The 243,793-nt window shown below is 41.1% G+C and overlaps 9 protein-coding genes across 25 annotated transcripts in view; 5 read left to right on the forward strand and 4 right to left on the reverse strand.

Moving 5' to 3' along the window:
• Positions 1 to 54,753, forward strand: part of LOC120568373 (zinc finger protein 521-like) — a 90,292-nt gene extending 35,539 nt beyond the window's left edge. For 5 of the 8 annotated variants that reach the window (XM_039815864.1, XM_039815865.1, XM_039815859.1 and 2 more), the window contains 6 exons: positions 4,508 to 8,019; positions 8,205 to 8,289; positions 8,653 to 8,685; positions 36,551 to 36,682; positions 42,542 to 42,657; positions 53,281 to 54,753. In XM_039815864.1, coding sequence (XP_039671798.1) covers positions 4,864 to 8,019; positions 8,205 to 8,289; positions 8,653 to 8,685; positions 36,551 to 36,682; positions 42,542 to 42,657; positions 53,281 to 53,310 — 3,552 coding nt within the window. In that variant the 5' untranslated portion in view covers positions 4,508 to 4,863 and the 3' untranslated portion in view covers positions 53,311 to 54,753. The remainder of the gene's footprint in view (positions 1 to 4,507; positions 8,020 to 8,204; positions 8,290 to 8,652; positions 8,686 to 36,550; positions 36,683 to 42,541; positions 42,658 to 53,280) is intronic. The other 3 variants (XM_039815861.1, XM_039815863.1, XM_039815862.1) reach the window with 3 other exon arrangements.
• Positions 54,754 to 65,330: 10,577 nt separating this feature from the next.
• LOC120568995 (histamine H3 receptor-like) lies at positions 65,331 to 69,654 on the reverse strand. Its single transcript, XM_039816776.1, has 3 exons — positions 69,296 to 69,654; positions 68,634 to 68,800; positions 65,331 to 66,083 (listed from the first exon to the last, which is right to left on the reverse strand). Exons 1-3 carry the CDS (start codon positions 69,540 to 69,542, stop codon positions 65,331 to 65,333), a joined length of 1,167 nt encoding a protein of 388 aa, XP_039672710.1. The 5' UTR covers positions 69,543 to 69,654.
• A 7,611-nt stretch (positions 69,655 to 77,265) lies between these two features.
• On the forward strand, positions 77,266 to 95,859 carry LOC120569134 (oxysterol-binding protein-related protein 1-like). Of its 3 annotated transcripts, XM_039817027.1 has the most exons (29): positions 77,266 to 77,388; positions 77,723 to 77,860; positions 77,983 to 78,068; positions 78,532 to 78,606; positions 78,738 to 78,849; positions 78,949 to 79,034; positions 79,465 to 79,609; positions 79,796 to 79,863; positions 80,560 to 80,604; positions 80,959 to 81,032; positions 81,380 to 81,443; positions 81,589 to 81,690; positions 81,829 to 81,954; positions 82,084 to 82,162; positions 82,514 to 82,620; positions 87,629 to 87,797; positions 89,396 to 89,582; positions 91,438 to 91,513; positions 92,015 to 92,149; positions 92,375 to 92,472; positions 92,606 to 92,788; positions 92,863 to 92,970; positions 93,249 to 93,338; positions 93,554 to 93,680; positions 93,772 to 93,888; positions 94,037 to 94,160; positions 94,260 to 94,350; positions 94,465 to 94,485; positions 95,488 to 95,859. In XM_039817027.1, the coding sequence occupies exons 2-29, from the start codon at positions 77,737 to 77,739 to the stop codon at positions 95,588 to 95,590; spliced, it is 2,922 nt and encodes a 973-aa protein (XP_039672961.1). In that variant the 5' UTR covers positions 77,266 to 77,388; positions 77,723 to 77,736; the 3' UTR covers positions 95,591 to 95,859. The 3 variants fall into 3 exon arrangements, with proteins under 3 accessions (XP_039672961.1, XP_039672962.1, XP_039672963.1); XM_039817028.1 differs by lacking the exon at positions 94,465 to 94,485 and having other exon boundaries at positions 77,267 to 77,388; XM_039817029.1 differs by lacking the exon at positions 78,532 to 78,606 and having other exon boundaries at positions 77,267 to 77,388.
• Positions 95,860 to 97,681: 1,822 nt separating this feature from the next.
• LOC120569135 (tetratricopeptide repeat protein 39C-like) lies at positions 97,682 to 113,544 on the reverse strand. 2 transcript variants are annotated; one of them, XM_039817030.1, is made up of 14 exons: positions 113,054 to 113,544; positions 111,552 to 111,600; positions 107,492 to 107,620; positions 107,202 to 107,316; positions 106,595 to 106,994; positions 105,823 to 105,991; positions 105,609 to 105,702; positions 105,419 to 105,526; positions 105,220 to 105,329; positions 105,008 to 105,131; positions 104,801 to 104,898; positions 104,598 to 104,702; positions 104,473 to 104,511; positions 97,682 to 98,642 (listed from the first exon to the last, which is right to left on the reverse strand). In XM_039817030.1, the coding sequence occupies exons 1-14, from the start codon at positions 113,197 to 113,199 to the stop codon at positions 98,550 to 98,552; spliced, it is 1,779 nt and encodes a 592-aa protein (XP_039672964.1). In that variant the 5' UTR covers positions 113,200 to 113,544; the 3' UTR covers positions 97,682 to 98,549. The 2 variants fall into 2 exon arrangements, with proteins under 2 accessions (XP_039672964.1, XP_039672965.1); XM_039817031.1 differs by lacking the exons at positions 107,202 to 107,316; positions 107,492 to 107,620; positions 111,552 to 111,600; positions 113,054 to 113,544 and having other exon boundaries at positions 106,587 to 106,725.
• A 1,448-nt stretch (positions 113,545 to 114,992) lies between these two features.
• Positions 114,993 to 173,741, reverse strand: LOC120568611 (laminin subunit alpha-3-like). The gene is made up of 78 exons (XM_039816223.1): positions 173,199 to 173,741; positions 172,503 to 172,655; positions 161,372 to 161,489; positions 159,651 to 159,769; positions 159,378 to 159,548; positions 158,615 to 158,715; positions 157,317 to 157,432; positions 156,368 to 156,486; positions 155,835 to 155,925; positions 154,363 to 154,494; positions 152,716 to 152,766; positions 152,522 to 152,569; positions 151,241 to 151,375; positions 150,433 to 150,567; positions 149,851 to 149,985; positions 149,571 to 149,623; positions 148,994 to 149,093; positions 148,398 to 148,403; positions 147,987 to 148,036; positions 147,731 to 147,836; positions 147,504 to 147,603; positions 147,232 to 147,388; positions 146,132 to 146,270; positions 145,768 to 145,910; positions 145,476 to 145,579; positions 144,866 to 145,022; positions 143,887 to 144,050; positions 143,631 to 143,739; positions 142,169 to 142,266; positions 141,111 to 141,309; positions 140,835 to 140,961; positions 140,414 to 140,448; positions 139,804 to 139,919; positions 139,310 to 139,521; positions 139,007 to 139,211; positions 137,981 to 138,125; positions 137,745 to 137,885; positions 137,235 to 137,396; positions 136,492 to 136,593; positions 136,311 to 136,394; positions 135,418 to 135,648; positions 132,326 to 132,439; positions 131,550 to 131,668; positions 131,382 to 131,462; positions 131,103 to 131,203; positions 130,706 to 130,759; positions 130,454 to 130,605; positions 129,741 to 129,851; positions 129,528 to 129,639; positions 129,097 to 129,261; positions 128,766 to 128,962; positions 128,361 to 128,477; positions 127,929 to 128,083; positions 127,558 to 127,699; positions 127,331 to 127,430; positions 127,140 to 127,256; positions 126,861 to 127,031; positions 126,594 to 126,745; positions 126,283 to 126,477; positions 126,046 to 126,194; positions 125,674 to 125,839; positions 125,434 to 125,561; positions 125,131 to 125,275; positions 124,925 to 125,020; positions 124,636 to 124,790; positions 124,413 to 124,530; positions 124,159 to 124,299; positions 123,908 to 124,038; positions 123,324 to 123,461; positions 122,471 to 122,591; positions 119,391 to 119,524; positions 119,033 to 119,213; positions 118,766 to 118,924; positions 118,487 to 118,652; positions 116,800 to 116,954; positions 116,509 to 116,602; positions 116,258 to 116,377; positions 114,993 to 116,166 (listed from the first exon to the last, which is right to left on the reverse strand). Exons 1-78 carry the CDS (start codon positions 173,460 to 173,462, stop codon positions 116,024 to 116,026), a joined length of 10,128 nt encoding a protein of 3,375 aa, XP_039672157.1. The 5' UTR covers positions 173,463 to 173,741; the 3' UTR covers positions 114,993 to 116,023.
• A 938-nt stretch (positions 173,742 to 174,679) lies between these two features.
• Positions 174,680 to 185,338, forward strand: vps4b (vacuolar protein sorting 4 homolog B). 2 transcript variants are annotated; one of them, XM_039816495.1, is made up of 13 exons: positions 174,680 to 174,830; positions 176,356 to 176,467; positions 176,729 to 176,829; positions 178,498 to 178,609; positions 178,930 to 179,080; positions 179,253 to 179,311; positions 179,472 to 179,591; positions 179,722 to 179,878; positions 179,978 to 180,126; positions 182,168 to 182,249; positions 182,332 to 182,551; positions 182,659 to 182,799; positions 183,568 to 185,338. In XM_039816495.1, the coding sequence occupies exons 1-13, from the start codon at positions 174,810 to 174,812 to the stop codon at positions 183,667 to 183,669; spliced, it is 1,527 nt and encodes a 508-aa protein (XP_039672429.1). In that variant the 5' UTR covers positions 174,680 to 174,809; the 3' UTR covers positions 183,670 to 185,338. The 2 variants fall into 2 exon arrangements, with proteins under 2 accessions (XP_039672429.1, XP_039672430.1); XM_039816496.1 differs by lacking the exons at positions 174,680 to 174,830; positions 176,356 to 176,467; positions 176,729 to 176,829 and adding an exon at positions 177,334 to 177,559.
• A 250-nt stretch (positions 185,339 to 185,588) lies between these two features.
• Positions 185,589 to 192,807, forward strand: kdsr (3-ketodihydrosphingosine reductase). The gene is made up of 10 exons (XM_039815252.1): positions 185,589 to 186,078; positions 187,222 to 187,311; positions 187,600 to 187,656; positions 187,769 to 187,834; positions 187,920 to 188,015; positions 188,648 to 188,839; positions 189,669 to 189,752; positions 189,848 to 189,931; positions 190,050 to 190,151; positions 190,261 to 192,807. Exons 1-10 carry the CDS (start codon positions 185,890 to 185,892, stop codon positions 190,378 to 190,380), a joined length of 1,080 nt encoding a protein of 359 aa, XP_039671186.1. The 5' UTR covers positions 185,589 to 185,889; the 3' UTR covers positions 190,381 to 192,807.
• A 747-nt stretch (positions 192,808 to 193,554) lies between these two features.
• bcl2b (BCL2 apoptosis regulator b) lies at positions 193,555 to 219,775 on the forward strand. Its single transcript, XM_039815258.1, has 2 exons — positions 193,555 to 194,628; positions 215,247 to 219,775. The coding sequence occupies exons 1-2, from the start codon at positions 194,080 to 194,082 to the stop codon at positions 215,382 to 215,384; spliced, it is 687 nt and encodes a 228-aa protein (XP_039671192.1). The 5' UTR covers positions 193,555 to 194,079; the 3' UTR covers positions 215,385 to 219,775.
• Positions 219,776 to 220,583: 808 nt separating this feature from the next.
• LOC120568062 (5'-AMP-activated protein kinase subunit gamma-2-like) lies at positions 220,584 to 243,576 on the reverse strand. Of its 6 annotated transcripts, none has more exons than XR_005640657.1 (16): positions 243,348 to 243,576; positions 242,009 to 242,074; positions 240,094 to 240,355; positions 230,976 to 231,202; positions 228,557 to 228,608; positions 227,731 to 227,837; positions 226,856 to 226,937; positions 225,633 to 225,691; positions 225,478 to 225,523; positions 225,316 to 225,370; positions 225,094 to 225,220; positions 224,661 to 224,826; positions 224,544 to 224,581; positions 224,277 to 224,423; positions 223,986 to 224,165; positions 220,584 to 222,083 (listed from the first exon to the last, which is right to left on the reverse strand). XR_005640657.1 is itself a non-coding variant. In XM_039815253.1 (16 exons), the coding sequence occupies exons 1-16, from the start codon at positions 243,429 to 243,431 to the stop codon at positions 222,052 to 222,054; spliced, it is 1,644 nt and encodes a 547-aa protein (XP_039671187.1). In that variant the 5' UTR covers positions 243,432 to 243,574; the 3' UTR covers positions 220,584 to 222,051. The 6 variants fall into 6 exon arrangements, 5 of the variants coding, with proteins under 5 accessions (XP_039671187.1, XP_039671188.1, XP_039671189.1 ...); XM_039815253.1 differs by having other exon boundaries at positions 224,072 to 224,165; positions 243,348 to 243,574; XM_039815254.1 differs by lacking the exon at positions 242,009 to 242,074 and having other exon boundaries at positions 224,072 to 224,165; positions 243,348 to 243,573.
• Positions 243,577 to 243,793: the final 217 nt, after the last annotated feature.

Below are 243,793 nucleotides of genomic sequence, written 5' to 3' on the forward strand. Positions count from 1 at the left end.
AGTAGAATGGCTTTTGAACAAAGTCTAGCTTGCTATAGAAGTGGCAGATGAGTGATAGCAAAAACACTTTTCTGATAAGATAAGGTCCTGGACCTGGATAAGAGTTTGGCTTCCTAAATAGAAGAGGTGTACTCTGTTGCTGTTAGGCAGTGATAAGCCATCTTGAACTGCTTCCAGGACCTCGGACACGAAAGTCCGGGTGCCAGCAGTGAGTTATTTCCAAAACCATGGTCCCTGAAAGGTTTCAGGAGGGGTTAAAAACAATAGAATCACAAATGCCTGTTTAGTAAGTACTATGTTTAGGAGTGAGCTTTGGGAAAAACCTGCTAATAAATGTCAAATTATCTGATTAAAAAATGGAAGTAGGTAAGTAGTTATGTAAATATGACTTTATTTATTTATGTAATTATTGCACTTTGGGCTACAACATGCTTCACAGCATAAAAAAGCCAGGGCAATCATTGCTATTTCCGTCCAACTGAAATAGAAACTTCACAGAATAGCTTTAGAATCTATAGTTTTACACTAAATCAACTACAATGAAAATATTTTTTGTAATTATTTTTTAGTGGTATTTTACAGTGAAAAGTCTTTTATTTAAGTTTGAAGACATCAGTGTGTAGCGCTGGTGGTTGTAAAAAGATTTCCCAACATTTAAAAATGGCCAGACAGGTGGGTCTGAGTATGAGGGTAACAATACTTTTGCTTTAGATTTTAATGGTATTTTGGCAAAAAGCCATTCATGTTTTAAGGACTTTCTTACTTCCACCAAATGTAACACCAAACATCCTTTAGCTTTAGCCCCAATACATTTAACATGATAATTAATTATACCTCTTTTAGTCTGGAATGTATACATAATAGGCATTTTTGCAAGAAAAGTGTGAAGAATAAGTGCTGAAAATGATATGTAGCCTTCTTTCTGATCGTGCGCACAGCTCACACTATGACAGAGTGGTATCTGTCTACAAGAATTAAATTGCAATAATTCTTTTCAAATTCTGCGTATTATTTAGCATTTAAAATTTAGAGACAACATTTTCCACCATATGTATAATAGTCCAAAGGGAAACAGTGTCATCAGGAAAATTAATGACTTACTCTTTTAAAAATATATTCATATATCTTGCTAAACCTCAAATAGGCTCCATTAATTGCATAAATCAAAACATTCTACAGGGGTTTTAAAAGCTGGGCCGCTGTGTACAGAAATGGCAAACTTACCTGTTCCCAGCATTAAGGAGCTTGTTTGAACAGGAGTATTTACTCTGGGAAAGGGTGCTATAAATGAACATAGAGGAAGTGGTGCACAAAGAGCAGTTCAGACTGGCTTAGAGGAAACTGAGACCTGCGTGTGAAGGGGGAATTTTTACTGGTTACTTGCAGAAAAAGAAGAAAAAGAAACACTAATTTGTATAAAGCTGTTTCAAATGTCTTTATTAACCCTACATATATGGATTTATTGAACTTGACTAAGCTATGCTTCTTTTCTTTATTTCTTAAAAACGTTTTCATGCACTGCAGCTTAAGGCTGAATTTATATCTTACTAGTAAATATGACTATGGCACATTTTATGCCATCCCCTATAGGAGCTCTCCAAATGAGGCTGTTTTGTTCCATATAGGAGACATTTAAAAGAGGGGGGTAGGGACAGAACTCCCAGAGAGGGACAGGCCTTAAGATGGAGGTCTTCCTCCCAGGACGTGACAGGCTGTTGGCTGGAGGATGCTCAGGAAGGCCTTGGCAGACCAACAAAGACAGCCCTTCAGCTGCAGGGTGTAGTTTTTCAGGCCCCAGCATCCCCTTTGGCAGCAGCACAGAGAGTGCTGGCGTGCACAGGCCCCCGGCCCGAGAGACAGGGAAGTAAGGCCCGCTCTTTTATTTACTCAGGCTGCTGCTGAGGCCTGGGCATTTCTTGTCTGGGTGAAGAAGGAAAAAAACAAGTCTCTCTTTCTGTTTCCTCTTGAGGTCTCCTGAGGAAGATTGCTCTTTCATCTACAGTTGTTCACACACTTGTTTTGGCCATTTCGCTTGTATCTGTGTATGCTATGTGTACATGTATGTCTGCACATCTATATGTTTGTTACTGTGAGTGAGTGAGTGTGCTCTCTTGTGTGTATATTACCGAGTGTGTGCGTGTGAGAGAAACTGTAGTAAGTCTGACTATGAGGGTCAATTGTACTTAAAATTTAGTTTTAGCTCTGAATGCTCTAAAACAGATTTAATTTTTTTCTTTTTTTAATCAGGCATTTTGATGGCCAATACAGTAACACAAAGGACTAAGCGACTGCTGAAAGCAGAAATTCTGAGTTTTTGGTCCAGCACACATACAACATATTTTAGACAAATTGATGATACCTTGAATAGTATAATAGGTGCAATTCAGAGGCAAAATAATTACATTATTACTGTAATTGTAAAAAGGTATTATTTTAGTATACAGCAGCTTCTGTAATATTTCACAAACCTAATATTAACATAGCTATTTGCCCAATGTTTGCGACGCCCACATGTCCCCCACAGATACAGCTTTATGTATGTGTGTTATTGGAGCTGAGGCACTAAATAAATAATATACATCGAGTAAACAAACCAAAAAAAATTGAATGATGTTGTCCTGACAGCTTCGTAATGTCTTAAGGCAAATACATCCTCATTTAAGACAGTAGAATTTAATTTAGCCTTGTATACATGCCCATTTATTTGTTTGTTTTATATTATTGTCTCCAAGCCAATATGTTTGACTGTAAGGCATTGGCTGGGGTCATTCTTCTTGCACTGTCTTCTTCTCCTATACCCTGGGAGGTAGTGTGAGTGAGGGCAGATCCGCCCCCTCTGTGGAGGAGGGCATAGCACTGAGTCACCCATCCTCCCTCAAACCAGAGAGAGAGAGAGAAAACATTGAGACATGTATGAGAGATAAAGCGAGTAAATCCGGCAAGGTTTGCTTCTTGAGTTAGATGTGTGTGCAGAGTGGGCGCCTTGCCAGGGGTGGGAGGTTTCCGGGAGGGCCACGGTGTGGAGGTGGGCTCTCAATGTGCCGCTTTCAGCAGTTTGGAGGGGCAAGGGAATGGCCTCCGACCCCATCTGTTTCCTGAAGATAGGCCCTGATGGGGGTAAGTGCTCAGAGAGGGCATGATATCCTGACAAAGGGCAGATCTCCCAGTAAAAACAACAGAATGGGGGAGAGAGAGAGAGAGAGAGAGAGAGATAGAGAGATTTAGATTTGTCAGCTGAAGGAGAGTACAGGTTGGATCCTGGAAAGAGCTTGTGCTTTTCCTTCGTCCCTCTCATAAATCTTTGCAGTTTCCTCTTGTTTTTCCCATTCCAAGTTTTGGCCTTTTGACACAATTTTTTTTTTCTGAAGGGGTTGGGATTACTTTGTTTTATTTAGGTAAGGAAGTTCACAGCACTTAGAATTCGGCAGCGGGAACAAGTGGTCTGTAACCTTTTGAACTTCTGGAAAGTGGTGATCTGTGTTTTCCATTCATATCACTGTGTAGTGAACCAGGGGAATGGAATGTCGGCAAAGAAGCAATTTGAAAAGGGACACATTAAAGTGATTGTAAAACAAATGGGTGTTGCATTGTCAGTGGACTGGTGTTCACCGGTCATTCTCTGCACCTGCTTGTCCTTGAGTAAGATGGTTAGCCACTCGGTTGTCTTCCTCTATCCGTTTCCCTGTCCCCTTCGTGCTCTCCTCTGCATCAGCACACGACACATTCATCCATCCTGTATCAGTTGCCTCACGGCTTAGCGCAGAACACACAGACAAATATGATAATAATGCATATTCTATAATCTGATATCTATTGACTGATGTTCTGAAAAGCCCATGTTTCATGAAAATCATCCTTTTTTGCAGTGGGTGCTTCCTAGTGGCTATGCATAGCTGTGGTCTAAATTGCACATTTAATCTTCTCTTTCACCCTTGAAAACTGCTTTTCCCTTTTTTTTTTCTCTTGTCTTAAGGTCATTTCAAGGGCTCTTATTTTTCAAATATGTTCTAGTAATTGTTCAGGAATAATAGAAATGTTCTAATTTACCTCATGCCGGGCTTACGTCCTAAAGTACACTCATTGTCTTGTGTTAGCTTTAAATGTCAAAGAGATTGTGTTTTGAGTCACAGTGGGCTAAGCCATTACATGGCCTCATACAAGGTTAATTGTGGTAAAAGTATTTCCACTTATTCTCTTCTCTAATTATACTTTAAATTGCATATTTAAGTGTAACTTTCTAGATAACACCTAAGGAGAGGTATTATTTCCACTGAAGAAAAAATGGTCTAAGTTGCAAAGAATTCAAAATGTATTCACCACAACCTTATTATTACTACGACAAATAACACCACGGTGGCCCACCTTTTCTATTTGAAAGAGTGAAACAAATGAGTTGCTAAGTCTTACAAAACACCTCTCTTGCTCACTCTGTTATTCTCTCCCCATCTTATTCCTATTGACTTACCACTGATTCCCTCTTTTCTTTTCTTTCTGTTTTTTTCTTCAGACGGTGGTGATCTTGAGGATGACCCATCATGTTCTTGGCCAGCATCATCTCCCTCCAGTAAGGATCAGACTTCTCCAGGACACTGCGAGGACTATGATTTTGGGGAGGATGAAGGGGGCCCTGGCCTGCCATACCCATGCCAGTTCTGTGACAAGTCCTTTAGCCGCTTAAGCTTCCTCAAGCGACACGAACAGAGCCACGGTGATAAACTACCTTTCAGCTGTACCTTTTGCAGTCGCTTGTTTAAGCACAAGCGCAGTCGAGATCGACACGTGAAGCTACACACCGGTGATAAGAAGTACCACTGCGGAGAGTGTGACTCTGCCTTTTCCCGCAGTGATCACCTCAAAATCCACATGAAAACTCACGCCTCTAACAAACCCCACAAGTGCCCTGTGTGCCGCCGAGGCTTCCTTTCCTCCAGCTCTCTCCACGGCCACATGCAAGTACACGAAAGGGGCAAAGACGGCAGCAGCTCAAGCCTTTCTAGATCTGATGAATGGAAGCTGAAAGAAACTCGCAAATGCAGTCGTTGTGAAGAGGGTTTTGATGTCCCAGAGGAGCTCCAGAGGCACATCGCCGAATGCCACCCTGAGTGCTCTCCATCAGAGGATGGAGGCCTGGGTGCCACCCTGCAGTGCATTTACTGCCATGAGCCCTTCAGTGACGAGGGTACCCTGCTGACCCACATTGACCAGGCCCACAGCCGAGACAGGAAGGGCCACACCTGTGCTATCTGCTCTGAGCACTTTCTGTCTGTTGAGGACCTCTATGCTCACATGGACATCCACCAGCTCCCTGAATCTAGTAACCATAGCAACAGCCCTTCTTTGCTGACTGTGGGCTACACCTCTGTCTCTAGCACCACTCCTGACTCCAACATCTCTGTCGACAGCTCCACAATGGTGGAGACAGCACCACCTGTGCCCAAGACAAGGGGGAGGAGAAAGAGGGCTGCTCAGAACACATCAGACATGGGAGGACGTGCCTCCAAACAGCCTAAGGTCTCCTACAGTTGCATCTACTGCAACAAGCAAGTATTCTCCAGTTTGGCTGTGCTTCAAATTCACCTGCGAACCATGCATCTGGACAAGCCAGAGCAGGCTCATACTTGCCAGTTTTGTTTGGAGGTTCTGCCATCTTTATTAAATCTAAATGAACATCTTAAGCAGGTCCACAATGCAGAAGACCATGCTGCCCTGTTGGTCAGCTTGCCTGATGCCCTTCTTCAGTGTAACTTCTGCCCTGAGGTATTGAGTGACCTCAACGCACTCCAGGAACACATTCGCTGCTCCCACGGCTTTCCCAGTCCTGTGGCAAAGGAGAGCAATGCCTTCTTCTGCCCCCAATGCTTCATGGGGTTCTTGACAGAGGCTACCTTGGAGGAGCATGTTCGTCAGACTCACTGTGATGGGGGAAGCCTGCGCTTTGACTCTCCTCTGGCTGTAACACCCAAGGAGTCTATAGTAGAGGTGTACTCCTGTTCGTACTGCACCAATTCTCCCATATTCAACAGTGTTCTGAAGCTCAACAAGCACATCAAGGAGAATCACAAGAACATTCCACTGGCACTGAACTACATCAACAATGGGAAGAAATCCCTGCGCACTCTAAGCCCCTCTTCTCCAATATCTGTGGAACACACCATGCTGAAACAAGGTGGCTCAGCCTCACGCACTACCAGTGAGTTCATATGTAACCAGTGTGGAGCCAAGTATACCAGTCTAGACCTTTTCCAGACTCACCTAAAAACTCATCTGGATGGCCTGCAGCCTCAACTCACCTGCCCACAGTGCAACAAAGAGTTCCCCAACCAAGAGTCCCTGCTGAAGCATGTGACAATTCACTTTACTATTACCTCCACTTATTACATCTGTGAGAGCTGTGACAAGCAGTTCACTTCAGTGGATGACCTGCAGAAGCACCTACTTGACATGCATACCTTTGTTTTCTTTCGTTGCACTCTGTGTCAGGAGGTGTTTGACTCAAAGGTGTCTACCCAGCTCCACCTGGCTGTAAAGCACAGCAATGAGAAAAAGGTGTATCGCTGCACCTCCTGCAACTGGGACTTCAGGCATGAGACTGACCTACAGCTACATGTCAAACACAGCCATCTGGAAAACCAGGGCCGTGCCCACCGCTGCATTTTTTGTGGGGAGTCCTTTGGCACAGAGGTGGAGCTGCAGTGCCACATCACTACCCATAGCAAGAAGTATAACTGTCGCTTCTGCAGTAAGGCCTTCCATGCCATCGTCCTTTTGGAGAAGCATTTGAGGGAGAAACACTGTGTGTTTGAGGGAAAGGCACAGAACTGTGGTGCCAATGGCTCTACTGCAAGTGGTGGGGAAGGCCAACCTAAAGAAGATGCTGAGCTACATGGTCTCCTAACTAACAGTCATGGTACAGGGGCAGCAGTTGGACCTGTGGTGGAGTCTCAGAACAGCCATGACGGAAGTGAGGAAGAGGTGGACACTGCAGACCCCATGTATGGCTGTGACATCTGTGGGGCATCTTACACCATGGACTCACTCCTCACAAACCACCAGTTGAGGGACCACAATATACGCCCTGGTGAGAGTGCCATGATGAAAAGGAAAGCTGAAATGATCAAGGGCAACCACAAGTGCAATGTTTGCTCCCGCACCTTCTTCTCTGATGCTGGGCTGAGGGAACATATGCAGACCCACCTTGGACCTGTCAAACACTATATGTGCCCCATCTGTGGGGAGCGCTTCCCTTCCTTGCTCACCCTGACTGAGCACAAGGTCACCCATAGCAAAAGTCTGGACACAGGCAGCTGTCGCATTTGTAAGATGCCACTGCATAGTGAGGAGGACTTCCTGGAGCATTGCCAGATGCACCCTGACCTGAGGAACTCCCTGACAGGTTTCCGCTGTGTTGTGTGCATGCAGACAGTCACCTCTACATTGGAGCTCAAGATCCATGGTACCTTCCACATGCAAAAGACAGGGACTATGTCCGGCAACCACCAACCCATGGGCCGCAGCAATATAATTTCTCATAATCAGCAGCAACAACATATCCAAAAACCTTTCAAGTGCGCCTCATGCCTGAAAGATTTTCGGTCTAAACAAGACCTGGTAAAGCTGGACATCAACGGACTGCCTTACGGACTCTGTGCATCCTGCGTGACAGTAGCTGGCTCCAAGAGCTCCAGTCCAACAGTAAACGGAGGAAGGCAACAGCAGCATCATGGTGGAGCTACCACTCCAGCAACAACTACAGCCGCATGGATCCAAGGGGAGAGTCTTAGCCCTGGAGACGGGAAAGGCAAAGCTGTCTCTTCCTCATCTTCATCCTCTTCCACATCCTCATCAACCGCTGCCAAGACACGATGCTCCAGCTGTAATGTGAAGTTTGAGTCTGAAGCAGAGTTGCAAAACCATGTCCAGACAGTGCATCGGGAACAGGCTGGGGACAGCAACAGCGGGCAGCTCAAGACCCCCCAGATGTCCCCAATGCCCAGAGCCAGTCCCTCACAAACTGAAGAGGTATTGTTAATTAGTGTTGTATTGAAACACTGGGGTTGAATAGTTCATTGAAATATGCTGAGGTTCACAATTGTTTTTGTATTGTTGTGTTAAATTGGTAAAACAAAGTGATTTCTAGTGTGAAATATAATTTGTTATCTAAAGTTTATTATAATAATCCCTTTCCTCTTGGTCTTATTTTCCAGAAGAAGACATACCAGTGCATCAAATGTCAGATGGTGTTCTACAGTGAATGGGACATCCAAGTCCATGTGGCCAACCACATGCTGGGTAGGAGATAACTCTTTTTGTTTCATTCATTATGGTCTCTGTTGCACTACTGGAACAAAGTCATAAAAACAGTGCTTGTTGTGTAATATCTATGTAAATATGTTTTTTTTTCTACATTGTAGCATACATTTAATCAATGTGGCTTTTAGGTGTGCAATTTAAATGTTAGAGGGAATGATTTTATGTGATCATCATCGAAACAATTTATAAATCATTACAGGAATTTCACCAAATTTCACAACTAGATTTGATACTATTTTAAAAATTTCAGGCATAGTCTTTTTATACTTTTTAAAAAGGTGAATCACATACAAAGGACTGGTGTGATATATGTAATAAAATATTTGACCCTGTCTCATTCAGGCTCACAAGTATCTGGATCACATCACCAAATAGGTGGAATTATTTTAATATTTTGACCATCAACTGCATCCCCAGTGTTGTGCATTTATTAAGCCATCGTATTCATTTCTCCATGCATGTGAATGGTATAATATAGTACGTGTGCATGCTTGTGGAGCAGAATCTCTCCACTTCAAACCACTCTGTATGGAGGTAGTTTGAAGTAGTGGAAATATACAGATTATTGAAATATTAAAATACCAAAACAGATTTTATTCAAACACAAATTTCAAATATTATTCCATAGTTTTTGAAAAATCTCCACATTGCTACTGTACATTATTTTGTTTGTTTGTTTATTGTGCCTCCTCACTTAAGTAGCCTGTTCTGATGACTGAGATCTGAATACAATACTTTCATGCTCGCTGCATTAATGACGTCAAATAAACTGAAAAAATGGATATTTGATTTTATTACCTTATTTATTACAAATGTATTCCAAATTTCTCATTTTCTTTCACAAGATTTCTAAAGAAAGAGTGCTGGTGTAAGACTAACCTCCACATTTTCAAAATGTCTTTTTACTTTTGGTTGTCATTTGTATGCAGGCAGAATAATTTGTAGAGAACAGACAATTGGAAAACAGGTTGTCTTGCCTGCAGTAAGTAGGCGTCTGAATTCCAGTCTCACGTTCCTTTATTCATTCATTTATTCAGCTCGTTTGGCGGCTCTTTCATTACACTGCATTATCTGTTGTCTTCAGTGGGAGAGAGACTCATTGATCTGGAACCAAACCGCCTCTCTGTTTGGGACACGCTTCTAGGCGCAGGTGAATTTAAACACGGTGGGCAATTCTATCAGGACCGGTAGGCAATTCTATCAGGGACCCACTGTTTGTGCATAAACAATCAGAAGCATGTGATTTGTGATTTTGATGCTTCGCTGTATTTGCAAAGGAGAGAGACGAGCTGAGAGTGTGTAGGTGTGTATTTTGTATTCATCTTTGCGATCTGCTCACCCACTATTCTACTGGGGGTGCCTAATACAGTACCATGCCAGCATTAGTCCTTTCTCTCGCAAAGGCAGGCACGGAGCACACTGGGAGGGTAGAAAACAAACCCCCCTACTGGTTATTTTATGTCTGTCAGCCGCACAAGCACACAGTTTCCCCATAATAGTGGAATTCAGACAGCTTAAGATAACAGGAGGATAGGTGATTGGGTTATTGTCTGATGTCTTACTTCTCTGATATGCCATTGCTTTGTATTCAACATGATCACAGGTTTCATCAGACTTCTCAAAAGGGTTTCTGTTAGATGCATTCGTTTGATGATTTCTAAAATATGGAGAAAACAAAACTCATTGTAATGAAATGTTGGTAGGAATATGAAGTTGTCAAAAAGTATCTGCATTTGTAAAACAAACAAACAAATATGAAACCGAATCGATTAAAGAAAACATATTTGACTGAAGAGGTATAGTATATATAGCTTCTGAAGAATTGGTCTCTTTTAATGTAGAATGGGGTTAAATTCAATCCAGCCTGTAATCACTGCAAAGCCAATTTGGGCCAAAAACAGAAAGAAAAAAAAAATACTCATTTGGAAAAGCTCTAAATACCTTCTCTACTAAAAAGGGGACACTTTCTCCTTTTAATGGCCATCTGCACAGGAGAGGGGAAACAGGGGGCTGGGGTCATCTCCGCTCAGCTGTCAGCGTTATTAGCGTAGGTAATGGAGCAGACGCTGGATTCATAGGGGTGTTGTTTTCATCCATGCCCCGCTCCATGGTGTCAGTTCACACTGATAACTCTATATATAGTGATGTGCCGTGACATAACCATAGTGCTAAGTGTATGGAACAACAAAACCTGAGCCTGTCTCACCCAGACAAGTCCATATTAGCTGCCTTTGTAATGCAATAGTCTCCCTAAACCAAGTGCACTCAGCCTCCACCCTCACCTCCTCCGATCGGTCGGAGGTGCTCATGGCTGCCTCTTCTGTACGTCTGCCAGCACATTTTGATGCACGGATATTACACTCAAACGATGAGGGTCCTGTTTCAGACATAAAGCGCAGCTCCGTTGCCCAGCTACTCAACATTTACTATGATAATAGAGGTAAATGAAAGGGAAGGAGGTGGCCATGGGTGCAGAGGGGTGTGTTGCAGACCAGCCCAAGCCAAGCCTGTGAACGGCCCCACGTGTTTTAAGATGGAGGCCGCAGCCTGCTAGGGCCCAGATGGATCAGTACACATTTGCTGTACAGCTGGTCTCTCTGTTTGGGGACCTGGTGTGATACTCCTATGGAGAAAAAAATGATATCGCCACCATCCAAGGAGCAATTTAATAGCAGGCCAGAAGACAGCTGGCCACTCTTTAGTTTAGAGTTTTTTTGGCATGGCTCACTTACAGAATTGAGGGTGTCCGATTTTTCTCTAGAGACACACAGATTTATACAGCTTTCAGCTGCTGCAGTCACTATCAAACCTTTTATTTATATTTTTCTTTGAGATTAGAAAACAACAACAATCTGTCATGCAGTTCAATTTGCCATCTTGATCTGTAGTAATTGCATTGGAAATAAAATATTTTAAATCACAATGCTTTTACAAAGTGTTTTTTAAGAGGACCTTTGAAGGTCTTTCATTGACACAAAAGCCTGTTTGGTTTTATCAGCATGCCATCATGCCACCCCATTGCTTCACTTTGACCCCACTGTAAACTATGACATTTGGAGCCTCATGGGGGGCACGTTTGGCCCATTTATCGCACTGTTTCAAATGTCCCTGTGTGGATTTTCAGAGCCCTGACATGTTTTGAAGTGTGGGCTCTGTCTTAAAGGGGTTTAAAAGGTGAAAAGGGTTTTAGCTTTCCTGTTATATCTGCTTTCAATCCAATTCTCATCTCACTCCTGTCCATTCCAAGCAGCTATTGCCAAGGTGGCAGTGCTCAGAAGGACAATGGTAAACAAACAAACCAAACCACATCCCAGAAAAGTGTTTTTGGGGTCACCTCTACGGATTTTTTGGGTTGGTGACAGCAGTGAGCTTGAAGCCAAGTCAGGGAGGAGCCTTCTCTCACAGAGAGGAGCCGGTGGCCTGGTCGGCCCAGGCAGAGGGGGGCACTGGAGGGGTGGAAAGGTTCGGGGGCGGAAAGGGAAAGGCACATTTGCTGTACAGCTGGCCGCTCTGTGTGAAGCAGGCACTGTGGGCCGTTACAGAGCTAGAGAGGAGAGCGAGTGAGAGGCCTTTAGCTCTCCTCTAGTTTCTCCTCCTCCTCTCTGTTCTCTCTTTCTCCTTTCCCCCCTCTCTCAGTCCACTATCGCTCCATTTTCCTCTGCCTCAGTAGCTCTCACATTTTCATATTAATCGTGCTCCAACCTGGCAAAACATACTGTGTTGGCTGTCAGTGGGGGGACAGACAGGAGGCACACTGTAACAGTATTTGAAGCTGGAAGACTTGTTTTGTTTCTTGCTAAAGGCCGCAAATTATCCTTGACACATATCCTCTTGTCTTGGGCCCCTAGAGCAACTTGGCCAGTGTTTGTTGATTACATGGTCTCCATCACTGTCTCTGCCCTGGTGGCAACACATTTACTACTCTATTAAGTGATTTTTTTTCTCCTGGTGCATAAACAGAATTTGGTATTTTCCTTCTTTGTTTCTTTTCTTATAATCCTCTTTGATTGGGTATGTGTGTTGATGTTCCCTTAGTTTCTGGGACTCATTCATAGAGCACACACACATGTAATCTGCTAACAAACATGGCCAAACACTCCTTGTTTGACTCCTAGGGGGCTGGATAAGAGTCAGAACTCAATAGACAACACGGCACAGGAACAGGATCAATCTTATGAAATAAATAAGAGAACAGGCTTGGACCAGCCAGTGGAAACAAAGGAATCCATGCGTGCCATATACTGAGTGTGATATCTGCCTGCTTTTATTAATTGGTGATTAATAATGCCTCTCTTTTCGTTAGCGCAGTCACCTCCCGTGCAGCCAAGTGTGTTGCTGCTAATATGCAATTATGCGCACCTTACTGCTCGTTACATTATACCTCTCCCTGACTAATGTGGCCTCCATGAGGAGAATAGAAAACAGAGTGAGCTGCAAAAAAAAAGAGCTATCAATAAGATTCTCACATTCACTGTGTTACCTACACCTCTTTGGATGGAAAACAAAAAAAGAAGTTTTGTACAAAGTTCTCAATGTAACCAGGAGACTGCATTAAAAGTTTTACAGCATTGCAGAGACTGTTTTGCTCTTCCCGGTGTTTTTGTTGTAAAGCAGGGGTAATTGACATCACCATGGGGATGCTCTGTTGCTAGGCCAGACAAGCTCAGGCTGATGTGGTCCTTATCTATTGATTTTCCTGACATTTCCCCACACTCCACAGACTAGGCCAACATGTGAGAAAATATCTGATGCTCTCAGTTCATACAGCCTGTTTGTACAAACTCTGAGCGAACACTTGCTGCCCCTTACTGCATTACAATTGGTAGGTTGATGTCACCATGGTGATGTCGGGGCAAATTCCTCTCAGTGATTGGTTGAGCTGTGCTCATTTGTTGTGCTAATCATTCTATGCCTTAGAATGATTACCTCAAACCCTACATGTCACAAGCTAGATAAAATGTTACAGATTTGTATAAATCCTACATTTTGTCTTTGAATTTAAAGATACCATCTAATGAAGGAATCACTGGTGTACTTTTTGAAACCTCCTATCCAAGTCTAGTCAGGGACTTAGGCGACCTGAATAAAGGTAGGCTCTTCCTGTGCTTCTGGCTATGTTTTATTGATATACAGGAGGGATGTCTCCTTTAGAGTGTTAATGCCAACCCTTGTTCTAAAGTGAAGCCCATAAATACTGGATGATCAGAATTAACCTCTGCATTGCTCCACTTCCCCATGGTCTCTGAGAAGTCACCAAGGCCGTAGGTGCATGCGCACCCCTGGTCTGATGGGGTTGCTTAGCAGTCTGACTGGAGGGGGGGCTTATGGGAGAAGTGCAAACAGACAGTCCTGCCTTAGTAAAGGTCAGAGCTGCAACCTACACCTCTCAATTCCCAGCTTGGCCCTGATGGGACCAGGGTTCCAAGCGTGCCTAGAGATGCTTGTGGTAAGGGAGAGTGAAGTGGTGCGCTACTGCTGAACTGCATTGCTTTTAGAAGTTGTCAGCACCAATAGCAGTGTGACAGATTTGATCTAACTTTGTGTGGTGGCTCTTACTTAGTTTGTTTTTGGAATGACATGCATGCTGGGACGCCAGTAGCTATCATTTGCTACTGAATAGGAAAGAGTCTCAATGTTGTTCTCAAAATTGTTAAGTATGCTTCATAGGTGTAGAGAGATTTGTTTTAGAATACAAACAGACTACAAAAGAGTACACCAAAAAGTTTTAGCTTTCTTTATGATGCCCATTGGTGGTTTTACAAAGTACCATGTAACGAATTACTATCCTCATCGAACTTGGCTGTGTGAATGGCAGACAGGGGAGGAGAGGGGAGGGGGATAGGGTTCTGAAAGGCCCCCCAGCGTCAAAGCCTTAATAATCATGTGAGCAGCGCTGGACTTCATTACCCTCCTGTTCGACAGGCCGAGTGCCAGCCTGGATTGCTGGCTGGCTGTGGCAAGGTCAACGGCGGAGGAAAAACCAGTTACTGTGTTACTCTGGAGCGGAATGGAGAGGGGCGGCCATCTGTCAGCTCAGGCCTGCCATACCCGCAGAGCAAATGGACACGGGCGGCCAGAGGAGAGGCCACAGACACCCATAGAGCGAAACCCAGTGAGCATAACACTGAGGCATGGACACAGATCCAGCCAAAGAGATGGGCCTTGGTACTACTAAAACACATATATACACACACACATAGCAGAGAAGATAAGGCTATCTCCAAGAAATTTGGCAGCAGGTTGTGTGTGTTTATGCATGTTTGTTTTTAGTGTCAGCGCACTATTGGGCCCCTACTGTTTTAAGTCCAGATGGCAAACCATTTGATAAAAAGTTGATAATAGTTTTGCTTGGCTTGCCGACGGTAAATGTTTTAATCAGTGTTCCCTTATGTATTACAAACACCTTGTGAATCAAAGTGCAGAAAATATTATCATTACCTTTAGACCACATTTCTCATTTCAGCTGGGACCACAGGCAAGTTAGGGATCTGTTGGAAGCAACAAAATAAAAATCCCACCATTACTCTATATATATATATATATATATATATATATATATATATATATATATATAAATACTCAGATGTCACGCTCTTCCATACCAGACTCTAGTTTTAGTGTTTCACCTTGCTAGTTGTTTGTCGGCGTCTGAGTCGCTCTATGTGAGGAGGACCTTTACGATGCCCTCTGGCCAAAGTGGAAGAACCCTGTGGAATGTTCCAAAGCTCTCTAATAGGTTTCAGGTGCTACGGGCCACTGGCCAGCCCCCCACCATCACCCCACTCTGTGTGTCTTGTGTGATAGGACTCCCTGCTCAACAGTCAAATCACCGGCATTTCTCCTCTAAAAGAGAGGGCAGAACTACGAAATGGATACCCATCGTTGTTACTGTAAAATCTTTGCTCATCTTTGCTATAGTCCATTGTTATTTACTCTTTCATTGGTTCACTTAGCGCCTTGTGCCTCTCCTCTGACTGATTTTTTTGTATTTAAACAGTATCTCTTACACATATGGTTGAAGTTCAGGCAGAAATGCAATTTGCATCTCTTCCGTCCCACAACTCAGCACAGCTGAAGTTCCTCCTTGTTTTCCCTCCTGCACCAAGAGTACCGACCCCCCGGCTTGAACGTCAACATGCTCCGGAAAACAGGGAGATGGTCCTGGGCGATTCCCCCCCACGTTAATGGAAATCACACAGGAACTCCCTGGATGAAAGCATTATTAGTTATTAAGGTTTAATGTTGATATCAGTGCTTATATGTTTACTGGAGTGCATGGTGCTGCTAATGTGGAATTGTCTGAGAGGTGCAGATTTAGTAAGGAATTAGTGTACACCCAGGATTTAATTAAGGGGATCTATTTCCATCTTGTTAGAAAGAGATAATGTGAGTGCCGCATGCATCATAGGTTACCATATTAAATGCTGCTTCCTGTAACAGCATTATATCAACTATAGTAGTGCTTGTAGATTATAGAAAAGAAACAACAATCTATATTTGGCTGGAAGAATTGTATCTTTAAGACTGCTTAAAGCACATAGGCTCTCACTGTATACATGACACATTTTTAAATTTGAAATAATATTTTGTTGTATTTTTGTGTGTCTCTTAATGTGCAAACACAGTGCTAAAACACACCTGACATTCACTAGAGATAAAATCGTCACACTTCCATTTTTTCATATGTCTCGTTCCATTTCCAGCATGACAGTGGACTGTGAACACTGAAGTGACATGGCCTCTTTGTCTCTCCATTTGTCCCACCGCTGCCTAGAGACGCAAACCTTAAGCCACTCACTCTCTGATTAATCTTTAACATTTATAATTACTAATTAAGTTAGTAAGAGACTTTTAATGTAGTCTTCTTTCAATGGGGAGCAGAGAGGACAACAGATCATTAGCTTCAATAATGAATGCGGATGAGACACATAATGGTCTATGATAGGTGAATACTGACAGTTATAATAAATGAGGCGAGTATATGGGAAATGCTGTAGCACTTCATGGATTCAAAGGCACCGGCACACAAGGTGGTGACGTACTCCAGTAACTCCAGAAAGGTCTTGAAATATGAGAGATAGTTTGTACTAATTAAAACATATATCTCTAATACAGTCAAGTCTATATTAGCATGCAGTATGTATAATGAATATCTGCAGTGGTAATTGTGTCAACCCAAGTTTCAAGTACAAATTTTATTTATTCATTCACTCTGGTTTCATTGAGTTTTTGGCTTCCCTAATGTCTTCGGTGTATCTCATTATCACATTATTACATTAGTGTCTGCATTATACTGGTGGCTGTAAGTTGCTGCCCATTAAAAGAGTCATTTCATCTCCGTTTTTTTACCTTAACGACGATGCTACTCTGGCACATTCCGTGAGCCTTCCCACTTTGGGGAAGGTGCTTATGCCATAATGATTATTATCATTAAGAAGATATTAATGTGCTTAGTGTTTGCGACCCAGCTGCTCATCATGGCCTGAGCTCCCTGTCGGGGAGTGGAAGAGAGCTGCTGCCAAAACGGACAGTGCACGTAGGCCACCGCCCACCTGTCCAGAGGTTTCAGGGTCAGTGGAGGGCACACCCACCTACCTCCCTGCCCTCTGCTGAACTGGAGCAGGGATGGCTCAGAACATAAAATTGGAGTAGATGAATTGTGTTATGTGGAATGACGATAAAAATGCGCTGAGTGAATTCAAGTGATTTCACCCCGGATTGTATCTTCCTCATATATAATGTCAACATACATATTAATTATAGTTATGTTACTCTGCTGTGAGGGGAAATGTGTGTTTTCCCTGCAGAGATACATGCCACATAATTTGTCACTGAATTTCCATTCTTGCTATTATGTCAGGCTATTCTGGCAGCAGAAAGACTTTTTTTGCATAAAATTTAAGATATATTTATATATATATATATATATATAAGAGTTTTTTTTTATTGTTTAGTTGTCTTAATTGATTGAATCAAAAAGACTACAAAATTCTTCACCTTTATTGTATTCTAAAAGAGGTACAGTGACAGGATGTTGTGTGATGAAGCCTCATACACTCAAACACACACACACACACACACACACACACACACACACACACACACACACACACACACACAGATAGATGTTGTGGGGCTCAAGGCAGCCTGGTTCTGCCTCCTCCAGTCTCTCAGTTTCAAATTGCTGCTTCATTAGGACTTGGAAAAGAAACCCATGGTTACATTTAATCAAACGAATCGCTATGGCAGACCCACATAATCAATCACAATCCTTATCCAATATGCTACATTCTGTAACTACCAAGCTGGCTTGGAGAAAAGTCAATTATGGCCCCTCTTTCTGCTCCTCTGACGAGGTTGCTGTGATATTATACTGTTTCTACAGTTGTTTTCATTATGCAAACATACTGTAGACTGTGTGCATCGTACACACACAGCCTGTTCCTATTCATACAGTCATTTCATAGTTTTCCTTTTTATACTGCTAGTTCTTGTATGATACACAGACTGGGGGTTTGTTGTAGAGTATGATGTGCCATATCTGGAATAATCAAATTAACTATTAATGTTTTTTGCTCTCCAACCAACACTTATGTTACACAGTCAGTGATGTTGTTCATATTTCATATGTTTTGTGTCCATATGGATCTGTTCTCACTGTCTCTCGTTTGCAGTTCTACTTTCTCACCCCATATTCCTGAATACATTTATATGAATGCAAACACGCGCACACACACACACGCCCACATACAAAAACTATGAACATGCTCACATACTGTATACACACTCATCACTGAACCCATCAATCTGTTTTTTCTCCTATGTTCGTCTTGTGTGTTCTAACCCTACCTTTTCATTTCGACGCTCAGTCTTGCGCACAATCAACGCGCTCAACATAATACACACAGGCAAGTAAAACACACACAAGCACACACACACACACACACACACACACACACAAGGTAGCTAGGTTGGTGGGGGCCATGGCTGCAGCTCTTCTGCGCAGTCCCAGAGTGGCTCCCGGGGCTCGGCTGCCAGTTGTTTGCCAGCGTCTCCGGGTGGAATTCATTCAAATTAAAGCGGTGGAATGAGGCCCGAGTCCCAGAATGCCTCGTCCCTCTCCTTCATCAGCATTCCGCCGATGAGAGTAATTAAAGCAGAAATTAATTCTGCTGTAAGCAGAGGAGCCACAGAATAACTGATATTAGAGGCTGGATGATGAATGCTTGGCATCAAGGGGGGTCTCAGGGGAGGAAGGGGAAATTCACAGATCTCTTTTTCTTTCTTTCTTTCTCTCTTTCTCTCTTTCTTTCTTTCTTATTTTCTTTCTTTCTTTCTTACTTACTTTATTTATTTTTCAATCGTTCCACTTTGCCTCTCTTTCGCTCTCTTTGCCCACTCCTGTGTTTTTATTCCTTTGGTTTATGTTGTCTGCATTTCTCACATCTATGCGTTTCTCTCTGCTTACGTACAATTTGCCCCTTCTCATCTTTACATTTCTTTCATCCTATGTAGCGACATTTGTCCTTCTGCGGCACCTAAAGATTGCCACTGAGAGCCAAAGCCATTGGTTTTAAGCATGACTGAAGACATCGCCACTAAGCCTCCTCTGCTCAGTAACAATATTTCACATTCTGTCAGCATTGGTGCTCTCATTTTCAGTCAACAGGCATGTTAGAGTGTACTGATGCTGAAAATGCAAGCGCTTTGTTGTTCGTCAACAGAGGCCAAAATGGAGATTGCTTTTCAGGTGAATTTTAGGGCACACTATTGTGAAGAAAATAGAATCAATGTAATTGTTAATCAGAATGTCAGCAACCATAGAAATATACAATTATTGAATTAGACCATGTTTATAGGGTGACTTGGAGCTAAACTCAGTGTATTATTTTCAACACCAACTGTCTTTTTACTCAGGCAGAGTTTGAGATTGAACCTTGAAGCTCTCCAGATGATGTGATATTCTACCCAGGATGATTCAATGATCCCCCATGTCCCCTGGCGCTTTATTTTTGGAATAGCACATCTTTAGCAAGAGCAGTCACAAGACTGAAAGACAAACAACTAAACTCATGAAACACTGAGGGTGGATGAGGCTGTCAGTGAGACTGTTTCCTCTCTTAGAATCAAATGGAATTGAACAAAGGTTAGCTCTTTGGGGCTTTATGGTAATGTGATATACGATGCTGCCATGGAATTTGCCAACGCATGTCTTAGCACTGTCTGACTCCAAGGAAGGAGTGAATGGTAATTACGCTGACCTCTGCCCCTCCCTCTCTTATTCTGCCCTCTGGGTAAAAAGCCCGAGGAGGTAATAAACAATAGATAGATTTGTCTTGTTTGTATTGCAGCTGCCCAACTCTTAATGACACGCGAGATTGGTCTCTATTTTGAAAATAATACATGCAAAGATCTGCAGGTAGTTGTATTGTATTATTAATTGGTTTGTGCTAGAATATCTCAATCAGATGTAAATGAATGGAAGCTCAACCTGAGAGGTACTGACTGTTATTAAGAATTTAGCAGGCTGGCGTGGAGTTGAAACACAGAATGAATGATTAGAAACCATAAAGGGCCCAAATATAGAGGAGATGTGAACTGTACACAGGGGCTAAACCAACCCCAAACCTGTTGATGAAGCCAGGTAGAGAGGCTGAAAAGCCAAGAGAGGCCTCACTGGCACTGCCCAATAATGCTTAGTCTTATCTATGGGGACAGATGGGCTGTCATTTTCCTGCTGTTTTTTTAGCTAATGCTAATTATTTAAATAATATATATATATATATATATATATATATATATATATATATATATATATATATAGTTTCATTCTAAAATACAAGATATACTTTTTCGAATTTGCTATATGAACTTCAACATTATATACTTGGAAAAACATACACATCTGTTCCTTAAAAAATAAGTTATTTTTATAAGCAGCCATGTTACAGTGATACAAACAAACTAAATAGTATTGCATGATGTTCTGAACCGTAATGCCAGTATTTAATATGGGAGAAAAATAGGTGGAATTCATTTAGAATTGTGGATGTCTAATATTGCAGTGAAACTCAAAAGCATAATATTATTCCAACCCCAATCTTCCATGTCATTTGGCTGTTTCTCTTTCCACTCTCATTTTTTCTTTATTCCTTCTTGATGATTTGAAGCATGAAGCAGAAATAGTATTCATACAGTAAAGACATGTCCTCTAAATTATTTAGTAATGGTGCCTTTTTATAGACATAAGGTTTACCTATGGACCTTACTAAAAGCTTGGTACACAGCAGTAGTTTTCAGAGGGTATCTCTGCAGTGGATCGTATTGCTCTAGTGCATGATATCTCTTTCTATCATTTAGAATGGCGATGCTGTTATTAAAAGGGAGGGCATATCTTGATGTCTGCCATCCTGGAAATGACAGCAGCATTGTTTGTTTGTCTACTTTGTTCCGCACACCAATAAAAATACACTCAAAATGAAACCTTGGTGTAACGATGACCTTAAACGCAATGACACTCTTTCCCATAACACTGTCCTGTCCAATAGTCCAGAACTCCCCAAGAGGCCTTACAGCAAGTCTAGGAGGAACCAAATGAGAGAGAAATCGATTACTTTCCTCTCTCCACTGTCTCTGCCCTGGCTGAATTACTGAAACAAGATGCTGCACTTAGAGGAGTCTTTGGAGAGGCAGAGAGAAAGAGATGTGGGGGAGAGAGAAACACTTTTAGGGACATGGGTGCCATTTAGACCAGGACCATCTTCTCACAGAAAGCCACTAAAAGCAGTGAATGATCCTCTTCCTGTCCCTGGCTGGGAGGCGGTTAGCCTCCTGTGGTTAAGTGAATACAGAACATACACTCAGGTTTGAGGTCAAAGCAAGATCATTTAAAAGAATCTTAATTTCTGAAGTCCAAGCATACCAATCATACACATATGACTGTATCAATTCATCCTTAACTTGAGCTAGGCATATTGCATGCAGACCAGGTCACATGGTCCCAATCTGATGTTGTTTTGCAGATTTCCTAATGTCAGTTGGGTGTTTTTTAACATCCACACCAGGTTTTATTGTCTGAACTATGAAGATGAAAATGAATCCCGCTCGTTTGGTAGACAGAACGTGGTGCTTAAGGGACCCAATCCCTGTAAGTGCCATTAACTGGAAATTGCCGTTCACATATTCCAGTGGTTTGATTAATTACACTCTCTCATGTGCTTTCATAAAGGCCCAATGAAATATGGGGAGCAAATTGCATTGTGTTCCTGTATCCTGTTATGTAAAAGCAGTTTAATTATTGACACATGTTTTGCCACCTGGCAGGGGAAAGGATGGTTGGACATGAATAGAAATCATACAATAGATGTTATGGACGGGTAGAGCTAGCACTTGAGATGCCATGTGTTTCCGTATCTGTGACTCATTTCATGTCCACGTTTTCACCTCGCCTCAGGTTCTCCTGCTGAATCAGAGCAGAAGTGATCAGCTGGATATGTCACAGTTGTAAGGGAAGCATTTTGTGAAAGTGACTGCCCTTAAAAGACCTATTTAACTGTGCGGGAGGACTGCTTTTTGAAAGGTCTCATCTAATAAATATGTAGTTAAGGAGATGTTTTGTGAAGGCTGCACAGTCTCTCTGGGGGATTAAAAGATCACTTTGTGTGATATCTTAAGATAGCTCTTTTTGATCTGTAGTACAGACTTAGACACTGCTTAGTTTCTGACACACCGCTACTTTAAACTCAAGGAAGCAGTGTAGGAAGATAACAATCAAATTTGCAGTTTTACCATTAATGTCTTTATTCCCCTTTTCTCCCTTTTGTCTTTGTTCCTGGGCAGTGTTTTCCAATAGCAGTGCCCTCTACTGCCACGGAGACTAAATAACATCAGAGTCAGGGCAGTGCCTCCCTTCTGTTGTATCCAGTAGTACTTAGGCTCCACTCTACTCTGTATTCTACAGTGTATGTGGAGGTATTAGCTCATAAAACCCTCCTACTGTCATATGAACCCACTGCCGTCCCTGAGCTCTATATGAACAGCAGGGCTCTGATACTTAGTCCCAAGCTGTTCCTGTTTGCCCAAAACGATCAGGCCTGGCCTCGTGCTCTCTACCTGCTCTAGTTGACTGGGCTGTGTAAGTTAGGTAGGCAGTCCCTGTCTCCATCCCCCTCCTCCCTCCCAATATGCACTTGGACCCGGGCTCAGGCTGCACCTTTTGTGTTCCACAGGGATAGGGGGGCCAGATGGAGGAATTTGATTAACCAGCAGTGGAGGACCAAATGTTCAATTGGATACAGAACCAGTTGGAAGGCGGGAGGGAGCGAGGGATGAGGCAGGGTAGAGGGAGAAATCTAAAATGGCTGGTCATGTACACCGGCCAACACTTTCCAAAGGGGAGCCCAAACAGACACTGAGGTGTAGTAATGCAGAAGCCCTTTTCCAAGTACCAGCTGGGCCTTTTAGGAGCCTCTATCCCCACAGCAGACACTCGGCAGCCTCCGAGCAGCTTGACTTTACCATATGTGGAACTTTTTTATGCTCCACCTGGTTTCCCCAGGGGACCTGTGCCGCTGGGATGCCAGAGGCAGGTGAATTGCTCTTAATGCAAGGCACTGAATCACTGGGCCAACAACATGAGGGAAGTGCCTAGGGAGTGGAAATGGATCTGCGGAAAGGCTGGCGCGGACTGGCGCGACCTTGGAGCTAGTGCCCGCTGTGCAGCCGAAAACGAGGCCGTGTAACGTGTCATTGTGCCTCCACTCACCACACACCTCCACTTTGATAATATTCACAATTGTACTTTTTTTACAAAGTGCTTTTTTAAAAATGGAAGTAAATCCATTTTTAAACCCACCCTGCTTCTGTGTAGAGCTTTTGTACCCCTACCTATGTTTCTTCCTGTCTCTCCCATTTCCCTTTTAGCTGTTTCAGATAGCAATCTATTGATAGAGATTTTACAGTATTGGTTTAGTAAATGCAGTGTGACTGTATTCTGCTATGTCACAATCTAATGTTTGCATGCTTCCCATGTAAATACTAATTTACTCAGCAATATCAGATGTTGTTCTTCTGGTTAGTGATGGATTTTATTTTCCTACATAGTTTAGACCATCAGGATAGGTAGGTCAGATGAGGGAGATTTTTGCCTCGACAATGGGGGTGTGGTCACTCTCCTGCCTGCACCTGTCTCACTGAGTCTGTGGCACAAAGCCAGAGGTCAGGGGTCACCACAGGGGGCTGTCAAGGTCAAAGGTTTATCACTCTCCGAGGGGTCCTGGAGCCATCACTCAGACCCTACAGTACACACAATCTGCCCAGTTGAGTTTTTTCTTCCCGCATTTTTTCTAATCCGTCCAAATGGCTCGGGCAAAACTCCTGACAGCAGCAAGCGAAACAAACTGTGGGGTGTGGAGCTCTAAGCCATCAGCTGGAGATTTCACTTTGAAAAGATTCCCTTTTACTCACTGCCCTTTCCACCAATCAGAGGGCCCGCCAGAGTCCAGTCACCCAGAGCAGCTGCCCTCTGACCCTGCCAGCGGTTGTTGGTTTATTTTGTTTGGGCATTTTAGAGAGGATGGGGCTGCTTTTGACAGGTCAGGCAGCAGGACTTGGATGAGGTCTTTAGCAAAGACAGCCAGAGAGGGAGAATTTCACAGCTCGAGAAAAGACTCAAACTACCCCTAGTTGGTGTTGCAGTTCCAGTATTACGCTCATATTGCTGTAGCTGTTGTCATATTCATTGAGACATGTGGAAAATGGCCCATTTTGGGGGGAAAAGAGGGGCCATTCATGCAAAGTCAATTCCATCAAGCAGACAGAAATTCCTTGATACCCCTGTTTATGCAGCTGTGCCCTCTGATCAAATTACACCAACCTTCTTGCAACACCCACACCTCCTTCTGCCCCCTTTGGCCCCCTTCCCCCAACCTCCTCTGAATGTGCCAGGAGCCTCAGATGGGTCTCCCATTCACCGGGAAGAATGGGAGAGGTGAAGAGACATGAGGGGGCACGTAACCCAGAGTTACACCTACCCCCAGTAATTGGGGCAAAGCCACAGTGCTTCCATGGGTCAGAGCCGGGGCCTGTCATGTGAGGGGCACGTAGGGGCAGGCAAAGGAGTCACATCCCTGGAGAAGTACTAACCGTCATGCTGTAGCACCAACTCTGACAGACCGCAGGGAATGGACCTGCCGCATCAAGCCTGTCAGCTGTTCCAGCAGCGCAAAGCGATCGTGGAGCCCTCCACAGGGACTGTATTACTGAAGGCTTTTCTTCTCTAACTCTGTTTTATTTTTTGGGTGGGGAGGGCAGGTTTGCAAGTCTGTGTGCGAGATGGGGTGTTGAGGGGTATAATTGAGAGCACAGAGGGAGCTTCGTCTCTCCATCTTATGATTCGGAGGTGAAGACAAGCGCCCTCGGGGGCCCCCTGTCAGAGCTTTTGGGCGCGCTCAGTGCAGACTTCAATAAAAACACACAAAAAGAATTCCCCCACAAGGGCGCCTGGCTGAATTGCTGACGCCAATGTAAAAGATTCCGTTTTCTGTGAATCATTTAGTACGCGACCCTGAGCTCTACACAACGTGACAATAACAGGAAACCCCCCTCTGTCCTCCTTATCATCAAAAAATGAAAACTGCAACAAACCCAAAGAATGCCGAATGATTTTCTTCACACGTACAATTTCACACATCGATCTCCCTCTGCCACTCCTCCATTTTCCTCTTCCCCTCCCACCTCTTACTCCTTTTTTCTTTTTTCCCCTCTCACTGTATTCCTGTCATGACAAATGTCAAACACACTCCGTTAGGAGGGTGTTTTTTTCTTTTTGGTAACCAAGAGCTTGCCAAGTCGAATGTGCGCTGGGACAAGACTGCTGCGGAAGCATCACATTGGAGCATCAGCATCAGATATTTCTGTGAAAGTAACAGAAATGTTTGAAGGTGTTGTCACAAGCTCACAGGTTCCTGCTGTTTGTGTGCACCTGAGGGAAATGGCGCCTTCTCACCCCTTTTGTCTCCACCCTCCGTCTTGTATTTTTTTTTTTTTAACTTATTTCTCTGTTTAGTTGTTATCACTTTAATTGTAGTTAAGAATCTCAGCATGGCTGTTTTCTGTGGGTTTTGACAGAGGGGGTTGGTGTTGTAGTCAGAGTTAAAATTAGAGGAGTTGCTTTGCTGTGTGACTTGGAGACATGTCATCTTCTAGAAGCGGTGGGGAGTCTGTCAGTCACAGCCATGGTGTGTTTTAATCATCTCTGTCCCACTTGGAGGAGCGCTGTACGTTTGAGTGAGGGTTCCCTCCCCTGGACAATACCAGTATGCTAGAATCTCATACACTCTGATGTCAGACGTAGCAACCAGTTAAGAAATATGAGACGTTTCTTCCTCAAGTTAATCCTACAAATTCAATGGGGGAATCAAGTGATGTCTGGTGACGTTGAAGACATATCACAAGTGTGTTTGAAGGTTTTTGTGATCTTTCAAACGATGTGACAGCTGGAAGGAGATTGGCAACAAAATAGCAGGAGTTTGTCACTATAATAAGAGAATGAGGCTGATAGAATAATCAAAACCCACGACATCTTAGAAGCTTAATGAGCGAGGGCTCCCCCCAAGCGAGCAATAATAATAGCGTTTTGTAATTCTATAGCCCTTTTGATAATACTCCAAGGAATTTTAAATAGACATTTCTTTGTAAAGCAAAGTAGGTTAGGCTGCAAATTATATTTCCCATAATGTAGCAATAATGACAGGCAGTGTGTCTTTATAGTACGTCGCTGAACGACAATGTACACCCAAACTGGGAAGCCATGAAACTGTGCGCAGATTCCCTTTTAACCCTGTGCATGACTGCCCACTGCGCTACACCCATCCAGCTCACTCTTCTTTAACCCCAGCCCCCATCTGAGCATGCTCCCTGTAGACCTCTCCAGAGATACGGCCTATCATTTCTGAGAGCATCCTCTGACAGTCTTAATGGACAAGTAGTCTCTGTGCAAGGCCAGAAGAGCTCTCGCTGAAAAGACCACTCTGGGCATGTCTGGGATAAGTACTGTTTTCTACGCTCTTGTCTAAGGCCCATGTGTTTATGGGCAGAAATTAAACAGAGCCGTCAGACGGCAGTAAACACGGACGAGAGGAGAGGAGATTCTTCTGATGCTGCACTCACCTTAAGATAAATAACAAAAGCTAAAGAATTTATAAAACTGGAAGAAATGTGTGACGGTGTCTAATCATAGAAAAACACATTTAGATAAATTACAAATATATGCAAACATTGTGAAATATAACTTTTGATTATAATATCCTTTCTAATTGCAGCTGGAGTGAGATTTACATTTAATGTTCACCAGGGTGACGTACGCCACTAAATTAAGCTTTAAACAGAAGTACTTAGAAAAATATTCCTACAAGCCCCCAAGCAATTAGTCCAGCTGCATGCCTTTGTCCACCTACTCATTGTGTTCTTTGTAAAAAAACATTCTCTTATACCTCCACTTACTCCATCCTTTGAGACGCCATTGGAAATCCGGGTTTTAAGTTGAACCCACAGTTGGTTTAAGTGTAATGAAATGTGTGTCATGTCTCTGGCTCTCTCCCTCTGGCTCCCCCTCACCCCTGGCCCCCTGAAAGCACTGCCTTTGACAGGAAGGCCTCTGTGGCTTCTTCTGCAGTGATCTTTAGCCCCTTCAGGTCCCATTGACTATTTCAGGACGTCCCTGCGATTTGAGGGTGGACTCAACCGTTCACACATGCTTCAGAGCATCGACTGAGTAGAAAAATAGACAGATAGATGGAGTGGAAGCCTCGGACAGCTAAACCAGCCCTCTGGGAAATCCTACCCTGGTTCCTGGCCACATTAAAATAAAAATAGATTGATTGTATTTATTAGTTTTATAATATGCTTGGTGAAAAAACACCAAGCCGGCAGAGCTTTTAATACATGCTGTGGACCTAGCTATGTGCTTTTTTACTCTGCGGTTTTCACTGTTTTTCTGTTATGTGAGTTCTGTCTTATATTGTACACATAATAGAAACTATGGCAACCGGCATCAGGTGCTGTTTCTGCAAAAAGGACCCAAGCTGAGCCATTCCAAACGGTGCACATTTAAATTTGAACATGTATTGACTCAGTTCCTAGTATCTGTTTATTTATCATATATTCAATCTTTATGCAGATGAGGGCGAACAGACCATAATGTTTTTTTTGTGAATGTGTGACTGTGTGTATGTCTGTTTGTTCCTGTGTGTATATCTGTGCGTGGACGTGTGTCTGTGCATGGATATTGCAGCTTGGAGAGAGTGTGCATGTCCACTATATTAGACAGAGCGTGCGAGGGGTGCCTCAGCATGTGTGTGCTGCTGTCTGTTCAGAGCTCTCTGCGCCAGCAGGGAGCGCCATTCCAATTTACCCATCAGCCACAGAGGCAGGGGGTAAAAGCACGGGGCATCGCTGTCAGAGATTTCACATTCGAGGGACGAGATTACCAGTCAGGGGACCCCTGTGTGGAGGTGATGAGGGAGGGAGACTGCAGGGGCACAGTGTGGGGTAGTTGGGGCTGTTGGGGGACGGGGGAGTGGTGAGATGGGGGGAGGGCAGCACGACTCAACACCACCCTGGAATCCGTGGGCTCTCTGTTTTCTGGGGAGCGTAGCTGCCAAGCTGCACATCTGTTTGACACCAGGCGCTGTGGTATGGCAGTCAGGGGCTGTCTGTCCCGATTCACATCTCTTCGCTTAGTTTGTTCTAAGGATCTGGACAACTGCTGAAGCTTTGTCTCTTTAGAGAGTCTTGCAAAACTTTGTGATTTAGAAAAAGAAAAAGAAAAAGAAAAAACAAAGGATGTAAGGATTCTATCTTTCATAACAGCAAATTACTCATTCTTATGTTTTTTTTTTTCATTCTACCTACAGTACAACCACATGTACAGTACAGTACGATTTGTGTATCTTAAAACACAAGAACATAATCATGGCATATAATCATCCTGAATAGTTACCTCAGACCCGTCTGCTGTCGACCGCGCTCACTCAGTCTGTGTTTGAGTGCCGGCCAAGTCAGCCATGGCTGCTCCAGAGGCCCTCAAGCCTGTTGGGAGACGGGACATTCCAAACAGCATAACTCATTCTTTACACCCTCTCTGCTGCCATTAGTTAATTATATGCAGGTGTTTTCCTTCCTCAGGTTTTAGATCTAATAAAAATGTAACCATAAGTACATAGAGCCAGATAGACAGTGAAAAGGAAGGGGGGAAACAGTGTGGAGGAAGTAGCTGAATGTGCTGTGTGAAGCAAATTATTGCCCCCATGTAGATTCATCAGTTCTCCCTGCTGGATTAAGGAAGGGCCTTTCTAATGAAGTTCGCCCCGTCAAAATGAAGGGACTAATTCTGATTTAGCTGAGGTAATGAACTTCCCCTCTCCTAGTGAGAGCAGCACCATGGGGCGAGGAGAGAGGGGTGGTTGTGTAGGGGGCAGGGGCAAAGGAGAGTGGTGGCAAGAGAGAGAGAGAGAGAGAGAGGGAGTGAGGCAAGACGAAGACGAGACAGGAGAGAGACATGGAGCGAGGACAGGAAGATAGAAGGAAGAGAGGAAGCTAGGTGGAGAATGAGAAAAAAATTATGCAAAACGCCTGTCTCGTATTTGCTGAGATGTATTAAATTTCCAGCGCGGGTGCCTGTGTTATATAAAATTATGTTAATGTCTCGTGGCCCGCTGCGAATGGCAGCTTGCTGGTCCTGAGCATGCGTGGCTGGCCGCTACACGGAGCGCACTCAGTGGGACTCAGCTTTTCTATTAAGGAAAACCTCTAGACACCTGATGATGAATTCTCTCTCACCAAATGTTCTCCCTTTTTTGTGTCGAAAATATGAGCGCTTTTTTAAATGACTTTCGAGAGCCTGGCGTGGCACTCGGCGGCCTGCATTGAACAGGGGGGAAGGGGGTATGGGGGAGCGGGGGGGGTCCCTCTGCAGCAGGCTAAGGGAGTCAATTAAGGCAAGCACTGATAATTATAAGCCGGCAGAACGCAGGGGCTGGCTAATTGTACAGTGTTCCATGCCGTGAGCCCAGCCAAGGGGCCTCTCCGCAACGCTCTCTTTCCCTGCTCCTTTGTGTGGACTACAGACCCCATAGAGCCACATACCTCAGCCTGACAATACCACAGTGAGGCTAGTGAAAAAAGCCTGGCATGTGCCCGTAATTAACTTTTTACATTCAGGCCACTCAATCTTTTGAAAGCTGAAAGAGATTCTGGTTAGATTCACACCTCATTTTTTTCTCTCCTCTTTGCTTACCAGAAAGTTTTCTTTTTCCTTTTTACTGTTTCTTTACTTGTTTGTAATTTTTTTTTGTCAGTGCACAGCAACTTTCATTGAGCACAAGAGTTTCGGAAAGTCAGGGCGTAGCCACTTGACCTTTATTTCCCTCTAACAAGAAAAAGCCTAGCAGTTTAGAATAGGCATGTATAGAGTAAATTAGAGCATTTCAGTGCAGAAAGGTGTTTGTGTGGCTGCAGGGGGTCCAGCACTCCCATGCAATCCATCTCAGCAGCCTGCACTGTTTGTCCCCAACGGACCTCCATACCTGCCTGCAGCTGCAGCGCCTACACATCATTCGTTAACAAGTATTCAGCTCTTGCCTTTGTTGTGTTGGATTTCTCCCTTGTCTTTTTTTTTCTTTTCTTCTGCCTCTGTGACCTACACACTGTTCATTTGACCGAGTTTTAGCCATGGAGGGTTTCAGCTGTAAGAATAGCTGGTAATGTGGTCCAGGCGAAACACAAAATGGCATCATTCAAAGCAGTAGCTGCTAAAACACCAGCTTCATCATGGTTTTACCAACTAGTTTCCCTTTGGCAGGCTGCAGGCTGATAAATTACATTCAGTGCAGTTTCAAATCTTAAACTATTTATATGCACAACATTTGCAATAATGATTAATAAATTGGCCAAGGCCCTCCAAAATGTCATACAGCACATATGTCATGACATATCTTGTGTAGGACTAACTAACTTGTGTGTTTTTCTTATTCTTTTACTACGGGATTTGAGTGACATTGCACATTTACTTATTCTAGAATTTTCAAAAAAAGAATAGAATGAGAAATGTCAACATATAATCTGCTATTGAATGAGATGTAACTTGAAACACAAAATCTAATTTCCTCTGATATAATGCCATGCTGCCACAACACAGCTGAGTAATAAAAGCTTCTAAACGCCTCATATAAGCCATGCATAAAGGAACACAAGGCACAGCATGTTCTTCATAAATACCAGAAGCGGCACATGCATTCATGTTGTCTGAACTTATCCTTTATACATCTGGGTTTTCTGGTATAAAATTATTGAACATAATAATAATAATAATAATAATAATAATAATAATAATAATAATAATGACTTTTCCATAAGAACCCATTCCTGCCTACTAATTGAGCATAAAGTTGTGCCTTTTTTCTCATATGTTTCCAATATTAATGCTTCACCAATGACTTTTGGCTTTATTTTCTGCTTTATTTTTCTATTTGCTGCTTCAGAGTAAAAACTGAGTATTTCTAAACAGATGCACAGGGGCTCTTGGCAAATAACTCAAGTGGAAATGTCTGCTCAGTGTGTTTATGTTAGGGAGAAGGAGAAGTGTCCTTATGTTTTTGTCCCCCATGTTTTGTGAACTCCAAAAGGTGTTCTAGTCTGCTAAACCTTTTGTAACATCCATTCAAGCGTTACGCATGTTTATCTCGATACAAAAACCTGTCAGTTTGGTGTTTCTACCTCTGGCCCAGTAGCCAGGGGAGCCGTGAGGCGGTTAATGTAGGCGCAGAGTGGCTGATCCTAGCAGGAGCCTAGCCCTGCTCTGATTAGCACCTCCAACGAGCTGCCATGCATCAGAGCTGACATTCTCCCAGATCCATGTTCCCCCACAATCCTTTGCTCTTGCTGTGTGAGGGTGTCACCACCACTGACATGTCACAGCCAACACCTCACTCCTCCTTCTCTCTCTGGAGATTGGAAAACAGCATCAGGCATGCACTGAACTTGGGACCCTGACATGAGGGCTTTGGTACCTCGCTTAGCTCATCTTTTACTTTTCACTTGCAGACACAGAATGTGTCTTTTGCATTCCCACTTCCCCACAGGCAAACTGGAGTAAAGCTTTCCCTTTCATGCTGTAGGAGTTTTCCAATCTCTTTAATTTTATTAGCTAGCACACGACCACATTTCCATCACTGTTCGTGTAATACATTAACACTTTGATAGAATGGGGTGAATTTTCAAGGTGCCATGATTAAATCTTGTACTTTAATTTTAACATTTTGCACTTGATTCACTCTGTCCTTCTCAAACTGTGGAGGCAGGAAATAGATATTAGTAATGTTCCCCCCAGGCGCCAGTTCTCCAATCAGCTTTGGTCCAGGGGGAGTCCATCCCTTTGCACTCCCACCTACCACCTTCCCACCCACATCTGCAGCATTCTCCAGGCCTTAATGGGCCTTGTAGTACTTCTGAAATGAGTTTGTTCCTTATGAGCAGTGCTTCTACCTCAAGAGAGCACACCACACGGAGGTGGAGTCAATTTGTATTCACCCATAATTCCCTGGGCCTTAATCACTCTGATTTTCCCCCCATTATCTGTTAATGGATAGTTCCCGCGGAGAGAAGAGAGAAGTAAACCCACCTACTGTTTACAGGCCTGGAGCTGTCTACTCTGCTACCATCCACAATCCCGTTGTGGGTTGTATATACAGCAGTGAGTCCGTTGAAAACCATATTAACATACAACTCCAACATCAGGCTGAATATTGTGAAACAGATGGTAGAACGGAAAGCAAACTCTTGCTAAAGGTGAAGTTCCTCATAAACAAGATAGCTCCGAGCTGGTATGTCTGCTTTTATGGCAACTTTTGGCAGTTTAGAAACTTTGTATTGCCAGTTTGACTGGACCAACTTTGATTACTATGGTAGTTCTGTCTCCGGCTTTTCCAAAACAACCCATTCCTGCCTACTACATTTTCTCAATTTGTTCTCCCACTTGTTTACTCATTACTTTCAGCAAAGAAGTGCCTTGACTGATGTCCTTAATATCATTTGTTAGAGTGTGCTGCTTTGGCGACACAAGCAGCATGGGTCCTTCTAAGAGTGAGCTTCAAAGAACCATTCACTATCCCCCAGAGAGGAGTGTAAATCTAAGTATCAGATTTTTCTCTTCCGAAGCCAAATGCTCAAAGTGATTCTGAATTCCCCTCTAATTCAAACTGCTTCTCAACAGAGTTGTTTAAATAGAGTAAGGGCCAGTGGTGGCGTTGGAACGGAATAAGCTGAGGGAGAGATTTTAATTAAGCAATGTCCTGTGTTATACTTAACTACACACTATTATCAGAAAATCTTTAGTTACTTTAATTTTAGTCTTTTACTCACTGTCAGCTGATGGCTGTGCATTTGGCTCTAAGCAAACAAAGACCTCTCTATCAAATGTACACACACACACCTTTACCGCTGCCTTAAACGTACAGAATTCAATATGCTGCAGCTGTGCCGTTGTTACATAAAGAGTTCACTAAACTATGCAAGCCAGACCCACATGCCCTAATGTCCCAAACAACCTTCAACAGCACATGAACTTCAGCCTGGATAAAAAGTAAACAGCGCAGAGAAATAAAGACCATTCTTTTTTAGAGTAGTTTTTCCACTCTGCCTTTCCCTCTCCTGTCCTCCACATGGGAGAGATATTAGGCGTTTGTGTTTTAAGGAGCTGTGAAATACATAAACCATGAGCCACAGGAACGCGAGGCCCTGTGGATATGCAGATGGGCTTACTTTGCTGGTGTCAGGGATGCTTAGAGGGAGCAGGCACAGGAGCCATTCTCATCTAAAGGATTTTCTTAGGAGTGCAGAGGGACAGGGTGGTGGCAGCGGAGAACGCTCGGGAGACTAGAAAACAGAGAGTCAGAGAAGGGAGAGAGACAGAGATGAGAATAGAGAGAGAGAGCTGACAGTCCCCTGTGGCCCTGTAACTATATCCAGAGTCTGCTCAGTGCATAGAGAGGGGTGGGAGCCCACGCAGAGCCATACTGATTGGGCAGCCCTGGAGAAAGGCTGGGGGAGCGACAGGAAGTGACCTCAGCCCAATGAGGCAGCTATAGGGGCGATCGAGCTGACTTCCTCCCTTGGCTCTCACTAAGAAACAGGCTGCCAGCTTGATTCAACCGCTGTTACACTGCTGAATAAAAACCCAGCTCTACACAGGCTGCATTACAGCAGCTAACAGAGCACAATTTACTCATAACAGACTGACAGTCAAACCTCTATTGATCCCTTAACCTCTTTTCTTTTTCCATCTGTTTATCTATATATTACATAGCACTCTTTCAGTTTAGGGTTCTTTATAAACATATGAAGAACTATGTACTGACAAAAATGTAAACACATATCACTGTAAATATAGTAATGTTGTATTAAATATACTGTATTCCAAATCAACAACTTTTTTTAATTGTCAACAATTCTCATTAAAACACCAAAACCAACAGTGAATTAATCCTCCTAACAAGTGTTGTAGTGTGGCCAAAGATATACTGTAGCTCATTGCTCTGTGCTATAGACCTCTATTGTTTCCAAAAGCTATTAGAACACATGAATGAGCCCCACCTGTGCACCGGGTAACATGTTGCTACATTACGATGAACATGGGCAATCTCGTTTATTTTGAGTCAATCCCAAATACACCATCCTGCTTGCACACCAAATGTGTATTAATCCACGAAAAATAGTTCCCCACAAATGCACGATTTACTCCTGTTTTAAGAATGTTTGGTAAAATCTACAACGTCCAACTGTATTAGGGAATTACTGCTCCTTTAAAAAAAAAAATGAAACTACACATTTGCGACTTGTTTTTAAAGGTGTACTTATTCAATGGGAATGAATGGGTTTGATGCCAAGAGCCACATTCAGGTTAAGGAAGCCGAGACAGAATAACACATTGTTGGTTTTAATCTCTTAATGGTATTTGTTGGCATACGAAAAATATAGAAGAACACCAGCCTTATTCTTCAAATTTTGTAGCCTGTTGTATAAATATATTTATGCCACTTTCCCTTGATGCACCTGCTCACAGACATAAACACACACATGCATGCACACAGGGTCGGTCAGGCAGGTGCAGAGTTATCTGCATAATGAAGCAGGCCAGGTCTCCAAAGGGACAGCGTTATGCGCTAGGGTCAAATAAGGGGCTGCGCATATGGCAGAAGAACAGATCTGTGAACCCTGCAGCAAGCTTGACCTTAGTGTACACCCTCACACAGATAAGCAAACTGAATGGTGATCAAAGAGGGCAGTGATCCTATTGCACGGCTGCGTAGATGCACTTGTGCCACCCTCCTCCCCCTCTCTTGCTGATGCCTGCTGCTACACTCGGACACACATGTAGGCTACAGAATAGCTCATCTGTAAAATGTATAATTGCGGAACATATCATCAACTCAGTCCCTTCCAAACTACTATGAGCTGCTTTGATCAGCCTTTACCTCTGACTAGACAGTCATGAGGGAACGTAGTCTATTAGTCTAGTCTTAGCTTGTGCTGATGCACAACTTACTGTTACTAATGTTTTGTTGTTATGCTGTAGATACCACCTAATGCAATATGCAATGCCATATGTTTATGTTATTGAGAAAAGATTGTAAAAGGACATGTGGTATTATGTTACAGGAGAAAGTTCAATATGTATACGCTGTTTCTTTTGGCACTGCAGGAGATATTTCCATTACCCTCTCTTCCTACAAATACCAGGGGCCGTTGGGTTGCAGTTGTCACTATTAGTCAGAATCAATAGGTGCAGAGATACTACAGTACCTTTTTATATACCCATGTATCATGTGAGCTTACTGAGCTTAAAGTGAGTAAAATGAGTAAAAAATAGAACTGATGGCGAACAAACAAAAGATACAAAGCAGTTCCTCTACATACAAACGTAACCCTAAACAAAAGTTTCGTTTCAGGTGAGCTTTTAGTGGACAATAGACAAATAACTAAAAAAAATGGAAAAAGAAAGGAAATTTGCTCGTGAACAAAATTTACAAAGCAGGAAGTGCCTTGCTCATTGCAGGTTTGTAACTAAACTATACTTCTATTATATAGTTTTTCAGCAGACATGTTTTGCCAAATTTGCCTAAAGCACCTTCGATTAACCCTCTACTTGGATCCTCCAGGGCTCGAGCCGGGCACAGCTGGTTAGGTGGACTGTTTATTCATGCTTCTGCTACCCAGGTCATATGCGGTGGGCACTGAGCTGTAGCGACCTGGGGATAAACCCTAGATGAGTCCCGTGTGTATCCACCCCACCCCTTGCAGTAGCTGGCCTAATGTCAGGGTTGGCAGGAGTTTGATCGAGCACTAGTCCGGCCCCATGGCAGAGCGTATAGGCCTTTTTTATTGACGCGCTGGAGATGGGCAGTTCTCTGGAAGCCTGAGTCAGCACATTGTTGTGCTCCAAATGAGTGTGTAGGTTCACAGTCTGAACGACATTCATTTAAGCTATCAGTGGCCTCGGCTGAGGTAGTGTAATGTTTGGATAGACGTGCAGGGAATTCTAATGCCAAGCAGATAAACTGGGAATCTGTCGTGCTCTTGAAATAACTCGTCGTATCACTGTATTAAAAATGTCGACATGTGAACATGTTGTAAAGGAGAGCTGTTTTGGCAGGCTTGACAGTCAGTGTACACTAAGAAGTGATGAGATGATTTGGTGACATAAAATGAAAGTTTCAGAAACTATTTTTTATATTATTTTGTCCTTGCAGTAAAAGTAATAACACTGCACATCTGAAATGAGACTAGTGAACTATTCTTTCTCCATTATTTATTTTTGATTCACCTTTTAAAGCACAAATGATTGTTTCCTTCGTTTAGACATCCTTCAAAAAATTAAAAATAAATGATTTTGCATGTAAATTATTCCAAATGAGGACGCTCACCGTGTGTTTTAAGTGCAAGGCCTCCTCTGAGTGATTAGAACCCTGGCTGGTCATCTAATTCATGCCTGATGGGTGCACATCACACTTTATATTATTTCCTGTCTCATGAAAATCACAAGCAGGGGTCTTTGCAACAAATGTGGTGATTTAAATTGTGAAAGAGGAAAAGAAAAAACAAGGCAGAATGAGACCTCTGCCATTCATGCTCTGCTTATTTCCTTTCTTATGATTTTCTGTGTGTTTTTGTTGTTTCTTCTCTGCAGAGGAAGGATTGAACCATGAATGCAAGCTCTGTAGTCAGTCATTCGACTCACCAGCGAAGCTTCAATGCCACCTGATTGAGCACAGCTTTGAAGGCATGGGAGGAACCTTCAAGTGTCCAGTCTGCTTTACAGGTATGTATTGTGCGTGTGTGTTTGTGTCCATAAGAGTGCATATCATGGTTTTGCAACCCAGTGGACTGATAGAAAGATTTGCAACCCAGTGGACTGATAGAAAGATTTGTTGTTGTTTTTTTATGTACATGTTTAGAGACGTTTACATCCTCAAGATGCAAAGATTTGCATTCCCGTGTTGTCTTTTTTTTTTATGTGTGAAATGGCAAATGGGTTCTAAATGAGTTGGGGAAAGGTCAACCAAGCAGGTCGGCTAAAGCTGAGAACAGTTTGCTGCATGTGGCTTTTTATTTAGTCAAATTGCCTCCAAATCAAGGCCAAAGAAGTGTCATGAGGTGAGAGTTGGGGGAAGAAAGAGAGCAGGGGGGAGGACAGTGTGAGCTGAGGGGAGATGGGGGATGGAGGAGTGGGGAAAGAAAAGGAGATGTGCTAATTGTGGATGGCAGTGGTGCTGATAGCTGTAATGATCTCATCTGTCTCTGTGCGTGGAGGTGGAGGGACCGGACTCCTCCTGAGAGGATAGCGCCCTCCTTCAGTGTCAACAGGGTTAACTATCTCTATAATGAAATCTGCAAAGTCGTTAACTTCAGCTCTTCACTCTTTCTCCTTTCTCAGCTCTTTACTCTTCTTCGCACTTTTTGGGTCCTCAGCTCATTTCCCTCTTTTGCGCTTCCTGCAACACCCCCACCCCCCGCAGTTGCTCAAAAATAACTAATTTGTCTCCCCTTCACTAGTTATACCAATTAGCATTTATTGGCTCACATTTTGCATTATGCTCAAATATCTTTGTTCCACATTTCTTACCTCTTCATCCACCTCACTACTCAGCTCCTTATTCATTTTCCTCATCTCTCTTTCGCTCTACTCCCCTCCCGCTACTCCACTCTACTTCTCTTATTGCTTTTTGGGCCTTATCTCTCTTTTAGCAGAAGCCTATTGATATATCCCCACCCCGAACCCCCCTTCCACCCCTCACAGGGGTCTGGGCATTTAATATACAGAGCATGCCTCCTTCATCTGAGCCTTCATTTTCCACCGCCGGCTTTGACAGACAGGTCCCCTCTCTCCCTCCGCGTCCATATCGATCACGGCGCATGAGAGAGGGATGCTGGGAGGGAGAGGGGAGGAGGGAGAGACAGAGTACACCCTCAGGACAGTGGTCGCAGAGCAGACAGATGGGCAAAGGCCCATGGTGGTGGGGAAGGCAGGCTGTGGAGAGCATGTATGGACTGAAAGGCCTCCCTCTGTTGGGGATGCAGGGGACAGGCAGACTGAAGTCAGAGCACTCGGAGGAAAAGGAGGAACTGAGAGTTTGGCTGACAGCTGTCCTTGAATCTATTTCTTCAAGTTGAGCCTGGTATAAAGTAGAGAAAAGACACTACTTTTACACCCTGACATACACTAACTTGCAGTTTATTGTTAGATAAATGTATGTAGGCTTATTTTTCATTATGTGATGAATAATATGTGTGATCATTTCACAGATTTTTGTTACTTTTAAGACATATGCAGTCATGCAGCAGCAGTATTCAGATCTTTTACCTAAGTAAAACAATAAAATAAAGAAGAAAAAAAGTTCACTGACACAGTATTTAATATGTTTTTATACAATGTCTGCAATTAAAGCGTGATTAACTTCTAATGGTGTTTCGGAACTCAGAGCACTTAGTTAAGGTTAGGGAAAGATTATGGTCTTGCTTAAATGTTGTAAAAGTCAACATTGCACAACATAAGACGTGTTTATTTTATTTATCCAAAACCACGATCTTTAATTAACTGTAACCTTAGTGGTTTTGTTGCACACACATAACCAAACAGGACTCAGGATGTCAACACCTCGTTTCCCATAAAAGTAACTGGCAAAACAAATTGGTAGTGTACAAAAATATCATTTCTAGGAGAGGGTTGTAAAGTAAAAGTAAAAGTAGGATTAAAAGTATATACAGTAAGTATTGTCAGCACAATGAATATAAGTATTAATTTACAATTACAATTACAATTGACGCAGAGTTACTCCCCATACATGTATATACATACTTTTATGTACTGCGATTATTATGCATTAGCATATAAGCAGCGCTTTTATGTTGTTTGATAAGATGCTGTTGATGTTGTGTGCACTATTCCAAAAACATTATTTACAGATTAAAATGATCCCTATTACAGACATAATGAGTCTGAACATAAAAGCAAAACTTTGATCAAACTAGGTGGTGCTGGTAATAGTTGCTGGATCATTGAGCTCACTCGATTTACAAAATTACTCTTTGTTCAAAAGATCATCCCCACTCTGTGCCCATGTGTTAGTTTGATATACCCCCCCCCTGTGACCCAAAAACTCGGTGGGAGGCAGAGAGTGATTGTCATTCTTTGACATACCTGATTATCCTCAATCTGCACCTAAGGGAAGGGAGAGAGGGCAAACCATACCACAAAACAGACCGGAGGAAGGAATGGGGAAAAGTAAGTTGTAGACAGTAGATGAGGGGAGACAAAATAGAGGAGAAAAGGAGACAAAACTTGGAGGAAGCTGAGAAGGTTGCAACTGGCAAGTTTGGATGTGAGATGAAAGGGGGGAAGAGAATGAGGAAAGAGAACTGTGTAGGGGAGGGAGGGTAAATGGAGAGAGGTCCATAAGCCCCTGGATGATGAGAGGGAGGCTGACTCTCTCAGGACAGATTTGACAGGTTTCAGAAGTGGGGGAGCCTGCAGCTAGAAGTGTCTGCCTGCACCCTTAGGAGCAGTAGTGAGGGCTGGTGTGGAAATTGTGATTGGGAATATGTGCTTAAGACAAACAAAACAGAAGAAAGTGTGCCTGATGAAAGTGTGTGTGTGTGTGTGTGTGTGTGTGTGTGTGTGTGTGTGTGTGTGTGTGTGTGTGTGTGTGTGTGTGTGTGTGTGTGCTTTTACTTTATGTCACAGTGTGAAGTACAACTTGAAAAACTACAGGATGCAAATCCGAAAGTCTCACAAATACAGTAGTTTAATTGGCTTTTTGTTTAGTCGCTTCCGCCACGTTCTGCTGGTGTGTGATGTTAGAATTATGACATCTTGCATCCAAAAAAAATTACATGGGCTTAGCTTTAACTAAAAAAAAATCGTAGTTATCAGCTTATAGCTCCAAATCAACTTACACAGCCGACTTGTTTGTGCTGCTTCAGAACACTTGGATCAGCCACTGCATTGTGAACACTTGGATTAAGCAGAAATGAACACATGTAGGCTAGACGAATAAATAAATGAAAAGGAGAAAGGGGAAAAAAGGATCAACTTTTTTCCCTCCCTGCACAAACATCTTAGTATTGGTGCAGTGCAGCCTGCAGAGAGCACCACCCTGCCAAAATAAAGATGAGCTGGGGCCTGTAGTAAAGGAGACGTCTGCCATGGGCAGCCCCTGAGATCTAATCAGAGGGCTTAATATCCCCCACAGCGAGGAGACCTTGGCCCCTCAGCCCCCTCAGCCCCCTCAGCCCTGACACCCCTGACGCCCAACCCGGCTCAGCGCTCTGTTCAGCTCCGCTCTGGCTCCACAGCCAACAAACTCCACAAAGTTCTCTCTCTCTCTCTGTCGTTCTCTCTCTATCCCTCCTTTATTTTCTCTCATTCTCAGCAGGGAGAGACACAATGGCCAGCCACTGATCCTGTTTGGATGTGATTTTGGATTATTTCTTTCTCGTTTCTCTATGTCCTCATTTTAACCCTCTAGGAGGACATGCCTCGTTTCCTCCTTTAAATGGGCATGGCAATGGCATATTTCATATGTGACTCTTGCTGCCAAATACCAACACAATGTCCCCTCATTGGCCGTATCAGCTTATCCCTTTATGACATGTTGCATGCTAATATGGTGATGAAGACAAATAAAGAGTCTTTATTTTAACTCTTACAACTAATTAAATGGCTACCACAGTTTATATCAGCAAACACTGCATTTTTCCAATCATCATGCCTTAAATTTCATAAGTCCATTTAGTATTTATTGTTCGTATATACAGTAGACTTGCTAGTGTCATTAGTGCATTTTAGGCTCTGGCACTTAAATCAGCTGTCATTATCCACTTGCATATGAATGAATGCAGAGCTATAAATTGATAAATGCATAGCTTATTATATTAAATGTGTCTCTTACTGGAACTGGACCAGATATGCATGTAAACAGCGCGCATCAGCTAGCTTGACATCTCAGTTGTGTTTGGCCCTATTGTACAGTATTTGAAGGCCCCCCCAAGTCTCAAATCCATTTTTATTTTTGCTGTATTGACGTTTTCCTCCGCTAGCCAAAGACATAATGAAGGCTTCCTGCAGCTGCTGTGACCTGCTTCTGTACAGGATATGCAGACAAAACACAACTAAAGAAAAATGCTATTGTTTATCCGCACATTTTGTCTGTCAGAGCATGTATTCCCCACAAAGAAAATTGTCATCGTTTTTGGAGGCTCAAATGTGCATGATAGCCGAGGCCTTAACCTTGAGCGGCAATGTTTTGTAGCAGACTATAAAACCAGCCATCTATCTGCAATTATGTTTGTCTTCATATTGTTGTGGTCATTAGTTTCCGAAATGGACCATGGAGTTGTTGTTTGTTCATTAGAGGAGGTTTGTTCATTTCTGGTTAACATGCTGCCATGTTCCAGAGACAGCTGTCACCCAGGGCATTAGCAGTCTGAAAGCATCACCACAGTGTGTCTGCTTTGAATCTAAACTTTTATTTCCCAGGTCAGGAGTGTGACATTCAATGAAGCAGAGTGTGTCTCAAGTGTACGCAGCTCAATAATTAATAACCGCTCTCCCAGGTGAGCTCAAATTGGGACACGTTAATGTTGCAGAGCCCCGCCACAGGGCTCCAGCGACCCCAAAGCCATCTCCGACAGACACCTCACCTTTTGTGGCTGTGCGTTTTTTCTCCCTCTCCTTGTGGCCCCACGGTGCATGCATTAGAAGAAAAGTTATTTTGAGCTGTAAGAAATTCAAATGAAGCCCCCACATGCTAACTTTTCCAGAGCATCCAGACCTTTGAGATTAGACAGCCATCCTTAAAGCACAAGGGTCTGGGATAACAAACGGCATGTTTGAAGTGCTCCTTGGAGAATGCAGACACACACACACACACACACACACACACACACGGACACACACAAATGCAAGACACAAGACCCACACAATTGCCTCCCCCTTAGCTTTCTAGCGTGGACTATGGTTTAATTAAAGCACAAATGTATGGTATATGTTTTAAGTGCCAGCGAGTTGTGTGTTTATATGATGGTGAATGTAGTCTAAGTCTGCATGAATAAGTAGTGCAACACCATGAATATTTATATTGTCAATATAATTAGCAATGTAGACTAATGGAGGCCATGTTTTGCACTTGAAGCCATGCCAATTTTTTGTGGTTGTTTATTTTCTGGCTTGTTGTCCCCACAGTAGTGCTAAATAAAGAGCATCATTATTCCCAAAACATTATGCATCCGCTAGCTCTAGTGCCATGAGTAGGACCACTCTAGATTCACTGTTAACATCTAAATTGTTCTCCGTCTTTTGTTTTCAATTACATAGCAACATACATACAATGTTTTTTTTCTATTGTTGATAGTGCATTCATTTGTTTGTAATTAAGTAATTTTCCTTGTCATTTGACATAGTCTCTTTTTATTCAGGCAGATGCAAATATGATGTTGCCTTTGATCCCTTAATGCAGGCAAGGCTCTACTCTAGTTTACCACAGTCAGCAATAGGAAGCAAAGAGTATGGGCATCTTACAGGGACAATTTTTTAAATTTACAGCCCTTGTAAAGTCATGCACTAACGTTCATGAATGTCTTCTCCTCTGTCCCTGTGTCTCCGTCCCTTGTACGTGAGCAGTATTTGTCCAGGCCAATAAGCTCCAGCAGCACATCTTCTCTGCACACGGCCAGGAGGATAAGATCTACGACTGCTCGCAGTGCCCACAGAAGTTCTTCTTCCAGACAGAGTTACAGGTGAGCCTCAGGCTGGCATAGCAAAAAAGCCACCAACAGAAGCTACGACCGCTAATCACACATGACAGCTTAACAAACACTAAACACTGCTCACTGCACTCCGGCTATGCCCTCCATCCCGGCTGGGATGAGAGACTCAGAAGGAATTATTTCAGTCCGTTTCCAAAACTCATTTGTGATGTGCAGATATGATTTGATTTGCTTATTAGACCAGCAGAGCACTAAAATATCTGGAATTAGAGGATTAGTGGAATGTTCGTTTTTGAAGAGGTAATTACATACAGTGCAGAGGCAAAAACACAGTTGAGTCAATACGCCTGCATCTCCCCTCCTAATCACAGAGGAGGCCTCATGGCTAAATATGAGCTTTGTCCTCTGGGAGACCGTATCTGCCCTTCAACAAAGTTAGTAGTTGGACTTATGAACTCGCAACGTTAGAGAGATAATCCATTTTCTAGCAATCTTTTTCTCTGGTCCTTGGAGAACCTGAAAAAATGAAACAGACCTTATTATATTATTTCACTGCGGTGGTGTTTTCAAACAGCACTGTTTTGTTTGGGGGATTCTCTACTATACACATGGCACACTTCTCATATCCAGATCTTTTTGCATTACCTTTTGAAACTGAATGATTAAAATATATAAGTAGTCTATAACATCAGGTTCAGTCCAATCACTGAAATTATTCTTAATTTGCCTTAAAGCGCAGAAAGAAACCACAAGCTTCAGACTTCATCCTCCAAGTGCATCTTTCTGAAACTTGGATTAGCCGCATTATGTATTAGTGGGTTGCCAGAGGAAGTATCCAGGGCTTGGTCGCCCATTGATCGGCAACAGTTTTCATATTGAGATTCAGGTTGTTAACACAGAGGCGCGTGTCTGCCAGGAGGAAGGTGAATGTGATCATTATCTGCTGGTCATTTGAGCATCGCAACCATGAATAAAACAACTCCTGATCCACCTAGATGCAAATCCACCACAAAGAAGGTTATTTAACAAGCCTAGTGCTCCACCAAACTGCTTACATGGAGTCTTTTCATTCATGCCGAGGCCTCCTGTTTATCGCATTTTCATCTCTCATTGGTACAAGTGTTCTCTATATAGCAAGGGTTGCTGCCGGTACCTGTAAACAATCTCAAATAACCTGGGGATATTTTCCTACTTTTTTTGTTTGACATTTTTTGGAATGAAGTGATCTCCACCTCCCGGAGGTGTTGTTTCATGCATGATTATATTGTTTTACACACTGTGTGAAAAGACAAGAGTAAAACATGAAAGACCTATGGCACTTTGTTGTGAAACAGGGGGTTCTGAAAGGAGAGCAGGAATGAGCTCGGGGGATAAGACGATCATTACGCTCAACCTGTGCCATGCTCTAAAGGCAGTCCCATGTGACTGCATGCACACACTCTCTCAAATACCTATGTGGCTCATATGGATGCATTACTGTTTCTTATCATATTCATACAGAAAAATACACGACATCAGTTTATTGTGACCAACTCAAAAGCTTATTGTGACCAACTCAAAGCTTTTTCATAGATCCTTCTTTATCTTAAGATGCAACTTCTGAACTTTGGAATGGTGGATGTTAAATTTGCCTTTTTCCATGTCTAGAGTTAAGGACTTTAACAAACAGGATTTGCAGGTTTCTGGTAGGAGTCTTGTTTTTAATTGTTGTTTGTTTGGGGTTGCCATTTCCCATGCATCACACTTCAAAATGTCTCACTGACACGGGGCCGTCGTTTGTCAGTCTGTCTGAAGTGGAGCTGTCTTCCAGCAGCGAGAGAAGTGGAAGCTCTCTCTCTCATTGCCAGGTCTTGAGTTTGGAGTTTCTCCCTGACACTCTGGCCCACTCACAGGCTGCCAGGGCTCCTCATCTCTCACAGTAGTCAGAGGGGTCAAAGGGCCAGTGCAAGCTGGGAGAAGGAGCGGCGAGAGGGAGAGCTGCCACGGCAGGTAAAGAGAAGCAGGAACGATATTTTATTAATTTGCTGCTGAGATCCTGAAACAGACCAAAGGCTGTGACAGGTATCCAGTGCACCGCTCCACATCCTCCCCCACCGCCTCCCCCCGTGAACTCTACCCTGCGAGGGGCTAGCCAATTTTCGCCAGCCTGTCGAGATGGATGATGGGAGAGCATCCGTCTAATCAGCCCTCCTAGGACCCCCCGCCCAGCCGCCCCCCTCAGACTGGCCAGATTGACTGACTCCTGGGCCTGTGTGCCCCAGAATCCAGATTCCAAAGGAGAATAATATCTTTTGCTTTCCCTCTCCTTCTTTCCTCTTTCTTTCACAGACAAAAAAATAAGCACTGAGATGCATAGACCACCATTCCCCTCAAAACTCTCCAGAGGACTCCCCTCCACCATCACACACACTCACACAGCCTCCACCCTGCGCATCCCTCTGTCCATTAAAATATGGAGCAAAGTCTAGATATTTCATGAGGTGCTGATGGGGAGGGCAAGCAGGCTGGCAGTGCAGCACTCTCTCTGACCCTCAACTACAGGCCACCCCTTGAGCAACTATAGGAGACATGGCTTCACTACATCCTCGCTCCAAATAAGTAATAACTGCCCTGTCATTTTAAAAGCAGCTGCAGCCTTATGAGAAAAACAACGTCCCTGGGTTCTAGCAAAGGCCACATTGCAATGTGCAACTTGATAATAAACTTCCTTTTCCCTTTGCGATGGCTTCAGACACAGTAGCTTTTCACAATGTGAATGGAACTGAGCCACTGACAATGCTGCTAGGCTGGATTAATTAGCCAGATTCATTAACTGATGTATGTGCCGTATATTAGCCACAGCTTAAATCTGACATTTCTCTAAGTGCAGTTCACTTGTGAAGAAACACGTAAGTTCAGCTCCTCCAGCGATGCAGTGTACTGCAGGGCTGCAATCGGATTCTTCTCTCTCCCAATGGTCCCAATTCCTCCAAAGACAAGACAATGAGATTGAAGTTACACAACAGTGAAGATGACATTTTCTGCGTGAGATTCCCTTGGTCCTTTTAAGCTGGGCTGTCTTTTTTTCCCCTCCATCCTCCAATTTCATTATCATTCCTCGGAAGTGACACGAGATTGTAAGTCATGTGTTAAGTCGCGCCGCGATCGACGGAGGAGTGGAAGGAGGACTGGGGTACTGTATGACTTCTCCCTCTCCTCAGACGCCCGCAGGACATGTACCTTAATTGGAGTGTCTTTTAAAAGGATTCCTTCAAAGACAATCCAAAGCTCCCTGGCCTTAATGAGTGCTGAAAGTGACAAGAGCACATCTGCATCATGTTCTACTTCCCCACACAAATGAGATTCTCCGCTCCCCGTGTGATAGCCATTATTGCCAAGCTGTGACCAATTCCACTGTTTTAATTAAGCATATTTATAGGCTTCACGGTCACTAGGTGTAAACAGCTACGCGTGTCACAGTCCGTCTAAAACCGAAAATAGGGAGAAAAATGAGAGACGGACAGTCGCAGAGAAAGGAGGGAGTAGGGGGGGAGAGTGCATGAAACGGGTTAAATGTATCCAAAGTGTGTATCCAGTGTGCTGCATTTTTATATTATAATGCATGGAATAACTAAAGTTGATTCTATGAATGATAGTTCTTCAAAACAATATTTTAGGCCTTTCTTTCCCCCCTTACTTTTCATTTAAAATTTTAAGAATGACACTTTTCAGCATTAACCACAGAGACCTAATTCCCCAGAAGTTTTTCTTTCCTTTATCTTTTTTATGAATTTTAAAATATGCCCCCAAAAACGCCCCAACTGCCCCGAGTCCCAAAAGTGTCGCACAAAAGCAAAGCTTCATGTGTTTGTCCCTAAGCGGCTCTCAAACACCCCATTTTCTCTGAATATCTTGATCTGCCAAATATGACAGCTCTTCACGCTTTTGAAAGTTGTATATGTATTTTCTTTCTTTTATATGACAACTTGTTTTCTTCTTCATCACCCCAGGTGCTCAGAATTCTGTCACCATTTCAAAAAGTTGCACTACAAAATAAAAGAACAATGAATTACAAAAAAAACACAGCAGCTTGTGAGGCGCCATCATTAATATTTAAGCTTATTTATAATTATGTACAACACTGTACACACACTGTAAATGGGGACATAAACACCCTTAGATGACTAGTGATGTATCACAATAGTGGTGTTCTAGTTTTGTAGGTGGATCAGAATAAGACAGCATGACAGACCTAATGATCCTGGGAGGATATTCTCTTTCTCAGTGTGTGTGTGTGTGTGTGTGTGTGTGTGTGTGTGTGTGTGTGTGTGTGTGTGTGTGTGTGTGTGTGTGTGTGTGTGTGTGTGTGTACATCTATGTATTTGTCTTTGTGTCTGACTCTCCCAGGGTCTGATATGTGCATGCAAACACATTGTCTGGAGGGAGACATGACAAAAACTCCCAGAAGCCTTTGAGCTGTTCTTTTTTTCTTTTTCCTGTGTTGCGCCACTGGGGAAACTTAAATCCAAACAAAGAGGAGACGCTTGGTGTACTGTGCTAGAATCCATCACCGGATCTCTCCCTCAAACATGTCTCCTTTACTTTTCTTAGTTGACTTTTTCAACAACTTTGATAAATGCTATTATAAGCGCTTCTCAGGTAAATCACTACAGGTTTAATCTACTGCCTGTAGTGATTTGGTTTTCAAGTGTCTATTACGCTGTTGATGTTAACAAAATGCAGCAGAGGCCAAAATAAACAGCATTAGAACAATTATTCCCTCTCGAATTTACTATTCACACAACGCACCACCAAAGCAATTTAACTCTTCAGTTTTAGAAAAGGATGCCGAGTGACACTGGTCAATTAAAAGCTCATTTTCTGTTTTGCTCCTCCATTTCGTTGGGAAAACATGAGAGTGCAGGATCGACTCTCGCCTTCCCATAGAAGTGCGAAAATGCACTAGCAAATTTAGTCCTCAACATTTTCCGCATTTGTGAAGTGGCATATCTAGCAGCACAGGAGAGGGAGGGGGGCCAGACACTCTGTAGCATCCCTAGTCAAAGTCTGTCCCTGACTGAAGTGGTTAAATGTGAGAGTAATTGTGTTTTGTTTCTGGGACTGACATGTGGAACCCCATGGACCCCATCTCCCTCCCAGTGACAGGCAGAAATCCTCCCCCCTCGCTCTGTCTAATTAGAGGATGTAGCCCAGGGCTCATGTCCCAGGAAGACCCATCCCCCTCCCAAGATGGCTCCCCTAAGAAAGCCCTTAATTGGGTTCTTTAGTCATAGTCTTCATTTTGGCTGGAAAGGCATCTGTGTGTTGCTATCACCTCAGAATACAGTTTGTATCGCTCTCTTGTGTTATTTTTTTCTACCTCTCTTTTTATTCACCCTCTCGCCGGCCCTCTCTCTATTGCTTTCCCTCTCTCCCTCTCCCCGTCTCCCACTCTCTCCTCACTTAATGAGGCCCCATAATAACACAGCAGTTGTGCAGTTGTTTTGCTACCTCAGTCAAACAGCGGGATCACTGCATAGTGTGTTTCTAGTACCATTCACTTGTCTACTTAGACAGGGTAATGAGTATCATTTGGAGCTACAAAGCACCAGCCCACAAAAAGGGTGGTCCGTCATCTCCAGTTACACCTCAAAAGCGTTTGGTTGGTGTAGTTAGACATCTAATCAAAGCATTTCAAGCATTATGGATTTATTAGATATTTTTACAAGCGTTCAGCGTGAATATCTCTGTAGGTAAAATGACACACATGGAAGACATTAAAATCCATTGCTGTTGTCAACTCCACCCTAGCCTAGTGCTGTTACTGTACGACCATGACTCCCCGGGCACCTCACTTCAAACAAGACAGTCTGTTACCAAGGAGACCAGGCCGGTTGTGGCACAACAGTGTTTGGGGTCAACCCTCCCTACGGCCTGATAAGTGATGACTGTGGAGAATGCCAACTGCTGTATTATTTATTTGATTGTGTTCTTCATTGGCTAAACTAGCCAGCAGTAAGCACGGCCTGAGGTCAAAGCAGGAAAGGATTACTCCCTCAGTGGACTGGTCAACAGTAGGGAATGCACAAAGGGAGGACTGAGTCAATACTGGACCGAGTTCAACACACCATTAAAGATCTAGGCAGAATGCAGCACTCTGGTCTTTCTCCACAGCAGTTTTGAACGATAACAAAACACTTCACACGGGGGCAGAACTTTCACAAAATTACCCAAGCCAAAATGGGGTCGTTACTGACCATTCTTTAGCTTTAAATCATTACACGAACATGATTTTTGCTTAAACATCCAAGTGATTCCATTGCTTAAAGTCACCCTGCTGTCTGGAGCCCCAAAGAAAGACCACAGGTTCTTTGTTTTAGTATCATTTGATGGCGTCCTCTTATGCGTTAATTAAATTCCTAAGTGATGACTACGGGTATGCACAAGTCTCAGTGGCTTAGTGCACACTCCCCATGCTCCAGATGCGGCTATGCAGATGTATGCATGTAAGCCATGCAGGGTAGGAGAGAAACTCGGCACAGACTGATAAGACTTTTAATCAGAGCTTAGAGGGGGATGTTTACAGTTTTGACGGTTCCTTCAAATTTCTGATTATAGATAAACCAAATAAGACACTTTAGCCGCAGGGGTTATGAATGTGTTTCACTCTTCTAATTAAATAGTTTCTTTAACGAGTAATCTTTACTGTAACTAAGACTTACTTGACTCACAATAGCAAAGCTATGCTTTACAGTTGGACTAGCATGTCATGTCAGAAATAAATGTCTTGATACTTTTAATAATACTTAATAACTTCTGTAAAAAGTTTTCTTTTTGTCAGACATGTACAACTACAATATACGCAGATAATACCCTCCAAACTGTGTTATGATCTGTTCTATAGTTGCACTTCTTACTGCTTGGCTTTTTATACCTTTTTATACCTTTTTTTACCCTGTACCCTAAAAATAATTATAGGTTAATTACATTTTGGCTTTGTTTTTTTGATTGTTTTTTTAATTATTTTGCATAATACTGACGTACATAGAACTAGTCATTCAAACAATGTAATTACAGCAATTTCAACTGTATTAGTTAACAGCCTTGTAAAGATGAATGCATTTATTTGTGCTTTTATTAAGTGTTAGTTCTACTACTGTACTTATTTTAATTTAGGTAACATTTCTATGCAATATATATGGTAAATAATTGTCAATACCGGTAAGTTGTTAGAATTTAATGATACAGCACTTAGAATTTGAAGGATACATAATGCGACAAATTCTGTACAATTCAGTGGTCAGCTCTACACTTGTGTAAAGTGCTATGTTTGTTAGAGAAGCTTTGAAAAGGCCATGGCTTAAAAAGTCGTTACTGCTCACTCAGCTCTCTAATCGCTCGATACACGCTGGATAACGCCATGTAGAAGAGCAGACACAATGTACTTAACATGTGCACTGCAGGTATTAACATTATGCTAATCAAACATTGTTGCGATTAAGCTTTACATCTTCTCTCTGTGATGTTGGACGATGTGAAGATTGTCTTTAATACAGCGAGATCAGATGAAAGAGAGAATGTGTCTGCTAGTTCGCTGGACTTCCTTTGCAGAGCTGATGTAAGAGATGCACCTCTGTTGCCTCACTGGAGACCGGGTGCTATCGATGGAGGCCAGAGCAATGGGGAACGACACAAAGAATGATTAGTTAATAAATCAACTCCCCAGCCTATTTGCTCTTTCTCGCTCTCTGCTCTTCCCCAATCGTTCCCCATTTTTTCTCACCCTCTCCCTCTCTGCGGCAGTGTTAAATTCCTAAGACATGTTGCACCTGTTTGCATGGGTACACAAGACCCCTGCCGGATGTTCCCCCTCCTCTCCCACTACCCCTGAGGGCGTTGCAGTAGGGTGATGTAATCAGATGAAAGTGGTGGTTTTAACGGTGGTACAGAGCCGAGGAGGAAGAGGCTCGCTCCAAGCCAATGCAGCCAGTCTTCATAAGGGAGAAGCGGGTGCGCATTATTGATCAGAGCAAAATTTAATTTAGTGGAGAATTGACTGCTGTGGTTTACCTGAACACTGCTGGTAACTGGGCCCTGCAGCAGGCCTGTGTGGCCAGCAGGTGGTTGAAAGGATCGAGGAGGAGATTAAGGGTTGCATAGAAGGGAAGGAAATGGATGATAAGAGGAATGGCAGAGTTTCAGGGGGAATAGGATGGCATCGAAGGAGGGCGTTAGGATGAGAGCTAAAAGGCTTAATGGAGGGCATCTAATCCTAAATTGCAGTGATTCTGGTGTGACACCATTAGTGACATCCTCCTTGCTGGGGCAGTGGATATTTTGGTCATTTTCTTGCACACATCTAGTTTGACATTTATGGTTGGGTACTATAAGTATTTAACTTATACAGTGCTGGTGCAGAGGTACTTGACGAACTTGACAAGGATGAAAATTGGGAAGTGATTTTTCCCCCTCCCTCCCTTCCACCTTCCATACTCATACACAGAACAGTTTATAGCTACTCTGCAGAGTTCAGTATCCACAGAGATAAAGGTATCAGTTTCATTTTCTTTTAACATTTTTCCCCCTCTTTTCCTCTATTTCCCTTTAGTCTGCATGGCTGCCACAGCCACTGAAGTCGTTTAACACCGTCCTTGAGAAAGCCCTCAGTGAGAAAACTCCTGGCATGTTTAAGGAAAAGGTAGAATGCAGTGTGTGTCAGACAGAGCTGGGACATGCAGAGGGGGGAGCCATTCCCCAGAGAGGTTATTTTCCCCTCTAATAGCTGTTACGAGCCCTACATTATATCCAAGGAGCTACGTTCCTTTGGGGTCCACAGACACACACACACACACATACACACACCTAGATGCACTGGCACACTCACACAAAGGCATGCACACTCAGTTGTGCACAATTCTTCGCTCTCTGTTTCTCTCTCTTCCACACACACACACGCACACATGCACACACACACACACACACACACACACACACACGGGTACACACACTCAGTCCTAGCCGCTTTGCTCTCCTCGTGTCAATATCCTGCCATTTGAAGTCACGTACTGCAGGGGCTTCTGGGAGTCGCCAAGGAGCCAGGCTGACGGGTAATGGGCCGCATTCATTAATAAGGTTGCTGTGCTCCTGTCCCTCCTCAGCAACGCCAAGGATGTCTTCACCGGGGGGTAGGGGGTTGGTGGAGTGTGAGGAGGGGGAGGAGGTGAGGCAAGAGAGAGAGAGAGAGAGAGAGAGAGAGAGAGAGAGAGAGAGAGAGAGAGCGTCCCGTGGGGAGTCTCCTCCCAGACTCACTTAAAGGAGCTTTATTTCAGCAAGAGAGAAGAGAGGGAAAAAGAGGAGCTGTCCGGGGCCGCCTCTTTAAAAAAGGGAGAGCAGGGCCCAAGCGAGCCACGCTAACCCTTACAGGGGTCACACTCCTGCTCCCCGTCAAACAGCTTATTACCCCACCTGTCGGGAAGTAATCGCCCTAGCTGAAAGGAAAGCTGTCGAGGTGTTTAAATGCTTTATATGGAGGCAGCTGAAAGGGTAAAGAGGGAAGGAATGAATGCAAGGGGGGCTAATAGTCATCTCCGAGCGCTGCCCGAGGGACTCTGCACCAACAGGACTGAAGGTGACTGCTGTGGTAAACCTTCTTACTGAGGTTGCACTAATCATTTTAGATTGTCTCCTCCTTACCGTTTTATTTTTAAAACTAGAAAATGTCATTTCACATCCTTGTTCACTCATATCTGTGCAGAACAAAATGTATGTGTGCACTCAGTGAGGTGTGTGTGTATTTGTGCATGCATGCGTGCTGATAACTCTGTGACAGGTGTGTCTAGTCCATGCCAGTTTAGAGAGTCCAAGGCCGTGTTTTAAACAGAGCGCAGCAAGTGGGGCATGTAGTTTGCATTAAAGGGATTAGCAGTCACTTCAAAAGATGACCTGGATTCAGCCCACCAGGGACACCAGTTACACACCCCCTGGTCCACACTCCCTTTAAAGAACCTGGCACAGCTGCCCCACTACAACCACTCTCAACGGTCTGTGTGTGTGCTTGCATAAATTTGGGAGATACAGCAAAACAGAATGATCTCATCAGCTTGTTATTCTGTCATAGTGAATTGTGCACCGTTACATATTTATTTAGTGTGGAGGATCAAATAGTCATAAAGTATTTCTCAACTTCTTTTTTCTGCACTGTACATTTGAAGCAAATTCAATACATGTAGGCACTGGATAGGAGGATATTGTGTCAGGTGTGTCAGTGCCTTGTTATGGATTTGTTTCCATGGACACAGTCTTTGATCAGGAGGCAGGATTTCTGAGGAATGGCATGTTATCTGTCAGTGGTCTTGTGCCTTTGTGTTAGACCACGACTTAACTATGCTTAATCCCAAAGCCCACACAGTTTTGACTCCTGGAGCTGGATAATGAAAGCCTAATAATGACAATGTTCAAATGTCAAGATAATCAAAAGAGTTGTCAATTATAACATTACGTGTTATGATTGCATTATGATTACAACAATACATTTCAAGGTTTAGAACATTAGTGTCCTTGGACTGGAAGATGAATAATGTACACTGTCCTTTTAATGAAAAGGAAGGAAAATGAAAGACACATTTGTTGTATGTGATCATAATATTTCCCCTGTTTCTTTTTGTGTCCTTGCAGAACCACGCGTTGACTCAGCACAGCAGCTAACGTGGCAAAGATCAGCGCCGTGGCCAAGAACAAGGATCACATGACGCAGAGAATAATGTCTGACCGCCAATTACCGTCAGTGCAGTTTCCCACTGACTGTCTTGCACTGAACTTTCGATTCAGTTTCACCACAAGGAACCATGCCACAGCAAGAAAAAAGAAAAGCAAAGCAAAGAAAATAAAAGGAAGAGGGGGAAAGAACATAAAAGAACCCTCTCCGTTCTTTACTAACCATTATTTCAAAAATAAAGAAAAAGCCAACTTGTTTGTACATAGGACTCTTCATGTGTTGCTTAACTACAGCTATATTGCAATCTTATGCAGTATTTGCCAATGTACAGTTCAAAATGTTTGTCCAAAAAAAGAGAAGAGGAAAAAAATATATTAATGACATTGTCAATCAGACCACATGGGACTCAACCCAGTTGTGTAAAGGAGAAACAGGGTGCCACTGAGAGCGTAGGAAGCTGTAGGAACCAGCAAGTGTTGTCAGGAGGACTCTTTTCATCAGCGCCACTCCCACTGCGCAGTATGTCACTCTGTGTCCTCACATGGTCAATCATTATGGGGTAGAAAAGCTTGATTCACCAGCATAGGCTGAGATCTTGTCTGTGTGTCCGTCGTAACATGGCTGCCAGAGGACCAGCTGGGAACGGCGGTGCGACTAATCTGCACTGCCTGTGCTGTAGTTCAGATGAGAGGCAAAAAAAGGGGGAAAGAAAGAAAGAAAAACAACACAGAGAAGAGAAAAACAGGACAGGATGCTGATATATGCAAACGCAGTGACACAGATTTGGAAAAGGCTAGTTCCTCTGGTTGGCTCGTGAACAGAGGCGTGAAGCTCCCATGTGGCTCTCAGAGCATGGGGAAATCTCCAGCCCACTGACTTAACCTGTACATTTCTGTTGTCAATGTTTACTGCTCGTTGAAGCCTGGAGATTACTGGAATTTTTTTTAATCTTTATGTTTTGTTATCCATACTTATTTTTTCGCAACGGGGGAGTAAATCCATTTGGATTTGTGGGTCATGAAGACTGAACATAATTTCAGTCTGTTTTGGGGATATACCGTAGTTACAAAACTCCATCCCTGGCTCTCCTGGAGAGTGCCCAAATACTCCTCTTGTTTCTTTGCAGTGTACCATTGCTCTCTGCTCAAGCTGGAAGCCACTGTGGCATCATAACTTTAAACCATTCTGTTATGTAAATGTTTTGCATTCATTGAACCTGAGATGCACTTTTGTATAAAACTTTAATGTTTTGACATTTTGATTGAGAATTGTTCGTACACAGTTTACAGGAAATCACCATCTCCTGCAGCAAAAGGACAGTTATCTCTGATGTTATTAAAATGTATTGTACAAATATGGAGTTCTGTATTTGGCAGACCTCATTTTTTTTGTGTTGCACATGTGATGGAAATATTAAAAACTGTATGAGGAAATGGCTTCTTTGTCCCTTCATTATCTATCTAAAATACTTGTGTAGCAGTGTGTTAATGTGTGCATGTGTGTGAACACAATAAACCCATCAGACAAGACCTACGACAGCATAACCACGATCATCATCAAAATCTTCCACTGTTTTTTTTTTTCATTGTATCAAATTGCATCCTATTTTTCCTCACTCCCTCGTGGCTCTCGCTAACAAACATCTGAGCATCTTAAGGGAGGTCTGTGTTATTAATGACTCCATTACCCATCACCCTGTGCGGTCCCATTCTACACACCCTTGCGCTAGGTCTATTTAGGGAGCATCCAGCACTCCGGGAGACCGAGGAAAAGATTCTTCTGCTTTTGCCGGGTGGGACAAAACCCATGCAACAACATCTGTCTGTCTTAGCAAATGATTCATCAATGGTGACACGCGAGCGGCATAACATTTGTTAAAGCTTTCAGTTTTGTTTTGAAAAGGCTCAGCGCTGCAGCTCATTGTAACTAGGTTACACTGTGAGTAACAAATGATTGTGAACTCATGCTTTATTTCAAAGTGGCTATATGTAACTTTCAGTGTGTTTTAATTCTAGCAAAAGAAATAAGAAAAAAAAATGAAATGGGGGACGTAATTTAATTTAGGCTACTGGCATACAACCCATAGACTGTTTATACAGTCATTTGTACAACCACATCGCGCATTGTAAAGGTTTTTTATGAATGAAATAGACATATTACATACCTGAGGGCCAATTCGGGGTCGGTTTTGAATCATTTACAATCCCATAATTGTCTCCATCTGTTAAAAGCCCGACCGAGTGTGACTTGGTTTTCACCCGTCGTCTGTCACTTTCCCTTTAAGCTTTTAGTTGTTGTTTTTTTGTGATGGCACTGCCCCGGTATCAGCCATAACTACAATAGATGACTTATAAAATCAAATTAAAATACAATTAGGCCTATACTGTATAAAGAAATCTCATGCTACCTTTTACCTGGCTGCATAGGCTTTTCCGGTGTTACAAACAAATCTGTGACCCGTCAGAATGTGTGACTGTAGAGCCGGTCTACCTGCCGTAAATCGTTTTGTTTTTTTTGCAAGAAAAATCTGACCTGGGCAAAGGCATTAATAAAAAGTGTATAAAAATAGTGTTCTTTTCACTGTCTCATTTGCTGTTACAGTTCATTTGTGATCATTAGATGAAAAATTACACAGTTTCAGAAACATTATAAAGTTACATATTGTAATGTATTTCGGTATAGACTTCATACATAAAACACTGCATAATACCATATATTGTATGCATATTCAAACAGAAATAAGAATACAAATCACAATAATATTCCTCTATTGTCTATTATGTGCAGAACATATATAAAGCCATATAAATATTGCCCATCTGGATAATAATATTAAAGATAATTTCTCACAGAAAATGATCACATACTGTACAGTTCTTTTACAATACATTGAGGTTTCTAAAGCTTGTCGTATTCAATTTTTTTTATTATTTTAAGCATAACATCAAATGTGCATGTTGTCTGTCATCTATTAGCTTTTATTACATTGCTATAATGAGGATCAGATGAAGAGTGGACTTCAGTGGCAGACTTCTACAATGAATACACAACCCCTCGTCCAAAGCAGAGATGGTACGGCCCAACATTAACTGTCATACTGAATGCAAGCTGGGCATCCATTAAACAACTTTGCTAGCATCTCCCCGTGCCAGGCACTTTTAATAAGCTTCAAGGGCATTTGAACGGGTCCAGAACTTTGCTTTGCCAGAGATGGACTGGCCCACATCATCCATTACATTAAATTGGGTGGCGGCCTCCAGCTCATATTTATGATTTAATTAAATTCACTTGTGAGGCATATCAGAACCACTACGGCCTCCCTTTTTAACGCCAGTCTAAGCAGCAAAACACACACACACACACACACACACATACACAGCTACACACATGAGTGCATACACAAGCGATATGTTTCTGACACTCGCCCAAGTGTGAGACTTTGTGGGCGCTTTGGCAGGGGCGTTCTCAGGGGTTCATTTAAAGCAATATAATTACACAGCCCCCAAGTATTCTTCCATCAGAAAGCAGCAGAATGGATTGCTTATTCAGAGATAACTTAGCCTGGCTGATCCTCTGCGGTGTCGTCGCCTGAACATAACCTCAATGCAAGTGGCACTCAGTGCTGCTAAGAGCCTGGCCAGTCTTTGGTGAAACTGGGCAGTCGGACCAGATGTTTGGGAGTAGCTGTAATGCCATTGTTCCACTCCAGGATGTGTGTGAATTGGCATTTTGGTTGTTTTCTTCATTTGACAGCACAATACCCATAGTCCCCTAGAGAAAAAGTGGCAGTCTGTGTTAAGACTTTATTAAAGAATTATGAGATCCTGCTGAACCTGTGCAGTATGTTGCTATTCAGGAGACTGAGAATGTGCCACTTTATCCGATATAAGCAACCTGCACAAATGTAGGTACAGTACGCATCCAGTGTGTGTCCCTTGTGTTCCAGTGTCCTTGCTATTACTTTTCTTTGGTGCAAAATTTAGTTTGGTGAAAACTCCACATTGTTAGGCTGCGCATTCCTCCCACTGAAGGAGACCTCAGAGACCTCTTATGGCATTCAATATGTGCGCCCAAGCGTGAGATCCAGATCCATTTGGCCGAGAGATCCACTGGGAGTGTCTGGGGTAACCCAATCTCTCAAACCGGCACTCCACATCCAGAGAGCCATCTTTTCACTTCAGCACTGTGTCAGCAAAATGGACGCCTCAACCTCAGTATGTAACCCTGCCATAGTGTTTATGAATCAAACACAAGGGCCTTTACTGTTGTCTTTTGTTTATATCTTGTGTAAATGTATATACACCCTGTTTCTATGCAATGTTCAAATGCAATTGTAGTAATGTAGTAAACTGCTATGAAAGCTATATCTGAAATATTCCTCCTCAGAGTAAAGTTACCTTGCAGACTTTTCTTATGTATAGATGGCAAAGACAGTTCTGAGGTAATAATTAAAAGAAAAGTGCCTGGAGCTGTGAATATCACCTTCAGAGGATATCCACCTGTAAATATAAATAAATGTATGTAAAAATAAAACATTTATTCTGAGTTGATTTATGTAGGGAAGATTTTTTATCCCTCTATACATTTTCTAAACTTCTTATCCTGTTCAGGGTCGCAGAGGACTTGAGCCTATCCCAGCACACATTGGACAAGAAGCAGGGCACACTTTGGATGAGTCGTCAGTCTATCACCGAACTAACACACATATAGACAAACAAACACATTCACACTCCTCCCTCCTCTGTAGCCCCTCATAATGATCCCCCTTGTCTCCTAAACTAGGAGAGCTGAAGGTGAGAATCCCCCTCCAGTCATCTCCCTCTGCCTCACCAGGACAACACTTGTAATAGACAAGGCACTAGATTAATTTTTTGTGTGTGGATGGGATGGGGGAGGATTTCAAAAATGTATTAAACACAGAGCAATAAAATATAGACCAGGTGGGGTCAAATTCAATGCAACTCTCCAGGCTGCACAGCCAATGTGGCCGGTGTGATGATATGAGGACAAGAAAAGTCTAACAAGAGTAGCGGGAAGGGGAAAAAAAGTATCAATAATGCATACTTTTATATACTGTATATACTGTATACAGCTGACAGTAAAAATGGAAAACACACTGTCTGAGAGAGAGGACGGTACACCGAAGTCCCTTGTTTATGGTGGCAGAACATGAATTCATTGGTTCAATGATTTGGGTTCCTTGTGACTGCTGAAACCAGTTCAAGTGTTGCAGCGCAATTTTTGTGAGTGAAAGAAAAAAAAGACAACACAGATTTTTCTACAATTTAGTGCTTTCAGTGTCTTTAGAAATCTCTGTACATGTACTATTGACACTGATGTGAAATAATCTTTGCACACTGCCACAAGTTTACTTAATGATCACGGCAGATAAACACTGGTGTTTTTTTGCACAAAATGTGGAGAATGACGGCAGCACGGTGGCTCAGTGGTTAGTGCTTCTGCCTCACAGCAAGAAGGTTCTGGGTTCGAGCCCAGGTCGTCTCAGGCCTTTCTGTGTGGAGTTTGAATGTTCTCCCTGTACTTGTGTGAGTTTCCTCCAGGTACTCTGGTTTCTTCCTGCTGTAAAGACATGCATGCTAGGTAACTGGGACTACAGTTGAAAATCAGCCAATTGGCTTACACTGGTGCATTTACAGAAATGGTCATTAATGTGCATTGTTCTAATCAAATAAGAAGGTGCCAAAGTTGAAAATAAAAAGGGATTTCTTTTTCATTTGATTTTTGTTAATGTTTATTGTATTTATTGTTGGTGTATCTGGAATGTCAGTTTAACACATCATTTCAGTTTCACATTTATTTGGCTTGTTATTGGCAATGAAGTGAGAAAAAAACCTCCATAATGGAGCCCCTCGGGGAAAACAATTGCATCATTCTCCCAGTGCACTGTTATGCCGAATTAGCTGGCTTTACTAGAAATTAGCGTGGAAACCTGTTGCCTTTACACAAGGTGAAACTTAACAAGTCAAGTTGTATTAACACAGAGCGCTAAGTTGATGCAGTAGACAAATCAAGTTTACATTAGTAGTGATTACAAAAAAACTTTAGTAAACATAAAACATTTTTTATGTTGTCTAAAATAAGCATGTTAAGTTAAAGCTTTATGCTGAATCCCAATTCTCTGTCTTACCCCTTCCCCTTAGTTTTGCATGTTCACGTGAGAGTCAGGGCTATCCCAATTCTCGTTTTGATCGAGGGATAGGGCTAAGGGGAAGGGGTAGATACCCCTTAAAAACCAAGCATTTTGAAGGGCTTACTTGAAACCAAGGGGTACCCAGAGTATTTTTGGCTTAAATAATTGATTTAAAAATTACAATAGTCTTGTTTTGTGCTCTACACAGTCCTGTACATATATATTTGCAACCATGTTCTTAATTGAAACATTTAAAAAAATTGCTAGTTTGCTACGCTACATTGCTGATTTGTACAACAGTCCAGTATTTCTCTGACTAGCTTTGAATGGACTCCATGGCAGCCAGCTAGCGACAATGTACGATGATGTAAACGTAACAAACTGGTGTCTCATTTCATAGGTGTATGTTTTCACCCCTAGCCCTTGTCCCTCGAAACCGAGTAGTAAGGGCTAGGGGTAAGACAAAGGGATAGGGGAAGGGGAAGGGGTAATGTGTCACTTTTTGATATTAATGAACGTCCGTTACATTCAAGCCATTGCCAAATGAGTTGATACAAAGCTAATTAAGACTATCAGCTGCACACAACTCTCTCTGTATTTCTCAGCATGGCTATGTTCAGAAACTGTGTCATCAGGAGACTTTTGAACGCAGAAATATCGAGTGAAGACAATTTCCTTTTCTGAAGAGTCCACCGTGTTTTTTAATTCTCCGTGTCCTCCATGTACTAGTAACTGTGTCATTACTTAGAATTTCACATGAGGAGACAGAAATTATGCACTATAGCTTTTAACATGCAATGAAACGTAACAAACATCAAACACTTGGCTACTTTACATTACCAACAAATTTTTAGTTATTTTTAATGAATTGCATTTCCTTTTTAACAGTATAATTTTAAGAACAATATACTTACTACACCTGTTCATCAGAAAGCATACCACCATCACACACACAATCATCTTTTCACATGAAAAATCCTGCATGAACGCTTTCCTCAGCAGACAGAGAGAATATCTTTTCACTGCCAAGATGCCGTCAGTCACCCAACTTTAACAGAACATTATTAAAACACACTTCAACTAGGACAGAAACCGTTCACAACATATATTTTTTCCCATGAGCCTTTGCACCGCTTCAGCGCAGAACAGTTCAAATGACCCTGCCCCCTCCCATACAGAAACTTAATGTCCAGTTATCTCTGCTCAATTATCTGTGCACTGCATACCTAAGCTTATTATTACAAACAACTAATGTGATTTAGTAATGAATATGGTTTTTAACAAAACATGAAGGTTTACATTGTTCCCTGCTCTCTCTCTCACTCGTTTCTTCCCCTTCTCCTTTTTCTTAATTTTTTTCCATCCTTCTCTTTTTAAAATGTGGGTTTTCTCATTCATTCTTGTCCTCTCTTCCTCATCCTTCACTGCCATCCTCTCTCACCCATGTCAGTCTTCCCCATTCTTGTTCCACCACCCCTCCTCCTCCCCTTGCATCTCTTGTATTGTAAACAGCTCACAAAAGCATGACAAGGTCTCTGCTCATGTTCCCCCTGCCTCCCTCTCTGTTCTCCCAGCTATTTGTTATTGTCTCCCCGCTATCGTGTGTGTTTGTCTCTATCACACGTTCTTTATTCTGTTTTTCCTCTGCGTCAGAAAAGCAAAAGTTAATTAAATATGGAACGAGATGGAGCAGCATCTCTTTAAACCATCATGTCATTAAAATGGCATCCCTGGGAGATCAGCTTAAAAGGAGTCAGAGAACAATGTCTTCTCCGTCAGATATTTATGGGCCTGGTTATGTAAACATGCTCCTTTTATTCGCTATGTATATTTCATGTAATTATCACTTTTTGTAGCGCTTCCCCTGTGAGATCCGTAGAGGCAAGAAGTTACTAGGGGAATGTCATTAGAGGAGACTATTGTTACAGCGCTGCTGTGATACTGCACCGGGAAAAAGGCTACATTCCAATCCTAGTGAAACCTTTTATCTATATTTGACTTCATCATATAAAAATCATCAATGTTTTGTACAGTGTATCTGCAGACTAAAAACTCACGGTTCATTCTCTGCAGTAGCCCATCTTTATTAAAACCAAGACAGCATTTTCTCCTCCTGATCTAGATACCAGGAAATTCACAGATGATTTACAGGTTTTTCAAAAACGTGATGCCTCTTTCTCAACCCGCCAATGTATCCATCTGTTAGAAAAGCTGAAGATCTGGAGTGAACTGGATTCCTCAGCAGCAGAGGCCAGTGACTGGTGCTTGAAGGCCTGGGTGCCAGCTGACGGAAGCCGCTAATTAAGAGGGCTGGGGAGCCAGTGGGGTGCCTTATGAAACAGGGGCACCTGGGTTTCACAAGAGGGGGCCGGGCATCCATCACAACTCATCTGTGTTGCACAGGGAAGACTGTAGTTCGCTCCCGCACTATGCCACGTAGCACTCTTTTACTCGAGCATAATGTCAAATACGGCTCACGCGAAAGCCTTCTTCCCCCTGTGTGCCCTCTCTCAGCTTGTTTGGCATCACAGAGGGAGATGTTATTGCATGGCATGATGAAATTGTATATGTCAAGGTGCATTTCATTCACTGCAAATGCACCTAAATGTAGATGCAGAAAGAAACAGCTGTGTGTGGACACAGTCAAATGCACAAATATAACACACACACGCTCACACATCTGGACTCCCACATGCATAACTTAATGTCCCTCTGCTTTCTATTGTTCGTTGAGTCTTCTTTGCTGTAGGGTCAAAATGTGTCCAAGTAATCTAACTAGCTCCGACTTCAGGGACAATATAAGGTCTCCCATGAGTTCTATCATTACTGTTTTACCTACCACAGGCAGATACAGCTCTCGACCATCACTGAACCTGCCATATTGCTATCCATCCTGACCCCACAGATGCAGTAAACCTAAGTGAACCACAGTTTCGAAAGTCGACAGCAATAACCACTGCAGAATTGCTTTAATCAACGTCTGAAATGAGGGTGACTTGAAGCGTCGCCCCATGCTGATTAAATGTAATTGTTTAATTGCCAAGTGCTGGGAACCCATCCTAAGAGGATTCCAATGGAATTATTTAATCTCTAGTCAGGAAGTACACTGCAGGAAAAAGCAGAGGGAAAAACGGAAGAATGAAAAAAAAAGGGAAAAATGAAGCAGAAATAGTCTGTTTTTCTTTTTGAGTGTGTCCTTCATGAAATATGGAACTGTGGTTTACATTTAGTTAGCTGAGAAAGTGCACATCCTACGCTGGGGGAAGATGTACAATAAGAGGTCACAGTTTTGACCTGTATCTGAAGTGGTTCGGTCTTGTCTGCCGGTTCACTTTTATATTTCAGCTTAACTTTAAAATCCTAGTGTAGCATATTGGCCATCCCCTTGTTGTAAAAAGTATGTGGGAAATGGAATGTGGATCTGGTATTTCCTTACGCCAAACACTACAGTGGCTTCATTCCACATATGTCACCTTTTATTGTCTATTGTGTAGACCAGAGGTGTTATCCAGTTTAAAAACAAGATAATTCCGCATTAAGTCATCCTAACAAAGTGCAAACTAAGACTTTAACTATTCAGCCATTCCCCCCCCCCCCCGCCCCCGATCACTGACTGAGTCTCTGCTAATGGGACTCTATAAACTTAAGGGGCACAGGTGTGCTCCATTTGGGGTCACAGCTTTTAGAGTCATTGCTTGAGGTCACAGACATCCAAATTCCCCATAAACACATTCATGTATACAAACTGAATAAGATTAAAAGGACACACACACATCTGCATGTGCACATAATTAAAATCTCTCATCTGTATTTTTCATGGTGCTACCCCTCCTAGACCAATTTAAGTTAGCATGATCCCCAACACAGCCTCAGTCAGTAGCCCCATTGGTTTGGCACACATGCCATGACATTTCAATCTATCAACAAAATCAATAGTAGTCCTCCTAATAGAACTGCACACAGTGCAAGCGTTCCTCACAGTGATACGGCTCTTGCTGTCGCATTTAGATACACAGGGAGTAAAGCCAGCCTTGCCATTCTGCTGATAAATGCAGTTCTGTCGTCCCCAGGGAAATGTGCCTGCATCCCTCTGGTCAGAAGTGTGCTTCTGTACCCCACCATGCCACAGGCGGAGAGGGAGCGAGGGGGGGAGCACAGGCCTGTTCCCTGCAGCTGTGCCCTTATTCCCAGCACCTGACCAGGGGCCCAGATGTGCACACGGGCAACAGCAACAATTTGAGCAATGCAAGTCCCCTGTGGGACCCAGGCACCTGCAAATGTAACCCCACTATCTAACATGATGGCGTAATTACAGGTCTAATAAGTCTACATCTGGAAAGAATTCATTTAATCTATCAAATCAAACCTACCTAGACTGGGGAACAATACAAAAATGGTATTGCAGTCTCAGCATTTCATCTGCACATCAAACAAAAGACCCTCTGCACTTGGCACTGACCCAATTAGCCATCAGGTAGACAGCAACTACTTTTAAAATGCATCAGAGCTTAATTCATTAATTTTATATTGTGCATATCGATCCTCAGCCAGTAACAGAGATGTGTGATTTGTGAACTTAAAATAAGCACAAAAGATTCTACTTTGTACATTATACAATAACTTTCTTCTGAGACAAGAGACATTTAGGGCACTACTCCAATATTTTAGTAACACAGTTACCAAAAATATATAGCATAACAGCACTTAAAGACTATATAAACATTTGCAAAAGCATAAGACATACTGTAACTGATCAAAAACGCAATAACAACCGACACTATGTGAGTGAAAGCACTCACTATGAATAACTGGAAAGATAGCAACAGCTAATTGTATGGATCTATGATTATTAGGTTACATTTCTCTATTACAATTTCAATTAGTCAGTGTTGGGGTGCAAAAATATAGCACATATTTAACTGACAAATCAAATACAAACAATTAAGTAAAACAGTTAATGGAAACGTTAGCCAATCTCAACGAGTGATTTCACTCTGTTATGAATTTGAAGCCTAATGTTCAAGCACTGCAAACACGGGAAGCTTCAAAGGTTAATGGTGACATCTAGTGGCACATAAGTATACATGCATCTGCTGATCACAATAAAATACTATTTTGGCATTGTTTGTAAACTCTTCTCTCTCGGTACAGTACGTAAAGTTAACAAAACGGAATGTTTACTCATGTTTGTGTGTTTTTTTTACAGTAAAGCAAAGAAGCCATTTCTTGTTTTTAGCATGGGGTGATGAATATGTATACTCAGTGTGTGGAGAAATGTAATCCATTAGTAACCTATTGTATAACAACCAGCCCCAAACATAGATCATTTGAAATACATTTATACTTGTCACTGTGCTTCTGTAATACCAATAGTAGTAAACATTCTAACAGCAGAGGGTGATAGGGATCTGTTTTACTTCAGCTGAAGCAGGGCTGTCACAGTGAGGGCAACACTTGTCTTTTTTATGAACATTAACCTAGACAACATAATTGATGATTCTTCTAGCCTATATGGCACTCATTCAAGCAAAATATGAAATCTAGAACTTTTTCTTATAGAATGTGAAAACTACTATATTAATTATCATTATACTTGTGTTGGTATATTCAGATTTTTGGACAGGAGAATTACTGTCATACCTATGATGGATGTTTAATACATACTTTAGATGTGAACACAGGGAACTGTAAATTACATCATACTGTACGGTCCCAACCTTATACATCCAAACACTATAAAAGCACAGTTGAAATCTATTATTTATGGTATATGTGACAAACGATGATGCAGTTTAGCTTCACCTGCTGAAAATGTTTGGGCACATTGTCCATCCCCATTCTTTCATGGATATCCGCTTGTCACTGGCCAGAACGAAGGACAGATGATGGGGGAGTAGTATGCCGCTTTGGGCAGAGAATCTTGCTAAAGGCCCTGCGGAAGCTACTGTGGCAAAGTGGGTACAGGAATGGGTTAATAGCAGAGTTGAGCCACAGGAGCCAGAAGGTGACCTCGTACCAGTGATGCTGGATGCACCGCCCTCTGCAGGCAGCACGGATGATCATCAGTAGGGTGTACGGTGCCCAGCAGATGGCAAACACACACACTATGATGGCCAGGGACTTAGCAATTTTCTTATCCCTGGACAGACGGCTAGGCTGGACAGCCCTGCTGGTTGAGGGATCTAGTTTACCCAAAGTGGGAGAGGAGGTCTGGGATTGAATAGAGCGTCTTACAGCCAGTTTCATCCCAAACCACCAGTTGTGGGACAGGGGGATACCTTTCTCCTGGGCAGAGGCGGATTCCCTCAGTTGAAGTTGGAGCTGGGCCTCCCTGCTGTGGAGCCTCCTCCTGCGTATGCTGAGGTAAATGCTGAGGTTGAAGAAAGCCACAGAGATGAAAGGAGAGAAGAACTCCAGCATAGAGGCACTCAGAAGGAAGTACCAAGAGTAATAGAACTCCGCAAAACACTCATCCTTTGGCACGCGGCTTTTGCCCACCACCAGTTCCCAGAATATGATAGCTGGGCCATACAGGACAAAGGCTAGCACCCAGACAGCAATCATCTTGACTATGGCTTGATGAGTCATGCCCTGTCTGGCACGGTAACTTACCTGCAGTAAATATAAGCACAAATCACAAAATATACTGAGAGATACTGCCAGTATGGTGTCACTCATTTTGATTTACAATTGCTGCATCCTACCATTATTGGAGAAATAGCACAAAATAATCATTTATTCTCCGAAAATACACTGCCTTTAGCCATAGAAAGGTAGAAAATATTAATTTAACAGCAGTGGTGGAAGAGGTATTTTGATGTATAAGAGCAATAACACAGTGTACTGTACAAATTGTGCATTACAACTAAAAGCCCAGCTAAATATTACGTGTTTTAAATGTATGTACAAATGTCATGCAGGCAGAATGGCCCCTGTAGCGTTATATCATCATTTGTTCTAAAATTGGATTGTCATTAGTGATGCATTAATGTGTAAGCAGCAACTTAATGTTGCAGCTTGTTATGTAGTTTAATCTGTAACAAGTAACAATGTATAATATTTTATGAGCTGATCACATGTTTTGTATGTAAAATATGTATCTGCAAAGTAACTAGTGGTGTAACTTTAACTGTCAGATAAATGCAGGGGAGTAAAAAACACACCATTTGCTTACGTAGTAGAAAGTACAAATAATCAAGAGAAGTACCTTAAAATTGTGTTTAAGTAAATGTATTAAAACACAACACTGATCACCTTGAACTGATCACAGCCCAGCGATACAATTAATGCAGAGGCTGGCCTTCAACCAGAAGCCATAGCTTTAAACCACCATGTCTACAAAAAGCATTCAGTGAAACCCTTAAAAGAATCTCACAATATAATCATCAAGCTAATAATATTGTAACATATAATTTGCATCTTTCAACATCTACATAATTATAGCTTTGTGAAATCACAGAACGTTCTGGTGGACAAACAGAACATGTGACCTTTTCAAGGTCCTGACATCATGCACTGCAGAAAAGTGTGTGAATGAGTGTTAAGTCAATGAAGCACCTCTCATAACCACTTGTCTCAATTAGTGTCACATCCTACAGTATGTCCCTGTCAACATTCTTGTTCAGCAGGCAGCCTACTATCCACTCCAGCTGCTCTGAATATATGCCCCTGTTCTGAATGACAGTGTGTTCTTCTTCAAAGAAGATGGAAATAGTTACCCTTGTGTTTGTATGAATGAATTGGTATAACGTAATTCTTGCCTCTGCTTCATGTAGTGATGGCAGACTTAACGGAGAAGAGTCAGGTGTGCTCATGAATCCGATCTGAAATTTTGCATATCTTTTTAAATTGTTACATTCCTCCTGAGAGCTACTAGGGATTCATCTTACGTCACTCACATAATCATAAGTAACACATAAAATAGAATATTTTCTAATACTGTGCAGTTAGCATTATGTTAATGTGCTGACATTTCATCTAACTGCCAAATATATGCATCTGATCTGACTCCGTCTTTTCTTTAAAAAGACAAACTTTGTCCTGTGGCTGTTGACGACCCTTTGTCTTTCAATCTTCAGAGAGAAATGCTTTTAGGAAAATGCTGCTTGGCAGCCAGTGGCCTGTTTCTGCTGTGATTGATCTCTCCAGGTTGGAAGGACCATGGCACGGAGGAGGATCTCTATGATCAAAGCTAGCTAATTAAAGAAGAGGCTCTCTCTCTCTCTCTCTCTCTGGTGTTATTTGTATTCATTGCTCTGATGTTAAGTGTTTGCTTGTGAAAGGCAAGAGAACACTCTCTTTGTCTACTATGCCAAGCCTCATCCCACCTTTGAGTTAACACACGTGTGTATAGGATACAGTCTGCTAATGCCCAGACAAGCCCCAACGAGGTTCAATGTCTCTAACAGCTGCAGCTGAAATGTATGCTAACAACTAGATATAGTATGTGCCAAGATGGGCAGAAAATAGAAAATGGACATGCCTACTCATGCCGTACAATTTTATTTCAGCACAATAAAGCAGTGGAACATAGTTGCATGGACATACATTAAATAATTTGAATCTGCTGGTAATAGGTTAGTAAGTATTTAAGTTTAGCCATCAAATGTTAGACTATATTTTCTGAAGCCCAGTCTGTCCCAAAGTCAAAATGTGACTTTTTTTTTTTTTTTATCTTCGTCATGGGGAAGAGCTATAATTAGGGGTGGCACTGGGCCTGAATGGGTCAGGAATGATTAACCTCTGCAGATGGGCACATTTGGGAGAATGAGGTGGCACTGCCCCTACCAATGACCTGGGAGACCCACCAGTCAGAAATGAAGCCACAGACCACAAACCATGAACATTTGTATGGTGAGAAAGGAAAGGGCTTTTCAACTTTTAACTTTAAAATTTAGACGCTTCACTCCAATTGGGAAAAAGAAAAAGAAAAGAAGAGGTTAGTTCTGCCTAAGTGGAAAGTGAGAAAGGGAAATGATCCCGGGCAAGTTTAGAATTAACAACAAAACATCTTCTGGTTTACCTTTATTTGACTGTGAAAACATTTACATTTATACATTTATTTTACAAATATGGCAGGCTAGTGTGCTATGAGTCACAATCCTAAAAACACTTTTATGGCTGTGTGCATTACAGATGTGAGGCACAGGACATTCCACTCACTGCTCTGGTGACTGACAGGAAGCGGTCGTAGCTGATGAGGACAATGTTGAAGACAGACGCAGAACAAAGCAGGTAGTCCATGACCAGCCACAGCTTGCACAGTCCTTGACCCATTGTCCACTTGCCTGTGAGGATGTAAGGCATGTAGACTGGGATGCAGAATGCCCCTACAGAAACAGTTATTGGGAAAGGGATCAGAAATCAGGGAATACACAGTACATTTTCAGTAATGCACATTCGTAAAGTGTTACCATATTATTACATTTTTACTTCACTGAATTTTAAAGTAAGAAAGGTGGCAAAAATTGAGGAATGAGTGTGGAACAGCAGGTCATAGAAAGATTACATGTGTACAAATATGAGCCCTCCCATTGCAAAAAAAAAAGAAAGAAAGAAAGAAACATTATCAAGCAATGTAGACCAACTCAGTTACTCTACTTATTAGTGCAGTAAGCTACAGGGAGATTGACAGGCATACACAGAAGCATCAAATATATTTTAAGGATTTCAAAACTTCACCTGTATATATCAGCATGGATGCATATATCACATATCACCTCATACAGAAAGCCTTTATGACAGATATAGCACATTCATCGTTTACTCTATTTTCTGCTATTCCATGGTCTATCAAATAAAAAAAAAACTAAAGTTGGACTTACCTACAAGAAAATCTGATATCGCCAAATTTAGGAAGTAGTAATTACATTGTCTCCTCAAACTCTTGTCCACTTTAAAGGCCACAATGACCAGTGCGTTACCCAAAACTATTACAACGACCAAAGTCACCATCATCACCATCAAAATGACAAACATGGGTCCTGAAAACACGAAGCTGCTCTGGACTCTAGTAGAGGTGTTGTCAAAATAGTACCGACTTGAGTTCGAATCAGTTTGTTCCTCCGACATTGTCCTGGTGTGATGGTGAGCGATGATGCTGTTAAATCCTCAGTAGACCAGCGCTGAAAATAAGAAAGACAGCAACAGGTGCCAGGCGAATGCACACTGCATCCAACATCCTCATTTGTGCGCTCAAAGATTCGCTTTCCTGTTGAGCACAGTGTCCAAGAAAATCCACAGGAGAGCGCACAACGCCCTTCACAAAACGCTGCCTGCACACTTGGTGGTTTACGCATAAAGGTAAAGCCTTGTTATAACGAGATTACTTCTCCAAGCAAAGAATAGCTTTTGTTATCACACATTGTATGTAATGCCAGATTATGATTTAAAAGTAAACTAATTTCAACCACTGCCACGATCCCTAATAGTGGATATGATGAAGTGGTATTAAACGATAGATAGATAGCCATAGAAAAGTTTGGTTCTTTTCACTATTGCGAAATTAACAAGTTATTTGCCATTGAAGAGGTTTTGGAAGGTGATGTTTAAAAGCTGATACTCGGGCCCCCGGACAGCTCAGTTGGTACAGTAGGCGCCCACATACAGAGGTTTACTCCTCGACGCAGCGGCCGTAGGTTCGACTCCGACCTGTGGCCCTTTGTAGCATGTCATTCCCCGTCTCTCTCCCCTTTCATGTCTTCAAGCTGTACTGTTGAATAAAAATAAAAAATGCCACCAAAAATAAAAAATAAACCTGATAATTTATGTATAATGAAGTCTACTAGAAACTGAGATTGCCACTTTTACATAATTCTGTTCAGAGACTCAATTTCTTTGTCTCTCTCTTTCTTTTTGTAGATGTTCTGTGAATCAGCAGAGTGAGCTGATCCTATTTTCCCTGCAGAAATCCATTCCTACAAACCTCATATTTGATTCAAAGACATGCAGTTCCTCAGCAGATCACACAATTGAATAGGCTTGCATGTGCACACCATCACTCAAGCAGCTACCCATTTTGATTGCTGCCTCAAATGAACATGCTTTGGATGTGTGGATATGATACAGGACATGAACATGGAGAGGGTGTGCTGAAAGCATGGCACAAAAACTGTCAAGTCAAGTCATGAGATTGCCACTTTTACATAATTCTGTTCAGAGACTCAATTTCTTTGTCTCTCTCTTTCTTTTTTTTGTAGATGTTCTGTGAATCAGCAGAGTGAGCTGATCCTATTTTCCCTGCAGAAATCCATTCCTACAAACCTCATATTTGATTCAAAGACATGCAGTTCCTCAGCAGATCACACAATTGAATAGGCTTGCATGTGCACACCATCACTCAAGCAGCTACCCATTTTGATTGCTGCCTCAAATGAACATGCTTTGGATGTGTGGATATGATACAGGACATGAACATGGAGAGGGTGTGCTGAAAGCATGGCACAAAAACTGTCAAGTCAAGTCAAACGTGATTTGTATAGCACATTTAAAAAAAACGCAGTTGAACAAATGATTACAAAAGTAAACAAGAAGAAGAACAGAAGAAAACAATAGCAAAAATTTGAAAGAAGATGAAATCAAGGTGTCTAGCTCAACTAAATCGATTGTTAACAAGAAGAGGTGAATCTTCAGCAGCGACTTAAAGGTTTCTCTACCCTTACCTCATCCCACACTGTACAAGGTATTAAGAACATTACCTTCCAGCTATTAACAAACAATGAAACAACTGGAAATGCAGATTACTCTGTGTATTTTGTTTTAGCTTCATTGGCAAATTTGTGCATCTTCCATTTACTGTGGAAATTGATGAAGGATTTTGTTTCATCAAAGTTGACACTTTGGAAATTCAAGTTTGTCACCCAACAACAGTTTTATGATTTATATATAGAGACACCTAAAATAAATCTCATATTTTCTGCTTTTTCTTCCCACCCTGCACCAGACACTACCTTCAATCTGACTGACGTGAAAAGCTGTGCAAACCAGCAACGGCATGATGGACGAAGCAGGTGGGAGGTCTCTCCCTCAAGCTCTCATTAATATGCCTTGTGAGATTAACATAGGTTTTACCTATGTATTTAGCATTCTCGTCTATGGCATCTCAAAGTCCAGTATGTTTGAATTTGTATATTTCATGTATCTGTTAAGATACTTGTGGGTGTATAACCTCCCACACAGTGGAAGCAGCCTTATTTGCATTCTGATACTATCCTGTCAGTCCCCCAGCTGTGGCTCAAGAGAAATAAGAAACACTACAGAAAAGTAGAAGTGACTGAAGGAGCTCACCTTAAATTACTGTTATTTTCCCAGAAATGGAGCCACCACCATCTCTCAGAGTTAGTCACGTCACAATTGCAACACAGGAACCAGTGTAGGCAAAGGCCCACGGCAAGCGTAGGAGTTTTAATGCAATTCCATTCAGACTCCTTTCCATCGTTGTTCACAATGCACTTAATTCAAGTGAAATCAGCTCTTTAGGAATTTGACCATAACTACTTTTGCAGATTCTCTTATTTAGAGGATTGACAATCTGCATTGCCAGTTTCGACAAAAGAGAAACTGAAATGATGATAGTTAGAATGATCAAATAAAAAAATAAAACTGGCTGGCTGGCTATAACAAGGCTAGTGATAGTGAAATACCTATTACTGACAAATGTAAATGATTAAAATAGGCAACAAAAGGCACAGAGATGTCATGGAAACTAGCACCGTGCCGTCATGGAAACTAATGCACATAAAGATTTACACCAGTGCTAATTTCTGTGCTCCAGAGATGGTTTTCACAGAAAATGTTTTCTTTTCTGCTGTCATGATGTGCAAAAAACAACAAAACATTTTCATATGTTCATACCAGTTAAAAAAGAAAGCCATTGATATTGCTCTTGATTCCTCCCCCATACTCCTAATGTCATTGTCATGTTCTTGATACCATACTGAGTTGTACAGTTAAATATTGGGAACTGTATCTACATCACCCAATGTGTATTTATTTTACCTGTAATATAAATATGCTTAGCCTGTATAAAATATGTTAAACTACTTCATACATTCTAAACAGAATGCAAGCAAAGTGTGTCAGGGAAGCAATGAATTTGGCAGGTGCATTGTCGCTGGATTTGGAAATACAAGTGCGGCGACTCATCTGAAATTGGAGGGCACTCAGAAACAAAGCAGTGACACAGAGGGTACACAGAGGCTCTGGTCTTGCTGATTATACTGTGCCCTGCTGTGGCTCTCCATTACTCTAGTACTCAAGTGGTTGTGTTTGGATGCTGGGCTGGAGTACTGATGCTATCATACTATAACAGTGTGGCTATCTACAGTAATCAAAACTTAAGTTAAACGTTAACAGTGCACATCCCTATTCTCCCGTTAAACCACAGTGGAGGCTTTGTTGGAGATCATATATCATATATCATCAGTGTGTGATGCAGTTTACAAATCAGTAGTACAAATGGTCTGCAAAGCTGAGGCAGATACTGTACTTTATCATAAATATCAATAACTGCTGTGTACTATGTCTATGTATTATATTGTAAACTTGTCAATAATGTATTATTGATTAGGTTATAAGGTTTAGAAATAGAAATATTTACTGTCAGGACTGTAAACACCCAGTCCTGACATACATTTAAAATTGTCAAGTATTAAAACACACTAAAACTAAAAGCCTTTTTTCAATTTTGGTCCTGACAGAAGGTAAAATACTCTTCAAGTCATGCAAGACAGATTAAAAACAAATCTACAAAAAAAGACTTAAGATTGATTATTTAACCATTGCATTCTTATGGCAATCTCTAGTTAAAACTGAAATTGGTGAATGAATACAAAATTGTAAAGAATGCTTATAAGTGAGATCTGACTTGGTTCATGGCTAATGGGAAAACAACATACAGAAAATGTGCACAAATAAGACAAAAACTAGAAGTAGAAGTCTTTGGCAATGTTAAACTAGCTGATTGAACTTGATTTGGCTTTGAATAATTCTTCTTCTTTCCACTGTAAAATGTGTCTGCCCTTCAGATTTTAGTTATTTTTTCAGTTTTAGTAATGGTTCAGGAACAATGCACTTTTTATGATGTTAGAGGAATATTATAACATTTTGAGAAATGCATCCTCCAACTGTTCAGGCAGGGCTTCATCAATATACTGGGTATGGGCTAATTTCCATTTGAATATAACAGAATCATCCCCTGGTAGTCTCCGTCTCCACATCACATCAGAGCTGTCACAGTTTACATAATAAATACTAATCATTAATGAGAGAGCTGCACTCATATTTGGATGGCTTCACAGTCTCACAGTCTGTTTGGCAGAGAAGCTTGCGAGATGAGGGGTGCTGGCATTTACCGTATGCTCCAGATCCACAGAAGCTCATTGAAATGCCGTGGGTGTGCCTCATCGTGACAGTATTGTGACTTGTTAAATTTTTTATTTCATTTTCAAAAGCTCCAAGCTGGGTAATCCGTGTATCGCTGTACCCCACCCTAATATCTAGAGTGTACAGTAATTATTACTATAAGAATTATGCAATTATTATCAGAAACCTTAAATGTTGAATAACCAGAATGCACCATGTTTAGGCTAACAGAAAAAGTAATTGTAATTAGCACGTTTGAGCTGTTTCAATACTAATACAAATAAAGTAATTGTATTATGTAATCAGTCCGGGTTGCAAAGTGACAGCATGGCAAATATAATATAGTATAATAATATATTCTTTTAAATGTTCGCTTCTACAATGATGCATACAGCTCTTGTTTCCACTGATATACTTGGGAAGACTTGTTGCTTCAACTTGCTTTTGAATACATTTCAGGTATTGTGTTGTAAATGTTAAAAAAAAGAAATTATACATTTAAAATGAAGTTGTTTACTTCAATTTCCTTGCTATCCTACAGTATCAAGGCAGTAAAATCCTCATGAATATAACAGCTTCAGTGTCAACATTAGTAGCAGTGCTATTGACAATATCCTTGTGCAAATAATGGCTATATCTGATGATTAAAAGAAGAGACAATGCATTTGAGAGCATTTTAGAGAAACAATGCATGTATCTCCTGATGAGTGATTAGATGCACCATTTATTTTTCTAAAACGTCTTCACCCTCAACTTAGCGGTAAATGACAGTGCCATACAGTAGATCTTAAAGGTGCTACACTACACTTATGGTCCATCTACACAGGTTTTTTTTTTTACTTTTTTTTGCCTGGTTGGAGTTCGACAGAGGACTGTGCAGCCGTGGGTTAGGGTTAGGGGTTATCCTACAAAGTGCTGTACCTTTTCTCTGCAAATATCCTTTCTTGTTTCTTGACAAGAAAAATTCAGCTTACAATGACTCCTACGACACTAAAAAAAAGAAAATTAGCCATGATTATTAGCCAAACCATCCGCTGTGCTCATGCTGTACAACATGAAATATATCAGAATCAAAAGTGATTAATGGTGGCTATTATCTTCAAAATACCTTTTGCAACTACAGTATATAAAAACTGTCAAAAGACGAACAACCAGACGTGATTCCTTTGAATCTAATCACTTTAGTAGGCAAATAAGCTTCTCCTATTCAGACAGCTCCATGTGAAGGGAATACAGTAACCTACATGCTGTACTTCCTTCCCCTACCTTTCCTTCGCTTGCAGTCTCTCTCCCTGCCTGTCCCTAAAATGTCCCTGCTGGGGATTTTATCTCCTGGTTCCTTTTGAAGCAGTGGCCTCTCTTTGCCTCCATTATCTTGTAATTTGTGAGGGATTACGCTCTGGAGCACACACAGTCCACCCTGTTGCTTAAGAACTGTGACAGCTTACAATAATTGCCATGCTAATTAGCAAGAACTAGCCCAGTGCGCTACTTTCCCTCACCAGACCTGATTTGATGAATATGCTTTGATTAATGTCTGCAGCAGTTTCCATAACTTTCCAACCATTACAATTAAATATATAACCAATGACTATTATGTTAACAAATAAAATTGAGAGGCTACTGTTTCTGAAGAACAAAGGCAACCTGTATTCAGTCCTGCCACTGAGAAGGTTTTATTTAGGTGCAGTATTGGGGGCAGTAATTGCAATAAGATCAATACAAACATCCCTGGAGTGTGAAGCAAATTATGATCAGACTTGAAAAGAGCACCTTTAACCCATGATGCATTTCTCCATTGATGGAAGTGGTTACTCCTTTCTATCAACAGCATTAGAGCATATTACTAATTATAACCAACAACCAGATTTACACTTAAAACTAAAAGTAAGCGACGATTTCTTCCCCTACATGGTGCGGTCCACGTGGTGCGGTCCACATGACCCTGTCTGTTTAATCAGGTGAGATAGCAAAGATTGAGCACATTTTCTCCCCTATAGTCTGCAACATAATTTTAGCTCAGGAGTCCTATTATATAAAGATAATGGTGCTTGGAACCGACAAGCCAGAACATTGCTGTTTTTGTAAATGATTGCTTTTTGCAAAACCGTCAAATCTACAATTGTTAGCAGTGAATGTGTGGCCTTGTTGAGAGGACATTCATATTTGACATTAAAGTAACAAAATTATATTTGCAAACATATATTTGATACAAAAGGTAGGTTGCATGCAAATGTAAAACCATGTACAAAACATATTTGTCTGGCAGATCTTATTTGTTTAGTTTTTTCTTCTTTGTCAGAGCAGTTTGTCTTTGGCATAACCATTATGGTTTCCTAGAGTTGTTACACTTAATTCCCTGTATGTTCTGACGGACACATAAGCAATTTAAGCACCACTGAGTTGCCTCTTTGGAGCGCAGTTGGTGCTTTAAAAGCTCACATAACATAGGGCTGATTAACAGACTTCTTTTACAGATTACGAATGCTGCTGTTACTAACCAAACTCAGTCCTCTGTGGCATTGTTTGCAAGTGATTTAGTTGCTTCAGCATTTAAGTCCTATCCCATTGGATCTTTCTAATTATGTCTATCCCTTGCCTTAGCCTAGGGGTTCCTGGTCAACACAGCCCCTTAAAAAGACATCTCTCTTTTCACAGGTGTTCTTTGAAGTCCTCTCTGACGCGTACTGTACCGTCTTTACAGCATGACCTCCCATCATCCTCTCTGCGAAATATGCACCTGCCTCAGGGGACCAAATTGCTTGAAGTAAGCAGGGCCTACAAAGCCACACACTCAGCATTGATCTTCAATACCTCAAACATGTCTGAAGCTACTGTTTTCTTCATAGAATAGAGCCCAAAATGTCTAGAATGAATGACATTTAAAAAAGAAGTAAGGTGCAATTAAGTTCAAAGGGTTAAAATGTAGCTGTGATGCATTGGTTTCTGTGTGGTTTTTGCACAAACTTACTGTTTCACTGACAGAAGCTTGGGAAATAATTACAGCTCTAACCTGTGTGGACATCACCTGGTGCAGCAAATACTTCCATCTAGTGTACAAAAGAAGAATTAGGCTTTGAGGGATTCATTAACACAGCAGGCCTACTATTATAAGACCAACACAATTCATAGAACCACCGAATTTGGAAATATTGTATATGCTAATGTCATGTCATGTAAAGTCAATACATTATATTTTAAATTGACAAACATCACATGTGTGTAATTCATGGCACAATTTAAACATTATCAAAAGATTATTGTCTATCTCCATTCACTACCTTCACTAAAATATAGGCTATGTAAGGTAGTCTACCACACACACACACACACACACACACACACACACACACACACACACACACACACACACACACACACACACACACACACACACCACACACATAGCTGCTGCCTGGTCACATGATGGCTTACAACGGCTGTCAGCTGTTTGACATGATCACATTTCGGCAGTGAAGTGTTTGGTACCCCAACTGGCTAAACCAGACCAAAGTCTGCGAGAGTTGGGTGAATTAAGAGTTGAAAATCCTTACCTGTAAGTCTGATGTTATTTCATTCTAGTTAACAAGCTGAGTTAATTAATGTTCAAGTGCATTCCTGCCACATAGCTACTTTGAGAATGTTGTGTTGTTGGTTTTAGTTCACCCCTCCACATTCAAGCTAAAAGAAAGTAACGTTAAATATGCTAGCTAGCTAGCTAGCTAAGTTAAATAAACTAGCTAACATAGCTAGCTAGTTACTAAACTTGTTCGTACATACTTAACGTTAATATGCCGGGAAGCTTTGTTCACCTTCACTTGTTATATTTGCTTCTGTCTAATAATAAGCTTTTTGTCCCCAATATCTTGGACCAAATTATTGGGCCAAAGGAAGTCAAGTGGTGATGGAGACCGATACACTTGAGGAAAAGCTTCTCCTCTACGCTAAAGCGGGCAGTTGTTCTCATATTCAAAGGCTCCTTGAGTCGAGAATAAACCAAAGCAGCTCTCTAAACGTCAACTTCAGATGTAAGTTTTATTATTATTATTATTATTATTATTATTATTTAAAGACGACATTACCCGCCGACTAGCATTATTTCAGGGAAGTTTATGCTAGCAGTATTCATGTTTCTTTCTGTCACTGGTAGCTAGGGCTAAAGCCAGCTTAGGATGGACACCCCTCCATCTCGCCTGTTACTTTGGACACATGGATGCTGTGGAGAAGTTACTCAAGGTGAGAGTTTGTTTATACTATAGTATGTCCAGTAGAGGTGTGAATCTTCACTGATCTTTCGATTTGATTAAGATTATCATGTCTTCGATTCGATATCACGATGCGTCAAATACATTTTTCTATTTAAAGCCATGTAGGATATTTAATTCATAGCTTTTCAAGCTTAAAAAACAAGACATTCTGCAGTGCTCTAATACTAAATAAATTGGATACATAAAACTACTGCACTGAGCACATGGCACTTCCTGAATGTGCAAAACACAACAGAATATGTAAACAGAAATGTTGTTAGGCCTACATTAAATTGTAAACAGAAATAATCGATTATGAGCCTGCCGATTATCGGTGCAGCATCGTCCATGTCCACGATTCGATGCATCGATTATTTGATTAATTTCAACACCTCCTATGTCCAGTACATATTTCCAGCCAGTGAAATGTATTATATGGAACATATTTGCAGGCAGGTGCTGATGCAAATTTGCAGGATAACATGGGTGACACACCTCTACACAAAGCAGCCTATACTGGAAGAAAGGTGAAACACAACCCCCCTCCCCAATGCTGCATTGATAACCCTTTTTTCCGCCAAACTACTTTCACCGACATTTTCCCACTGAAGCTTTTGAGTGATGAAAAATGACGGAAAGATTTTTCCTTTGTCTTCAGGAGATTGTTCTGTTGCTGCTGCGGTATGATGCCTGTTCCAACATAATCAATGGAACAGCTCAAATCCCTAAAGATGTCACAGAGGATGATGAAATCATTACAATGCTAGAGGGTATGAAATTATGGGAGTATTTTTTTATTTATTTTTTTAATTGGTGATGGCTTTTCAGATCAGCTGGCCTTGTTCTCAAGCAGTTTTTAATTTGTGCAGCTGCAGAGAGAAGAGCAAAAAGGCGGTTGGAGGAGAAGCTTCTGGAAGCAGCCAGAGAGGGAGACATTTCCACTCTGTCTAAAATGGTTAGCATCTGACCATTCTATCAAATATTTTTGCAGAATATATTACACTTTGACAGCATCTTCTTTACTTAAAGAATAATTCACATATTACACCAGTGCCTTTCACAGCTTTTGATGTCTCTGATATTGTTAAAAATAAAATGCGCAAACTACGGAATTACATTCATATTTGCATAGACAGGAAGCTACAAGTTGGAATCCGAGACAGCCACAAACAAGACATGTACCAATTTTCCTAATGGCCTTCCCTGTTTTAGCAGACCAAAGAAGACTCTTCAGAAAACCAAATTTAGGGTTATCATTTCCCTTGAAGTGGACACTTATTTGGATATAGATGAGTTTCCATTGCAGTTAGATGTGTAAAAGAGGTAAATGTCAGTGGCTTTCACTTAAGTTGTTTTCTGTTGTTCAATTGTCTTCTGTTTTTCAGCTCAGTGGAAAAGAAGCTCCAGATATTCACTGCAGGGACTCGGTGGGGAATACGCCCTTACACTGTGCAACCTACAGGGGGCAGAAGCAGTGCATTATAAAGCTGCTCAAGTCTGGAGCCAGCCCCAGTACTAAAAACAACAATGGTATATGACTTAATGTTTTAATATCACCCCCTTATCACTCTGACATTTATTATATACATATATTCTTTACAATGGTGATTTTTAGAGTGCCAATTTGTTTTTAAAGAATACACATTTATGTAAATACTGCAATATGTTCTGCTAGTTTTGTTCCCGGCTTTTGCATGATCACTAATTGTGTTGCAGACCAGACAGCGTTAGACTTGGTTCGCAGTGATGAACTGAGACCAATTCTAGCAGCCTATCAAGACAAGGTAAGTGCAGATAAGTAGTTTTTAATCACCCTTTTAATTATATGAGGTAGGTACAGGAACATGACTTAAGGTGCAGTAGCTCATGTTCCCATCTCTTTGCATTTAATGTAAAAAAGATGAGTGCATGTACTGTGAGTCACTGTCATTCAGTCAGTCTGTTGCACTGTCCAACTTGAGCTATCAACTCTACACCACATTGCTATTAAATTTGGTGTAAGTCATGGTCGACAAAGGATGAAATAATTATTTTGATGATCCTCTGGCCTCTCCACCATCAGCACCATTGGGCCAAAATCTAGCTAGGAACAATCTAATTCGAACCAAAATATAGGTGCACTGCAGCACACAACTATCTTTCTGCACGTTCTATTTTCTTTTATTTTTTCTTTTACAAATCTATAAATGTGTTCACTTGAGGTCTGGTGACTGTGGAGAAAAAGCCTTGCAAGTCAGCAGTCCTTGCTCCTGCTTGGATGTCTGATAAGCCTGGCACAGCTTCAATGCAGAGCATCGCATAGTCATGGTGAAAATAAGACTAAGTACTAAGCTATTAAGTAAATGAAAAGATATATTATTTACCTCTGAACTGAAATACACTGAGGTGAGTGTGTCTGGTCTCACCAGAAACTCTTCATCGTTGTCAATTAGGCTCTGTCTGTACACAAGTCTGAGAATTATTATTTTTCCCCAACAAAGGATGTGAGCAGTGGGGTCCAGAAGATTGAAGGCCCTCTTTGGAAGGTACCCAGATGTTGAAGTGTATTCTTTTCTACTCTTAATGTCAGCCAATGTTTTTGTTCAGACTCCTCCACATCCTCCACACTTTTACTTATTCCCTGTTGCTCAACACAATATCATCATTATTATATACAAAAAGTACAGCCTTTTTCTTATTTTTTTGTTTGTTTTGTATTTCAAGTCTTAGTGTTATTTGTAAATTTGTTTATTTTGAATTATGAAGACACAAAATCAGTAGTATAAAGGTTTAAAATATTAAAAAAAAAAGTTTTAACCCTCTACATACAGTATGATATATTTATACACAATTCTTTGCTACATAGTTTATCTGTTGTTGACTTCACGTGTCTCCAACAGAGTTCACGTTTTCTTGGATGGCGATCCCACTGGGTGATAGTTGAGGATGGAACTCTCTCCTGGTATCCCAGACAGTGAGATAACTTTATACTGTATGTATGCAGTTTTCTTGAAAAATATAGTATGTGTAGGATATGTTTTCTGTATGCATGGTAGAAGTTTCTCTCTTGCTACTCCATCCTTGATTGGCGTGTGTAAAAAGCCAGATTTAATTACATGATGTCTTGTCAGCTGTAGTGGCTGAAATAAAAGCAAATCTCTCTTTCTCCAAATAATTCTTGTTGGAGATAGAGGCATTAGGAGTAGTGCAACAAGCATTCAGTGACTACATGTGCACTGTAGGGTAAATTGTTTTATTTTATACAGTGTGTCCATGTCAAAATGCCTTTGTCTATGTGCTCTCATCTATTTTCTTTTCTAGGGCTGATGCGCTGGCTGGTGTCAGAAAACAGGGCTGCAAGTCTCTGACACAAAGCTACTGCACGGTAAGTGGTAGATGTTAGATGATTATTGTAACCGATTACATGCTCACTCCATGGATGTTTCAGTTACATTGTACGTATGACATGGTGATGTTTGACATCTAGTGCAGCAAGCGTGACTGTACTGTAAGTAATTTTGTCATTGTAGGTCAAACCATGGGATCATTGCTTCTTCATGCTCAGGTGCTTTGATGACACTGTACATTATTTTAAGGTCCCCTCAAAGACAGATTCAGTGGCAACAAGAAAGGTAAGATGAGATTCACCTTCTATGCTGTTGCTATACCCCCCCACCCCCCACCCTCATTCCTCAATCTGGCTGAGTTGTCTTAAGTGTATCTGCAAGGCTGGACAACATTGTAAATGTTTCTGATATTTGTCCACTTAGAGATGGTTGAATGCTTTTGAGGCACATTCATCCTATAGCACTCGCCAGTGCACCCAGGAACAGATTATCAATGATGCAGATGGCGATGGTGGCGTGACAGTGAGGCATCTGTCACAAGCCCTTCAGGTAAGATTAAGTTCAGACCTTTTTTAATAAGGTATATTGTTAGGCGACAGTAGGGAGGGTGTTCTGTTCAGGGGTTAGGGTTAGGCTAACCCAATTCCAATGTATCTTTCTTGTACTGTGCTCCTGCAGGCTGCCAACACTTCCCAGCAGCAATTGGAGAGTGAAGTGTCAATATTTCTATCGATGGTGAAGAATGAGGAGAATTGTGGTAGGAGTCCTGGAGTTTTTTTTTTTTTTAACCTTTGGTAATTAGCCAAAGGTAATTAGCATGTAAAACACTACAACATTCTCTGTTTTAGACATCTCAAATGTGTTTATTTCAATGTACATTACAAATCTTTGGGGTGTGGAGTGTTGGTCAGACAAAACCCTCAATTTAAAGACGTGGCCGTGGGTTTTGGGAAAATAGGCATTATTTCACTATTTTCACACATTTTGGAGACTAAATTATGAGTTGATGAATCACAATAAAAAAATAGTCTGCAAATTAATATAAACAAATAACCATAAGTTGCATATATCTAAACTGAACAGGTTTTCTTTTTATATTTTTGGAAAGCATTGGCTGCCCCTCTTTTACTGAAAGCCAAAGAGACCAGTGATCTCTCCAGTGAAACCTGTGCTGCTCTCCATCTGTGCCTTGAACTGCTGTCAAAACAAGAGGAGGTAGGGAAACCTCTGCATCCTAATCAGGCCTGTATCACCATGTAAACTGTTGGATAAACGAACAAACATGCAATACAGTTGCCTTTAGGGTTTTGGCTATGTTGTCCACCATCAAACCATTGCTCAAACATAACTAAATGCAGCCAGAACCATAAAAACGTTGCAGAGGTTTATCTAATATACTGTATTGTTATGTTTGCTATACAGGTGAAACAGCGTTGGTCTTGTGATGCTGGAAATTTGACATTTAAATGAAATCTCATCTAGTAATCGGCAATCTTGCGCTTGGTTCAATAGTTTTGGAAGCTTCTTTTTAGATTAGCTGCAGCCCACTAAGCATGTATGAATATTTATATTATTGATTCCCATAGCTCTAACCCATGTGCTGCGCTCCTATTGGCTGGATACATTATATGAATGATTACATAATCCTTAAGCCCCTCCCCTTTACGTTAGCTCCTTAATACCAGTCCGGTTTGAAGTTTGTGTGTAGCCCATGTCCACCTGTCCAAGTGCTGTGCCCTTGGGTTAGGGGGGGTGGGGTTATCAATGGAACAGTGCGGTAATCACTGGCATGTCTGTAGGAAGGACACAGGCAAGATCCGCTTTTATGCTTAGGTCTGCATTCAGCTTGCAGATCAGAGTAGACACACACACACACACACACACACACACACACACACACGGACGCCCTTGGACTTGGATCCACACAGTCCCGCTCAAGGGAAAGGCTGTGCATTGAGCGAGAGAAGTGAAGCGCGTGCATATTCACAGGCTCAGATGGAGAGGCATGCATTCTCCCTCACACAGTACAAATTTACGCTCACAGGCACACTTCCACATGCCAGAGCATCTGAGCTAAGGAGAAATAGGAGGCAGTGACGGCACTCTCATCCACTATCTGCACAGGTACAAACCAAACCGTTGTTCTTCTTGTATCTGTCTGTCTGTTTGCAATGGGCTGGTCTCTGATGATTTACTGTAGCGTAACGTGTTTGAAGTTTGGCATAGATTGGATTTAATCTGATGTTTTTAGTGTGTTACTGATTTTAATGGTTGATCTGAAGCATTGGCATTTGCGAAAGCTATTCATCAATATGCGGAAAGTCATTCTTCTTTGATTGAATGATCTGAATTCAGTGTTAAATTGAGCATGTTTGAGGTGGTACTGAGTGGTACACTGCTGATTGCATCTTTTTAATTTATAATGTAATGAATTCTGTCAAAGTAAGAGTATAAAGTGTGTGTGTGTGTGTGTGTGTGTTTGTGAGACTATTGTCTTGTAAATCCATTGGCAAAGAGGAATTACAAGTGTGTGTTGAAGATAACTGAATTAATTTTCCTCTGTCATAGTAAAACTTGTTTTTGGAAGTCAGCTGGATATAATACTGCTCAACAATGCCCAAATGCAGCATGTTTACACCTTGATGTGTGCATTACCAAACCACATCATCTTAGTATGAATTGGCAACAGCTGCTGTCCTGTCACAAAGAATAATCTGGCACTGTTATCACAGGTACGCAGAGAACATTTATTGCAGCCTCCTCACCCAAGAAGCATTGCAAGTGTCATAACAATGGACACTTAATGAATTTGGGACAACCAAATGAGAAGAAAATATCTCAACAAGCATCTTAACATCCAGTGGTCTTATGCTAAACTGGTACTACTACATGTACTAACTGGATTATATTTTCTACACTGCTGAGATTGGCTGTATTAGGTAGTATTAAGTCTAATCCTACATTCTCATTGTCCTGGCACAGATGCCTCTGTAGTAGTAGTACATAACATACAGTAGTCACATGCTGTTGTAGTAGTGCTTTGATGTTCGGGCAGATGTAAAATAAAGAAGCATGATTCACAGCAAGTGAAGTTTTACCCTTCAATAGAATATATGTGGTCTGACCCATTTCAGCAGCAGCTGCAGAAATTAAGTATGCTAGTTAGAGTGCCACATTTATACAGGGCATGCCAGGCACCGTATTGGTTGGTGACTACACAGCATTTAAAGTGGAGAGGTCTGTGCTGCTTACTCTCAAACACACACACAACCCAGATTTATAAACCCAACCTTTTCTTTGTGTTTCTCATGCAGCAGGCTTCCACACCTGTCAAGAAAACAAATGGAGGCTTACTGCATGAAACCATTTAGTGGTGACACGCAGATAAGCATATCTGTCAGTTTGTATTTCTGTGAAGGCAGGAGAAGGGCAGCATTGTTTTCTCTGCAGTCATTCATAACTTTTTTTTTTTTTTTTTTTTGGCAACAGTCAGTAAGAAATCAGATTGCCCTTCAAACCCTTGGGGATTGGAGAGAGTACAAAGTACCGTTTGACCTTTTTAAATAAAGCATTGCCACATGGGTAACTGTCTGACCTACTGACTGTCATCTCTCAGCCAGGAGAGACTTCCTGCTTAATGTTTGTGTTGGGCCCTGCACTGACTTCTTTCTTTTTCAGGTAATACGAGATCTGGATAAGAGGAGGCAGTATATATTCAACCTTATCTTTTTGGATTCTGGCCAATTAAGCCAAGGGTCTGTATGTACTGAGAAATACTTTGTAATTGGTAATGCAGCTCTCTGCTGCAACAGTACTGGCATCACGCTCAAATCAAATATTTGTTCAGTAGCTTAGCTCCCAGCCATCATATAGTCATGTACAGTTTGATATACAAATACAAGTTACAGATATTACAGGGTACTGTATAGAGCTGGAATACATCCCCCGCAGAGAAAGCAAACTTCTAGAACAAAGTGAATGCTCTACCCTTTAGGGTGTTGGCAAAGGAGAAGCTTCCCTCCCAGGCTCCAGCAACCGCTACTGCACACACAAAGCCTCAGCAGGGCTTAAAATAGCGCTGTTTGTGCTCCGGAGAGAGGATGCTGTGAGAGCAAAAAAAACTGGCTGGGATAGTTACACAACAAAGTGTTCTGTTCCTGGATGGGCTCTTAAGCCAAGTGCCTGGGCCTTGGAGTGTTAACACAGGCTCCTAAACAGCAAGATAATTTACTTCACACCATAAATTTAAAAAGAGGCTTGAATTAATTGGGGGCTTGCGATGACACATGGCACACGTGATATGTGAAATGGGTCTCTTTAGCCAGTGTTAGTGTGATTTTGCTGTTGTTCATTGGAAGCATTTTAGAGGTCATATTTTGGGAAAGTGTTAGATTTGCACAAACAATTTAGAACAGTAGGATAATGCTGCATTCCACTGTAGGTGCCAGGCAACTGTTGGTGTGAAAGAAGCTGCTTATGAGCTTCTGTCACAGTTACAGCAAATATCTTAGTGCGACATGAAGTCCTTGTGTATGTTCAAGTACACAAGGATACAGGCCTCTATAGAAAAGTGCTCATGAAAAATGTCAGTGTGATTCTGGGTTTTTGGTTCCATCAGATGTGTGTGTGCATTTGAAGAAATGGAGTGATACAGCAAGGTCATGAAAGCTTCAGTTCGGATAAACCCAGTGTAGCTTGAAATGTTCTGACCAGAGGTGTTTTATTGCTCTCTATTGCAGAGTGAGGTTCTGCATATTGTTGCACATAAATCATTCTCACCGTACTGTATGTATAGTAACATTTTGCTGAGTCAAGTCTAGTGCACAAAAGAAATCCAGTTTACATTATGTATTTTCAGTAATTTATTTGCATAATAAACCCTTAGTTGATATCCGGGTGCTCAGATCAACTATGCGTGGATTGGACTTTATTGGAATTTATTACCAAAAGCCAGATCGACAGACAAGAAAAAAAAAACAATCAGCAAATTGGTGAATATATCACTGTGTTTACTATCTCATCCATCATGTGTGGCTGATCTCCACCACACAAGAGTCTGAAGCAGTTGATGTTCCAACTTCCTGGAATAATGTTGGAGCTGCTGACAGGGCTATGATCTATATACAGTATATTTATTTATAAATATCTTTATGATTTTAGAAAGTTATGTCAAAATGAGCACTATTTATATAAAAAAAAAAAAAGAATCGTAGAAATGCTGTGTGTTTTTCACATTTGGTACTTTTAATGGAAATCACAGATCATGGATATCTCGGAGTAGAATTTCATAGAAATTATCTTTTTTGACCTTGTTTGATCACGTAGAATCTCCATTGTGATCACTGAAACATTGCCCCCATGGTGGTTACTGTATAGCCACACATCTGAATGGAAAGTTGGTGAGCCACAGATACTTTGTTGCAGGCATGAATTATAACCCACCTTGAGCACATCAGCAGATGCGTTGACAGGCGCTTCTTTGTGCATGGCTGTGTACACACAACTACTAATACTACTGGCAGTATAAGAGATGAGGATGAACTTTTCTTCTTCAACTGAAGACTTTGCAGTCTCAGATTTACAGTGTGATTTGCTCCCGTCTCTCTCCGCTGCCTTCCTCAAGGTGACTGTGGGAGTGTTTTTAAACGGTGGAGGCTTTGCTCGATTTTTATGAGCAGTCTTATTACCGGTATTTTCAGTGCACTTTATTTGCTTTGCGAATGTGTTTTTGTCTGCTTATAATACTTAAAAAATGAAAACTTAAAAAAGGACATTTATGAACTCAATGCATTTCTAAGAAAAATGTGTTATAGCCATTATGTTCTATATAACTTTTGGTTTTTGTTAAGTATCCTGTCTTCTGTTTAGCTAGTAAAGAACGGACAACCGCAGCATTAGACAATAGGAAATACTGATCTGGTCTGTCCCCCAGTGGCCTGGCTCAGGTTGCCCTTAATAGATACTCAATCCTGGGCTACAGAGCTCTCAGAGACTGGGGTGTTTGGTTCCGACTGGAAGAAACCAGATATGTGGGCAGGGTTAGAACAATGACCTGCCATCAGAACCACAAAGACGCACACACTGTGGCAGCTACAGAAGCAGATCAATACCTTCAAATCAATCACACCAGTCAATCACACATTTGCCATATTTTCCATACTGTCTATACTGTACACATTTTGGATCTGTGGGTGTGGGTGTGGTCCTGGTCCTGTGTTTGCAGGTGTGGAGCCTGAAGTTAGAGCAGGAGGTGGAGAAGAACAAGGCTCTGACAGAGGCTCTGCACACATTGGCAACTGAGCACTACGAACTCAAGCAGTCCCTGTGTAAGAGCAGGAGGCCCTCTACTCTCAGTACCCTCACTGAAGATGACTTCTATGATGCTGTATCAGGTCAGCAGCCTCTAGGTGCACAGTTAGTGAAGTAATCAAGAAGTTAATATCTTACGGGAGTTAGTATCAGTATATCTTGTTCTTCATACAGCGTCTTGGCCAGGTCATAGATTACACAAATTAAGTCTCAAGCATTATCTGAATTTTCTTTCCTGGTAATTTTCTACTTTTACTAATGATGCACTTTAAACTAACGTTGAGTTAAATGCATTGTTCGTTGAGCTGTGCTCATTTCTTCCATTGCAGAGCTTCTGTAAGAACGGTATTGTATGGAGTTTTGGACCTCTAGTAGTGCTGTCCACAGTTTGGCAGTAAAGCGCAAAGAACCTGGGCAGGGAAGAAAAAGAGTGGAAGCTTGCAAACATAGATGTAAACAATGCACAGTTTTAAACATTATAAAATGGGTGGGTGGTTATACCCAATAGCCTTGTTATTTTTTCATGTCCATTGTCAAAAGTTGAGAATGGTACCAATAGAACCGCTCCTTTCAGTCTTTATTTATTTATTTTTAATTTTTTACCCCTCTGTTGGAGTACTTGGCACACTGATCCGATACTAAAAGGTGGAGCTAGAATTCAAAAGGTTTTTCAGCTTGTTTCTCAGCGCATGGCTGTCCACGGCTCTCACCATCCGGTAACACCCCGCCTTCATTTAGTAGTAGCGTCTGCAGTGAAAATGCAAAACAGATCTAGTGTTTAGGTACATGTGGGTACAGGTTACCTATGGTTCAAAAAGTACTATACTGAAAGTGTTTGATGGAAACACGGCTAATGATATTCCTTTGGCACTTTATCGGTCTCTGAGATTACCCAGATAACGCTGCCAATATCCTCTTCTCTTATACTCAAGTGTAATGAGATAGTGATTAGGCTGACACCCACTGTATGTTTACCATGGACAGTATTTGCATCAGCAACGTGTCTGAAAAAAAATTGACGAAGTTTGCTTCTTTGTATACCCAAGCCTCGCCATGGTGATTATTTACACTAGACTTTCTTTTACAACATGTTGTGCACTACGGACCAATCTTTCTCAGGAATCATTGCATTATTCATAGATAGCTCTGAGTTATATACTAGCCAGAGACAAACTGCCTGTAGACTCTAAACTGTGCGCAGCATATACAGTACATGAAGATGTTCACATGCTGAGGTGAGTGTGTAAAAGCTTAAACACTGTTGTGTCTGAAACTGAAATTTCTGTCAATACATTGTTCAGTATGCAAGCACATGGTCTTACAATAAGCACTGATAACTCAGACTAGCATATACAGTCCTCCATCACAGTGTACACACACTATTCTCACATCCCATTGTGTATGTGACAGTACCTGTGACAGGGGAGGAGCAGCATCCAAAAAACACAGAGCAAACAATGTTTGAGGAAATGAAGCCTCTCATTGGAACACAATCCTCAGGTGGGGATTAGGTGGCAGCAGGGAGGGGGAAGTTAGAGAGGAACTCGAGCACAAGTGCTTATTCGCAGATAGCGTGCTGTTCAGGCTGCAGCTTTTTGAGCCGGCCACTCAAACCTGTATGTGCGTTGGTGTGCGAGTGTTTGGCATGACCTGGCATCTGCCCCCTGTCATCATCCCACAGAGTCGGAGCTCTCGGTGAGCGGCTTCCTGTCTGTGGCCAGTCAATCTTGTGAAGAGGACGAGGGCCGAGACAACCCCCTTCTCAGCAGCCTCCGCCATCCCAGCGCACTCGGGGGACCTACCGGAATGTCAGGGGAGGGTAACCATGGCAACCAACCCGCCCAGTACAACGGAGTCGAGAAGCACAGGTGGGACATGCTCCAGTTATGATGTCATGCTTGTTTACTGGCTTAAATGATGGTACGAGTGGAAATATCATGGTATGGTAATACCAGCCATAGTGAGTACATAGTGACAACCTATTCACTGTTTATTATGTGAAAGACTTTGTTAAAGTGGTTTATTACAGCTGGTAGCAGGATTAAGTAATATACAACTTTATATTGCTGAGCAACTAAAATAAATATTGTACGTGTGACTTTTTGATATGCGTACCTGATGACAGGTTGCAGACTTCAGCCAATCCAGAGATAATAGCCTGTTTTTTTTGTTTTTCCTAACTGGTCCAACTCTCCAGGTGAATAATCAACCTAGTGCTTGGTTTTTTTTTTTTTTTCGTGTAGATTTCACAATCTTTCATTTCCGTGGATGCGGATTCTGGCTTGGCCTCTCTTCCTTAATCCAACAAGTGATCCATGAATAATTCAGCATGTGCTGGCTCAGAGTAGGAGTTGGAGGAAAGGGGGCTGGCTGGCTGGCTAGCTCTGTGTGCATATGTGTACGCTTGGGTGTGTGTCTGTGTGTGCATGCATGTGTTAAGCTGTGTGTGTTGTGCATTAAAGATTTATGAGGTGTCTGTTCATTTGGAAATACTCTTGTCTTTCAAAGATATGTCTGTCCCTGGTTGCCTGTAGATGGGCCTAAGTCTAGTTGTTTAACATGTCTTACTCTACATTTCTATAAGGACCACTCTAATATAAAGTCAAAATGTAATAATTATTTGAAGACTGAAAAGCTCAACCATAGACAGTGTTGGCTGCAAGACGTGCATGCTTAAAGGATTGATTAGGGATGTTGACGTGTAGAACCATATTCTAAGCTAAATGGCTGAACAAATTGGAGCATCTAATCTAAAAAAGTAAAACCTACAGGTCCTGTTAATCTTCAGACATGTAAAACCCTGTTGTAGGTACCATTTACTTTAGGAAAACTCCATTATCATGGTTCAGTTTTTTTTAAAAGTCCAATGAAGAAGTCCTCTGTAAAAAATCTATTTTAGGGCCGAGTCTGGTGAAACACAAACTATGCCAGAGGTAATAGTCTGCCAGGCATCACTGTGCTGCTCATCCTACAGATGGAGCAAACCCCCACCCTTCTACCTCTGTTTATTTAGCTGAAGTAATGGCTTTTATTTGTGTAGTTGCTTCAGCACTCAATTTTAAACAAGGACACCATCTGCCTCCAGCAAGCATACCTGTAAAACAGTCCTCACTGCAGAGGTTAGCAAGGCTGGAAGATAAACTCCGTCAAAACAGACCAGATTTAGTCAAGCAGCAAAGGCTAAGAGAGAGAGTAGGAAAGCAGCTGCATGTGTATAATAGAAGACCGAGAAAGCTCAATCATAATTAATCTAAAGGGTGTGCAAATGTACTTATTTTAAAGCCAAACTTCATATACAAAAAGACCAATTTAAGGAATGCATCTTGTAACCATACGGTCTTGTAAAACACACGTATGCAGTCGTACATCCATTCATGGGTATTGCATGAGGTTTGACCAGACCAGCTGAAAGCTCATTAGTTTACAGGTGTCAAATTACTTTGTACCCAAATGGTGGCTCAAGCTATGTTGTTTGTTCTGCAGCTTTTATATAGTATAAACAAAACTCTAATGTTTTTAATGTGTGGTTTTGTGCTTAGTGCCACATTGGAGAAGTAAATCATTTTGAGTGTGGAGGAGACCAGGGTGTTTGCCTGCTAAGAATTGACACAAAATAAACTATCTAATGATTTCCGATTTAATAAAGTGTAATCTTCTTTATTCATGTAATTGTCTTGTATAGTTGACAGTGCTTCTCCCACTCTTTATACCACTGTCTTACAGAACATCTCTACCGGCTCCCATGTTCTCCAGGAATGATGTCAGCATCTGGAGTATCCTAAAAAAATGCATTGGCATGGTGAGAACCGACTAGTCTCCTCAGACAGATTTACCCTTTATTTGTTGTGCTTCAATTTACTGTTTGGAGGAAATGAATGCTGGCTTGAGATATTGTTTTTAAGTAGGCTTGGTGAATAAAGAAAGTAAAAATTACCTAAATAAAAGTTAGTTAATTAAGATAAATTAGTATTTGTACTTCCTCCTTAAATTATGACTTTAGAAATATAGTCATTAGTATCAGTGTCTTGGATTCCTAAGGGAGCTCAGTCCTTACCCAGCCTCTGCCTGGATTTAATTACATTTAATAATGTCTATTAATGTTTTATTCCCCAATTAAATGTGGCTAATGATTCATGCATACGCAATTCAGAAGGCAGGCAGATACACAGACACGCATGGGGTGCAGATGGTACGGTCTTGTGGTTGTTGAATTAAATGTCAATTATGCACACAATCCTCTGCCCATGCAATACTCTGTTTCCTCACGGTTTCTTTTATCTTCTCCCAATTTCATTTTCAGGAGTTGTCAAAGATTGCCATGCCTGTAATATTTAATGAGCCTCTGAGTTTCCTCCAGCGGTTAACAGAATACATGGAGCACACCTACCTCATCCACCAGGCCAACGCCACAACCGACTCTGTCGAGCGGATGAAGGTACCACAATGCAAAGTTCACTTTCTTAAATAAAAACAAAGATAAGTCTAATAGTGATTTGTCATTTGTTTCTTCTCATACAAGGTCACATTATCTAATTTAAAATTCAGATAGTAGTGACTTTCTAGCCTTTCATAAAGTATGCAAGACTCAATAATTTCTCATAATTATCAAATATTGAATTAGTTACCTGTAATTTGGTTACAATACTTCAATGCTTTGTAGTGTGTTGCAGCATTTGCTGTGTCAGCTGTAGCATCGCAGTGGGAGAGGACTGGGAAACCCTTCAACCCACTACTGGGGGAGACCTATGAGCTCATCAGGTAAGACAATGGACTCCTCAGTACCTTGTATGCACTAATATGTTTCATGAGCACACCTGTACACAAACCATATTTCATATAGTGAAGATGTATACTATAATGCAATACCAAACATGTCCCTGTTCTCCATCAGAGACGATTTGGGCTTTAGGTGGGTGTCAGAGCAAGTAAGCCATCACCCTCCAGTCAGTGCCTTTCATGCTGAGGGCCTCAATGAGGATTTTGTCTTCCATGGCTCCATCTACCCCAAACTCAAGTTTTGGGGAAAGAGCATAGAAGCTGAGCCCAAGGGACTCATCACACTGGAGCTGCCCAAGTGAGTGCACTTTGATTCTTCTATGTCTTCTCATGTTACTTTTGTCTTTACCTTTTGCTTCCATGTCTCTGCAGATATAACGAAGCATACACCTGGACAAACCCCACCTGTTGTGTCCACAACATCATTGTTGGTCAGCTTTGGATTGAGCAGTACGGCAGCGTGGAAGTGCTCAATCACAAGTAATAGAAATTCCCATCTCTTTGTGCTGCTCCGTGTGTCTTGTTTGTCTGCAAATGCATTCTCGCCCAGTTCATTTGCATGCACGGAGACTCTTTGTTTCTGTGCTCTGCAGTGGGGTGTTGATCTACTTTTCAGATTCAGTGTATTGATCATGGGAGCAGAACTGGGACAGTTGCCATTAGAATAGAAGAGCAGGATAATTAATGTTTGAAAGCCTCAGCTCGCAGAAGGAGAATAGTGAAAGGGAATTGGTAAACAGCCTGTCCTTCTGTGGCAGGACCGGAGAGAGATGCAGCATGATGTTCAAGCCCTGTGGCCTCTTTGGAAAAGAGCTCCATATAGTGGAGGGATACATCCTTGATAAAAGGTATCCTCTTCATTTAATTACCAATGATTTCATTATTCATCTGATGTTTAATGTTGCCTGAAAGTAATTTGTCATATGTATTGAAAAACATTTGAACACAACAATTGGAACAGTTTTACTCATCAGTATTGTCAGAACGGTGACGCTCAGCGATGATGTATCAAATATCAAAGGCATCTAAAGCTGTGTTTTATTGGTTTATTGTATGTTTGCAGCAAAAAGAAGCTCTGTGCGATTTATGGCAAATGGACTGAATGCCTCTACACAGTAGACCCCGCTACCTTTGAGGCCCACAAAAAGACTGACAAAAAGAATTTGGATGAAAAGAAGGGCAATAAACAGGTATTACATTTGACTGCTTTTAAAGTCACCTGTGTTCTGCCTCCATTTGGTTCAAGTTAAACTAATGTGCGTGCGTCTCATGTGGCCCCAGAGCAGTGTGGATGAGGAGCCAGAAGAGATGCCTCCACCTGATGCTGAGACAGCCCAGGTCATCCCCGGCAGTGAGCTCATCTGGAAGATAACGCCACGACCAGACAACTCAGCCAAGGTACGAGAAGACTGAAGTGGTGGAAGGGGAACAATTTGTACATTTCAAATAGAAAAATCATGCACAATAGCTTAAGATGAGGTATTGTTATTTTGTTGCTTTTTGTCCTCTATGGCAGTTTGTGGTAATTGAATTCTCTCTCTGGCAGTTCTATGCATTTTCTACGTTCGCCATGCACCTAAATGAGCAGGAGAAGAGCATGGAGGGAGTTATTCCCCCAACAGACAGTCGCCTCAGACCTGACATCCGCGCCATGGAGAATGGAGATATAGGTACGGTGTATGACCTTGATTTGAGTCCCTTTATGCCACACCATCTTAAATAACCATCTCTGGCGGTATTCAAGTTTCTATATCCATTTGTTTTTATAGATTTGGCAAGTGCAGAGAAGAAGAGACTGGAGGAAAAACAAAGAATGGCCCGGAAAAATCGCACCAAATCAACAGATGAATGGAAAACGAGGTCAGTTAGTGAGCAATATGATGTACTGTCATTGCCCCGTTGCTAATTTGTTTTTACTAATTGCCTCCCTATTGTCTTGTGTTACCAACTTTCCCCTTTATTATAACTGAGAAGGAACGCTGCACTTGGCCCAAGGTTAGATTCAAAGCTTTGCCTTCTTGCTGTTGTTTTTTCTAGTGTGAAGTTCAGCACTACACCACACCACCCTCCTCAGGACAAAATGCACAATTACAACTGTGTGCTAGTGAACTCATTTGTAGAGATACTGGCACTGGTGAAGACACAGGTGTTTGACACTGGGTATTTAGTTTGAACAAGGAAGACTAGCAACATTTTTGCCATGATATAGTGTTGTGCTTTTTGTGTGTTTCAGTTTGTCTGCGATTCTTTTCTTACCTGTAAAACAGTCCTCACTGCAGAGGTTAGCAAGGCTGGGAGATAAACTCCGTCACCACACACCAGATTTAGTCAAGCAGCAAAGGCTAAGAGAGGGAGTAGGAAAGCAGCCGCATGTGTATAATATAAGACCGAGAAAGCTCAATCATAATTAATCTAAAGTGTGTGCAAATGTACTTATTTTAAAGCCAAACTTCATATACAAAAAGACCAATTTAAGGAATGCATCTTGTAACCATACGGTCTTGTAAAACACACGTATGCAGTTGTACATCCATTCATGGGTATTGCATGAGGCTTGACCAGACCAGCTGAAAGCTCATTAGTTTACAGGTGTCAAATTACTTTGTACCCAAATGGTGGCTCAAGCTGTTGTCTGCTCTGCAGCTTTTATATAGTATGATCAAAATGCTAATGTTTTTAATGTGTGGTTTTGTGCTTAGTGCCACATTGGAGAAGTAAATCATTTTCAGCACTACACCACACCACCCTCCTCAGGACAAAATGCACAATTACAACTGTGTGCTAGTGAACTCATTTGTAGAGATACTGGCACTTATGAAGGTGTTTGACACTGGGTATTTAGTTTGAACAAGGAAGACTAGCAACATTTTTGCCATGATGTAGTGTTGTGCTTTTTGTGTGCATTTCAGTTTGTGATTCTTTCCTGATCTCTCTGTTATCCCCAAGTGCTGTACCCCATAACATTAAATAGATCTTCTCATTGTTAAAACTCTGCAGGTGGTTTCAGCAAGGACCCAACCCTCACAACAAAGCTCAGGACTGGCTCTACTCGAAAGGCTACTGGGACAGAAACTACACTCACCTGCCTGAAATCTACTAAGAAGTAGAAATGCACACAATTATACCATACACGTGGATATCTACTTTAACCACCTTTTGGATGTTATCTGCTGTACTGGGGTTTGTGCAAGGGCTCCCTAGCACATGCAAAAAGGTCATGGAGTTGGTACAGAAGAGCAGGTAGGGTTGGGTTGAGAAGAAATGCTTAAAAATGTCTTTAAAGCCGTCAAAAGGCAGTAAAACACCGAATAAACACCAAAGGCATAAATTATTTAATAGATGTGTGTGAACAATGAAGCACAAAAACTCTTTTGCGTATTTATTGTGGTTGTTGACCACTTAAGTATGGTATAGGCATGTTTTGAAAATACTAGAATGTCTTTTAGAAATATATCTATATATATATATATATATACACACACACACACACACACACACACACACACACACACAAACTCTGTTAGATAGATGGAGAGTTTAAACAGCAACCTTGGATTTGTTGTTGGTAGTTTGTCCATAATTTCTGCTGGCCGTGGAAACATTTTACTCATCAGCTTCAGTGCAGAGATACACCAGGCAACACCTCTACATACAGGTAATAATACACATCCTGAGCACATCGATACGTTAATTTAACTCTGACACTGATTCTACTTTTCACTGCATACTATAATGCATTATAGCAGAGATCTTCAACAGTGGGTCCGGGACCCCTAGGGGGTCCTCAGAGTTAGTGCAGGGGGTCCACCAAATTATGTAAAAAAAATAATATATATATATATATATATATATCTTTGAATTTTTTTATTTCAAAAATTTAAATAAGGCTGAAAATATGTATTAATATGAATGAAACATTTTAATAGCAAAGATGAGTTGGCCTATTTGTGAAAAATATGATTTACACATTGAAGATAAGCTTAGGTAACTATGGTAGCCATACAGTTAAGCTTGCCTTCCAGATGGATGTTTAACATTAAAACATGATGCATAAATAATATCCATTTCTTTTCATCCATTCTGCGCAGTTTAATATGCAACTGAATTGTATACAATACATGCGGTAGGGGGTCCCTACTCGGTCTCTCTTTAAACTTAGGGGTCCCTGGCCTCAAAGACGTTGAAGACCCCTGCATTATAGTATGCAGTGAAACGTATTCAAATGGACCATTTGGGAACGTTTTCCTTTTGTTTTCACTTAGCAGTACAATTGATGGTGCATAAAATTAGTGTTTAACTGTTCAAAATCTGCTTGTTTGCAGAGTCTGCGTCAATGGATTGTAAATCTGTGTCTGGCTGTTTCCCTGCATCCCTGTTTCTCTGCAAAGATGATGGCAAGTAAAATGTTACAGATAAAGTTACTAGGACAGCACTCCAATTTAATAAAAAGTAAAATGTTACCATATCCGACAAGAATTGTGGCCAGCACCACAGCAATAAATCTTTTACAACAAAATAAATGTTAAAAATATATCATTAGCCCTAAACTATGTACTGTATAGTTGGTGTATAGAGACTAACAGCGTTGCACATAAGTCTACCTGACTCTGTGGACACAGTAGCACTTTTTTCTAACTATACTGAAGCAGGGACACTGGCTCTGCACTTAAGAGATATTAAAGTATGATAAGCTATATTCCTGATCTATTTAAAATTCCAACTATTACAATAAATGCATGTGCATTACTATAACTATGCAATCCCTTACGTCCTTTACAATCGAGCACTGAATATTCCTTTTCTCATGGTGCATATAGCTGCTGTATGTTTGAGTTTTTTTCTTTCTCATTTGGGTATCAAACTGAATTTCTATTGTTGTTAAATAAAAGCTTAATGTTGATTGAACTTTCTTGGTTTTGTGCGATTTGCTGTAATTTTAAGAAAACATGTCTGCATTAGATGGGGGTCTGTTGGATTAAGGTGTTACAAGATGAGGCCATCAATCCCACAACCCCGGTGTACCCTGGGCCATGTCCTACTTAGCAACCATCATAAAATTGGTCTTGGTCTACCTGTTTTAGTGATTTACCACCAAATTACGCAGACTGTTAAATTTCAAAATTCATCAATGGATCCCTAGGCAATCAGAAAAATCCAGGTTGAAAATGCCTGGCAATAAATCGTGCCCATATTAAGAAAAAAGATGTTTTAATCTCATTTATATCATTGAGGGTAGACCAATAAGATAACAATTATTAATGCAATAGACATTCCCCTGCTGCTCATGTGTGATACCTACTGTGTAGTTTTAAATTGTTGGAATAATTAAGAGTTAAGATAATTTGTTGTTGCACAATGCAGTATGTGAATTAATCATGTACACCTAATCGAGTGCAGAGGATACAATATTCCATTTTACAATATTAATTTTATTATCTTAAAACAATATAAATTAGAGCCAGTTCACAGCCAAGAGTAGCACTGTGCATCAAGGCTCACACCATGATGTTGGTACATCTATTAAAACCTGTGTGCAAGACATATTTACACTGATAAAAACAATTCTGCTTAAACAAAGGGGCTACGTTTAAAAAAAGAATCAAGTTCAGTACTCATTCCTATGGATTAGCAAAGCCTTTGCATCACAAATGTCACAAGTTGGCAGTCATTTCATTTTAACCGCTTTGTCAGTTAATACTGCATGTACTGTAGCTGACCTGACTTCCCTCCAAACCAGAGGAAAAATTGTCCCTGATCCTTTTAAAAATGGATTTTTTTAATCCAATTTGACTGCCATGTAGCTTTAAAATTAAATTTAAACTATACGATTCCAATTTATTGTAAAGTACAGTAACATTAAGTAACTGTAAAGTAAAACCCCTCTTGTAACTGTTCTCCCATAAAACACCTGCTGTACTGTATATATTGCACACATTTTAAAATGATGCATTGGCTCAGAATATGAAAATAAAAAAATTAAAACAGTGTAACATTGGTGACTCAAATGGTATTGTTGCTTAAAGACATTTCTTCCAGTTCTTTGAGGTGCAGATAAAATGTCAAGGCTGGGCTGCAGCAGCCATCGTGGAGGCGAGAGCTGAATGAATACGAACATGGAGCCTGTTCTCAAAGTCATAGCCAGCATAGTCCTCCTGCAAAAAAAGACAAAATGGTGAATAAAATAAATGTATTTTGTTCGTGCTCTGCCCTCTAACAAGCTTTGCAGTCCGCACACTGACTGATCAATGCACTCGCTGCCCAATCATGTGGCAGCATTTCAATTAAATAAGCAGAGATCCCACTGCTCGCCTCATCCTGTCAGACATTGCTGCATCTGCTCAGGCATGCAGAGTTAGCTGTTACAGCAACAGCAGAGCAGACTGATCTCATGAAGTGGCGTATGTATGACATGCCAATGCGTATGCCATTATTGGCGTGTTATCAAGACGCATACTCACTTTTTAGCGTGTTTATCAACGCCGTTTGGCCTCCATTGACTTACATTACCTTGTGATCGCATTTGAATTAACACCGTAGCGAGTAGTATGAAAGTTTCCTAAACCCAATCGTAGCTTTCTTCTCGCGATAACATGCCAAGTGGCGTGTATGTTTACGTCCACTGTATACAGTGTAGACCTACACGTGGATCACTCAAAATGCGTACAGATAACACGCCACTGGGCTTAAAGGAATATTTCACCATTGGAAAGATGAATATATATTTAAATTGGGTCACTTATGTAGTAGAAATGTGACTTTTTTTTAGAAATTGGTGGCTTCTAGGCCAAGAAAAGCCAGAAAATGTGTTTTTGGCTCATGTGGATGAAAGACACCAAATCCCAGAATGCACTTGCTTTGCTGCTTTAGCGTCTACTCCCAAGCCACGCCTACCCTTTATAGACAGACAGTGAGGCGATCAACTCAACAAGTGTGTTTTATTGTCATTTCAACCATATACACGAAAAAACGTTTCAAGTGGTGTTACACATTTAAAATATATACTTTTTGGCCACAGCTAATACATTATCCAGACTTCTTTCAGCGGATTGATTGATAGCTCCAGAGTGAACAGAACTGTGTCCATGGCAACGCTCTGCTATGCATGGCAACGGTGTGTTATCCTGTGTTAGCAGTCTGTTATCAAGAATTATACCATGGTCTGGGTGAAAACTCGATTCTGATTGGCTGCAGGGTGTCAATTAATCCATTCTGGTGAAACTGTCTCTTTACTGTTCTAAATGAATGCGCTACATTAAATCAAAAAGGAAATGTGGATTTATTATTTCCAATTTGTCCTCTGAACACCACAGGATGGCGCTAAAACACACAGGCTGCAAGAAGTAAGTTATAAGTTATACTGCCCCTCTGGACTGACTTTGTTTCACAGAGAATAACGTTATCTCACATCCCCGTTCACTGTTCAGGTCGCTGCTTCAGGCTGCGCCGCTCCAGCCGACAGTAACGTTAGCTACACATCGCGGATCAAATTCTTCGTAAAAGTCGTTATATTGTTTTGGGGACAATGACATGGCTGGATAGCTAGCTTGTCTTGTTGTTCAACATACTGTCAAATTATTTTTACTGATTGCCAACTGTACACAATGTTATTGACTTTGGATCTTGCTAGCATAGCGTTAGCTTTCTGGCTCGTAGCTAAACTGAAGGGTTCTATCAGCTGAGCGGACTATATAAATATCTACGGTTGCTAAGGGAGGCAAGTCGTATCTAAGGTTCTTCCTAATTCCTGGTGGAGAGAACAACGTTTGCAATGCATAAGAACCTGATGGATGGGAATGATTGTTCCAGGTATTAGTCAAACCGTCAGGCGTAACCAGGGAAACGGAGTTATTGTTTGGATAAACTTTAGATTTCGATTGTAAAACTAATTAAAATGTGAACTAATGTTTTAAAAATGTTATTTTTAAAAAAAATTTAAGGCAGCGAGGCGTGAACAGACGCCTCGCCGTCGTCCATTAATACCTGACAATGGAAACCTCGTCGGGCATTAACCCTTACATAACAGACCGGTGACAGAGCAGCAGGCTGGATTGTCCGGTACAGCAATATTTCCACAACAACAAAAACACAGCACAGCAGTCTCTGAACTCACTTTGGGAGTTTCATTGAAGTTGGATGTAGTCCAGTTTGTTTAATGAGCGGACACTTGCAAGCAGGATTGGTGGAACAGGTGGCCGGCTAGCGTTAGCTTTCCACCGGCACACTCGTTCAACGCTCCCCGCTGATGAGGTCTCTTTACCGGCCAGAGGCATCAAGCACCACCGCTGGTCTCCGTGCAGGCGAAGCTCGCGTAGTGTGTGGAGTATTGCGTCTGTAATAAAGTGTCCTGCATATTCTCCGATCTGTACCAATGTATCCTGGTGGTACACGTGTGTGGTAGTTTGAATGCACATACGGTAATTGTTGTTCTAAAATTTCTGTCGGGATGAACAGTTTCTGCTCCTGCTGAGAAGCTAAGCGAGGATTCAAGATGGCTGACACTCGGTTTTTCCATGGCAATTTCCAGAAAAAGCCGACCGTCAGTACCCGATCCGTTCCACCTGCACAATCCGTTCTGCGCATGTGCAAGATGACACGTATGCCATGACGTAGGCGCAGATGATAATGCTGCGTTCATGCCACCTCGAAATAACAGGCACCGCCCCACTGGTTACGTTGTTTCTGCAGCTAGATTCAGTCTAAAATAACGTTAAGTCAAACTTAATGGGAAAAGCAGGCTACAGCTAAATTAAGACATTACAGTAATAACAATAAAGACAAGTATTGAGTGTTTGTATTTTAAATGAGCACAAGTAAAGTAGAACTGACGTAACAGCTGTTATATATGTTAACGTTTATTTTCAAGTTTTATTTTGAGGGTCTTTTAAAGTTTACATGCTGTCTCAGCTAGCGGTTAGCCGAATTAGCTGTTAGCTAAACTAACGTTAGCTTAACTGTGGAGGCTAACGGCAGACCGCTGCAATCAGCTAGCGGTTAGCCAAATTAACCGTTAGCTAAACTAACGCGTTAGCTTCCCGGTGGAGGCTAACGGCAGACCGCTATAATCACCTAGCGGTCCGCCAAATTAACCGTTAGCTAAACTAACGTTAGCTTCCCGGTGGAGGCTAACGGCAGACCGCTATAATCACCTAGCGGTCCGCCAAATTAACCGTTAGCTAAACTAACGTTAGCTTCCCGGGGGAGGCTAACGGCAGACCGCTATAATCACCTAGCGGTCCACCGAATTAGCTATTAGCTAACTAACGTTAGCTGGAGGCTAGCGTGTGAACATCTTGCGCATGCGCAGAACGGATCGTGCAGGTGGAAGCGGTGCCGTTATTCCAAGGTGGTGGTGGAATGAACGCAGCATTATCATCTGCGCCTACGTCATGGCATACGTGTCATCTTGCACATGCGCAGAACGGATTGTGCAGGTGGAACGGATCGGGTACTGACACCGACAGTCCAACCCCCTTTGGGCTATGCGGAAGTGGCTAATACTGGCTGTAGTCTTTTGCCTCTGGGCAAAAAAGCCTCAGATGACGCAAAAATCGTCATTTTGCGTCATCTGAGGCTTTTTTCCAGACCCACAATACAGAGATCTCCCCTCTCAGGGAGACATGAGGGAGGGAAGCATGGTCATTCAAAAATACTACCGGGTTTCTACTGATACAGAGCTTAATGCTAAATCTGTGAAGTTCCCCTTTAAGAATGTGGCCGTGTATGTTTACACAAAGTCATTATGTCATGTTGAGCAGAGAGTGAGATCTTTGCTCCGTCAATGTCAGCTGCCCATTCACTATTCTATAGCCACGACGTTCCACTTCCGGGATTACTCTGTTGCCGCCGGAAATTCCGCCAGATGCCCGTTATTTTACGCTTTCAGATGTCTGCAGGGTTAATCCAGACAGCTAGATAGTAGGGATGCACCGAAATGAAAATTCTTGGCCGAAACCGAAAAAGAGGAAACCAAAACCGAAACACCGAAAGAAATTATGCCAATTATTAGTACCATTGCATTTATGGCTATGACTGTGTACTAACTTTACTAAAATCAAGGCATTGCAATTGTATAAATTAATATTAAAGTTTAATTAAAAAAATATCTAGCAGAAATATGGCTACAATCTGATAGTCACATACAGTATATAGTAGCCTGAGAACAGAATAGCTTACTTGTTGTTGTTATTATTATTTGAGGCACTTTCTTGCAGGATTTCACTGAACATATCAGACAACGAGGGTGCATGCCCCTCATCTGGTGCAGCGAGACAAGTCTTTTTTTCTGCGCTCTGATCTCCTGCACTGGGCGCTGCTCCGTCTCCGTCTCCACGCGGGTTCTCCACATCCATCGCGGCCTGGATCATTTCTCGTGCGCCCTGCTTTATTTCCGCATCCAAGTAATGGTCTTTATAACGCGGATCAAGTACAGTCGCGATGAGGTGCAGAGGATCCGAACAGATCTCACTGAAACGTGTGCTGACAGACTCTAAGAGCGTATTTTTCATTGTTTTCACTCCGTGGTCCGTCTCAACCTCTTTGCTTAGGAGACGCTTTGCAGGTGGAACGGATCGGGTACTGACACACGTGCAGGTCGCGGTTTCTGTTTGCGTCATTACAACATTTCGGCCGTATTGTTTTGGTGATAAAAGTATTTCAGCGCATCCCTACTAGATAGACTATCTGTCCAATCTGAGTTTTCTGTTGCATGACTAAAACATCTTTTGAACGTACACACGTTCCACCTAAACAAGTAGCGGCACCGCGGCTCTGTCCGCCGCCTAGCGCCGCCCATGACGGATTGTGATTGGTTTAAAGTAATGCCAATAAATCAGAGCACGTTTTTCCTCCCATCCCAGAATGCTGTGTGGACTAGCCAGACCCTCCTCCCCAGTGCTGTGGAGGAAGGTCTGGCAAAGCGAGACTACCCGTCCACTAACAAAGTCAATGCTGTTGCACCAAACATCTCCAACGCTATTCAGGTGGGAGAGGCTGCACCCAGCGCACCACAGGCAATGCAGACACCATTTACTGCATTGTGTAGACACAAACTCATGTAGCCTTTTGGAACTGCCTTCACCACATCAGTTTTGTCACAATTGTTGGTTCTTACAAAAGATGTTCAGACACCTGATATTCTGGGGCACTCCACTTAGTCAGCTCAGTGTGGATGGGATGTGGCCTGCTTTGCTGTGTCATGATTTAATGCTGTTGGAGTGAGTTCTCCCTCTCCTGGATGGTGCAAAATATCCCTGGTTTCCTCCACATGGGGCAGCATAACAGGGGAAGTCCAATTAACAGGCTGTTCCACACAGACCTAGTGACAGGGACCTGGCATAGCTTCAGCCAGTGTCCAAGGAAAACATGAATGTTGCCTGCGCTTGTCCCTGCAAATGAGCGTCGCCCCTTGTGAAGGCGGATGTGTTTGCACATTCTCAGGACTGCTGACATTTCCTTCTCAGGGGGTGTTCTTTTCTTGGTCAGTGCCTCATGATCTGGTGGCTGAGCAGGCAGTTTTTCCGACCACAAACCCAGTCTACATCCATGGCCTATGGAGCTTGTTGGCTGCTATTTTTCCAGCTGGAGTGACGGACACCATCAACTCCTGTGACCTACTGTACTAAGTTTACAGACTTCAAGGGGAACCAAGGCTTGCCGCTCCTTAATTATATATGCTATTATCTGATCAGGCAGCGAGTGTATTGATCTGTCAAAGTGCCCACATCCTAAAAACTTTGACTGAGGGCGTAAATAAGACAAAACCTGAACACTACTAATGGCGCTACAAAAATGAAAAAGGCAATGTTTTGATCTCAGAGATCTTAGCTAGACTTTGTCAGGGGTAAACTAATAATTAAGCCTGAAGAATAAGTCAGAACTTGCTACCACCTACTTAAATGTTTATGAACAATCAAGCAAATACAAACCAGTACAAACCTTTAAAAAGAAAGCAAAAAAGTCATGCAATAAAGAAACCAACTGTACCTTAGCCTGAAGCATCAGCATTCTGCCCTTCCCTGCAGACTGGAAAAAAAGACAAAATGTGTAATTTTTCCACCATCTTAGATAAGGGAAACAAGTCTCTCTTTCTCTCAACCAGACACCCCTACCTCTGGGGTGTTCAGCAGCACACAGCCCAGTTCATAGCAGGAATAGGGCTGCACATAGGAATTGCTCAGACGACCAACCTCATCCCTGGCAGCCAGATGGAAAAACTGGGGGGAAAGAGTCAGTTATGCACGTTACGCAGACTAGATAAGTTATAGCTATTATCACCACATCCTATACATTGCATAATCAGACATAAGAGTACCTGAATGGCATCTTTGTTATTATGAAGACATCTGTTTATGGCACCAAGAAGCAGGTTTTTCAGCCCCGCACATGAGGCATCGTCAATCCCCTGCAGGACTACAAGAAAAATACAATTACGCTACACCCAATGACGCAACAACAAACGAGGCTGCAAAACGACACACAAAAACTAGTTTGATGATTTCAACATTTTATAACGGATTACCTTGTGTCATTGTCTGAAGCTTGGCGGTGGAGCAGTTGGGCAGAGCTTTCCACAGATAAAGAATCTCAATCACAGACAGGATGCAGAGTTCTTTGGATAGACTGGTGGTCTTAAGCTTCTCAGCCTGATCAAATGTGTGCATTCACACTTATTTTAACTGTATTTTTGCACCAAGGATTTGCAATAGAAAAATCAGCCGGTAGCATACTCACCCTCTTCATGGAGAACAACTCTATCTGATTATTCTTGCGTTTGAAAAGTCTTTCGACATCCTTGAAAACCGTGACAGCTCCGTCCAGATCACCTGTGGCTCCTTGGCACACTACACAACAAAATGTAATATGGATTAGGAGCCAATACCAAACTCACAAGAAATGCCTTTAAATACATATTTGTTTGTTCTGTCACCACCTCCAGTTAAATAGGCGTAGTAGCACTGGGACCAGCGAGACTCGGTCTTCAGTCGCTCAAAGGCCCTGTAGGCTTCTTTGTAGCTCAGTTCGATCATGCTGCACCAACCTAAAATGTTCAACAAATCAGAAAGGATGATGCAGACTAGCGCCGAGCAAGGTGGTTTGAATTCTGAGAGGGAAAATAGTACCTATTTCATATAAACACACGTGCTGAATCTCCCTCTGGTCAGAGGCCAGATCTAAGGCATCACGGAAGGACGTCAAGGCTGTACTGATCTGGCACTAGAAAGGGGAACTTTGTGGTGTGAGTTACAGGCTCAGACAATATTGAGCTTTCCCCAAGTCAGGAGAATTAGGCCACATAGCAGTCGATATTAAGGTTTATTCTGAACATGTATTCACCTCGAGGCGTTGGACTCTGCCTTTGAAAAAAGTGAAGAGGGAGGAGTTTGGATAGATAGCCTCCCTTTGTTGAAGAATGGATTTGGCTTCCATCAGGCCTGCCTGTGTGTCTGTGCCATCCAGAGCAAAGAAGGGCTGCACTACTGTGTGGTACCACAGGAGGGCCAGGCTGGGAGGGAAGCACAGAGGCTGTAATGAGTGAGAGTGTAAAGATGACAACATCTGGTTTGAAATTAGAACAGTTTGTAAGTTTGTTTTTTTACATTTTAGATATTTAACTTACTGGTTTATAAAATGAGATAAACCATATTTAACAAATACAGACAAAAAATAGCATAGTGTAGCGTTACCATTATTGACCATGATTAATCAACATTTAGTTAACTTGGTAGACCAAAGTTCCACTCTTGGATTTTTAAAAAAGGGGTTAAGTACAAACATAGTTGCCAACACATTCTAGGAATAAGAAAGAATTAAGGAATGTTTGGGCAACTTATGCTGCAGGACTTGGCCTCAGTCTGTTATTAAAGCTGCTAACAGGAGTTTTTTTCCATGTTTCTGTGTTTTGTTGATTTTGTATTTGTTAAATGCTCGGTCAATGCAGTCATTTTTACTTATGGCATGACTTGTGGTAGCCACCGTCATAAGACAGTACTTCTCAAAAAAGATGACCTTTTTTTTCTTTGTTCGAGAAATGATGCTGAATGACTTAGGTCACTTTTAAGTTACAGCCAGAATACAGATACACAAACGTACTCACTCACATACTCACGTAGCTAAGGGGGCCTTCATGTCCTTACTTTCACTTGCGTATGTGAGCGCTGACAGGCCTTGAAGGCGGTCGCCAGGGAAGCCCAGCAGGTTGACGATCTTCAGGAGGTGCGGCGGCACCATGGAGATACAGAGGTGGAAGAGGCCGTAACCAAAGCTGACCGAACCTTTTAGCCGATCCAGAGCCTCTGGGCTGATGCCGCCCAGTCCCAGGGGTGGGCTCGGCCCGGGTGAAGACGTGAGGCTGTGGTCGGACGTGTCAGAGGACAGAGATGGAGGCGGAGTTGCTCGCTGTTCAGAGGCTCTTCTTCTGCTGCTCTCCTGCAGGTGTGTGATGTCGCTGTAACATTTGTTGTACATCTTCCAGGCTTTACGGAGGATCCAGCCTCCTTTGATGTATGCTGTCAGCAGATTGAAACCGAGGTCAGTGAAACATGCTATGCTTTGCAGAGGACTAGTATTTAAAAAAAAAAAAAAAAAAAATATTTATATTGCATATATGCATGCATCTGGTAATATTACAAAACTGCAAAGTTCTTTATTTTCATTTCACATTGATAAATGTGTAGCATTCATAGCTAACAAACAAGGACTAAAAGTTCCCTTACATGACAGCTCTTGTTTGATGAAAGACAACACTGCAAGGTAAACCTGGCAGTCTGCAATGATGATCTGCCTCTGGAGTCGGTTCAGTACAGCAACCCCCGACCTCTGAGAGTCCATCTGTCCACACAGACACCTCACACTAGACTGATGTAACAGGCAAGCTAACAAACCGCAAACCTGGACATTATGGTCCAACATAAAATGCTCATTTCCAAGAATTACCGGTACATTTGTTCTATACACATCATACTGTATACATTCAATTCAGTCAAGTGTTGAAGAGGTTACTCACATTCCTCTTGATCTTGTTTTTAATGGTCTCAATAACACCGGCGTTTTCACTCTCACACAGTCTCTCTGTAGCTTTGAGGTCCTCAAAGGCCAACTGCATTTTCTCCTCCTCAAACGTCATCATGGCATTCTACAAAAGGTTTGCCGGATAAACAATCATGCAATTATGAACATGCAACTATTCCCAAATTAATGCTGGGGATCGACAGGTTTTACTAGTGAAGCAAAATGTCTAATCCCACATTGAACCCTGGAGTCTAGTTTAGAAAAACTAAACTAAAACAAAAGCTTGATTTAAGCTTTAGCTGGCACAGTGCTCGTACATCTCCAAATTAAAGAGTGCCGTCTCTAAATGTAAGTGATCACAAAATGGAAACTGTAAATTTTAAAGCAGGAGACAAGCACATTGTTAAATGGAATAGGATAGGCAGACACATTAAAATAAATTTTGCAATTACATTTTAAAGGGGTGATAGAATGCAAAACCGAGTTTACCTTGTCATAGTTGAATAACGACAGTTCGGTGGGTAAATAGGACGTACATAGAAGCTAAAAATCCTATTGACACCGCTTTACTTTGCAAATCTCAATTTGAAAACTGCCGCTGAAAACGGGAAAATCTCAACAAAGCTAGAAGTTGACGTCAACATCCCAGGACCTGTACCTTTGTCATGCCCATGGATGTATTAAGAGAACGGTCATGGCCCAAAATTTACTTACACCACTGACCTGAGGTTAGCTTAGTCTTCTGAATAGGTCGCGCAGAACTCAGAAATTGTATACATTGTTTGTCTGCTATATCATTACTAAATTCACTTCTGAGACTTTTTTTTAATGCGAGAAATAAACTATGTAGAGCTCAAATATGGGCCATTTTATGAAAATTTATTGCTAATTGCAAATTTTGTATGATTGTATTGGACTTCAGAAGCTCCACAATCTGCCGTGACAGGTGGCGGCTGCCGGCGGGTTTGATGCCTTACCGGTCGGCCTCTCCCCCTTCACAGACCTGCTATATGAGCTGGAGCTCTGTCAGGATCTCACACACGAGCTTCTGCAAGCTGTGCTGTGTACTTTAAAAAGAAGAAAGTTTGGAAGTTTTTCCAAGGATATTGAAAATGAACCACGGTCGTAAATGCAGTGTTCCAGGCTGTAAAATGGAATAGCCTACTGGCCCAGAGAAAAGGGTTTAGAACAAGTATATCGGACAATGGAGCGGGAGTTGTGGATCTAATACAGCGGTGCAGAGGACTGCAGGGCTTCGCTCTCCGCTAAATTTCCCTGCGCTGACTAGCTACAGGGTGAGTTGTGATTCCTTGGTGGAGGTTTTTTATATCCCAAGGGTAACGTTACAACAACACTAGTTGTAATGAAAGTGTCGAAACTTTGCATTTTGTCTCGGCTGTTTCAGCCGCGCTGCAGCCGCTGCCTGCCCGGGCATGTCTGTACTTTTGGAAGGCAGACAGTGTGTATGCTGTGTGCCAGGCAGCTCTGTGTGTGTGTGTGTGTGTGTGTGTGTGTGTGTGTGTGTGTGTGTGTGTGTGTGTGTGTGTGTGTGTGTGTGTGTGTGTGTGTGTGTGTGTGTGTGTGTGTGTGTGTGTGTGTGTGTGTGTGTGTGTGTGTGTTTTGTGCGCCGGGCAGCGGTGCGTTGTGTGGCAGCCGGCCAGCTCCGGACTACATTTGGTACCCAGAAACGGTGACTTTGCCCTGGGTACGGAGCGCCGCGGCCTGCCTCTGTCTCGTCAGAGCTCCTGAAGTCCGATACATCTTACCAAATTTGCAATTAGCCATATATTTTCGTAAAACGGCCCATATTTGAGCTTTACATAGTTGATTTCTCACATAAAAAAAGTCTCAAGTGAATTTAGTGAGGATATAGCAGACTAATAATGTATAACATTGCAGTGTCTGAAACATGACACCTGCCATCTCATCTCCACTCTATGTGTATGTGGTTTGCTCAACCAATCAGCACGCAGCTCATCTAAATATTCATGAGCAGAACGTATTTGGAAGAAAAGCTCTTGTTCCAAATAGGGCCATATTCACAGGGTAGTTTAGGGCCCATAGAATAGCAACCGGGCCATTTTCAGCCCAACCAATGTTACATACCCTATTAGGAGACCTTTAGGAACAGTGTGAAATACCCTATCTAATCATTCTATCACCCCTTTAAAATTCAATTATTGGTTCATCTTTTCAATATAAAATGAGAAAGTAGAATTGTTTAATTTAAATTAACTTTTTCTTTTACCTTGAGTTTTACAATAGTTTTATAGTTCTAGTTTAATGAATGAAGCTATTGTATCTCTAAATTGATCAGTTTATTAAGTAGTTATTATTCTGGCAGCACAGGCTCCAACTTTTGCTGCTAGCTTGCATCATAATCTCTGAACATGCTTTTAAGTTGTTTACATGGGAGGGTTGCACTCCCAAATAATTTTTGTTAACGTCTTCCTTTTGTTTCTATTGAATTTCAATCCACTTATCAGTTTAGTCAGTCACACCTATAGTTTTTTGCCTGGCAGAAAGACAGGGGAAGTTCCTTGAACCTCATCATGAAACAGAAGTGGTTTTAAAGTGGAATTAAACTACAGTGTTTCCTCTAGGATTTTTTTTAGCAGTGGGGGCAGATCTGTCAGACCACCCCCCCCGTCCCGCGCCAAATGTTTTACGTATTAAACAGAACTGACACTTCGCTGCAACACAAACAAATATTTATTCACCTCTATTCACACACAATGAGGCATATTTTCATTTCATTGAACTGTATTTTTGAGGAACTGTAGGTCTACAAAATAAATTTTACAAGAAATTCTTCATAGGGAAACCAAAACCCAAAGTAGGCTAGTATGAAACCATTCATAATGAAACTAATTGCATATTTGCCTCAGTGGCAAAGTTGGCAGCTTTGCAGTGTGCATTTGATTTTTCTTGGCTTTTGGAAAAATAACTCCAAGGCTCGGTTACACTAGAACGGCCATTTTGAACCGTTTTGATATTCATATGTGTAATAACTTTGCTAAATAAAAAATCAAAAATCCTGCTGGTACCTGACTTTTCCTAAAAGGAGTCTGTATTTTCATTTAAAAGTTTTTAAACTATAACACACCCACATGGCAGCAACACTACGACTGTATTACACAAAAGGCATAGAAAATACAATCACTTTTACCTATTTTGGCCATACACTGTCATATTGACCGCTCGGATTTTCGCGGTTTTGTTTTAAATCTTTTGCGTGGTTGAAGATGCATCTTGGTTGCTTAGTAATAATCATAGTCTCTGTCAGAGAAACGTAACTAGCGGTCTCGAGTAACAAGTGTGGGCAATGCATCACCGATGGGCCGAAGGCAAAGCCAGAGTCGGTAACGTAGGCTACGGCGTGGATGGACTCGGTTCTGAATCAGAAGAAAAGCACCGGGCGATCATCGCTCTGTGAAAGGAGAGGAGCTGAGAGCGAAGTTTATGGAGGAAAGAAAGGGAAGCGGCGCACGGTCCGAACAGCGCTGCGCACCGCAGCAGACACCAAAACGGAGGCAGTGCCTGCCAGGTTAGGTTAGGTTATAAATGTTCAAATAACTAAATACTTTTAATTGTTACTTGGCTGTGAATTATGTTGAATGGATTTCCCCCAATATGTTTCATGAATGTATGAAATCACGGTTTAGTCTACTATGCCATGATATGATATCAAGGGCGTTGTATTGAATCAACAGCCACGTGCAATTTAGCTAGCAGGTGAAGGTTAAACTAAAAATGTGCAAGAACTATAGACTAATACAGGCTTAAATTAACTGACAATATAAGTTATACGACTTACAGTTCTCAAGAATGCATACATGCCATCTCAACCGGGTCCTCCGGACAGCCGTTCTCTTTTTTCTTTCTCCCTTTTCTCCTCGCGTTGTGAAGCGGCTTTTTGTATATATATTTCGGATACCGTGGTGGGAGAAATCTAACCGTGGCGGACCGCCACTTGCCAATCAACACAGAGGAAACACTGAAACTATGAGGTAAAACAATAGAGGGCTGCAAAAAGATGTTGCTTCTTGACTCACCAGAAAACTCACAAAACTGGCACCAAAACTCATCAAAGGACTGTGGTTCCTGAAACAGAGGATGAAGAACAGATAATGGACACGTCAGTGAGAGACAAGCTGTGTGAAAAGGGAACGGATCTAGAGGCCATTAAAGTTCATGGCTGGAGTGACAAAAATGTGCTCAGCCGGTTTCATGCATCAAGCACTGGTTCACTGTTAAGACGTGGACATGTTGAGGCACAAGATGACTGTAAGACAAAAGCAACTTGATTCAATAAGGGTGTGGACTGCATCACTGAACCCCCCCCCCTACCCAATCGCCTACACCCATAATGAAACACACAATGACCCCTTAACAGAGCCAGGGGAACATTATCGGGAAACTGCTTAATACAGGCAGTCACAAGCTCATCCTCATTTGCTGTGTTAGGAGTCGTTCACTTCCCTCCTTTTTTTTCTAATGAAATCAAAACAGGAGGACACATAGTGCTAAATGCAATTAGTGGAAGAGGTGACATTTAAGCCTTCACCAGGGGTCAGGACACCTAGGGTTTGCCCTTCTGTGGCATCAACGTTCAAGTTGAAAGCAAACATTTCCTAGGAGATAATCAGCCCTTATAATAACAGCACAGTATGATTGCCATGAAAAATCATGCAACCAGTAAGTGGACTATATGGTCCGTATGCAGGGACTCCTTTAAAAAGCAAAGTAATGTCTACCTGTGACCCATCACGTGTTCTTTATTTGAAAAGGACTATTTATTTTAAAAAGGTAGAAATCCTCCAGTAAATCCACAAAAAAGCAACAAAATTATGTTTCATGTGGAAAAATATTATTTAGCATAGACGAATACATTTCAGTTTTCCTATACCTTAAAATGTCCCGTATACCCTCAGGATGAACACGCAGGATGGGAACCACCGGGTTAGAGATCTACAACTTTAATCTTTAACTGTGGATACTAAATTCCTTGGTCAACTTAGTTTTGCAACTATCCAAACAATTGACGTGTGGTTTTGATAACTAGCTGGGCCAAGATGAGACATTTAACACAACCCTGTTTAAAGTAAATGGGAGCCAGCTACTGGCGTGACAGGAGTGCTAACCTGTTAGGCATGTCTGTTTTGAATTTGCATATTTACACTTGTAGCAGCCTATCAGTGTCACCATATAAAAAAAAGCAATACTGTTTGAGCTTCACAAGACGGATATTTGCCCAGGGTATTTAAACAAGATTTATCCTGCTTGTGACCTGATCATATGGTGCTAGTAGACAAGCTTGACAAGGATGTTGGGGTTTTGTTTTGCAAGCAAAGTGACAGTGACTAAAGACAGTGCTGCAGGGAATAAAGGTGGGGATGGCTTCTACTTATGCTGGTTGACGACAGTAGTACTTTGGACACAACAGCTAAAGTTGTAATAACATTTAACAACTCGAGCATATTTAATTATCCATCACTAAAACGTCAAAACAGACAGAAAAGACTGCTTATTGTCTCTGAAATAGACAGTACCAGACCTGTATAATCTGAAGAGCTCGTCGCTCTCCTTGAATCCATTGTTGAGGAGCATATTGATCCCTTTCAGTGCCAGCTCTGCGTCGTTGATACCGTCCGTCTTGTCATCCTCCACATTTCCCGGGGCTGGTTCTCTCGGCTGCGCCATTGAGATATCCAATACCGGAGGCAAGGAGCTGAACGCGGCCGGGGCCGGGGAGGAGAAGAAGTAGGGAGGGTACGTGCGGTACAGTAGCTATATGTCTCGTTAGTTTACTGACACAATAGTCTCAGCCAGTGGCGCAGTTTTGAGCAAACGCAATCACCTTCATATTTTTGCACGAGGAGACTGACAAGCGAACATGTTCAAATAACTAACCGCTAACTACATGCGCCTGTCCTGTGCTAGCCGTTTAACCTAACCAGCGGTTGTGTCGCTGTTCCGTATTCTGCCGCCCGGCCGGTGGTTCGTGTGTTCCTGTGCAGGCAGGAAATGTGATGCCTTTGGGTGCTATCGGAATTATAGTTTTCCAATCAGACACGAGACGCAAATAAGCAATAATTAACCGAGGTGGGGTTTTCAAAAGGAAAAGCGTAAGTAAATCAACGTTAGAGCTGTAAATATATCATAAAGCACCTGTTTGATATTCTCCATGCAGTTAATATTTAGTTCTTTGTTTGTGCGCTTTCTCGTGTCGTATTTTTCTAGTAGCCTAAGTTCAAACGTTGTGAAGTAGCCTACAGGTTTAAACCATACAGTATATAAGAGGTTTAAACCAAATTCTGCGACCCATCACATTTTGTTACCTGATTAGAAATTTCACCTATCCACTGCACGCTTGGTGTCATACTTTATCGCATATGGCCTAACGTTACTTTATTAGTTACTTTATTAGTTACTGTTACTTACCAAACGTGTTGCCTCCATGTGTCACCAATTTTGATAGGGTCGACCAGCTCAGGATATAGTTTTGACGTATATATTTCTGCTATTATAGCTATCAAATTGTTTCTTCTAAATACTGTGTCCTTTTTGTAACAGAACAAATAAAGTAGGCCTATGTGACAAAGCTAGATTAAAACATTTGCTGTGGCAATAACTAAAATCAGGGGTTGAAAGTCTAAGTAGGCTACATTTTTTTAAGTAAAGTACAAATTTGAAGTAGCCTACTTATTTATACTTCTACTTCACTACATTTCAGAGGCAACTACGTTTTACTGCACTTATCTGACAGCTTTAGTAGTTACTTTATAGATTGAAATTAACACAAATTATAATCAATAAATAGGTCTACATTTTATTATTATTATAACAATGAGACTTTTTTTAGACTGTTAGTCCCCAGGGTGGGATTCACAAGATGTAAAGTAATATATAAAACGTGAATTAAAATTAGCTCCACCTTGCTGCAACATTAAAGCCATGAACACATTAATGAATAATATTACTGTAATATACATTATTCCAAAATGGGCCATTGCATGCATACTGAATTTTATACTGAGGCTATATTTTATGGTATGAATATTTTACTTAAGTGACATTTTCAATGCAGAACATTTACTTGTAACATAGTATTTCTACAGTGGGCGAGTACTTCTTCCGCCACTGGTTAAAATAGCCTACCTAATTGGGTCACAGAAGCTGATGGGTCAAAGAATTGGGTGTTTGCACGACTTTGCAATTTTCACTCCTAAAGTCCTTGAAGGCAGCATCAGAGTGGGCGTGGTGGTTTGTGATTGAGAGCTATGAGGAGCAGCTGTAGTCAGTGCTGTAGTCATGGAGATAGCCGGCCAAGGAGGGTTCAAAGGATCCTCTTGGACATTTTTGACTAAATTCATATTCATCATCAATTACATGTTTTCTCCCTACATAATGGTCTAAATGCTGTGTCAATGCCTTCTCCACACAGACATTTGAGTTGTCACCATGATCACAATCAAAAGATATTTTTCAAGACCTACTTGTGGCACTGAGAAGTATTTATAAACAACAATAATTACAAAATGGCTTACAAATCAGTGGTCATAAGACAGGAATGCATGTAAAATCAATATGTCCAATCATCATGCATATTTTTCTCATATCACAAATATTTCCACAAATGTACAAAGCAGGTAAACATCTGCTGTGGGAGTTTAAATACATAAGAGACATGGTATTGTTTTTTGTTATATTACTTTCAACGTTATAGTTATATGGGCTAAATGGTCCCAAACTTGTGAGATATACAGTATTAGAAGTTAAAGGCATCTATATTGGTTTTCAACTCATATACAATGTTCCAGAAACACGCTGTGTTCTTGTGTAACTGATTAACATCCACAGAGAACATCCTCATGCATGACAGAGGAATGCAAAATGGAAAATGAATTCAAAACAACAATAATTCAGTATGGGGGGAAACCATGTGATTTCACGACCTGTGTACAGATTCCATTTCTATTAAACCAGGTAAAATGCATAATTCTACATGCTGGCATGTGCCTGAAATGTCACTGAATTGAGCACCGTGGGTGTAAACGTAATTATTCTAGTATAAACTTTCCAACAAACAAAAACAAAACAAAAAATCAACTAATAATGTTGATCTACATTAAAGCACCATCACAAAAAGGCATCATTTGTTTTCTTAAAGTGCTGGGTTGCTCCTACTGCAGCCCTGACCAATTATAAGCATATCCAGTAGCATTTGTCGACAGAAAGTACATGGACCAACACATTAGACTGTAAAACAACTGTTAGAATATGTGAATCGGGGCCCTGATACATGATTTTATCACAAAATAAATACAGCATTGTTAAACAGAGCTAATAATATGAACCGGTAAGCTGCTGCTTATTTTACACACACACACACACACACACACACACACACTCAAAAATGATACACCGTTATACACAAACACATTCTCTGTCTTGGTAACAGATTGCACATGGTTGGCGGTGGACGTGGTCCCAAGGTTTGTTCCATGATGAAGCAGTGAGACGTTCAGCCTGGACACTCTTTGAGGTTGACCGGACCGAACGCACCAGACAGCCTGTCGAATGAGACCGAGTCGCTGTTGATCCTCATGTCCTGGATGCATCCCACAAAGGACGATGTAACAGGGAGCATCTGTTGCATTGACATCTCTGCAGCAGAAAGGTACATGTGGTGAATTTGTGGTATGTGTGAATAAACTAAAATTAAACTAAGTAGATTAACTCTCCGATTAACACTCACCAGGAATGCCACCCACATACAAGGAGTCTTTGGTCAAAGCTGTAGTGGAAGATGGTGGTCCAATCTTGTAATTGTCGATTGTGTCCACATGCAGTTGCACAACATTTTTCCTCTTGATTACTAGAAGACACATGGACAGTGACTTAATGCAAAAGATGATTCATATCAGTGTCACAATAGGTTCTAAAAGCAGTTTTAATTTGTCTTAAATTGTCTTTTGTCATGTCTTTTCATGAGTGTGTGCATTTTACCTGAAATTTTATGAAACATTCCATCACACAAAGAAGCTTTGGGCTTCACCGACACCATGAATTCCCCTTTGCCATTGTTTGCTTGTGCCACTACCTGTAAATGGGTCCAAACACAGTGCTTTTAATCGCATGTACAGTAACACACACTTAAAGTAAAGACACCTTTTCAGTCGAGGTTAAATGTAGAATTTGTTCTGTACTGGTAAAGTCCCCAAAACAAGGCCAGAAAAGTAAAAAAAAACAAAAAAAAACAGCTGATATGGCATCATCAAACTGACAGAAAGGCTTCACCTCTCCTTTGAGCATGTAGACAGTGAGATAGTGGCCCATTGCAGGCCCATACTGGTTCCTGCTGGAATCACCAACATGTAGCAGGAGTCCAGTCGGACTCCGCGGACGAATATTAAACAGCAGCTCAAAGCTGGTGCCCACAACAAAGGAGTCATCTGAAATACAGAAAACAGATTTCATCATTGGTTGTCATCATTGGCATTAAGTATCAAAAAAAATGAGGAGACAGCCATGAAATGAACATATCATGGAGACTCTTTTTTACAGGTCTCATAGTTACTTTGAAGGAACTGACATGTAACTAATTTCCTAGGAAGTGTCTTTGAATTCTAATTAGGTACTAATTATAGAGAAAATGGAGACAGTGTTCCTTAATTAATCAACTCAAATTAATATCTAGTGTGTAACAGAGAGTCTTTTACTCAGTGCACAGCTGGTAAGTTCAACATTCAAAAATGTAATTGTTGTACACTACTAGCATACGGGAAATTTAACAAATATGTACAAAAAACATTTCAAAAATACATTACTTGGGTTAAATAGATTTCTGTTAGTTGTTCCAGTACATTTCTGTGGATATATTACCAACTGCCTATAACATCCACATTTTTAAATATAATTAATATCAAATTGAATTACACATAAATACATAGTCCTTGTCAGGATACTAACTAGGCAATCATTAAGAAATCACTAGACCTGTAAAATAATATATGTTTACATATTTTCTGCAATCTGTATAATATTTATGTGAGAAATAAATTTTTGTATTGCTCAATTGGAAGAAACTTAAAAATTCTAATATGATCACTCACATTCCCCTTCTTGGACATACAGTATTCAGCATAAGTGAATACACCCATGCTAAAGTTGACTAAAAGGAGGAATAAAAAAATCATCTTTTGGAAATTGATCTTAATGCCTTAATTAAAAAAAATTAGGAAAAATGCAACCTTCACCTCTTTGTGAATGAATAATGTCTCGTAAATAAATAAATGTTTTTCCTTAATTCCTTATTTCAGTTAGCCTAATAGCTTGTTTGATTTGCATTGAGAGATGATCTTATGGAAAGTACCCCATGCCAATCTCTAGGTATGGTGAAGGGTATGTGATGATGTGGGGCTATTTTAATTCAAAGGCCAAGGGAACTTTATCAGGATGCATAGTATCCTGGATCCATGAAATAACTGGCCTTTAAAAATAAAAATCTGCCTGCCTGGGAATTTAACATGTATTATAAGGAAGAACATTTATTTATTTACGATACATTATTCATTCACATAGAAAATTGGTGTCCTTAAAGGTTGGATTTTTCTAATTTTTTTAATTAAGGCATTAAGATCAATTTCCAAAAGATGATTTTTGTATTCCTCTTTTTAGTCAACTTTAGCATTGGTGTATTTACTTATGCTGAGCACTGTACTTGCCTTATTTTTAGGAAAAAAATAAAGAAGGGAAACCCCACTCATTTCCATTGACATGTCAACCTTGGCACCTTTTTAGATATGTCTTTACAATATGAGTTTTTAATTATTAGCATTATTTGTCATTCACTTGTTTAGGAGGCAAACTGTGTGGATGCAGTTGCAATTCCTACTGATCACCGACAGAAGCTGATAGAGATCATTATGGTGGTTAGAAATGCTTCTGCAGTATTATCAGATTGTTATCAAAGAGGTGTACTCACTGATGATGACATGAGCTCCATTCCCTGAGAAATAAGCTCCTCTTTGTGTCTGTCCATCGAAGCAGGGGCCGGCAGCGTGGTTTGTGGTTGGAGTTGAAATTGGTGCTCCATTCATTTTAAAATTGCGAATACAGCCAGACACACTTTGCTTTGGAAGGGCCTTCAACTAAAAGTAAAAAACAAACAAACAAAAAAAAAACTTACAAAGACATCACAATTTGTGAATGAATTGTTTGAGTGTGTTTGTGAGAATTGGCCAGTGAGTACTTTTTTATTTACCTTCAGCTCTTTGTGAAGGGACTCCGGGGCACTGCCCAGGTACACAGGTGACACAAATTTCTGCATGGATGTCAACTCAGCATTTGTCAGCTGACCATCCTGGGCTCTGATCCCATCTACAACCAATCGAAATTTCTTCTTCTCCAAACTGAAAATGACCTGCAGGCAACATATTCACCATATGCATAAAGAATGACGAAGCAGATTTGCTCTATCATGTGGATTAAGTGATGCCATGGTAGCATCAAAATACATTAGATTACTAACCGAGTGCCACTTTCCATCATTGTACTTCTCCCTGTTGAAGATCTCCTTCTGTTTGCCTACAGACAGTCTGATCCTGCCTTTGGATATGTATAACGCGAGATGAGAGCGCCCTTCTCTGGTAGCAGCATAGAACAGCAGGCCCTCAGGAGCTCGAGTCCTGACATCCAGAGAAAAGTGGGGCCTGGAGAGAATAAAGACGGACACCATCTTAGTGTTTGTGTGTGATGGCTCTGACATAACTGTAGCATTCTTCTTAAGAGGACACACTCAGCCAAGCACACTTTTCATTTAGAACTCTTCCATGCGTGCATGCCGTGTATGTATGCCTGTGAAATGTGATGTAAGACAGGTTACTCACCTGGGCTGCAGGACCTGTAGTGGAAGGCTGTAGCTCAGGCTGCTGACAGGGCCACCCATGCGATAAGCATTTTGAACCAGGGCTGGTAATGCACATGCTGATAGACTCTCATTTATCGCCTGCATCACAACATCCTAAAAGAGCACAAACAAACAAAAGACCCACTCAGCACAAGGTACAAAATTGTCCCTCTAATCAGAGTTTGCTCATGTATATCTGGGGAAGTCTCCAACGGGGTTCAACTCTGTCAGTAAATAAAGATGAGAGGGTATGACAATGTATAGTGGTCAGAATGACTACAATACTAAAAAATATCTTCTACATAGGAGAGAACACACGCATGTTGTACGCTGAATAAATGAATGCAGGGCATCAACTAACTTTTTTTTTCTTTTAAGATTAATTGACTTAAATGTTATGTCAGAAAAACAGTCCAAAACCTAAATATATTCAGTCTACTATCATAGAAGACTGAGAAAACCGGCAATCATTCCTAATTTTGAAGCTAAAGCCAATTCATTTTTAAATTTTTGCTTTTAAAATTACTGTCGATGTACTACTCCATTAATCGACTAATGCTTTTATGTAGACCAGATGTCACCCAAAGAGAGTTAACAATCAGAATGTAATAGTTTATATAAATAGCCATGTATAGCCCAGTAGTAATGACTTCATCCCTCATGTAGTAAGTTTTGATGATAACTGGTGGGTCAGTGTCTATCTTATAATTACAGCTACAGAATAACACATCAGATGCTTTGTTTTGGTTATGTTGAGGTTTTTACTATCATATTTCGAGCAGTAGCACAACCCCCGTAAACATTCTGTTTACTCAGAGGTGCGTTTGGTTTCAACATAGTGAGGAATTTTAAATTGTGCTCGTTCAGTACAGCATACAGGAAAGTTGTTGATTATATGATTTAAGTGATTTCAGTTTGACATATACTCCAGTATTAAGTGAACTTGTAATAGAGTTGCGCAGATTATTAAACAATAAACAGATGGCTGATGAAGTCCTGATATTATAGAAAACACCAATCATGGATAAAGGAAAAACAAACATTAAACACTGTAATATCATGTGTGATATCATGATATGGATTATGACTGAATTTCACATCACTGTCTCTTCTGTATTTTGGCTTTCTGTTACTCCTTTGATTAAACATTTCCTTTAAGTCTAGACTGTTAGTGTCAACTGATTTTGCAGTTATATGGACTAATGCAGCAGCTTAGAATTCATTATTCAGGCCATGTATTGTGGGTCAGGGGTTGTTGGAGAATAGATTGTGGTGGTGATTCAGCCTACGTTAGTCGGATGTTCCAAATCAAATGCATAGAGCTTAGTAAATTATGATGGGCATGCAAGATCCACAGTGATCTGAAGAAATGCAATCATGCTTTAATAATATGTCTGAACACAGTAAGCTCTGCTAGGCCTCGCATATTTCACCGTGAGGCCGAGCTTAGCTGGGAAAACCAACCAACATTTCGTCTCAGGAAATGCTTACAAACTTCCAGTTGGCTACATCATTTATTATAATGCAGATCAGTGTTACTCAACCTTCATGCTGGGGTGCCATTCTGTGTTTCAAGAGATAGAAGACTGATACATTTAGGTTTGGTTGTTAAGTCAAGACGAGTTTATTTATGTAACCATATCTCACATGGCTTTACTGGCCCACAACAGGGAGGATTTCCATTTAATATGCATTTTAACTTTAAATATTTAAAATGTGTCCCTCTATGTCGATAAAAGTAGAATATACAAGTATGTCATGATCAAATTCACATGAATGTTGTCAGGTAAAACTGGGTCACGGGTAGGGTTGGGTACCGAAACCTGGTTCCACTATGGAACCGGTTCCTACGCGACCGGTAGGAATTGGACCGGATTAGAACGCACATTTCGGTTCCTCGTTTCGGTTCCACTTAATGTGTCGACTGAAATATTTTCCCTCTGTCGCTCTGAAACGGACATAAAAATATCACACTTTCTCTGTAGTCTACCGTTAGCTAGCTACCGTAAATGTAGGCTACTTTTAAAATGCCATATTTTCCCCTCTGTGCTCAACAAAACGGACGTAAAAGCATATTAACCATTCGCTGCATGTGATCGCTAGTAAACATAATACATCTTTGATGTAATTTTTCAGTTTTTCAAGAATCGGTTATGGAATCAGAATCGTTTTAAAAGTATCGGTTCGGCATCGAAATCGTAAAAATCCAAACGATACCCAACCCTAGTCACGGGCCAGAGAATGTTTATTGATTACTGATTTTATTTGATAGTGAGATCACGATTTATATCATTTTATAATCAGGCATGTTTGAGTGTTTCCATTAGGTCTGACAACAGTTAGTTAGAGAGCATGTGCTTGTTAGAAAGTGGTTCATTACTGAGTTACAAGAAAGAAAGAATGAAAGAAAAGAAAAGAGACATCAGCTGATTTCAAGCTTGTTATTCACAAGTTTTTGTTTGTAATGAATGGATCTTTAAATAAAATAGACAGAGATACAATACATTTAGTAATTCTTATGATTATTGGGAATGTTCATGCAACTTTTTTATTTAAGTACACTGCAGATGAATGAGCTTGTGCATAAGCAACAGGACATTGTGCTTCAAGCTGCCAGTTTTTCATGTCAATATTAAGATTCTTGTCAGCATCAGCAGGTCTTAGGGCTCCTTCTTCTTCATCTCTGAAAACAAGGCAGCAAAATATAATGTAAACAATGTCAACAAAGGAAATACTACGCAATTATCAATTTGCCCTCAACAATAGTATTATACAGAGGTTTCACTGCACACATGTAAAATAAGTCACAAAAGGGAAAGAAAAAAATGGGTATGACTTACTGCTAGTGAGTGGAATCAATCATCAAGTCAACATGTTCATAATGTACATGCTAGTTTTGATAGTTATACCTTTAATTAAGATGGATTGCTCTAGTCGTAATCCAATAATGCCACTTAATTCAAAGGAAAGAGAACCGAGTGGATTTCCTTTGGAAAGAAGATTCAATTATGCCACCATTAGGTCTGGTTGTCCTTACTAAAACAATAAACAAACACTCACCTTCTTAGAGGCGCGGTCCAGCATCAGTTGAGCGAGACTGTCAGCAGTACACACATCAAGCAAGACATCTCCAGAAGCCTCGAAGGTGCTGAGGTCCTCAGGCTTGTACAGATTGTCTGGCCTGCAAACAGAACAAATGACAGAGAAATAATATAAACACCATACATCAAAGAACATAGATATTTGGTACGCAAACAATCACTTTGTAACTTCAATAATAAAAGCTGTACATAAATCTTGAGGTATATCAAAATGATGCAACTGTACAATTGGGGCTGGGTATCGCCACTGATTTCCTGAATCGATTCCGATTCGCAAGGTCCCGATTCAAATTGATTTCTGATTCGATATGATTCGATTCAATATCAGTTTGTGAAGTGATATGTCAGTTACAATACTAATTTGGCTTGAATATGAAAGATTCTCAGAGAACTAATGCTGTAAATTGTACAAGGAACCCTCTAACCTGGTGCATTAGTAAAAATATTAAAGTCATCATTAGGAATTGACAGTTACATAGAGACAGAAAAAATGTGCTTTCTTGCAAGTGCAGAGGGTGTGATGAAGAGACGGTATACCTAAAGCCATACGTCTGTGATAATGGCCATGGCCCTCAACAAAATGTAGCCTAACTTTGGAGCATTATTTAGCATGACCTAGATTCCTTAGATCGTCTAGTTTCATATGATACCAATATTTTCACTCTAGCTTTAAAACGGAGCTTCTTAAAAGATTGATCTCGGGATTTTATGAATCAATATCGTAGTATTCAAATGAAGATTGATTTGAATCGGAAAATCAATTTTTTAAAACCCAGCCATATATGCAAAGTTGCAAAGTCAGGAAATATTACCGTCTTGTGTAGAGGTTGGAAACGCAGCCTTTGAACTTCTCTTTTCCCAGGAACACAGAGCCACCTGTGTCAGTTATGGTGCTGCCACTCTGATCCTGCTGCTGACCCTCGTCTTCATCATCAATAATCAGCTGAGACCTGTTTGGAAAAATCATCATGGTGTTGTTTTGTATAAGAGCTTTAGATTCAAGCAGGTATTGAGTAGTTCTGTTTTATTTAGTTTTTTTTTAAAGATTATTTTTTGGGCTTTTCCGCCTTTAATTTTTGACAGGACAGCTAAGTGAGAAAGGGGAGAGAGAGGGGGAAGACATGCAGGAAATCGTCACAGGTCGGATTCGAATCCAGGACCTCTGCGTCAAGGCATAAACCTCTCATGTGCGCCTGCTCCACCACTAAGCCAACCTTGTCAAAGCAGTTCTGTTTTTACTGCATTGTATTTGGCAATGTCTATTTTTTATTTATGTGGAACTGAGCCCATGTACCTCCTTGTCATTGGAATACAATTAAAATCACACCAAACCACTGACTAATGTGTATATATGTTCACATTATTTATAATGTGTGTGAATGTAAAACATTCATACCTTCCATCTTTTCTGGTTACAGTCAAATAATGCCACTGGCCATCCTGATATTGTTTGTTGGATTTCCAGATCTTGCCGTTGAAATTGAGAATCACATAGCCATTTTCCAACACAAGACTCATCCCATTAGCCTGGAAAACAGTAGAAAAAAAGATAAAAGGTATTCAAGTTCTTCCTGCTGTCTCTCACAAATCCTATCGCATAAAGTCACAATTAAAATATCAGATTTCAAAATAGATGTAAGGACTGACCAGCTGTTTGTCCTGCAGAATGAGGCCCTCATTCTCTGTGCTCTTGAATCCAAGGGAGACAGTAACGTCATTGGCCAGACTAAAGCCTGCGAGGTCAGCTGACAGCGAGCTCCCCAAGCTGAACTCTGCTTTACGAGAAATCTACAACATTGTAACAACATTACACATCTGTTAATTAGTTGACTCATAAGTGTGGTTTGGGCAGTGATATGAATGCTGGTAACAGGTTTGGGATGCAGAGGCTAATGTCCTACCAAGGAATCCGTGGGACAACCTTTGCTGATGCCCACTTGCTCATCAACAGTTTTAAAGATGTTATTCAGCTTTAAATTCTTCAAGCATCCTTTGAATGGCTGTATGGTGATTTTATCTCTGTGAAGAGGAACAGTAAAATCAAGTTACTCTCAATAAAGTGTTAAAAGTTTTAACTTAACTCACAACAAACAATAATTAAAAGGAAGATTGATAACCACGTACCTTTCCCTCAAGTCCCGCGGGGCACCACCAACATAGAATTCTTGAAATGCGTTTTGGTCGTATGCAACTTCGGCTGAGGCCACTTGGTTACCAGCCAAGCGGACTGTAATTCTTCCCTTTGAAGCAATGATTAGGATGTCTGCCCAGTCACTTAGCTAAACGATAGAGGAGCAAGATGCAGTTGAATTAATGATTCTTGATTTACAAATGTTATCCGATTGAGTAGCCTAATGGTAGTTGCCAAGAAATAACCTGAGTGACTGCATAAAACAAAACAAAAACTTCTTACCGGGAATGTTTTCACTGCATTTGTAGCTGGTGCTTGGAGCAAATTGCTACGCAGGAAAATGACGCCCTTCTCTATCGTCACGGTGAAGTAATTGTCCTATGTCGCGGGGGAAATATAGTCAAATTCTTGCAAATAGTACATATAGTTCTATTCAAAATGGATCAAAACAGAAGATTTATGAAGCAACCATATGAACAATAATTTACCTCACTTCCGATGTATAAGAGCAGACCATTTTCTGAACGAGACATGATGCTCATATCGATGCGGAGGGTGCCACCTCTTTTATCTATGACCACTTTGCCATATCCTGTGCCTTCATAGTAGTCAGAATCCACTGGGATTACATATCTGGATAGAAAAATAACGTTTTATAAAACTTATTGCTGCTGCATGTTGAAGTAATGTTACAGGTTAACGTGACTGCAGAAAAAGCATAGACACATGTTTTGTAGTTCAAAAACTTCATTAGTTTAGTTATTCCCAACACTGATTATACTAGGACCTACCTCTTGCAAGGAGTCTCTGAATTGATCCCCTCTGCCTTTTCGAAGTTGTAGAGACTGACGACTTTGTCGTTAAAAGAGGAGAACTCAATGCAGCCTTGGTACTTGGGGAAGTTTAGAGAAGCTGGTGGCTGAGGAGAAGCAAAACAAGAGATGTTAATTAAATAGAGGTATTATAAGTCCCATGCTAGTTCAAAATAATTAAATTAATGGTATTGCTGTTCTCATTTCCTTGTTGCTTACGGTGAAGTTGTCAGGGTAGCCTCCAACGTAGAAAACAACATCACTGGGACTGAGGTCCAGGAGATTCTTGCCCTCTTTTCCTTGCACGCTGTCCTCAAATTTCAATTTATTGAGTGAGTTGGAGGTGATATCTTTGGTGAGGATCATCTTTGCATCTTGGTAAATCCTAAATCGGAAGAGAGAAAAGAATATCCACATATCACATTTACAACAGTCACAAATGTCTTTGGCCTTTTTTCACTTTAAATAATGAACTATGTTGGAAGACAATCAAATGTAAATGTAAAAAATGTAAATAAGACTGAAAACTGAAAGATGCCATAAATGTGCACTTTCATTTCACAACACTCAAAAAGAACCGCGTCAGATTACCTGTGTAGGTCCACTCTATCAAACTTGGCTGGCTCAGACGAAGACATGGTGATGAAATCCGTTTTCATCTCGTACTCGACTCCGTTAAGCTTGTAGACAGTGTACAGCTTGTTGCTCCTCAGAACCATACCAATGTAGTTCGTAGAAGACTACAAGACACAGTTTGTTAATGCCTTGGGTACAATCACAAATTAAATATCTATATTAAACCATTCATATGCAATTGGAGTCCCTTACATCTCTATTGCCAAGGTACAACACAAACATGTCTCCACTGTTGCTGGCCTGTCTGCGTCTGCGTCTTCCATCACCCCTGCCTAGAGGTCTCTGCAGCGACAGAGACAGGAGCGTGTAGGCCTTCAGATCATCCCGATTATTTGGTGCACGCATCGCCACGTAGCCATTGCCTGTGAACTTCATTGGGATCGCAATCTGGAGAAAAGACACACAAAAAAGGGAAATTAGACCTATCAAGGAAAAAGCGGGGACAAGTTGGTTTGATTTAGGCTTGGTTATGGATGTACAGAATGTACAGAGTGAGACCTCACCCTGTTTGCTGCGTCCCGAGCTTGTTCAATGAGCTCTTTGATCTTCCTGATGTCCTCAGATATGTTGGTAAATGGTGCGACCTGCGAGGTCAGGTTCTCCACCTCCGAGATCTTATCATTCAGAGATGGGATGGTTTTCAGCAAGTCCTTCACTGAAAGGAGAAACAACTTGTAATGTGTAGAAAGCATTATCTTTTATTCCTAAACCTTAAAGTACACAAAAAAGTGTTGCCTAGTGTGCCTAAAGACATCTTTTCAAAATCTCACCTAACTGGTCCGCATCATTCAACACGTTGCTCAGGTTGGAGTGCACAGGAGTGACACTGATATTGCTAATTTCCTTTCTGATGCCATTCAGTTTGTCCATAGTGGCGTTGGCTGTGTCATTGGCTAAAGATGCCTTCCTCTTGGCTTCATCAATCATACCACCGATGTCATCTGATTTGACAAAATGAGTGATTAGGGGAAATATGAACCTTGTCAATAGGCTCAGACACAATCAGTTAAATAGTCCTGTTAATGCTATAATGCCTTGACTTGTTCTACCTCTCTTGATGCCGTCTAATTGGTTCTGTGCATTAAGCAGGTCTTTCTGAAGAGCTTTCTTCTTCTCATCAGCGTTCTTCAGGCGTTTCTTCAGGTCAGTAATTTTGTCCCCCGCGCCTGGAAAAACAAGAATTAGTGACTGAGCTTTTGGGTAATTTTAAAAACAACTGTTTATTGGTGGGGCTGAATACCTTGAAGGTCTGTCTCTGCCGCCTTTGCATTATTCAGTAGGTCATCACCAGTCTCCTTAAGGTCTTTTGCTCTTTCTGTGAGCTTCTGATTTTTTACATTCTATAGGAAGAAAGAAAATATTTTGGTTAAAGTGAAATTATATTCTAAAATAGTTTCACATAGACATATTCATTCATAGAAGCCTGTACAGTTTCATTATGTTAAAGGTATCACGTCTGTGACTTACATTCAGGGCGTTGTCGGCAGCACCTTTGGCCTCATTGGCTGCAGCCTCAGCAGCATTAATTGCATCTGTGATGTTCTTGTAGGCGTCAATAGCGTCTTTGGCATTTCGCACCTCAGTGCGTCCACTTGCGTTCTTCACAGCACTTTAATACAGGATAAGAAGGTAAGAAAAGAAACCACAAATGGACACATGGAGAATGGATGCAAACGACACACATCTTAAAAACTAAGCAGACAATGCTTAAACAGCACTGAACCAGCCAGGAGGTCTTCCATAGCATAAACCACAGACAAGGTTTTGCTTAAATGGATTCATTAGACCTTGGGTTATAATGAGATTGTGTGTCTTCATTGTGTGCACAAAAGACCTACTCCTCAAGTTCCTTTGCCAGCTTGCTAAGTTCTTTGGCATGATTCTCAGCAGCGATCACAATGTCCTCCTTGGCTGCGGCTTTGGCAATCTCATTCACCTTCTTGGTCAAGTCAGTCTTGGCACCATCCAGCTGTGCTGCCAGCTGTTCGTATTCCTTCAGAGGAAAAGGACAGTGGGTGTAAGTTATTAATAACAGCAGGAAATTCCTTTAAGCTTGCTGCAAAGCACAGCGAGCGAAAACATGGATCATTATCTGAGTGGACGGCATGTTGGGACCTGACAGCTCGATCGTGAGATGAGGCATAGCTACAGTGCGTCAAAATGTTTTGGCTTATGCTGAGAAGCAACAAAATATGAGATATGCAAGTGTATCATTCTGAGTACAGAGAATATTTAAGGCAAACATGCAGGTAACAGTTTGCCAAACTTACCATTTTGCTGTCAGATAGCATTTTCACCAAATCCTCTGTTTTCTGCAGCTCATTTTTGGCCATGGCAATTTGGTCCTCAACAGTCTTGCGCTCCTTTTTTAAGTCATCGATTTTTTTCTGTAATGAGCACATGAGTCAGTTCAGAGTAACTGTGGAAGGCCCATAAACAACCTACAGGGCATTCTTTACTTTATTTACATAATAACTTAATATAACTTGAATTAACTTTAATGTTATAAACCACTACATCCCCAATCATCATTTATGCACTGCTTGTTTATGAAACAAATGCATAAACTTATGTATACATATGACCCTCAGTACAATTTCTTTCCTAACTAACCATTAACCAACAAGCCCACGTGTTTCTCATAACTGATTAACCAGTTGACTTGTGAGTTATACCTGCAACACTCCCAGTGTCTGAGCATTAAGTCCATTCTGGGCGTTGGCTTTTGTCAGCAAGTCCCCTGCCTTCTTTAAAGCCTCGTCCAAGTCATTCAGCTTGGCCTCGTAACCCAACAGAAGGCCCCGAAGCTTCTGTGCTGCGGCCTCATTCTGGTCACACCGCTTACTTACATTAGCTTTGATGTAGTCTAGCACTAGAAAATAGAATAGAATAGGTTAATGGACATTTCTTTTGCAGTGATGTTTAACTTTGATAAAGCAATTCTGGAGGGGTTTGGAAGAATTTTCTGTCAGCTTCTACTGACTAAGTATAGACTAAGTATCGTACGTTTCTTGGCCTCCTCTCTTTCTTTCTCAGCAGCTGCCTTCTGAGGGGTGAAGTTCCTATCCTTCATCTCCTTCACCATGCGCTGAGCATCTTCTAGCATCTTAGACAGGTTTTCATTGGGCATATTACCACTGGTGCCTGCATCCTTCAGTTGGTCCAGCAGAGCTTAACCCACACACACACACACAACACACACACACACACACACACACACACACACACACACACACACACACACACACACACACACACACGCGCACACACACACACACACACACACAAAAACATCAATATCTACATTGTAGATAAACCAAATATAAATGCAGAAAACAGAAGAAAAGTTCAGTAGGATGTCAAAAGAAAGTTAAAAAAAACAATACATTAATACACTAGAGACAGGACAGAGTTGTGCTGCTGAATTAAATGTTTACCTTGGATTTTCTTGAGCATGTTTTGAATCTCTGAGTCCAGATCTTTAGCCCTCTTGTGGGTTTTTTCGATATCTGCCACCGCCTTGTCAGCATCAGCAGCCCTCTTATCTGCCTAAATAAAAATACATACCGACAATACACATTTATACACGTATTATTACATGTTGATATTTTAAGAAAATGCTACATTAGACCTTGTCTCCATCGCTCTACCTTGTTTTTGAGGGTGCTGATGTCATCTGACAGAGTGCTCACGTCGTCTTCCAGCTGGTTGACTCTGGACGTTTGGGTGTTGATGGCAGAGCTAAATCTGTTGACAAGAATCTGCAGAAAGCAAAGTAGCAGACATGTAAATGAAGCTGCATAGAGGAAAATTCAGATGTTGTAGGTGGTGTGCTAAAGCTTGACCGTGATTGGGGCTGTGTTTAAATTACGCTGTCCTTATTCACTCGTGTATCATGAATGCACAAAGGATGCACGCTCAAATTAAGTGGATGTAACGCAGAGATTAGATGGTAACGAGGAACGACAAGTCGGTGCAACAAGCACTGGCATCCAGTGGTGTGGTCTCTAACTCGTGTTGACACAGGCTTTGGGACAATATTCACTGGGATTGCTTATCAGCAGGAATCTCGAATATTTTAAAAAGCACACCCATCCTGTGCCATACTGTTTGTGTGTGTATTTGTCTGCATGTGTATGTAAGAAACGGACATTGTGCAAAGTGCAAATAAAAAAAAAAAACAGTTCTCATTGTGCTTGTGATCATGAATTTTGCATCAGGATTTGACATAATTTCATGGCTTTTGTGTATACACCGAAACTATGACTCTTTTAAATATCTCTAAGTGCTCTTCACCTTGTCTTCAACCCTATCTGTATCCTTCAGAGTTACGGTGCTAAGTTGCAGTACACTGAAATGTTACCTTGGTGTCTAACACGGCCTTTTCCAGCTTCTTCAGCCTGTCCTGAGAGGAGGCACTGGCAGTGGCATTGTCCAGTTGAGTCTTGATCCTTCCCAGCTCATCATCCAGCTTCTCCAGATCTTGTAGTAAAGTCTGGGCACAATTATCACACTCTGGAATGCAAAAGAGTGTTTGATTAGCAAGGGGATCATACCCAATATATTGTAAGCTGCACGCCACAGCATCAGACCTCAGTTCTTTTTCTTAATTCACCTTGGCACTGCTCATCTGTGTTTGTGTCTCCTGGCTCCAGGGTGTTCTTGCAAACTGGAGAAACACAAGAAGAGAACAATTAAATGTATGATGATGAATTAGAATTTAAAAACAGAATGACTGAATATAACTAACATAGCAAAATTAAAGATTTGGGGCATTTTTTAGGCCTTTATTTGTAGAGGACAGCGTAGACTTGAAAGGGGAGAGAGAGAGGGAGGGAATGACATGCAGCAAAGGGCCGCAGGTCGGAGTCTAACCCACGACCGCTGCGTTGAGGAGTAAAACTCTATATATGGGCGCCTGCTCTACCAGGTGAGCTAACCAGGCGTCCTAACGTAGCAGAATTAAATAGTGGATTAATGCATTGTTTTTAAATGGCAGTCCACAATCTAACCTCCAGTCCTGGGATCACAGTTGTTGCCATTGCCATTGCAATTACAGGGCCGACAACTTCCTCCTGGCGTCAGTGGATCGCCATAGTAACCAGGAGCACAACTATGGGAAAGAGAAATAATAAGAAATAAGTAAGCCTTCTTATTATTATTATTATTATTATTATTATTATTATTATTATTATTATTATTATTAAGTATTTTAAAATACATAGTATATGCACAGGATTTCAACATATTTGCATGGCCTATTAACCTCATATGTCTATACAGACACTCACCTCTCACACCTCTCTCCAGTGTAGCCTGCTCTGCATATACACTCAAAGTCTTCAAATACCTCTTTGCAACCTATTGCAAAACTGCAGATTGACAGAGATATGATTTAGTTCTTGAAATACACATTTCCATTTCATTATAGTACATCTGTCTGTTTGTTTTTTACGCACCTGTTTGCAGGCACGCTGAATGGGCACGGGCAAACTCTGCATGTCCTCTGAGCCGCGTTTCCATAGTAACCTTCTTTGCAGCGTTCACATCGGTCCCCAGCCGTGTTGTACTGACAGTTCTGAAAATGACATAATGTACTCATTAAACCACTTAGAAACGATATGTGAAGAAACTAAATAGTGAACAGACAATGAAAAAACTAAATTCAAGTACCGTGCGTGCACTGCAGCTAGCCTTTAACACACATGGTGTACCAACTCAACCAGACATCAAGTCTGTTATTACATTGAGGAATGCAATCGTCTAGGGGCAGAGAGAAAAGACATGTCCCTGCCAATCCATCAGAGTGTGTTTGATGCACAGGGCAGAGAGTGTGTGTTCAGCCTCCTGTGTCCATTTGTCTTTGGGCTGTAAGGGTGTGGATCAATGTCTACATTCACACACAGGCCTGGTCTTGTGTGTCTTGCATAACAATAACACAACAGAGACGGCTGAGATTTTGAAATGCGTAAAGCCTCATCCTTCCATCAAGGGGAATAATGAGCAAGAGGGGCCTAACAGGAAATTAGTAAGCCATATCAAATAGTGCTTCTGACGTGGCACACAGATGTATCATGAAAGGTGAAAGGTCTAGACTCGGATTAAACTGTGGCTCACACTGAAGTCGGCTGGGTGAAGTAATCGCTCTTGGTTTTAGGTATATGTGTTGGTGTTTACTATATACCTGTGGTCGTCACGTCCCTAATAAGGGTTGAAGGTTAAGTGTATTTCTTACCAGGCATCTCCCTGTCCTCCCTTCACACTCATCAGCCAGGCCGTTGCACTCACAGGGCACACAGCGGCCCAGGAAAGGCCCACTGCTATCTCTATAGTAACCAGGAGCACATTTCTGCAAAAAACAAATATATATATATATAAACATGATTACCCAACCTGAAGTTACTGCTTATTTACAAGTATAACTCATATACCTAAGTGTACCACTGTAGTATATTAGTGTATCGGACTTCAAAAGCAAATTAGAACAATTTTGATACTCGGGGTGGACAAAATAGTTTTAGAAAAAAATCCACTACCATGTTAAATGTTATATAATATATCATGATAGAGTATCTTTTCTGGAATTCATTTTTTTTTGTTTTTTGTTCATAGATTAAATAAAACCAATTAACAATAAAATATTTTCGCTTATCCAGTGAATTAAATACATAAAAAATGAAAATTGTTCATTACAATGATGTAAAAAATCCTGTAAATTCAACATTGGTAAAAGCATTCCTGCTCACTGATTTGTAACATTACATACATAACAACTACAATTATTAACAGCAAAAAATGTAAATAAACACATTTCTATCTTTTTAGGTTATATACTATCATATTGCCCAACCTTGAATGATACCATGTACAAATGTATAACACAATTATCACTGATGTTTAGCAGAGAGAACTTAGAAACTGTAGAAGCAGCACAGCAACAAACTTGACCTCAAATGAGTGTCATTAACAAGTAACATTGAAGAGCCAAAGCATGCCCTTTCCTTTCAGAGATAACGCTCTTCAAGTCACCACCAATCCACACCTGTGACGGTGAGAAGTGTAACCTACAGCTAAGGTGAAACAAAGTCCCTTCAACAACAAGACGCATCACATCTTCACAGATCTTTTACCTGAATCTGAAAACTGGAAGCACTGTCATTAACAGAAGGATAGCGAACTGTCTGTCCTCTGTCATTTACCAAGGGGTAGCGTACCCCCTGGGTACCTTCATCATTCAATGATGGATACTCTATCTGCTGAGTTCCCTGATCATGAAGTGAAGGGTTCTGTATCCTTTGAGCCCATCTGTCATGGTGCCTGGCATAGCGGGATTGTTCCCCTCTCTCTCGGGGCCTGTGGCCGGCGCAGCAAAGTCCAATCAAAGTCCAACACAGCAGGGTCTGTAACAAAACCCCTGTACGCCGCCGTCTATCCATATGCGTATCTGACATTCCTAACGTTTAGTCTGAGTGAAATAATGCTCCACTCTCCCCTGCTTCAGCCTCTTATACACACACACACTCACACTCACACTCACACTCACACACACGTACAAAAAAGAGGACACGCCCCATCTCCTACCTGAGTCAGTCTTACAGATCAGCATGAGTGTATGCAGGCACACAAGCACACACATGCAAGTGCTCTCTCCCTCTCTCCTTTTTTCCTCTCTCTCTCTCTCTCTCTCTCTCTCTCTCTCTCTCTCTCTCTCTCTTCACACACACACACACACACAAACACACACACACAGACACACACACAAAAATAGCTTGAGACACATTGAGACACTCAAGTGTTGGTGCATGCACACACAGGAAATCCACTATTAACATTTCTGAATAGAGAAAAAGAAAATGACAATATTATAAATGCTGCAAGGGTGTGGTGACAAAGCATCTACTTGGAAAAGCAAGTTAAATATGTATTAATATTCTGTAAAATGTTATTAGTGTGTATGTGTGTGCGTGTAGTTTGTAACGGTGTTTGTGCAAGCATACTGTATGTGACAGAGGAAAGTCAGACAAACTCAGACAACACAAACAACAAACTCACACCTGAATCACGCTCCTTAAACACACGACAGACACAACTAGGTGTGTCGGGTGTACTGACACACGCACACTGTCGGTACACTCAGGCGAACGCACTCAGGTTTATGAGTAACAGCGGTTTGCCAACTACCACACCTCATGTGTCAAGGCGAGGCGCCTTGTCATACCGCCTCTGGGCACATATAATCAACTTCCTTTAAACACTCCCAATCAGACTTTTGCTCATGTATACACACAGGTTGGTAACCACATCTATATAGCAACAGTACTCCAACAAACAAGGACAAAAAAATCTTGATATTCTTTATTTTTTTAGTCTTTTTCTCCACTAATAAATGCTCACTGTTACATGAAAAACCCTTTTAATTAGTGGTTGCTACATTCCCATTGTTTAATTAATTAGCCTCCGTGGGCAAACCTGGTGCAATCATGTGTATACAAATCAGATCTGATAAACACAAACACATATCAGCATCATTCACATTATAAAAATAATTCAAGTAAAGTTTTTTTCCTTGGCAACTACATCATGGTTGTTTGCACTATGTTTCTGTGAGCTGTAGCCACGCCAGTGATTCTAGCTGTATAATCACTAATTTAATGTCTGCGTGATTGTGCATCATATCCCAGCCCGGGGCTTCACAATTTGGCTGGGAAGCTCCCCGGACGGTATTTTCCATGACATTCCATCCAAAGTGCCTCAGCTGATGAATTTTTCTTTAGGGAAAGGGTGTGGTACTTGGTTCAGGCGTGTCAGAACACCCTTAAAAATATGAGGAGGAGGTCCAGCTCTTTAGAGATGACAAGATTCCATTTCAATCAACACCTTGCTTCACCCTGCTTGTTTTCTCCACTGTTTCTCAGACCTGACAAAATGATCCTAATTTCCCCAACCACTACCAACCAATCTACACACCTACATATTATATATTATAGTATTTCAGGTGTAGAAAATACTTTTTTGAGTATGAAAGTATGGAAGAGTCAATGCAGTCAGACCTTTCACGTTTTTGTCACCCAAGACAGGATTCATTAACACGCAAAGTTTTTTACGATACTACACTTTATACGCACGATACACACGCTTTAAATATGCGCTTGTTTTTTGTAACTTATGGAGTTCAGTAAAGACTATCATTTGATTTTCAAAAAAGACACAGGTTGTACAGTAAGAGGATAATCCTAAAATCTTCTAACATTTATCTATACACCTTTTTATTCAAGGAAAAATAAAGACAAAGCAGTATTGCAGGATGTTTAACTTTAAACTCCTCACCTCACATGAGTCTCCAGTGTACTGAGGGGGGCAGGAACAATCTTCCACAGTGTTTCCAGGACTACCAGTCCCTGTGATAGTCGCCCCCTCCAGGCCCACCTCCCCTATGCTGAGTCGCTGGCTCTGAGTAAAGTACAAGGCTCGGATCCTCAGGCCAACCAGACCGGCTAGGACCATCATCAGTTCCTCTCTGGAGACAGGCCTGTTGCTGACAGCATGGCGCCAGTTTCCCTGCAGACAACAGATCAGGTATTTTGTGAATAATTCTAAGAAATCTGTATGAGGGTGACCTAAATCAAAAATCATATTTCATTAATTTCATATCATATAAAACAAGAAATATTATACATATAGTATATTATGATATGCAGTATATCTGTTTAACACTTAGATGCAGGGCAATTTATTTCAACTACAACTGGCCAGATTGTCTTTAAACTTGGAATAAATAATTATGGTCTGTGAGGATGAATATTCATGGCTTTGGTGACTACTTGACCTTTTCTCTAGCACCATTATCAGGATAACATTTTAATTATCCCCAAAAATAACTAAATCTAATGGCAGATTGCTGTGAACTTTAAAAAGCACATGTACACTCCCCAGAAGACAAAGCCTTTTCCATTTTAGACATTCAAAGAATTTTCCACTAGCCCCACATTCTGGTCAAAATCGACATCACACAAACAAAAATCTTATAATCAAATAGGCAGATTTCCAAGGAATCAACTTATGGGTTTGAATGACCTCATAACTTGCACTAAAAATATAAAAAATCAATAGTGTATAGTTCATCCCCTATCAACACTTCCATATCATGTGGATGATTTAAAATCACAGCCTAGTGGTGATTTAGATTGTAAGAAAAAAGAAGGAACTGGTTTGTACTTTACCTCCAACAGCTGGACTCTGCCCTGGTACAGCCTGTCTGGAAGTGGGACTTGTAAAGCCATGTGGATCAGGGTCATATTGTGACCCTACAGGGGAAAATAATAAGATGGATAAATAAGCAGTGTTTCCGCCACTGATAAAAAAAAGAGGTCTAAATGTGAAGAGATATTTAGCACTACGCACAGTTAGCACGACATCAGGTCTCCTGTCTAGGAGAGTCATGCCCTCGCTGGGAATCCCAAAGGATTTGGACTGGTAGGTGAAGAAACCACCATAAGACGACACCTAAGAGAGAGGGATAAAGCCCAAATATCTATCAGCTTAACTGAAAGGACTGCAGGCATCACTGGAATACAGAAATGAGCTTAAATGAAATTCTGTAACTCTGCAACCTGGGTCTTATTTCACAACTAATAGTCGAGGCCATCATTTCTATCAGTTTATGATAGTATTATATCTTTTAATCTGATTACTAAAATTGTATGGAAAACGTATGCAACGTTTCTAAAATGGAGTGCATAAAAGCAAAAGGAGATAATGACAAAGAAAAAAAAGTTAAACTGAATTATTTGGACTAAACTGTTTGGAAGTGAAAAGCCACCTGTGTACAAACAGTGTGACAGGAAGGTGACAGTTAACTGAAATGGCCATTACAATGCTCAACTACCGCATTGTAAAACTGGGTCCACATGCAACAATGGTAAGTGAGGTAGTACAGAAATGTAAGTTAAACATACATTTTTTACTTCCAGATGAGTCATTTAAATAAACAGTTTAAAGTGGGAACGCAGCCAGATTGCTTATGTTAGCGAGTTCAATTTTCTTTTAATATTACAATTATTTTGGCTTAAATTTTCAATAAAAGCCCTATGAACATTTATTGACACATATCGTTGTCATGGTGTTCTCTCCCTTTAATGACTCACCCTGTCGCCCAGGTAGGATGATGGTGCCACCCAGTGTAGAGTTTGAACTGTGGGAGGAAGCTCCTGGATGTCTGCCACCACTGTGTTACTGGCTGTGTTCAGCACAGAGGTAACCTCCTCCTGGTCAGGGCTTTCCAAACGCCAGACCCGCATATCAACAAACTTACAACAGGGAGTATTTAAAGTGAAAAATCCATCCTAAAAGTGTACTGTATTCACAATTCACAAGTGATAACATACTCTGTAGGCTTGTGACTTATACATATACACATAATATTACAACCAAACAAACAAACAAACAAACAGAGATGAATAACAGAATAACAGAATGTACCCATATTCCAAAGAAATCACCAATATGCAACTGTAGGCTGTTTTTCTGAACATCTATATGTGCAGCTAAACAAATGATGTTGTTCACCACATAGCTGCTATCAGCCAGAAAGCTCTGCAGGCATGACAATTCCATAGGTATGTATAGACATGCAGGGGCACGAAAAGCAAACACACCTTCCCCCTGCGTTTGCTGGAGCTCTGACACTGGTCAGTCGCTCCGAAGCAAAAGCACCTGGTACAGCCGTGAGGGTTGGAGGGGTCAAAATAGAAGGAACCTTGCAGACAGGTATCACACTTGACGCCAGCAACATTTCTCTACAAACATAGCAGTAATAATAGAGAGAAAGTCAGAGCAAGGAAAACAAAAATGAGGAAGTTTTTAAATCAGCAATTTGATGCAATGAACTCACCTTGCAGAGACACCTCCCTGTGTCTGGGTGGCAGATGTCAGGTGTGACGCCACCTTGGTTACAGTTACAAGGTACACAGTCGGGGAAGCGATAATAACCTGCAGCACAGCGATCACACTGTCGGCCACCAATCCTAGGCTTGCAACTACAGAAGAATACACAGGGACAGTATCTTTAGTCAAAATCGGGATGTGATTTTACAGTCATCACCACTGAGTCAGTATGCAGCGCCCAGGTCTGACCCTAGGTGATGTGGACACACCATATTGCTTGAAGCTGTCCACTCTTTCCCCCAAGGACCCGTTTATATTAGGTGGGTGTAGTTCCTTCCCTGCATCTTCCCAGTCCACTATCATCGCTTTAGTCTTGCTGACATTCATGAGTAGGTTGTTTGCCTGACACCAGTGGGTCAGGTCCTCTACTTCTTTCAGGTAGGCCTTATCATTGGTGTCTGTGATCAGACTAAATATTGTTTATATTAATAGTAAATATTACTTTATACACAGGAAAACAAAAGAAATTAAAATTTGATTAAATTTAAATTAAATTTAAATTAAACTTGGCCTACAATGGCGTGTAGGGAGGCCTAAAGCCTTTATACATACCTTTTTATCGAATACTAAGATATTAAATTAATTGTTGCCATACATTTTATAAATAATGTTTTAATGTTAAACATGTGGCATAGTGAATCCTAAGAATGAAGTGTATCTGTGGTTGGCTACCTTACCTATAGGCCAGTAAGCCTATCACCAGTTTTGTTTTTTTCACAAATAGGCTGATTTATATTTCCCAATAATATGTAAGATTCATGTTAAGACATTTTAGTTTTTTTTAAACTTTCAAAAAAACAGTAGTAATTTGGTGGCATCCCTGCAGTAACTCTGAGGATCCCCTAGGGGTCCCGGACCCCCTGTTGAAGATCTCTGAGGTAGAATACTGTTTCATTTAACCCTTCTCACTAATAAACACTAAACTCCAATCTTAATAAGTGCACATCCTTGTAGGTAGTAGGTTTCCACTTGCCTGCACTGTCCGGTGGTTCGGTCACAGTCAGGCCTTGTGTTGTCTTTGATGCCATTTGGGGAGCATTCACAGCCCTCACAGCCCAGCAACGGGTGATAGCTGAACGTCTGACCCTGGCACACATCGCAGGCTGGTCTGACTGTCTGAGGAGGGCAGATACAGCGTCCTGTCACCTCGTCACACAGTCGGCGGCCACACTCACACGCTGCAGAAGGGGGAGAGGGAATAACATTTTAAACTAACTAGAGGTTAGACAGCGGGAAACTCTCACATTAAAACAAGCACAAGTAAGCATTCACTTACGTCTGCAGTAGGGGAAGCTATAGTATCCCGTGGCACACTTTGTGCACCGACGACCGATGACATGCTGCCTGCAGGGACACTGTCCTCCAACCGGATCACAAGTGGTCCCTGTAGAGCCAGACTCGTCACAGTTGCAAGGCAGAGCTCCATCATTATAGGCTGCTACAAGAGATCGGGCAGAGTCTTTGCAGAACTGGGGAGAAGTTCTCACGCTGAAAGGACAGAAAAATTCAAATAAATTCTTTCAAATACAGATGTGGTTTCATACTCCATTATCACAGCTAGAGGGCACCATTTCCAAAACTTCCACTGTACTGTTTATTATTGTAAAACTGCTGCACTGGTGGATACATTACTTTAGATTATTGGCCTGAAACCCTCAAACAAATCAATATGTATCAATATATCACAGCTTAAAAAAAGAGAAGAGCTTATAACCAAATAAAGAAAGAAAAAGAAAAAAAGCTTGTTTCACAGACATGGTGGATACTTACTCAATAAAAAATCCTTCTCCTCTACATTGTTGTATGAAATCTGTAGATTTATCCAGTGGCTTCTCTTTCAGGAGATCTGGGGTGTAACTGCTATCGGGAACCAACAAAATATAATCCTATACAAAGGACACAACATGACAAATGATAAAAACACACAATCTCACCAGAAACTTCCAGTTTGTTTTGTTTGGTGCTTAATATATTCATATCAGTATGATGCAGAGTGATAAACAGATACATGGAGGATTTTAAGGGTATTTAGCCACATTTTTCTTCTTGGTTTTATCTGAAGAATGGAAAGTAAAGCAAGGGAACAACAGGCAAGCAAAATATGTTGAGAAGCTCAGCCTTTAGAAAGCTGCGTGAGGCTGCCAGGTAGAATACAGTCCCTTCATTGTTGTTATTGGGGATATGGCATAACACTGAGGAGAGAGGACCTCAGCATGCCAGGTACTCAACCTGACTAACTCCAGTACAAAACCAAACTTTAAACATGCAGACCTTACACAGAAGCATGTCTTACTAATTTCTTTCCATATTTCTATCATTTAATACTCATTTTATTTAGTGGGTAAACACAATTTGGACAGTGTTTGACTTGACCACCGACCAGAATAAGTGTCTTCTTAGGTGGCACGATCAGAGAGAGGCATAGTCCAAGAAGGCAAAGTCAAGCGCGCATCGCCATCAACCAAATTCCGAGAGTGCAGACGAAGGGGTGCATGTTACTGAACCTGTAACAGAAGAGCAGAGTTGAAGTTGAGTAGAGAAAGAGGAAGAAATGCTAGCATGCTGCACAATAATCCATCCATCCACTAAAGCCATATAGGGAAGTGTGTCCAAGGCCTTTGATCATCTTGTCATGACCCCAGGGACTTAATCTGCTCTTAAGGAGGAATCACCCCCTCACTGAGAAGGCTTTCCCAGTCACTGCCGGAGTAACCACGCTTATATCAAATGGGAGCCAATAAACTCTTGAATATGATTTCATTTGACAGGAGTCAGTCTACCTCTTCCTCCAACACACTCACCCTTCCACTCACGCCCTGCGTCCACTCGGACCTCTACGGGGAAGGACGTATGTTCAGCCTGGTGATAATGGACCACAACCACATACGAGCCCGGGATGGGCACTTTGGGAGTGAAATGGATCTCCGTCTGGGAAAAAAAGGAGGAAGCTTTAGCGTCAAACAGTTGTGGTGAAATTTAAAATGAATGTAAGGGCAGAGGTTGTTCATTGAATGTCTCCAACTCCCAGCAGCAGGGTCAAGTCCAGAAAAGCTCAAATTATTCAACAAGGTTTTTACCTGAGGGAATTTAAGCAGTATCCCATCACTCTGAGGTTCACTGACATGGAACACCCCTGTCTGTCGTCTCCGTCTCCAATCCTCATTCTCTCCTCGTTGGGGAGAAACAGCTGGTGCCGAAGATAGCTGTCCATCACGGGCAGCATACAAAATCCAGGCTGAGGTTGGCTTGTCGAATCGCCTCAGAACGCAGTGTCGGCTGGAAACAGTAAACAGCAACAATATGTTGTTACTTAAAGCCTGTTGATAGTGTTTGCCAAGTGCTATTGTAGCAGAACAGTGTGGGGAAGGTGGCCAGTCAGAGGTTGTGACCAACTTTAATCACCAATAATCCTTTTTTAAATCTTGAAATCCTCTGGTTATCACACACTGTCTCATCAATTTGCAGAAATCCTGACATCACACACTAAATATACACACGTCTAAGGAATGCTTTAGTTTTAAAGGCAAACACTGCCTTCAGGTTGCATGACCCCCTTCTTCCTAATTCTACCTCCAATATTTGGTCAAACTTACTTAAAATTTCTCTCTTGGTGAAATGTGTGCTTTTCTTTCCAGATTCAGAAAATCCTGTTCAAACTGTTTCCTACTTTTAAGAAGATTTAATATTCTGTAAAATACTATGAACTATTTCTTTTTGTGATATATTTTTCTCTTTTGGGAAGGCTTTTTCTACACTGTTCAGAATTGAATTACACAGTAAATGACAGGACTGCACACTGACAGCTGTAAACACAAGTGTAACTGTAATATCTAACCTGGTCATTAGGTTTAGAGTAAGAGTAAATTAGGTGTGACAGAGAGTGAAAGGGGAGTTTGACCCTTCAGCCTCAGTTCAGCAGCCTCAGGTAAATTAGCTTACACAGCTGGAGAGATGTGTGCAATCACACCTGGAAAACAGATATGTGTGTCTCCACACTCCAAAAGAACAACACAAAATAGAAGTCTAGTCTTGTAGCATCATCTACTAAATTGCAGCTTACATTTCTGGGTGTTGATGTTCCTGCATGATTAATGTTATTAAAAGCATGCAATGTGGTTTAGTCAAGGTGGCTAACCTGTCCTCAGTGAAGCGGCCATGAGTGGATACACACAGCACCTTTGGGTCTACATACTCAATGGAGAACTCTTCTGCAGGGACTGCATACACTTTATACTACAGAGACAAACAAATTAATTTTAAATTTCAATGCTGCCATCTACATATTATATAAACTTTATTTCAGAACCAGGGGGATCCATATCACAATAAAAAACAGAGTATAACATAAAATACAAAAATACAAAACCTTCCACAATGTTCAGTGTCTGACATACATACATGTTTGCCAATGGTTCCACAGTCTGGAAGAAAATCTGACAGAACTGCGTACAGGGTTAGCCAAAACAGTGATCGAGTCATTTTCTGACTCAGATACCCTACGCATAAATCTATACTGTACATCGGGTTACGTAAAACAGCAGAGCAGGTAGGTACCCCGACACTGACAAACATATGGCTTGCACTGGAGCTTCTTGGAGCTCTCCGCAGCAGCCTCATGCTGTCATTATAAGCCACTATGAGTTTTCTAATGCTGCCTTGCTTATAACGACACCACAGGTAGGCAGTATACAAAGGTGTACAATACGCTCTGAAGAGTGAGATCTTCACAGATACAGAGCACATGCTAAACTTACGACACAGCATGTTCGCTTGAGCATACAGCTTCCGACGCTGCCTATAGATATCTTTATCATCAGACAGGTCATTTGCAATAATATGGATGAAATATGTAATCTCACTGCACAACCTAAGTGCAGTGCCAGACAGATAGAAGTCAGGGAAGGTTGACTGTCTATCTTCTCTACTTCTAATAATCATGATCTTACTCTATTTGGCATTGTATTTTATATCAATATCAGCACCATACTGTGTGCATATTTTCTCAGAAGCTGTTGGAGACCAGCACTATATGGGCTAAAAATGACCAAATCCTCTTCGTACATAAGGTGATTAATTAGTGAGTCACCAACCCTACAACCTGTACCACATACATTTAAAATCAAAGACAAATCATTCATATACATATTAAAAAGAAAAGGAGACAGAATTCCGCCCTTGCGGACACCATTGGTCACTTGGAAGGGGACAGATGTAACATTCCCCCATCTCACTCTCATTGTCTGATGTGAGTACCAATAAACCAAGATTCTTATTAAAAAAACAGGGACCCCACTTTTAGACAATTTTAAAAATAATTTCTCATGATTAACACGATCGAATGCTTTAGAAGCATCAATGAAGCACATGAACATTGTGGAATTTTGCCTATTATATTTATATATTATTATATATTTATAACTTCCTTTAGCGCAAAAATACATAAATCAGTGCCATGCTTTCTTTTAAAACCAAACTAGTTATCAGTAGACAGGACATACCTCTCAAGTCTACACAATAGAATTATCTCCAGCACTTTGGACATAACACATAACACAAATATTGAGCAATTCTAGTTTCTGTGGAAAGATTTCCCTCACCAGCAGGAATGACGTAGTGGAAGTTTGCAGTAGAAGCTCCGTCTTGTGAGTAAGCTGCAACACTGTCACCTGACTACTGCTGTCCACTGCCACACTCCGGCACAAAAAGCTGCAAGTGACACACAACAGCTGAAAAGATACATTTTCTACAACTTTCTAGCTCTAAAACACTATTATGTTGTCCAAATTGTAAAGACATAAATCAACAAAATACAAGAAATGTTTTGAAAGCTGAAGCATCAAAACCAGGCCTCACCTGTAGGCACAACTGTAAATGTTGGCCCTGGCTGGGATCTGGCCACCTGACTGGCCACTGATGAGTATGTTGACATTCTGGACAGTGTCCACCTCGCTGGCATACTCCAGGACCAGGGCATATTGGCCAGGACGAGGCAATCGTAGACTGAGTTGGAGCTGCGACTACAGATCATACAAAGTCATTTTAGTTTATTTTAATGAAGGAATGCTTTAATTAAAGGGATGCTTTACTGATATTCAACCAACTTTGTATCCTAATAACGCTGGTAGTATGTGTACATTAACTATGTTAAACTTCCCTGTTTCTTATCAGTGCCCAGATCTCCCTACTGACAGGCCAGGCCAAATTGTCCTTTCAAATATGGACACAACATTCTGTTACTGCCTATTCCTCGCTTAAAATGTTTTCAGAAACATATTTCAGCTTACAGTTTAACTGTAAGACGAGACTGTTTGTTACCAGTCAGCCGCCATATTAATTCTGTGACGTGCTCACAATACGTCACCCACCAGCAGGAGCATTTATTAGTCCGGTGAGGCGCAGTGCATTCTGGTAGTTTTCTACCTTTTGAGCGAAAGAGAATACCACAGCCCCTTTTCTATGTTTTTTCTGGCCATGTAGCACTAATTCGGAAAAAACTAACAAAAACACTGCACCATTCTACTGCATAGACAGCCTACTTTTATAAAATGACACACTTTCCAGCAGTAAAATATTATAAAAGCATGTTCAAATATTGACTTAAACGTTTTAGCCTTTGCTAGCCTTAGCTAATTGGAAAGTAGTTCCACAGTCCTGATGACAAAAGTCCACCTGCTTTCATTCTGGACTGTGAAATAGCAGATTAGAACCTGCCAAAGGACCTCAGTTTATCATAGCTTTATCTTCAACCTACTCGTGCTTTAAAGGTACTGTACTGAAACCAAACTCAGAATCCAATAGTAATTGGTTACAACTCTGTATACAGGCCTTCTACCTGTCTGCCACTGAGAGCAGCCATTTCAGGGTGATCTGGGGTGGGACGGCGGACACGAGACTGCCTCCTCTTGCGCCCGCTGCGGCTGGAGAGTTTTCCTTGAGAGGCCAGTGCAGAGCTGAAGCCATCCATGGCAACATGCTTATACAAGAGACAGCTGAGAAAGATGCATGCATGAATAGGCAGAATCAGCAAGAACAATGAGAGATAATTACACACTTGTCCTGTTTTAGTTGATGTGGAAGCCAAGTCTAACATTGCTTAGCATTCTAGTTAATGCAAGGAATAATTTGGAATTGTTGGTTGCTATCCATTTTGTATACTCTCTGCTAACGTAGTGCATAGTACTTAAAAAATAGGCGATTCCTCTCCTTTCCCTTTGGCATGTAGCAAATCATCTGTAAATTTTAAACCCTCATATTTATCATGATAGATTTCTGTAGGATGTTAGGTTACCAAGCCAATAATTGTACAGAGAAAACTTGAGGTGTGAGTGTAGTATGAAGAAAATGATGGATGGCTATGAAAACAAAACCTACCTATGCATGAGTCTTAAGTATGAAACAGAGACACATCTCAAACATTCTGAAAAGAAATGTTAAAGACTTACTTTGTATCTCTGTTTACAGTGGGTAAGTATGTGCAGGGCTGGGTAATTTTCTCCTGCAGCAAAGGTGCCTCATAGTAATCCCGGGGCAGCAGCACTAAATAGTCCTGGAGTGTGAGAGTGACACTGTGTACTTTAGTATTCAGTCTATTGTATGTTTGATATTTTCTCCAATGAACAAAAGAACAGAAGGCTCCAATTCATTCCTACATTTTTGTCTTCCTAATTTCAGCTACAAGAATAGGATAAGCGGTTACAGATAATGGATGGATTGATGTCTGCCTTATAAACTCACCAGCAGAAGCCCCTCTGCCCTTATGTGAATGATCCATTTCCCAGGGGTCAATGCAAAGGGCTCAGCGAAGCCCTCTCCTGGGACAGTGAGGAAGGATGGGGAGGGACTCTTAGGGAATATTACTTCCTTACTCTGGTCTGACCCTGAAGAACAGCAAGCAGAAATATCTGTTGTGTTACACATTATCAGCTGACAGGTGGGACATCAGCAGCATAAGACACATCATGCACCAAGCTAACATATATTGTAGATGACAAAAAAAAAAAATGGGTTGTTTAATGTATTTCTTCAATGTTGGGTTAGATTTGACAATGTTCATGTTCATGAAATGTAAGAGCTGATTTAATGTCAGAGGCAGCCTCACCTGCAGTGCCTTTGTTATTGGTAGCCTTGATGCTACCTGTCACGCTGGTGCTGCTCGGGTTAGTGAACCGCAGAACCACACGGAATAAGTGCTGCCTCTCATCTTTTGGGTCAACATGCACTGTTACTCTGACTTCACTCTGCAGGGACAAGAGTGACACACAGCTGACTGCAATGGCGCGGGTTTGAGTAGACGATGAAGGTATAATGTTAAGAGAAAGGTTCAAATTCATGTCAGGTGGGCAGAGATCTTAAGCAGAGAGAGCGGGTTAATCAACAGACAGCAAGCAGGGTGAAGAGAGGAAAATACAGCCAAAAGATGGCAGGCCCTTCACTTACAGTCACAGCAAGACTGAAAACCAGCTTCGTCCACCACCAAGATCCTTGCTCTCACTCGTGCTCTCCCCTTTCTTTGGGGGGTTGAGTAGCGCATTATAATATGGAAAGGGCCAGGAAAGCCAAGGGTAAGCGTGAGGATCACCTCCGGCTGAAGAGAGACAGTGTAAGTTCTAAGAGAGCTGGGGCCAGATGCATACAACTCTGTGTAGATTGACGACTAAAATGTTATGTACGCACAACAACAAAAATGTGCATGCGCATTATTTTCGTCTGATATATAAAGATGCACGTTTGCCTGATTTTTATGAATCTCAATTACTGTGGAGCTGGGTGCACATGCACGAGCCTCATTTCCACTCACACAGGTAGCCTTAAAAGGATGTAGAGAACGCCCTAAACCTCCGTTTGCATATCAATACATTCTCACCGCACATTCTTCCTTCATAAATATCAGTTTATGTATGGGAAAAGGCGTACGCATGGTTTTTATGCGTACCCATCGTTTATACATCTGGCCCCCGGTGTCCACAATCCCACATCAGCCCTGATATAATAGAAGAGTGTGTGCTTTAAGCAGGAATATTAGTGCAGAAGTAAAAGCAAAACATTCATGGTGGCATGAGAATAGACTGAAAAAGGACACTATAAGGTTGTTTGAATGGCAGATATTTCCAAAAAACTGCCTGGCCATACTGTAATTTATAAGAATAATCACATTAGTGTATCAAATATATCAAGGTACCAATGTAAATATGTACAAACCTGTGCAGGAGACATTACAGCATAACCTTTCCAGCTGAAATTTGGGAACTCTTGGGAGTTATAACCAAAGCGGACTGGTCTGGCATTTGGCGTAGTGCCATCCTCGACCTCAAACTTCAGTTGATGGAGAGTGGGGAAATAGTAACTTGGTGCTGGCCTACAAGGGGCATGAGAATTTGATGAAAACTGTGTTCTATTTGCATAAGAGAAAATATTTAATGTTAACTTTTGCCCGAATCCTAACATTTTTTAAAGCATTATAATTATCTTACTCAGTGCATTGACGGCCAACTACATTCTTCCGACACCAACACTGTCCCGACATCTCATCGCACGCCATGCCAATGGCGCCACCTACATCACACTGACAACCTGTCAGGGAGAGTAAAAGTTTAAGTAATTATTTGTGAGTGTGTGTGACCACATCCTGAGTACACTTATACCATAGTACATACTATGTAAGTGAGATGTGTTAGTTTAGTTAAGAAGATTGTCTTACCTTGACAGCCAAAATACTGCTTTTTCTGCAGCAGGAAGTATCCATCTTTACAGGTTTCACATGCATGTCCACATGCATTAGGTTTACAGTGACACTGTCCACTTTTCTAAACAAACAGATAATCAGGAGAATATAAGACAAACAAAACTGTGGCTGAGCCATTCATTCAAGACTCGGTACGATAACAGTTTCATCTGAATCACAATTTGATTAATAGATGTGTATCAGTCACTGCAGGTAATAATGAAATACTCACCTGTTCACACTCTCCAACACCACTGCGGGGCCTTTTTAAAAAACACAACCCTTTTTTTTTTAAAAAAAAAAAAAAAAAAAGAAACCCCTAAATTTCTTTTCCACACCACCCTTTTTTTTTTTAAAAAAGGGGAGAGGTTATGAAAGTATAAAGGTGGATCTCCAGTGAATAGACTCTGATTGCAGGATTTTGTCACTTGCATGGGTGAAACATAACAGCACAAAACCCCACAATCTTCACAGATCTGCACATCAAAGGTCCAGAGGAGCTATACTGCCACAGCTTTCTTTCAACACAGTGAAAAAAAATTCCCCTTAATGTCCAGCCATAGTCCACCAGAGGCATTCTTAGGATATTAAAAGTTCTTTTTTTCCCCCTTTTCTTCTTGTCTTCAGGCATTGTGGTATTGACAACATTCTTGTTCTGCAACATTAGACAGGTAGCTGGCAGCCTGAAGCTGTTCCCTCTCTGGCTGAATAATGGGAGCCACCTTATTATTCCCAAAAATCAAGCATTTTCAGAGGATGAAGACAGACCTATTTTTGTCTGGGTGTAGAAGTCCAGAGGTATTGTTTTTAATGTGCCACTAGGTACTTATTACTACAAAGTCACAGCATGAAATTTTACAGATTTTGCTTGCAGCTCCACACTCACAGCAGTTAACAGGAATTTGTCTTTATTTTTGTGTTTTTCCTCAGCTCCCCTCTTAGGGACAGGAAGGCGGATCAGGCCTTGTTGACAGGGTTGTGTTGACATATCCACTGGGTAAGAGGGGCCAAGACCCATATCAGTGCCTTGTCAGATTGCTACTGATTCAGTGCAGTGGGAAAAAATGGGGTCAGTGATCCGAACTACCGGTAATACTCCTTGAGAAAATGGATTAGACAGGGGCACTTTTGGCTGACAGGAGGTCAACTAAGTATTTCCTTTTTTCCTATTTTCTTACATCATTCAAAAAATTAAGTCAATAACAGTTTTCTGTTCTTTTTAGATTTCAGGTCACTTACCTATACAGCCACGAGAGTTGTCTGTATTTAGTTTCCAGTAGAGAGGTTTACACCTGTCACACAGGGTTCCCTCCACGTTTGCTAGGCAGCGGCAGGAGCCCTGAAATAACACACAAGGAATCTAAGGACTGTTGAAACTGGTAGCTACTGTTGAATGCATGGTTATATTTGTTTAAAATCTAAATTGATTGAAATCAGTCACAGGCGCCTACATGTTGTACTGCAGAGCCAGTTTTCTGAATGAGTGGAAATTTAAAGTTTTTTTCAAACATAGGCTGTGTTCCAAAATAGAGTGGAGGGACGACCATCCAGAAACTCATTATTGTTTTTCTTCCTCTTTAAAGCTTTAGTGCGTAACTTTTTGATCTTAATGAACGTCCGTTACATTTAAGCCATTGCCAAATGAGTTGATACAAAGCTAATTATGACTATCAGCTCCACAAAACTCTCTCTGTATTTCTGAGTATGGCTATGTTCAGAAACTGGTGTCGTCCGACGACTTTCGCACGCAGAAAAATCGAGTAAAGATTATTTCCTCTTCTGAAGAGTCCAAAGCAGTTTATTGAGAGTAACATACCGTTCGAGGATCAGTGGCCTCAGTTCCAGCTTGGTTACACACACTGATGGGGGCTGGAAGCACAAAATGAATCCACAACAAAGTCAAAAACATTAGTAAATCAGCAAATTGTATTGTTACTTTCTGCAGCGGACTATCAAGCATGGCTTAAAGGCAGTAAAATATTTTATATCAAGTGGACATTACTAAACCCTGCCACATTAAATACCACTGGTCTAACTGCTGCTCCCAATATGACTTAATTCATGAGTATGATGCGGTTATAACCTGATGTGGTTACCTGAGCACTGGGGGAACCTGAGTCCAGAGGCACAGCGGTCACACTGCTGGCCCACCACCCCTGGGAGACACAGACACTGACCCGACAGTGGGTTGCATATGCTGCCGTATGAGCCTTCCTGTGAACATTGGCAGACTGGGGACAGAAACAAGTTGAAGTAAGAACTTCAAATGTAAGCCTGTAATTTTATCATCATCAGGGTTAGGTGAATCTGGTGTGAAAAAAGGGTTTAAAATGAATCCTGTTTTTTTCTGTTTTCCAGAATCTGATTTCCTTCCGTGATTCCCAGTTGTCTATTCTTGGGAATTTGATTCCCTAGAAGGAAGAAGTCCATATATTTCTCATGCTCCAGCTCTCTGTGAAACGTTGTGTCATGCAGAAGACATTAACAAATAAATGCGAATGACAACATAGGGTTTACGGGATACTGTGGGAGAAGGAGCGTGTTTGCTCCACAGAGTCATGAGAAGAGGCCACAGTAAGCCCAGTGAAACCAGCAGCATCATTTTTTTCCACCAGCACTAAGATCTCATGCACCCAAGTGGTTTATCTGTCGTGGTAAGAGGGATCAAAGCCACTCACCAGCACAGTCTGGGTATCCATAGTAGCCTGGTGCACATTCGTCACAATCCTGCCCCGCATAGTTAGGAAAGCAAACACACTGGCCATTTGGACTGCACACACCGTCAGCCACACCAGCCCCGTCACAGACACACTCTGGAGGAAGAGAGAGAGGGTCACGAGCTGCTGCTTTTGCACATTTGCACAGTTAGACACTCCTTATTCCTCATTAGTCAAAATAATCAGTTATCATTCAGTTTGGATCTGAATAGAGCTGCAGGGTTCCTTAAAATCTACATAAAATCGGTTAAAGAATACTTTTAAAAAAACATCCATTTGTATAAACATTGTGCGATTGTTAAAATTTCAGCTGGTGAAAATATAAAATAGATTCTGTTGGTATGGGCTACTCAGGAAGTCATTTTAGAGCCTCAAGGTTCAAGTGTCAAAAGTCTTAAGCATAGAGTTTAAAATGGCCAAAAACTTGTTGCCGTGCTTGAAGTGTACTTGCTCCAGAAACTAGTGGAAGCATGTTCATGCAGACAAAGGGACACTTTTGTCTAACAATAAAGCAAAAGCTTGCTGGACAAACCTTTAAAATTCTTTACATACCAACCCTTACTGGATATCTGCAATTAGTCGAGAAATATCACTACTGGCTACGTAGCCATATGGAAACAAATCCCCATTTCCTTTTGTGACGTTCTGTCTTTGTTTACATGTACATCATAACCTCTCGTGGCAATCTACTTAAAAAATAAAAATCATGTTTAATAATTATTTAAACAAGTTACAGTAAATGCTCATTGGCATGGTTACTCTTTCTCACCCCGGCAGTTTGGGAATGAGTGGTATCCTTGGCGACAGCGGTTGCATCGCTCCCCCTCCACACCCTGACGGCACAGGCAGCGGCCTGAAGGATCGCACACCCCGTACGCTGTCCCTCTGTAGTCACATATACACTCTGTGCACAAACACATTAGAAATGTTTATTTTAACAATAAAAGTAAACCAATTAAATCCTAGCTAATAGAAATTCAAATGAGAAACCCAGCTGAACCCTGAAGCCTGCTTATAAATGAGACTGAGCTCTTTCTTTGGTCCAGCTGAATAACAGGGAATGACAAATACTTCCGTCAATTGAACTATTCTCATATTGTGGCACACAGTGGTACGGCTACACTGGTGCTCACATCTTGCCAAGCCTCCCTTAGTATTGGTATGTGAATAGACTTGGCACTAAGACAGGACAGCCACCAGAGAGACTGACACTGCTTTTGCCCCTAAGCAGCTCCAAAACATTCAAATCAGCTTTTCTAAGTCTGCTGATAAAATTCCTTCTCAGTCAGCTCCCAGGGCACGTTCTTCAAGTTATTGTTTGCTTAGGTTCTCTGACAAATTATAAGACAGGACTAAAGGTCTTTGTTTTAATAGAAATGCCATATTACTAATAATGGATTTTCCAGCTTGGGGGAAACCAGAAAAGGGAATTTATAACAACTAATAATAGACTGGTTAGTTCTCACAGTCCCAACTGACTATTGCTATCATGAGAGGAGTGAGGCCACTTGAACTTAAATCCCCAACCGACAGACATGATAATTTAAGACCATCAGTTTTGCTCAACGATTGCAAGAGATCTGCTGTCACTGAGCAGCAGATTTACTCATTCAGACATTATATTATACAAGTATTTAAACCGTCACATTCAACCCATAATCACAATATACTGCCAGTTCTGTTTTCATAAGGCCTACAAACATTGTCTGACCTTTAGTCGTGTCTATATACATTAAGCCTTTCTTGACTGCCCCTTGCCTCATGTTCTTAACATTTAACTCTACAAAAAAACAAGTCAGACTCAGTGGTACCTCCTACATAGTCCTCCAAAGCACTTTTTAACAACCTGAGCTGCCTGGAAGTAAATGTGACTCAGGTGACATAAAAGTAGAGGACTGCCCTGTAAAAAAGCTCTTAAAGAGGATTCAGTTTCAGTCTTTTATTCCTTTCTTTTAAATACAGTAATGCAAATGAGAAGAAGCAATACAAATTGGTGAACCGTGTAAACACCTCTATAGCAGCACAACATATCAGGTGTAATCACACTCACGCTGACAGCTGGGTGAGCCAAAATAACCCATAGGGCAAGCGGTGGGCCCTATCCAGAGAGAAAGGAAAAGGATGGAGAAACAAAGAGGAACTAAATAGGATCAACAGTAAAAGCATTTTAAATGATTGTTTAAAGACATCTGTCAAGCTAAATTGTGGTACAAGACACTGCAACATCTAGTTGATTGAACTTACCCACAATAGGTCCTGCAGGAGATTTGGTGGTCGTCTGGTATACGGGATATCCTGATTGCAAAGGAAAGGCAATGGAATTAAGACATCCACTGATGGGAAACTGTGATGAAGTAAAACCCCAAGTGTCAACTTTATTTATCGCAGTGGAGAATTGCTTTTGCTGTAACATTTCAAATTGACATGAAAAAAAACAAAACATAAACAACAAAATGCAATGCAGATAGAGGCAAACATTATTAAAGGAATAGTTCAGCATTTTGAGAAATAGGCTCATTCACTTTCTTGGTGGTTTCAGTAACTTTAGATCGAGCCAGATAGAGCCAGGCTAGCTGTTTCCCCTTTTCCAGTCATTATGCTAAGCTAACTGCTACATATCTAGCATTAACAGACAAAAGAGTAGTATCAATCCTCTCATCTAACTTTTGGTAAGAAAGCAAATAAGTCCCAAATAATTTTAAGTGTCAAACTATTCCTGTAACATTGTGATCCCTATATGTAAAGAATCATAGCCTTCTACCAGCAAAAAACTAAATCGACTTTGATCAACTGTATCACACATAAGTTGTAGAAATGTCATACAGTGACACAAAACAGCAGAGAAGAGTCTCTTGAAACCCAGACAGCCTCCTAATGACTGTCTCAGCATGTTTAGACAGTTTGTCAGTGCTAACAGCCTGGAGATGAGAGACCAAGTTTTAATAACTTCTAGTAATAAATCTATCTATTGCTCATAAAATACCAAGAAGTTTTCAGTCTACAATTAATTTGACGTTATATGACATAAGAAACATTACACCTGGGGCAGAATACAGATGTGTTGCTTTTTCATGTATTATAGCTGAATAAAACAAGCATGAATGTTAAGGATGATGCCACAGGTCAATCAAAGTGGTTTACAGTGAAAGGTATAATTAGGATTAGGGCTCTCTAGGACCCGTTATATGGACTAGTTAAACTAATTCAAGTTAAATTTAACGTTTTAAAACATAAATGTCCCCTCAAAGAAAACAAGTGACCGTCAGTTTAGAAGTTCAAACTCCAGGAACACAGAAGCTGAATGCTGTAGCAAGTTCAGCTAGAGACCTTAGAAAGGACTTATGTCAGTCAAAGACTGGAAGAAAAAATACTCAAAAAATATGAAAGATGAAAGACTGGGTGGCTTATCTCTACGCCCTGGCAGACATCTGAGTCTGTAGCCAGATCAGATAAGATGGGGAAATTCTCCTTGTGTGTCTAATATCTGAGTTTATTTGTTTAGATGAAGGTGTGGCATGTGGAACAGTTAGTCAATACTGTAGCATGTGCATACATCCTCCTGCATGTAGCCCTGCAGCACTAAAGACATACTTATTTGATTATATAATAATAACATGTCCAAAAAAGTTGTATTCCTCCCTCAAGGGGAACACTGACAGACTGAAACATTAAAGGGCCAAAAAAGAGGGAACATGAAACTGATTCCAGATGTCAAAGAGTGGGCTCAGTTTCACCTGACTGTGTATACCTTGATACACTGAGCTCCCAAACGCAGACACATCATTTCATCAAATGTTATAGTTGTCTCTGTTGTCCATGATTCAAAGGGACAAGGGTACTTGTAAAGCTAAATTGGGTATCTTGTATGTGATAAGAGAAAAAGAAACTTACGAATGCACTGAGGGTTGTAATAGTATCCCTCAGCACAGCGATCACAGTTTTCTCCAGCAAATTGTGGCTTGCAGATACACCTTCCAGACCCCATTTCACAGCCAGCTGTAGTCCTGTCATCACACCTGCAGGCTGGTGGGGTTGCATGTTTTCTTTATCAATTAACATTTACAGACAAATGTGCACCTTCAGATGCATCGATGTAGACTTTTAACATGGACATCCATATACATAAACACCTCACAGAATTACTTGTTGTGGGTAGGGCTGGGTACCGAATTCAAGACTTTTTAGGCACCGACCAAATTGCCTCTAAAGTATTGAGTATCGAAAAATGCCTCGTCATTCAATACCCAATTTCAATACTTAAGGAGTAAATCGCATCAGCGTCAGTGAGCCAGTAAGCATGCAGCATGCTTCTACCAAGATCTAATAATGCTGTGGATTGGCTGTAGAGACACGCAGGAAAAACAAGCATAGAGATAGGACTCCCGAAGTAGGTGCTGAAAAATAAATAAAATGATTTGTGACGTAATGTGTAATGTAATTTCTTTTTGTTTTATAAAATTGGCATCGAAAAAAGTATCGTTTAGGAACCGGTATCAAAGTCATGGTATTGCTATCGGTACCGGTACCGAAATCTTTTGAACGATACCCAGCCCTAGTTGTGGCAAAAACACATTTACTGTACATAACATCAAATACAAGTTACAAGCACAGAAAGCTTTCAACTATTCTATCGATCATCTCAAAATGAGAGATCTCAGAAGCAAATAATGATTACTGAACCTTTAGTGACTCTGCTTTTGCCAAAACAAACGCCTTCTTCTGCTAAGCTGACTTAATTTAGTTTGTGGATTTTATGGTTTACTTTTCAAAGTGCTCAGGGCAACCAGTTTAATTTCACTACTCTCTAATGTCCAAACACAACTGGCGGCTATTTATATGGCGAGCAACAGCCATGGACCATTAAAGTAATGTGAACAAGAGCGGAGTCCAATTTAGCAATAATATAAGCAGTGGTGCCATTGGTGCTTGTGCCATGATGCCATTTGTGTCCGTCTCAAACAAGACAATGATGCCTCTCTGTGAATATAACACCGTTTTGGCTTCACTTGTTTGTCACTTGTACATACTGCAAGTCAAATACCTACATGGTGAGACGTTATCTAGTGCTATAGCCTGGAAATTTGACAGATGGCAAAGTTCAACCCTAACAAGTTATATCATCATAATATGCGTTCATTGCATTAATTAAAGCGGCTGCAGAAACTGATCTGAACTGGTATCTGAAGAATTGATATCCATTTAATATCATTTACACATCCATGTCTAGAGATACAAAATGAAAACAGATTGCAGCACTTGCACACAACGATAAAAAAATGAATTAATAAAAAAAGGAGAATTTAAAATTGTGCATTACAATGTTACATTAAATCAAGGGGACAAACACAGAAAATAGAACTCACGTATGCATCCGGTGGGAGACTCGGGAGGTACTCCATAAGGTCTGTAGAAACCTTCAAGGCATTGCTCACAGTTCACTCCAGCAGTGTTGTGCTAAAGAAGAACACACAAATAATGTGTGAGCCATAACACTTACATAAAGAGCACAAGAGTCTTCATTGCTCTGTAACTTCGAATCTCTCGTTTAAAAAGCACATTGACGCATTTGACAGGACACAATGCTTTCATACACTCTTTGCATCTGTATCATAGTCCAGAGGGATACTTACACTTATCCTGAATAAACATTTAATAAACATTTTTTTTGATGAAAGAAAATTACACAAAATCAATTTCTTGGAGTAGTAAGAGCAAATGGAAAAAGTTTGTTTCAACATCACAAAGCCAAAATGGTGTAGCAGTATCAAATGCTCCATAGAGGACTCCATAAAGATACACACAGACAACATCGTATTTTTCTATCATTTTTTTATACCCTCCACCTCTCCTACAACCACACACAGGAATCAGTTTAGACTTGACAAGCATTTCATACCTGGCAGTTGATGCACACTCCTCCTCCGTCGTACCTTCCGAAGGTGTCTAAACTTGCTCCCCTCTTTTCCACCTCTTGGTCATAATAACAGTCAAAGGCATGGGAGAAACACTGGCAGGCTGAGGAGGAAACCCCCGAGACAGATGCACGCACGCACGCACGCACACACACGCACACACACACACACACACACACACACACACACACACACACACACACACACACACACACACACAATTACTCTATACGCCTCAGCAGACTACCCCTGTCATTGTTTAAGCACCTTAAGCTACTCATTCTCCAAAAAAGAGTTTTAAGTCTGGGTGTTAAGTATGAAGAGAAACTATAAAATCCAAATTAAACAAGAAGGCACATCCTCTTCCTGTATACCACCGCTGTCTCATTAAAGTTTATGAATGGTTAGGGTGCATTTCCACTGCATAAGTGCACAAATTAGAGTCTTCTTCATCTTTCTCTCTCTTTTTGTGGCTGCTACAAGGTCATTTTTCATGAAGGGAAAATTTGTCAACTGTCCAAAACTATTAAATTCCAGTTGACACAGGCTCTGCTGGCTGACTGGATGGCTCACCGATAAATGATAATGGGGGACTATCTGACAGGCTGGCGCGGGCCTAGCTAACTGGCTGACTAGCTGGCTAAGCTGACAAAAAAGCTGTTATCCTGGAGCTAGTATAACAAAACAGCTGTTATCCTAGAGCTAGTTGTGCACTGTGCTGTTCTTCATACATACCATATGAGGAATGTCCTCTCAACTCTTCAACTGAGGCTCTCTACAATACCATAACAGGGCATCCACAACAGGGCTTAAATATCAAGAGGACACTTCAGTCCGCTCTGGGGGCCGTAATTTATGGAGCCAGCAGCGTGTGGAGAAGCAGATTGTGGTTTTGTTTACACACTGAATCAACCATTGTACATGGACACTTACGATGACACTCATTGGAGCTGTCAACAGTCGCGACACGCCATGGCTTCTGGTTAAAGCCTGGGCAGCAGCGGTCACATGTCTCACCGCAAGTGTTGTGTTGGCACTCACACTGGAGTCTACAGACAGGGGATTAGACACCTGGATTTAGTAATGCTCACATTTTTATTTGCAACAAAACCAAAAAACCTACATTCATTTATTTTGTTACCCACTTGGGGGCAGCAGAACAAGCTGTACACACAGACATATTCTTACCTTTTCAAGGTGTTATGGCAAACAGTTGTCTATTTATACAGCAGACACAACATTAGCATTCATTTGGAGTCAATGTTTCAGATAACCGGATGAATGTAAGTCCAACATTCTGCTTTTAGCTATGTTTTGGTCTCCACCAACTCCTGAGAGTAGTATCTGACTCTTTAGCTGCCAGCTAGCTAGTGCTATTTTGTCTGTCTGTCGTTTGGTGCTGGGAAAGTATCAGAGCTGTTTTCTGAAAACAGTGAGACAGAATCAAAACAGTAAAGCTGTGAGCCAAAGAAAAACAATACAATGATCGGAAGGCACTAAAACGCTCTGTATTGCTGAAGTGAACTACAGAGTCAGGTAATAATTCTGTGTGTTTGTCACTCCAAACAACACTTTTCACATTATGCAAAGTCATTTCATCCATTGTTAATATAAAAACATTGATAGGAGCAGCTTTAAGCCAATGGGAACATTCATTTAAAATGCCCAAGTTGGTAGTAAACAATAAAGCAACAATGAAGCATCCATGAATGCTATGTTGTTCTGTTGTTTAGCTGTTCAGAATACAGAGGGCAACAGAGCAGCACTTTATCACACATCTTGCCCTTTTACCAACTATTTACAACGTCACACCCAGTAAACAGAGTAACTAAAATAATCTGCTCCACTTTACAATGGTGATGTCAATGTAAAAACATATGAGGTAATTGTCCTTCCTCAGAAACAATTCACTATCACTAAAATCACTAGATCTGGCAACATCTCTGTGGTCTTTGCCTCTATGTTTTCAGCATTAAGTCATCTCAGTACACTGTTTATACACAGAAGCCCATTGTACAAAAAGACTATTCACTGCTGTTAATGAATAAACACATGGAATGGATTTACTGGTTGAAGCTATACTTCAAAGTTAACTTTTGAAATGCTTATTAGGAACCGGTTCAGGTTATAAATCATGAGTGATGAGAAATGCTTCAACCAGAGCTTTCCACACAAAAGTATTGTGTCAAATATGCATAGCATTGCATAATATAATAAAGACCATTACTAACCTCTTTGGATTGTCCTGGTTACGCCCCCCACCACACACGTGTGCATGCCCATGGCAAACACAGCGTCCACCAATGCTGATGTCTTTGATACTATAGTAATACTGTCAACAAATAGGTGAAATGTTATCAGCATTTTCAAAGTAACAGCTATGTTATCTGCAACATCACCCACACTAGAACAAATGTCTGACTTTGTTTGGCAGAAGAAGTGAGTCACACATTTTGACTAGTAGAAACTTAAACCATGATCCATGGGCCGAGGCTAGTTTTATGAGGTGAATCAGTGCATTATAAAAAAAGAGATAAGATAAGAATGAACAGCTGACATCACTGAGCTATTCTCAGCATGTCAAATAAAAATGAATTAATGAGCTGTTTTGGACATAAATGCTGAGGATACATTTCTGGAATTCCATCTTTAAGAGATTTACTTTATACAAGCTATATTACAGGATATCCTGATTCTACAGATTTTTTATTAACATACATTATCCTGCTGTAAGGAGAAATGTCATATTATGCACCTGCAGTCCTAGCTGTCTCTACAAAATGAATTATTATGATGACTGGACTGACAGATATGGCATTAGGCTCTGACAAGGATGAATGTGTGAGCAGGAGGGAGCAGGTCAGTGTGTTTGTGTCAGCAAAAAGGAAGCTGGAGGGTAGGTGGTGCAGAGTTGTAAATAGGGCTTGCCCAAATGGGAAAAAAGAGTCTGCCAGCATGACACCTTTGTGTGAGGTCGTACAGTATGTGCCTCACCCTGCGTGTGACGGTGGGATCTCTCTGGGCCTTGGAGATCAGGTGGCCCAGCAAGGTGTTGGTGCGGAGAAAGCGCAGGCGAATGTTGGTGGCCTTTGTGAAGTCTTGCAGCACTGGCGAGTAGGTGAAGTTTTTGGACCCTGGCCGACCGTTGACCAGAGACACCACAATCTAGACATCACAAATGTATTTATTTCACAAGATTGTTTCTGATACCTCATAAAATATCACAATTTTGGTATAATTTTCCTAGAACTTAATATGATATTTTACCTCTCCGTTCTCCAAAGGGACGATCCGTGAGTATTCTGTGGTGCAGATCTGGTCATCATCATGCACTATACGAGCATTGGGCTGCTTTCCGAACTTTTCAATACACTCACGCTCTGAATCTGCCAAAAACAAACGTTTTAATTAAAAGCCTTTTAACCTCTCACCCCATATTCCATTTCTTTTTCATTTTAACGTAACGACAATAATATTATCCCATGGATGACTTCTGTAAAGCTACTCTCTATCGCCAATTATTATAACACACCAATACTTAGTTACTGAAACACTGACAGTTGTTGTGTTCAGGTGCTTGCAGTCTGATATGTAAGAGTCAGCTGCCAAAATGTCTCAAACCCAGAAGGCATCATCTTAAATGGATTTATCAGCATTTTAAAAATTAAAATAAGTTAAATATGTAATGTTTGAAATTTCTTGCATTGATACATGCGTTTTTGTACTATTGTTAATTGTACAATTATAGGATGAGTAACATCCAATTACAACATTTGTGAAAAAAGAAACAAAGCCAATGAAAAAGCATTAAAACTTTGTGAATGAATGATGAGGGTTGTGGAGTCTCTGCACGAACATGAACTTGGATCAAGTAAAAATGATAGCAAAGAGAAACTCTTATATTATAAATCTGATGAATCACAGCTGTGTCTCCTGGCAATCTGTGTGCACAGGTGTCTCCCGGATATTAGACTTCACAGCTCAGATGTGCCAATTCAGCAAATCGAGAGTATGTTTTCAGGTGTGAAGTTCAGGTAATTTGGATATTGTATGAAATAACAGGCATGGAAATTAAGTTTGAAATATACTGCATACCACCACTTGCCACTTTTTACACAAAATTTACCCACAAAGCATAAACATTTTAAGCCTGACATTTATCCTGGAATTCATTCAATGTTCTGTGGTTACTTCTGATTTCCTCTTTTTTCCACACAACCAAAAACACACACACTTCCTGTCTTAAATTCTTAAGCAGGCTGATCATTCTGCCAGGATTAAATGCGCGCTATTAAACAAATTCTAATCTCACAATGGGTCTTTTCAGAGCAGACATTCTGATTTGTCATGGCAGGAAAGACACAGGCATAATTAATAATTATAATAATGGCTGCATTCCATTCAGCAGTGCCAGTCTTGTACTCTACATGATGGATCTCTGGCATAGCTTAGTGGGTCATTATTAGTTACACCTGTGCATTTCCTTAAATAGAGTCAAAATGTCTGCCATAAAAAAAGCATTTTTTTTAAACAAAATCTGCTAATTATGATTTGACAACAAGCTAATCCCCCATATCTGTGTTTTTGTGATTCTAACAGGATTTTGTTAATGAGTGGTTGCTGTTGTTGTGTTTTTGCACTGTACTTCTTATGAATCACTTTCCAATGTCTTCTGTGTATTCCAAACACATCATCTGAATAGAAATCCTGCTACCACGTACAATAAACAAAAAGTGTAAAAGCTGTCATCAAGTAAGGATCACTATGGACATTCATTTACAAGAATATAATTTACTTAAAAAATACAAACATGCATTCCAGATTTACTAGATTAACATACAAATCACTGACAGTTGGGGAACTGGCAGGTTATATGTGTAAGCAACTTTTACTTTTGATTTCCAGTCCAAAATCTGACCATCTGACTTGTTTTTAAGAATACAATGAAAAATGTAATGTTGCAAAAAGACAATCACATAGGAACTTACGTGCAAAATACTGCCAGGGTATGAAGGTTCTCCCGTTGTCTACAGAGCGCTCAAGCACCCAGAGGTCAGGTCGAGGTGAATTAGCAAACTTGAGGAGGACGTACGCCACATGGAAGAGCTAAAAAACAGAACACAAAGAGCAGGATAAACAAAAAGCAGTCACTGCTCTAAACGGATTTTGGCATTATGATGTAGTTTCCTGTGCTCACATTGCTCTATCAAGTATGGCCCCAGTCTTGGCTGCCAGCTCTTACAATACCCTTATTTCCTTTCTTGTGAAAGCCGGGGCACAACATCAGCTTTGTTGTTGTATCTTTGCGATCGCCACAGAACTAACTAACTTTTATTAGGATTTTGCAATCACAATGAATCAGGGCCATGCCCTCCTGCTCTGAGCTTTTATTCTCTCAGCTTGACTTCAGCCATATCTGTGTGGCCATACAGCAATCAATTCACCAACATTTGTTAGCATAAAGTCAATAAAAAGTGGTGCAGGTGCAGCCAGGTTAGTGAAAAGACATCAGCTAAGCCCACATGATCCGTGTCTGTTCTCTGAACTCTCTATCATCACCTTTCATCAGAATATACAGTCCATACAAAGGCAGAAAATGATGCCAATGATTGTTTCTGCCAACACTGAGCTTTCTGTCAAGCTCAGAATAGTATGTTTCCTTTGCAGTTCATCAGCATCCTCATCAAGCCCTAAAAGCGGGTGACTTCAGCTTGATTGAACATTGTACATGGAAAAGTAATTTGTGATAGTCAAAGCTGTCTTTGTTATCATCTGGCATGGACTTGGCGTGGCTTGGAATTTAAACCCTGTGACACCAACCTGCACGTGACATCTACAGTGTCAACAAAAGGCCTCACCTACACGTTACCACCACACCCCTGTCTTGTTTCTGTAATGCTGAAACAGAGTTTATCTCCATGCAATTTCAGTGTTGGCTTAGATCCGAAAGCAACATTTATTTAATGTTTCAAAAACAGGGTACTATAGGCATATTTATTGAGCCTATGGTATCTGCCCTCAGGATTGAAGTGATGAATGAAATAAAAGACATTTACAGACTCTCTGCTCTTTGAGAAGGAGGAAGGCAGGCCCACACTCGTCTAGCATCCCTCAGCGCCTTGATGAAAACCCCAAGCGGGCATTTGAAACATTCAGATTGTCTCTCCTTGGATTAGGCAGGGAGCTATGCTAATACGTATATCAAAGCAAAGTAAAGAGTACTGGACTGTTTCAAGAAGGATCCACAATTATCTTGATTGATTTCTCCCCCCAACCCTGAAACGTAACGGCCTGAAGTTCAAGGAGCTCCTGCGTTGATGGATTGTGAGAGAGCTCAGCGGTCAGCTGGGGAACTGTCTGGCCATTTTCTCTGAAAACTGTCAACAATCCCTGATAACAAAAAAAACTAAATCATTAGGTTGCAAATAGCCTTTTTTTGACTGTCCTTTAATCACTGTTGTCATTGAGCAAAACAGTCAATCTATAAGTAAATAAAATAGCTTAAAACGCCTCTTTCTGAGCTCAACTTTAAATCGGGTGTGTCTTGAAATTAATCAGAACACACTTCCACCCACATGCAACAGGATGTGCAAAAAAAGGGTTAGGGGGCATGCAAACAAGATGTGGGCTGTCATCCATCTAAAAACAGAAGCAAGGCTTTTTCAGAGGAGCTGCCTTCTATCAATATGCTGGTTCCACTGAGGAACAGGAGGAAGTTTAGTTTGCACGGGCTGTGATGACGTCAAGGGAAGGCCGGGGAAAGGGAGGCAGGAGAGCAAGATGGGGGGAGGGTAAAAAGGGTAGGGGTGGCTAGAGACGTGCTGGCTGGCATCCGGACCCATCTCAGATTCCAAACATAGCGCCACATTCCCCTTCCCACCAAATGCCCCTAAAGCAGAGCATGCCACTGCTTTCGGGAACCTGTCACAGACAGCAATGCGCAGCAGTGAAAAGCTTCTCCGGCACTTGTTATGGGTACAGATAAAGATGATAACAACAAGAGATTCTCCTGTTTTCCAAGAAAAATAACAATGTCCTCACCCATAAAAGAATTCTATTGCTGTCCTGGTACAGCACAGACACCAAAATGTGTGCTCTCTGGGGATTTGTGGGATTGGCTAGTGGCACATTTGCAGTAGTCTGCAAATCATTCAACCAACATGTTTTAGCACACATTTTTTCAGAATGGGTGAGGCTTTACCTAGTGCTGGCTGGGTATCATTAGAAATACTGTTGCCAATATGATAACTAAGATCAGACAAAAGCATTTGATTCCAACCTTTTGTAATGGACATTTGAGTTACTACTAAAAACATACCGATGTTTGGTACATTTGCCTGTTGGTGAGGAACCAACGGTGATACTGTTCTGTTTTGTTCATTGTACATCATAAGTATCAACATAAGTCTTTTTAAAAATGAACTTTAAACTTAAATAAATCAGAAAAGACTGAAATAGGCAATCCAACCACTTCTTATTTAGTCTCACTCCTATGGAAACTGTGTAAATTCTGTGATCTAGACACTAACGCAAACCTCATGCATCCAACTTTACTTAATTCTCATCTAGCCTGACTGTGGTGATGCCATTCACTGTGGTATCTAACACTGACTTGATGCCAGTAACTGAGTCCTCCGGAAACAAACCCAGTGAGAAACAGACAGCATGATCTTGGAAGACAGGGCCAGTCCTGGCCCAGCTTCGCTTAATTTCAGGCCTGTCTTTCTAACTGTGTGCTGCCAGTCTAAACAAACACTCTTGAAATATGTCCAGCACCTACGTATTGTTTGCAGGGAGCCTGAAATACCGCGATGGCATGCTAAGCGCACCAAGGAAGGATTCCAGTGGCGTACAAAGACATGAAACAGATTGACAAGCTTGTGGTAAACACACTTGGAATAACACTTGAGCAGAGCAATCTTCTGCCCCTCCCTGCATATGCAGCCCTTAGGCCTTGGACAACAGTGTTATGCCAAGATGTTTAGTGTAGGAGGCTGTGGGTGGGTGTCAAAAAGGTCAGGGGTCGAGCTGTGGCAGGTATGGACTGTTTGACACGTACCCTCTCAGCCTCCTCACCCCATCTCAAATTCCTGACCTTGCTCCCCTATAACAGTGTCACATATACAAGGTATAAGTATCTAGACCTCCTCTAACCTTCCAATTAACACAACATGGCAACACAGTCAACCAAGTCCCTCGTGTCCAAACACCATTTTAACAACAGCATATTACACTTGTTGCAACGTGCAAATGCTTTCTGAAAAAACACACAGCCATACTCACAATCTTTTGACCCCTGGCATTTCATGCCTAATGGGTATTTGCATGTGTATTATCATTTTTGGATTATTGACCCCTGACCGTGTGTGACAGCTCAAGAGTGATAAATGTGCAGCTTGAAGTGTGAACTTCACTCTGGTAAGCAAAAACCTAATATTATCATACCGAATGGTTAAAACTACTGTTAGCAATGTGGCGACGACACGCATTGAGACCCTAAGTTATTTATTGTTGTCGCTGTGTTAAGACCATTTCAAATAATATATAAAACGTGTACATTGGAAATAGTTAGTACCAACCCTGCCTTTAAGTCCTGTTCCACCATTGACAATTTTAAAACAAATTTAAAGATCCACTTTTCACTTGCTTGTAGTTTAGTCTGAGGCTGCCCCATGGCAGCCTCTTATTGCTTCTTATTGTTGTTGGTTTTGTTCTATTTCACATAACTTCCTATTTTATTACTTCGGCTTTGATTTTATCATTCTACTTCTTTTCTTTTTTGCTGTTTTTTCTTTACTTTGGTTTTACCAAGCTAGTTTTAGGTTTCTATTTTAGTCGTGCCTTCTCTCATTGTTTTATTGTATGACATTATGTATTATTTCCTTTGCTTTTATGCAACTTTTATTTCTTTAATCATGTATACCTGTACTGAGGCAGATCCTAACCCATCTGCTTGAAAAATGCTTGATTGAAAAGCACTTTGGGTCTACTCCTGTTGTTTTCAACTGTGCTATATAAATAAAACTGACTTGACTGATTGCGTGACCCTTTGCCAGTTGCTCCTGCTGCCGTGCCTGCCACGTGGATCTCTTCAATTATAATCTCTTTGTATTAATCAAATGAAGTGTACTGTAAAGTGGACTGGTTAGGAATTTCTCCCAGCCTTCTCAATCAGAAACTATAGTGCCTGCAACAATTACTGTTTCTTTATTTCATAATCTATGTATTTGACATTATAATGGTATTGCATTGCCCTAATAACAGGTGTTGTGTGCTACCATGTGAAGATGAGATGTATAGACACAGTACATACCATCTAAACCGTATATCTAATCTTATCTGATAGACAGAAGTAATCTAGCAATCTTACATCAATAAGTACATTTTCCGCAAGTGCAGTCAAGAAACAGATATTAAATATCCTAATCCCAAATTCCAACCTGGCTCCTGAAAGTCAGTCTGATGTGAGATCAGAGGAATGCAATTCAAAGGAGAGGAGGCATCAACCTTCTGTTGGAGTGGATCACCCTGCCAGACAGAGCATACTGCAGCACAGTGGGGTGGACCAGCATTGTAACAATGCAATGTACAACTGTTTGTCTGTGTGCAACAGGTGGGTGGTGGATGGGGAGAGGGGTAGTCTGGTGTATTTTTCTCTGTCTCCATGACAGAATTAGTTATATGGTGACAAAGAAATGTTGGCCAAAAGTCACAAAAGACTTGTAGGTGTAACAGAATACATAGAGTATATACAAGTCTCTACTTGTAAGCAATCTTCACATTGTAAAAGCCTGAGGTGCAGCTGCTCAAAAAGTGTCTGTTTGTTTTTCTATGTTGAACACAACACATTTGCCTGTTTATGAACTGTTATTATTAACCTTAAGGGCCCTATTTTAACGATCTGAAACGCAAGTATGAAACGCCAAATGCAAGTAGCTTTGTGGGCGGATCTCGGGCGCTGTTGCTATTATACCGGCGGGATAAATGACTCTTGCGCCCGACGCAAATCTTAAATGGGTTGGTCTGAAGTAGCTAGGTGTGGTTTGGGCGTAACGTGAAAATAACCAATCAGACCATCATCTCACATTCCCTTTAAGAGCAGGCGCGCTTGTTCCATGGCGGATTGCTATTATGACGGCGGATTTGCCTGGCGCACGCCAGCGGGAGCTGCCCGGGATGCGGCAAAGTAATAAATGCCCGTCTTGGCCGGGCGGCGATGTTGCTGCGGCCTCTCGGGCGTATCACCTCAAGTCTGGAGAGGATTGCTGCAGCAATGGAGCGTGGGCCTCCAAACGCACCACCTGCACCTGTTGTGCCCCTTCCTCCTCCCCCCACTCCATCTCCATCCACCCACTCCATCAGGAGCGCATCGCGCATTAGGCTACTCCATATTCACCAGATTCCACCGGAGTGTCCAATCCCACCGTAGTTCAACATCACGTCTCCTTAAGTCCTCTAATAAATGTTGTGTAAAACACAACAAGCCACAAAGAATGCTGGAACTTTTTGAGGACTGTACTGTAAAGTGCCTCCTGATCTATCCAAACACCTGAAGCGCATTTTTAGTAATATTTTTCTTTGTAATTATGTATGGTTTTCAAAAATGGCAACTGTTGTAGATGAGAGAAGTGTATGCGCATTCGTCCCTAAAATAGCATCTGAATAACGCACTACTGACTTTAGACTAGCGCCACTGACTTTAGACCAGGTTTTTCCTGGTCAGTGGCGGAATTGTTTTCTGAAACTGCAAAATAGGACCACATAACGTTTGCGCCGGAACACGCCTCCTCTTTTCGCTGAACCGCCCCCTGGAGCGCAAATACATTCCCTAATTTACCGACGTGCGTCTGTGGAGGGAAAAGTCCGCTGTGCGTCGGGTGCAAAATAGGAACGATACATGCGTCGGTGTACAAAGGCAATTGCGCTGAGTGCAAGATAGGGCCCTAAAGGTCCCATGGCATGAAAATTTCACTTTATGAGTTTTTTTAACATTAATATGAGTTTCCCCAGCCTGCCTATGGTCCCCCAGTGGCTAGAAATGGTGATAGGTGTAAACCGAGCCCTGGGTATCCTGCTGGGTAACCCTGGGTAATCTTGCTCCTTATGAGGTCATAAGGAGCAAAGTTACCTCCCCTTTCTCTGCTTTACCCGCCCAGAAAATTTTACCAACCCATGAGAGAGAGACATCATGGCTTTCAAACGAGAAAAGTGGCAGCTGGTCAAGGCCACACCCTCACCCTCCACCTTGCCCCCTCCTCTCTCCTCCTCAATAGCTACAGACACAGAAATGGCACATACTAAGTAAAGCTCATTGTGGGACTGGCTCTAGTGGCTGTAATTCTGCACCAAGGCTGAATTTCAGGAAAGAGACTTCAGATATAGTATTAGTGGACCACTAAGGCCTATATAAAAGCATCCAAATAGCACCATGTCATGGGACCTTTAAGAAGCAATGCAGAGTTCAAAATGGGCTATAACAAAAAGTATTTAGGATCAATTTCAAGTATTAGGAGTTGATAAACAAGTGAGACATTTTGTATTTTCCAATTATTTTTGACAGCCGAAACTGTTCGTTTAAAACAACAATAGCAGATGTAATATACAGATGGTTCAACCAATCACCTGCCAGGTATTTTTTTTTAAGTGCCCGCCCTTTGCCAATGACGGCTTCTTAGATGGTTCTGTGTTAACACACCATCTGGTGCGTCGTTAGGTTAATAAGTTAGCAATACTCTCGATTCAGTTATGACTCTTTGCTGCAATTGGTTCAAGACCAAAATTTTTTTTACTTAAATAAATTGAGCACAAAAGATAAAGATTCAAGATATCAATGTTTCAGTACAACATGTGTAGGAAACTATTGCAATATTATTCTGATGCAGTATTTCCTCCACCTCTTGTTTCACTTCTTGGAGTACTACTATTCATGAAACTGTCTTTTCAAATGGGTCTAGGAAAACTGCCTGCGTCAGTAAACATCAAACCAATGATTAGCATTTCCACATATGACAAAGGCCTTAAAAAGGTGAACAGATCACACGTTAACCCCCACAAGCTTTTCCACATCGGAGCTCCAGATTTAAGAGGAACTGCAGTCCAACAGGCCGCAGTGATGCCAGACTGCTATGCTGCTAACTAGCACGAGGTGTAGTAGTAAATAGCTGTTGGATGGCCTGGCGCCTCAGGCAGCCCGGCTAAAGATGGGCACTTACATCACCTCCATCGTCACCACAGCAATAGGCACATGTCTAACAGCCAATCTTGTCGCTAGGGTCAGACTGAGCCAGCTGCACCGAATGGACAAATCTTTATTATCAAGCATATACAACAAAATAAGATAGATTTTCAACTGAAATTTAATATGTTCTTTGTCTCAGATTGCATATTCAAAACACATGACACCTCAATTAGGATTATAGCCTCCACATATTTGCTAACCACCTGTTGTATGATTTGGATGGATGCAGCAACACACAAATGCGCACAAGATCATACATGCACACAAGCAAGCATCATAAAACAAGGGAAAGTGGAATGTTTTTAGTCTGAGACTTGTATGTTTTCTGTTTAAGTACTTTCTCACCACCAAATTACACCACCTCTCCATTTCTACCCATTTATTGAGTGAAAAGAGAGGGTCAGGTCACTTTCAGAGAGGCTTAAAAAGAACCAAACCTTTGTAAGAGTCTGAGAGCACAGAAAGGATGTCACACAATACCGCCTAGAAGGATTCTAACACAAAAGGGGGCGACGGCTGCAAATAAAACATTCAAACCAACTTTGGCGGAAGGTGGACCCCTGAGAGAGGGGATTTGGTTCCAGGGGAATGTCTCTAAAATTGAGTTCTTTTGAGTTGAGTTTTGTCTCTTGACGATTGCAGAACTGTGAGCGGTGCCAAAGCCATTGCATTAACTTGAACCAGATCATGTCAATGTTCTTGCACTTACTCACATCCCCTTCAAAGTAAAAAGCATGTATATCTAAAATAATAGCCTGCTAAGCAAATGCACAGATAAACAACAAGATATTTTGCAATCAGTCCCATTAAAGCCACAGAACTACCACACACACACCACAACATCATCATCAACACAATAAACACCTGTCACCTACAGATATAATCCATAGCCTTAACCTTCATATAACATGCCAGTTAACTTCATTGAACATCAATCCAGCAACTAATCAGAACATCATTTAAACCAATAATGTCTGATGTTAATTTAGTGACTGACGCCCACCAATCAAAAGCAGCTCAGTCTCATCAGATGAGAGACAGAGAGCAGTAAGCCCTGGTATGTTTGTCTCACATGGTCTACTCTGGGCTCACTCAGGCAGATAAGCACATGTGGTCAGGGCTCCTAAAATACATTCCCCAGAAAAAAAGGAGTGACTGGATGTTTGATATGTGGTGTAAATGTTTACCAGAACAATGGCTTGCCTACTGTGTTCTGTAAATAGTTTAACAGGGGCAAACGTTCCTGGAAAAGTAGCCAGTATGTTGGTGGGCACAGATATTTATAATGGGATGGACAAGAAAGGTTTTACTGGTTCTTGACATATAGATTAACAAAATGGCGAAGAGATAAACACATACAAGGCAAAAGCTGTTTTAATCATTTAAGATATGATCTTTGCTCCTACAATTATCTACTTACCTCAAATTCACTCATTATGAGCCAAATTATTCTAGAATTAAACAAGGCATTTACGCCAAACACCATCTTTATCTATACAGAAGCCAAATGAAGATTATTGAGGTCATTTCCTCACTCAAGGTTGGATTTGTTATGGGTCACGGGTCAAAAGCCAAGAAATCACAAAAACAGGGAGCAGTTAACCTGCTTGCATTGACCTGTCTGGTACAGGGCTTATTCATTGGAGATTTCTGAGCTGGAGGCAATTTAGAGAGTGATCATGTCACTAGAAGCAGTCAGCCTTTGGGCTGGTAAATGAAAGTCGCACCAAGATTTGAAAATAAGTCGCTTGAATGAATACAAGACTAAGAGTCTACTGCCCTGTTAGCAGCTCTGATCGGGTGTACTTAAGCACAACGGTGCTTTGAGCTTAATGCTAAAATCCCCAAGCTAGCATGCTCACAATGACAATAGCCTACAAAAGTGCTGAGGTTTAGCAGGCATACTGTTTACCATGTTCGGCATCTTAGTTTTTGAGATAATTCAGTTTGGACCAAAGTGGTAGACACACAGACCGACATCGCCATCCATAGAGCCATAGGCTACCGCTGGCTAAACAGTTGGGAAGGTTTTATTTCTAATAATGCTCAAAATTGTATTTTATGCCCCATTTTGGTGTATTTTCTCTGACAAACTATTGAGTTCACTTTTCGTCAAATTAGTCTAGCTTTAAACTTGACAGACGATGCTTCAAACAATCCTCTATAACCGGAAACAGCTCTGTCAAAAGGCCTCTCTCTTTGAACCTCACCATTTTAACATAAACATCAACTATGCCGTTATCTAAAATATCTACTGAGAGGTATATAGACAACAGCAGAACAGCCACCTGCGTTGGTCTTGAAAGAAACCACAGAACCCATTCAATCGGGTCTAACCCACATAGTTCATTTATCCTGTGGATTTGAAAAGAAATCTACAAAGCTATCAGGCTTCACATGGCACAGTCAAACAACTTGACAGCTCTAATGCATGAGATTGCATTTGTAGGGTGGAATAAAACAGTCAAAATTTAGGACGATGCCTGAAGAAAAAAAAAACTCCTTTCAGTCCCAAATCATAACCTATTTCAGATATAAACAGCCTTTATCATTAAGTGATATATATACATTCTGTGGTTCTTTTCTCTGAATTTAGGCTTTTTTCTTCCACTTATAGAGGAGTGCTTGAATGTTGAGTTTGTTGATATGATCATACACCAGAGGTTGGGAAGCTGCCAACTGATAAAGTTCTCATTAGTAAATCACAAATCTGCCCCACACTTGCCAGGTGTTTTCTCACAGCATCCGTTGTTCTGCTCTGAGGATTTGAGTGAGCACTGTTTACAGTCTTGGTGGTTGCATCAGATGCCATGAAGAGAAAAATGTGTGACAGGTGTGTGTGTGTGTGTGTGTGTGTGTGTGTGTGTGTGTGTGTGTGTGTGTGTGTGTGTGTGTGTGTGTGTGTGTGTGTGTGTGTGTTTGGTTGAGGTGGTGGTGTTAGTAAGGCAGTGTAGGGTGTTGTGCAGTTGGTAGTCACCATCAGAGATCTAGCCACGCTCTTTTTAGCACACCATAATACAATAATGCTACTTTCCCGGCTCCGAAATAAACTGAGCATTACCACGTATTAGAGTCAGACATCCCTACAGGCCCTGCATGTGTCCATCCTCATGTAAGTGTGGACTATATTTAGCCATGTAGGATCTTTGCTCAGTTCAGTCTGCCTTAAAATAGAGATAGAAAAGCCAACAACCATTGTCTGACGCAGAGCCCACTGGGAGCCAAAGATGCAACACGTGTGGAGAGGAGCTTTTTGGTTGCTCTCTTTTTGAATGAGGTCTACTCCACAACTGGTTAAAACCCTCCTTACATAAGAGGTCAAGGCCTCCATCTACACTCTTCAAATTTGATTTTACATCCTTCTGATCCCTAATCCAGAGAAAGAATTCCTCTCTTTCCTCACAGTAGATAATTGAGCGTAAGGGTGCAATTTTATGGGCTGTGAGCCAAACCCCAGCCAAGCATCCAACTGCAGGACATTATTCACATGATCACTGTCGGCTGAGGTGATGAAGGTCAAACTGAAAACATAATCGTGTAACACTTTTGGAATATCTGTGAATGAAACACCGTTAGTCAAACAACTTTCTTCGGAGCATTTCCAAAACACATAAGCAGCAGCAAAACACAGCACTGAAATAGAATATGGTGCAAAATATGTTGCAATTGCACAGCAGTAAAGGTGCTCTGCAACCTCCCACAAACGACATCACTCATCTCACAGCAGCAGAGCAATGACCAAGGCAGAAAACATTCTTTCTCTTCCCTCTGTAACATTCAGGTGCTATATTTAACTGTCACCACACAGCAATCATCATTCACGCTGCAGGTAGTAGCAGGTAAACAGCTGTTCATAGCAGAGTATGGTATGATAATCTCACCTGCCCAAGGTCCAGGGTAACATTCACCTCGTTGTAGCCCGGTCCACTGGAGAGAGGAGGGCTCTGCCACCAGCGCTCTGTCCCATCAATGGCATAGGTCACCGGGTGGGCTTTGTTTGGGTCAATGGAGTTGCAGTAGTCACAGAACTGACCCTAAATGGTGTCAAATTGTTGGTATTCAGAGACATACACACCCAAATAACTGCAGAAAACCACATGCAGGATTTATAATGGAGACAGGCACTGGCAAATAATATAACCTAATGCAAATATGAAAAATATTGCAAACACAAGCAAATCTTAGGTTTAGACAGAGGTTTTTGCATGTCCATTTCCAACTACTGTAATGTAGGGACCATCAGAAGAACTCAAGAGGGGACAAGACCTGTTGAAAGGGCAATTCCTTTAGAAAACTCAACTACAACGGTGTAAAAACCTTTTCTGGCAGTTGCACTTGGCCATCGCAGGGATACTTGTCAGAGCTTTTACAAAGACACAGACAACATTTGTAAGCGAAAATTCATAAAAAACTAAATACAGGCCTACTTTCTGTCAATAGTTATATATGGAAACTAACTTACTGTCAACTATATGTATCTAGAAACAATGTCATTTCCTATTGCAGTGTCAGCATATTGTTGTTATTTACTTTTTACGCACGGACCGAACGTGAGATCGCATCCAGTTTTTTCTTACCTGTATATTTTGAGTAGGAGGTCCGCTGTTCGGTCCTCCGACAAGCTTACAGTATAACTCATATCTCGGTGTCCCAGCACCAGCCTGACCGCAGGTTGCTGTGGCAGAGATACTAGACCTATCAACGAGGTTGAAATACGGAGGACTCAAACTAAAACCTGTTAAGTCGTTAAAGCTTCCTTGTCCATTTGCGTCCCTGAAAAGTGTTACGGAAAAGGTAAAAAAGACAGCGAGGAGATGAGCTCCTCTCATCCCTCTCGCCATGTTCCACGTTAGAGATCCCTGTAGAAGCCGAGAGCAACCCGCAGCGTGCAGGTCTTGTCATAGAAAGAGGTCCATGAAGTGCGCCTAGGGGGCTGCGCGAGTTCCGCGCGAGGGTCTTTACAGTGGCACGTACGTCCGCTTATGTCAATGATAAAGCTTTAAGTTGGTCTTCTACTATTAAAGGTGTGCTCTCATTCCGCCACATGTTTCCAAACTAACAACGCCAGCTTTCCGTCTTCCTAACCAAGCTGTGCGCCACTCTGGAGCTATCAGGTGTCAGGCTGTCAGGATCTGAGCTCGATGCTAATCTACCGAGTGGGGCCAAAGGTCTCCTGTCACAGTTCCCAGCAGCACCTCTTTCCCCCCATTATTTTCTTTTAACATGAAAAATCTCTCTTACTTACAACACTTTTTTTGTATCCTATAATTTTACAACCATTTGATAATGCGTGACCGAGACAAGTATTCTGTAATTTCAAAGGCATTTTGAACAGGCTGTCACTTGTGCAAATACAAAATGAAAGATTAGAGTTTGGTTATGGAATGAAATCAAATTGTCTAGCCATATGATTAATAGGCGATAGATGGTTAAGAAAGCTTCAATACTGTCTGATCTACATATAGGCCTATTTTTATTGATATCCCTACCCATCTTGTTTTTTTCAAATTTGTTTAGGCTAGTCTATTATATATATATATAGCTCACACTTTTTTTTTTTTAAACTATAGTATTATCTCTTATAGCAGAATCAGAGAAGCCCCGAACCTGCACCAGTGGGTTCGCAGATTATAACATCGTTGGTCCTTTTACAATGATCTTGGGGCGACCTCAAGTGGAGAAAAGTTATCACACAAAAATCATTGATGAAGTGGATTTTAGTATCGCTCACACTCACAGCACACTAATGAATTCTACGGTTTAACACTTGGCCTTTTGAAAGAACTAGCCTGTATATTGTTACAACTAAAACGACTCTCTTCTGTCTTACTTTATGCATCTTGTCCAAATTTGTTTTATGTATATGTTTATTATAATTCACAGTGAAAGACAATAATTAGGCCACATTCTAAAACAGTTTTTCTGTCTGTTTGGGTGATTTATTTAATGGCTCAGCAACTTCTGTTGTCTTTGTAACTTGCACGACAACAATTAAGCATTGTGACTCACTGGCATCGTTGCCATTCCTTTGACTGAGCAGACTGCTTTCTTGGACGCGTGTGTCACTGAGGGAGTGATAAGCAAACAGGAACTTGTTGTTCGGTGACATACGGCTGGGTAAACGAAACAAGACTGGCGGGGATCACGGGTCCTATCTGTTGTGTGTTTTTATTCTCACAGGACTCCGCATGGAGCCAACAAATCTACAGGTAGGATGAATAGTTATTGAAGACTGGAAGCTCCCCGTTTGTCGATGTTAGGCTACTGGAGTGTAACAAGTGTAGTGAGACAGATAGGAACACCGAGTAGGATAGGCTATTCCCTGTATGCAATCTGACGGGTTTCATTTTCACAAAAGCTTCAGCTTTAGATTAGGGCCTAAGTCTAAGTATGTCTAAAGGTATTGTGTTCTAAATTAAAATAGCGTTTTATCCAACTATAACAGAATGAGCAGTTCAATGCGGGACCTTTTGTGTCAATATTTCGGTTTCTGCAAGAGCTGACTGAACTCCATCACTGACCAAAAATAGTGACTCGCATCAAGGCCACAGATTCAATGGCATTCAGTGAAATTATTCATTCACAGTTTACAAAATCTCTAAGCAATCTGCTATCTGATTGGTTTATGCAGTGTAGTTTTATTGTATTTGTCAAAAAATAGCAGGTACTGTAAAGGTACTCTAATAGATCGGTGGAATTCACAAAGACCCTCTTATATTATAAACAACTGATTTTCCACGTAGAGTTCTAGGTTCAGTCTGCTGGCAGCTGCTTTAGTAGGCAGTTTACTCTTACTGGGGTTTAATACACAAAATCACCATATAGCTGAAGTTATAGAGCTGGACACAGGAAACAGTTCAGCAGCAATTTATACACTATAATAATTTCACATCAAAGATTTTCACTGGCATATTTTAATTGACTATACAATTAATTGCGTATTACTTAATTGATTGACCATTTACTCTTTAAAAAGTCAACACTGAAAATGTCCATGAGCAAGACAGACCTTTTAACTCCTTTTAACTTCCTGTTAACTTATGTTCTGCAGTCTCGGTTGACGCTTTTAGAAAGCAAAACATACTTGTTTCAACTGGCTTTTGTCTAATGTTTGTAATTTTGGGTTTTATTCTTTTAATCCTCATTGGAACTGCATTTGTTGTTGCTTGTTTATTTTCTGTTTTGGATTCTATTGTATTTTACATTGTATTTTTCAAATGTCTTTTGTGTGAAGCACTTTGTGACACTGTCTGTGAAAGGTGCTATATCAAATAAATTACTTACTTACTTTTTCACAGAAGACATTTTGTTAAAAAAGAAGAATTCATACAAAAAGCAAAGGTGTAATTATTAACACTGCAAACTAGACAAAGCCCTATTATTACACAATACATTACTGAAATGACTGGATTACCAAAAGTGGACTTAATAAATGTTGTGTTGATCAACTACTCAATCAGTCAATTTATCATTTCAGCTTGAGCTCCAGCTCAGTTTTAGAAACTATTGTGATTTTTTTATAATATGGTATGAACATGCTCTTAGTATAACAACAACACTGTACAATGTATACTTTTGTTTTGGCCTGAGTAGATTTATGCAGTTTATGGGACACTGAGATGATGTGAACTGACTTAGTTTGAGGTCCCTTTACAGACTCTGTCATGTAGTGATTTCAGCAAAAACCTAAGATATGATAGTATCTGAAATATTAATTGTTTCCTGCTTTTTCAGAAAGCTATTGCCATAGCACAGAAGGCTTCACAGGAAGACCAGGCTGGGAACTATGAGGAGGCCATCCGCTCCTACCAACATGCTGTCAAGTACTTTCTGCACATTATAAAACGTGCGTCACTGCAGCTGGAAACAAAATGCATCCAATGTCACATAATGATGTTTCTAATAGCCTGTACAAGAGTGCCTGATGGGCCAATTAGCATATACGTGAAATTACTCTGAAATTACTAACTATTAATGACTTTAGTTTGTGTTTGTGCCTATTTTAAGTTGTGTCATCCTTATAACTTGTTGCAATAGATAGTTTATAAAATGGACCTAACAAAAATCATTAACATTGCTATTAAATGAACATAATCCTTCCCATCAGGTGAACCCCAGGGTAAAGATGGCAACCAGAAGATAAGAGATACATGTAAACAGTACCTGGACAGAGCGGAAGAACTACAGGAGTACCTAGTGAATAAAGAGGTTGTTACGAAAATGAAATACATAATATCTGTTTTAAAATTATTTTTTCATGATGATAAAAATCAGAGTAGCCTAATGTCTAAAGTTCACAACAGTTTGGATGTGCTGCAACAAGAGTGTCTTTTTAAAAATAATTTAAACTGAATTCAAGTGCTTGATTGATGAGATAATTCATGTTAGAACGACAGGGTCAATAGTCCATTCATAGTCTGGTAGTGCTTCATTTTGGCAAACCCATAGAACCAAAGACGTCACATAATAAACCACATGACAGGCAAAAGACAAATAGGAAAAAATAAGACTAGGTAACAGAATGAAAACAAACGGAGAAAAATGTAGTTCCAACTGATACCCGTATCTTCACTTAACAGTTACCGTTAAAATACAATAAATCAATATTTTCAAATGTAAAAACCTTATTTTTACAGTCTATGGCCAAACGCAGTAATGTATTCGAAACTGTGCGGAGGCTACGTCTTGACGTCATCAGATTCCGTGCACGCGAGTATCGACTTTTCAATGCGGAAGTTCCCTCCTCGATCTGACTCCGGAACGATCTTAGAAACGAAAACAAGCGTCATAAAAACCCCGATTGTGGAGTTAACAGACAACTTGTCTGGTTAAATTCTAAAGCATAGTGTTTAAAGGCTGTTTCGTTACGGCGGTGTTATATTCGTTTCGATTATTGGGCAAGTGATCAGCCATTATGGCTACCAACAATAATTTACAGGTAAGTTGAGGACCAACCCCAGGGCTGGCTAAACGCGTAACATAAAATATGATAACAAAGTTGTTCACATCTTGGAATAAACTAAAAAAAAAAAAAAAAAAGTAACGTAGTTGTTGTCAACCGAAACGCCTGTTCTTGGTTTGTTAGGTCATGTTTGGTATAAATGCCTTTAAATGTGTAAAATAGTAACGTTTGTAACATTAGCTGCTAATTAGCATGGTTAGCTAGCTAACATCAGCATGAATTCGGCAGTTAACTTGTAAATAACAAAGACAACCAAAAGACGACCCATGTGTTAAAGGCTATTGTTTTCCTGTGCTACAATGTATGCAGTTGTGGCAATTGACGTAGCAGTTATACAGTAACAGTAGCGTGAGTATATATTGACGAACAAGACACCTAGCTAATGGGATTAACGTTGCTAGCTAGCTAACTTTAACTGGTTTTATTTGGCCTCTAAAAAGACATCTACTTCAAATGGAAAGCAAAACAGTTAACGTAATATTCGGTGCAGGTTGTGTGACACGTACAAATTGTGTGACATATTATAGCTACGGTAACCAAAAGGAAGTAACAGTGGATTCAGGTTCAGGCACTCCTATCTCGGTGTGCGTAGTGTCACCACACAGGACAGGTGTAGCATTAAATCTAATATTCACAGCTAGTAGATCACGGTAAGTAACGTTATATATAGGAAGGTTGCCTGCGACCGACATTCTCACTTAAGTATTTGCCACTCTTATTCAAATAATTTAAAAACTTTATCGCCTATATTTATCATTTTGTTATTATGTTTGTTTTGGTTGGTTGATGGTGTTCTGACGCTGTCATAATTCAAAGGCACTCATTAACCTCACACAGCTGTCTGTGTTTCCATCAGTTGTAGAATCTACAAATGTTAATATAACTAACATTGTTCTGTGTTTCTGTTGTTTTAGAAAGCCATTGATCTTGCCAGCAAGGCGGCTCAGGAGGATAAAGCTCAGAAATACGAGGAGGCTCTACGTCTTTACCAGGCTGCTGTTCAGTACTTCCTCCATGTGGTGAAATGTAAGGCATAGGACAGCACATTGGCATGAAGTGTCTACAATCTGATAATCCCATTATATAATAATAAAGATAATAATCCTTTGTGACATAGTTTAAGAGTGACTTCCTATCTCTCAAAATGAAATGCAAGCTATTCTGTACACTGTCTTAGCAGTGGTTAAAGCAAGAATAATGAAAAAAAGTGTTTCATAATTGTTTAATATAATTCTTTTGTATTTAGAGCAAATTGTTTTCAGAGGTGATGTCTCTTTTAGGAACAAATACTCAAACCTTAAATCATTTTTGTATACCTTTTTTGTTGTTGTTGTTATTTCTGACAGATGAAGCCCAGAGTGACAAAGCTAAACAGAGCATCCGGGCAAAATGTGCAGAATATTTGGACAGAGCAGAGAAGTTGAAGGAGTATTTAAAGAAGAAAGAAAGCGCTCCTCCCGCGAAGCCTGTCAAAGAGTCACAGTCTGATGACAAAGGGTATGTTTACGGGTGGGGCAGATGTGATGCCATTCAGACCTAGATGGAAAATCAATGTTCCTTTTATCATATATATATGAAAATATAATGCATTATTTAGTACTTGATATATAGACAAAATTGTGTGTGTATATATATTTTGTTTTTTATAATTATATGTTTGTGTTTCCAGGAATGAAAGTGATGAAGGTGATGATCCAGAGAAAAAGAAGTTCCAAAATCAACTCTCAGGTTTGTAATATGAAGACTATTGGGTCTTCTTCAGGCTTTTTTTTTTGCTGAACTGAATTGTTGTTTATTTGTTGATTTATTGTGAGTTTCTTACTTGAAATCTGTCATAAATCAGGCATTATTTAGACTCCTAAGTAAGGTAGTATGTTATTTTTCCCAGGTGCAATTGTTATGGAGAAACCAAACATCAAATGGAATGATGTTGCTGGTTTAGAGGGAGCCAAGGAGGCACTAAAAGAAGCTGTTATTCTTCCGATCAAATTTCCCCACCTTTTCACAGGTACTACATCTTAATTATGAGGAAGGCATTCTCATTACTTTGCTCTTAAATGACAGAAGCAAACAGAGTACATTTGATAGTTTTTGATGACACTAATATTGCCTAAATTACCTTTTTGCTTGACTGACAGGAAAGAGAACTCCATGGAGAGGGATCTTGCTCTTTGGACCACCAGGTACAGGAAAGTCTTATCTGGCTAAAGCTGTTGCTACAGAAGCAAATAACTCAACCTTCTTCTCCATCTCCTCTTCTGACCTCGTCTCCAAATGGCTGGGAGAGAGTGAAAAGTAAGTCATAGTAACAGTAATCCACAAAATCAGTGAAGCATAAAAATATACTGCAGCATGTTGCTATTTCATTTCTTAAACTTTCCTTTTGCTTCCCAGGTTGGTGAAGAATCTTTTTACCCTTGCAAGGGAGCACAAGCCTTCTATCATCTTCATTGATGAGATCGACTCCCTGTGTGGCTCAAGAAGTGAGAACGAGAGTGAGGCTGCTCGGCGTATTAAGACAGAGTTCCTGGTTCAGATGCAGGGTAAGTCTGATGAGCTATGACAATTGTTTGTACTTACTGAATGCTGTGATAAATTAAAGTTAGTCTATTTTAGTGTTAAATAGTTTAAAAATACACAAGTGAAGTTTTTTTTACAGCAATGTCCTGTAGAATCGGTAAGCAGCCTGCCATTCTATAATGGCAGTTGTAGAAAATAAATGTTTATGCACTAAGTGAAGCAATCCTTTCAGTTTCTTTCTGCATCCTAGATTTTGACTGGAATCATTGTAGTCACATGGCATGGGATAGACAGATGTATCGCCAGAAACTTGAGCTGTGCACAGGAGAAAATTAAAGCTGCAGTGGCTGGGTGACTGGAAGGTACATTTGGGCAACCTTAAAGTATTTACTTATATTATACTTAAGTCCAATGGCTGGCAAAACTTTCAGATTAATGTCCTTTGGACATATGATTTGTTCAAGAGTAAGTGGACAGACTCGCAGTCTCTTTACTTCTCCCTGTTGACTTATTTCTAACAGAAGTGTGAACAATGTAAATGTTAAATGACCACTGAGTCACATGGGGCAGAAACTTTTTGCTGCAGCGCTCTAAACAGAATCAAACTCCACCGCTTGCCTATTCTGGTCACACCCCTAAACAGATGTTGGAGCCGATTATGCTCTGACAGGTTAGGGGAAAACACCTGCTATGACATCAGTGATTGAGGTGTGGCTGGAACTACAAGATGTTGTTTTTTTTATTTATTTATTTTTTTATAGATGAAAAGCTACACTCATGTTATCTTGCCATATTATGGATATATGGATTCATATTTTTGCAAATCTAGGGTTTGGACCCCAAAACATAACATTTTGTAAAATATAATGCAGTCCATTTGAGTAGTCATGCAACAAAGATGTTTGTGAAGGTTGCTTATCTATGATCAATACTGACTTTTTTTGTCAGTTGTTATATGTATTCAATGTTCAGCAACTTTCATAGATTTACTCCTTGTATGTGCATACTCAGTACTCAGAGGGTTTCACCCAGGAACTTGTTAAGCAGAGGTGGAAAAACTAAACTGTAGCCAAATTCATGAAATATGTGGTATTTGCTGTATGAAATAACACATCTTCTTTTTCGTAAAGCTTAATGTTTTATTTCATAGTGTATTCATTTTTATGATGTTTGTAGAGTTGTTTTTTCATACCTGCAAACTAGTTGCTTTTCGGCGAAAATCGCCGTTTTGAATGGGAAAATGTCATCCACGTGAATCGTGTAGATCCGATGAGTTTTTATTTTTGGGGGCAGGGGGGCCGAGACCCGGTGCTACGGCACCGGTGCCTTAACGACCGTTATCTACCGGACCGAATAGCAACGCGGATTTCTGTGCCTTATTTAGGTGCCACTTAAATACCTGCGCTTCTCTCTGATGCTCCGAAAACGGACGTTAGAGGGAACTGAAACATCGCCACACGGGACGCTAGTTAACACTACACTTGACAGCAGGTAACGTTAGCCTACCGTTAGCTAGCAGCTGGAGTAAACACAGTTAAAATGCTGACAGCTAAACGGTGTAAAAGTGTGTCTGTATTTCACTGGAGAGGATTCCAACATCGAGACGTACAACAGTCTGTAGAGCTGTTGTCTGAAAAACAACTCTGATGTTGCGTTCGCTTGAAATTCGCCTCGCCAGCCTCGTGCTGCAATCATAGTTGTTGTAAAATACCCATCCAGTGGTTGTTTTTATCGTTTAACAGGAACTTACTGGTGAAATAAGTTATTGTTATTACATTTTTTAATAAATCATTTCATTTATTCATTTATTTAATTCATGTTTTTTGCTTCAGACAAGATGGCAACAAAACACTAAGAAACCACTAATAAGCAGATTTGCAATAGATTTTGCCATTTTTGATTCCTAATTTTGTAACTAACACTTATATGGCTTGTAAGGTAACGTGTGGTCACAGATCTATAGAAAGCTGGAGGGACCGTCATGTGTCCGTGAAAGCACCATAGTATCATTGCTAAGATGAAGTATTTTAGTATGTACTTACCCAGACCTTTTCTGTTTTGCAGGTGTGGGAAATGACAATGAGGGAGTGCTGGTACTTGGGGCAACAAATATCCCATGGACCCTAGACTCAGCCATCAGAAGAAGGTAATTGTTATCACTTGGTGAAAGTTATTAGTAACCATGATGTCATTCACCTTTTCTGACTGTACACCAATAATACTCTCAGATTTGAGAAGAGGATCTACATCCCGCTGCCTGAAGAGCACGCACGCTCCTTCATGTTCAAGCTCCATCTAGGCGCGACCCCCACAAGTCTCAGTGACACTGACTTTGTCACTCTGGGCAAGAAGACAGATGGATACTCGGGAGCAGATATCAGCATCATTGTCCGAGACGCTCTAATGCAGCCTGTTAGAAAGGTCCAGTCAGCAACCCACTTCAAAAAGGTACGCCTTTTAAAATAACTGGTCTCCGTTTTAATGCTCCAGTGTAATATGTTGCAGTTAACAAATTGTCACTTTTGTTTCCTTTCTTATATTGTAATATAAAACAGGTACGTGGTGAATCAAGAACCGACCCCAACACTCTTGTAGATGACCTATTGACTCCTTGCTCTCCTGGCGATCCCAATGCGATTGAAATGACATGGATGGAGGTACCTGGGGAGAAGCTATTGGAACCTGTAGTATGCATGGTAAGGATATTAAAATACTACATGGTAATATATAAATATATAGGGCTGTCCCGAACATCACTTTTGGGGTTTTGAAACTTTGGTGGGAAGCATTTCAATACATTTCAAAGCTTTGAAATAAAGGGCTGGCAATACTTTATCAAGGCTCAGCTGTTCATTAGTTTTACGGGGATTTGCTAAACTCGTAGATTTGTGATATGCCAATTTCCTTTGGCATATCTGGCACTAAACTTTTTGGCGGTCGTCTTCGCAAAATTTTGAAATGAATCCAGATGCTTGACTTTTTCGACATCTGGCATGCCAAAAATTGAAGCCAAGTTGCTAGCACTTACGTGGTCAAACATTCAATTTGGGTAGTTTTCTGTCTGCCGATATTAGTACCCGGGACAGCACAGCGCCTAGACGCACACCTAGACACACCTAGACACACACACGCACACACACGCACACACACACGCACACACACACACACACACACACACACAAACACTCTGGGTCTCTGTCTGAGAATAATTATAATTAATGTTGATGCATGAATGTATAATGTGGGATTACTATTCCTTATTTAATGGGCTGTTTGGGATTTATGGGGTAATGCATATAGTAATCATTTATAAAGAAAATAAATAAAAAAAATTCAAATACTGATTTGGATGTCAATTACCATGGCAACAATCCTAGCTTAGGAGCATTCGGGTCAGCCCTAGTAATATAATTGCATATTTGAGTCCTTGCTTTAATATCATGATCTTTTTTTCCTCTTTTCAGTCTGACATGATGAGGTCTCTGGCCAACACAAAGCCAACAGTCAATGATCAAGATCTGGTCAAACTGAAAAAATTCACAAATGACTTTGGACAGGAAGGCTAGGTGGGATGATTGAGCCAAAGCAAAGGAATTTTGATTGTCTGTCTTTACTGTCCTTGTCCCTTTTTTTTCTTTTTTTACTCTCTCATCATAACCCTTCACCAGGCTTTGTGGTTTATCATGAGTGGACAAGATCACTGCGCTGTTGTTTTGCCAATTTGATAACCAAGCAAAGGGTGAAAGGACCTAGTTTTATTCGAAAAATAACCATTGTCCAAAGATTAAAAACTTCCCATCTGCAGCTGACCTGATAAAAGAATCAATGACATAAATAATTTAGAGTGTTGTTTGACTTGTGCACTATAGAATAAAAGGTATTTATCAGCAGAATACCCTAGCAACGAAATACACAACAATTAATTGCAAATAAGACTTTTGAAGTCAAGATAATTTATTTTAAGTTAAAGCAACACTATGTAACTTTTCCCGCTTCGGTCCCCCTACAGGTTGTCTCATTGGAACTACAGCTTGCGCTACCCGCCGCTTCGGTCCCCCTTCAGGTTGTCTCCATAGACTGTATATTAATATTAAGTCTATGGTTGTCTGATTGGAACTACAGCTAGCGCTACACGCCGCTTCGGTCCCCCTACAGGTTGTTTCATTGGAACTACAGCTGCAGCTAAAAGTTACATAGTGTTGCTTTAAGACTAGCTCTTGTCTCCTTATTTTCCAGCCAGAATACATCTCACTAGACTAAAATATACCGCTTGCATATTCTCCATTTTATGTTAAGAAAAAAACAAGCATTTTATAGTGTATAATGTACTTTGTGGAATATAAAAAGCTTGGGCTGGGGGAGTGAAGCAGGGCATGAGTTGATAGGATTTGTTTGGTGAAATATGTCATTTTTGTCTCAAGGTGGTGGACATTTAAGAGCTTTGAGACAGAGATATTCAGGATGAGAGCTACATTAGACCCTGTGGAAATTTTGGATTGTTTATCCAGTTTCCTAACAAGGAACAATTGTATTTGTTTACTCATTTGTCATTTGAATTAAACTCGGCTACAAGGGTGGATCACCAATGGTGCCAGACCAGCATTATTTTACAATTCTTCAAGGACTCAATAGCTTTTAATTGCTTTGTCACTCAGCTCATGGTTTTTTTTTTTTCTCACAACCTACTGTACATATTTTTCTTTACTATCCACAGGCTTTGCTGGTTATCTTTAATATAAACTGTAAAAAAAAAACTAAGCCTTATGTTATGATAAAGTCATTATAAATTTTGATAAAACAAGACCCAGTTGGACACGGATGGCTCAGGTGGAGAGATCATCTTCTTGTATACTTAACAATATAGGAGTGCATCTCAAAGCATGAACTCTATGTTGCCATGATTGGCCGTGTGCACCATGTGCCTTCTAGAAAAGCTGCAAGATTCATTTTTATTGGTTTATTTCTAAATTGGTCGCACTGCTTATATATCCAGTGCTTTGTCACTACAACTAAAATGTATAATTCATGTAAGCTCTTTCAGAGATTGTATACAACTGTGCTCTTTTGCTCCTAAGGTGTGAAAACTATCTCTTTTGAGTTTTAAGAGTCTTATTTTACTGTAAATGTCTATACATATAGTCAACTCCAGCTTTTTCTTTGTGTGGTCACCCATGCATAACATTTTCTGTTTTTGTTTCCACAATGTAAATAAAAGTTAAAGCTACGTCAAGAAAATCTGTTTACTTTTTTGTAACAAATTCACGCTTGGTATTTGACAAGGCTTTACAATAGAGATGTAGGTTCATTAATTATGTTATCACAATTTATAATAGCTACTTTACTGATAGTCAGTCAACATATCTGGTGGCTGGTTCGGAGGGCGTGGTGAAGATAGGTGTGTGGCTTACGGATACGACCAATGAGGAAGCGGTGCATTGCATTGTGGGCGCTGTTGTTAATGTAGCGTTTGGATTTCGCAACGCTATCGGCTTGAGAACTACAAGTACCAGGTACGACCGACAAGCGTCCGTTTACAGTGCACAGTTCGATTTGTTTTGGTTTGCAGACTGCGCTTTATCACGGGGAGCCAATGTCCACCGCGATACTGTAACCTGTGTCGTTAATAATCTTTGACTCCCTGCCAGAACCCCGGAACAGCGCCTCCTCTGAGATCTGTGATTCGCCACCCCCTTTCAGGGCTGTCGTCTGCCTTGTCGCTCTGTTATCGGACCTCAGAAGCTGGCCTGCTAGTTAGCAAACAAGCTAACGATTGCCAGATTTCACCCATGTCCTCTGAAGAAGGGTTGAGCTCAACGATCACAGATTGGCTTTTCATCAATTCCTGGTGGCTTCTTCTGCCATTCATTATGCTTCTTGTAGTTGCTGCCTTCATCGTTGCCTTTGTGTTGCTGTTATACATGATATCGCCTCTCATTAGTCCCAAACCTCTGAAACTGAACGGGGCCCACGTCGTGGTAAGTGCACCAGAGTGCTAACTAACGTTACTTGTTAAGCTGGTAACGGCATGGGGTAACGGTAGCTAAAGTCCAGTCGTTATACTGACTTTAGGTCCTGAGCTAGCTGAGTTTAGCTAGCTACGTTTTAAATGTCCGGCAGCTATGTAGCTATATTAGCACTAGCCTTATAGCTAATAACTAACCATATATTTTGTTGTAAGTCTGTTGTAAAGAGTGACACACCCAAAAAAAAATTCTTTCAGTTAATTTAGTAAGAGCATTTGCTGTTACAAACAACACATACACACAAAACTACAAAATAAATACATAAATAATTCATATCCCAGGGAGCAATGTTAATCAACAAGCAGTCCAATCGTAGACTGTTAATGTTTACAGTCTATGAGTCCAATTCATTGCGTCAGTCAGTTAGAAGAGTTCAATATTATTGAGTCACGTGAGGTCACTAGTATTGAATATATCTACAGTCTTCAGAGCTTTACAGTTCTCTGAATGTAACGTTAACTAGCTAAGTAACGTCACGTTACACTTCACTGACGCTAAATTACCAGTATATAAAATAGGTAAAGGTAAAGCTAATGTCGTCTATCCCGGCTATATCCTGTCTTTATTATATATATTTTTTTATATATATATATATATATATATATATAGTTATATATATATATATATATATATATGTTATATATATATATATATAGTTTTATATATATATATATATAGTTTTATATATATATATATATAGTTTATATATATATATATATAGTTTTATATATATATATATATATATATATATATATATATATATAGTTTTGTTGAAAAGGTTAAGTTATAATTTAACTTAAGTTACTGGTCAACTCTATGGTTATAGCACAGAGGGTTGACTAACGTTAGCTAAATATGAGAAACTCCTCAGTTCAGCACCAAAAACTACACCACACAAGTTTAAGCTAGGTGTAGTTTGACTCATTTCATTATGCAGATGTTGTAAACCCATAGTAGAACATTATGTTGCATTATGGAAAGTTGCATTATGGAAACATAACTACATTTCCAGTTTACCTGCATCCCAGCCTATGAGTTTCAGATCAGCAACCCTACCAGATACCTTTTTGATTAATCTGCCTTTTGAATTTTCAGGTGACAGGAGGCTCAAGTGGGATTGGGAAATCCATTGCAGTTGAGTGCTACAGGCAAGGAGCATTCATCACTTTGGTGGCACGGGATGAGGTCAGCACAAACCACATTCAACCAATCATTTCTTTGTCTTGCCTAGTCACAAGCTGTTTGTTGTTATAGTCAACTCATTTGATGTCAAAGATAGTAAAATATATTCTAAAGGTTAATTATCTCCGTGCAAAGTAAAGGATGAGCTTCACTTACATGCTAGATTTACTTTATTTTGTGTTCGCCTGCATGTGAGCTTTCATGTTCTAAAGATTTTACATGTTTTTTACTCAGTGAAATGTTATGACTTACGTTTTTATAACGGATTACACAATCATCTTTTACCCATAGGCTAAATTGCTTCAAGCAAAGAAAGAGGTGGAGAAATTTGCCATCAATGACAAACAGGTATGTGTTTAGCATTTACTTTCAGATATTGTTTTAAAGCACATGTTGTAACTGTATACATACCTTCTACCTCATTACATTGCATGAGATCATGTTAAATTTCCTTACTCAGGTGGTGCTCTGCATATCTGTGGATGTTTCCAGTGATTATAGCCAGGTGGAAAGTGTGATAAAACAGGTAACGTTACCCTTTTAGCAACAGTGGGACATCTCAGATTCCTTTTAATAATTCAGTGCTGAAGTGCCTTTTTCCTGTCGTGCAGGCTCAAGAGAAGCTGGGTCCGGTTGATATGTTGGTGAACTGTGCTGGATTAGCCATTTCTGGAAAGTTTGAGGACGTGGAAGTGGACCGTTTTAAGGTAGGCACCAGGGAGTGTAGCCAAGACATGGTCATGTCAATAAGCTACTCTCAAAATAGTACTGAAATTTGATTAAAAGTATCCACTGCTCATATTTTCCCTTGAGTGATTAACAGGTGTCGGAATAAAAAGGAGAGTTTTATTAATTTAACAATTCTTTTTGAGGAGGGCCATATGTTTCCAAGTTATAATAGGAATTATACTTAACACACTTTCCTATTTTCTGGAGATATAAGAAGCAATACTGATAGTTTTATTTATATACATAAACTATTTAGCCATCGGACTATTGTGATTTAAATACTTACTTTACAAAAACTAATATATTTTATCTAGAGTCCAACATTTAAGATTTGCACTAAGACCACAGAATATGTGTTTTGTGCATTCAACATTGACCATATAGGTAAATGGGAGTTTTAGTTGCTGTCTGGTTATGTAGTTGATTTTTTTTACAGTCAGAAAGGAGGTTAAATTCCCAGGTAATACCTTAAGCAATTTGCAGTGAGTATATTCGAGAAATTGTCTGCCAGTATTCAGGTTTTGGAATATGTAGCTACATTTACAGTATGCAGTGCTGCACTGTGGATAACCTTGTTATAATATGTGTGATTTTTGGCCTTTGCCAACAGAAACTGATGGAAGTAAACTACCTGGGCAGCGTTTACCCGACACGGGCCGTCATAACCACCATGAAGGAGCGAAGAATGGGCCGCATTATGTTTGTGTCCTCCCAAGCAGGCCAGATCGGCCTGTTTGGATACACCGCCTACTCCCCATCCAAGTTTGCTCTGCGTGGCTTAGCAGAGTCGCTGCAGATGGAGGTGAGTTTTGGGCCTCTTATGCTTGAATACCCCTTTTTGATAGATTTCCACTGCACACATAGCAAACATGCATTGCTAGTGAAGTTCACAAGGCATTGAGTTAAAATATTTTAGTTAATGTCCGTTATATTTTTCCATCACTTTGCTGCTGAGGGATGAGTTGCTGGTGTGAAGTGTGTAACAAGGAATCCCTAATCGATCCATAAGGGGCATCCATACTTAATTTTATTTCCTTAAAGGTCCCATGACATGGTGCTCTTTGGATGCTTTTATATAGACCTTAGTGGTCCCCTAATACTGTATCTGAAGTCTCTTGCAGAATTACAGCCACTAGAGCCAGTCCCACAATGAGCTTTCCTTAGTATGTGCCATTTCTGTGTCTGTAGCTATTGAGGAGGGGGAAAGGTTGAGGGTGGGGGTGTGGTCTTGACCAACTGCCACTTTGCTTGTTTGAAAGCCATGATGTCTCTCTCTCATGGGTGGGCCAAATTCTCTGGGCGGGCAAAGCAGAGAAAGGGGTGGTAACCTTGCTCCTTATGACCTCATAAGGAGCAAGATTCCAGATCAGCCCATCTGAGCTTTCATTTTCTCAAAGGCAGAGCAGGATACCCAGGGCTCGGTTTACACCTATCGCCATTTGTAGCCACTGGGGGACCATAGGCAGGCTGGGGGAACTCATATTAATGTTAAGAAAAAAACTCAAAGTGAAATTTTCATGCCATGGGACCTTTTTAAGAGCTTTTGTGAATAAAATGTTGATTGACAGTTATTATCAAAGTCAAATGTTAGGATGTAATGCTCAGCGAGTGTTGCTGTTCTTCTACTCCAGATAAAGCCATACAATATCTATGTGACTGTGGCCTACCCCCCTGACACTGAGACTCCAGGATTAGCTGAGGAAAATAAGACCAAGGTAAACATCTGTTTAACAAAAGAAATATTCACATCATTTCACTTTCAATTCCCCCTTACTTAAAGCATTTACTTTGTTTTTTCCCCCTCTACTAGCCTCTAGAGACCAAATTAATCTCTGAAACTTCTGGAGTTTGTCAACCAGACCAAGTAGCCAAAATCATTGTTCGGGATGCAGTGGTAAGAAACTCCCTTCACCTGCCACTGCCCCACCATGTTTCTTGTCCAGTTTTAAACATTAGGTGAATGGGTAATCAGTTGTAAATCTATCTGCTTGTTATTTAATTTGCTCTTGTAGCAGGGGAACTTTAACAGCTCTGTGGGACCTGATGGTTACATGCTATCAGCCCTCACCTGTGGAATGTCACCTGTTACGTCCATCACAGAAGGCCTCCAGCAGGTAACACCATGTACATGATATAGTCACATTGGCCAAAGTAGTCCTGCTCCAGGATGCTGTTAATATTGAGTGATTTACAAATTCTAACCTCAATTTATCTTCTGTACAGATTGTTACCATGGGATTATTTCGGACCATCGCCCTCTTCTACCTGGGGAGTTTTGACAGCATTGTGCGCCGCTGCATGATTCAGAGGGAGCAGTCAAAAGCCGCTGACAAGAGGGAGTAACAGCAGCCTTACTGTCTTCACAGCCCAATGCCCCTCCTCTTCCTTTACACACCCCCATCCCATCCCATCCCATCCCCAGACGTCCAGATGTACAAATGCACAACCATAGGTGGGGAAAAGGCCAAGCTTTGAGTGCATTTCTGATATCAACAGATGGGATAAAAAAAACTGGCAGATGTTTACTCTTTGCTTGTCCAGTGATGTAATTCCTCTATAGAATTTAGTCATTTAGATTTTTCTATCCCCTCAAGAGCATTCCAGTGGCTTTTCAGTTTAATGTGTCCACCTGCTTCTTTTTGTGGGAGCAGCCTTACTTTAAGGGAATGGGGGCAGACTAAACATCCCGCAGTCTGGTTTTAAAGTTGCTAGGCTTTGTGAACCACTGTCTAGACATAAGGCCTCCTTGCCTCCACTTGTACAGTGCTGTTTTTTATTTGTTTTTCACACAGAGGAAAAGCAACAGATAGCCTGTCTGACCGGTTGTGCCAAATATGGCTTGAAATTCCCTCTCACCAGGGGCTATAGTGAAAACCAGAATAATACTCTCAGCTTTTGTCATTTTGTTTCAACTAGGTCTACCTTGTAGGAATTTCACAGTTTTCACAATTTGCAGGCAAAGCACTGACTAAATAACCTTTGTGTTTGGAACCAGTTGTGACCCTCAGTGTTTTGTTTATGTTGTGGGGTGTTTAATTTTTGTGCAGTGTGTGAACCAAGCCAGATGTGAGGCAACAGTACTTAGAGTGATATCAGAGAGAGCGAGAGAGAGAGATCTGTGTGATTTTTATTTTTATTATTTTACTAATGCAAAAACATAATCTCCAGAAAAGAATAATATTCAAACATTTTATATGCAGTGTTGGGACAAATGTTTTGGGGGGAATTGTGTGCATGAATGTGTGTGTCTTTTGCATTGGCTGTGACTGAGCCAAACCCCTGGGGAGAGAAAAGCCATTAGATTTTATCGTCTCGGGAATAAACGCACCAAATTATTTTCTCACCATCCCATCTTTTTTCAATGAGAAAGTAAAGCTAGTACTATGGGTTGAAGCCATGAAATCATAAGATGGGAGGGGGGAGACCAGCACAGGTAATTTCACTTTTCACCTCTGAATATGACCACGTTTAGCACATTTTTTTTTTTTCATGAAATGTGTAAAAAGAGAAGTATCCTTTATACATGCAGTTGTATGTGTCAGTGCACATATTCAGTCACCCCAGCCAGCCAAGATCCAAGTGGGATCCATAATTTGTTGGGGCGGTGTTAAGGCAGGGCAGGGTAAGACTTGCTGGTTCGAGTCATGTCCCTGTAGGCCTAGTGAGGGCGCTAGAGATTTGTTTTACACAAAGGCTGCTGTCACCATGTCACAGTTTGGACTTTGCAGCTCCTAAATGACAATATCGATTCTCTCCTTGAAAAACCTTGTATTTACCACATGTTTACCATATGTTTTGCATATAGATAGAGAAAAAGTACAGTGTTGACTCTAGCAAGTCTTCCTTCGGTCCATCACAAACCGGGAGAATGTACTTTAATACAAAACATACAAATTAGAACATATTGTTTTTTAAATGCATCAATATTTGAATGCCAAAATGTGTTAAGACAATTTCTGTAGATGCAATGGATTTATTTAAGATTTATTTCAATGTTGCTGCTCTGTTGATGTTGAAGTTAATTTGTTAAAGCTGGGGGGCAGTGTGGGGACCCATTCTAAGCCTTAAGACGTGACTACTGATGAAGCTAATGCTATAGGAATGGATCCGTCCACAGAACAATGTGGCTTAACCCACATGTGGTTTACCAGTTCATTTAATACTTAGTCTTTAAAGCTTTTCAGTGTAAAATGCCAACTGCTTTTGTGTATTTTGTCCATTTCCAGTCTTTATATGACAAACAGAAGCCTTACAGAAATCCAAGTTATGAAAGTGAGAATGGATGACTCATGTTTAATGATGTTCTCATTTGAAATTGGTTAAAGGCATACTGTCCTGCAATCAAGAGATTTTTATAATTATACATTTATTGCTTTCAAAAGTTGTCTTTTATCTTGAGGTAGCAACAAATAGTTTATAGAACATAGAGCCCATAGTAGCCCATATAAAAGCAGTTTTGTTTTAACCTTTAAGCTATGCAAATGAAGCCTATGCTTACAATATGTTGGAACATACAGTCAAGACTTACGTTCTGTAATCGTCACGCTAGTTTCCCTTATTTAATGGTGTCATCATCAGATACTTAGTGAGTTTTTAAGTATTGAACATAAAAGTCCTTTTGCACGCTTTTGTTTCTTCTTTTTACTTCATTTCTGCCAAAAAAAACTTAACACCTTCACCTTGTGTGCCATTGAAAGAAAATGTGAGAAGTGGAACGTTTCTTTGTCTTATTTTCTTACATGATAAACTAAATAAATACCTGTAATGTAATACCATTAGTCTTCATTCTTTATTATTGGATCCTTCTTAAATTGCTCTTGATGTCATGCTTTGTCACAGTCATTTCCCTCCTGTTCTATGCTACTTTCTATAGCTGCAGACCTCTAGCTGCATTTCATTTTTGCTGAAAAATGAAGTCTCAATTCAGTAGGACTGAGTTGGGTGGGAATATAGGTACTCTATTTGAGGAGATGGGATTTTAATATTCCATAAGAAAACTTTCCAGAGCAGCAGCTCTCTCAGATTTACAGAATACATGATTTCTAGATGCTTTGTTTGTGCCATCAAAGAATGAAAAGACATGCAGGGCAGATAAAGGAGACTAGGTAGGGACTCAAAAGAACACTGGTAAATTGTATACAGGTACATCAGTATTGTAGAGCAAGGTTGGATCTCCATCCACAAGGGGGTGGCTGGACCACATCAAAGTGGCCCCTTAGCAGAATGCCATGGTCCTGTGCTCCTCTTAAATCTAATGGGATCCTCTAAGAGCTTTTCTTGCACATGTTTTGGTAAGCAACCTAATGAAGGATATCTGTTTATATTATCTGTTTATATTTTTGTCCTGGGTGAAGTTGTGTAGATTTCAGTTTCATGTTTTATGGTGTAAACATGCAATCACGAGAATTAGGGCTCTGGATGATTTTTAGTGCAGTTCTTCGTGTGCACTTGGAGTCTCCGAGCGCAGCTGACGTCAGGAATACCTCACCAACAGCGCTGGCGGTGGGCAGGGAGCTAGCCTACTGAAGAGGATATTAGGAGCAATCGTGGAAGAGGGCTCAGTCCGACCTTGTCTGGCTCACAGTCCCGCGCGTGGTTGTGCGTAAACGCTGCTAAAATAGTTGGCGGCGTTTAAAGCCCCTTCAGGCGCGTACAACTTTGGCCCTCATTCATGTTTTTTTTCGCAACACATTCACGTCTGGGTGTTGTGCACAGGACAACCTCTTCCGCATATTGGATTTCAATGCAAAGAGAAGGTCGCCAACGTCCATCTAAGGATTCGGGAAATGAAGACAGCTACTGACACGGACTCAGTATTATTTTTACTTTTGAAACGTTTGAAACGCAGTTTTGATTAAGGGATTTTCTTCAACTCGCGAAGCATTTGCTCCCTGTGTGGGATTACTCGTTGCATTGCTCTTATTTGAATGTAATTGAGTTTTGGATACGCCTGTGCTGTGCATTGTACAGTGCACAAATTCGATCACGATGTATTTAATTTAGGACAACCTCTTTCTATACAAAGTGCCAAATTAAGCCGGAATGGCGAACGAGTGTAATCGCAACATTGTGGAAAAGTATATCTGCCATAAACTCTCCAAACGGGGCTACGTGTTTGGGTTTGATGATGTCCGGGATGAAGATGCTGCTAATAATGGGTCAATAGTTGTCCCTCCACCGACTTTGGTTCGCCGGTGCCGTGAAGCCAGCACTGGGCCTGACAGCGAGAGCATCCCTCACCTCTGCAAACGGCTCCCCCAGTCTGACCCGACCGCCGCCATCCACAGAGTTCTCCGCGAGGCTGGAGACGAACTTGAGAGACTATACCAGCCGGACTTCACGGAGATGTCGCGGCAGCTGTATCTCACCTCCACCACGGCGCAACGGAGATTCGCCGAGGTGATCGACGAACTGTTCCGGGACGGGGTGAACTGGGGCCGGATAATCGCTTTCTTCGAGTTCGGGGGCACGGTGTGCGTGGAGTGCGCCGCCAAAGAGGAGATGACATCGCAGGTGGACAACATCGCCGAGTGGATGACGGAGTATCTAAATGGACCTCTAAACAGCTGGATACAAGATAACGGAGGATGGGTAGGTCTGATTCAGTGTAGTTGAGCGCTTTGCAGTTGTGTGCCACGGGGGCGCAAAGGTCCACTTTTGCTCTGGTTTAAGATGTATCAAACAATAAATTCACCTACTGTATACATGTTTAATTGAGATCAGAACGAACATTCTGATTTGACTTAATAGAGCACAATATCGAAACTACAGCTGTAGATTAATACACATCTATTTCTCTAGATGTGCCCATTACGCACGACAGAGCGAAGGATAGACATGGACGGCCTAACTTATGAGCTGCTCTGATTGGATGTTGATGATGGCTGTTAAACGTATTTGACCAATGAGTCCGCGTGCTCTGTCACACCTCCCGACGCTCTACATGAATCCCGCCCTGTCACAGTAGAGCCAGTTGCAGCCACAGCTGTCATGGAGCAGAAGGGATAGCACAGTGCGTTCCAGGGAGAATTGAAGCTTACGAAAACATTATTTAATGCATCACAGTAAATAGAACTTTATAACATTTCCAACTTGTACCTGTATATAAAGCTTTATGCTGTAAAGTGCTCTGGTGCAGGCTGTGGTGTGATGTGTTGGTCATGGTTGTAGCAGGAGGGAGGTGGCCATACAGATGTCAGCAAACAGAAAACTATTGAATTAATGTGTTTAGGCCTCTGGGCATGACTGGACAAGGCTCAGCTATCAGGGCCATTTTCTGTACATCTCATCTAAATGACACACAAACTTCAGGTACTAATGAGGAGAGGCATCTACACTCCACCATTACCTGCCTACACACATGTATAGAAAGAGAGTTGAATCTAAAAAGAAAAAGTGTGCGATATCAAATCCACAATTCACCTTTTCTGCAGCCAGCAAAGAGCACAGCAGCCTCATCGTATGTGCTCTTTAACAACTATTAAACCAATCTCCCATGAATTAGCCTCTAATTAGCAGAGGTGCTCTTAATGAGAGCATAATATTTGTGCTGCTTGGTTATCTTGGCCAGAAGGTATCAGAATTGGGGAGGGGGTCATCAATGATTCATATTGAACATTTCATCTCAAAGGGAAGGACCATTTAACATTCCCCTTGAGTCTGCCTTACCCCTGGAGGTGGCAGGTTGTGCCACATATCAAAGGCAGGCAATGGAGGGAGGGCCCTCCAGGAACACAGCATTAATCTGCAGCCACTGGGTTTAACATACAGTCCCCTGTGCATCTAGGTTGGAACTCTTTTGTCTGCTTTTTTAGACCTGTGCCTTGAAGCCGGCGCATGTTGCCGAGACGCTTGCTCGAGGTCTCTGGAGCCTGTGCCCACTGTACAATAATGTAGGTCATCATAGTCTGTGTTTTCCAGCTGGGTGGAGATGACTGTATCTCTGCTGCTCTGAATCAACTAGAGAGACAGAGAGTACAGTCTTTTAATCCAAGGGATTATTCAGGATTATTTGAAAGCGCATGTTTCCACTTTGGGTCATTTTGGTGGATTTCTGCTCTCAGCATTGAGGAAACTATATCCAAATTAGTTTGTCTCTAAATCAATTTATTACAGAATATACTAGCATTGGAGCTTGTGAGTTTATACCTGTAATGTTTTGTGATTGAGCATTGACAGATAGGAATCTAACAGACACTGGTGTTGATATATATTATTATTTGAATGCCTGTCAGATGGGGGATTTCCTGAGCTGTGTGTGCGTTTCAGTTATTACCTGACATTTAATAACTGACACTGGCACAGACACAGAGCTTTGTCTGTGCTCTAGATTGGGTTTGTGAAATTCAACTTCTCCTTTTTTTACTGACTTGTGTTTGAAACATTATCATTCAGCACAGTGCTGGGCAATATATCGATATTATATCGATATCGTGATATGAGAATAGATATCGTCTTCGATTTTGGATATCATAATATGGCATAAGTGTTGTCTTTTCCTGGTTTCAAAGGCTGCATTACAGTAAAGTTATATCATTTTCTGAACTTACCAGACTGTTGTAACTGTTCTATTATTTGCCTTTACCCACTTAGTCATTATATCCACATTACTGATGATTATTTATCACAAATCTCATTGTGTAAATATTTTGTGAAAGCACCAATAGTCAACACTACAATATCATTGCAGTATCGATATCGAGGTATTTGGTCAAAAATATTGTGATATTTGATTTTCTCCATATTGCCCAGCGCTACAGCATGTGCAAAAACGGTTGTTCTCCCATGTTGTTTGTAGCTACTCTTATATAGTGAAGAGTCTGGGACTCTTTTGCAACTAAAGGTTTGTTGACTTTGTTCCGATTGTTATGCATCCACACCCCTAGTTGTTGAGATTTCTTATCAGAATTTTTTCTTATCGTATCAGATAAGGATTTTAGTGCCACACATTTTCGAGGATACATACGGGTCAAAAATAATTTGTTAATTTCATCCACTCACTGCCAGGGGATGGTGCTTTTGGCTCTTTAAGGGTACAGACTACAACAAGTGTATTGTTTTTCTCAATTGGTGTGACACAGCTTTGACCTAACAATGAAGACATGGAATAAACATAGTTATATGTGCGTTTAGACAGGTTGTGTTTATAGTCCCTAACATTGTCAATTGTGTTATTGTATGCTAGAGGTGAGTCTTGTGTTTTCCACCACCCTTAACACAATGTTAGTGGCTAATCAACCTATTACTGACATTTCTGACATGTGAGAGTGGTGTGGAAACAGCTTTCTATCAGCTCACCCTCTCTTTCCTGTTGTTTTTGAGACAATCTGAGCCCAAAATAGGAGTGCCCACTAATCATTGTTGAGTCTAGGCATCACCGGTAAGTCAAATACACCTTTAGTTAAACAAAACTATCTGCCCTTTAGACATAACAATGCAGTTACTGTATTTGCAAGAACCCAGCTAAGGGTGAAATAGCTCCCACTCTGCACTGATTACTTACCACACTCCGGGATGTTAAACACTGTCCTTTCATTGTCCTCAACACTCAGTTTTCTCCACCTGTATAAATTCATCCTTTGTGGTGGCAGAAATTGCACTCATCAAGGCACGATTGCATTTAGGCTGTACCCACATGTGGTTCACCTGTGTTTATTTACAGTTCCTCTCAGTAAATACCAAGTGATTGAACAAAGTGACAGACGGCGTCCCACTTCTGAAATTACATGCTGGACCTCAGATATTTGACTGGCTGTGGGGGCGGTACGGAGCGAAATGCCAAAATGTCCTCCGAGAGAAAAACAGCGGTTTCACAACTTTGGAAGGCTAAGTGAGAACAGCTCCAGATATGATGTTGAGAAATGAATTTCTTTGGTCCAAACTGAAATATATCTCAACAACTATTAGATGGATTGCCATGAAATGATGTATGACCTTTTATGGTCTGTATTTAAACTACTTAATCTAGTGCCATCTTCAGGTCAAGATTTTATGGTCAATGTGCAGCGTCAGGTGTACGTTGGTTTTACTGCTGCTGCAAATGTTAGCATGCTTACACGTTACACTAAGAAGGCTAACATACCTGCTAAGCATCAGCATGTTAACATTGTCCTTGTGAGCATGTTAGCATGCTTGACATTAGCATTTAGCCCTGTAGAGCTAGCATGGCTGTGGTCATGTCTTCTTTTCATGTAGTAGTGGAGACAAAGTTAAATCACCTAAAAGCTTTTTTGAAGCAGGATCAGGTGTCTGAGGAATGATGCATTCCTTCCAGGTGGTGTGTGTGTGTGTGTGTGTGTGTGTGTGTGTGTGTGTGTGTGTGTGTGTGTGTGTGTGTGTGTGTGTGTGTGTGTGTATGTGTGTATGTGTGTATGTGTGTATGTGTGTATGTGTGTATTTTTGTGTGTGTGTGTGTGTGTGTGTGTGTGTGTGTGTGTGTGTGTGTGTGTGTGTGTGTGAGACAATGTAGTTGGCTTGGGTTGGGTCCTTCCAGTGGGGGATTCCCTGATCACAATCTGCTAGTCGACGTGTGGGACCTGCATGTTGCTACGGTGTTGCGGGCATCTGGCTGCGCCCCACTCCTCTCTTGTTGAGGCTGAGTGGATCTGGGACAGCAAGGAAGTCATTAATCTCCATATAGGTGACATGTCGGCAGAGTAGAGTAGAGGAGAGGGGAAAAACCCAAATAAACTCACTCACAAAGGAGCACATGCAGCCTCTCACACAGGAAAGCAGAAAAAATCCTGATGAGATCTCACTTACATCCAATTTGTGTCTCCTAGATGCAACTTCAATCGGTTAAACAAAAGTCAGTACAATAAAAAAACAAAAATGAAAGCAGTGTTTGAGGAGACATGCTTTTATAATGTAATCAGCTCTACAATTCATGATTGATGCATCCATTCTGAGCCAGAAATCTTCTCTTCTCAGCCAGTTGTTTCCTATTGTCTGTTAATTTGTAGTTGTTTATCAGTCTGGCCTCACAAAATTAGAGCGTGGATTGAACTCCACTTACTTGTTTCTAGCAATCAGACCGAGGCATGAACAATTACTCATGCAAATAGCATTTATGGTTTTTCCCTCCCACACATTATTTCAGAACAGAAAAATAACAACATAATTTCACTTCTGGAGAAGCGAAAAATCTCTGCAACTAAAGAGATTTGGAGATTTGGACAACAGTGTTATATTTTGATGTGGACTCTCAGCTCTGTAGTGGATACTGTACACCACAAAAGAGCTCAGTGTGGCAAGAAGCAAGCCAAGATTTCCCCCCATACTGTACCCCTTTTGCTGCGCAGACCTCGGTGGCTCGCCATCTGCCACTGTGTTTACACCCATCAGCCCGGCAACTGTAATCTCAGATACATTTCCTACAGACGCAGGCAGCTCTGGGCTCTAACTCTCTGAATTAGTCTGACATGAATACTTTCTTTCAGGGACAGACCTGGAGAGATATCAAGTCTCTCTGCTATCAAAGCACAAAGACCCTTGTTCCAAATATTCAGTCCTGTGTGTGGGATACTTTGGAAAGATTTATTAAACCTTTATTTGTAGTTTAAGTGGTGCTTTTTGAGTGACAGTCATGTGACTCCTTTGGTCAGTCTTCACTCTGAAATCACTTGTATCTGAATCACGACCTATATTAAACTTGCGATCAACTGTTAGGTATTAATAATGACGTCAATTACTTTTCATCTTAACTACACTTGTTGTTTCCATGACAGTGTTCACAATTTTTTTTAATAGACCTTTTTGTGGCCAAGTATATTTTTTTACAGTGTCTGCCTTGCCTTTCAGTACATAGAACAACAAACATAAGATTGTATTTGCAGCTGGGTACCATGCAATGAATAATTCAGCTATTTATTCAAAATTTCAACTGCAATTCTTTTATTTTTCTGACAATAAAATCAGTCGATCCTCAAACTGTAGACATGCTGTCAGTCTTAATTATAGAAAATCTGTTATCATGAAGACATGCTGTCTCTTTCAAACTAAAATTCACCCAAACAAAGGATTTTTATGATACGGTTGACTGGAACGTATGGTCATACATCGTTTAATGATCACTTTTGAGCTTGACATGACACTCCTTACTTTTATGTTATGTTTACGCCATCTTTACCGTTCCACACATTCCGAGCATTTCATGAACCCGCCAGAAATGGGCACCTTTGTTGTGAATGGAAATCACAGAAATACAGTTGTGTTTTAACTGTTCCTGGAATATAATTCTGGTGCTTTGTGAGTGCTGTGCCTATTTCCACGACCTCTTCTCTCCCCAGACACCCTCCACCCCGTCCTGTGTGCTTATTTCTGGACCTCCTCGGGAGAGGCGGAGGAATGTCTGCTGGAGAGCAGCGACTGTGAATAAATAATGGAGACGACCTGGGTGTTTCTTTCCGGAGTGGCCGGTGAAGGGTGTGGGCGATTTTGTTGTTTGTTGAAAATCATGTCAGCTGAGCATTCTTCATTCAGGAACCACTGTAGGCGGTTTGCGTGCTGACATTTGTGGTGGACTTGTGTGTTAATTTTGCAAATTATCTTTATGTGGGCCTCTGGGGCCAGGTGAGCCTACAGATTGGTGTTTGTGAATTCAGCCAGATGATTTTGTTTCAACTATATTGTTTAAAAAGAAATCAATAATCACCTAAACCTGCTGTTTTCCTGTTTCATGAGGGACACGTGCCTGAGCTGTTTAAAAAGCACTATTATCCCAGTCAGAACACACACTGATGAATAATACATGGAGCAGATAAACTCGGACACTAAATGGATGTCCTTCAAGTAGAACCCCAAAGGCTGTCTGCACTCCAGTCGAGATATCACCTCTTCTTTTTCTCATCCTCTTTCTCCCTCTATCTGTCTCTTACCCCACCATAGACATACTCAATTACACACACACACACACACACACACACACACACACACACACACACACACACACACACACACACACACACACACACACACACGTGTCTAATCCCTTCATAAACAACACACTAATACCCAGAGACCTGGCTTTCAGTGTCAGGTAACGTTTCAGATTCCTGAAAAATGCAGGGACATGTGAGAGGCCTCTAAATATAGAAGCGTTACCACCACTGCTCCTGTGTGGTCCTTTAATTGTCATGTTACACATAAATGCCCTGTTTGCTTCTGTGCTATCGTCGCATTCACATCACAAAGTCGTCTGCCAATCTGCATGGTAAAAAAGGTCCTAATGAACCATTTGAGATGGCAGATAAAAGAGTTTCCACCTTTTCTGTCATGTTGGGAGCTGGATAATGAGAAGCCTACTGAGACGCTAGTTGACTTTGCCACTGGGCACACTCTTGGAAGCTGTGCAGCATATCAATATAGGGCAAGGTTAAACGGTTCCTCCCATTGTCTAGCTACTGTAGATATTTTTGGGACAAACCCCCAAAAGGGTTTGCAAAAGAGATTTGATCTCCTCAATTAATTTCTAGAGCAACAATAGCCACTACTGATTGAAATGCAGCTGGGAGTGTTACCTAAATTACTTCCTTGTTCACAAAGACCGACCCTGTTGCATGCCTAACATAACCTAAAAAGTTGTTATAGGGACAGTTCAGTCAAATCCCCAAAACAACATTTTCTTACTTACCCCCCATGGTTGAAAGTATATACTTTCACTCCCAATATAAAACATAAATCTTGTACTCTAAGTTTGTGGAACCTCCAGTACCTGCAATATTGTTTCTTGTGGGTTTTTTATGCTGACGATAAATACATTTCCATACACTTCCATTGTATTGGGGTTGTGTCAAAAGACTCAGCAGCAAAGATTGTAATAATTACCAATGTTGTGGCCACTTTCGGGGAAATGAAAATAGCTGTAAATGCAAAATTTACAAACTATCACCTATTCGCTATTTACACACTTTAGTAGACATGTAGTAGCATTCATTTAGTTCTGTTTTGGTCTCCACCAACTCCTGAGGGAAATACCTGTCTCTTTAGCTGCTAAATGCTATGTCCGTTGCTAACTTTGTCTGCTGTTTGATGCTAGACAGGTTGCATACATAGAGCTTTTTTACACACACAAAAACATAAACCGAACAAAACCGCTGTATGCTGTAGCTGAAAATGACACAGATGGTAGTGGTGAGAGGGAACCAAAACAATAAAGTTGCAGCTTGTAAAACCAAACAAGAAGCCGAAAAAGGCTAAAATGCCCTGAAGAGCTGAGAGAACCTGCAGTGTTGTGATGATTCTCTTTTCAATTATTATCCCTACGAGCGACACCTTTCACATTCCACAGTCATCTGATCAATTGTTAATATAAAAATAAAGACTGTTGCAGCTTTAAAACCTTATAAAAATGAACGATCTGCATGGCCAGATTCCAACAGGATTAAATAGGAAAATGTTTTTTTGTGATTCAGGTGAATTGACCATTTAATGTTTAAAGAGTTTATATATGCAGACAAGCAGGCAAACACAGAAGCGGATGTACTGGTGCAAATCAATTATTTGCTGTCCACAAAATGGCTGTGTACACACTCACACGCAAATGCATACACACACATACTGTGCCACATCAGCGTGAACACACAGAAGCGGATGTGGTAGTGTGAATCAATAATGCTGTGTTGTCACAGTGACATGTGAGCCATGGCAGGGAGCAGATGGCCCCAGGGTGCCTAGCTTCCTGTTAGCCGTGCCATTCAGCCTCAACACACACACAGACACACATGCACACCCCACTACCATGTCCGCTGGGATTTCCTGGTGCAACTAGCCACAGCACTGGCCATTAACAAACAGCCCGCTATTATTGGCTCTTCTCTGAAATGCTGAGATGCCTTCCTAAAAAAAAAAACAGGCAGATAATGGTAAATAGATTTCTCTGCCTCATCCATGGAGGTCTGGGGTAAATATTTCTCTGCACCCGTTCCCCAATGTGACTTTTGGCAGCAGGGCAGGAAATGTGATCTGTTTTAGTGGACACTGAGTGAGGTCAGCCAGGTATCACTTTGACTAGGCTGTGTGGTATTGATTGAGCATTTCCGATGGTTTGTGTTGGTATCTCTGTGCAAAGACTCAATGTGACAACACAGTGAACCAGTAGCTGTAAATGTCAGATTATAAATAAAGTTGATTTATAAAAATTCATGCTGTGGAAAGACCTTGGCGAGATGTTTTAACACTTTTATGCTGACGTCTTTCAGCCGGTGTGTGTGTGTGTGTGTGTGTGTGTGTGTGCGCAACTGAGAGCTCTCACTTCTGGTAAAGCTCACACAGCACCCCCCTGTTTGCAGTCACCTTTGATAGCAACTGATTAGGTTTGAGGTGCAGAGAAAACGATTCACACCTGACGTTTGGAAGATAAAAGCTTTTCCAAGGGAACGTTGCTGCTGCTACCTAGTGTTTCAGGGCAGCGATCAGTGTTCATGAAACTCTTTGCCATCACAAACTCTTATCCTCCCTAACCTACAACGGAATGATGTCAGCATGCTGCAGTGAACAGACATTTAGTTGCTGCGCTGTCACAGATAACCCCTGCTGTTTTCAGAGGACTACTACTGCATGCTACTTCTGACAGGGATCGCCGGCAGGGGCTTACCCAGTATTGCCACTGCATTATATTACATCAATTTCACTGGGTCTTCTCTGAAGCTGTGCTGCCTTTAATTGGTTGTTGGGCTGTCATTACAACTTCAAATAATGACAGAAACTTCAAAGAAAACAGGGAGAATTAAAAACAGGAGAACCGACAGTGATTCCTTTTCTTCTTAGGTATTTTTGGTATTTCTTTTGACAATACAGTTGTGCTTTATGCCTGTGTATGTTCTAAGGATGCTGTATTTATTATGAGGATCACCATTAGCTGCCGCCTAGATGACCAGCTCGTCTTCCTGGGGTTCAAAACAACATTAAATCAGACGATATTAAAAATATTTCATGACTCATACAGAAAAAAAAGTAAACATAACAATATCTGCATCTAAAACTAAATAACAAATAAAGCTGTCATTGTGACTTATGTCAGAGCAAATATTTTGTGATGCCTGGATTCAGTAATGTCCGGCGACATAGAAGATATTAACTGCGACATGTCTAGACGAGCCTCATGTTGGTAAATCTAACCACCAGAAGTTTAATCAACTGCAAATTGACCTATAAAGTGCTTCATTTATCTTTAACATTTGTGGCTCCTGGTGGTGAAAAAGCTGTAAAAAAGAAAAAAGAAAGAAAGAATAAAGAGCTCAATAAGTATGCATTTTCTCTTGTTTAAAGAACTATACTGTATGTAAAAAAATTGAAAATTCCAGATTTGAAATAATCTACAGTCTACATTCCTGCAAAGTGAGTTTAAAAATATTCCCAGATGAAATGACTGGACTTCACAATGTGTCTTTGATCAGGAGGGGAGGCTGACAGGGAGGAGGAGGAAGAGGAGAGATGGAAGGGCAAGCAAGTAGAGGAGGCTTATAAAGCTATAAACAGGCAGTGCATTTCTTCTTACTGCCACATGTGCTGCAGCCAGGTCGAGACTGCTGAGGTAATTGCTGTAAAAAAGTATGGATGGTTGGCAAATTGCAATCAGGCCACCAGGGTTGAAAGACCAAAGCAAAATGGAGCTAATGGAGCAACATACTTTGATTTAATTGGAGTGTGTGCCGTTAGAAGAGAGTTGGAGAAGTAAGAGTAGATTAGCTCACTCCGTAGGAAATTAATAGAGCAAACTTGGATTAAGTTGCCTGTTAAAGTCATCTGACTCAACAATCATCTGATTCTCAGCTGATCCATCTGCTGACTTAAAAAGTAGAGGAATGTTGTCATAAAACACCCATATGGGCATTACATACAACAAAATTAAATAAATTTTTTTTTAACAGCCACAGCTCAATATACAGTATGTATGCATTTTTGTCATGTATAATTTAGAGTCTCTGTTTGAAGCAGTATATTCTAATATTCACTGCACATCAAGGCTCAGCCTGTCACTGAATAACACTAATGCCAATTTCCATGGATTATTCCAGAGAAAATGCCACAAAAAAACCTCTAATATGACACTGAAGTGTGCCTTGTTAGCTTCCGCACAAATTTTCCTACCAGACCTTCAATGTCACAATAGGCAACTCATTATCATTCATCAGGTAGGCTGTGCTTGTTTCCCTTTGGTCTCTGCATACAAGACAGGGAAGGTCACACCGCTCTGAGTGAGCCAGCCTGCTCCAGATAGTTCAAACAATCGGCCGTTTTGAAAGCATGCCGCTCAACATAGCTGTCTCTAAGTTACATTGTCACATTGAACTCATGTTTAAGACCAGGAATATAAGTACTGTCCACCCCGGCTCTTAGCTGCTTGAATAGGCGTTAATTACTTTCATCTATCTCTGAAAAGGATTTAAATATAGTTATTTTATTACATAATAAAAGTGTAGCTGTGTTTCTTGCAGTCAATCTGGTTATCTCAAGGTTCATTCCTTCTCATATCAGGCCTCTCGGGCACACACAGTGCAGTTGTTTGTTTCCACACATCAATGCATTCCACTCATTCCTTTCCCCCGGATGAAAATCAGCTGGTTGCCTGAGAGAGGTCATTGAACTGTTCCCCAGTATTCCCAGCCTGAAAAGCGAAATGAGGGAGGAAAACATTTTCTCATTTTGACATTGCTTTTAACACAGCTGACAGTTCAACATATCATAGGCTATGGATATATATTTTGATTTCTCAGCCGGTAGTTAAATTGTGCAACCAAAATGATTGCTTCCCCTCTTGTTTCAGAATGACCTCATGCCCCATGCAGGACAGAGAAGTTTTGTCACGCATTGCACAATTTCAGAAAGCTGATTTCTTTCCCATATTGAGGTTGGCTTTGTCTTCCAACATGATACCTTCTCTTTTTATTTCCTGATGCAAATATGACAGCAGTAGACAGTGGGGGAAGAAGTATTTGGATCTGTAGACTTTTACTAAAGTGAACCAGTAAAACACTGTACGAATACTCTATTAAAAGTAAAGGTCCTGCCTTCAAAATCTTGAAAACATATTGTGATTTTTCCCGGTAATGTTGCCACGTTCACCCAGTTTATAATCTTTGGTAATACTGCACATTTTTATCAGTGGGCCATAGGCTTAGGCACCATTGTGTTGCCTCATTTGGCAATGGATAGTGACATAACAGACATTTATTTTAATGAAAATCTTCGAGATTATAACTTTAATACTGATGCATCACTTGATTAAGTAGCGTTTTACTGTTGTAGCTGGTGAAAGTAGAGCTAGTTTTAGCTATTTTATTTACAGCACGGTAGTTTTGGCTAACAGTTCCCAAACTAGGGGTCGGGCCCCTCCAAATGACTAAATTAAGTCGAACAGTATTTAAATGAATCCATCTGAGAAGTTTGGGGGGGGGGGGGTTTGGAACTGCTAACAACTTTACTCACAACTATTAATCTGTGAAAATGACAGCTGTTCGATAAATGTAGTGGAGTAGAATATCTTTGTGCTTAAATACAGTACTTGAGTGAAGGTACACGATTACTTCCCATCACTGGCAGCAGATCTCTTCACTTTGACTTTGTGGGAAGTTTTCATTGTGGTTCGGCTCCTCTTCTCCTCACTTCAAAGGTGTTCCTGAGGGAGCTGCGCTTCAAACAGATGATTGTTTTCTCTGACATTATCGGACATCTGAGATCCTCAAACTGCTCTGCTCCGCTCACAGCGTGCCCTGTCCCAGACTGTGGCCTCTCTCATTTACATGGGTACACAGAGAGCACTACCTGAACCTGAAACCTGGCCCTGTGTACTCCAATCACGTAAACCGCTCCAATATCTTGTTGCCAAAACTGACACGCTTTCATTTAGCAGCCCGATTTTACAAGACGTCTCCTGTATGAAAGAGGAGACTGTGAGAGGAACTGGGCGTCTAGCTTTGATGTTCCAATACTTTCTCCTTCGCCAACATGTTTAATTCTCTATTAGACGATATTACCCTCGATTTGTTTGGCACTCCTTCCTAAATTACAGAGGTAACTTAGGATTTCATCAAAGGAAAAAAACATTCCTGCTTTTTGTGAACATAAAACGTGCCCATTTGTTACAGTTTGCTTTTTCTTAGACTTGGAGCTAAGACTTAGGAGTCAGTTAATGGTTCAAAACAAATACAAATCTCTTAGTTACAGTGTCTAACCAACTGTGGCTCTGCACTGCTGCTCCCCCTCCCTTTCTCCATGGTATTAGCATGACTACATGTTTGGCTTGCCTCTAGTCTTTCCCTAGTTACCCGAACAGAGTCTGTGATTTAACCATACTTGGCTCTACCATAGAGAAGCCATAGTCTAAAACCAGACAGTGATGTCATCCCAGCAGCATCTGGCACAGGAGGTGACTTAACACTAAGTGAACTGTCAAGTTCTTTTTCAAAGACTTACTCAGTCACAAAGCAACTTTGTAAAAATCCGGATTGTGTCATTTTGTTACATAAGGGATCTTTGATGCAAGCACAAGAAAACCACAACAATGGAAAAGCTGAATGCACCATTTCAAGAAAACCAAATGACTTAATTTCTTGGGCAAGTTCAGAACAATCAGCCAACACACGGGCTGCACACGGAGCATACTGCAGATGGTGTTCCCACACATCCCCATTCATTACACCATATACAGTAGTCGTTTCTGGCTCAGATCAGTCAGTCTATTTTCAGCCCCACTGCATTTGTGGTTGTGTGGTCGCGAGGTCTTAAGGGGTCAGTGGATATGACTTTTAAGGCTCGAAGCAGCGTGCCGCCCCTGTCACAGGAAATGAGCTTCTCCCATGGGCTCTGTTTGTCACAGGAGAAGCAACAGGCCACCTGGGAATCTGCTGGTTCCCACGGTCTCTATCAGAGGTTTCTATCCGGACCAATCAGGCACAGCGGCTTGGGTATTGGGAGCTCCCACGCTCCCTTGTTTTGCCAAAAATAAGACATACTCTGGTTCCTGTATGCAGCATTCCAAAGCTGATTTAAAGCTGATAGAGCAGTTTGAAATGTGAAAGTTTGAACTCTTTGTTTAATCATTAACCCCAAACTGCAGTGAATGTGGAGAATGTCATTGCTTTATTGTCCGCTGAGTGCTTCTGCGTTTTTTTAAATGCCACAGATAATTTACCAAGTGGCTCTTTACACAAGTGCTCTTGCATTCTTGAGTGCAAAATTGGAGGTGGCATTTTACACAATTCTCTCAGAAAGAGCACCACAGTTTTTTGGCTTTCACACGCTTACATTTTTGAAGCCACAAACATGTCACTGGAACAGCCAACGTACTGTGCAAGGCTTCCTTGGAGTAAACACAGAGCTATTAGACATCCAAGTGGCAGACATCCTGTCTTTACTGGAAAGCCACTCTAACCAGGTTTAATGCACTACAAACACACCAGCCTCCACAAGTGTGGATGATGACTCAGCGGCCATTTTCCACTCTCTCCTTTGCTCTTGCGCATCATCAGTGGCCTTTTAAATGGGCAAAGCAGCGGAGATGTGAGTTGTGAGATTTGAGCAGCCCTGACTCAGGAGCTCAGATGAATATATTTTATATTTATAGCAGCACAGAAGTCTTGCGGCTTCGACTAATGTCACTTCCTCTTCCGCTGAGGGGCCAGATGGGCTCAGGGCAGACATCCTCACATAAGGCAGACATCCCCTTTTAGCTTCATTGTATCTATTTGAGGAAGCCATTGTGTCCAGTTTTGGCCACTTTGAAGGATTTTGGATTAATTGTTCATGTTGAAAATGGTTCCAATGTCAAAATCACAGCTCTGGCTTGTTTTAAAGAATGAAAGAAATATATTGATTTAGCTGCAGAGGTGGTCTGATTTATTGTGAGAGAAAAGGATTGTCTCTCTTTGCTTTGATGTTTCTTTGTTCTGCAAGAGACTGATTGCAAATGATACACTCTGAGCTTCAGTAAGGTGTGCAGCAGTGCAGATAAACCAGGAGCGCAGGAGGAACGCAAGTTACAGGAGAGCAAACACGTTCTGTATCCATCCACTCGCCCTCACCTCTCTGAGCTTGCAAGGTCACCCACTTCTTTATTTCATGTTGGATCAAAGCTGTTCAATGAAAATCAATGGGCTCAAGAAGAATAAAGGGCCTGTAAGGCTCATAGAACTGCTCAGTCAAGGTTAAGTAAATAGATCAGAAATGTTTGGCAATTCAAAATCTGTCTGCACTCCAAAAAACTAGATGCTTCTGCACAAATTGGACGGTTTAACTCCAGTGCCTTTCCTCCACCTCCTCCTCCTCCTCCTGCCTTGATGGGATGAAAACCAAGTTTACCGAAGCGTTATTCATCTCTAAAGAAACCAAAGTCTCATGTGTAAAGTTACAGTACTCATTTATCTAGCTGGTTTTACAATGAATAATGGAGACAATAAAAAACGCAGAGTGTCATGAGGACTGTGGGTGATTTACTGGCGATCACGTTTCATGTTCCAGTAGAGCAGGCTCACTCCCACAGGAGAGCGTGCTGTTTTGTAAACACACAATAATACTGCTGCTGCTGTGCTGCTGCTGCTGCTGCTGCCACTGACATACATTTGAATATTTATGAGCCTTTAGGGTAGCATCCAACGTCAAAATAGTTTCTCCCTCTACGGTTGAGTCCAATTGAGTACATTGCCAAGTATGAAACCTGAGTCTTCAAATGACACTCAACGCGAAAGCTAATTAAAAGGGTTTCCCATTTCTTTTGTTTCAAGTCAGGATTTACCTTCTGCTCTCTTTTTTATCACAGGCTGATATAACGCCATAGTTTCCACTTTGTCTGGCATTTTAAAGGGGGAAACATCAGAATTTTTCATCCTGGACGCTGTTTTCCCATGTTTTTGGTAATAATGTGATAATGGGAACAACAATTTTTGAAATTGGTCCAGTATTGAGCGAGAGTGCTGCAAAACAGGCTGCGATGTGATCGGAAGGGGGAATTGTCACAGTCAATGTCAAGGCTCAAATTGTTATAATTGTATAGTTAAGTGCCTGTTTCATCTAACTTTCTGCCAGAAAGTGAATGTCTAACCATAGACTAATAGATTAATAGACTAATCGTTTGAGCTCTATGTTTTATAATCAAGGAGGCTACTCAAGCAAATATTGTTTTGTAAGTCTGATCCACTAAGTTTGTGTAGTGACAGATTTGTACAGCTTTCCACCCAGTTTGCCATCATCACTTGGCTGCGAGGTTGCTGTTTCCAAGTATTGCAGTATTGTCACAGTTTAGTGAAGGGCTCAGCGTCCTCAGCTCCAAGCTGTTTGGCAGTGCTGACACAGGGGGATTCACTGGGTAATGAGTATTGCAAAAAAACTCCTCCGTCATCTCATTTTTGCCGGGGCCAGTCGATGGATGACACTCCAGAGACTTGATGGAACCTGACCTTGCTGCCAGAAGACAGGTTGCTGTCCTGTCACCTATTGTGCCTGCCGAGTTTTTTTTCTTCTTTTTTTAATCTGTGTATGCATTCATACATAAAATAATAACACATGAAAAAGAGAGATATTAGTGTATATTTGGATCAAAGCAGATCAATTACAAAGGACACTAATGCCTTCCTTACACTTTTTTTCTATCTCCCATTACTCTCCCTTGGCTCCTGAAATGGGAGTTTTGTTTGACTTTAATTAGCTGCAGAGAAGTCTGCAAGAAGCTCATTAGAAAAATCAAAGAGGGGCCGCAGCGGCAGCAGCATATGCAATTTTATAAGTACGTTACTATGTGAATGCTTAGGAAATAAACAGAGCGTGGGGAGAAGCTCGGTTCAGAGGTGGATATAGCAGCGAAGCCACAACAGGCCCTTTAAATACAAGTTGAACTTTCACCCACATCCCTTTCTCTCAGTCTCATTCTGCCAGCAATTACCCACAGAAACGTCCCAAAACAGAGATGACTGCCTAATCATTTTTCTGTTATGGCAAAGTGCTGCTTGGGGTTTTCGACGGAGCTAGCCAAGCGCACAAGATGACTCATTATCTTCCACACAAGTCGAGTGATCATTCCCAAAAGCAGGGGGATACCCAAAGCAGCTGGCATTTCCTGTTACCTTTAAGATAGCATAAGGCCATCAGAGAAAGACAACAGTGTATAATCTCTTTGTGTTCACGAGAAAGACACCCAGAGGTCTAAATCATGTGAAAAACAAATCCGAGGTTGAGGACAGGCTCTCTCCTGCTGGTGGGAAAAGCAAATCATGTGTGAAGCTTCCAGCCAGGGTAACCATGACACTCAGGCAGTAAGTTGCCACCCGATGGCTGAGTATGGGATCCTCTCAAGTCTTACTCCCTTACTCTATGTGTCTCTCAGGGATTCATTGTGTGCAGTAAAAGCGAAGGAAAGGGAGTGTGTAAACCTGGCTAGGCATTTTCCCATTGGATTCTTGGCTTCTGTAGGGCGGCTGTGACCTTTATAAAGCCATTGATCCAAAAAATGAATACTGTGGAGAACTAAAGCCTGGACTTTATTTCCCAGATGCCCACCTGCTGTCGGTGGCAGATGGTTTGCTGCAGGGCAGTGAGATAACTTCTTGAGGATTATACAGTCTTTTGTTGATGTGATGAATGCAGATGTTTTGTCCTTTCCTGTCCCTGCAAACTTTCGGTGTCCTCCTTTGCCAGCTGCTTATTATTATTTTCTTCAAAGGTTTAGATTGTTCAAAATGACAGTCAACACAGAATGAAAAAGAGGGAGAGGAAGCAGGGGAAAAAAAGAGAGTACCAAGGTTTGTTTTTCCTACTACTCACATGGTTTGGGCAGCACTGCTTGCTAACGTGTGGGTGAAAAAGTTCCAGGAGCATGCCTCAGTCTCATGATATCCACCTGACACCCTCCCTCCCTCCCTCCCTCCTCTATCTCTTCCCAGCTCTCCCCTGGGTCAGTCTGGAGTTATTACCGCCAATGTCCTTGTAGGATTCTTTTAAACATCAATCACCGCTCTTACGAACCTCTTACCGTAATTGGCCCGCTTTTGTTTCAGACTTAAATAGAAGATAATCTATGCCGCCAGTCTGGGACATATTGAGGACACACATCATGAGTTTGCCATTTTGTCTAGCCCCGCTAGTGGTCACATGCACTTGCTACTGGAGAAGGTGGCTGGTCTGTGTTTCTGATATTTTTCTGGAGTAGGAAAAAAAAGACGGAGGCAGTGTTTTTGCCAGCTAACCCATTCCCCTCAGCTGGAGGTCTGACTGAAGAGCTTGTTCTCTAATTAATACCTGAATCCTGGAGTGGAGGGAGGAAGGGTATCATCACTGAAAAACAAGGCTTGTTCACAGTTCTCAAAAAAAAAAAGCCGTCAGATTGCTTTTTTTTATTCCAATTTTTAGCTCACTGAAAAAAGCAGGGCAAAGTTTTCATTTATCCTGTGAAGTATCTCAACATGCATAGATGCATGAGCACAAATTTAGCCTACAGACATTCATGGTTCGCAGAGGATGAATCCTAATACCCCTGGCTTTTAGTGCAAGGGGGAGGCTAACATTTGTGGTTTTGAGTGAAATATCTCAGCAACTATTGAATGAATTCCCATGAAATTTAGTTCAGACATTCATGTCCCCCTCAGTAGGAACTGTAATAGCTTTGGTGACCCTACAAAACTAATAATATCACCATCAGCCTCAGCTGTAGGTTACTTTCTGTTTAGTTCAACTTAGCACATGATAGCATGCTAATATGCTAAACGGTGTTTCGTGTTTTAAGCCCCCATTGTCGTTTTCCAGGCAGTGCTGCCTGGAAGGCACTAGGATTAGGCCGGGTTAGGGTTAGGTGCCTTGAAGTCGACAGTCGCATCGCTGCCTTGAAGTCGACGTTAGGGGCTTAAAACACCATCGAGCATGGTAGACTGGGAGGGTGAAAATAGTAAACATCATACCTGCCTAGAATAAGCATGTTAGCGTTGCCATTGTGAGCATGTTAGCATGCTGATGTTATCATTTAGCTTAATGCACAGCGCACAGAGTTCAGTCTCCCAGGGCTGCTAGCAAGGCTGTAGAGTCTTGTTTTTAGCCGTGGATAATTAAAAACGCTCACCTCCAACAAAGGAAAAAGACTTGTGGTTTAAGATCACGTCGGCTGACTTAAGAGCACAGTGTGTTTTGACACTAGAGGGCCTTAAGTGGAAAGAAACTGCTGATCCTTCTTCCTCTGTGTCACAGACTGGCCCCCAGCTTCAGGAATGCCACAGGATGGGAAGGGAGGAGAGGGAAACAGGAAATACTTTTGTCTCCCCACAGCACTTCAGAATGGATGTCTCCTTTTTTTAGTCCTGTGTGGGCTTATGTTTGATAAAAAGGAAACTGTATTTTAAAATGTGACAGAAAAAGAGTATAATGACCCAGTTTTGCTTCTAGATCAAGGTCGAATAAAACGTGTGTATTCCAGTTAGAATTACACAAAATATAATTACTGTAGGTAAATTGAGTTAAATCAAGGCAGATTAAAATAGCATGCTGATAGATTCCCACGGGAACTGACACAGTAATGTTGTACTGAATTAAACTTAACAATTCACCATTGTTCACAGATAGGTCAAGTTACAGCTAAAATCAGAGGCATCAAAGGGGCTCAAATGTACAGCTTACCAACACTGCTACTAATGTGGTTAGCTTCATAACAAAAGAGTTGATATTCAATAGGAAACGTTATATCCTCTCTTAAACCGCTCTAAAACACTGTTCTAGTCAGGTTCAAGATAATCTACTTGTGCATGTGTGGGAGAGCGAGGAGCTTAGCACCATCCTTAGCACTTCCTGTCCAGCTGTTCCTGCTGTCATTGCTTATGAGCAGATGTCTGTATTTCCTAGTCGAAGACACACAGCCGTGGCATTTGCTCCATGGACCTGACATCCACTCACAAATTCTTAATTTGCAACACGCCTTTAAAAAAAAAAAAAAAAAAGCAGTTAGCAGCAGAAAGCAGAGCCTCTGTGTAACATTAATATATTTATGCGTGAGGGCTGCAAGTGCTCGTCAACATGCTAAAAAAGAAAACGCCTAAATCTGTTGACGTGCAGTTACAAATTGGCTCTTTTTGGTGATTTCCGTGTTTGTTAAATGTGTTTCTGGTTGGGTTGTGTCTGTCTGCATGAAGAGCGTCTGAGGTTGTGCGTCTGAGTGTGTGTGTGTGTATGTGTGTGTGTGTGTGTGTGTGTGTGTGTGTGTGTGTGTGTGTGTGTGTGTGTGTGTGTGTGTGTGTGTGTGTGTGTGTGGGTGTGTGTGTGAGTGTGTGTGTGCCCAATAAAAATGAATGGATCTGCTTGCAGCATGGCTGTAATAACACTAGTTCCCATATTTGATGGTGGCCAAGGGATTTAAATTTTAGGATTAAGGATCATCATGCAGATTTTGAGCTATCTGCCCCTAAGATATCTGCTGCCTTACATTTATTAAATTAAATTACCACAAAAATAGTCCAACAGTGTTCTGTGGATTCTGTAAGAGTAACCGGGGTACTGTTGTTGAAAAGAAATGTTGTTTTTAAATTATTTTAACATAACCTTTCACCCCCATGAAAATCTCAAAGGTGGATATCTTAGAATCTGGTGAAATTAAAGTAAAACTATCTATATAGCTAGATACCACCAGTGGAAAGTGAAATAAATATGTTGTTTGGTGAACCAATCCTTACAATGATTATAATTATCATAATTATTCTATAATTTTTTTTGTGTCAACAAATCCCATAAAAAGACCAAAACCCAAAATGAAGTGATCCTACTACCAAGTTGGCTGTGTAATCAAAGCCTGATGAAGTGTATTCCTCTGTGCCGTAGAGCTTCATTGTTGTTCAAAAACTATTTCAATAGATCAATGAGCCACACTGCTGCACTAGGTGACATGTTCCTTTGAGTCAGTCCCACACAGAGCACTCAACATGTATTAATCCGCAGCTGAAAAACAGTCCCCAACAAATGCACTATTTACTTCTGTTGGAGTAAAGTATGTTAAATACTACAATGCCTAGCTGTTTTAGCAAATTACAAGCCTTTTTTTTTAATAAACGTTCTATATTTGTGACCTGTTTTTAAAGATTAACGTCTTCAGTAGGGACAAATGGGATGTCAGCCTTATCTTTTATGGTGTTTTCTTGTAGACTCCAACCCATCAAATAACCAGCTGACGCAAGAAAGTACACATAGGTAAACCCATTCTTTGACAGCCCAATTAACTGTCTGTCTTTCTCTTCCTGTCTCTCTCCCAGGCTGCCTTTGTGGAGCTGTATGACAGACAGAGGGACTCCCTCTTCAGCTGCTCCTGGCCCTCCATTAAGACGGTCTTTGGTCTAGCTGCACTCGGGGCAGCTAGCCTCACCTTCGGAGCATACCTGACACAGAAGTGAAAGAGCCCTCGTTCTACCAGCTTGACTTTATTCCTTCTCCTCCTTCTTCTCCTTGTGCCTCTTCTTATTCCTTTTTATAGACGCCCCTGACCCCTCAGAGACAACCTTCAGACTCTTTTGAATCTGGCTCTCTTCAAAGCCCTCTCTCAGAAATCTCCCTCTTCCTCGCCCCTACATGTCAAAACAGACACAAATCAAAACAACTGAAGCAACCAGATGCACAGCCTATACAGAGCAAAGGATGTCTTGAAAAGAGGCAACTTAGATGTAATCACACTAATCTGCTGAGTAGCCTACAACTGAGAAATGAGGTGGCATCAGTGGCATGCATTTTTTATTTTTTTTTGTTCTGCCTGCTTCTGTACTAGTTATAGCATGAATGTTGAGTGTTTGTGTAGATGTTGTTGCATGTGTCAGAGCTCATGCAGGATCTCTCTTTGGAGGCCTTGGTGATGGGGGTGCAGGGACAACGATGCTCCAAACCGGAGAGGAAGCGGCCGCAGCCCTGCCCCTGCTTGTTAGGGTGAAGAACCCCGTTTTGAACTGTGTTGCCCCCCCCCCCCCTGCAGCCGTCCTTCAAAGGACTTCCTCCACAGAACAGCTGCTCAGAATGTATAATGGAAACGGCACGGTTTGTGTCTACTGCTTTCACTCCTTAGACAGCTCCAGTGAACTTTGAACACACTGCACCATTATACTCTCCATGGTCCTTAATATGTAGAGGAAGGGCCAGCGGAAGACTGAGGTCTGCTGATATTTCTTTTGCAGAGTTCGAAAGCTCCTCGATTGAGATTTTGATGTTGGTTTTAATTTTTGCAGCATGCCAAACCCCAAATTGTGTGGTTTTACCACAGAAAAAAAAGAGGAGAATGGAGAATTTTTTGAAGGACTGAAAAGCATGCAGAAGAAGTCTGTTGTTGCATAAAACTCATATGATGATGAATATACTGAGAAAAATGTCACGCGCAGCACAAAACAGTAAGGTAGAAGCATCTTAAAAAGGAAGCATGAATGGACAGGATTTGAAATGTGCATTCCTCAAGCAAAGCGATGTGAACGAGACCACCCATCTGCTAAAATGACTCTACTTTAAAAGCACCATCACTGTTCACTGATTAGCACCAAGCAACCCTTAAAAACAGTTTTGTTTTCTATTTTCTACCACTGTTTCTACCAGCTTTCTTACTCTTAACTCAGTCCATTCGTTGTCAGATTGTTTGGGCTCACCCAGGTCTCAGAGCTGACCCTGTCAACATGTGTCCTCCAGCTGCTGAGGCCCCACAGTGACCTGGTACTTCTAGAATCCACTCTGACAAAGACGCTTGTTGATGTGGACTGAGAAAATCTCGCTTGGCCACAGATGACTGAGTGGAATACCACGGCAGCAGGGTTTCAGTTTAGGACTAAAGCCAGTGGGTCCCGTGTGCTGGAACCTGAGATGTCCCCTCTCTCCGGTCTGCAAATGCGTTCAGTCATTGATTTGTTTTATTGATGTTTGTCTTGTGTTACAGTCTGACAGAAAATTTGGAAATGCTCACAGGCTTCAAAAGATTTTGTTGTAGCCTGCACAACTTTACTTGGTTATGGAAAAGTGATTTTTTTTTGTCATTACAAATCTTCAACTTCTTTATTGCATGGATGAAAGATACTGTCTTCACACGAGAAATATGTGTAACCATATTTATAACAGAATAGGGTAGAAGATAACGAATAACAGCAAAGGAGTTGCATTTTTCTATTTATTGAGAGGTACCAGATCACAGATTTTTTTTAACAGTAGCTACTTTGATGAAAAATAAATTGTTTTCACCTTTTTTCTGTTCTATTGAATCACACTGTAACTACATTTTTTTCCTGGCTGCTATTATAATGAGAAAGATGTTTTAAAAAAAAAAAAAAGTGAATTTCTGTGTTGTATTACTATTGGCTTAAGGCTGCTATACTGTCGATTTAACTTTTAATTAACAGCTTAAACTGCCACAGATTTACAGTATAGTTCTTGAGAGCTGGAAACCAAAGTTAACTTGTATTAATCTTTAATTTAAAAAAACAAACAAAAAAAGTAGCTTAAGGAGGATACACGTTGCTTCACTTCACTGAGTCTATTCAGTGAGGTTTTATGATCTCTCTGGGTTTGTCTAGTGTTACTGTACTATATCAGCTTAACTTTTGTCAGCTTTGTGCTCCAATGATGACTCAGTGCTTATCTGTAAAATGTTGACCTGCCAGAGTTAAACCTTGTCTCAGTTGTCCCACTCTCATTACAGCAACTCACAGTCGTGTGATATTCCTAGTGATGTGTGTGTAAGAGAGAATCAGAAGGCTATTTATGAGCAGGAGTAGGAACAGTTCAACCGCAATATACTGTAATTTTATATTCTCTGTGCATAATATATGAATGTAGACGCCATGGTTGCTACTGTTTCATGTCTATAATCACAAACCTGTAGCACTTAAAAAAGTGAATTGTGTTTCTGTTGTTTACTGCTATATCCACAATAAGCTAGTGGGATCATATTGTTCCTAATAAACCAGATTTCTCAAGCAGCTGCAGTCCAAGTTCACGTTGCGTCTGCTTTAAAAAAAAATGTTTTTATCGATTCTCAGCTTTGTCTCCGTGCATATCCGCAAGACAGAAAGAAAATAAGAGAAATTGTCAGTGAAGAGCAGTGTATCAACAGTGCTGTTTTGATGATCTGTGATCTATTCACAGCTGTGAATTGTATATGTAATCTTGGTTGTGTCAACGTGAGCGTCCTTGTGAAGGACTGTGAAAGCACAGCAGCAGCACCCCATCAGACATCAAAGCTGTCCCCAAACACTGCACTTGTCAGCCTCCCTCTTCTGCTCCATGTGCTGTTAAACATGAGTGCAAAAACCCAAAATGCCCTGAGGCTAGTTTTTTTTTTTTTTACTGTTCTGATCACACTTGTCTTCAAAGGCCACGGCACTCTTGCTGCTCGGTGGAATTTGTGAAAAGCATGATGTAGTAAAACTAATGTTGAAAGAGTTGAGTGGGTATGGTAAAATGAAGGGAGTGAAAGAAAGTGGTGTGTGTGTGTGTGTGTGTGTGTGTGTGTGCGCACACATACATCCCTGAGGAGACCAACAGGAAAGTTCATTTGGGCTGGAGCCCCACGCAAAACCTCCTCTCGCTCCCTCACTCGCCATGCATATAAAATGCAGGACACGCTCTGAAGAGGAATGTTAAATCAAGCCAGAGACTTTCAAAAGAGAGTCCAGTGTGAGTGTGGATGGTGAATGTGTGTGTGTGTGTGTAAAGAAAGAGATGGGCAGTAAGAAGAGGAAAGGGGGAGGGGGGGGCGGTGAGTGAAGCCCTCCTGCCTCTTCTGCTTTAGGGCTACACGGTGTAGAGGAGGCTTCCCCAGCACTGGATATCACAGGGGAGATTGGGAGATCAAAGCAGATTGTCTGGAGTAAGTCTGGTCCAGTTATACCCCTCATTTGGAAGTCCATCAGATCCACTCACGGCACCTTTGCCTCATTTAGAGGCAGCCTTTGCTGCATTAAAAACTTCCTTCTGAAATCTAGCAATTTCCTTAAAAAGAGATCAAAAAAAGCACCCCTCGCAAATCATTCATCTCTCATTGGAATGCAAATATTCAATGAGAAAGAGTTACTTATTACACCAACTGTAGAAGCAGATTTTTTTTAAGCCTTGAAGTCCTGCCTGAAATGTGTGCTGCAGTGTCACCTTGTGGCTGCTTCACAAACAATCCAGCAGGGTTTAAAACATCAGGCAATCACAGTGCCAAGAGTCTGCACATTTCTACCTCATCTACAGGAAATGACAGCTGATTTCACTGAGCAGATCATCTTCAAATATGGAGAATGAACCATCAGCTGCTGCAGCATTCAGCTGAAATAAAAACCAGCCTTTTCTCAGCACTCTCTGGCACATGGTTGCCTATCCCTGCTCTAAAATATCCTCAGGGCACCATGCCATGAAGAGAAAAAGGCTCCAGGCGGAAGGCTCAACTGCTTACAGCTTCGGTGATGACTGTTCAAGCCGTCTGTGGTTAGTGATAGTCTTCTTAGAAATGTCTAATGAAAGAAAAGCATCTGAATCTCACAGAATATGGTAATCAGAAGGAAAGAAGACGTGGTGTAACTTCCAACTTCAAATCATGTCTGTGATAACCCATACAGACCATTTGTTCAAAGCTTTAAAAAGTAATGTTAAACTATTTGTTTGAATACTAAGTGATAGTACTGAAGGTTACTGTAGTGCTGCACATACCACAACACTGCTTTGTAATAATTTGTTTTGTGGTGTTGCTTTTTCAGGGTTTTTGCTGATATGAAAATTAGGAAACTATTGCAACACTGTTATTTACTGTCGTCCATCATTAAAGAACAGTTGTACGTGTTGAAGAGGCTGGGTCATTGTGTGTTTGGCCATCAGAGAGACAAAGATTTATTTATTGAATTCACATTAGGGCACCTGGGTAGCTCACCTGGTACAGAAGGTGCCCATATATAGAGGTTTACTTACTGCAACGGGCGCAGGTTCGACTCCGCCCTGCGGCCCTTTGCTGCATGTCATTCCCCCTCTCTCTCCCCTTTCAAGTCTAAGATGTCCAATATAAATAAAGGCCTAAAATGCCCCCAAAATAATCTTAAAACACACACATTAGCCTGATTAAAACATTGTGTAAGTACATAAAAAAAAAAAAATTATTTTAAGTACTGTAAATGTATAGAGCTGCAACCATTATTTTCACAATTAATTGCTTGGTCTATAAAAAGTAAATAAAATAAAATATAACTGACATCGCCACATATCTTGTTTTTGTCTGATCAACAGTCTCTCTCTCTTACACACTCTCAATCGCAACAGGATTCAAAAAGGAGTTAAACAGGCATAAAAGTCGACAGATATCTAAAAGTAAAAGAAACATCAAGCTTCTGCCACCCTAAGTGGTCGTATGAATGCCAAGCTCACTCAACCTACTCAATCAGAGATCACTTAGTTGTGTATGAAGTCACATACTGTACCATGGATCCATCACAGCCACTGTGGTTTTCCTGCAGTAAAACATTATCAAACAATTCCATGAAAGCCATGGGTATGATGAAGGGGTATTTGAGACCAACTGAAAGGACTGTAGTGGGGGAAGGGGGTTGACAAAAAATGGATCAGTTAAAAACAGCTCAACAAAAACTTAAGAACACAGCTTAAAGTACATTCAGTGTCCATTTATTTTTGTGCAGCCAGAAAAATAGAAAAAGTAAAACAAAGGACATTCATACTGCTGAAGTGTAGTTTCTCATGCTTGCCCATTTACAGTACATGTTGATCAGATACAAAGTCTCTTTGAACTGGACATATTGCCACAATATATTTACAAAAATAACAATAAAACTGCAGTCTCTTTAAACATGTTGACACATTCATAAAAATAAAGCTTTATGTGACACGTTTCCCGAAACTGATCCTATTTACAGTCAAAGATGGAGATGAGTCCTGTCGCGCTACAGCTGAGATAACAGAGTTGTGTTGCATGTTTGTGAGTATCAGATTATCTGAAGCATCAAAACCGAAAGTAATTTTTTTTTAAAGTTTTTAAACACCTAAAAAGACATTTTCCGGTCTTTTAATAACATTACAAAAATGCATTCTTGAGTCACAATGACTAAATGACTACAGATGTAAAAGAAGTGCTCACTCATAGCTCTTGGCGGATAGAATCCTTATTGATGTACAGTTGCATTTCCCTATGACCACTATATGTTTTTGTGCCAAAATGATTTTGATTTGATTTAGGATTTTCATTTTAGAATAAGATATATTTAACAGAAATTCTTGACACTTCTGACATGGTTTAAAAATCACAGAATATGCAACCAAATGAAAGGGAAATCTTTTTTGAATGGAGAAGTAGAAGGCTGAATCTGCCAACTATTACACATTGATATCTTAACCATTTATTAAAACAAATCCAAATAATTGCACTCATTTGACAATAAAAAGTCAAAGGACACAATTACTGACAGTTTTAACAGATGTCGGCAGAGCAAAAAAGGCACAAATACATATTGGGCATCAATCCCTCTATATTGGCACTGGCAAACTGTAATGGCCACATTGTATGTAAAGTGTAGTTTTGCTACCAAACAATAAATTGCATCCCTCAATGTCCACCTTTCTACACCACATAGCAAGAAGTGATAACATTCAGTATTGACTACAAAATGAGACTAAAAATCAACAGATGACAGCAGCATGATCGTAACTACACAACGCAAAACACTGAAGCCCTAATTCATCAGAACCAGTCTCGACTTTCCCACCTTTCCCCAGCAGATGAACATAATGCATCTCTGTGTATGCGTGTGTGTGTGTATAAATACAGTATACTGTGTGTGTGTGTGTGTGTGTGTGTGTGTGTGTGTGTGTGTGTGTGTGTGTGTGTCTGATCAGTGTTCAAATAAACAAACAAAAAAAAACACTCAGAAAATCAATCCTCAGTGCAGGAACTCCACTTCATTCATCTGTCTAGCTCTTTGGTTTCCAAGCCTCTACAGTGCATCAGTTGCAGGAGTCTCTGGGACCTTCAGACTGGCTCTGCTCAGCCTCACGCTCCATACCATTCAACTTATTTACTCCCATCACGTCTCCACTCCAGCTGATGCTTCCTCCCTCTCACTCAGTCAGGTTCTCCTCCTTACAGGCATCTGTGAAGAGGAAGAAGAAAGACTTAGGACACAGCACAACGGGGACTCGATGCATGCGTACTGTAGCACAGACAGGATTACTGTTACTTGACTAAAATCGTGTTGGAATCTTTTCGTCTATTTTCATTATTAATAATCATGCATAACATAACCTCACCAGTGGCTTGGTTTTGGGCAAACTTTCCACTCTGCTGCAGGATCTCTCCCAAGAAATATATATATTTTCACAAATCAATATTTCTATTTTTAAAAAGGACTTCATTTTATTATACTACCCACTTCAATGAGGACGCAACCAGCATCAATTAAGTCAATAAAAGTAGGAGTAAACATAATTCTGCCCACTAATCTGTACAACATGTAGACTAAACGGAGCTTCCAGTTTTCAAAAACAAGATTTATCACTTTTTGAAGCCCTGAACGACTGCCTCATTTGACTTTGTTTAGACCCAGTGAGAAATTACAGCAGACTGGTTAGTTTCACAAAATCGAGATTGTGTTATGCACAAATATAAATGATAAAAATATTTCAATAAAGCCTGGGTTGAAAAACTATGAACATACAGTATACTTTAAAGTGAAGAGTTAATGCTTGTGTGGCATGTTTCCTTCGACAACACTATACTGATCTGACACAGTTGGGAACACAAGGCAACCTCTAACACTGAAATCACTAAAAGTATGCAGGCACCTGTTATTTGCTTTCAAAAAAACATGTTAATCAATCAAAGTAGAGCTTGCTACTGGCAAAATGCAATTGCATCTACTAAAAGCCAAACATTAATTGGCAGAAGTTATAATATGTAAAGCATCTGCATTGGACAGCGTATGCCTTAGTTTACATTTAGACCCAACATTTGTGACTCAAACCACTGTGGAAAACTTTGTTTGTTTCACAAAGCTAAATTACAACTGTAAAACCACAGGACAACAACACTTGACTCATCTTGTGTCATAGACAGAGTTTGGGTAACATACCATCCCACCAGACTGACAGCTTTAGCGGGCAAAGTGGCAACAAACCAAATTCGAGCAGATGTGACTTAAACACAGCCTGGTAAGATCTAGTCATGTTTTCTATAATTGTGCTCCTTGCTGTAGTTAACAGACTCTGATATTTAAGTTAGAAATACATGAAGGAATTGTTTGATAGGAGAATCGTCCAGCAAAGACCTGAAGCTGGTCTTGATTCAATACATTTTCCCTCATTTTGACACCAAGCCTGGTTCAGTTTTGTGCTCAGTTCGTGTTGTTAAACTTGGCTTTCATCCTTACATTCATGATCCATCCCACTTCAAAGCTGTGGAGTGCTTTTGAATTTTATTCCCATTCCCAACAAATCACACCACAGTTCTTGCTTTTCTCCCAATTAAGGTATTTGGTGCAAACTCCAATATGTCCAACAAATAAATACATGCATACAGTAGATCAATGCACTACATTTTCCAATGATTCACTTTGAGCATTCTTGGTGTGAACATGCTCTTAACCAACTTGGAGGATGGTAAGAATGCTTACTCCTTTATGCTGCATGTGAAGGCAGCAGAGTGTCCCTTAATCTGTCCACCTATGAACTTCAAGTACAGACACAATATACCAATTTGTAAATCTCTATTCACACGGTGAAGCTGGTGTATAATGAAAAACAACTTCCCGACAGGTTTGTATCAAATATATGTCAATGCACTGGTGAGAGCAGACATGGGATTTGTTTTTTGAACCAGCAGCAGTGAAGTCTCTTGTCTTGACAAAGAGGATCCCAGCCTCTTCATCCTCCAAAATCCCCCCAAAAAAATCCACACAGCAGCATCCAGCAGGACAACCAGGACGTCAGGCACCATGCCTCCTAGCTTCCAGTTACAGGCGACAACCAGCCAAGATTCAAACGGGTGCGTTTCCTACCTGGGACAGAGAGGGCGGGGTGGGGAAGAGGGCTCAGGGTCCGGGACAGAGGGGGAGTTGGGGCTAGCAATGCTGAGCATCTATACCTGCAGGGCTTAGCACCAGGGCCTGGAGGATGTCTGACAGGGAGACGATGCCCTCGATGCTGGAGTGCTCGTCCACCACCACTAACCGATGCACCTGGCAGAAAACACAAAACACACAATTACATATGCATGTCACATCAGTCCTGAAGTGATTTCTGGGTAACTAAATGTACGTATGTATACATCTTTGTTTCCAAAATCTCACTTCTGCTTTGACTATTCTGTCCACAATGGTCTCCATTGTTTCCATCTTATGGCACTTCATGACTCCTTCGAAATACTGGGAGCGATGTTTCAGAGCCTGCGTCACTGTAATGTCCAGGTTGTTGTACGTCTTCTCAGCAGCCAGGTTCTGCGCGCAAACATGAAAATGCATTGTAGAAAGTGAGACAATAAATCACAGAGCAGTTTAGCCTCTTATATTTGGTTTTTTGTCTCTTCAAAAACAGAAATTGTCAAAATGTCAACTTACAATCACATCAAACTTGGAGTAAATATCCACAACTTTGCCTGTAACATGACATAAAAAGTAAGTTCATTTAGTATTATAATTATTATACTTTGTCAACACTGATGTTTGAGATCTTACCCGACTCATCTACCACAGGCAGGGCAGACACTCGTCTCTCCACAAAAATGTTGAGTGCTTTGATGATGGGCGTGTACGGGTGGATGAAAGCGATGTCCTGGTACGAACCAATGCCCAGCTCCCCGAGAGTCTGCTTCATGAATGCTGGCTTTGGCATTTCACACATCTGGGGAACACAAATACAAAACACAAACATAATGAGGCAGGGACAAGTCGAGTCGGTTCACTCTCTCCACCCACTTCCTTTCAGTAATGGCACATTTTTATTAATGTCCACATTGACCACTAGAAGGCAGCAGACAAACGAAAGTGAGGAGGAGACCACAAAGTTCCCAGCAATAAGCAATCCTTATTACCCATCATATAGATTAAAATACTATGCAAGCTAAACACTCATTCACAGACAGACTGGCAGTGACTGTGTGGGACTCACAAAAAGCTGGAGGAACTTGAGGATCCTCTTGTGTGTGAGAATATAAAGTGCATTCCCTGTGACGGGGTCGATGACAGGCAGGCGGTGAATTTTGTTTTTGATGAGGGTGTACACGGCATCAAATAGGCTGCAACACAACAAACACAATGACCCGTTACAAGTAGCACAATCAAATCCGCCCACATACACACACAAAGATTAATTATTCATGAGACAACGTACCTTGCATCAGGTGATATGTTGACCAGAGGCTTAAATGTTGCTTGTAGGTACACCTCTGCAGCAAGAAACATGAAAGTATTTTTTGATATTTAACTTCTAACAGAAATATAATCTTACATTATGCATGCTACAAAAACATGAAAGTATGATCACGATGCTAACCTCTCCATGTCTCAAGTTTATGCTCCTCTAATTCATATATTTGCACCTGAAATACAAGAAGTAGACATTGGTTTAAGAAGAAAAAAAAAACCCGGAGAAATCCTCCTTGGACCAAGAAACAAATATCATAAACATGATCTGTCAAGCGGACCTACCATCGGTGACTTATAGTATCTGTGTAGTATGATGATGAAATCTGTGATTGTCAGCATTCCTGCAATGAAAACAGAATCTATAAAACACTGTACAGCGGCGTGCCTGCAGGCATTGTACGATTTGGTTAAAAGAGATGCTTACAAGGGCGTGTTCCAAACAACACATTGCTGCCCCCCCCCTCGCTTTATCCCCACGCTGACTTTGCATTCATTATTCATCACAGGCTGACTTGCAATAAACTCTACGCAGGAAAAAACAAACACCAGAACAACAAAGCCGATTCACCGCTAGTTTGGCTTTTGAAACTCTCCTACTAACAAGAGGGTTTATTTTTTTAGTCTGCTGTTTTTTTCTGTTAAATATTTTTTACAACCTCTCAGAGGTCAATACAGAGAAGCCATTGCTGTGTTCAGTGGTTTATGAGAGCTCTAATGACTTCTGCTCAATATAGCATCTTACTCCACTAGACATGACCAGCAGCATTAATACACACACAGCCTGTCTTGTCTTCATTCAGCAATGGCACAGCAAGAGAAGTTATGAAATAAAAATGAGTAAATTAGCCTTTTTTTCTAAAACTACACTGTGGACTAAAACTATGTATACTGCACACTAAAGTGCCATTACAGTGCTTAAGAAGCAAGTAAGAAGATTAAAGGCATCCGCTAATTTAACATTTAGTTGCTAAGTTCGGTCTTTTCTTTGAAGATGGTATTCAACTGAAAGTTGGCAATTACAACAACAATGTGCAAAGAGTACGAAAGCTTTTTTGCCTCTTATATGAATGAAATACTTTCAAGTGCGATTTAACAACTTCATAAAACTTCAAAGTCAATGTTAAACATTAAGCATCAAATATCAGAGCAAGGAAACTGTAAACTAGGAAAACAGTATCACACGTGGCACTTTAATAAATCCAAGATTCTTCGAAATACTATCGTACACACTATAAAATAATTATTTTAGTGTGTGCTAAAAGCAGATGCCATAAAACAACGCCAAATTGGGCTTGGGGAGGCAATGGACACACACACACACACACACACACACACACACACACACACACACACACACACACACACACACACACACACACACACACACACACACACACACACACACACACACACACACACACACACACACACACACACACACACACACACACACACACACACACACACACACACTTAAGTTAGTTCTGTGATTTGGGGTTTCTTACCCACAAAGCTTTGCTTCTCTGTGTCCCATAGCGGAGCAGCTCGCACACCGTTAGCTACCAAGGCAAAGAACGCTTTCTTAACCTGTAGGCAACAGTTCAAATGAAAAATCCAATAAGATTATACACAATACTTATGCAATTATCTTTACTGGAGATGAAACACTTCATCTATTAGTTGATCAACAGAAAATGAATCAGCAATAATTCTGATAATCGAATCAATCAATCAATCCAGTTGTTAAATCAAGCAAAAACAGCAAATATTCACTGGTACAAGCCTCTTAAATATAAGGATGTGCTGCCTGTGTGTGTGGTTTATTATATGACTTTAAGTTCAACATGTTTAAGTTTTGCACTGATGGTTGGACAAAACAAGACGTCACCTTGGACTCTCTGAACTTGGGATAGGAATTATTTCCCATTTTCTTGACATTTCATAGACTAAACCAGGTGACAAGATGACAAATTAAGGGTCTAATCACAAACAATCTTTGGTTGCAGCCTTCATCATCTGATTAGTTTTCTCTGTCACATTATCACGAGTCGTTGTGATGTATTTTGAGAAGTATGTTCTAAACTCCTGATAGCTTTTTGGTGGTTTTAGTATTTCCGTTTCTATTAGATACAGACTCCCAACTCTGGGCTTCAGTGGATTTCGTGGTTGCAGATCTACACATCAAAGAGACCTCCCAAGGATTACTGTTTAACAGATTTTATTTAATCAACCATTTCGTAGAAACCGCTCTGGGGCAAATACTCACACTTAATTTACTGAACATTAACTTTCGCTGGATGTCTCTTTTGGTTCTCAAGCTACTTTTATATCACAAAGGTTTGTCTGCAGGCAAAAGAAACTATTTTGTCAAAATACCAACTTGGAGCGCTGTGTCGAACACCACCAGCTTGGAGCTTGTGGGGACAATGTCATAGCACTTGTGGGATTTCATGAAGCGCATGTAAATATCACTTTCAGGTTCAGCAGCTGTAAGGACAAGAAAAGCAGGATAAAAACTTTTAGAGGAAGGAGAAATCTCACAGGGAATATATAATGACAGCATGGAAACAAAACACTCTGAGAGCCTAAACAACCATTACAGGTCTGGTCCACTTACAGCCACTTTACTGCTCCATCTTATGGATAATTAAGATCTGCTTTAAGCACTAACAAGCACAACAACAGTGGAAAAATACACAGCAAATTACTTTAGGAATGTAGGTCCTTCACTGATGATGCAACTTGAAGATTACAGTGTTGTTTTCCCCACATGTGTTGATGAAACACACAACTAAAAAAATATATATATAAAAAACTGCTCCTCAAATGGAAAGTGTACATCATGGTACATTGAAAATGGATTGCTGGCCAGAAAATTCCGAGATTAAAAAAAAAAACGGGCCTGTTGAATATCACTCCAGCATTCCACGTCTTCATTTATTAAGACCGCGGTGTAAAATTCTCATTAAAACCCATTCATTTACAAAAACGGGTCTGTTGTGATCTAACAAACCGGTAAAGCCAGTCGTCTGTTGGGTTACGCCGTAAACGGCTTTGATATATCTGTAGCATGGCCCGACTACTCTTTTGGCTAGAAACAGCTGGAATGCCTACGATATCCTGTTGTTATGGAGTCACCTTTACATTTGATCACTAATTGCGTTGACGTTCGTAAAAATGAGCAGCTATCGCAGTGGGACACTTACCATCATCATCTAGTTCAAGTTTCTCCAGCATGCCTTCGAATAAACCGTAGACCTAGGAGAGGGAAAATGCAGAAGTGTGCAGTGAAGATCGCAGCAAATCCTCACAACAACACACGGCAGCGCACGACAAAACTTTACTGTAAATTGTGAGTGAGCCGAGCAGCAGGGTGAAGCGACTTTCCCCCCGCGGCCTGGGCAGACGTTGTGATCACACAGAGCGAGGTGTGCAAAAAAAATATACAACAAAACAACCACATACACACACAAACAACAACAAAAACGTCGCGCGCCACCGGCGTTTCACAGATTACATAAGGCTCCTCCAGTTCCGATATACACAGATAACGTGACATAAACCGTTAACTATAGAGCTGCAACTTTAGTGGCACAGTATTATTAGACTAGACACACCCCTTAAAACTCAGAGTGGAACAGTCCTGAGCCATTTGCTGCAGAAGGGGGAACTAACGTCTACACGCTGCTCAAACAGCCAGCCACTACACGGACGTGCGAGGAGGAATCCCATCACAATAAATCAGCGGAGTCCTTTGTTATAGTTAGAGCCTACCAAACAACACTCACCGCAGGAAAAGTCTTTCACATGTACAGCGTGGAGAAAAAGCAGGAAGCTCCGCGCGCTGTGGACACACCCCTCCATGCAGAGCAACCTGGGCGCTTCACCATATTAGGAAATCCCCTTACGTTGCTTAGCAGCAAGAAGCTGGGGATGCCTGGTCACATCCTCGAGAGTTCATTTCTTCTGACAAAACGAGCAACATGGCCGAGCTCTACAGAAACAACTCGTTGGAGCCTCGAGCACATTGGCAGCAACATTAGAAAAACGACATGCAAATTGTGCTATTTGCATCTTGCACTGACACAGGCGAGCTCCCAGCATGACATAATGCCGTGTCATGCTGAGAGATTTGTACACTAGTGTGCTTGTTGATACATGATTTCCCTTGGTCACTAATTTGCAAGTATATATTCAACAACAAGCCACTGCAGCAGGAGATGAAGCAGATGCAGCAGAAAGCCTGCATACCTGCTCTGGGATGCTAGACAGCTCCCCAGTGTCACCCTGCAGTGGTGACACAGCGCTTCTCTCGCCAAAAACCTACTCCCGCACTTTCATAAATCTTGCCCTGCTGCATCGCAGCGGGCACGCAGCCTGTTCTGGTATAACAGCAGACAACAGGGAAGCAGACATACAGAAATCCATTAAATTAATTGGAAATGGGATTTGGCAATAAGTAAACTTTACAGCATCAGAAGATTATTTTGTCAGCCTCTCTTATGACTTAAGGAGAGGGGGAAGGGGCAGCACAGAGAGGCTGACAGGCACTGACTTGTCGTTTTTCAACCACAATCGTGAGTCCTTGGGTGTTAATATCAACAGTATGCAATGTTGGTGATGAAATATTGATTTACCCTCTCTGGCTAGAATCCACAATCACTCCCAGCAGACAGGTCGAGACAGACCAGATAATTGATCACTAAATGGACACGCTAGCTTTGGGAAATCTAGTATCACACCCTGACTTAGACTGTGGTGAATCCTCAATAAAGCCCACAATGAAAACCCTTGTGACCAAACCCTGAACTAATACTTCTCAGCTGTTTTTGCAGTAGCAATCAATTGTGCACCCGCTCAGTCCGACGTTTCATGCTGAACACATTGTTCCAATGCAAAACCAATATTTATATTCTTAAAAAATAGTGCAAACACAGCCCTGTTGACACACATCGTGCCCTAGTGTCAGAGCTAAAACTAAAGAGATTTGCATCATCCATTCTTTCTGTTCACCACTGTCCAAGTAAAGCCTCATGACACCGAGTAAAGCAGCGCATGACTCATGGACAGACTGTTATGTTGCTACAAAGAAAAAAATTGTTATTAGTTTCAACATCTTGTGATTCATGTGATAATCAGTAGTACTTTTTTAGAATACATGACTTAGTTTAACTGATATTGAAATACTGCAAAGATATAGCATTTACCTGCAAGGTTTGTCACATATGACATATTGACATATTTTTTTGTTAAAGTAATACATATTTCACCTATTTTAGAAATTCAAATGCATATGCTATTCCTGAGCCCCAGGAAAATTCAGTTATTACTTATTAACTCATACCACCCTCTCCCAAAGCTAGAAACTGGAGCCTTGGAACAATACACTAGTTTTGTACCTGTGGTGTGAAATCTCTCTGCTCCTCTTCAAACTAAATGTATGTTTACGTTCTAACATTGCTGACTGGTGAAAGAAGTTGCATACACCTAAATGTATTTGACTGAGTCATACCCACATTAATTGATTGTTTAGAGTTTACAAGTAGTGACAGAACTTACCCGGGGCAAACAAATAACATTTAAGTGGCGTTTTAAAACGAGTAACATTTTTGCAGTTTGACTCACTTGTTGCGAGGTAGAGTAAGATGTCACAGGGCTCGAGGAAGGGATCGGTGGTTTAGCAGAGGGAAGGCTGAGGCGTTGACCTGTGTCTGGAGGTGTGGAGATTGAACAGGATCGATAGCTCGCCTCCAGGCGTTCGGGGCTGGGCCTGCTCGGCTGGGCCTCCTGGGTAAATAACGGTTGGCTGGACGCCTGAGTTGGGGTGGTGGGTGGTGTGGAGAGTCCAGAGGCTGCAGAGAGATAAAAAGGTCCACAATAGATGCCACAACTTATCTCTTGTTTCTCTCAATGTCAGTCCATACTTCGTTTTCAGTGACAATGAAAAACGCTGTGCGGGTTGACATCGCTGATAGGCTTAGTTGGCAAGACTGAGGTGCTACAATGGTAACTGCTGCAGATACCATCACTGCTGTCACATGCTATGACAGAGAAGGAATGCATATCTGATCCATCAGGGATTGAGAGTGTCCTAGGTACTAAGAAACAACACAGATACCAGAGATACATTCTCAGCCCAGTCACTGACAGACAGGGATGCAAAAACCACCATTAGAAAGACAGCTGCAAAACAAAAGTATATTCATTATTTAAGTAACAATTAGCAGCATGTGTTAGCTTTAAAATGTGTCTTCAACTAACATTTCTACTGTCACTCTACTGTCATTATTTACTGTAGGGTGACTCTTTTGTAAGGAGTTTGTTGCCTTATTTACACATTCTAAATGAAAAGTAAAAAAGGCTAGTAGACCCCTAGCAGATTATACAGATATACATTGTGTGTGTGTGTGTCTATATATATATATATATATATATATATATATATATATATATATATATATATATATATATATATATATATATATATATATATATAAAATAATAATAATAATAATATTGGTAACAGCAGTCTTGTCCTTTACACAGCTCAGCCTGTTCTTAAATGCCACAGGTTTTTGTGGTTTATATTTGTGTTCTAGGCTCTTGGTGTTCACTGAGAAACACTGACACCACCATTCTGTTTAGATTCACAAGAGTGGACCATGACATACAAACTCCTCTGTAGGGTGGGTTTGTACATATCAAATAATTGTAATTGCTAATTATTGAAAGGGATAGGCTTACAAACAGTGGTGAAGCTATTTGTTACTGTCCAGTAGGCTACTCCTGATCTCTGATAAACAAGTAATAAGTAGAAACAACCTTTTGTTTTCTTGTCATAATGGGTTGATTATCTTGAGATTAAAGCTAATTTTCTCGAGATGAGAACATAATTCACTTGTGATCTCGAGATAACCTCGTTCTCGGCTTTCGTACAGTTCAAAAAAGGCTTTTACATTTCAGAGGCCCTTCAATTCCCAATCAACCTACACAGGTGTTTTCACTTATTTTGCATGATTAGACCTGAGCAGTCTAATTAGCCAGAAGTGAAAACACCTGTGGGTGTGCAGAGCCTTTCATTTTTGTTAATCCAGTTCCAGATTCTCTCTCTCTCTCTCTCTCTCTCTCTAAATGTGGATGGTGAAGGAATTGTGAAGGCTAAAAAGCCTCTAAACCAATGTCAATAACAAAATGGAATATCACAACAAGAAAAAACAACATAATTCATATAAATATCAAAACATTAATTTAAAAATCATTGCTTCACCTATCGTTTTTAAAAGAATATTGGAATAGAACTATGAGGTTGCACATATTTTTACACTTAGTTTTACTTAGTATTTTGATGTAAATGTTATTATCATCCCTTTTTTTATTGTTTTTTAAAATGTATTAATTAAGTAATTGATTGATTATATAAAACCGCTAACTCAACGCTATGATTATCCATGTGGCATATTGCTTAATAACACTGCAGTGAACTGACAGCGGCCGTGCATCACTCCGTTTTAATGAAAAATCCCTTGATGGCACTCCAAAGCTCAACTCATATCGATGGATGCAACAAAAAGCGATCAATAATGGATCATTATTGGAAAAAGAATCACAATGAATCACGTAGGTTGTCTTTTCCGGTTCCTGGCGTACCTCCACGATAACTAGGCCGATTACAACATAAGCAGCCGCATTAAACTCCAGTGTAGCAGTCAGCTGTCTGTGACGCAGCCCTCACATGCTCTTTCACATCAGGCATCACAATCTTACGCAGGGTGACATGCGACACTCTCCCTGCACCGGCTCTACCACGCCGACATATTTCTGAGGCCAGACATTGAGTGATATGTTTGATGAGGACCAAATGGTTCCCATTACAAGGCCCTCTACCAGACTTCCAGTTAACTTTTGTCACGCCTACAAATCCAACACTGGTGTGACAGTAAAGCCACTCCGTAAATGACACATGAGGACAAGAATCTATTTCATTAAATCATTTGACTTGACTCAGTAATACGTAACAAACTGAGATCATTAATAAGTCATTCAAAACACACAACGGAGAAATTAAGTACTTAGGATCATCATTCAAAGGTTAACAACTTGTGTATACGCTTAAATGAACCAGGACAGAAGTATCCATATTGTGATCAGCATGGTACATTGGTCTTAACTAATTTCCTGTGACTTTTCCTGCCTTCTACATATACTGTTCAAAAAGAGAATTATTAAAAGTTACCAGACATTTTTCATAAATGAAGCCCTGTGTGTCGAATGAACATTTTTCCTTGGTCTGTCCAAGCACACTTCACACTATCTCTTGACATTTAGTTGGCGTACGCCAGCCCTCTTTGGCATGCCTTACTTCCGCAGTGTAACCTTCTTATTTTAGCCACGCTGTTATGGCACATTCCACAGGAGGAGATAACAGCAGGGTTGGGAGCCCTCTCCTCAGCCTGGTTTATACGGGGCAGCTAGACACCACACAGGAAATGGATGCCTTGCTATAAGTAGTCCAGTCCATCTAACTTTACACACATAAAAAAAAAAAACAGTACTACGCAGTACTTTATATAATATTTTAGAGTGAAGCTACCTAAGAACATACTGATAAGATGCACTTATGCAATGGACATGGCTGTCTACGCAAGGAGAACAACATGGATTTGTAAGGTTAATCTCTCCATAGCCTTGTAATCAGAGTAAATTGCCATTTCCACATCACTTCGTTACAAAACTATTTGAATTAGGGACAATTAGGATTGGTTAAATTAATCAATTAGTTAACTCACGGAAAATAAATTTGTAGATACTTTGAGAATTGATTAACTTCCAGCTTCTCAATTGTGAGGATTTACTGTTTGTGATAGTGATAGTAAACTGAATATTTTGCAGGAGATGTGTGCAGTGTTTCAAAGGTGTGGAGGCTGCTCGGAGTGTAGCAGATTAGCAGAAGCTACTCACACTTGATTGTTATATTGAAATTTACTGCAAGCTAACATATCATGACATAACATGTTAACATAACACCGATAAAAGCGGATCCTCTCAAGAGTGGGTGTCCCCTGAGGAGTCGACAGGGTGTTGTCAGTCAAGTGGGTCTACAGTGATTCTGGGAGCAACGTGATCCTCATTGGTTGACGTCAGAGCAGTAGTGAGGCTGCTACAGGCCCAATGGATGTGGTGCTACAGACTGATCTGGCCAGCATTGTAACACAATAAATCACAACTGTGAATGGCTATGTTTGTATGGGCCCACTAGTCAGAACCTGTGTGTGGATTGTGAAGCAATAGGTGATATAGTCAGGGACCCCAATTAGCAACAAGGGATTCAACAAATTTGCTAGGTACACCATAATACAGCTCTCTGCAACAAAGGACGGGACTATTCAGCACCTCACTAATGGCAGGCTCATTAGCACATAGGTGTGCAAACTGCATCATGGCAAAACATTTAAATGACCAGTCACAATTCAAATTGACATACAAAATGTTGCTGAGAAGCACACAGATGTCCTCTAATTGGCAACATTCTGAAATTTCTCATGCAGATGTCAGCAGCGACATAGCTGCACTTCCATTATGTAGAAGCTCTGGCTCAAAGGACTTATGGTTTAGGCTTAGGTGTCACCACGTCGTAGGTTGCCTTTACGATTAACTCTACATCTTATACAACCACATTTGGACGTACATCATTGTGACAGGACTCTGCTCTTCTCATCTACTTTACCGAGGTCAGACTGGCTCTAAATCAGGACCTGTAAAGGCTGTGATAAAGCACCACTTGAACGCCTCACAGGGCGTCCCAGTGCTTCACACAACAAGCATTATGAGCTTTAACACTTCACGATAGCTGCCTTAAAAGGGGGATTTCTGTATTTTTGAACCTGGACCTATTTTCCCATGCATTTGTGTTTAATGACTAATGTGAACAAAATCTATGAAATTGGTCCAGTATTGAGCGGGAACGCTGTACCCGGCAGCCCCAAACCAGGCTGCAATGAAATCCTACTGGGCAATAGCGACCGCCAATGTACGTCCACTAAAATGGCTTGTTTTTGCCAGTGACAGGCTCAGATTGTTATTATAAGTGTCTGACTATATTATGTTCGTTCTAAAATATCACGTGTGACTTGTCGGAAGACAGCGGTGTGGAACGGGAGTGGGGAGAGAGGAGTGCTGGGTAGAGTTTGTTGTTTTGGAGAACAGAAAGCGTAGCTTTGGGTTGACCAAAATATTTTCAATTGCGCATTTCTGAATTGTGCCAACAAAATGTTGAGCTACCCTTAGTGCAGCTTCCATAGACATTACCTTTGTATATGAACAGGCTGAAGTTACAGCTACAAATGGATCCTAACGCTCCGGTCCAAACACTGTGCCTTGCAGACCATTGGGTCTGCAGTGATCAGTTTTAGTGGGGATGACTCCTGCCAGCCAAAGAAGTGAAGATATCCAATACCAAAGCACATTTTCCTAAAGAAAAATGCTGTTCCATACGTGGATGGCTGCAGACAGAGCAGAGGTAAGCCAATGCTATTAGCTACAGCTACTGTGTTGACCTGGAAAGCATCGCAGGATGACAGCAACTTCACTTTACACATTTTCTTCACATTTTGTTTGGCATCCATTTTCTGTCACTGTTCATGGTGGCCTGCTTCCTCTCATTAAACCTGGAGAGATATTATGAATGGAGATACAGTCCCCACATATAAGGAAAAGCCCCCAAAAAAATAAAAAAAACTTAAAATGTTCTTTCAGCTAAAATGCTTCCTGTCAATTTAAACACCGTTTTTCAAAATGGAGCAGCTATTCTGAAGAGATCCCTAAGGATATGGGACAGAATTAATGAGCTGACACTGTATCAGATAGAGTGGCTATAAATTTCTTTACAATGATGACAGGATTACATCAAAATAAAAACTTGGTCACTGGTTTAACATTTAATTAAAGAAGACATATTGATCCGGCACAATGCATAAAAGCATCATGCAGTATGTGCAGTATTTTGCATTTAACAAGGTATACTAGAGCTAACCTCTTGCCTCCGCCTCACACATAGCTTTACCACTTTGGTCTGTGTCCTCCTGCCCCTTTGTGCGGATGTACTGCATGCATTTGTGAAACCGGAGACCAGATATAGATAGATACCTATTAGGTATATACTGTAAGCTAAAAACAGATCTATGCCAAAAAAAAAAATAGCATGACTTTTGCCAAAAGGAGAATAACTTGAATGTTCAAACTTAAGAATATATTTATGCAGGACTACTGAAGTTTAAAATAAATTATTCTGAAACCTTTATAATGTAATGACCTTAAAATGTGTACTAGCATGTGACTGAGTGTAAACATAAAATATCTGTACCCAAGAGATTACTGGACTACTGGAAAAAGCTGCAGGAAAATGGAGCCTCTAAAGAGCACAGCACATTACCAGAAAGACATGACGACTCGGACTGATGCCTCCCTCCTAGCCCATCTGGCTCCTTCCGTTTCTTGTTCCTCCTCAGGCTGCCAAACCTCTTCATGAAACTCAGTAGGTTTTGGGTTCAAAACTAAATTTGACAATGGCCAACCGCATTACGATAGGGGTGCAGAGATGGCTCAAAACTGTCTCAAGTAATAGTCACTCCATTTGATGAAAAAAGTACAAAAAGAGGTTGAAAGGGATATCCAGCTGACGTCCACAGATCTAGAAAACGATTTTGAAGCTGTTTAGTCTGTTTTTAGGAGAGAAATTGAACTGATCAACTTCATTCGAAGGATAAAGAATATGTAGAATAGTCTTCTGGATTATTCTGCAGGAGAGAAAATTATCTTGGCTACTCCATGAAGTAGAGCATTCCACTTTTCTTTGGAGAGAGCAGTGCTAGATACAAACAGAAAATGACAACCGCAGCAAGTCACCAATATAGACTAAGCTTGCATCCAGGCAAAAAAAAAGAATCCTCCTCAAGCAGCACAAAGCCCACAGGAAGCAGTCTACTGCGTCAGCTCATACATTTGATGGAAAAGGCATGGAGTATAAAAGCTCGGATTTCCACACAGCTTCAGTTGAGAAATGTCTCTCTCGCAAGTGATGCAAAATTAACAAGTGCGACCGGCGCACCAGCCGTGTCAGTGCTGAAATTGTCAGGTGCAGCTGTGGGTGGCGTCTCTTTAATATAGCACGCATGTCAGCAGCCTGTAAAAGGAGGCCAGTCCATGAAGGATACACCAGTGATTGGCTCAGGCTGCACATCTCCCTGCCCACCTTCCACTGCCTTCCCTTTCCCAACAGAGGAAAAGTAAGCACAGGCACATCTGTCTCACTCTGTCTTCACACAATGTAACATACATTCAGGATCATACAATAATCAGCTTTTCCTGAGATAAAAACTACAAATAAAGACATAAAGGTTGTGGTTTTAAGCTAGGAGTCCTGCAGCTCTGTCATTTGTACAGTCGGCTGTCTGTAACTTTTAGGGGCCTGACCTTTAAGACTGCTGAGGCCAGCCCCTGTCAGATGACAGCAGGGGGACATCCCATGTTCTGTCAGCTGATCAAAAAGCCTCCATTCAATACCACTAGTCTCCCCTACCCGTAACAGATGGCCCACTCAGTATTCACTGCTCACATTAGCGACAGCGTGTCCAGTACATATCTCAATTAACATGTTATGCAAGTGTTCCACTCCGCTCAGTGGGTCAATGGCTAATATGAGTGAGGGGTTGAGATATAAATGATGAAATCAGTCACCTCAAACATCCTGTGGTACTCACTGTGATAATGTTTCCAGTATCATAATGAAACTAGATCACTTCAGTTTGTATTGAAGGTTGCTAAGTTTCAGATCCATGAGGATTTTTAATACTGCCCATGGTGTATTTTGTTAAGCTCTTCCCTAGCTTAGCTTCCACACTCAAAATAAAATCATTCTGTCCTTGTAAGGTGTGCGTTTTGTGAATTTGGAAAGTCAAAACTGCCCGGTTTCTTTATTTACTGACAACATACAGCAGCAACAGAAAGAGTGAGAGAGAGGCTCTGTATGGTTGTATGAGGAGCTCCTGAGAGTCTGGTCACTTCCAGATAAGGGTATGAAAGCACCACACTGCCTTGCAGCATTGAGAGACTGACAATGTCCAGGCGATGGGAAAACATCCTGATCATTCTGATTTGTAGCAAATATGGATATTAACACACCTGAGAAAACACAGTCACCTAAAAAAATACTGTGCACATTATACAAAGTCAGATCTTCAGGAACACATACAACTCTAAAAAAAAACAAAAAACTGTGTTTACTAAATAAACATTAGTAAAATACTGATTATAACAATGTAGATCCATAAAGCTGAATCAAGAATAGTTGGAGAACTAAATAAAGACAAGACTATGCCTTCAGCACACCCTTGTGGCGAAAGTAGGGTGCCCTCAAAAACATTCCACTTATGAAAACAGAAAATCTGTTGTGCCCACTCAGTCGCTGTATGATACTCATCTATAAGCATACTTTGTTGCTATTATCATTGGCCCCCGTTCATTTAAAGCCACATCATTAGTCAGAAGAGACTGAGAGGATATAATGTCTCGATCCACATCACACTCTAAAAATCCTGAGCAGCTGGCACAAGAAAGCCATTTGTGTGTTTTTGTTTAGTTACCATCAATAACAATCTCCAGAGGAAACCAAGCATGCCAACTCTTGAGGTCTGGCCCTAACAGAGCTATTCCACCAGCCAATGCCAAAGTGACCCTGTGCGAAGGAACATGGGTATATGTACGAGCCAAAAACATATGACTCATCTTTGTGCCGTTTAAGCTGCTTCCAGCAGGGCGGTTTCCATTAGAAACAGGCTGCTTTTTGTTATGTAATAATCAGCCATCCAAATACATGGAAAAATAAGAGCTGCCTGTTAGGTCTGTTCTTCATAAAACAAGGCCTTGTTCTGCCTAGCCTGTCTCATTTCCACCTCTTAGCGCATACTAGTATTACCATTATGTCATTAATGAGTTTTTAATTTGGAGAATGCACTATGGCTGGACTCCCAAACGTGGGATGCCAAACCAGAAATGTAATCTGATAAACTGGCTTTGAAATGCACTGCTTAATTCTAGGATTTGGGAGCTAAAAAAAACTCCTCTTTGATCGATGAATAAACAAAGCCAACCATCTTTTATTCCTGAGAAAGTTGTTGTCGTCAATAACAGGATGACTGATGATGAAGGTACATCTATCTGCACCCCAAATGATCGCCAACCTGTCTGACGAGGCTCAGGACCATGTTGGCCTGTTGGGAATTGCAAAATAAAACAGTGGATTCTCTTCTCTTTTGTTTACCATGATGAAATCTAGGCTTCTACTTCCTTATTGACACAATGATGTTCAATGTGTGTAACTGAAAATGCTGCATGACAAGTTTTTATGTCAGTTCTCTCACAAGCTGCAAAATATCTGAACTCAATCTGATAGACACAGGTTCCTGTATGTGGCTTTACCTCGTACATACAGTATAAGACCCATATAATCCTTGAGATAGCATAGTTTCTATATATTGTCTTACTTCCTCTACAATTGTCTTCCTCCTCGACCCAGTCTTGCACAAAATAACATCAGTATTAATCTGTGTCATCACCAGAATAATACTATATTTTTACATGTGCATAACTACCGAAATCCAGTTGTAGTGAATCCACCAATTGACATTACAACAGCCAGAGTGTTCAACATGAATGGGCAGTCAGTACAATGTTAGCTTTTTTGACTCACCTCTCCTGGTTCTGGAGAAGATTTTGATGCTTGCAGGTGTGGAGCTGGATGAGGAGCGGAAGATACCACTGAAGCTCAGGCGGCGTGGGGACTTGGGCGGGGAGTCCTGATGAGAGGGATAGGGGAAGATAGTTTTGGGGGAACCTGAGCTGGCCCTCAATTGAACCGGAGCAGACTGAGGACATAGAGGCAGAGAGGTGCTGGCTGGGCTCCTTGCAGACACTCCTTTGGTGGGGCTGGCTGAACGGGTGTGACGCCCTCCCTGAGAGACAATGAAGAGGCAGGTTTTTTTTTCTTGCACTTTTGTAAATGTTTGGTTTATGTTCAGTGTGTACCCAGTGTTATGTGGGACAGTGAGAAGCTGCAGAGCTATGCTGTGAAAAAAATTTAGAGAAGAGATTTATTGCGAAAGGACAGCAGCTGATTGCACTTTTTGTGGTTGCTTGCTATTTTGGTTAATTCTTTTTCACATTATGCAACACTGTTTTGTTTAGTCAGCCACACTGTAATGGTATTTCATAAAAAGCAGTATGAGGATGTGAGTACCGTGGGCAAAATGCAATAAGGAAAATGTTCTTTCATGATCCATAAAAAGTAAAAAGTCTATTTGCTATTATAATACTACTTAATTTGAGCTGATGAGGAAACTATATTCTCAATTTTGCAATTCATGCTGCATTCAAAATGTTCAGCAAGTGAAACTATTTTATAAAACATGGCACAAATCTAAATCTTTCTCCATTTCCCTCTAAGACCTAATACTTTCACAAGGCATCATGTTTAACGTCCTCACCCTCAATACAAGTCAGTAACAGCACCATCAGGTTCACTATCAGAAAATCAACACTTATCTTAGTTAAACATTAGTGAGCATATTTTTCATTTGGACTTTTTGTGCTTATAAGTCTGTCTTTGCAAGGTCAATATCATGTTTACAGACTGAGAAATTCTTCTGTGCAAATACCAAAACAAAACAGGAGACATGGCAGCCAATCTAGCTGGAGACAGAGAGTGCCTCCTCCCACCACTGACTGCTGTCTGCTCTGGATGTGCCAACAACAAAATCTTTAACCATTTGTGGGCTCTGATAAGAGTGGGTGAGAGTTATAATATGTAGCAATCTCCAGCTCGGAGGTTGTATTTACAGAAAACAATCAAATTAAAGAGTAGTGTTTTTGGTAAAACTGTTGGTCGATAAAAGCCAAAATAATAACCAGCCATAACAAAACAGATGATGCATGATGATATGAAGTGAATAAAGAAGCACTGTACTGCAACGCACTGACAGACAAGTCAAAAGGGAAGAATTGTTTTGTGTGGTCTCCTTAACAAGGGTTCAGAGTTGTATTTGCTTAGAGGCTGGCCCTACTCCACGCACACATTTCTGTTTAAACCAATCCTGTGACCAATCAGAGCGAGAGGGAGCACACACCCATCTTTTCTGTTCGTGCAAGAGCTTGTTAAGGCAAGTGAACAGCTATTAGGGTTTTGTCTGAATATACTGTAGATTAGCTGTTTAAAAACACAGGAGAATGCAGGTTTTTAATCAGCGTTACACAAATGTTGCTAAGGTGAAACTGAAATTTGCACTCTTGTAGATATTATGTAGTGATCAAGGGTTGTATTCAAATCAATCAGAGCAGACAGAAAGAGGCTGCTTTCTTTTAGAAAAATCAATTTCCTGTATGTGATGCTGCTATGCCTGGACACAGTGGGCGTCATGTTACTGTAAGGCAGAGCGGGTTGGCAAAATATTTTGCTATCCCAAATCCATGTCTAAATGTGTTCAAAGCCAAACCAGAGCCAAAGAGACAAGATAAAGCATGTGCTCTAAAGAAAGCAAGCTTGAGAAAACAAACAATTGGCAAGTTAATGAAAAATCATGCCACAAAAATCAGGAAAATAGTGTCTGTACCGTCTGAGCGCCCCTTTTGATTGAGCCACTTGTCTCCACTTGTGAGGAAGTAAGCGCACCGAAATCCTGCACATAAATCAGTGTCAAGGTTAAAGATAACTTCCAGGAAATACAGCAGAATAACAAAATGGGAAGTCATAACAGGTAACATAAGCCACTACATGCTGCTTCAGCCAGTTTCACAAAATGGACATTTGGTTCTTCATCATAAATTGGAGTTAAATTTAACATGTTTAAAATGCCATTCAAACAGAAATGTTTCGCCAATGCGGAAAACTTTGCGACCAAGTACAACACATAACCTTTCCCCATACCAAGGGAGGGCTGGGTTTTACATTCCATGTCAGAGCACCTCAGCAGAAAGTCAGTTTAATTACATAATGAGGTGACCACGTATCCAACCTGTTCCGACATCTTTCATGCCACTGTATCACTGTTTCCACCAGGCTGAGGTTGGGGAAGTTCATGTGGTGATGGAAAGCTCCAACATCCAGCTGTTAAGTGTTTGCCACAACAGTTGTATTTCCAAGCGGGGAAGTGATTATCCCAATCTACAGCTGCACATGAATGCGTCAGGAAAACTCAAATGACAATCCATTTGCAGTTAAGTTGGGAAAGCGTGCTCACTATTCACTTCTGACTTTGAAAAACTGAAGGTTCGATAAAGCTGCAGTGATATCATTCACTTAACATGTTTTGTAGGCTTGTAAAGAAAAGAAAAACACAGACATTACTGCCCAGATTAATGAATAGAGGCAACAATAAACAGCTGGCCCTCAGTAGAGTGACCATAATGAAAAATGACTTTGGAACATGTTGGTTCTTCTGAAATTTTTCCTTTGCTTGATATTACTTGTGTTTCCTCACAATACTTACATGCATAGAACATAGGCATATTCTGCAGAATAATAGATAATAAAACCATCGTCGTAAATTAACGAATTTGCTACAATATGACATTACATTAAAGAGTTACTATAGGGCAAACTGATTAACACGTTTAAGGAAGAAAAATGTCCAACATATATCTTTCTAATGGTGCAAACAGACAACTGTTTCTAGCAAACGTTAGGTCCACTTAACATAGTCTTAGGGAAATAAATGCTATATATTTTGTGGCAGTTACGAGACTGATGAACTGAAAAGTCGTGATAAAGAGACAGCTGTCAATCATGCACGCTCTTCTACGTCGCGTGCGAGTTCAGGCGGAGACGCAACGAAATGGCTCGAATGTCTTCCCGTCCTGATTTCATGAATAGTTAAACAACAAGCGCAGTGTGACTTTTGTTTTTTACAGTCACAGTAAGAAGCCACATTAGTTGATACTTCACCGACTCACTGGCATGTTAATCCGCAGATTTTTCTTCTTTTTTGGCATTTTCTTTGAGCTCTCCTTGCTGGACTCCGTCACCGTGCTTCCCATTATTCTCCAAAGGAGCGAAATAAAATAAAAAAAAGTGCGCTAAATGACTGCTGTGTCGCGACTGCAGACCACTAACAGCCGCCTCCACCTTCACTTCAGCTGCCGCCTCTTACTACGACAACACTGAGGCGCTGCCTCATCTACCAGGAAGTAGGCTTGGCAGTGAAAAGAGGCAGGGCACTATGGCAGGGCACCGCAGAGCACGCATCTTCAAATGAGCTTCAAAGCTGACTGTTTACAGGTGTTCTGTCGCAGTATGCACCCCCGAGAAATGTGTGTCCCCGGCCCTGACGTGTTTACGGCTCGGTCACGCCAGACACAAAAGAAAACAGCAACACTCCGTCAGTCCTGGTAAAACAACG

This window comes from Perca fluviatilis, chromosome 11, assembly GCF_010015445.1.
Source record: "Perca fluviatilis chromosome 11, GENO_Pfluv_1.0, whole genome shotgun sequence".
NCBI lineage: Eukaryota > Metazoa > Chordata > Actinopteri > Perciformes > Percidae > Perca > Perca fluviatilis.

Coding starts and splice junctions, on each gene's coding strand:
- kdsr (XM_039815252.1), top strand. CDS start 185,890: ATGTCCTCTGAAGAAGGGTTGAGCTCAACGATCACAGATTGGCTTTTC. Junction 187,835..187,919: donor TGGAAAGTGTGATAAAACAG/GTAACGTTACCC, acceptor CCTGTCGTGCAG/GCTCAAGAGAAGCTGGGTCC. Junction 188,016..188,647: donor TGGAAGTGGACCGTTTTAAG/GTAGGCACCAGG, acceptor CTTTGCCAACAG/AAACTGATGGAAGTAAACTA.
- LOC120568062 (XM_039815253.1), bottom strand. CDS start 243,431: ATGGGAAGCACGGTGACGGAGTCCAGCAAGGAGAGCTCAAAGAAAATG. Junction 240,356..242,008: donor TCAAAAGGGGCGCTCAGACG/GTACAGACACTA, acceptor ATTGTCTCTCAG/GGAGGGCGTCACACCCGTTC. Junction 222,084..224,071: donor CCTGGTGCTAAGCCCTGCAG/GTATAGATGCTC, acceptor TCCTCTTCACAG/ATGCCTGTAAGGAGGAGAAC.
- LOC120569134 (XM_039817027.1), top strand. CDS start 77,737: ATGGAGACCGATACACTTGAGGAAAAGCTTCTCCTCTACGCTAAAGCG. Junction 79,035..79,464: donor TTTCCACTCTGTCTAAAATG/GTTAGCATCTGA, acceptor TCTGTTTTTCAG/CTCAGTGGAAAAGAAGCTCC. Junction 80,605..80,958: donor TTGAAGGCCCTCTTTGGAAG/GTACCCAGATGT, acceptor TGTCTCCAACAG/AGTTCACGTTTTCTTGGATG.
- bcl2b (XM_039815258.1), top strand. CDS start 194,080: ATGGCGAACGAGTGTAATCGCAACATTGTGGAAAAGTATATCTGCCAT. Junction 194,629..215,246: donor TACAAGATAACGGAGGATGG/GTAGGTCTGATT, acceptor TCTCTCTCCCAG/GCTGCCTTTGTGGAGCTGTA.
- LOC120568995 (XM_039816776.1), bottom strand. CDS start 69,542: ATGTCGGAGGAACAAACTGATTCGAACTCAAGTCGGTACTATTTTGAC. Junction 68,801..69,295: donor GATATCAGATTTTCTTGTAG/GTAAGTCCAACT, acceptor CTGTTTCTGTAG/GGGCATTCTGCATCCCAGTC. Junction 66,084..68,633: donor TCCTGTCAGTCACCAGAGCA/GTGAGTGGAATG, acceptor TATTTACTGCAG/GTAAGTTACCGTGCCAGACA.
- vps4b (XM_039816495.1), top strand. CDS start 174,810: ATGGAGCCAACAAATCTACAG. Junction 176,830..178,497: donor AGTACCTAGTGAATAAAGAG/GTTGTTACGAAA, acceptor CTGTTGTTTTAG/AAAGCCATTGATCTTGCCAG. Junction 179,592..179,721: donor ATTTCCCCACCTTTTCACAG/GTACTACATCTT, acceptor CTTGACTGACAG/GAAAGAGAACTCCATGGAGA.
- LOC120568611 (XM_039816223.1), bottom strand. CDS start 173,462: ATGGCGAGAGGGATGAGAGGAGCTCATCTCCTCGCTGTCTTTTTTACC. Junction 126,478..126,593: donor CTCGGGACGCAGCAAACAGG/GTGAGGTCTCAC, acceptor TCTTTTCTCCAG/ATTGCGATCCCAATGAAGTT. Junction 124,039..124,158: donor TTCTGCAGGACAAACAGCTG/GTCAGTCCTTAC, acceptor ACTGTTTTCCAG/GCTAATGGGATGAGTCTTGT.
- LOC120569135 (XM_039817030.1), bottom strand. CDS start 113,199: ATGGCGCAGCCGAGAGAACCAGCCCCGGGAAATGTGGAGGATGACAAG. Junction 105,703..105,822: donor GCAGAGTCCAACGCCTCGAG/GTGAATACATGT, acceptor TCCCCTTTCTAG/TGCCAGATCAGTACAGCCTT. Junction 105,132..105,219: donor AGTTGTTCTCCATGAAGAGG/GTGAGTATGCTA, acceptor ACATTTGATCAG/GCTGAGAAGCTTAAGACCAC.